Raw genomic sequence first — 246,024 nt, 5'->3', positions numbered from 1 at the left:
GTAGCTAAAGTCTTGTGACAGTGTGTACATTTGTATACCCATAATATCATTTTAAAAATTGTGTTGTTTGTGAAGCCTGTGTTGCATTGGGTTCTTGTGGGTTAGATTGTGTAAACAATGAAGATGGGGAACATCAAATCATTTAAAGATCGAAAGATTATTTTTTTTCCTGGTTAACATCTAACAATGCAGGCCAGTGCTCCATGAAATTCCTGATGACAGGCACCTTACAAATAAGTTCTTGTTTGTGAAGAGACAACATTGGCAACTTATGCCTTCTGTTTCCCATATGTGCTCTCTCTCTCTCTGTCCTCTTGCTCTCTGTACCTTCTGCAAGTATCCCTGGTCCTAGAGCTGTATATTGGTGATGTGGAGGTACTTTCCCTACCAAGCTGCACAGTGTTTATTTGTTGTTTATTGTTGCTGTTCTTTTCTCTCTCCTCCATCCACCCACCCCAACTGGTAGGCAAGTGAAAATACTGCCCATAAGAAAGCTATACTGCAGACTTCAAACCGCAGGTATGCAAGTATGCAAGTATGCAGCTGAAACAAAGTTTGGAGTGAGTGCTGGCATTTCAGGCAACCTGAGAGAGAAGGAGGAGATGCCTCTACATCTATTTTTATGAAACACTTGAAAAATCATTGACCATAATAAGGTGGTTTTATATGACTGAGAAACCGTAAATCTAAAATACTTAGAAAGGAGTCTAAATGCACTGGGTTCAGAATATATTCAGATTTCTGAGTGTAAATTGAGGGTCCAAAATGTTGGTTTTATCCACTTGAAATGAAATGTATAACACAATCAAGTGTGCAAAAAGATGAATGGGTCCAAATGTCTGAAGCCAGTGTAAACATCAAAGGACCATCTAGCCATTATCTATAACCGCTTATTCCTAATTAGGGTCACAAGTATCTGCTGGAGCCTATCACAGCACTCTTTGGGTGGAAGGCAGGGGTACACCCTGGACAGGTCACCAGTCTATCACAGCATCAAAGGACCAAAAGTAAAGATATTTACTTTATTAAGCACCCCCTTTCAATTATTAAAACACCATGGTGACATTCTTAATCTGATCAAAGAAGATAATAATATGAACACAGGTTAGTTTTTGTGCAACAAGATAAAACATCATTTCTGAGGCTTGATAGATTAGTGACAATTTTAAACTGTGTCATTGTCATTATGATATGATGACTTCACATAAATCTCAGCAGAGCTTTGCTCAGCTCCAACCTGTGTAGGTCTCATGTCACACAAGCTGGAAAACACCTGCGTGGATATGCAGGATGTAATAATATAATAATATATTATACTTTAGTATGATAATACTAGTAAAATAAAAGTAACTAGTCCTATAGCAGTATAAATAAATGCAGTTAAAAGAAACACATTTTCCTTAAAAAGGGTGGAATAGAAATAAAATAGCATAATGTGATTGAATGAATCCAGTCAAAATTGTACTTTATTAGAGTACCTGAATAAGTGATGAAGGCTTTTTCTTGATCTACAGCAGTTTGGATTTTACCTAAGCACTTCATCAGCACTAGTACATTGAATGTAAGTGTTATTTACAGCTGAACCTCACCCAGTTTTCAAGGGGAAATTTTGATGACCAGAATCCAACATATGGTCAACATAACTTCAGCTTTTTAACAGTCCTCTTCCACCAAACACGCACACACACACACACACACACACACACAAACACATACACACTACATTTGGCAACACATAATTTCTTCCCTTAAAGGTACCTATTTAATTTCCGCTTTCCATTTTGTTGCAAGGCCTCTGTTACTTAGCTACTGGTTCTCATTGTTGCTTGAGCTAATGGGGTTACCTTGGCAACCATACCTATCCCATTGTGTGGCGATCTGACCACGATGGGCCTGTCCCAAGGGTACGCACATGCTCATACACACACAGGGATAAGGTTATCCCAAAGCAACCCCTTCTATCTTCCAATGCTCAACACCTATGACTCCTTAACGTACGCACGACACACATACATTCCCAGCTTCTCTCAGCACGAAGCAGCAGCAGCTCTGCATTGGGAGGAATAGATTGAAACGTTTCACACAGGTAAACACACAATCACAATCACACAAAAACATACTTAATAAGAGCTCCAGGTTGTTGATACTCCAAACTGTTGCACTACATGACCTTGAAGAACAAGAATCAAAGAAATATGTTACGGATGATTTAACTAAACCAGACAAAACTGCCCTGAAACAAATTTAATACCACATTATACAAACCGAATAGGCTCCAGCAGATCCCCGTGACCCTGGCTTTCAGGAAAAAGCGGGTATAGAAAATGGATGGATTATACAAACCGAGATCAAAGAGGTTTACAGTTTTCCAACTGAGCCACATTATGCATCTTTCCACTAGAGGGTGCTGTTAATATATGAGAAACATTCACAGTGGGAGAAATTAGAACAAAGAACTGCAGAAAAATGACAACTCACAAAGGAAAACTTGATGCACATACTGTATTAAATATTTTGTACAGTTTTAAGAATTGGCAGACAAAAGTATAGATATTAAGGACTTTGCAAAGGTTAAAGCTATTTTGTGAGTATATTTCATATTTCCATCCTTCATCTGAAGATGAAGCCACACTAATGCAGGGAAACTGAGCCACAAACCGCTTGGTAAATGTGTGTAAGATAACAGTAGCAGGTGTTACTGACACAAATTTCACAATTACTTTACATTAAAAAACAGGAAAAATTAGGCAATGTTTAGCATTTTGCTTGAAGTTGTGAAGACTTCATTGTGCCTTCAGTGATACTCTCTTCTTCTTTTGGATCATATCAAACTTTATGATAATTTTATTAATTTAGAATTATCTATGGTAAGTGATCAGTATGCCAATCTGAACACAGCCAAAACCACTTATCTTACCTGACCCTCTACTTTAGATTTTTGTCTCTCTGTAAATTGGCTGCCCAGCTCTTAACCTGTTAACATTCCTATGTGCAGCCCGGGGGGACGTCACAACATTTTTGAATTCAAAACCATGTACACAACTGCATGGTTTTAGCTGATGCACAAACAATATATCACTTGAAAGCTTAGATTCTGTGATGTAAACCATTTTAAGAGCCAACAACAACATATACACCTAAACTTGTGTAACTACTGCAAAGGTCCAAGGACAGCTTTTAATTTAATTAAAATTAATTATGCCTTTCACAGGCGTATTAAGCAAATTTACCAGAAATGTTATTAATATCTACCTGAAATTAGGCTTTAGCAACAATGTTAGTTACAGTTAGCGGCAGTTTTGTACTGTTCAGGATGATTTCATCCACCAAAGTTAAATTTTCATTCTTAATTTGACCATAACTTTCGCTGTATTTCAGCAAATGGTGACAAACCATAATCTGACATGAATTGTAGGGAATATGATTTAGAAATTTTCCATAGGTCATTGGTATCTTCTGGTATCTGTGGCTCTGTGTCTGGCGGCACAGCTGCAGAAGACTGCATCCCTCTCACCAGTGCGACCAATTATCTGTCTAAAGAATCCTCAAGTGTGTGAGGTCAACACGATTTTTTTACTGCTCCTGATTGGCCCACAAAGATAATAACTTACTTATTATATTATTATATTACTTATAATTTTTCACAGTGGCCCACAGTGATTTTACTGTAATGTTATCAGTTAATTACAGAGTACTACGTTGATATCAAAATTCAAAACTACGAAGGTTTACCTGGTATAAGGTAGGTGACCTTTAACTCAAACCTATTTTAGCTAAAGCTAGAGCTCATGTTAGCTATGCTATAGCATTATAATTATATAAATTATAATAAACTGGCTTTCCACAACTGCAAATGTCAGAATAAGGTTAAAACAGTAAAAGTATATACTTTAAATATTAACCGTGGTATTTTTTCTGTCTAGGAAAGTGTAAAAGTAATGCATATTTAGCATTACAGTTTGCTTGTTTGAAAAAAAATATGTGGGTCCAATGTGTGAGTCTGCCAGGGCTAATAACCTCAGAACAGTGCCTCCAGCACTACTGTGAAAAACCTTGGCATTTTTTTGTCCAAACAAATCTCTAGAATTGCTTTATTTCAATTGAACAATAGTGCCAAAATTAGAATCATCCTTTCTCAAAATGATGCTGAAAAACTAGTGCATGCAGGCTACTTTAAGGCTATTTTAGCGTAACTCGTTATTATCAGGGTGTTCCAGTAGCTCATAACTCAGTACCATAAAAAGCCTTCAGTTAATCCAGAATGCTGCAGCTAAAGTTCTGACAGCAACTAATTCAATTCAATTCAATTCAATTTTATTTGTATAGCGCCAAATCACAATACAAATCATCTCATGGCACTTTACAAAAACTAAAACTAAAAACCCAACAATTCCCTTGTGAGCAAGCACTTGGCAACAGTGGAGAGGAAAAACTCCCTTTAATGGAAGAAAAAACCTCCAGCAGAACCGGGCTCAGTTTGGGCGGCCATCTGCCTCGACCGGTTGGGGTGAGTGGATAGAGCAGAGAGAAAAGAACAGCAACAATAAACAACAAATAGACACTGCAGGTTGGTGGGACCAGTAACTGCACATCAGCGATATACAGCTCCAGTACCAGGGACACCTGCAGAAGGTACAGAGAGAACAGAGAGAGAGGGAGAGAGCAGAAACTAGGGGAGGGAGAGAGCACAAGGTTAGTGACATTCAATGGTGGAATATACATGAGGTGGGAGGAGAGGAAGAGAGGGGAGGGGAAGGGAGGGGGGGGGGGGGGGTGGTCCTCGGGCAGTCTAGGCCTATAGCAGCATAACTAAGGGATGGTTATATGCTTTGTCAAAGAGGAAGGTTTTAAATCTAGCCTTAAAAGTACAGAGAGTGTCTGCCTCCTGAACCCAGGATGGGAGCTGGTTCCACAGGAGAGGAGCTTGTTAACTAAAGGCTCTGCCCCCAGTCTGCTTTTGGAAACTCTGGGAACCACAAGTAGACCTGCACTCTGAGATAATATGGTACTATGAGGTCTTTAAGGTATGAAGGAGCTTGATCATGAAGGGATTTGTATGTGAGAAGAAGGATTTTAAATTCTATTCTATATTTTACAGGGAGCCAATGAAGAGAAGCCAATATAGGAGAAATATGATCTCTCTTGCTAGTTCCTGTCAGGACTCTGGCTGCAGCATTCTGGATTAATTGGAGGCTTTTTATGGAGATATTGGGACATCCAGATAATAATGAGTTACAGTAATCTAGCCTTGAGGTAACAAATGCATGGACTAGTTTTTCTGCATCATTTTGAGACAGGATGTTCCTAATTTTGGAAATGTTGCACAGGTGAAAGAATGCAGTTCTAGAGATTTGTTTTATGTGTGAGTTAAAGGACATGTCCTGGTCAAAAATAAGGTTTTTTACAGTAGTGCTGGAGGCCAGGGTTATGCCATCTAGAGTAGCTATAATTTTAGAAAAGTTATTTCTGAGATTTCTTTGGCCCAAATATAATGACTTCTGTTTTCTCTGAGTTTAAAAGTAAAAATTTGCTGTGACTGCAGCTGGGAGGGAGGGACTGCTGCGAGAGGACTGGGCCGCCTGTGAAGGCTTTGGGACGGGGGAGGGGCTCGCGGCTGCAGCTGATTTGCAGTCTTACTGCGGCAAATTGAGAAGTGTAAGAATGGTGCAGTACAGACACATCAGAGTCTCCAAAACTCTCAAGTAACACCAGAAAAAGTCGCCAGATTTGTCGCTAGTCGCTTTAAAAAAAAAAGTGTGGCTAGAGGGGTCTGAATACTCGCTAAATATAGCGACGAAGTCGCTAAGTTGGCAACACTGTTTTCATGTGTAACTTGCCTCTAGCTCTGTTTACACTGTAGAGTCGTAATATTTACCGCCTAGGATGCACAGAATTGATTGGCTGAGTGGAATCACGTGGGATGGCTCAACTCGCATGCAATTGGTCTGTGCGTTTCCACTACTGTAAAGTCTAAAAAAGCTGCTCCGGTGGAAATAGAAACGCCCCGTTAGGTTTTAAATCACAATCTTCTGTTTCGGCTGTACGTCCGGGTCCGTATGGGGCGGCTTCTGGGTCCGCACCCGGACCGCGGTCCGCCTGTTAGTGACCTCTGTCCTAAAGGAAGCATGTACAGGGTGAACAGAATCGGTCCTAGCACAGAGCCTTGTGGAACTCCATAACTAACTTTTGTTAGTTATGGAGTTTGTTAGAGCTTTTTTATATGTTAGTAGACTGTTTTTAGAAAACTTTCCTCTAAGTTTGTGGAACGCCACTTCCTTTCCAGCCTTCGTGATGCCTGCTTTAAAGTATGAATATGTTAATTATACCATGGGGCTACTCTTCTCTGATTCACTAACTTCTTTTTCAGAGGGGCCACAGAATCAAGCGTTTCACGCAGTGAGGTTAGAGCGCTGTCAACAATATGATCAATTTGGTAGGGTGTGGGATTGAAGCAGCTGCCCTCCACTATGTTTATACTTGGCATAGATGTAAATAAAGATGGAATCATTTTCTTAAATTTATTAACAGTGTTGTCGGATAAACATCTGCTGTAGTGGAATTTTCTTCCAAACACTGCATGATCCATCATTTAAAATTCAGAAGTTATTAAAGAATGATCTGACAAAACAGGATTTGGGGGGAAAACTATTAGATGTTCAATTTTGATGCCATGGGTCAGAACAAGATCAAGGGTGTGATTGAAACAGTGGGTGGGTTTATTAACATTTTGAATGAAACCAATTGAATCTAATATAGAATTAAATGCAATGCTGAGGCTGTTATTTTCAACATCTACATGAATGTTAAAATCTCCCACTATAATGACTTTATCTGATCTAAGCACTAAATCAGACAGGAAGTCAGGGAATTCAGTTAAAAACTCTGAGTAAGGGACAGGTGGACAGCACACAATGACAAGTAGAACTGGTTTTTGTGTTTTCCAGTTTGGATGCGAGAGACTAAGAGTGAGGCTCTCAAAAGAGTTATAATTGTTCTGAGGATGAAAGTTTAATAATAAGTTTGAGTGGAAAATTGCAGCTACTCCTCCACCTCGACCTGTGCTTCGAGGAACATGGTAATTTTTATGATGAGGGGGGTTGATTCATTCAGACTGACATATTCATCCTGCTGTAACCAGGTTTCAGTAAGATAAAGTAGGTCAATTTGGTGATCAGTTATCAAATCATTTACTAACAGAGATTTAGATGAAGGAGACCTGATATTTAATAATCCACATTTGACAGTTTTGTTTTTCTGTTCAATAAGAGGAGTGGTCTTAATTTTTATTAAGTTTTTATGAATAACTCCTCTTCTGTTAACTTCTGATTTATTTGATTTATATGTTCGAGGGGCAGACACAGTCTCTATGTGGTTTGAGGGGGGGCGGCGGCTCTAAGGAAACTGCAGAGAGGCGTTTTAGACTGAGTCTCTGCATCCCGGTCCCCACCCTGGATTGTCAGGCTTTAGGTCAGCTAATAAACTCGGCCAAATTTCTAGAGCTGAGAGCTGCACCATTCAAAGTGGGATGGATGCCATCTCTTGCTACCAGACCGGGTTTTCCCCAGAAAGTGGCCCAATTGTCTATGACTATAACTAGTAAGCGAGGTAATATTTCTCCTGTATTAGTAAGTAAGTAAGTAAAATAGCACCTTTCTCAGACCAGGGGCGGCTCTAGGATTTCATCCTTAGGGCGGCTTAGCCCTCACTATTGCTGCTGATAACAGTACCTACCTTCTACCATCTATGCGTCGCAAGACATTTCATCGTCTCCCGTCTCCAGTTGACGTTGCACTTCTAAGGAAGCATGCATGCGTAGAATAGCAAAGAGAATTCAATAAATAAATAAATAATAAAAAAATCTCTTTTTTTTTAATTGACATGTCCTGCATTTCTTAGTTATTTTCATTTTTATTTTAAAAAGTCACAAAAGTCACAAAGTGCTTCACGATAAAATAGGCATGATAAAATTCATACAATACAACAATCTTACAACAGGTCATAGTAGCTCTTTGTCTAACTAGAATGCTTGCAGGAATAAGAATGTCTTAAGCTGCTTTTTAAAAGTATCTACAGAATCTAGTGAACATAAAGAAAGAGGTAGTTCATTCCAGAATCTGGGAAGGATTTGTCTCCTTGAGTCCTAAAGCAAGTGTGTGGTACCATGAGCAGGTTCACACAGCAAACCTGTGTGATTTGAGCCATTCTGTGAAACCAAGCCTTAGAAATTTAGTAGTCATTTTTGACGAAGCGATGTCCCTGAAACATCACTCAAAACAACTATGAAGGAATTGTTTTTTTCAATTAAGGAGCATCTCAAAATTTAGAACAATGTTGCCTAAAGTTGAGCTAGAGGTGATAATCCATGTCTTTGTGACATCACGTAAAGCAGAAGGAGTTGGCTCATCTGCAGGCTGGTCAGAACTCTGCTGTGAGGCTCACATAACACCTGTCTTAAAGTCCCTTCATTGGCTTCCAGTTTCTTATCAAATAAACTTTAAAATTCTGGCCCTGACTTTCAGAGCCCTAGATGGCCAGGCCCCTCCTTATATCGCAGACTTGATCCAGCCCTATAACACTTCCTGCAGTCTGAGATCATCAGATCGGAAACCTGCTCTTCTTTCAGCCCCTGGTATTTTTCAAGCTTCCTTCTTTCTGATGTTGCTATCACTTGGGATTGCTACATTTATCACTATGGCTTTCTTCTGTTGTTTGTCCACCACTGCTCTGTCCAGTTTGTTAGCCATCACCTGTTTGTCAGTCTGTATCTGGAAGTCCCACAGGATCTTAGTTTGGTCATTCTCCACCACCTTTGGAGATGTGTCCCATTTTGACCTTGGGACCTCCAGCCTATACTCGGCAGTCCCATTTTGACCTTGGGACCTCCAGCCTATACTCGGCACAGATGATCCTGTACAATATGCCGGCCACTTGGTTATGTCGTTTCATGTATGCCCTGCCTGCTAGCATCTTACTACCTGCTGTTACAGTATGTGCTGGATTGTCTCGGGGTATCTTTGCACAGCCTGCACCTGGGGGTCCTGCCTGGTGTGGTAAAGCTTACGAGCTTGTGCTCATGGCCTGTTCTTGTGCTGGTATGATTAGTGCCTCTGTGTTGTCTTTCAGTCCAGCTTTTTCCAGCTACTAGTAGGACTTTTCGATATCAGCCACTTCTTCTATCCGTTGGTGGTACATACCATGCAGGGGTTTATGACATGATGGTTCATGCTCCTCTTCCTCTGCATTGGGCTTCTGTTGCATGAGATATTCACCAAGTATTCCATCTTCCTGATGTACTCACGGATCTTTGCTGTTTCATCTCGGATGGTGGCTCTGATGCTCACCAGTCCTCAACCTCCTTCGTTCCTCTTAGTGTACAGTCTCAGGGTGCTGGATTTGGGGTGAAACCCTCCATGCATTGTGAGGAGCTTTCTTGTCTTGACATCAGTCCTGGCCTACAGCTTGATGTCATCCATGTACAGGAGGTGGCTGATGGTTGCTCCATTTCGTAGTCGGTATCCAAAGCCAGTCTTAATGATGATTTGGCTGAGGGGGTTCAGGCCTATGCAGAACAGCAGGGAGGACATAACATCTCCTTGGTAGATGTCGCACTTGATGAAGGCTTGTGCTATCGGCTTGAGGTTGGCCACTAGGGTTGTTTTCCATAGTCCCATTGAGACTCTTATTTTTTAGAGTCCTATTGATGTTGTATAGCTCCAAGCATTCCAGGATCCATTTGTGAGGCATTGAGCCTTATCCCCCCATTATCCCACCTCTCTGCAGTTCTGATAGTTGGCTATCTTCTCTCCATGTTGCCCTTATTTTTGTCTCCAACCTCTTTCTCCATGTAGGATACTGCTCCTTAGTGGTGATGTTTGTCTTGTGACCAAGCATCTCAAGGATCACTGTTGCTGTGGTGTATATCAGCGTGTTGGTCTCAGTGATGGTCGCAGTAGGGGTTGTTCGTAATGCTGCATTCACATCTTCTAGTAAACTTTCAGAGGGTACTTCACTTAGTCTTGGTAACCGGTTGCGGAGGTTCCAGGGTCCGTATTCACAAAGCTTCTTAGAATCCTGTCAGAGAGCTCCTGTCTTGGCCAAAAAGTCCTAGCTGGGAGTCGTACACTAAAAGTGATTTAGGAAACTTCTGTGATTGGTTGATCAAAAACTATGTGTAAAGGTCTTAAAATGTGCTCTTAGTGAAAATAGAATAAATGATAAAAGAATGGACAGTGAAATCATAAAATGTTTGTATTAAGAAATTGATTAATCATGAATACAGGGTACTTTATGCAAAGTTTCTGTAAATATCTTAAAGTTAATTAAAACAGCCAAATGTTCAAAATGTGTCTACCAATTTCCACGCAGTAGTTGCTATATTTAAGTGCTTACATTTATTTACTATACTGATTTTATTACTTTTAATCCATTTCAGAATGATGGGAGCAAAATGCAAATCAATCTCTAGTTGTGATAGCAGTTGCCGTTTGCAGATGTTGGAACACTGAGCTACTAGTTGTTTCAGTGCTAGTGTAGATGGTGGGTTTCGAAGTTTCCATAGGTCCCACATCCACTTCATGTAACCCCTCTCCCTGGGGTTACTCATGTAGTAGCATTCAAACAGTTCTCTATTGTCATCCCTGGTCCATGAGTGTCGTGTTCCAGTAGCCCATTTCTCATCAGGTTACGCTGGTTCCCTAGCACCTTGTTGACCTGGGCAACGTCCAAGCCGGTATGACTGTGTTTCTATCATTCATCATGTAATGAGATAGGCCAGTAGTGTTAAAGAGGAGGAGGGCCACACTGGTCATGCCCTGGTCGGGACTCAAACCCCCGACCCTGGCTTACCTCATAACAAATGAGCGATAGAAACACAGGAGTCATACCGGTTCAGACGTCGCCCAGGTCAACAAGGTCTGAGTCAGGTGTTAGGGAACCTGATGAGAAATGGGCTACTGGAACATGTCACTCATGGACAAGGGCTGAGAATCATAGCAAGAACAGGCCTTGAACACAAGATCGATAGAGGCTGGGGTCTACCACACCAGGCAGGACCACTGGTGCAGGCTGTGCAAAGATGCCCCTGAGACAATGCAGCACATCACAGCAGGTTGTAAGATGCTAGCAGGTAGGACATACATGGAATGCCATAACCATGTGGCTGGCATAGTGTACAGGAACATCTGTGCCGAGTATGGGCTGGAGGTCCCAAGGTCAAAATGGGACACGCCTCCAAAGGTGTGACCGAACTAAGATCCTGTGGGACTTCCAGATACAGACCGACAAACAGATGATGGCTAACCAACCGGACATAGCAGTGATAAACAAACAGTTTAAGAAAGCTGCAGTGGTAGATGTAGCAACCCCAAGTGATGGCAACATCAGAAAAAAGGAACACAAGAAGCTTGAGAAATAACAAGGGCTGAAAGAAGAGCTAGAAAAGATGTGGAAGGTGAAGGCAACAGTGGTCCCTGTGGTAATCGGCACCCTTGGGGCTGTGACCCCCAAACTGGAAGAGTGGCTCCAACAGATCCCAGGAACAACATCAGAGCTCTCAGTTCAGAAGAGCGCAGTGCTAGGAACAGATAAGATACTGCAAAGAACCTTCAAACTCCCAAGCCTCTGGTAGAGGACCCAAGATTGAGGAAGACACACACACACACCACCCATAGGGGTGAGAAGGGATTTTTTAAAATATATATATGTTCTTATGGTCTTTGGTCTTATTTCAGTTAGCTTCAGGGACTACACCAGTACTATCTACAGATCTTATCTGAAACTAACCAGATGGTTGTGGTTTGTCTTTTCTGAGGAAATTACTATATTGTGGACAATTTTATGCAGAGAAAAAAGCGACTGACGACTGAGATGAATCAAAACGACAGATAAATGAGAGAAAGGGTAAGGAGAGGCAAAAATTTGAAGGTCAGAAAGCCAGAAATTGCATTCATGAGCCAAATTACAATACCTATAAAATCACAAACAAGTTTTATCAGTGGTTAGGAAAGCTGTGTTGTGTTGGGGGGAGTGAGAATGCAGGGAACAATCAGAGCTTTTTCAGCACTTGGCCAACCAAAATATGGTTATATTGCTTGTAATAATACAATCAAGTATTTTTAAAATTCTACCAGTGAACATTGCACAATATGTATCGACTGGAAAAAGGCACTAAATTAAAACTTGGTCTCTTGGCATCTGAAACATTCTGATGAACTTTTTAAAACTATGTTTTGACATTTTATTGACTAATGAGTTAATAAATTAATTGCTAAAATAATCATGCAATAAGTGATGAAAATGTTTTTTAATTTTGTAGTCAAGCAGTTAAGATCCTGTGGAGAAATATTTTCTTCCACAAAGATTGACCTACATTGTTAAACAGGTGATATGAAATACTTTGCATGTAGAAAGGTAAAAACCTGGCTCATCCTGACTAAGAAAATGTGAAAATAGTTATTCTGCTAATGTCACTGCTTAAACTAGGAAGGACCCAAACGCAGGTAGGTGCGGAGAGACAGGTCTATCCATCCATCTATTTGCTGCTGCTTATCTGGGGCCTGAAAATACCAGGCCATAATATCTTCTTCTGAAGCTGAACACATTGTTTTAGCCTTTTTCTCAAGTGATGTCGTCCATCTCAGTTTTAACATATTTACATTAATATGTTACTCACACATTGTCGATACATGGCGTGATGCTAAATTACAACTAACATGGCTACAACTATCCATTATATTTATTAGATATGGTTATTTGTAGGGGGACATGGTAGAAGAGTGATTAGCACTGTTGCCACTTAATGAGAACGTTCTTAGTTCGAAGCCCAGCAGGGACTTTGATTGTGTTTGCATGTTCACCTTGTTCTTGTGTTGATTCTCTCTGGGTACTCCCACAGTCCAAAAACATCTACTTTAGGTTTATTGGTGATTCTACATTGCCCATAGGAGTGAATGTGAGCGTGTGTGTGGTTGTTTGTCTCTATGTGCGGCTCTGCAATTAATTGGTGACCTGTCCAGGGTTGGTGTTGGACTTGTATTTTGGTTCTTGTTTTCCTGTTTCGCCAGGTTTAGTTTCTAGGTAGCTTTACGTTCAATCACCATGATTAGTTGCACCTGTGTTTCATTGATCTTTTGTTTCACATGTATATAAACCTGCCCATTTCCTTTGCTCTTTGCTGGATTATTAAGTTGACTAAGTCAAGTGAGTTAAGTGAGTTTAGTTTCTGCCTAGTTAACTGTTTACCACATTCTCCTGAGTGTTTTTGTCACATGCCACATTTCTGTACCGGTCCCGTCTATGCCTGCCTGAGTTGTGTTTTTTCCTTGTTTGACATTCTAAAGTTTGCTGTATACAACCTTGGGCCCTGAAAAGACCCTCATTATAAAAATCATAACAGAAGAAGACAAAACAGGTCAAGGACAGTGTGTTAATGTATACAAAGGTAAACTGTAACGCAGCAACAGATTATCTTTGTTCACCGTGGAGAGTATTTTCATTCCTTTTCTTTGGAAACTATACTCTTTGGAATATACGTGTGTGTGCATTATGCACTCACATACATGATACGCTCACAGCCACTGGCTTCATATTTATGACTGAATGCAAGCACATGTATGTGTGTTCCTGGGTATATTAGTTACAGTCTAATGGTTATTTTTTGTGTGTCCGTGTGTACAGTAGATGTGTATTACAAGTATGCTGTATGTGTGTGGCAGCCTACATCTGTTTGTATGCATGGTTGTATGTCCATGTTTGTTCATATAGCTACATGCATTACTGTGTCACACCGTGTGTGTGGGCCTAGATCTGTGTGCTCTGTGTGACTGCATATTTGCATGTGTGTGTTTTGTGTGTTTTTGCACTTGTGTGTGTGCTTGTGTGTCCCAGCCAGGAGTCAGCAGCAGACCTCATCCTCAACGCCCACTCACACTCCCTCCAGCTGACTGGCACCATGGCAACTAAAAGCTCCAGCCAGCAAGCAGGCGATGCAGCCTGGGCCCAGTGTGTGTCTGTATCTGAGTATTTAGGTGGGTCTCACCTTGTTTTTGTCTTTTTTTAATACACTATACTGTAAATATTGCATATATCAGGACAAAACCTTCCATTCATTAACTATCTTCATTCATGTTTGCTTAAACATACATAATGTGTTTATGTGCATGCAGGTGAGTATTTATTTCTGTGCATGGTGAATATTCATTTAGGCTTGCAGTGGTATGGCTACACAACACACGTGTTGTGTGTCTGGAGGGCGAGGCTGTTCTCCAATCAATGGGTCAGAATGAGTAGTTTTTCTACACATGCAGCAAAAAAGGAGCAGGTTTGAGAGAAGCTGGGTGTTCTCCTCACCCTAAACTTCATGACTGTAGTGCTTGGCCTGACACAATATAGGCAGTAGACCTAAAATATAACTGTAGTGACCTGTTCTTGCGTCCTTATATTTAAACACAACCACTTATACAGGTCTCTGCTTCCTCCAGACTCAAATTGGAACCAGTCCAAATTATAACCCCAGCGTAGTAGCCTTCATTTACGCTTTTTAAAGCGTAAACTGCCACATACATATAGCATTCTTGTAATACACATGGACACACAAAAGGACACATAAAAATACCCATTAGACTGTAACTAATATATCCAGAAACACATTCTAACATGAGGTTAAACTATACCAATGCCCCATTCCGCCATACCATTTCCTACTTAAAATCTCTCTCACAAGTGATCATCATCATTTAAGTAACCATACCAAATCCAAAATACTGTACAATCTCAATCTATTATCCATTGTCAGGTTAATAACAAATATTTTAATTGTGTTAATGGCTCCTAATGTCATGATCCGCTGTCTGGACTTCCTGTTTTGTTTTATTTTGTGGATCATGACAGGAACTGGTTTGGTTGTTTTGTGTTGCTTGTTTTGATTGCTGATCTGTGTCACCTGCAGTCCTGGCTTAAGTAGCTGGGTTCGTGGAGACACAGATCGCCGGATTGTTTGTCCTTGACTCCCGTTGGATTCACGCTACGGCAAGTAAATGTTTCATTGAGTACTGTGTTTGGCTTAGATCGGAGGAATCTGAAGCTTACGGCTAGTGTACTTTTTCCTGTTGCTTCCCTGTTACGGCTCGGATGAGTTAACTCATGACTGTGCTTTCCACGAAGAGGAATAGACTCGACGTGGGGGACGCCTTTCTCTTTTTGTGGATTACTTATTGACTGTTGTCTCCTTTATATATAGGCACCTACTGTGATCTCGCTCCGGAGGAGTCTCGTGTGCGAGCACTGTTTGCTTTGTTTTGTCACTGCTACATTAACCTGGTTTTCTCCTGTTTCCTGTTTCTGAGTCGGGTGAGAGCCCAGCCTCTGATAGGCCCCAGAGGGACCCATACCCGTCAGATATTGCTCCGCGGACCCGCCACGGACTTACCACCCCCATCTCCGAGGACCAGCCCGGCGGTACCGGAACTGGCCGTCGGAGAAACCAACTCCTGCCGACCTTTTGGATTCTCAACTCATCACCACCGGCCTGCATTCCCACTTCACATACTGTTGTACTACATTAAATAAACTTTGGCTTAATCTGCTTCGGTGTCCTGGGCACTTGTGTCTGACGAGGTTACGATCCATACAATTTGATACACAAATCATGACACCTAAAACTATAAAAAAAAAAACCAAGGAATAGACAGAGAAAACCAAGTCCATTCTCAGGCCTGTACACTAAATATCAAAGTAGAGTCAGCTTGTTGGTAACTTACAGTAGTTAAGCATACTATTGTATTTGATGGTCTTGAAAAGTCTTTTAAAAACACTGATTTTGGTTTTCTTTTTTGCAGAAAAAAAAATCATATTAGGCTATGGGGTCTACTACAGTCATAAGGTCTTTAGGGTGGCATAGAAGAAGACTTGGACTTGCTAAACAGTTCCTTTACCACCCAGTATTGGTGGGACACATTGGTCAGGTCCAGAGGATGCTCTTCCTGGTTGGTTACTGGAACTGGCTGTGACCTTTAAAAAAAAAACAGATAAATAATGAGTATTCCAATTTAGGAAGTCCCTGTTATCAAATTAATATGGGAATTATTTTGAACTAACCATAGTAAACTTAACAGTGGCAACTGTGGGTGATGTAGTGCAAGAGATGGCCATCCACTGTCCTAACATTAAACTGTATTTCTAGGAGCTTGGTCTTGACCCTCAGTTGCTTAATTAGTACTTGCAGTGCATGAAGCTAGCATCTCTTCTGGAGTTAAGCAACAGTGCCATTGTTATGGGTTATTTCCTTGTAATGAGGTTGACATGCAAAAGAGGTCAGGAGGGAAGTGTGTTTAGCAGAATATTGCTCATCAGTACCTTCCTGGTTACTTGTCAGTCTGAAGTTTTGTTGGATGATTTTGATCAAAATGACCTCTGTTCCTGCTTTTCCACCAATCACAAACTGGAACGTTCCACCTACATTGGTTCTTTAATTGGAGTCCAACGTGGTATGGGCGAAGCTGAAGGAAGAGCCTGTGATTTGTGGGTGTGGCTTCAAGAAGAGAGTAAGACCTTCCTCCTATGGTCGATATAGTCAGTCACCAAGTCAGTTTAGACAACAAGCGAGCTTGGTAGTTCCCAGACTGCCAGATCATTCTTAATGGCTCTGGTGAGGGCATGATACAGTGCCTCGCTGTCCCAACAATTGTTAGTGTAGCGCAGTTGGTCAAGTGTTGGTTCCATTCAGTGGTTCCCCAGACTCTAGCTCGGCTGGTCAGAAATGACACCATGTAGACTAACCCAGAGTGCTTGGAGGGCATGTTGACTGAACAAGATTGAACTGGATGGAACACTGGCAAGGAAAGTGGTGGAGGTTTCCAGGTCCCTAGAGTAACGTTCAGGGGCAGTGAGATGAGGTTTTATTTGCTTTTTTGACATTTTCATTGTATCATTGTGTGTGATTTTTGGAGTTTTTGTCTTGTGACATTTTTTATGTAATTCATGAGGGCTGACAGAAAAAACGGTGTAAGTTTCATACCACTGTTGAACTTCATCCTGGTTTGGGACAGTTCTGACCCTGTGAGGGGCCTCAGCCAACTGACAATAGTGATTTCAACACTTATAGGTTTGTGTCAGAGGTGTGTCAGACAGTAGATGAGAAAGGGGAAGAAAAAGAAGAAGAGGACAGTTTCACAGAGAAGGAGGATCCATGAGGCCCAACCTTCAGTGGTCTTGGACAGAGCTGAGAAACCTGTTCAGTGTGGCTAAAATCTGAATGGAGAGAAAACATAATCACATAGACATATTCAAAAAATTTTATTGATATATGGCTGTTATAGATACTCTGCAGCCTATATTTATACCTGGATGATTCTGGAACCAAGAAAGACAAAAACCTCAAAGAAAACTTGTAGTGTGAGGCTGTAGAGCAGAGATGAAGGGAGTATGTTTGTGAGGCTGCGATATGACCTATGAAACTTCCGACATACTTTCTAGCAAATATGCCCTTCTTCACTAGAAATTGTTTTCCCTATATAGAGATTTATTGAAATGCATACATTGTATAATGCATAATTTTATCCTGAAGTATACTGTAAAACATATTAGTTTTACTGTAGTGAATATACATATGTTTATTTTATTTTTTTAAAGTCGTTAAGTCATTAATTTCTTTTAATTTTTTAAAGTAGTATCTAGTCTACTTACCTTCAAACGGCAGTTGGTTTCCCACTGGTTTCCCTCATCAGACATACACTGGCTTTCCAGACAACAGTACAGACAGACAAAAAGGGGGAGTTGGAGAAGAAACCAGAGCGTTTTGAAACACACTTTCACTTCCCATGATGGAAGGTTATTTTCGTTCTCTTAGTTGAATTTCTCTTTTTTTTGTTACTCCATTGCCTTATTCCTATGGGGAAAGCCAGGGGCCTTCAGACACACAGACACAAACGACTTGGTTTGGACTCAACTCAACTTCAGCTGTCTTTGAAAAACATTTGCACATTCATTCAAAGCCTATTTGTTCTCTGGGCAGGATCTGTATGTGTGTTTTAAATCAAAATCCTTTATAATTTTTCTTCTACAAGTTGTAAAATAGATTCCCTACTATTCTTATTTGGTACTATAATTGCAATTAACACAAAAACATATTTGAAGAGGAAACTAGATAGCCAAGATTTTACTTACAGTTTCTATTTAAAAAAAGATTCAAAATGAATCTGATAATTCAGGTTACACCAGACAATAATTAATTTAACTATACAGCAAAAGGACTGTGTACAATAGGAAAAGCAGAGGTGTTACTAATGACAGTGTTGTACTATTCAAGTGTTTCCCTTGGTGCAAAGTAAAATGAACTGGTAAGGACTGTGACAGATAGGACCTTATGTCCCAAAAGAGGCTTGTTGTGTGTACATGGATCCATCACTCACTGTCATACAGTGAGTGATGGATCCATGTACACACAACAAATAGCATTGGTGGCATTGGATTTCATTGGGACTGATGACACCATACTCAGATTTTGTGTGTTACACAGGTATGTAAACACATACATACACACTGTATACATAGCTATTTTACAACAATAGAAATATGTGTTGAACAATTGAAGCTGTTATCTTAGTTCTGGCTTGTTTTCTTTACATTTCTGGTCCCAGTATCATAAAAATACATCTGTGCCACATTCAGAATCGATGTAGTTTTCTCAGCATTTGGGGGCACAAAATTTGTGTTTTTCATTTTTTACAAAGACCTGAAGAGAATTGTGTGCATAACAGACCTAAATCTTTTACAGTTGTACAAACTTATTTTGCCTATAGCCCACCTCTAGCAGACATCTATTGAATGCATTTCTAATATACTACAAAATGCTTATATTATAATGCTAATGTCCTTAAAGTTTAGATGATTCAGTCGTACAAAAATTTTGCTAACCAGGGGTCAGACATTTGTTTAATATTTTTGCTATAAAGACAAAGAGTCAGTTTTTTTTCTAATGGCAATATCTGCTGCTGCAGTTCAGGGCTGCTGAGTGAACAATGATAAAAATCAGTCTGAAGCATAGCGATCACTGCGATATTCACTGAAAAGAGGAGACAAACAGAACTGACTGCTCCAGGTGGTTGTCATTGTGTGTTGTTATAAGGCTAATACTCTGGTATGTTTGTTATTTTGATATAGGTGGCAGTTTTTCTTCCTCAAGTTGGTCTCCGTATGGCATGCTCTGTGGTCTCTCTGTGCTGTGTTTAAGACTGTTTTCATCTCCCCTGTGGCCATGGTTGATGCAATATATTCAGTCAATTCACAGTGGATATCTGACAGCCAGAGCTAGACCTAAGTTCTAATTTAAATGATGAATTCAAAAAAAGAACTCTTCTAGCAATAACTAACTTAAGACTGACTGAAATAGTTAAGCATGCAATGCATGGTGGGTAAAATTTGACATGGTGGGGAAAATTCTCAGACAAAAGAGTTCTGCCTTGTTGCACAACACTTTCCTCCAGCTGGAAACACTGTCTGTTGAAATTTATTAAATAGTTTCAACATACTGTGTGCGGATCTGGGATGGTTAACTTTGGTGAGTCTAAGAATATTTTTTTTTTTTTACTATTTATGCAACACAGGGTCTCAAACATATGTGTAACTCAGTAATTTAAAATAAAAGTTTAAACTAGAGCTCTATGCCAAAATACATATAATTGTCATTGTTTAATTCCTTCCAGGGGCCACCGCCTGTCTTATTTCTGCATGAAAATTAATCACTGGAAGCCTGAGCCGTCAGAATAAAGATTTTACTGTCTGTCTGCACATAATAAGGCTTACTGAACACTCTACAATAAATATAAACACACATCCATGATAAAGCGATACACACCGTGTGTTAATCCGTGTGAGTGTGTTGTTTGTTATCAACCCGAACTGCAAATTTGTACAACTTTATCATTATCACACAAGTGTTACCAATGTGTTAATGCTTATGTTTCCACAACCTGGAGTGGAGTTTCTTTTGTTTGAACTGGGTTGAACTGACATTCAAATGATGTCATACATGACTGAATATATAAATAAATAAATCTGAATAAATAACTTTCAGATTGTTTTAATGATCCAGTAGTAATTCATAAAATACCTAGCTCTTTCTTTGTAAGTTTTTTTTTTTTTCAGTGAACATTTGTGAGAATCGACACCTGAGTCTTGGGCTCTAATGCTAACTGTGGCCAGTTAGTACAACTTCCACCATCATGTGACCCATAGGGGCCCAATAACTAATTCCCCATCCCCCCAGCATTGAAGATGGAGTATGGAAGTTTTATGGCTTCTTTATTCAATTTGCAGTTCATTTTACAATTGGCAACCTAATATGCAATTAGAAAATCTGTATTCATCTGATGTAACTGAATCATCAAAGATCAAGTCAAATTGAAATTAATTGATTTGGAAGCAAATCAAGTCTTTGTTACTAATATGTAGATAATGACAAATACTAACATCTTTACAGATTTGTCAAATAGAAAAGGAGTCCTTGTAAGAAATTCTGATAAAATATCACATAAATACTGTACTTCTGCCATCAAAATTGGGACAAGGCTCAGTCTGAAGAAACTGGGCAGTGTTTCGCTTTAAGGCTAGTAGAGGCTGCTGTGTTGGGGGAGTGTTTTCATCAGACTGGTTTAATGCCAGCTTCCTTATTTCGATGCATGTATTGTTGCTGTACAATAGGTTACTGGCCTTGTTGTGCCTCTGCATGCTCCAGTGATTTCAAGACCACATCTGTTGTTAGACACCTCAATTGGGAATCATCATCAAAAACAGATTGCTTTTACTTGATCATCTGTTCTTGCACAGGCCTTTTTATTTCTTTTTTACCAAAACTGAAAATTGATAAACACCAAAAAGATCTCCAAGGCCTCAAATCAGGTCATATATCTTTTCTCATGGTTTACTACTTGTTAGTCTTTCATTTCAAATGTAGCAAACTTCAATTTCAATTTTTAACTACCTTGGGATTAATTACCTCAGGATCCATTTCTTGTCAGTGGATCGACCAAATATTGTTGTGATTAGAGATACATATTCAATGATCAGTCAATACTGATTCGTTATCTGAAGGATGAGTTCTACCAACAGTGACCTTATCATCTTCACAACAAAAAAAGCAAGAGAGCAGAACAAAATTTGTGTAATTTATTGATTTAGACACGAGTTAATAAACATTTTAACTACTGATGTAATGTGACAGAATGTGAAGGGGCTGTCGAGCCTGGACAGTCCCAGTGATTTGTTTTTGATATCTGAATATTACGGTTGTAGTGAGGTCAGGCTTGTACTATGAAGAAGTGAATTTTAAATGATTTATGAGCAAAGCTGGGTTAGAGAATCATTTCATAGTGGGGTCCCACATGACCAATATGAATCAGATAGAACACCAATGGTTGAGAGTGAAAAAGGATGAATAAACAGTATGTATAAGTACTTTGGGATAAAACCTCTAATATCTAATATCTTAAATATCTTCATTATTGAAATATATGAAGGATTAATCAGTCAAAGAAAATATAATATCAAGGAGACAAGTGTCTTGATTGGTTTAATTTTATTGTGTTATCAGGCAAGGCAAATTTATTATTTAGCACCTTTTGAAATAAAAAAGCAGATAAAAACTAAAATTACAATTGGAATAAACAGAACATGTTATAGCTAGAGATATGAAGAGTCTCAAATTTAACATATTAAAGGCAGGGTCAAACAGGTTTTCATCCAATTGTTCAGTAGTGGTATTAATTTTTTTGACATGCTGTCAAATGTGTGACACTGAGTTTTTGTGTTTCCTGTATGGACTTTTATTTTGGTTTTGGATTTTCCTATAGCACCTATGTTAGTCTTAGGTAGCTTTTTTTTTCATCAGTATAGATTAATTTGACCTGTGTTTAGTTAGTCTTTCGTTTCATAATGTATATACGCCTCTTCTGTTCCTTTGTTGTTTGTTGGAGCAATGATGTACTCTTACGTTAGCGCCCGTGTGTATGAGGGATTGTCTTTGTTTTCGCCGAGTGGTGAGGTTTGTGCATTTTACGCCGTCGGCAGAGTTATATTTTGAGTTTTTGTACGCCATGTGGTGGGGTTGCCTTGACGGCTGTTTTTGTGTCCAGTGTACGGGGTGCATCTCCGCGGTACCCGAGCCAGGTAAATAAACAGATATTGTCCTGCACTTGGGTCCTACGCCTCTCTTCATCCCACCCTCACATCATAACACTTCTTCTTTTCCTTTCCGCTGCTCCCTTCAGGGTTCGCCAATGCGAATCATCCGCCTCCATTCAACCCTATTCTCTGTATCCTCCTCACCCACACCAACTATCCTCATGTGCTCCTTCACTACATCGATGAACTTCCTCTTTGGTCTTACTCTAGGCCTCCTTCTTTTTATCAATGTATTCACTGTCCCCGCTCTGAACATGTCCAAACCATCTCAATCTGGCTTCCCTGTTTTTATCTCCAAAGCATCTAACATGAGCTGTCCCTCTGATGTACTCATTCCTGATCCTATCCATCCACGTCACTGAGAGAACCTCAACATCTTCAGCTCTGCTACCTCCAGCTCTTTTTCTCAGTGCCACTGTCTCTAAACCATACAACATTGCTGGTCTCATTACTGTCTTGTACACCTTTCCTTTCATTCTTGCTGACACTCTTTTGTCACACATCACACCTGACACTTTCCTCCACCCGTTCCAACCTGCAGACACACGTCTCTTCATTTCTTTTCCACACTCTCCGTTGCTCTGGACTGTTGACCCTAGGTACTTAAAATCCTCCACCTTCTTCACCTACTGTTCTACTTGAGTCCCTCTCATTTACACACATGTACTCTGTTTTACTGCAGCTAACCTTAATTCCTCTCCTTTCCAGAGCAAACCTCCACCTGTCTAGATTTTCCTCCACCTGCTCCCTGCTCTCACTACAGATGACAATGTCATCTGCAAACATTATGGTCCAAGGAGATTCCTGTCTAACCTCATCTGTCAGCCTGTCCATCTCCACAGCAAACAAGAAGGGGCTCAAAGCTGATCCTTGGTGCAGTCCCACCTCCACCTTGAACTCCTCTGTCACCCCTACAGCACACCTCACCACTGTCTTACAGCTCTCATACATGTCCTGCACCACTCGAACATACTTCTGTGCCACTCCAGACTTCCTCATACAAAACCACAGCTCCTCTCTCAGCACCCTGTCATACGCTTTTTCCAAATCTAAAAAGACACAATGCAGCTCCTTCTGGCCTTCTCTGTACTTCTCCATCAGCATTCTCAAAGCAAATATTGCATCTGTGGTTCTCTTTCTTGGCATGAAACCATACTGCTGCTCACAAATGCTCACTTCTGACCTCAGTGTAGCCTCCACTACTCTTTCCCATAATTTCATTGTGTGACTCATCAGCTTTATTCCTCTGTACTTTCCACAACTCTGCATCTCTCCCTTGTTCCTAAAAATGGGCACCAGTACACCTCTCCTCCATCCCTCACTCTCCAAGATCGTGTTAAGTAGCCCAGTCAAAAACTCTACTGCCACCTCTCCTAAACACTTCCATACCTCCACAGGTAGGTCGTCAGGACCAACTGCCTTTCCACTCTTCATCCTCTTCAATGCCTTCCTCACTTCATCTGTGCTCTCTAACATTTTCCTCATTCAACTCTTCAAAATATTCCTTCCATCTTTCCATCACACTTGTGGTACCTGTGAACACATTTCCATCTCTGTCCTTAATCACACTAACCTGCTGCACATCCTTCCCATCTCTGTCTCTCTGCCTCGCCAACCTGTACAAATCCACCTCTCCCTCCTTAGTGTCCAACCTATCATACAAATCCACATACGCCCTTTGTTTGGCCTTTGCCACCTCTACCTTCACCTTATGCTGCATCTCCCTGTACTCCTGCCTGTTCTCTTCTGTCCTCTCAGTGTCCCACTTCTTCTTAGCTAAATTTTTCCTCTTAACACACTCCTGAACTTCCTTATTCCACCACCAAGTCTCCTTATCGGCTTTCCTCTTTCCAGATGACACACCAAGTACCCTCCTACCTGTCTCCCTGATCACTTTAGCTGTAGCTGTCCAGTCATCTGGAAGAATCTCCTGACCTCCGAGAGCCTGTTTCAGCTCCTCCCTGAAAGCCACACAACACTCTTCCTTTTTCAACTTCCACCACTTGGTCCTCTGCTCTGCCCTTGTCCTCTTAATCTTCCTCACCACCAGAGTCATCCTACACACCACCATCCTATGCTGTCTGGCTACACTCTCCCCAACCACTACTTTGCAGTCACTGATCTCTTTCAGGTTGAAACGTCTGTACAAGATGTAATCCACTTGTGTGCTCCTGCCTCCACTCTTATATGTCACCCTATGCTCCTCCCTTTTCTGGAAAAATTTGTTCACTACAGCCATTTCCATCCTTTTTGCGAAGTCTACCACCATCTGTCCTTCTGCATTCCTGTCCTGCATACCAAACTTACCCATCACTTCCTCATCACCTCTGTTTCCCTCACCAACATGTCTGTTGAAGTCTGCTCCAATCACCACTCTCTCACCACTAGGGATACCATGGATCATCCAATCCATCTACCTCCAGAATTTCTCCTTGTCTTCTAACTCACATCCTACCTGTGGGACAACATTCAGCATCACATCTTCAACCTCCAGCTTCAGACTCATCACCCTATCTGACATTCTCTTCACCTCCAGAACATTCCTAGCAAAATTGTCCTTCAGGATGACTCCTACTCCACTCCTCTTTCCATCCACACCATGATAAAACAGCTTGAACCCTGCTCATAATCTATAGGCCTTGCTACCTTTCCACCTGGTCTCCTGAACACACAAGATATCCATCTTTCTTCTCCCCATCATATCAGCCAACTCTCTAGTTTTCCCTGACCAAGTCCCTACATTCAAAATCCCTACTCTAAGTCCTACATTCCTGCCCTTCCTCTTCTCTCTTTGCCCATGAACACGCCTTCCTCCTTCTTCGACCAACAGTAGTCCAATTTCCACTGGCACCCTGTAGGTCAACAGCACCAGTGGCGGTCATTGTTAACCTGGGCCGCAACCGATCGGTGTGGAAGTCATATTTGTGATTCGCATGTTTGATTTGGCTTAAATTTTATGTAGGATGCCCTTCCTGACACAACCCTCTGCATTTACCCAGACTTGGGACCGGCACATGAAGACACTGTATTGTGCCTCCTTGTGTTTGCATTCCTCACATCATAACACATGCACAGAAATTTAACATCTCTACAGTTAGTTGGGCCCATAGGAACGGTGGGAAGACCCATAAGGTTTTTTTTTTTCTTGCAGGTCAGAAATGTATTTTCTAAATCATTAAGAGCTGTATGAACCAATAGCTGTGGTTTCAAAATAATTTCTTTGACACACATAAACTCAGTGCAGAGCTCTGAGAAGTTGATTGATGTGATCCATGTGAGTGAGTCAGACCTGAGAGAAACCATTGCTGTAGTCAGCTCAAACCAAGTACACACATGGACAAAATTGTTGGTACACTTCCATTAAAGAAAGAAAAACCCACAGTGGTCACTGAAATAAATTGAAACTGACAAAAGTAATCATAAATAAAAACGTACTGAAAATTAGCTAATGAAAATCAGACATTGCTTTTGAATTGTGGTTCAACAGAAGGATTAAAAAAAAAAAAAAAACTAATGAAACTGGCCTGGACAAAATGATGGTACCCTTTAACGTAATATTTAGTTGCACAACCTTTTGAGGCAATCACTGTAATCAAGTGATTTCTGTAACTCTCAATGAGACATTTGCGCCTGTCAACAGGTATTTTGGCCCACTCCTCATGAGCAGACTGCTCCAGCTGTCTCAGGTGTGAAGCATGCCTTCTCCAGACTGAATGTTTTAGCTCTTTCCAAAAATGTTCAATAGGATGTAGATTAGGGCTCATTGATGGCCATTTCAGAATAGTCCAATGTTTTCTTCTTAGCCATTCTTCCATGTTTTTAGCTGTGTGTTTTGGGTCATTATCCTGTTGGAGAACCCATGACCTGCGACTCAGACCAAGCTTTCTGACACTGGGCAGCACATTATGCTCCAGAATGCTTTGCTAGTCTTGAGATTTCATTGTACCCTGCACAGATTCAAGACACCTTGTGCCAGTTGCAGCAAAACAGCTGCAGAACATAACCAAGCCTCCTCCATGTTTCACAGTAGGTAGAGTGTTCTTTCCTTTGTATGCTTCATTTTTGTGTCTGTGAACATAGAGCTGACGTGATTTGCAAAAACGCTCCAGTATTGTCTAAGCTGTTCAAAAGACATTCCCCCAGAAGCTTTGTGGCTTGTCAATATGCATTTTGGCAAGTTCCAGTCTTGCTTTTTTATGATTTGCTTTCAACAGTGTAGTCCTCCTCGGTTGTTTTCCATTAAGTCCACTTAGGCTCAAACAGTGACGGATGGTGCGATCTGATTGGTGCGATCTGATATTGATGTACCTTGACCTTGGAGTTCACCTCTAATCTCGTTGGAAGTTGTTCTTGCCTCTTTGGTTACTATTCATATTATCCATCTTTTGAATTTGTCATTAATTTTCCTCTCGCGGCCACGTCTAGGGAGGTTGGCTACAGTCCTGTGGACCGTAAACTTCTGAATAATATGTGCAACTGTAGTCACAGGAACACCAAGTTGCTTGGAGATGGTCTTATAGCCTTTAGCTTTAATATACTTTGCCATAGGTTTCCTGAGACAACCCTCTCCTTAGCTTTCCATGGTCCATGTTCAGTGTGGCACACACCATGATACCTTGATATTGTAGTCAGCACAGTGACTATTTTTCGCCATTTAAATAGGCATACTACCCAATTAGAAGTTTTGAGACACATGTGATGCTAATTACAAGTCACACTTTAATGTAACATACCCCTATGATTAAATTATTTTCAGGCTTTTCTAGGGGTACCACCATTTTTGTGCAAGCCAGTTTAATTTGTTTGTTTTTGTTTTTTTTTATGCTTCTGTTGAACCACAATTTAAAAGCAATTTCTGATTTTCATTAGGTAATTTTCAGTAAATTTTTTATTTATTATTACTATTGTCAGTTTCAAGTTATTTCAGTGAGCATTGTGGAGTTTTCTTTAATGGAAGGGGTCATTTGGTCAATATATATGTAAAATATATTAGTATGTGAAAATTGTCCCATGTCTTCCTAAAACTGGCAGATGTCTATAAAAGTTTCTGGATATCAAAAACAGTAACACCAATAACAGCAACAAACAATTCCAGTTATTTTCATCTTAAATATCCCTACCACTGTCCTTATTTACCTGACACTTTCCCTGTTGCTTTTCAGGACCAGGTCACTTCGAGAACTGAGAGTCTTAAGTGGAAAAATGAGACTTGTCACAGGTCATCATCTAATATGGCAAACTTGTTTAACGCCCGTACCTTTTTTCGTTTTACAGATTTTTGGACATATTGGTTTTCATTCTCACTAGTTTCCACTTCAGTCTGTTACACTTCCTTCTGACATGTACAGGATCGTTTAGCAACAGCAGCGCGAAGTGCGTTTTGGTCATTTTTGGATACTTCCTGTTTTTAAAGTGGAACTGCAGCGTGTGCGTCCCGTTGCACGAGCCCGGGTTAGCAGGCTTGGATGAAGGTGTGTCGTAGCAGCGTATGAAACCTATTTCGGATTACATCTGCTGCCAGGGTAGTAATACAGTATTGTCCCCAGCGGTGTGTATCTAATCGTTTATTTGAGGAGGGAGGAGGTGAGGCGTAGCGAGGCAAGCGGGACTAGCGGGACTCAAACAGGTGTCCGACTGATTCCCATCAGCTCGGAAGAAGAATACAGCAACACTCAGGAAAACAAGAAAGAAGGGTCAGGCTGAATTTTTTAAATGGGTTGGATAACAGGCAAATCAACCTACTCAATTCCGAATGTATCGTGTCTGTGTAAACTGTGCGCCCCTTTAGCTCGGCGTTGATGGAGACCCGATAATATCGTTAACAGCTTGTTTTGAAAGAAAGCATCTGCTTTCTTTTTTCTCCAGCAGAAGAGGAAGAGGACGTGGTAGAAGAGGGGAGGCGGTGACCGACATCCCCACGGGACAGGCCAAGCGACCCACGCTGCTAACAGGTGTGTCTGAGGAGGGGGCACGGCTCTTATCTGCACCGCCCGGTTCACCACCACCCCTGGCCCTCCCGGTCTTTACCTCTGTCTCATTGTTCCTGGCTAAACTACATTCAAACAAAGGCTGCTTTGGAGTGAAAATTGTCCGCTCGGGCGCCCCAGTGAGCGCGTAGTCTTTTCTTCTTTCCCTCCGGAGCGATCCGTCGGTGCGTAATAGCCGAGAGGAGGAAGGACAGAAGGTGGGAGCCAAACGCAAATTCTGAGACGTTAATTTAAAAAAAAAAAGAAAAAACAATGGGACGTTGTAGCGTGCTTGTTTTTTTTATTAAGGCATGTAGGAAATGCAAAGGTTTAAACTGATCGTTTCGGAGGTCAGAAGGAATTCAAAATATTTGTTTTGATTTTTGTTTCACGAAATTTGTAGGTTGGACTGTTTTCGCCCCCTGGTGAAAAGCAGAAGCCACCGTTGGTCCCGTGGTTTCAGCACGCCAGCCCAACCGCACCAAATTCTGACGACTGTTACGGACAGTGAGTCTTTTCAAGGGGCTCTGTCCTGATTAAACAAAGTGCACCTGGTTTCATAATGACTACGAGAAAAGCCAACAGTGTGGCGGACTTGGTAACCACCTCCACCGCCGCCAACCAGCAGCAGCACCAGCTCCAGCAGAGGAGCCGGAGTTCCAGCAGCGGGGTTCCGGTGTCCGAGGCGCCGGTCGGCGGGGCCGAGATGTTCGGGGAATTTCAGGACTGGTGCCTGCGCACATACGGGGACTCCGGCAAGACCAAGACCGTCACCCGGCGTAAATATAACAAAATCCTCCAGACCCTGCTCCAAGGAGACGAAGAGAACAGCAACGGAGTGTTTCTGCACGAGAAAAGCAACAACCACATCAACGCCAAATTTAAATTCTGGGTCAAGTCCAAGGGCTTCCAGGTCGGGGCCCTGCAGGACGCCAAGAATGGGTCATCGGACAGACCGGTGCTGTACGTCCCCATCAAGGCTGCGGTTAGTGCATCTTCCTCTTTTTGCTCTGGGCTCTGCGTGTGTATTTGTGTGCGTGCGTGTGTGTGTGTGCGCGCGCGTGTGGGTCAGTGTGGGTCCATGTGTCCCTAACTGTTAGGTTACCTTCATTTGACTAAGTAAATAAACTGTGCCCGTGCGCGCGCGCGCGTGTGTGTTAAAGTCCGAAGCTGTACAGCCTAACTTTCCCTGGCTCCGTGCCATGACTACAGCAAACACCTGTTCTATAGCTGGCTGTTAGTGGTTTCCACTAAACGCAAAATCTGTAGCAACTCGTACGGATTGAGTGGCGAACAAAAGGATGGCGAACAAAAGGAAGCAATTAATCAGTACAAATGCATTTACTTTAAATGCATACATACATTTATAGTTTATTGTAAGAACAAAATATAAAAGGCCCATTATAGGTCATCAGAGTCTAACTCCATGTTCTCAAATGAAGAAATGCCAGAAACTACAAATCCACAATAATTTACTTATAACTGGCATTAAACTGACTGTATCTCTACAAATATATACACAATTAAAAATTCTGCTTTTGTTATTGCAATTTTACATTGATTGAAACAACTCACAGTTGCAAGGCTGCACAGGCATGCTATAACAGGACTATAGTACATCAAATAAACTGCTATTGTATTTCAAACAAATTTGGTTTAGTACTGTCAAATAATCAACAGTTCAACACAGAACAGCTCTGTCAGGTACATTTATGAATTTGAAAGACAAGGCATCCTGTGATGACCTATCATTTTAAAGTTATCACATGAATTTGAAATGATTTATGTTCTGCAGGAAGAAATACAGAGAACTAGGCTGCTGAAAAATTTGCCATTCATAGTTTGACTGAAGTTAAAGCTGATTTTCTACATACAGAGTATACAAGTCTGGATACAAGTCATTTCCAAGTATACCCATCCCTTTTCTGGATGGTAAATGTACTTTAAATGACCCCTTTATTCTTTTAAGGACACCTTCTTCTTCTATTAATTTAGTAAATGTGCTATTTAGCAGTATGGATGCTGTATGTTGATTTGATCTTACTAGAGATAAGTAGAGAAATGGTGTGGTGTTGAGGTTTGGTTTGGTATTTAGAAAGGCTCTTGTGCTTGTGAACTGAGAAAGTGTAAGCTACAACACGCCGTCTCCAATATGCAAAGCCTGCAGGTGAATCAGCTGTGTTGCATTTCTGAAAATCAAACCTTGAAGACAAAATACTGAAGATCTTGGATGTCCTGAAAAAGCTGAGATAATAAGTTGAGTGGTTCGAAACATAGATTTCATTAACATAACAAATGTAATTCTGCTCTATTTGGAAAGGATTCAGTTCAGTCTATCAGTAATTTAATTGTCTGTAATCTCGGACTGCGGACACAGTTTGGTCAGTGCATGTGTCTAATTGAACTGTTTTTCTGCAGACAGAGGGTCAGGTTATTGAAATGGCTAAACATGCCTGCTAATGCCTGATTGCTGTGGAGATGAGAAGGGTTTGAGGTGCTGGTTGGCATGGTTACTGTTCAGCTAATTTCATCCTGTCCCATATTATTTCATATTCAGATTAACACCAGGAGTCTGACACAGGACTGAGAATCCTCTTGGTATGTTTATCTTGAGTAAATCTTCTGATCCCCATCTCACTTTCTCATTCTACCTCCCAGGCTTGACAACAGTGTTTCTGTTGACACTGTTGAGTATCTTGAGGATTGGGTGGGACTCAACCCACAGATTTTACCACATCTCTCATGTCAGTGTACCTCTTAGGTTACCCAAAGTCACAAAATATTAATTTTACATTTTACATTTTTAATGAGTTTATGGCAATGCTTTAGTGTGAATTGAGATATACACTGAGATATTCTCCTGGCTTATTCTGAATAATCTAAAGATCACTTTTTTAGGTGCTTATGTCTTGAAAATTGTTGTCAATGTAGCCTTGCACTCTGCACTGTCAATTTAGAGATTATGGGGGGTACAAGGACTTGTGTGTGCAATGTATAGTATGTCTCACCACACGTATGTTGTCTGTCAGTGACATAAAGTTACACTCAATAATACTCTCCTGTGGGGCTCTTCAGCTGTCTTTTGAGCGCAGCATCTCTGACAGCTGTAGTTCTTCTCTGTTTGACAGTAGTAGGATGCAGTGAGGATGTCATGCACCATTGGGGCTGACTGATAACACATTGAGCAACTTGGCATCGTCATGCTCCACAAATTTACTTTAAAAACAAATGTTATTTAATAAAACTGTTTTTATTCATTTAGCAATACAGGAAGTAAACAAAGGACAGCAACAGCAGGAAAGAGTAACAGTGTGGCTTGTTTTTCTTATCTGTTTCACTGTGCTCAGTGAACTTGTAGTATTGATTTTCTGTCTTCTCCTACCTGTTGAGTAAGCAGAGATATCCATGTCTGCATGTGCCTACACACAGGAACCTAATGCTATGTTTTTTGCCCAAATCAGCATCCTGCTTTCTTTCTGTCTGTGTCCTGCTCAGAGGGTTATGACCTGACTGCACCAACAGCTGATCACACGCTGATGCTAATAAATTGTGTGTGAGAGACAAGGAGATGTTATGTATGTTGCTTAGTTGATGTTTGAGGTATGGCACATTGACAGAGCATTACAGTGGTATACTTTTCATCACAATAAGATAATGAAAGAAGAATCCAGTGATATTTTGTAGTAGTACTCTATCAGTCTCTCTCTCTCCCCCATACGCACACACACACCTGCTTTGACCAGTTTACCTTGTATTAGATGATTGGTCTAGTCCTCACTACCATGCTATTGCCAAATTTTAGCCACACCCTCCCACAATCCTCACGAAAATTCCCCAAATAAATGGCCATGTTGAGATTCCATTGAGACATCGTCTTTATCGATGCTTTACTAACAAATAGCATTTGTTTGGGAAATCATGTATGCACATGAAATAATTACCATCTTATTCGTGCATGCGTCCATGGAATCACAACCTGTAGCTCAAAATAATTTTTCAGTTTTCTGAGCCACCAAGGATAGCTAGTAACTTGAACCATGGCACTTCCAATAATAAAAAGCATTATATATTCAGTAACATCCTGTCTTTCTCATCTGATATACCAACTTATTTAAACTATTGAGTTTATGAACTAAATTAATGTCCAATCCACTGAGAATTAGACAAAAGACACAAAAAAATTGCTGAGACAAGCTAGGAAAATTCAGATATGACATTTATGAAAAGATAAGTTCAAGTGCTGCAGATGTAGATGGAATGTTAATTTTTTAAGTTCGATATCTTTGTGTTGCTATTAAAAGGAATGAGTAAATTCCAGGAATAATGCGGATGGTCGACCATCAAAATTTTTCTCTAGATTAAAATGGACTAAAATAAAGACACATTTTTGTTCAAGACTAAGACAAAATTGGAATCAGGTAGCAGAATTATTGCAACCCTTTACTAACTGGCTGGCAGATGTTAAAATCGTACAGGTGGTTGAATGTTTTTTTTTTTTTTTTTGTTTTCTTTTCTGGTCTGGTCTGTTATAGAAAGAAAAAATGATGAAACATCACTTATATTTCAAATGACTAAATAAATTCTTTTTTGGTAGCTTTGTGAGTGACAGGTCATTTCTGTAGTCATGTGCATTACTTCATTCATCAAATTCACATATACACGAGCATTATGGAGATATCTGAAAGTGTGTTGGGCAACATTGTGTTCCAGAAAAGTGAAAATTAAGTGCTACTTTCCTCTTTCAGTACTGTACTGTTTTTACACAGAACACAAGCATACAATAAAACACACAGTGAAATTAAAATACTGCACCTTTATTTACTCTTTTATGGTCCTGTCGCAACCAGTTTTATGAAGAGGTCTGGGACAGGATTCACAAAGCACAATTAGAGCACATAGCGCTTCCTGCTTATGTTCCAGAAGAAGATGTAATTTTTGGTAGGAACAGGCTTTTCCTCAGTCTTATTTTGTTGTGAATAACTGTGGTAACATCGGCTGTAGTGTGGTATGCATTTGAAGTATACAGACTCATGGTCAGATTCTCTAAATGTGCCATAACATGTTGCACTGTATGTTACTACTTGTTTACTTCACTCTCTTAGTCACCTTGCCCTTGTAATTGCAGTAATGATTAGTAAGATTAATGTAACAATAATATAGATTTTTTTTTTTTTTTAATACACAGAAAGCACCTTCATAACACTCTATAGGACCCAATGAGCAGTGTCTCAGTGCATATCAAGTCTTAGACTCCATTAAAAGAAAGAAATGCTGAGCGGTTTGTTGGGACTAATAATCATAGCTATAGATACTAGTGTCCAGTACGTGTGATAACTATTTTCCCCCGCTATTCACTGGCTACAGCCAGACAGTATCGGGTTTGTCAGTTTAAAACAGAGCCATATGTAGGGAGAGCTCATCAGTTACTCCATGGATCCCTGATGAATTGCTTTGTTTGTGTGCATGTCCATCAGAGCACCGTGAAAAGATGCCCAGTAGATCTGATTTTAGCAATTATTCAAATAGCCCTGTGGCTAGTTTCACAATATCTTACACTGGTCTATAGTGTTGCACCCAGGTTAGTCAAATGAAAGTGTTTCATAAAATTAAAGTCTGATGTATTTTAAGCCTAAAATGTTAACACCACAGCCCCTAAGCTAACTTAGAACTAACTACACAGATCAGCCCCAACATAAAACCTCTGGTAGGTGAAGTGAATAATATTGATTATCTCGTTACAGTGGCTCCTGTCAGGCAGTGGGATATATTAAGCAGCAAGTAAACAGTCAGCCCTTACAGTTGATGTGTTGCAAGCAAGAACATTGGATGTCACTCTCTGAGTGACTTTAACAAAGGCTAAATTGTGATGGCTAGATGACTGGGTCAGAGCATCTCTAGAACAGCAGGAGAGCAGGTGTTGTGGGTTGTGCCTAGTCGGCAGGTGTGCAGTGGTCTGTAACTACCAAAAGTGGTCCAAGAAAGTACAGCTGATGATCAGGTGACAGTGTAATGGGCTCATTGTTGTGCATGGGAAGCAAAAGCTTACAAAATTAAAATTAAAACAAGAAATGTTACGCTCCCATGCCATGACATGTAATTTTCAGTCTGGAATATAAAGTGCTCCTGAACCTTTGTCAACAACTTTGTCTATTTTTGCCTGTTTTACCATGCTACCTATGATCTGCTTGTTTGCTTGTTTGCTTGTCTGCTCATTTTTCAAACCAGATCATAACAAGATCTACCTAATTAACAATTACATTCATTGCCAACTATTTTCATGAATTGATTTTTTTCAATATTGCGGTTCTAGTGATGTTATCATATTCAATTACAAACCAAAGAATATTGGCTCTGGAGGACATGGATGCGAAGTCCCACATTTTATTTTACACCACACTGAAGAGATGAACAATACTTTTCATACAGTTTACACTGGCCTTTGTTTTGCTGTGACCTTGTACCCTTTTAATGATACACACTTGTTATTTTAAAGTCCCACAAATTGCTACTTTAGTGTATTACCCTGCTGCTGTCATGATTAGTTTTGCTGCATGACAGCAATACCAAAATGGCTAAAATGTGAACTGTGGTATGCTCAGATAAGGGGAGAATCAGATGGACCTGACACACAGAGTTGTGTTGACATGGACATGACTCCAATAGACCAGGCTTGTCTGTACTTTTATCAGCACTATAGTCAGATAGGAAATAGTAAGTTCAGGTAAACAAACAGACAGATGAATACCACTCTGTGTGTGTGTGTGTGTCTCCTCTGTTCTCTATTAGCAGCAGCAGAGAAAATGTACCCTAGTGTAGAGTCAGGAGAAGTGGAGGAAGGGTACTGCAATGGCTCATCGTCTGCTCACACACAAACCACCTATAAGAGTGCATATGGGGGATTCATAGAGTGTGGGTGTCTGTTGAAGGAGCAGCAGCTTAATAGGGCTGGCCCCCTCTATCAGGGCCCATTGATCTCTGCTATCTGAATGAGCCCCTTATTCTGTCATTATAAAAAAACTTCAGAAATTGACAGGAATTGTTAGGACTCTGGTGTGTGTGTGTGTTCCTTTGACCCTAAACTATTACAAGTCTGTGTGTGCGCAAGAGGTTATATGAAGGCCAGAATTTGGGTGAAACAGCGCTCACATTGCTAGAAAAAGTGGACATAAAAATCAACTTTGTCATGTCTTCACCAAACCTAGGGCTGCTCTGTTGACAGTGGGGGTTTTGGCAGAATAATGACCTGTAATTTTAATCACTAGCGCCTGCTGGGTAGTGTTAGTAACCCCCTGTCAAGCTTCTAGTAATCCACAATTGGGTGCCAACCTGGGCTTTTAAGGAAAAATAAAACGTTCATTGCTCATTTGTTCTTTTCAATAGAACTATTAAGCACCAAACATATTTAACCTGTCTTATTTCTGCTACTAATCAGGATAAAAATTCAGTAGAGCTGGTCAGAGCTATAATCCACTGTTGATGGGTACCTAAAGTTATTATGCATAGTGTAGTTGAAAAGGGATATATTGTGATTTTAACCGATGAATTATGTTTAGAATCTATCCAGCCCTCAGACTGCAGAGAGTCTATACCTCCAAAATTTAACACAACACAACTTTCTTACTACTTTCACCCTGTAAAGTGATGCATGACAGAGGGGTGTTCTCTGGATATCTAATTTCTTTCATTGACTGTGTCACGTAAAATACAGTAGCTGAACAAAAAACTAATAATGCATAACTAAAGAAATAAATGCAAATGCTCAGGAGTTGATAGCTTCAGTAGAAGTGCTTTTAGCTGCAGATATTTGTAATTCAGCTTAGATGTAAAAAGAATAGCCAGTTAACTAATTGAATGACAGAAAAAGAATTGACACCTCTTTAGATATCTGATTAATAGCTATGTTATGTTATATTATGTTATGTTATGTTATGCTTTCCACAATTTCTAAATTGTTAATATTTGTTGAATATCTTTGGTGTGTTGGTCACGCACACGCACACAAATAACAAAAAACCAAAATGAAACAAAACAACAACAAAAAAAAACAGATGCCACTTTTGGTTTAAGGAAACTGTGATGGGTATTTTAATATTTTATAGATCCATAACTGATGAATGAGTCAGCAGAGTAATCATTTAATCAATAAAAAAAAAAATTACTAAATGACATGAAAAAAGAGAAAACCAAATTTATTGTTATGAGTTGACTCTATCAGACTGGCCTGAGTTCCTATTACTGTTAGCATTTTTATATGTCTGTCAGTGACTTTCTGTCCCTTTTGGCTCTCGTCTCTCTCAGATTTGTGACATTCTTCCTTGACCTTATGATGATTCTGTCCGACTGTTTCTGCTGATATAATGAGAACATGTTGGGAGGTTTTTTCTTGTTTTTACTTGTTTAGCATTTACTTCCTCTGTGGCACCAAAACACTCAGCATGAGCTGGCAGCAAGGAATTTGCTACAGTAGACAGAAACCTGTTAGCTTTGTGACATTCAGTCCTCTTGGATGATGATTCCCTGCATGTCTCCATGACTGGAGTTAAGCATGAACATATTTAATTCAACAACACCCACACTTCCAAACACATTTGTTTTCATTCCTTGTGGGGATTTTATACATGTGGACAAAATTGTTGGTACCCTTTCATTAAAGAAAGGAAAACCCACAATGCTCTCTGAAAAAACTTGAAACTGACAAAAGTAATAATTAGGGATGCACCGAATGTTCGGCAACCGAAATTATTCGGCCGAAAGTAACAAAAAAATCAGTTTTGGTGTTCGGCCGAACAAGTGAAAAGACGGAATAATATTTACCGAACAATGACGCTATTGATGACGCAGTCAAATAGCAGCCAGCATAGCGTGAGAGGCGTGCGCTTTATAAATGCAGCAAACATGTTGGCAGTGTGGAAGCATTTTAAAGTATCTGAGAAAGATACAAAATTGGCCGTTTGCAGACACTGTTCTGCTGAAGTATCTAGAGGGGGTTCATCTGGAAAAATGTACAGCACTACAAGCTTAATTTGTCATTTAAAATCGAGACACCCTGATCGACATGCAGAGTACGACAAAGACACGGCGGTGGCCGCAGCGAAAAGCAAAGATCCTCCTCCCAGTCCCAGCACATCCACTCCAAAAAAATGGCAATATTTAACAATTTAACAACTCTGATCCTAGGTTCTTGTCTGCTCCATGCACAAGCACTGACAGCGAGAGACTGTTTAGTGCTGTGTCTCATGTCATTGATGACAAGAGAAACCGACTTTCATGCGAGAAAGCAGAGAAGCTACTTTTCATTAAGAAGAACCTGCCAGTTTTCCTTAAAAAGAAGGCTAAGTAGGCTTATGTTAGGATGATTATTCATTTGTTGTGGGTTCATCCACTTTTTAATGCACGCTCAAAGATGGCCAAATAAAAATATTAGTTTACTTATTTTAAGTTATATTCTGTTTTGTTGGTATAATGTCTGCTGGAATGTTAAAAAAATGTTTTGTGTTAAATAAACATTTTTAAATTGTAGTTTTGTAATTTATTTTTTTCTTTGACAAAGCAAGCCAAAATAGTGAAAAACACATTTTGACTATTTAATTTATGCAATGAAAATGCAGTGAAAAATTGACAAAATAAATGGGAAAAAACATGTTCGGTATTCGGTAATCGGCCTTCGGCTAAGTGTTTCGTTATTATTCGGCTTCGGCTTTGGCCAAGAATTTTCATTTCGGTGCATCCCTAATAATAATAATAAATAAAAATTTACTGAAAATTACCTAATGAAAATCAGACATTGCTTTTGAATTGTAGTTCAACAGAAGCATTTAAAAAAGACGAACTAATGAAACTGCCCTGGACAAAAATGATGGTACCCCCAGAAAAGACTGAAAATTATTTGACCATAGGGACATGTTAAACTAGTTGGTCTCAGTTGCAGCTCATTTGTCCTCCAACAGGATAATGACCCCAAATAGACAGTCTTTCCAACACCCAAGAATGGCTAAGAACAAAACCCTGGACTATTCTGAAGTGGACTTCTATGAGCCCTGATCTGAATCCTATTGAACTTTTTTGGAAGGACCTGAAACATGCAGTCTGGAGAAGGCACCCTTTAAACCTGAGACAGATGGAGCACTTTGCTCACGAGGAGTTGGCCAAAATATCTGTCAATAGGTGCAGTTCTCATTGAGAGTTACAGAAATCGCTTGATTGCAGTAATTTGTGTGAACAGCTAGATCTCTTGCTGGGCTGCTGTGCTGTATGTTGTTGACTGGGCAAGTAAGTCTTAACCTGGAACCAGTTTTGTTTTAGATTAAATCCTCTGGCACACCAACCAGTGATAGTGAGCTGTTGGCTAACATTGTGCAGTGGGTCCAGTGCCATCAGCATTATTCTGACCACTTTTTGATTGATTCGTCACTGGCTTCGTTGGTGAGAAGGACCGCTCTGATTACGTGTTCCTTTTAGTAGATCAGCGTAATATCCATGATTTTACAATTTAATTTAGTTTTTCCTTATTTTTAATCTCAGCCTCTTCCTTCCTTTTTCCACAACCAAAAGACCAAGAGCTGACAACATGAGTGTTATTTGCAGCTTCTTATCACACATGTCGATTACAAACACCTCTAAACTGTCTGCTGTGAGTAAGGCTGGCGTGAAAACCATCAGCAAATGGTGCTTTGTTTGCAATTTTTATGTCGTCTAGTGCCTTTTTGAATGATGAATACAGCTATGGTCACCTGGTGGTATAAAGTTATTTCCTGTAACACACGCACAGGATGTACATGCTAAAATATGTCTGTGAAGATTCTTAGTTGTCCAGTCATGGCAATTGGACTTTCAGTTTTTTAAGTTGAAAAGTTTCACCTCTCATCCAAGTAGCTTCATCAGTCTGAGAAAAACCTGGTCTGGAATCTCCAATTTATCTTCCACATTGGTTTCACTCCACCTCTAGTCCCATAGGCTCACTAGGAGAGCTATGTGTCAGGTGAGAGTCGTTAGACCCACACTCCCGAGTTGGTTTCACTTCACACCTGGCCTTACCTTAACAGGCTTGTTAGGTGAACAAAAGGAGTGAGCTCAGGTGAGGGTCGTTAGGATCTAATGGTAGGCTCATGTGACCCCTCTGATTCACCAAGAAAGTGTCCTCCCTGGAAAACATTTGATTTGTTCCTTAATTTCCTGGGAACGGATGAAAGGGCAGCCTGGTAAATTGAAGACAGGTTATGTCTGAGCTCTCCACCCCTGTTAAGGGAGGGTTTTTCCACTTGGACATAGATAGCTTCCCTGCAGGGATGTACATGCTAGTATAGAGTGTTCGAGTGCCACTTTTTGGCCTAGACCAAGGCAATGTTTGGCAACTCAACAGTCAGTCTTCATTGCAGCTAGTCAATGGCTTGGTGTGCCAGCTCATCTTTAATGACACCCTAAATGGCCTGCTGAACAAAGTCAAAATGTTTATACTGCAGTTTGTGTACAGCTCATAAATCAGGCAAGGCAGGAGGCATTATATTTGAGGTAGGTTCTTCGTTAAGTTCATAACAACACTCTTTGCTTTAGATCTGTTAGTTTTTCTGTATGCAGTATTTACCATCTCAAATTTGATGGTAATATTTCTTGTATGTGTTCAATTTGTAGCTCCTTCAAATCTGCTGCCCTCCCTTTTGTCCTGCCTAAATGCCTGCATTTTTTGTGAAGTTAGTCATGAATGAGGGAAAAGCTATTAGGGTTTATACTAGTATGATGATACGCTCATGCTCACAAGACAATACATGATATTGGGTTTATGAGAATGAGATGAGATGATATTTTAATACTGTCAGTGTTTCCCCTGTAATAGTACAGGCGTGGTAAGCCAATATACCAATGAGATTGCCCCGCCATGCCGAGACAACAAGCCACTTTTTAAATACTGTCCAATATAGGCTCATTTGAAAATAATGATTGTTTGTTTGTGGAGTCTCTGTCAGTAGCCTCTCTCTGTCTCTTCCCTGCTTCAATCTGATTCACTTTTGACAACTGTGGTATGAAAACAAACAAACAAACCCTGGAATACATGAAAAACATGTGTCCCCTGAGAATAGATAGATACTTTATTCATCCCCCACTGGGGATGCTTATAATGGAATTCCTACGTACACCAAGTTTTATGGAAACGATATATCTTTGTAAGTTCATGTAAGTTTGTGACATTTAATATTTTCTAATGGAACCGCAATGTACACATTCACTATGTTAGACCAATGTTACAATGTATCAGTAATCAATGTCGTTATAATAGTCTAGAGCTGCAATAACCAGTCGATAAAATCGATAACGAAATTTGTTGTCAATGATTGCTGTTATCGATTAGTTGGGCTGCTCATATTAGTGCGGAGGGTGATGGCAAAATAACACAGCCGCTTGCGAAATGGCGGAGAGTATAGATAAACCGGCAGCAGGGAAAAGTGTGCGTCCCAAGTCATCCAAGGCATGTGTTACCGGCCTCAGACCTAGGGGATATGTGGGCCAGAAGCAAAGGATACAGAGGCGTTAAGCACTGTGGACCGGTGAATAAACTGTGAAAAACACAAGAGGACAAAGAAGTTAGATCTTTCCACAGCGGCATTCAGTTTTACTGAAATAAATTCTCTTTAAATTCTGAAAAATAGTCAACACTTCAACACTCAACACTCAAAGTGCATTCAGTGAAATACAATTTAACAAACAACAAATCCAAGAGTACACTTGATAAGTACGCAAAATATACCTTTGATCCATCTATAGTATATACTTCTATAGATACAGATAAGTTTATATGAGGATACATAGATATATACCTGGAATCTTACATACATTTCTAATAATAATCATAGTTTACAAGGAAAGAGAATCAAAAACGCAAACACCAATTATCAAGATACCAGAATGTCTTAAAGACCAGATTTCACAAGAGAAATACTTTAGATTTCATTGCACTTGAAATATTCATTTGCTATAATTCTTTCCATTTAACTAATGCACATGCACACACTGAAACAACGCACGTGCTGAACACTCAAAATGGCGACTGAACCGAGAATGCAAACATGGAGAAATATAATTCTTAAAACATATAATAGATGGCATAGACACAATATTTCAGTCTGATTAAACATTTTAATAATCTCAATGAACATTAGGTCAGGCATGGAACACGATTTTACTCACTCTTCAGCTGTTTTTATAATCCTCAGTGAATTAAAACACCTTTTTTAGATACACTTCATCATCATCATACTCATATCATACATTTCAAATTGCACAAATACAATGAAATGAACATGTTTCTGAAATATTTTCATACCTGTGAAAAACATGAGAGGACAAAGAAGTTACATCTTTCCACAGCGGCATTCAGTTTATTACTGAGCCCGCTTACCAGGGGGAAGTAAATCTCTTGTCTTCCACGAACGTTCGATGCACCATCTATTGGCATGGCGGTGTAATGCCATAAAGATATACTGTTTTACCTTCATTAGAAAAGTTCTCAAGTTGTAAAAATAAAAAAAAAACACAGGTACACACAAATACACATATATGGGGGTCACTGTTTTTCAGTCAACTCATAAATGGCATTTCTCTCAGCCCATTACACATGGGAGCATTTTATATTAAACACAACGAAGACTGTAACCTGCAGGTTGTGTAAAGCTGAGCTTGTGTGGCATGGAAGTACCACAGTGATGCACGAGCACATGAAAAGAAAACACGCTGGTGTCACGGACAAAGGCAAAACAGCACGGTAAGCAAAAACTGTATATCCTCATCATGTGAAAATGGTATAGTTTAATTAAGTGCTACTGTGTAAAATATTTGTTTTTCTAACTTCGGGACAGTCACACTAGATCTGTTCTGCAGCGACTCACGAGCATCAGGTGGTTACACCATCACTTCGCTCGCAACATAGTGATGGCACTAGCACAGACTAGCTCAAATAAAAACAGTGCAAAGTCAAACACTAAATTTAAAAGCAGCAAACAATAGCAGGAGTAAAATATTACATTTTTTGGTAACTTGTTTTTCAGTAAATGCTTATGCATCAGTGCATATATTTTCCTTTCTTTTTAATCAAGACTGTTAGCTTGCTGCATATCTTCACAGCTGAACAAAATGTCTGTAAGTTTACAGCAACTGTCAGAACAATGTTGCATTATATTTTATATAGATTTTTTTTTAAAGCATGGTTGTCAACTTGCCATCTGCAATTATCATGAAAAACAATACAAATATTGATTTACAAAATTGCTTCACCTTGCATACTCATGCTGTTTTTTTTTTTCAGAACGAAACAACTCAGCCTGAGTGAATTTGTTGAAAGGAGAAATACCCCATGCACTCCTCAACAAGCAGCCACTACAGCTGATGCTATCCTGAGTATGTTGGTTACTGACATGCGGCTAATGTCAATGGTAGAAGATCAAGGATTCAAAAAAATGACTAGCATCCTCAACCCAGGATACGTTCTTCCATCAAGGCCACACTTCACAAAATTGATGGAGAGGAAGCACCAGAAGGCATTTGAAAAAATTAAGTCTGCTATAAACACTACCAACAGTAGAATGGCTTTAACTGCTGACATATGGACAAGTGTTGCCACTGAAGCATACCTTGGCATTACATGTCATTACATTGGGAACAACTGGAAGATGATATCTGTTTGCCTTACTACAATGCCAATTGAAGACAGACATACCTCAACCAACATTGCAGAGTGGTTGGAAGAAGTAGCAGTCAAATTTGAAATCTCTTTTGAGAAAATTACTGCCATCGTACATGACGGTGTGAACATTGTGGCTGCTGCAAAATTACTAGAGAAGAAACATGGGTGGACCAGTAGACGCTGCACTGGCCACACCTTGCAGTTGGTGATTAATGCTCCTTTAAAGAACACAGCAATTGAAAGAGCTGTTGGAGCTGCGAGATGTCTTGTGGAGCACTTCAAAAAAAAGTGAGCAAGCCTCAAAGAAAAACAGAAACAAATCAGCACACCTGAGCACAAGCTTGTTCAGGACGTAAGTACCAGATGGAACAGTACAGTCTATATGATTAACAGACTGATTGAGCAGAGGTGGCCTTTAACTGCCATCCGTCACACATAGAGGCAAATGCTATCTTGATTTGAAACAAGACCAGTGGAGCCTGCTTGAAGAGCTTCCCACTGCTCTTCAGCCTTTTGAATGTGCAACTGTTTTTATGAGCGGGTAGAAATATGTAACAGTCATTGCCTCCACTTGTGAGAGGGCTGTTGAAGTCCACTCAAGGTGCTGCCTTTGATTCAGCTCCAGTGAAGTCCTTCCAAGCCACGGCAGCTGAGCAGCTTCAAAGCAGATGGAAGTAACTCTTTGAACAGGTAGATAATCCTGGGATTCTCTCCTCTGCTCTGGACCCAAGTGAAATTTGTCACCTGAGCAAATTATAACTGTGCAGTCTAAAGTGCAAACTGAGGCACTTTCAGCAAGAAAGGAGATGGAGCAGCACCACCAGCAGCAAACATCCACCTCAGCCATAAGAATAGATGCTAAATCTTCAACATTTTTGCTTGACTCACTCCTTGAGTCTGGAGGCAGCAGTGAGGAAGAGAGCAGAGAGGAGAAAGCTGAGGAGGACCTCAACACTCAAATAAGAAATGAAGTCCTGGCTTACTTTGTTGAGAGGCCCCTAGCCAAGGAAAAAAATCCTTTGGATTGGAGATAATAAAGATAAATACCCCAACTTGACCAAATTAGCTAAACCCGACTTGTGTATCCCAGGCACCTCAACACCATCTGAGCATCTGTTCTCTGCTTCAGGTTACATAGCTTTCAAAAAAAAGAGCCAGCCTCAACCCAGAGCATGTGGACATGCTGACATTTTTGCATTCCAATTCTAAATTTTAGAAACAAGAGTATTTTGTATAAGAAACATGTTTGTATGAACAACTTTAAACATTGACAGTTTTCCTGTTTTACATTCTACCTCTGTATCAAACAGAGTTTGTTTATTACTTATAATTTTATAATTTCTATATTTCAACAAATTCTGCTGCTTGATAGCTTATTGCTGGCAGGTGTATGTCCTAATTTTATAATGTGAAATTTATGAGTATAACTCAATGCTTGTTTTGTTTTGTTAATTTATATTTTGGATATTTAAGAAGTTTTACTGTTTAAAAACTGGACAAACTTTTGTGTTTTAAGGTTTAAAATGTCAAAATTAAAGATATTTAAACTACTATGTGTCTTTTGCATTTTTAAAGTACACTTTTACACAAAAATACCCTAATTTAGGGTTTTATGTAGTTATATTAAGCAAAACATCTTATTAAAAAATTTTGATTTTATCTGATTAATCAATTACTCAAAAAAATAATCTGATTAATTGATTATCAAAATAATCGTTAGTTGCAGCCCTGTATAATTTTGATTCAAACCTTGTTTTATTTTACCTTTAGAAATAAATTAGGTATAAATTACCATCTTTTATTATAATTCCGGCTCTACAGGTAAAAACAAGTTCAATTTCAGGCCTTCAGACCTTTTTAAAACCACATTAAATGATAAATTTAATAAATTTAAGACCAACTATTGCAATGGTCAATACAGGCCGCCATAAGTGAATATATGCTCTTTTCAAGCACAACAGACAGACCATCAGCAAGGTAGGAGTTTAAGAACATTGTTCAAATGTGCTTAATGTTAAAGGAAAACACACCAGTACATTAATTATCAACAAATAACCTACTAATAGACTAATAGTCAACAGAAATATATCATTGATTACATTCAGCTTCGTTTACGTGATGTAGTTCATTATTTGTCTTTGGTTTACTATGGCTTTTGTTTTCCAGTGTGTAGCACAAGACAGCAGAATGTTTGTTTTTCAGTTTTCTTTTTCTGTGCAACAAAATCCTTTCAATGTGCGAGTGAACGTGCACCTTGTATAGACACAAACGCAGGCCTTACCTGAGACACTACGTGCTGTGCTCGCAGTATTGACAAGTGGTTACATTGCAAGTGCAGCATGTGTGGTGAGTAACATGCTTCTCAAAAATACAACTGAAACACTTGACTGATGCAGTGCTATGTCTTGATATTGTGCGATAGCTTTTCACCTTGATGAGAAATATCATCACATTCAAATATCACTGGAGTGGCTGTGGGTTGTTGGTTCAATCCCTGGATTCACTTTCCACATGTTGAAGTGTCTCTGGACAAGACACTGGACCTCAAGTTGCCCCCAGTGGCTGTTCCACTGGTGTGTGATTGTGTGAGCAGGCGGCTGAGTGGGCAAATAGTGTAAAGCTCTTTGAGTGCATTTGAGTGTAGAAAAGTGCTCTACAAGTATAAGACCATTTTAATATCGTGAGATCTTGTCCCACAAGATCTTGTCCCACAAGATAGCCCTAATTAATAGGTAATCCTGTGTATCCAAATTAAGTAGTGGAAAATACCACTTTAGTACATACAATCAAATGTGTTGCACACATGATGTTCGTTGAGTGCTATGTTTCATTTTCACAATTTTCCATTTCAGTCAAATTTAGTTATTTCGTTATCCACAGCACTGTGGCAGCATAGACATCAGCCTATGAAGCCTGCTCACACATCTTTGTCTCCAACTAACTCCAACTAAGAAAGTATAAAAGGTATTCAGAAGATAGGTTTTCTCACTTTATTGGTTGGATAAGTAAATATGATTACTTTTACAGATTGTGTTCACAAGTGAATTGATGAGGCTGAATTTAGACGGTTACCATGCCTTCAAAGATTTAGCAATAAATGCAGATCAGTCTTAGCTCTGCAAATACAGAGTGTGAGCTCCTCTGTGTGTAAAATAGTGAACTCAGTCGCTCACTGTGTATGTGGAACTAATTAAAAGTAATACATCGACATTTCTTTGTCAATAGGCTACATAGTTTCAAACTTTTTTCCATTAAAACCTCCGGAGTTTGCATTTACAGTCTCTAGAGAAAGGATTCAGGCTCCTTCACTTTTTTTGCATACTTTGTGTTGCAGTTTAATTTAAAATGGATAAAACTATCATTTTTGTCTATCAACCCACACTCATAATGACAAAAAGAAAAAAAAAATTTTAATTGTTTGTAAATTAATTAAGATTTCTTACACAAAGGTTGCGTTCCAATCTGTGTTATGTGCATCCAATTTTCTTTAATTTTTTTGAAGATGTGTCTAGAACTTAATTGTCCACGTGCAGTTTTACAATTTTTTTACAATTTTACAACAGAAATTACAATATATATCCTGTTTGCTATAGTAAAGTCCCTGAAGAAAAAAAATACAGATGGTGTTTCTGTCAGTTACCTTTCTATCGGTGCAACAGACACACACACACACACACACACACACACACACACAGAAAATTGTATTTGTGTATTTTTTCAGACAGCCCTGGCTCACCTCCTGTTGCCATGGTGAACAACTCCTTTGGCCGCAGTGATGGTGAAAAGAAATTAACAGCAGTCTTAATTAGACTGCAAGGCTTCAGTTTCCACCTTTGTCCCTCGTGCCTCTTCCTCTCCTGACCTTCTCCTCCCTCTCTAGGAGAGAGTATTATCCTCTGTCTTACCTTTCAGGTAGGAGAGAGGGTGATGAGAGGCTAGCATATTAACACCAGCCACCAGGCATAATTAGTGAGACCAGTCAGTCACGGTTGGATCTCTGAAATTATTGTAACAGACCCAGGTTTTGGGCCCTGTTGGGCAGATTAAATGTTCCTGTAAAATACAGAGAAATGATGAGACGGGCGGTTGGTGAGGTTTCTCTTTGCCTCGCTTCTGCCATATTTTTATTAATACAATCACATGTATTTTCAATTTACCGTATGTTTCTTCAATATGCACAAGTATACAATAAAATGTACAGTAATCATTAACATGTGCATTTACTATCATTACATGTTACATTTCACAGTTCAAACAGTATGAGTTACCTTGTAATTTCATTGCTTTTAACCAAAATACCTTTTATACTTTTATACTCGCAGCTGGACTGCTTTTTAACATACTCACTTTTTAGCATCTTCTCGCCTAGCTTAATGACTAATGAAATGTATGGGCTCTACCCACTTACTCACAGCTAGCAATAGCAAAAAGTATTTTTAATATTTTCAATTTGAACCAATAAAGATACAACCTGCACTCTGTTAACTACATATACACAATGTCAAGATATTATCTATAGCTTAATTTATCATAAGGGAACACAAACTAAATGTATGATTAAGTTAAAATGGCACACACAGTCTCACCTTAACTTATTCACGTCTTTCCACATTACTCAAAACTCAGCATTTACCGCCTGATTCACTCATTCACACTTAAGTGTTTAATATTAATGTGTTATGACCCATTTTGTATGTTTTTTTTACTCAGTTACTAACCTGTAAAATACAGAGAAATGATGAAATGGAGAGGAGGGCTTCTGACTATAGCGTCTCACATAGTAATGCGCAACCTACTGGCGTGAGGGTGATTGCAACTTAGTTATTTCTACAGTCATTCTTTCTCATTAAAAACAGTACAAAAACATAATGTGAATACACATTACTGTGTGTCAAATTATGAACAAGAACAAGTTCCAAAATGATACACTGTTTTGAGAAATAATATATGAAATTTTAAAAACTATCCAGTCTGGAAGTATAATAATCTTATGTCACCTCTTGGATTTTGTTTCCCTGGGATTGCCATACATTTTCACTTTCTTTTTAAGGGGCTGGGGATTTAATGTGGAAAATCAGTGTAGGGGCAAGTATAGCAATGCCACATCATTTAAGCTGATTTGCATATAAACTTTTCTCCTTAAACCAACACTTCAACTGTTTTCCGTTTCTCAAATGAGTTTATTTCCACAACTTCAGTTGAAATTTTACCTACTGTCTGTGCTTGCGCACCAGCAGGTTATTGGTAGATTACTATTTATTGTACACACTTTTGCATTTGAACTAAAATATTAGTTTCCTTCTTAATTTGAGCTAATTTCAACCTCTACTCATCAACAATATATTTTGTTTCAGTTCCAATAGACAGGTCATAAACTGACATTTCGACTACCATCACTGCCTATGTACTAACTTACGGACACCTTCTGACCTCTTTATTCAATTTGCAATTTATTTTACAATTGACAATTTAATGTGTAGCTTAGACAATTTGGAAACTCATTCTGCATTCAATACTCACTTCAGTTTGGATTGTTGATTAAAATTTTAAATGAAAGCTAAATCGGTTGCAAGACCAAAAGTAATTGCAATATGAAATGCAATTTAGCTTCCATTAAAATTTTTATTTTTAAATTTTCAATTGAAAAATTGATTGCAAATTGACTAAGGAGACCTGAAACTTCAAATACCAACTGAAACTTCAACTGTCTGTTGTGCAGGCTCCAGTGGAAATTTCAGATCCTTTCATGTAATTCAAATGTATTGAATGTCTGTTGGTTTGTGTCGCAGCTCATTTAAAGACAGTTCATGCTTTCTGCATCTTTTCCTCTGAAAGCATCCACATGACATATTTTATCATCTGACCAAGTCCGTGAGGGATTGTGCAGCACCATGTCTAGCACCACACAATTCCCTGTTATAGTTTTAATCCATGCATATACAACTACTGTAACTCCAAAACTATGAATGTCTTTGAAGAAAGATAAAAAAAAAAAACGTGCTACTGTCCCCATATCTCACCTCACCTCTGTGCATGATGACGGGCTTTTTACTTCACGAATGACTATGGCCATACTGAAAAGCTATAACTACTTTTGCCCTTGTACATGGTCCGACAGGCTGCTCTACACTAAACTGAGTATACTCAATCAAAACAGTTTGCCAGGTGGTCAAATAGCTTGTATTTTTTATAAAAAGTACTTTCTGTGTTATCTGATCCTTCCCTTTCAGACTAAAAAAGAAATCTCAAGAAATTCAAATTTTCCTTTTGGTTCTTCTCTAAGCATTTTAGAGTTCTTTTATACAGTACAGTACCAGGGAGAGCTGTAGCCTAATTTACTTTGAAAGAACTGACATTTACTGTTTTTAGTCTTATTTAAAAGAAAAATAACAGGATTAACAGCACATGCTGAGACAACATACGTTTACACTTTCCTGACAAGCTTTTATGCTCCTTCCAATAATAACACTCTAATTGCAAAGGTGTGAGTACTGTGATGTACAGCTGCAACAACTTATTGAAATTATTGATAATATTCGATTATTAAAATAGTTGGCAATGAATGTATTTATCCATTAGTTAGATGTAGTGATGTAGCTGTTTGCATTGGCACATGGTGACACGTGGAAGTCACATTTTCCATAATCAATTTTTACACTGGTGGTGCAGAAAATCAGTCATCCAGTAAAATGTTTACAGTTCTGAGGCCAATTCACATAGTCACTTGTGCATCTCAGTGAGCAGACACTGTCACATAATGTGACAGCAGACTGTTTTATCTGATTTTGGTCCAGACTGACTCTAAGACACGGACATGAGACCTATGTTATCCTTGACCTCAGTGTTTTTAGGTTCATGTCTGTAATTTCACCTGGCGTATTTAGTTTTTCTTTTTTTTTTTTTTTACACTGTGTCTGTCACGCTGATGATGAAAATGCCACACACATATATTGTTGTTCTGATGACTGATGCTGGTGTCAGTATGAATTAAATGTCAATGTCATGAGAATCACATCCAGAGATAGTCTGGAGTTGTCGTTTTAATACATGCAGCCAAACAAGGGACGGACTGAAACATTGATTCAAGTCGGGAATTTGACTCCATCCCAGGGCAGTCTGTAAATATAAACAACATTGGCAGATAAGCAGGTAGATGGTTGCTATGTACTATGGTTGCTTTGTACGGCAAGAGTGAAAGTCATGCTTGATGAGAGCCCGTCAACTTATTGTTCACAGGCTAGTGCCCCCCACGGTCTGTCTGTAACTGGCTCCCACCATGACACTACCCAGACTTTTTACAGGCGAGCTCTTAGGGGCGAAGTCTGGCAAATGTCCGATCTGAATTCAATGTTCAAGTGTATATTTGAAAGCATGTTGCTTTATTATTATCCATGTGCCATTCTTGATTTAAGTGTGAAATTCTATTAAACAAGTGCCCTTTTTAACATAATAAAATTTAAGATCTGTTCACTAAAACTCTTCTGGTAGTAGTTAGGTTGAGGTGGACTGTTTGGCATACAAAGTGTGTGAATCTGAGACCAGTGACTACGAAGTGTCTCAGAACCGAACAAACTGTCCTCAACCTTAACCGTGTAGCTTTATTGCCTAAACCTAAGTAAACCATAACTATAGAGCTGGGTGATCAGGAAACACTTAAGCTACTGTATATGTTTTTGTAATAGTCATATGAAATGGCTTTGCAAGGTACTTAAAAAACAAAACATATGAGGACTTGGTATTTCATTGGGAATGATTGCAGTGAATTCAGTCAGGATTTTCTTCTGTGCTTGCCAGCCCTAAATTTCTCATCATGCAAATATTGCAGTGCATTATACTGTGTTTGCATAAAGTTGAACTGGGGGAACGCTACTGCCATATCAGACTTGCTTCATTGTCAATTTACATTGTTTAATGCCTAAAGAGGGCAGAACTATGAAGTATTACATTCAGCTGTCTGACTGTTGGCCTCTGCATGCTACTGCCTGGTTGTGTTGTTGAAGTGGGAACTGATGATTCTTCTATGGTTTTTCATGATGGTATCTAGGGCTGTCGTGATGTGTGTTTTGGGCTTCTTTTGTGTCATGTGTGTTACCAGCATGTCTGCACCCATACAAAAGTCAGTGTGGAGTCCTGCTTGTGTTACAGTACTGTACATGTATGCATGTGTGTCAATATTTGTTGTGCGTATTTGTATAAGTATGTCTGCATGTGCGTCACGCAGTGTGTGCACCTCTACATGTGTGCACCATCATAGTGGTTGTGATACATGTATGCTGCTACTTGTTTGCAACTCAGCACACACTGTATCCTACTGGAGCATATGTGTGTTTTTGTGTAATTGTATAGCTGTATGTTGTGAGGACCATTTAGTGTTTCATACCATGGAGTGAGGTATTTTGGGTGTTTCCCATATTGTCAGAGCTGTGTGAGGGTTAAGACTTAGTTTTGGGAATTAATTTTAGAATGGTTTAGGTTAATGGCTGGGTTTATACATTTAGTTGGGATGGCGAAAGTTACGGTGATACCAACGAATTTCTTCACAAAGTTAGCCGTGCATGTGGGTTTGTGTCCTGGTTTGTTGGATGAAGAGGGATGGAGGAGGAGGAGGAAGATGATGGCAGGAGTGGTGATGGTGGTGGAGAGGGGATGTGAAAGGGGCAGTTAGCAGAACGAACCCAATGTGTATCCTAGCAACAGACTGGTTTGGAACTGGGATGGAAGGACGACCTGGGGGAAGAGAGTCCATGAAAACAGAGGAAATGAACAAAAGAAGTGAGTGGGAGGCTGCTACTAACAATGTTGGATGGAGGCAGTAGAGATGCAACAGGGGCACAGGAGAGAGAGAGAGAGGGAGGGTCAGATAAAGAGGTAAGTGCAGTGTTGCTGAAATAGAATTGATATGCATAAGAAAAAAAGAGATGCACCAGTTTCCACAAACAATAAAATTTTATGCCTTTGAAATTCACTTATATAAAATTATGTATGTGTGTTATTAGTGGTTGTGACACCTGTTGTCTACCACTACTTCTTCACAACTCAGAACACACTGTATCGTACTGGAGCATGTGTGTGTGTCTCAGCATTTTGCTGCCATATTTTTTGCCACTGAAGATGTAAACAAATATATAGGTTATCTGAAAACAACATAATTCATGAAAGTAAATGATTAACAAAAAATTGTTCATTTCAGCTGTGGATTAATCCACATTTGGTACTCTAGCAAGTATTTGGGGCAACATGACCGTGTGTGAGACTAAGAGAATAAACTCCGGTGTATATGTTCATGAAAATGAATGGGTATGGCACAGTTTAACAGTGTTTGTTACATAAAATGTTGTAAGCCTTATGGTTTACTGTGCATCGACAAAAATAAATAGCTTTGAAAGTATTGCTGTTTACGACAACGAAATCTCAGTATCTACTGAAATAATTCCATTACTGTTAATACTAGCTCACCTAAAAGTCTAAAGTCTGTCGGTCTGTCTTCACTTTTATAAAGCAAAATACCATTTAGAACTAGACAATGCAATTTCTTCAGAAAAAGCTTGAGGCAAACTGTGTCGCTGGCCGCTAAACAGCAGAATTGCCTGACGCAGTTGAAATAATCGTGAACTATGAACTGTTGTTAGGGGGTTTTTGTTTTGAGAAAATGCTATGCGATCACATGATCTTAGATTACAATCTTAACTTTATTTTGAATATTCATTATACTTTATAAAGGTGTAATAGCTTCTTACAAATAACTAGACTTTTATTGTGAAAGGCTGGACGTGGCCTCCTGGGAGAAGACACCATGGCTGACATGCTAAGTCAGTATCTAAAGCTGTATGCCAATAGCCAAAGTCCATTTTAACCCTCTGGGGTCGACGCACGCGCCGGTGCGTTTTGACGCATCTTTTCCTGATAACGCCGAAACAAACTTAAATTACTCCGTCAATTCTGATCGTACAGATAAAAGAAATATATCATTCAAATCTGTAAAGGGTCTAGTTTTAGTTGTATAATCAATTCAAGTTGAAAACAAATCATCACTTTTTATTTAATCTGTATGAACGTGAGAAGTACGTTTTCTCCTGTCTCACCTCATTACAGGTAATGCGACCCCGCCTTGTACTCTGTTCACTGTTCACATGTAAATAATCTCAGGTGAACCAGGTAAATATGTGCACACCCCCTCCTCAGAGTAAAAACACTGATTTTTAACTCAAATGAGGAACGTTTGGCTCCTCATTGTTTTGTATTGTGCTGCACTAATCTCCTCCCATCTACGTTGACTGAAAGGCTCATTATGCGCGTCTTTGTCTGGTTGTTCAGTGCGTCTTTTGTCTTCTCAGGTAAATCACATGACTATTCATCCTGAGACACACCTTCTTGCATATGGCCTTTTCTGGACAAAAAGTGTCTTAGAAAATTTAAATCAGTGTATTGTTTACTGTGAATGTGTGAACAAGATGACTTTCACATTACAACACTGTGAAGTAAACACTTTAGTCTGCAACATGCAGGTCTCCAAAGTCTTGTGAACCAATGTTCTGTTTGTGTTTTATGGTCTTATTTCAGTGACTAAAAAATTTTAGTTTTTCACTAACCATGCATAAACACTTTTTTCTCAAAAACACAATCATGTATAAATAATATATAATATGTGAGCAGCAAGTTTATACATGATTGTGTTTTTGAGAAAACGGTGTTTATGCATGGTTAGTGAAAAAATACAATTTTAAAGTCACTGAAATAAGCCCATAAAACACAAACAGAACACAAGACTTTGGAGAACTGCATCTTGTAGTGTAAATTGTTTACTTCACAGTGATGTGAAAGTCATCTTGTTCACTCATTCACAGTAAACAATACACTGATTTAAATTTTCTAAGACACTTTTTGTTGAGAAAAGACATATGCAGGAAGGTGTGTCTGAGGATGAATACTCTTGTGATTTACCTGAGAAGACAAAAGACGCACTCAACGACCCGACAATGAGCCTTTCAGTCAATGTGGCTGAGAGGGGTTAGTGCAGCACAATACAATACAATGCGGAGCCAAACGTTCGTCATTTGAGTCATGTTTTTACTCTGAGGACAAGCTAAACTATTTTTCTCTGTGTGGAATATAAGAAGCGCTTCTTCACCTGTGTAACGTGCCATCATCCAAACACGCAGAAAAAGTGAGTAAATTCTATGATGAAGTTTGATATTTTATGTCATTTCTCGGGGGTGTGCACAGAATTACCTGGCTCACCTGAGATTGTTTACATGTGAACAGTGAACAGAGTAAGAGGCGGGATCACATTACCTGTAATGAGGTGAGACAGGAGAAAACATACTTCTCCTTACTGTCATATGGATTAAATAAAAAGTGATTTGTTTTTGTCTTGAATTGTTTCATTTAAAAGAAAACATTTCAAGTTTTCTAGGCATATATTTCTTATTTTTATGATTCAAGTATTCGCTGAGATTCTGGTTGTTTTATTTACGCGTCTGTGAAGAGAGATGACAGAGACAGGGAAGACAGAAAGCGCACCCTGTCGGCTTTCTTTATTTTACAAAAGCACAGCGTTTTGTTATTATGAGGATATACAACTAAAACTAGACCCTTTACAGATTTGAATGATATATTTCTTTTATCTGTACGATCAAAATTGAGGAAGTAATTTAAGTGTTTCGGCGTTATCAGGAGAAGATGCGTCAAAATGCGCCAGCGCGTTTGTCGACCCCAGAGGGTTAAGCTCATTTTTTTTCTTAGCTTTTATTTTGAAAGAATCCAGAACAAAAGCTTTTATCTTGAAAGTGCAGCATGCTGTGGTGCACTCCCACAACCTTCAGTTAAAAGCTGTAGTTTAATTTTGAATACTCACTATACTTCAGAAAGGTGCAGTCACTTCCTATAAATAACTGTGAAAGTGTTGTCACGTCCTGCTTGGAGAAGACAACATGGCCCAGACTGAGAATGGCCCCCATGTGTAACAGCAGAGGACATTAGGCAGCCAGTCAGTCTAATTACCAACCACAAGCAGCTGTTGTCCTGCTATTGCTTTGTGAGCTGTTGCTATGGTGACTTGAGCCCAGAGTGGGAGGGGGAGTGACAGTGACACAGCGCTTTACACACTCAAAATGGTGAAGCTGAGAAAACTTCACCTCACAAAATGGAGGACTACAGAAAAACTATAAGACCTATCAAAATAATTCCTTTACTGACAGAACCAGGAGGCTTCAATTAATTGACTGATGATTTTGTGAAAATTTTCCAAAAAATGAAGGATTGCTGGCGAGTTAGAAACAGCCTTCATTTGTGTTTTTCACCAGAACTCCTGGACCTCTTTTATAATGGGAGTGAATGAGAGATTGAGCAGTCACTCTCTGTGGGTTTGGCCACCTGGTGGAAAAACCATAGGTCCTATCAAAATGAGAACAGCATTACCTGAAAGAAGACAAAAATCTCTACAACTTTTGAGAAAATGGTGTATGAAGAGGCAAAATTGCGGCCGTGACGGCAAGTTACAGAGAAAATTTTTCAGCTTCTCCCACTCTAGCGATGATGTCACGACTCTAGCTGTGAATATTCTACTTCTATACACACCAATGTAAAATTCAGAAAGTCTAAAAAAACCATAAAACGTAAACTGTGATTACAGAAAAACCATAAAAGATATCAAAAAGCTGAATACAACATTAATGCCTTCTGACCCGTTTAAAGGTCGAATGGTGTTTCTTGCTGACACAGTTAAAGCTGAAAGAGGACAAAGTTGAACAGGATTTGAACGTGGATCTGAACTGCACAGCAACTGCACAGCAATCCCAACAAAAATTGTTGGGGAAATACCTAGGTGTGTCTTTAAACTGTAGCATGAGACCTGTAAATAGGTCATGGGTCTATTGCTGGGGAGCATAGAGACTGGTATATTTTAATGAGAATGACCCCTGGAGAGAGAAGCCACATAGCTCACTGGGTCTCTGGTTAGAAAAAGGAGCTTAAAAAATAGTCGTTTTCAGTGTTTTTGTGGACAGTTCTTTGTTATGGCTGCTGCACAGGACAGACGTGCACAGATAGGGTGCAACCACATGGGATGCACATACAGCCCTGTAAATGCGCCATGTAGATGGGCAGCTCTGTCCTTGCACCTCTCTCTCTCCTCTTTGGCTTTGACCCTTCTGCTTAGGTCTGTTTGTGTTTTCAATCCATGCTGTGATGTCCTGTCTGCTTTGCCTTACAGTGTGCCCTGAAAAGACACACGCATGCGCACCTGCACGCAAATGTATGCACGCACAAACCTACAGACAGAGACACACACACACACACACACACACACACCACTTCTATCTTTGTGAGAACACTAATTGCCATTATGCATTCCCTAGACCCTTACCGTAACCCTACCCCAAACCTTATTCTAACTTTAGCCCTCAAACCAAATGTTAACCTCCAAACAGTAGTCTGAAAAAAGGACTGGCCAAAATAATCTCAGATTTATGCTTAGTCAGTGGTCCACACAAAGATACTGTAGCAGTAAAAAGTACATACACACACATGGAAACACATAGGGAAATATGTTTGTTCTCCACTGTCTGCAGCAGTGCTCATTGTCCCTAATATTGAGACTGAATGTGACATAAAAGCAGTTTGCATGCCTGCACACACACACACACACATACACACACACACACACACACACACACACACACACACACAATATATCAAGCAATAAAATTTCTACATGCAAGAATAACATGTGCACAGGCTTATATAGATGCAGTTACACATATGCACACAAGTACAAACTGAAACACAGAGAAAGCGGACTAACCCCACCTCTTCTTCTTGCAGTTGTAGGATATATCAGTGGTCTGGGCCTGTAGCTTATGTGACAACATGTGCAGACACAGACATCTATGTGGGCCATGGGGCGTGCGTGAGTGTGTGCATGCATGCACATATCCTGGAGCTGTTTTGTATATGAAAACCCAGACCCCTTGTTATGTTAGGGAAAGGGCACTCCGGGCACACAATAGTAACAACAAAATACAAGACATGTAATTCAGATTCTTCAATCTTCTCTTTGCAAAACATCAATGAACAAGTCTCATCGCATCACATTACTGTGTTAATTTTTTTTTTGCCAAATTTGTTTAAGAAAATGGAGAACATTACTATGGTAACATATTAAACAGTTGGGCAGTCCTTGATATTACCTGTGGCACTGCAAAATTCATTGTCTACATTAGACTACCAGTTATAATATAAAGTCACACATGCCTTTTAAAGGTTTATTCAAGTATTTACATGGTAGGGGAAACAGAGGGAGAATTGAACAGGTGGTCTGCAGAAATTTTGAAATCAGTTTATATTCAGGGTTTGATTCTGAGGTCTAAACAGCAGTTTAGGAGGAATCTTTAGGTATCTATGGAGACCAACTGAGTTACACTTTCAATTCAATTTCAATTTCAATTTTATTTGTGTAGCGCCAAATCACAATACAAATCATCTCAAGGCACTTTACAAAAACTAAAACTAAAAACCCAACAATTCCCTTATGAGCAAGCACTTGGCGACAGTGGAGAGGAAAAAACTCCCTTTAACGGAAGAAAAAAACCTCCAGCAGAACCGGGCTCAGTTTGGGCGGCCATCTGCCTCGACCGGTTGGGGTGAGTGGATAGAGCAGAGAGAAAAGAACAGCAACAATAAACAACAAATAGACACTGCAAGTTGGTGGGGCCAGTAACTGCACATCAGCGATAAACAGCTCCAGGACCAGGGACACCTGCAGAAGGTACAGAGAGAGAGAGAGAGAGAGGGAGGGAGAGAGCACAAACTAGGGGAGAGAGAGAGCACAAGGTTAGTAACATTCAATGGTGGAATATACATGAGGTGGGAGAGAAGGGGGGGGGGGGGGGGTAGGGTAGGGGAGCTCAGTGCACCGATGGTCCTCGGGCAGTCTAGGCCTATAGCAGCATAACTAACTAAGGGATGGTTCAGGGTTGCCTGAAGCCAGCCCTAACTATATGCTTTGTCAAAGAGGAAGGTTTTAAGTCTAGCCTTAAAAGTACAGAGAGTGTCTGCCTCCTGAACCCAGGCTGAGAGCTGGTTCCACAGGAGAGGAGCTTGATAGCTAAAGGCTCTGCCTCCCATTCTGCTTTTGAGAACTCTGGGAACCACAAGTAGGCCTGCACTCTGAGAGCGAAGTGGTCTATTGGGATAATATGGTACTATGAGGTCTTTAAGGTATGAAGGAGCTTGATTATGAAGGGATTTGTATGTGAGAAGAAGGATTTTAAATTCTATTCTATATTTTACAGGGAGCCAATGAAGAGAAGCCAGTATAGGAGAAATATGATCTCTCCTGCTAGTTCCTGTCAGGACTCTGGCTGCAGCATTCTGGATTAATTGGAGGCTTTTTATTAAGATATTAGGACATCCAGATAGTAATGAGTTACAGTAATCTAGCCTTGAGGAAACAAACGCATGGACTAGTTTTTCTGCATCATTTTGAGACAGGATGTTCCTAATTTTGGAAATGTTGCGCAGGTGAAAGAATGCAGTTCTAGAAATTTGTTTTATGTGTGAGTTAAAGGACATGTCCTGGTCAAAAATAACTCCAAGGTTTTTTACAGTAGTGCTGGAGGCCAGGGCTATGCCATCTAGAGTAGCTATAATTTTAGAAAAGTTATTTCTGAGATTTTTAGGCCCAAATATAATGACTTCTGTTTTCTCCGAGTTTAAAAGTAAAAAGTTACTGGTCATCCAAGCCTTTATGTCAGTTAGACAGGCTTGAAGTCTGGTTAACTGGTTTGTGTTAACAGGTTTAATAGATAGATATAACTGAGTGTCATCCGCATAGCAGTGGTAATTAATAGAGTGCTTCCTAATGATATATCCTAAAGGAAGCATGTACAGGGTGAACAGAATCGGTCCTAGCACAGAACCTTGTGGAACTCCATAACTAACTTTTGTTCGTGTGGAAGGTTCATCATGGACATGAACAAACTGGAATCTGTCCGATAAATAGGATTGGAACCACTTTAACGCTGTTCCTCTGATACCAATCACATGCTCCAGTCTCTGTAATAAGATGTTGTGGTCAATGGTGTCGAATGCCGCACTAAGGTCTAGGAGGACAAGTATCGAAACAAGTCCATTATCTGAGGTTAAGAGAAGATCGTTGGTAACTTTCAACAGTGCTGTTTCTGTACTATGATGTGCTCTAAATCCTGATTGGAAATCTTCAAATAGTTCATTCCTGTGTAAGTGGTCTGATAGCTGCTTAGCAACAGCTTTTTCTAGGATTTTAGAAATAAATGGCAGGTTGGATATTGGTCTATAATTAGCCAAGACACCTGGATCAAGACTAGGCTTTTTGAGTAAAGGTTTGATTACTGCAGTCTTAAAGGCCTGTGGTACGTAGCCTGATACTAGAGATAAATTTACCAAGTCCAATAAAGATGAGTTCATTAATGGCAGGGTGCCTTTAAGCAGTCTAGTCGGGATGGGGTCCAAGAGACACGTTGATGATTTCGATGAAGCAACTACTGATGTAAATTCAGAGAGATCTATAGGAGAGAAGCAGTCTAAACATAACTGAGGTCCTACAGATGATTCAAGAGCTACTGTAGTAAAAGATTCATTTATTGCAGGTATAGGAAGCATCTGCTGAATTTTATCTCTAATAGTTGTGATTTTATTTGTAAAGAAACTCATAAATTCATCACTGCTGAGAGCTAAGGGAACACTGGGCTTAACGGAGCTGTGACACCCATGGACAAGGCAATGGACAAAAAAGAGCTGCAAATCCCAAAACACAAAAGTTTACATACTCCTCTGAATTCACATACTGAATGACCAGCAGGGGCAAGAAAGAGGATATATCTTCTTGTGCTCTGTGCAGTCAATGATTTCAACTGTATCATGTGTGTAACGCATAGGCTATCAGCTTATCCCTGCTACAATTACTGCACAGAGGCCTACCCACAGCCTGTCAAAATCTTCTTACAGTGACTGGCTGGCAGTAATCCAGGATTTCACAGAACCACCGTTATCATCTTAGCTCCTTCTGACTTGACAGTGGCAGTAAACAAAGTGGTTGACCTATACAATTGATGTACGAGGAACTGACACCCACCTACTACCTCTCTGTAGGCACCAACTTTTTTTGGTACCAGGAACTACTGAATAAAACCCCTCGTGCTGTGTCTAGGGGTGTACTTTGCAATTGCAGAAGGAGGATGGTGCAGATTCCTGGCTAGTTGAGGGGGAGGCACATCATCTAGCCCAATCTTGGCGAGAGCTACGCAGTGGGTTGCCCCTAGTGGCCCTCTGGACAACACTAGTAAGGCTTACTAGTTAACTAGTGTACTGCACAAACTGTTCAACTGCCACCTTCAAACATAAGTCAGAGTTGTAGTTCATAATATAATAGCAGGACTATAGCATGTATCAGTCCTGCTATTGCAGTGACTGGCATTGCTAGTGAGGCTTTTCTTGGAACTAGTTGGACAGAAATGCCACTAGTTGCTGAGAAAGTGTGACTAGTAATGGTTTTTGTTCGACTAGTGCAATCAAATGTCCATCTACTTCTGATAAAGACTGAACTAGTGTATGAAATTAACATCTGATATCAAGGATATGGAATTTATGCTTTATGCAGATATCTGACAGCGCATCCTGAAGGTGACCTATGCCCAAACATAGGTCTATCCTTAACCTGCAGCTGCTCTCTACACAGTATAAATGTCTGTCTTTACCTCACAAAGCACGAAGAACACCCTACTGAGACACTTAGGTGTTACCAGTGAACATTCTGCAAGGATTTCTCAGTATCTTCCTCAATTATGCACTCATCCCCATCTTACTGAACTGTGAATGTGGTCAGGAAAACTGAGCTCTGCAGTAAGCAGCAGATCATGAGCAGAACCTCCAGCAAAGTGTTAACAACTAGCTCGGAGATCCGACATGCCATCAGGTATTGCGTTGTTAACTGTTATTGTTTACCTTCACCTAGATTGCAAAGCTAGGCAATAATACAACATTTGTGACTTGAACATCTACCCAATGAGGAAATTGTTAGCATGGTTAATTGATTGAGACCTAACCTAGTTGGTTAGCAAGCCAGAATAAACTGACGTTCGTAAAAAGAAGAGTCAGGATAGCTAACAAACACTGCCTTAGGGGGTTAGTGGATCGCACTCAGGCATATAAGTCACAGGCAGGCTGTCAGCACTAACAACACAGTGCGTTTACCTCCCCTCTTGTACCTGTGCTGAACCAAAATACTGATTGTGTAGGCTTATTAGCATATGGTACAATGTTAGACTAACGGTGAGAAGCTCAAAAGAGGCTTAGGTAGGGTTCTGTGCAGTAGGGATGCGTCACACACGACATATTATTTCTTAACCTCCATGTACCATGAAGATAAGTCAAAACTGACTGTTCTTGTGTGTATTCTTTGTTTTTCTCATTGAAAATAGAATATCCCATTTCAATCACCTCCCACTCTTACAATGCAGTTGTAGTGTAGGTAAAGGGCTGTGTGTGTCGATGATTTGTGGACACAGACTGGCTGAATTGCTTCAACAATTTGCACATTTAATAATGTTACTGTTGCTATTATCATTATGGTTCAATTTGCACATCTGATACTGTTACTGCTGTTAATTTATCATTACCATCTGGTTCTCTTCAGATTGTTACTGTTACTGCTACTATCACCTGTGGTTTTTATTCAACTTGCACATCGATTACTTTGCACATAAGCAAATATTGTACATAGCCGATGTTTCTATTTATTATTATATATAGAGATCATTAATTATTTCCTCTGTACAATCTTAGTATTTATCTAGTTTGTAAATTGGACTTGGCATTTACTTGCCATTCACGGTGGACAGCAAAGAATTTAATTGTACAGGGAAACATGTTTGCCTTACTGCGCATATGACAATAAAAGCTTTGAATCTTGAATCTATAAGAGAATTTAAATGTAAAAAAAGATAAATTAGGACATAATGCCAACATTATAGAAGAGACTTCTGCCCTTACATTTTTGACATGAATTACATTATATAATGTCAAACCATGAGCACCATGAAACTTTTAAATTTGGTATATACATTCACTGGCCACTTTTTTAGGTACACCTGTTCAATTGCTTGTTAACACAAATAGCTAATCAGCCAATCACATGGCAGTAACCCAATGCATTTAGACATGTAGACATAGTCAAGACAACTTGCTGAAGTTCAAATCAAGCATCAGAATGGGGAATAAATATGGCCTAAATATGGAAAAATGGCTATATTCTAGAATGGCGCCTGTTAGGTGGCAGCCAGTTACAGCAGCTCCTCTGTTTTTTTGCTTGAATTTTTTTTTACTGAATTATCATCTGTTAACCCAAGTCAAATCAAGATCTATGCTTTCTCTCTGATAACGGATGAAAGTGGATGAGTTGGGTTTTTCTAATTCCTGTGGAGAGACATATGGATACTGCATCAGAAAATATACGTTTCTGTGGCAATGGCATCTATACAAGAAAGCAACTGTTAGGTCTCAAGGGAACAAGTCTGCTTCTTGGTATAAAACCTGAAATCCCCCAAGACCTGAGGAGGCATAGGAGGGGCTGCAGAGCAGGAGTGAAGCATTGAGAAAAACGTAGGAGATTTAAACCGTTTCTCCCAAAAATTATTATGGGAAATGTGAGATCACCTGCAGCAAAGTGGGTGAACTTACAGCTTTAACTAGCAGCCAGCGAGAGTACAGAGAGTGTAGCTTGCTTTGCTTCACTGAGACCTGGCTGTATGAAAATATACCAGACAGCTCGCTTGAACTGCCTGGGTTCTCACTAGTGCAAGCAGGCAGAGGGAAACAGAGCGGCAAGAAATGAGGAGGTGGTCTCTCTATTTTTGTTAATTCCAAATGGTGCAACCCTGGACATGTAACAGTGAAAGACTGTATCTGTACTCCAGATATTGAGCTGTTGGTGGTTGGACTGAGGCCATACTACCTGCCCCGTGAGTTTTCACACGCCATTGTTGTGACTGTTTACATTCCACCATCAGCTGCAGCACAGAGTGCATGTGACATCATCCGCACAGTTGTCGCTGGTCTCCAAACAAAACACCCCAGTGCCCTTATACTAATTAATGGGGATTTTAACCATGTCAGTATTTCGGGAACTCTGACCAACTTCAAACAGTATGTGGACTGTGCAACACGAGAAAATGAGATTCTTGATCTCCTTTATGCCAATGTGAAGGAGGCATACAGCTCTTCAGCGCTGCCCCCACTTGGTGGATCAGACCACAACTTAACCCTCTGGGGTCGACGCATGCGCCGGCGCATTTTGACGCATCTTTTCCTGATAAGGCCGAAACAAACTTAAATTACTCAATTCTGAGTCAATTCTGATCGTACAGATAAAAGAAGTATATCATTCAAATCTGTAAAGGGTCAAGTTTTGTGGTATACCATCATAATAACAAAACGTTGTGCTTTTTTAAAATAAAGAAAGCCAACAGGGTGCGCTCTCGGCCTTTTCTGTCTCTTCCATTTCTCTTCACAGATGCGTAAATAAAACAACCAGAATCTCAGCGAATACTTGGCTCATAAAAATAAGAATTATATGGCTAGAAAGCTTGAAATGTTTTCTTTTAAGTGAAACAATTCAAGTCGAAAACAAATGATCACTTTTTATTTAATCCATATGAACGTAAGGAGAAGTCCGTTTTTTCCTGTCTCACCTCATTACAGGTAATGCGGTCCCGCCTTGTACACTGTTCACATGTAAATAATCTCAGGTGAACCAGGTAAATATGTGTACACCCCCGAGAAATGACACAAAATATCAAACTTCATCATAGAATTTACTCACTTTTTCGGCGCGTTTGGATGATGGCACATCACGGACGTGAAGAAGCGCTTCTTGTATTCCACACAGAGACAAATAGTTTAGTTTGTCCTCAGAGTAAAAACACTGATTTTAACTCAAATGAGGATCGTTTGGCTTCTCATTGTTTTGTATTGTGCTGCACTAATCCGTCCCATCTACATTGACTGAAAGGCTCATTATGCGCGTCTTTTTTCTGGTCGTTGAGTGCGTCTTTTGTGTTCTCAGGTAAATCACATGACTATTCATCCTCAGACACACCCTCTTGCATATGGCCTTTCTGGACAAAAAGTGTCTTAGAAAATTTAAATCAGTGTATTGTTTACTGTGAATGTGTGAACAAGATGACATTCACAGCACTCTGAAGTAAACACTTTAGCCTACAACATGCAGGTCTCCAAAGTCTTGTGAACCAATGTTCTGTTTGTGTTTTATGGTCTTATTTCAGTGAGTAAAAAATTGCAGTTTTTCACTTACCATGCATAAACACTTTTTTCTCAGAAACACAATAATGTATAAACTTGCTGCTCACATATTATTGTAGCCAATTTTGTGGTGATTACAGTGTTATTAGACTTTAGACATTAATATGTTTAAAAGACACTGAAAAAAGCACAAATGTCAGGACATGTCAAAATTTGTCCAGGCCCCCAAAACCCCCTCAGACACAGAGGGTTAATATATTTAGTACCAACATACAAGCCCGTAGTAAGACAACAGTCTGCTACCAAGAGGTATGTGAAAGTTTGGTCAAAGGATGCTTAGGAGGCCCATCAGGAGTGCTTCAGGGTTACAAACTGGGACCTTTTTATGGACACTCATGGTGAGGACATCGAAGGCATCTCTCACTGCATCACAGATTACATCCACTTCTGTAAGGACCATGTTGTTCCATCCAAAAAAGTTTGTTGTTTCCCCAATTATAAGCCATGGATAAATAAGAATATTAAAAGCCTCCACAACAAGAAAAAGAGGGCGTTCAGGCAAGAGACAAGGAGGAACTCCGAGCTGCGCAGAAGGAACTCAAGAGGAAGCTGAGGGAGGGAAAGCAGCTCTATAGAGACAGAGTAGAGCACAGGTTGAGACAGAATAATATCAAAGAGGTGTGGAATGGGATGAAAATAATGACTGGCTATAAGAAGTCACACACTGCTGTGGAAGAAGACTCAAAGTTTGCTAATGAACTTAACCTGTTCTTTAACAGATTTGACACCACCTCTGCTTGTTACTCTGACCCAGTGTCCTCACACACCATCCCTCCTCCCGCCACCACCTTAGCTGATGCGTTGGGGTCTCTTCACATCCCTCCACCCAACATCTCCGCCCATGCTGCCTCCCCATTGCCCACTGATACCATCTCCTGTTTCAGCAGCCATACAACATTGAAGTATACCTCACCTCCAATAACTCCTCCCCTGCCCTCATCATCTGACTCCTCATCAACACAATACACAGGCCCAGCCTTTGCCACAGAACAGGTGAGGAAGGAACTAGCTAAACTAAAGGCCAACAAAGCAAAAGGACCTGATGAGATCAGTCTCAGAGTACTTAAGGTGTGTGCTGGACAGCTTGCAGAAGTTTTTCAGAAACTCTTCAACCTCTCTCTGAGGCTCAAAAAGGTGCCTAAGTTATGGAAAATGTCCTGTATTGTCCCATTACCAAAAAGAACCCGTCCCAGTACCCTTAGTGACTTCAGACCAGTAGTGCTAACATCACATGTCATGAAAGTGTTTGAGAGACTGGTCCTGCAACACCTGAGGTCCCAAGTGTCTGAATTTCTGGACCCCCTGCAGTTTGCATATCAAGAACACATCGGAGTGGAAGATGCCATCATCTTCTTAATGCACAGAGCATACTCCCATCTGGAGAGGCAGGGCAACACTGTGAGAGTCATGTTTTTTGACTTTTCAAGTGCTTTCAACACTATTCAGCTTCACCTGATAAGTGCAAAGATGCAGGATATGGAAGTTCCCGCAGACATGGTGGAATGGATCGAAGGCTACCTCACTGGGCGGCCACAGTTTGTTCGCTTAGATGGCTGCATATCTGATGTGGTGATGAGCAGCACCGGTGCACCTCAAGGAACTGTATTGGCACCATTCCTGTTTACACTCTACAACTCAGGAACCTGTCACCTCCAAAAGTTCTCTGATGACTCTTCAGTCATTGGATGCATCAATAATAATAACGATGAGGAATACAGACACTTGATAAAAAGCTTTGTTGATTGGTGTAACACCAACTGTCTAAAGCTCAATATCAAGAAAACCAGAGAACTGGTGGTGTAATGGTGTGGGGGATATTTATTGGCACACTTTGGGCCCCTTTAGAGCATCGATGAAATGCAACAGCCTACCTGAGTATTGTTGCTGACCATGTCCATCTCTTTATGACCAGTGTAGCCATCTTCTGATGGCTACTTCCGGCAGAATAATGCACCATTTTATGAAGCTCAAATTATCTCAAACTGGTTTCTAGAACATGACAATAAGTTCACTGTACTACAATGGCCTCCACAGTCACCAGATCTCAATCCAATAGAGCACCTTTGGGATGTGGTGAAACGGGAGATTTGCATGGATGTGCAGCCGACAATTCTACAGCAACTGTGTCATGCTGTCATGTCAATATAGAAAATTTTTGAAGAATCTTTCCACAACCTTGTTGAATCTATGCCATGAAGAATTAAGGTTGTCCTGAAGGTAAAAGCGGGTTCTAGGAAGGTGTACCTAATAAAGTGGTCAGTGAGTGTATATTTAATCATTTTTTTTGGAATGAAGAGCACAAAAGGGACAAATAAATTAAAAAAAAAATAATTGTAGTGGCCATTTTTGGTAATGCTAGCCTTACCAACAATGGGCACCACAGACAAAAAAATCCAGGCTATTTCTTTTTCTTTTTTTTTTTGTCCCTGCCCACTTGCAAAACACAATATATGCTTAAAGAGCTGTTTCATTTTCTCAAAAGGATAAACAATGATTCACTTGCAACTTTCATCAGCCGTCTATTTCCTTTTTTCTCCTGTTTTTTACCCTTTTTTTCCACTTCTGTTTTTCTTTTTCGTTCTCTTGCCATTAGTTATAGCAGCCACTAACCTCCGACCGTCTTTCTTTTCCTATTTTATACACCCTCCTCCTCCCTGCCTGTCAGTTGCAATGGCACTGGGTATGGCTGGGTGGAGGTGGATGGGGGCACATTAGAAACATCCTTTTGTGATAATCTGCACCTGGTTACTATAGCAACTCTTATTACCTCCATCCCAAGATAGGGGAGTGGAGAGAGAGAAAGACAGAGCGGTAGTGGGTCAAGAGATGTTCTGCACTGTTCTGTTTTGAGTGTTCTGATTGTGTGTGTGTGTGTGTGTGTGTGTGTGTGTGAGAGGGAGAGAGAGAAAGAGAGAGAAAAGCCTTTAGTTCACTGACTCTTCATTAGATGTGATATATTTGGTAAAGGCTAGGAACACTGCTTTAGAATAATAAGAGGACACCCACATCTACAGTATACCATAATACTTAGTGCACCTTTGTATTGCACAAAGTGTCACTAAAATGTTATTTAAAATTGCGCTATTTTACAAACAAACAATATTTATAACTTAATTTATAGTTTAAGTTTGGGTATTTGATCATATGTAAGCTGTTCTGAGATTTTTGGTACTTGGAGCTTTTCCATATGGGAGCATCTTTATTAGGTGTAGGCCCATATGACAATAGGAGAGATCCTTCCACAATCTAGACACTAGTTTTGGCAGTTTATTAGACCTGGTAGATGGTCTATGGAAGTCTTGAATAGTGTCCTCAGACATCAGAGAGGTCATAGCGGTGATGGGGAGGAATTGGGGTGCACAGTCATACATCAACAAGATAGAAGGGGAACAACACTGAAAGAAAACAGCCAGTAACCGACTGGTTTGGGAAACAGGCAGAGATTCCTGGTCATATATATTGACCAGGACTGAAGGTAGAGGTTGAAGGAACAAACAAACCAGTGAACGTTGGCGTGTGTTGAAGGCCAGAGAAGAGACGTGAACGTTGGCATTTGTCAAAGGCCAGAGGAGAGATGTGAATGTTGGCGTGTCGATTTTAAATCAACTTTCCCAAATTACTATTTTATAGTCTATTTTTTCATTCACCCTGTGTCATTCCTAAGAAATAGCAGTGTAGGTCTGATTGTTGTGAAGGATGGAAAATTAAAGTAGTGACAGCTGAGCTTTGTTCTGGCAGTAAGGCGGGCTTCAATTTTTAAAATTTTGTCTCTTCATTAACTTAATTATTTTTACACAGGCAGCAAAATAGAAACAGTCATATGGCAGCAGCATGTGTTGCAGGAGTGTGCATTTGTGGTGGGGATGCTAATGAAGAGAAATGTAACATGAAAGGATACCAGTTTAATCTCTATCCTGTTTCAGATCTCTGACTTTGGAGACAAATTTGGAGGTATGGTTCCCATGGAGATGGTTTTCCACATGAAAAAGTGTTAATCTGCTTTGATGATTGCATTTAACTCTCAATGAAAACTTCCACCCTTGTTTTGTTTCAGTTGGGAACTGCAATATACGACTAATGGTCTCTTAAAAATTACATCCCTGCTCAGCAAAATCGTGTTAAACTTTGTGTTGATTTAACACTGGTGCTGTGTATACATGTACAAAGTACAACTGCCAAAATATCCTCCAGCACGTAAGTCAGTTATCTGAGTATAGCTTAAATTTGAAATACTTAAAGATTTATTATGTGCAGAGTCTTAAAGCCAAAATTAAAAGTAATTCCCATCTGTCTCAGAGTGAAGCTTCAAGTGGGCACAAACTAACCTCTTCTGCATGACAGTGTAGTATCTACTGAAAGAAGAGCTAGAAAAGATGTGGAAGGTGAAGGCAACAGCAGTCCCTGTGGTAATCAGCACCCTTGGGGCTGTGACCCCCAAACTGGGACAGTGGCTCCAAGAGATCCCAGGAACAACATCAGAGCTCTCAGTTCAGAAGAGCGCAGTGCTAGGAACAGCTAAGATACTGCGAAGAACCCTCAAACTCCCAGGCTTCTGGCAGAGGGCCAATGTATTTCAGCAAACGGAAGGATCCATAGGTCCACATTTACACTGTGGGTAAATTCACTATTCTTTCATTATGTTTGGGATGAAAACATCCACTAAAATAAAAAAATATATCAGCTATGTATTTTTTACAACTTTTTTTCCATAAATCTGTTAATCAGCTTCACTTCTGATCAAAAATCCAGAATTTGAACTATTTAAATGCCAATTCCATAAGTGATGTCACCAATTTGGGGAAAGCTTATTTTCAATATAAAAAGTGATTGTGGACTGGAGATTTTTTTACCTTTTATCACAGTCTTGGATATGTCAAAGATTAATAACAAAACTGATTTTGACACATTGTTAGTTTTTGTGCAGCATTGTTGAAAACCAAGTGGCCCCATTAACCCTTTACACAGGACTGTGCATAGAAAGCTTAATTTCTGGCTTTTATATGGAGTTTTATATGAACTATATCAACATATCATAGTCTGTGTGTGTGTGTGTGTGTGTGTGTGTGTGTGTGTGTGTGTGTGTGTGTGTGTGTGTGTGTGTGTGTGTGTGTGAGTGAGTGAGTGAGTGAGTGAGAGGGAGAGAGAGACGTTTGTGTGTTGACAGAATCAGAATATGCACCTCAGCTGTTCGAGAACAGAATCTACATTGAACAAACAATAACAAAGTAAGTGTATTTATGTACCACCTGCTGACTTTTGATGGGGAGAAGTACAGACTAAACAAAAACAAGGTAAGTGGATTTAAACACTGACATGCCATCCTGCTGGTCATTTCATGGTGAGAAGAGCAGCAAGCACCATGAGTAGTGACTTCACTCATACCAAAGTTTTGGAAATGATTATGCAGCCTGACCCCTCCAGTAAGCTGCAGAATATATGGTCTTCTGCCTCTTACACTATTGATTCAGGAGAGTCCTGATTTTGTTGTGGCACCCTCATCGTCCTCTCCAGCTTTTTCCCTGAAAGCAAGGAGGATTCAGGGGATCCTGAATCTGGGTGGAAAAATGGCAGTGTGGTCTCCCACCAACACAGCGACAAGTCCCTTTTTTCAGCCTGACATAGGTGTGACTTTACGGCCAAAATGTTACGCCATCATGAGGGTCCAGAGCGTGGATTCTGCATTTAATTTGTACACGGAGATGATTGACCTCATTGTCAGCATGCCCTTGATGGGTGCTGCACAGTGAGATAGAAACTTGACTGTGGTAGACTCCACAGATCTCCATGTGTATACTGGGCTACTGATATTGACTGGAGACTACAAGTCTAGAGGGTAGTCCACACGCTGCCTGTGGAATAATTGCAGTGGTCGTACGATTTTCAGAACCACCATGTCCCTCTCAAGATTTCATAAAGTCAACAGAGCTCTGTGCTTTGACAATAAGCTGCAAAGACCAGCTTGTCATAGAGAGGACAAGCTTGCACCCATCAGATCCCTGTGGGAAATGTGGACACATCACCTTCCCCTCCTTTTCATCCCCAGCAAAGATGTCACACTGGATGAATTCAATTCAATTTTATTTGTATAGCGCCAAATATCAATACAATCGTCTTAAGGCACTTTACAAAAAAAAACCCCCAACAAATCCCTTATGAGCAACCACATGGCAACATTGGAGAGGAAAAACTCCCTTTAACGGAAGGACGGTTAACGATTGGGGTGAGTGAATAGAGAGAGAAAAGAATAGCAACAATAAACAACAAATAGACACTGCGGGTTGGTGGTGCCAGTAACTGCAACTAACTAGTAGTAACTATCAACAATATACAGCTCCAGGACCAGGGACACCTACAAAGGGTACAGAGAGAGAGGGAGAGAGCACAAACTAGGGGAGAGAGAAAACACAGTTAATGACATTCAGTAGCTGAATATACATGTGAGGAGGGAGGAGAGGAGGAGAAGGGAAGGGAGAGGAGAGTTAGGATGGTCCTCGGGCAGTCTAGGCCTATAGCAGCATAATTAACGGATGGTTCAGGGTTACCTGAAGCCAGCCCCAACTTATAAGCTTTGTCGAAAAGGAAGGTTTTAAATCTAGCCTTAAAAGTACAGAGGGTGTCTGCCTCCTGAACCCAGGCTGGGAGCTGGTTCCACAGGAGAGGAGCTTGATAGCTAAAGGCTCTGCCTTCCATTCTACTTTTGGAAACTCTGGGAACCACAAGTAGACCTGCACTCTAAGAGTGAAGTGGTCCATTGGGATAATATGGTACTATGAGGTCTTTAAGGTATGAAGGAGCTTGATCATGAAGGGATTTGTATGTGATAAGAAGGATTTTAAATTATATTCTTGATTTTACAGGGAGCTAATGAAGAAGAAGTACTTCGAATTTCTCCTTGGGGATTAATGATTGTTACAGCAGTTATTCTACTGTAATTTAAAGTTATTAAATTTAAAATTATTTAAATTATATTAATAGTAATTAATAAATTTATAAAGTAATTAATTTGCATGGAGAAAAGTAATAAAGTAATTATTTTGGGGGGTTTGTGTGTGTGTGTGTGTGTGTGTGTGTGTATGTGCGTGTATGTGGTGTGTGTGTGTGTCCATTATTGTTCATATTGGGATTATAGAGTCTTATGGCCGTGGACACAAAAGACTTCCTGAATGATGAGTTACAGTAATCTAGCCTTGAAGTAACAAATGCATGGACTAGTTTTTCTGCATTATTAGCTATAATTTTAGAAAAGCTATTTCTGAGGTTTTCAGGCCCAAATACAATAACTTCTGTTTTCTCTGAATTTAAAAGTAGAAAATTACTGGTCATTCAGGCCTTTATGTCAGTTAGACACGCTTGAAGTCTAGCTAACTGGTTTGTGTTATCAAATTTCATAGATAGATACAGCTGAGTGTCATCTGCATAGCAGTGTTAATTAATAGAGTGCTTCCTAATAACATTGCCTAAAGGAAGCATGTACAAGGTGAACAGAATCGGTCTTAGCACAGAACCTTGTGGAATTCCATAACTAACTTTTGTGCATGTGGAAGGTTCATCACGGACATGAACAAACTGGAATCTGTTCGATAAATAGGATTGGAACCATTTTAACGCTGTTTCTCTGATACCAATCACATGCTCCAGTCTCTGTAATAAGATGGTGTGGTCAATAGTGTCAAATGCAGCACTAAGGTCAGGCAGAACAAGTATAGAAACAAGTCCATTATCTGAGGCTAAGAGAAGATTGTTGGTGACTTTTAAGAGTGCTGTTTCTGTACTATGTGGTCTAAATCCTGATTGATAGTTCAGATAGTTCATTTCTGAGTAAGTGGTCTGATAGCTGCTTAGCAACAGCTTTTTCAAGGATTTTAGAAATAAATGGTATGATATTGGTCTATAATTAGCCAAGACTCCTAGATCAAGGCTAGGCTTTTTGAGTGAGGATTTGATTACTGCAGTCTTAAAAGCCTGTGGTACCTCATACTAGAGATAAATTTACCAAGTCTAATAAAGATGAGTCAATTTTAATGGCAGGGTGTCTGTAAGCAATCTAGTCAGGATGGGGTCTAAGAGACACATTGATGATTTAGGTGAAGCAACTACTGACGTGAATTCAGAGAGATCTATGAGAGAGAAGCAGTCTAAACATAACCATGGTATTACAGATGATTCAAGAGCTACTGTAGTAGAAGATTCATTTATTGCAGCTATAGGAAGCATCTGATGAATTTTATCTGTAATAGTTATGATTTTATTTTTAAAGAAACTCATAAAGTCATCACTGCTGAGAGCTAAGGGAACACTGGGCTTAACCGAGCTGTGGCTTTTTGTCAGCCTGGAAAGAAACCTGGGATTGTTCTTATTTTTCTGTATTAGTGATGAATAGTATGCAGTTCTGGCTTTCTGGAGAGGTTTTTATATGGTAATTATTTTTCCAGGCTAGATAAAATTCTTCTAAATTTGTGGAATGCCACTTTCATATGTAAACTGTACCATGGAGCTAATCTCCTCTGATTCACTCATTCTCACTTCTTTTTCAGAGGGGCCACAGTATCAAGAGTTTCATGCAGAGGCTATAGCACTGTCCACAACATAATCAACTTGGTAGGGCATAGGATTAAGACAGCTTCCATCCACTGTGTTGGCACATGGCATAGATGTAAATAAAGATGGAATCGTTTTCTTAAATGTATTAACAGCGTTGTCAGATAAACATCTACTGTAATGGAATTTTCTTCCAAATGCTGCATGATCTTAACCCTTGGGGTCGACGCACGCGCCGGCGCGTTTTGACGCATCTTTTTCTGATAAGGCCAAAACAAACTTAAAATACTCCGTCAATTCTGATCGTACAGATAAAAAAAGTATATCATTCAAATCTGTAAAGGGTCTAGTTTTAGTGGAATACCATCATAATAACAACAAAACGTTGTGCTTTTTTTAAATAAAGAGAGCCGACAGGGTGCGCTCTCGGACTTTTCTGTCTCTGCCATTTCTCTGTTCACAGACCAGTAAATAAAACAACCAGAATCTCAGCGAATACTTGGCTCATAAAAATAAGAATTATATGTCTAGAAAGCTTGAAATGTTTTCTTTTAAGTGAAACAATTCAAGTCGAAAACAAATCATCACTTTTGATTTAATCCGTATAAACGTAAAGAGAAGTCTGTTTTTTCCTGTCTCACCTCATTACAGGTAATGCTGTCCCGCCTTGTACACTGTCCACTGTTCACATGTAAATAATCTCAGGTGAACCAGGTAAATATGTGCACACCCCTGAGAAATGACACAAAATATCAAACTTCATCATAGAATTTACTCACTTTTTCGGCGCGTTTGGATGATGGCGCGTTACGCACGTGATGAAGCGCTTCTTGTATTCCACACAGAGACAAATAGTTTAGCTTGTCCTCAGAGTAAAAACACTGATTTTAACTCAAATGAGGATCGTTTGGCTCCGCATTGTTTTGTATTGTGCTGCACTAATCCGTCCCATCTACATTGACTGAAAGGCTCATTATGCGCGTCTTTGTCTCGTCGTTCAGTGCGTCTTTTGTGTTCTCAGGTAAATCACATGACTATTCATCCTCAGACACACCCTCTTGCATATAGCCTTTCTGGACAAAAAGTGTCTTAGAAAATTTAAATCAGTGTATTGTTTACTGTGAATGTGTGAACAAGATGACATTCACAGCACTCTGAAGTAAACACTTTAGCCTACAACATGTAGGTCTCCAAAGTCTTGTGAACCAATGTTCTGTTTGTGTTTTATGGTCTTATTTCAGTGAGTAAAAAATTGCAGTTTTTCACTAACCATGCATAACCACTTTTTTCTCAAAAACACAATAATGTATAAACTTGCTGCTCACATATTATTGTAACCAATTTTGTGCTGATTACAGTGTTATTAGACTTTAGACATTAATATGTTTAAAAAACACTGAAAAAAGCACAAATGTCAGGACATGTCAAAATTTGTCCAGGCCCCCAAAACCCCCTCAGACCCCAGAGGGTTAAATTCAAAAGTTATTAAAGAATGATCTGATACAATAGGATTTTGGGGAAAAACTATTAAATGTTCAATTTCGATGCCATATGTCAGAACAAGATCATAAATGGCCAAATATGCACTAAAATCTGGGTGACTGCTGATGCCATTACATCCTATGCCTGGAGGTGTGACATCCATCCATCCATCCATCCATCCATCCATCAATCATCTATACCCGCTTAGTCCTAATTAGGGTCACAGGGATCTCCTGGAGCCTATGTCAGCTCTCGTTGGGTGAAAGGTGGGGGTACACCCTGGACAGGTTGAAGAGTGACATTTACTTGGAAAGAACTAGTGATGCAGCAGAGGTGGGCCAGGAGGGCGTCAGGGGCCTCACTGTCGCTTGTGACAACTTTTACCTCCTACTCACTTGCTCAGAAGCTTCGGCAGAAGAAAGTAGCCTTGGTCGGGACAATCAGGAAAAATTAACCGGGGCTTTTGTCTTTGTAGGTTGTTGGCACTTATAGCTGCAGAAGGAGGACCAATCAGTGGCCACATTTGGTAGACCTATCTGCATAGCATGGTCCAGTCTCAGTAGCCCTCACCAGTCTCATTTCCAGTAGTAGGTATCTGTTTTCACTGAAAAAGCTCTATGTAAACTCCTTGCACGTGGGCAAACGGCAGACAGCTAGAAGACTAGCAGGTGAAGAAGGTGGAATATTCAGTGGCTAAAGAGACATCCATCCATCCATTTTCTTCCGCTTTATCCAGGGCTGAGTTGTGGGTGCAGAGACCTTTTTCAATAAATTGGTGGAGACCAAACCAGAGCTAAGAGAGGGATGGACTAAAATACAAATCTAAAGAATTCTTTATTGGTTGTTGTGAAATTGTTCTACCACTATTTTGCAAAAAACAGCTATAAAGACTATTGCCATTGCTCAAATTATAACATTACAATTGATCTAATTTATAGCTGAGTAGCTATAAATTACAGTATTATAATCATTAGAAATGAAAACTCACTTGCCAGTTATGTTCTCATTTAATGCCAATTATGTTCTCATTTAGGCTTCTTAGCTATCTGCGAGCATCATCTTCTTGAGAATTATAATGGACCTCTTTTATATAATTTTTAAAATCTAAAACATCTCTTTTTGGGCTATTCATATGAAAAAGCCTTAGCTTTTCATACTCAGAGATTTAACACAGCCTCACACCTTGTCTGACTACACTACCCCAGCACTTGGAACACATCCTTTTGAGATTCTCCGTCATTCCCTGCTTTTTTTTGCCTCATGTGGACAAGCTATTAGAAAGACTGTTTGGTCTTATGAAATTCAAACACCACAATCTTTAGCCTTCAAAATGGCAATGGCAGCTTAACATGCTTGGTATACACGTCTAATTATGTGAAAATGTAATTTCTTTATACACACTATATGTTCAAGAAACTGGACACGAAGAAAATATTATTTTCAAGCAGAGAAATCATAGAGGCTGACTGTACATGTACAAACAAATGATTTTTCTTCAGAGTGGCCATGAACATGAAGCATGTTGGTTCATTTGCTCCAGCACTCACACTCTGTTCACTAGTTACTCAATTGTTATAATCTCCACACTGCACACAAACTTTTCAAAAATACCATGTCTACCCATCCAAATGCACTCTCCACAACACACTTATTAAAACATACAAACAGACACAAACCTACCTTGTGATGTAATTAGTTGGTTACCAGAGGTAGTAGCAGGCTTGACCATGTGCAACTAGTTTACAGCTGGAGCTCTGTGTGTGTGTGTGTGTGTGTGTGTGTGTGTGTGTGTGTGTGTGTGTGTGTGTGTGTGTGTGTGTGTGTTTGTGTGTGTGTGTTGCAGCACCTGTTATGTATACCGTAGTTCTCTGATTAGGTAATGATGTTCTTTTTCCCCATCTAGTGACCTTCTTTTCCTCTGTATCTCCCTTCATGTTTTTGTAGTTCTTCCTTCATGTTTTTGTCTTTTTTGTAAATATTGCTCTTGCTCTTCTTTGTTTAGGAACTCACATTCAGACTCACTTTTTGTTTTAAGAACTTCTTTGCTTTCCGTAAGTACACTCCTGAACAAAAAGACTGGGGGAAACATTACAAGTATTCGCATTTCACACTGGTAGATCATGACCAGGTTGTACGTAGTGTTTCATAATTCTTGCCTGTTTGAGTTTTAAATTTAATCTTCCACATCCCATAACAATTATCCTTATTTATAGATCATCATAACACCACCTCAGCTTCATCTTAGAAATGCAAGATCTCCTCACATCTATTTGTACAAAATCAGAGGGCGATATACTTGGAGATTTGAACATCTATGTTCACATACCCCTGACACACCCTGCCGCAGAATTTTTGGAACCTTTAGAATATCTGCATTTAAATCAATATGTCACTGTCCCCACACACTTTAGGGGACATATTCTTGACCTTGTTATCACTCACTTGGTTCCAATTTCAAATCTCCAAGTGTATGACCTTGGTATCTCTGATCATAAAATCATTTCAATGGACTTACTCACACACTCATACACAAAACCCAAACATTAGATTAACTTCAGAAACTTAAAAAATCTCAACCTTGCTGCTATAAACCTGGACCTTCTAAGTTCATCATACAATACATCCTGTTCATCAGTCACCCACTTAGTTTATCAATAAAACAACAATCTCCAAAACATTCTTTTGACACCTTATGCCGCTGTTAGATTGATGGTTGTGACCTTTCCCAAGTCCGCCCCTTGGTTCAGATCAACTGTGGAAGATGAAGGCGGCTGAGAGGATCCTTGAGCAGTGTTTTGTTGCCTCTGAACTCACTGTTCACAAACAAGCTTGGTGCGAGCATCAGATAACGTACTTTCATGCACTTCACACTGCTAGGTCCAAATTCTACTCCAGTATTATCGACAATAATTCTGGGCATTCAAAAAAAAACTATTCACTACCATAAACCGACTGCTCAAACCCCAAATGAAACACTGCAGTAATTCTACAGAGGAGCAGTGCAATAACTTCATTGACTATTTTTCAGCTAAAATAACCGCTCTCATCAGACCCTGGCTCAAAAAAAAAAAAAAAAAAAAACATCTTTAGATCCTGAAGCCTTCTCAAACTATAGACCCATCTCTTACCTGCCTTTCCTTTCTAAGGTCCTGGAAAAGCTGTGGCAGTAAGGCTTCAGGATCACCTCAAACATTACAATATATTTGACAAATTCCAATCTTGTTTTCAGTCCCTCCCATAGTACAGAGAGAGCCCTGGTCAGGGCCACTAATGATTTGTTAATGACTGCTGACCAGGGCTGTCCATCTCTTCTTATACTGCTGGACCTCTCAGCCACCTTCGACACGGTGGATCAGAACATCCTTCTCCACCGACTCCAGCATTGTACTGGGGTTTGGAATGGTTCTGGTCCTATCTCACTGACGTGGCCCTGGGGGATGCCAGATCAAGGTCCCACACTAACTGTGGGGGTCCCTCAAAGGTTAGTCTTGGGGCCGACCCTTTTTAACATCTACATGATCCCCCTGGGCTACGTCATCAGCAGACATGAAATCTCATTACATTGCTATGCTGATGACACACAGCTGTATGTGAGATTGGACCCCCTTTCTTCCACAGTACCACCCACCCTCTCAGCAACAAAACAGAAGCTATTCTGATTGGCACTCCACATCAACTCCAGTCTTTCCCCATATATTGTATCTCATTCTCTGGACATACTGTCCCCCTTTCTCTCTCTGTAAAAAACCTTAATGTCACATTTGACCCCAACCTATCATTCGAATCCCATATTCACCTTCTCTCCAACTGTTTTTTTTTTCATCTCAAAAACATAGCCAAACTCCGTCCCTTCCTTTCCCTCAGTGATGCCGAGAACCTGGTCCACACTTTTGTCACTCCAGGCTGGTTTACTGCAATGCATTCCTCATCGGAATACAGCCTACAGCCTCAGTCTTCCTTTAGATGCCTCTGCTCCATGGACACATACCTGCTCTGTCCTCCCAGGACTAAGCTGCACACAATGGGGGACAGAGCATTTAAAGCTGCTGCTCCACAGGTCTGGAATACCCTCCCTGACAACCTCAGGGCACCACAGTCTGCTGAGACTTTTAAAAAGCAGACTTTTTTCTTTAAGAAAGCTTATGGACTGTTGGCTGTTTTAACATGATTTTATGTGCAACTGTAAAGTGTCTGTATGCATGATTGCATGTGTGTTCCTTGTCTGTTTTTACCTCTTTTATTGTAGCACTTTGAGATTTTGAAGCACTACTTATAACCTGGTTACGATCTACCAGCACGAAATGTGAATATTTGTAATATTTCCCTCGGTCTTTTGTTCAGGAGTGTATACTTCACATTCCCACAGCCTTTTGGAAAAAGGGAGGTTCCCAAGACTTCCTGGTTCCTGGTATTCCCAGAACTGTTCTGTGTGTGTGTGTGTGTGTGTGTGTGTGTGTGTGTGCGTGCGTGCGTGTGCGTGCGTGCATGTGCGTGCGTGTGATGCAGTATTGTTTCCTCTGGAAAGCTGGATTATCAGCATACAGGTGTAGAAGTCTGTGCCTAATTTTGATTCTCCCTGATCATTTAAGCATATTTAATGCACCATGCATCTATCTGACACCAGAAAAGTGTCATGTTGGTAGAATTGAAACAATTCTTTATGCTTTAGATATGTGCGGTGGCCATTTATGTAAAGGCCCTTTTTGAAATTAATTAAAAGTAATTCAACTGTAAAAGTATAACTGTGAATCTAATATAGTTGCACTTATGGGAGGTTTGTTTTTTGACAACTAGTTAGGATTTCTGAAATGTAGATAAGCCTCCTCCAAGTGGTGCATGATCACTAATTAAGTTGATAAGCACTTATAACTCAAAATCCCTTATCAGTGCAGCTTTGTCTTCCTTGGTGTTATTTTTAGAAGTGAAAACAGGCCACACCAAATTGCTACATGTGGAAGAGTGAAGGTTCCACTGAAGCCAGGATTGTCCTATCTTCACTCAGAACAGGTTATGGTCCCAAAACTGCAGCATAATAATTTTATTTTTGTAATCAAGACTAACTTCTTTTTATCCACTCTTTTATAAATGGATTTTTTCTTGTGTTCTGTATCTATGATATATATGACTGACAGTTCTCTTCTTTCTAATTTGGATATCAACAACCCTTTTGTATACTCGATTGAACAAATGTATGTCACGACCCCTGCCTGTTTCCTGTTTTGTGTATTTTATTTTGAAGTGTTTCCTGTCCCTGGTTCGTCCCTGACTTTTTTTAGTTTTACTTATTTAGTAATTTTAAATAGTAATTTTACTTAGTAATTACAGTTTGATTACTTTCAGGTATATCTTCCTTTGTGTCTTAGTTTTGTTTTGTTTTTTTGTATTTAAGCCTCAGTTCTCCTGTCTGCCTTTGCTGGTTTGTTTTGTCGTGTCAGTTCATGTGACAACTGGATTTTACCGTACCCTTGGACTCTGTCTCTTCACTTTGATCTCTGCCCTTCAAATATTACCTGACTTTCTCCCTTGATTCTTATATTCTGTTGGACTGTTTCTCTGTGCTCTTGGACTATTTCTTTGTTACCAGTACTGTTTGTGTTTTCCCCTGTGTGTTTTCCATGCATATCCTGCATAATTATTATGGTACTGCTGGTAACTTTTTGACTTCTGGTGTCTGCCTGCAATTGGGTCCTGGCCTTGCTTAATTCCTGATAATATATGGATGTAGCTAATCTAACTCAACCTGTTGTTCCTGCCCTGTCAGTGCTTCATTAAAGACCATAAGAATTAAAGTTGTTACCATGACTGAATAGTTGTTGCATACTGTGTTATTGTAGTGTCCCTGATTCTTTAGTTTCTGTATCTTGAAAAAAAGATCATTAGAAATTCTGTGCTTCTTTTCCTATGTTTGCAGTGTGTGGATGGTGCATCTGGGGTTGACACGTCCCTGAAGCGTGTGGCAGTGGTGGAGGACTTCTTCAACATAATTTATGCCATGCATGTGGAGGTCAGCACTGACCCCAGCAAAGCGCCAAAACATGCTGGCCAGAAGAAGACCTACAAAGCTGTAAGCAGCCATTATCTTTCTGTTCGATTCAAAATATCTTATAGTTCAGGTGGTTCTTTTCTGTCTTCATGATTGCTGCTCATACATTTTCTTTCTCTTCCTTTTAGTTTTTGTGTCCCTCCTCTGTCTCTCACCTCCGGTATACTGTTCATAATTTGCTGCCTAACACACACTCACCTCTCTTTTTTTTCCTCTTCCTCTTCTTTTGTGCATCATTCCTCTTTTATGGTTTCTGGCAAAAGACAAAACAGTCATTGTAAGTGGTCTAGTCTTGGTTTCAGATCAGAAACTAAGTTGTCAGACACATCTGTTCAGTTTTTACTTTGGATCTATTTAATATTTTATATTTTTTTCCGAAAATTAAAAGAATTAGGCAAATTGGACTTTAGGAAACTGTGATGGGCAGTTTCACCATTTTCTGACATTTTTTAAGTTAAATATTATGCTAATTAATAGAGATTGTGATGATTATTGTAGCAGATTAATTGATAAGAATAGTTTTTAGGCACAACTCTACTTAGAAAATAGGGTAATGTCAGAGAACAAAAGCAATTAAGAAAATTAATGTAGTACCAAAACCATTACATTATATACACAGTGTATGCATTGCACAGTGTGTGAAAGTGGGCTACAGTGATAGGTGTTATTCAAGCATTTCAATTTCATTCAATCTCTTTTATGCCAATTTTATTTCCAATTTATCATTTGTCACTGGTTCATCTTCATCACTTCATCTCACTGTCCTATATTAATTCCCCAGTCAGTAATGCTGACCAAATCCCAGAACTAATTCTCAACTCAAGTTGTAAATAAACCTTAAAACCTTTTGAGATCTGCATTTAATTATGGAGGTAGATTTAGCAGCAGATTTTCTCTGATTCTGAGTGTTGTATTTAGACTAAAATGAATGTAAAACAGTTTATGGTGATAAAGCTCATGCAGGTCCTCTCCACTCTGCTGTTGCAGCTGCTGACACTGTCCTCTTTTGGTGAAACAGAGGAAGTGCAGCTTCCACAGACTAATCTCTTGATGGAGTGATGAGGCTATGGCAAATATAGTCAAGAAGCTGTTTTCTAGTGTATACAATATTCAATACAGTTAAAGCCAGGCACATGCCACATATCTTCTTTAATCACTTAATCAACTTAAAGAAATATTGGCTTAACAAAAAAAGTGTACATTACATTTTGGTATTTACAGTTCTTTGACAGAGGAAAACATTGCAGATGGAACACACTTTTAACACATTAACTTTTCTAAGCTGAAAACGCTTCCATTCAAAGTGTTCAGGAGGAGAAAACAAGTCACTATTTCCCAGGTATCTATATGACTACATAATGACCATCATACTGTATGTCACCGCATTTTAAAAAATAAATCAGTAATTTTAAAAAAAAGTTAGTTGCAACCCTAGCCATGAGAGTGTGCCTCTTTTCAGATAGAGAAAATAGGGTAACGTCAGAGAGCAAATCTATTTTATGCCATACATATATTATCTCAGAGACTGTTTTGATCCTCAGTGTTGTTAGAAAATAGGACAGTTTGAAGACCCTTTCACTCTCTCTCTTTCTGTTGTTGTCTCTCTCTCTTTCAGATTGCAGAGACTTATGCCTTCCTGCCTAGAGAGGCTGTGACTCGTTTCCTGATGAGCTGTGGAGAGTGTCAGAAGAGGATGCACATTAACACCACAGGACAGGACTACAAAGGTACAATGACAGTACTGCAGCAACTGCCCAAGTCACTGACTCCTTTGAATCAGAACACTTTCATTTTTTTGGGCACAGACTGGGGACTATATGCACTATATTTGCTACTGTTTTGTGAGGGTCTGCATTCTGCATGTCAATATGTAACACCCTCAAAAATGTATGAAGTGCCATGTGCAGTACTTTCTGCTCACAATCCCATAATGCAGTTCATCACATTTTATAGATGTGGAAATAACAGTTTAACAAAACTACAAAACTGACACCACATGAAGCTGGTACACAAGTATATAACTGAACATAGCATCACCTGCTGAGTGTCTGTTGTATGTGAAGCAGTGAGTGAATGAAGCAGAGGTTTCAGACATTATCTTTCATAACTTAGACATGGTAGTCTGTTTATAGGTGTTGTGTAAATGTTTCATCAGTGGCAACTGAAGAAATGACCTTAAGTGATGTGGGTCTTGGGTTAGTTTAAATTCCTGCTTAAAACTACAGGTCTGAAAATGAAAAAAGCTGTTAATGTAGGCACCAGTATTTCACAAGGAACAGATAAAATAAAATAAAATGGAATAAAAAAAGACATGTCTAGTTTGGCTGCATTGAATTATTTTTATTTATTTTAAATCAAGTTTAAACAAATTTGAATTTGTTTCCTCCCATAGTCCAAAAACGTGTATGTCAGGTTGATTAGTGATTCTAAAATTGCACAGAGGAGTGAGTGTGAGTGTGTGTGGTTGGTTGTTTCTATGCGGCTCAGTGATGGACTGGTCACCTGTCCAGGGTGTACCCCTGCCTTCCACTGAAAGAGAACTGGGATAGGCTCCAGCAGATCCCTGTGACCTTTATTAGGACTAAGCAGGTATAGATAATGGATAGATGGATATTCTACCACATTCTGGTATAACATAAACTATTTGAGGGCATTTTTCTAGCCTTTTTTCTTTTTTTTCTTTCTTTATTTTAATCTTATCTTCCTTTCTTAAAAACTTAGTGAACTGGCTCTAGTGAACTGGAGTCAAATTCCTTATGTGTACAAACTTGGCTGATTTTGATTGCTACCCACATTTATATTCTTCTAAAGGTGGAAATGTCTTAAATATATGTTAGCTTCAGATATGCAATATATACAGTTATGTGTCAAAATTTAATAATGTCATTAAAATAAGCCCAAGTATCACAGTTTGGACATTTCTTTGAATTACTCTCTGGCTGCCAGATGAAAGACACCGCGCTGAGATCAATTTCCCATTAACCCCCTTCTATACTACTCCAAGCTTCTTGTGTTTTCCCCATATCCCTCATCTTTCTGCCCTCCATCCTGCCTTCACTGCTTTGTCCCTCATTAAACAGTGGAGTCACTGGAGTGTCCTGTCTCTGTCCTCAATTAACCTAATTAATGGCTTTTAACAAAGAAAATGGCCCAGGAAAGAACCCCCCCCCCCCTTCCACTAAGTCAAAGGAGGGTGGGGTGTGGGGGGGTTCTTTGCTGGGGATTTGGGAGTGGGGGTGGTACATTGTTGTTGGGAGGCTAGGGTGAGGTATCTGGAATACAGGGGGGGAAAATTAGTGGGAAGAATAGGAATACATTTGAAATAGGTCTATACATATACATATACTATACAGTACATAGGGAGACAAAAGACGATACGGGGTGAATCAATGAAGAAAACGAAACTAAAAACATATGTGGTGAATGAAATGCATTCAGTGTCACTGCTGTGAAAAGGAACTTGGTGATTCCATAAGTGATGTTCCTTTGTTTTGTGATTCTCATAAAGATGGTGATCTTGTTTTTTCTTCATGTTTGTATTTACCCACAGTCTTAAAATTATTGAGAACATGGAGATGATTCCCTGTGAGAGTTTTTTTGAAGCTGTTTTTTTTCTGTGAATTTAAATTTAGGTTTAGAATAGTTTAACAAACCAATCTAACCAGTTGGTAAGTGGTTCTGATTAATAAAAGGTAAAATTGCTAAATTAATAATTGTGTGGTTAGTTGTGAGGATTCCACTGGGCATAATGGAAACGTAATTATTATTTTCTACTTATTAGAAAATATAAGTAGCTGAACAATCAATCAATCAAACAGACACACACACACACTCGCCTGTGTGTGTGTGTGTGTGTGTGTGTTTGCGCATTGTGCCATCACTGCATGCCACTCACAGATAGAGCAGCTAATTGCCTTCCTACCCTGCAGTGGTTTGTCCCCATCCTGGCACACTCACACACACATGACCTCGGTCCGTTTATTGTTCTGCTGAAGTCACTCCCACTAAAGTTCAGCTGTGAATTATTAAATGCAATTAATCAGCTTACACCATGGCCATGTTTAATTGACACACAGTCAGCAGGCTCACTGTGCAAGTGAGGGACTGAGTGTGAGTCAGTATATCTAAGTAGGAAAATATATGTGTGTGTGTGTGTGTGCGTGTGTGCAGGAAAGCTGTATTTTTTATGAAAAGAAATGTAGTGTTGCCGTGCCACTGTATGTGATGATGAGATACACAATTAACATTAAGAGGCTACTTCAGTCATATGTGCTCTATGTTTGTACGCTCTGCTATTTTAATTATATAGATTTATGCTTTGGCTGTTTGGTTTGGGCATATGTAATCCTGGCTTTTCTGCTTACAAATGGCTACTGTGGACCTGATAGTTTAGTTCACCTAAAGTAAATATTACAGTATGCACATATTCATCATGACCAGCAAAGATATATAAAGATATATAAAACAGTAATTTGTTAGTTATACACTTTTTAAGAAGCATGTTTAATATGATGAGCATACAAATCCAGCAGGGGTCCAGAGACACATAAACATATACAGCAGCTTAGTGTTGCAGTTGTCAGTCTTTCCCTCTCTAGAGAATACACACACCTTTACACACTCCCTGGCTCTTGTCCTTATTAGTCATTAATCAGTGATGACATTCCTGTCTGTTCTGCTAAGCCGTACTGATCCTGTGCCCTTGTATTCATGTCTGCTCTGTAGATGCTCCTACATGATCATGTCCTTTATGAGACCAGTAGATAAATGAAAGTAGAAGCAAAGGCAGTAGGTTAGACTGGACATGTGAGACAGTACTGGTGTAATTGTAATGTGCTTTTATTTTTTAGTTCTTTCATTTAGAAATTATTTGTGTAATGGTGTAAAAAGCATTGGCCAGAGGAAGAGATGCATTTTAGTTTAATGTACAAGTAGGCCACCACCACACTGTGCCTCTCTTCGTCTGTCACGCTACCTCTTGCTTGAGAAGGTCCTCTAGTGTTGGCTTACTGACAGGATAGGCAAAAACACAACCAATCAGTTCATTTTCATTTTTTCACTGAATATTGTAAAATTAATGTAGAAGTCATAAAAGGGTATTTTTAGAAGGTGAGATTCAGCAAGTGATGTTAAGATTGCACAAACCAGTTTAGAACAGCTCTAAGTATTTTATTTGTTTACATAATCAAAGTTGACAGAGATTTTTAAGGTCATGGTTTGTGGTGGTGTCAAATCAAAACAAATTTTGTAGACTTGTGAATTTCATTTCCCTTTCAGAAAAACTGCAGTACAAACAGATATTAGCATTAACCAAAACTGCATTCATACATTTCATTGTTGTATACATAGTATATTATGTTTGTCTTGTGCTGCTCAATTTTTTTTTTAATTTTATTGAACTTGCACTGATCTGGGTGACTGCAACCAATGGCTAGAGGGTACTGCTAATGTTGCAGCCAATGATGGAGGAGACATTAATGAAATACATCTGTAAAATGACAAGCCATCATTATGTTTAGACGAAAGTGGTCTAAAGATTATGTAGATAGATTCTATATAGATTTCAAGGGGTAGAAAAAAAAATAATTCAATAATATAAAAACAAACAATATAAAAATTAGACATATTAATACGAAAAAGGAAAAAAAACAAGGCACCCAGATCTACATTGTGTATGTTTACACTACACCTTTATGATGCTGTGTAGCAGCTTTGACTGATGTAAACGGTGTGATGACTAAAGTTGGTATGAGGACTAAAATGTTGTATATGGAGTGAGTAAAGTCTTCTCTTCTCTGCTGTCCTCTCCAGAGAACGACAGACCAAGCTCCCTGGCATCGGAGGTGATAGACTACAATATGCCTTTGACCAGCACCTACATGAAACAGATGAAGCTGCAGTGCATGAGCAGCATTAAGGTATGTGAGCTTGACAGGGCTGCATATTTAATGAGAGAATATGAATCTGATCCTGATTTAAGTTGAGGCTGCAGTGATACATTTGTTTTGAGTGTATGTTTCTACTTGTGTTGTCAGACACACCATGTATTGCATGTGTGATGCCATGCAACCTAAGATGGTTAGCCAGGTAGGATGATCCTGACAAATTAAGCAGAAATAAAACAATTTGTTTAATGTCAAGGAATGAATGTTCTTAGTTAAAAAATGCTTACTGTACTGACTGCTGTGTGCTTACTGCAAGCAAACCGCAGTCTTCCACTTTTTTACCGCATCCTTCCACCTAAACATGCTCTTTGCTGTGGCACAATTCCTTCATCCTCTACAGGGCCACATCACTTGAACATTTTGCCAATTAATAAATTATTATTGGCATAAAATTCCTTATAAATATTAGATTTAATTGGCAACTATTTTAGTAATTGTTTAACCCTTTGTCTTTTTTTCAAACCTTCCTGCTCCTCCAATATAAGGTCTGTTGGCATTGCAAACTGAATTTGTTTGTACAAAACAAACATCCATTCAACATCTATCTACAGGATAGAGGAAAACTCTGCATTATAACATAGGGAAGAATTACAGATGTGCTGTGGAAAAACATCTTTTTTTTGTGGATCAGTGTTTGAGTTAGAGGCTTCAGCAGTGTGTGGGTTGAGTTGGTGATTGGTGTACTCCATATTGTTCACACAACAGCAGTATCACTCCACCTTCAACCACTGTGACTCAGTACCACACACCTGTCAGTCATATTCCATGTATCTGTCTAGATAATGGGTGGGCAACAGAGGTTTGAACTCATTCCAATTAAGCCAGGCCTCTGAGGATTGAGTTAATTAGCAGGGGAGAGAGATAGAAACACTGAAGTGCCAATTTATACTGCAATGCCAATGTATCTGTTTTTCAGTCTGTTACACCGACTTACATTTATTTCCTGGAGACTTACCCTAGCCTTAACTGTAACAGCTAGTTGCCTAACCCTAATATAGTCCCTGTAACCCTTTAACTATCTCAACTAAATGTCTAATCCCAGCCTTTACCTCAACCCTAACCAAAACCGTAATCTGACCTGAACCGTAAAGCCAGGTCTGAACCTTCAAGGCAGCCCTTTGAAGTTGTAAAGACTGGCTACATTGCTCTCACCATAACAAAAGGTCCTCGCAAGGTATTTAAAAAAAAAACTAATTATTATGCAGGACAAACGTCCTGCTAACCAGCGGTTTTAGTATAAAATGAAAACTGTTTTCTACTGAGATTAAAAGTGACTTCAAGAACAGGGCCAGGCGCCTGAGAGGTTAATTATTGTGACATTTTGTTAGAAATGCATCTGTCAGTTTTTCAATATTGATCTACAGTCATGGATCCGAAGCAGCCTAATAAATTGGTGGTGTTTGCAGCGTGCAGCTCTTAAGGTTTCACTGATGTTGGATCCTGATCAATAACACCAATGTTGTGCCAATGCTCATCATCTTTCACCTTAGGTCAAATTGGCAGGTCATTATGAGGATTCATGTCAGTCATGGAGCAGCTTTTGAAACAGGGTCAGAGCTTCAAAACAAATACATCAACTTTTTCAGAGTGAAGTTGAAAATATTGGTCAGTAGTTTAACCAATAAAATTGAAACTGTTTAGACAAATGATTACTGTAATATCAAATTTTGTTTAAGGAAATATTTATTTTTTCCTATGTCGGTATGTACTGTTTTTCTGGTATTTTAGAATACTAGAATTTATGGATTAGTTGATAAAAGAATCTGTATATCAAAATAATAATCAAAATAATTGTCAGTTGCAGAGCTAGTGCAAAAACAGTAAACTGCTACAGCTTTGTTTTTAGTTAATGTTGTCCTTGACATTTGATTTGATAGTGTCATACTTCAAAATCCAAATCTCTGGTCCACATATCAAAGGATCCTTGAGCAAGACCCTGAACCCTAGATTAAATGTGTGGTGGTTTCTGTTTCAAGTTATCTGTAAACAGATATGCCAATATATGTGGGTTATACTATACTACTACTCGACTAAAGAGCCTACTTGTTTCAAGTCACCTTTTGAAGCTGCATAATATGTTCTGCATGCATTTGTGCTATTTATTTGTCAGATTAAACATCAGTCTCTTCAGTCTTGAAGACAATATAGAATGTCTGTATACTTCTATATATACGTGCGTGTGTGCGTAAGGCAGAATGAAAATATGCTGCAGAAAAATTATAGTGTGTGGCCCAGGGGAGCAAAAGTACAGAAAGGAATAGAGGAGCACTGACTCACTCACCTATAGAAGAAACATAGGACATGAGAGAGCATTAGGTTCAGACTGTTTGTGTGTCTGTGTGTATTAGGGCAAGCAGACAGTGTGCCGGATACTTGAATAGCATTCTGTGGAGAAAAGGAAGGTCATAGTTTTTGTGTGGTTTGTTTTATTAGGGGAGAGTGAGTGAGAATAAGGGAAAATGGGAGAGAAGAAGATAGAATGAGCATTTGTATGTTTGCCCAAGAGAGAAAATAAGCTAAAGGAACACAGAAGAAAAAGAGCAGAGAAGAGAGAAGGATGTACTGTAGATTTGTGATGTGTGAATCCTCCACTGGCTCCATTAGCACTCATCCCAAGCCTCCGTTCATCTGCCCATCCCTTTATCTTTCCTTCCATCCGTCCCCCATCCCAATTCAATAACAGGAGGAAATTACCCAGGATGCTTCCTGGCAGGGGGTGGGCAGTGGGGGAGTATGAATGAGGGCGATGCAGCAGACAATGTAGAAATGGGTAAGGAGAGGAGACAAGAGGGGGAGGAGTATGATGGAGTGATGGCAGGGCGGTGGCTCTGTCTTGCTGAAGGAAGGAGGAAGATGGGGGGGGGGGGGGGAAAATGAGGTTGGGAGACGGTGGATGTGCTCAGCTGGGGTGAAAATAAAAATGAGAAATTTTGTAGGTGATGGTGGGGGACAGTAGGGGGATGAGGCCTAATGGGAGGATGGGGGTTGGGGGAGATGATCGGTAGGGAATCAGCAAACGAATTAAAAAAGGAGAATGAGGTGGTTCATTATCGTTCATGGCTTCCCCCCTCTCCCCCTGTCCCTGTCTCCCCTCTGCCCATTATTCCAGCTACCTCCAGAGGAAAGACATTTCATTATTTTTTGGGAGGAGGGGTGTGGGTGTGTGTGTGCGGTTGAGAGGGTGGGGGGTATTATTACTAAAAGTCTGTTAAGACAGCAGAACAGCAGAATCGTACATTTAGATATAAAAGGGTGGTTGCTGGAACTCCCTTGAACAAGTGGCCAAACAATTCATCTACAATTTGTAGTCTGAAAACACTTTAGAGTTTTGCCACAAACATCCAAATGCCAGTGTGGTGGGGGTATTCTTTAGAAAGCAAGAAGGGGGAGTAATGTAAATGACTCCATGATGAAATATGATGCACAGTGGTGTCATACTGCCTTGTTTGAGCCAAATGAGCTTTAAAAAACCTTTCCTGACCAAATGGAAAATGTTTCAGTATCATATAGCCTACTATGTGTGGGGTATTTCCACCCACCTATTCTTCGTCATGTTTCTTTTCCCCCCAAACTCTTGATACAACGCAACTAATATTACATAGCAATTCATTCTGCAGATTTTCTGGACGTTTGGTAAAAATCTTTTGACAATTATGATATAGTTTTGAGAATTATGATATAGTAGGATTGCATGAAGACATTCTCAAAATACTTCATGCATCTGGTGTACAGCTTGAAGCTAAGACCATACACATACATACATGGTCCGTCTCCTAGTCCTAGCTTAAAGCCCTGACTGTGAGTTTGCACCAGGGGAATGACCTTTATATCTGCTCCTCTCACAACCTTCCTCATGCTCTACAGTGTATATGAGTCAGTGTATTTGTCCAATAAAGTAGAAATACCACTGAAGCAGCCCTGCAACAAAAAGAGAATGCAAATGTGTTTATAATATGTGGTTTTTGAATCGTGAATATCATAAACCATCTTCATAATTTTGGGGCACCATGTCCTTTGATAGCGGATCAACCAATCAATTAATGCAGGATATCAGTCTCTAATCTGAGTGAGAGTTCTCCAGTTCAGTGATCAGTTTGTGTGAAATAACATAAATGTTGCCTGTCATAGATGACTTTTAAAGATTTATTCCACTATTTACATGGTGGGGGAAACAGAGGTAACTAGATGAATAAATTAAAACATCTTGAAAGCTGTATAACAGTGGGTGGTTTGCAGTGGTGGAAAATAGATTTTGAAATCTATTTATGTTTGGGTTTTGGGTCTGAGATCTAAATGGCAGTTTAGGAGGAAGCTCTAAGTAACTAAGGAGACCAGCTGAGATCACTTTGAGACAACCAGCACAGCCACAGGTTACTTGTCTGACCTTGAGTCTACTGTGGCCTGGGCCGTTCCACTGTGGGCTGGTCCAACTACAGTCTGCCGGTGAGTTCCTCAGAAGTGACGTAGGCATTCCCCGAAGTCTTTGGCTGCAGGGTTGAGTCCATTCACCACATTTTGTCGATCTACGTCTGTCTGCTTCCACATGAAGGAGCCCATTCGTGTCTTCTGTGGCATAGGATGTGATAAGCAGCCTTTTTTATCACTGCAATTACCTCTGCACTTTCTCCTGTACATGGGCATGTATGGCTAATTACACTGCAGTTTCACCCTTTGCATATAGGTGGCAGGTTTGTCATGTAAATGTTTCAGAGGGCACATGTTGCTTTCTGTCTGGCATTAGCTCTCACATACAACACACACAAGCACCTTGAGCAGTATGTATAGCAGTTTGTGTGTAAATATTTGTCTGTGGGTGATCCTGTGTAAAGGTCAGTGTGCAAAAGAAATGAAACCTTTGCTGAATGAGACATCCTGTCTTTCTCTGAGGTGTGTGTAACAGCTTTGTGTTTGTATTAAAACAGCATCTTCAGCCAGAATGTGATTTTTATATACTGTAAATTGCCTACAAAGATTGTCCTTACCGGAAATCACAGCCGCCTGTCTGTGTTTGGGAGTTAGTTTCTTGTTTGGAAAAGTACCACTTGTGAATGCAGGGATTGGTTATTGATAAAACACTGTGGGATAAAGCAAAACACAAAAGTATACACACAACACATTGATCTCTACAGAAGGCTGGTGTATTCTTGTCCTGTTTTTGTTTTGTGTTCTGCTTTGGATTTATGAAAAATGTAGGAAATGCTAGCTGACCTCTAATCTACTGATCTGACTAAGCAAGTAGAAATGATTTTCAGTGTACAGTATTAAATAAGTCTAATTAGTAATTTTAATTCTATATTAATTATATGATTTGAATGCGATAAAAGTAGGATGGATGGGCTATTTCAGCCCCATAGTCGTTATTTCAAACGGCAATGGGGTCAAAGGCATACTACAGCAATATGTTACTCTCTCTCTTAACCCCCCCCCCCCGTTGTAAGCAGCCGCGGCCCCGCCCCTCCGGTCGCCACTGAGTCTTGAACGTCCTGCTGTGTGCTCTTATTCCATCCCCATAGAGAGCAGGATATGTTGTCCATTTAAGATAAACAGGTATAAAACAGTGGAGGCGAATGGTAAAACATTGAACGTAAAAAAGGAAACAAGATTGTGGCATCGCGGGCGGCAGTCGACATTCGCCTTCGTAATCTTGCAAAAATAAAGGTAAGAAGGCGTTTTCTTATTCTGGACCATCCTCCCCCCTTTAGTATTTTGGCCCCCGCATGCCGGTGACAGGCTGCAGACCGCCTCCTTTCCTCTGCGGTCACCCCACATAGTGCTGGACGCGCTGTCGACAAGCTCTGAGCACTAACCGATGCCAAGTAAATCTCGAATGAAATAGCAGCAATAGCTGACCTGAAGGTTTACCGCACTCTGCGTTTGGTTAGTTGCAGGCTGGAGCAGTTCAGGTTGTATCATGCTGTTGTCAGGCAGGCTGTTAGTAGCTGTAGCGAAGTGCAGCGCCAGCGACTCGTTAAAACACTGAACCTGCTCCTCACGTCCATGCTGCGTGTGGTTTCAGCAGGGCGCTCCATCCTGCGACATGTATGCTTTCATCATTCATGAGCGTTCATGTTTCTGGTGTAATGCACAGTGCGGTAGGCCACTGTGCTCCGGACAGGCGCACACTGTACTGTGGCTGGCCATGCGTGCTTGCATTAAGTGTGCCAGTGTGTTTACGTGTATTTTGAGTTTGTGTGGGTGGGTCTGTACAACGAGTAATGTGGAATGACCAAACACACCCAGACAGTAATCGGTGACAATCGGTGACGCGGGCCAACAGTGAAACAGCGGTCTTTTATTTGAATGGACTATTATGACATATGGAAGGATAATGAAAACTTCTTTAGAGTTTTTAAGATCGATCTATCTATCTATCTAGAAATCTGAAGCCATCTGTTGACTACCGTAAGACTAAGTTGACTGTTGGAAAATTCTCTTAAAATCCAGTGTTTATAGTGAAGCATGTTGTGTGAACTTTCCCACTTTTCATATATAGTACTATAGCCCTTTTCCTAGAAAATATTTGATCATATGGGACAGCTTTTTGGGCCAAAGATCAGTTGAAAAGACCTAAGTTGTACACATGATAATTTTGTCAGTGTGGTACTCTTAACTAGGAATGCAAATTTGAATCAATTTCCTTAATTCATCTTCAGCCAGTAATGGGTAAATCTTTAACAGTTTATGAAATACAGTTACTTTCTTTATAAATTGTTTTTAGCCACTATGCCACATGACCTGTGTTTATCGGTAAATTAAGTAACAAGTAAACACCAGGTCCAGATATAAACTAAACAATACAAAATAATGACTTACTATAGACTTGTGGTGTTTCCACTGATTCACCAGACAAAATCTAATGTGCAACTTCATATGCATATACCTTATCTCCTTGTTTCATGCAGTTCAACAGTAAAAACAAAACAAAAAGCAATGAGACTAGTACAATTTCCTAATTAAATAATATGAATAAGTAAACATATAATAACAATCCGAATAAAGTTGGAATTCTATCTTTAATTACTAGATAAAAGAGAAAAAAATTACAATATATAAAAAGGAATAAAACATTTAAATGAAAAGGCAAGTATTGGTTGTAAAAGCATTCTAACCAAAATCAGGCTGGCAAGGTAGGTTTTAAGTTGACACGGCTTTAAGCAGCTCTCTGATTCTCAGGACTGGTCTAACAGCTTGAATCATAAAACCTAAAAAAATGAATGTCATCAGCATAACTATGGGAATCAAAGCTGTGCCTTCTGATAATTCAACAAAAGGGTATTATGTAAATCTTTGAAATTATTGGCCCTAAAATTGACCCATGGGGAGAATGTATCCATTTATTTCTTGCTAGAATGAACTGTCTGTCACCAAGCAGGAGACAACCCAGTCACCAGTTAATTATTACAAAAAGTCCAATGTGCTCCTCGAGTTTGTTTCAAAAATGAAAAAAAGTGATCAAATGTATCAAAAGAAGTTACAGTAATAGCAAAAATGTCAGCATATTGGCATCTAGATTTATCACGACTTCAAATCCTTTTCTCTGTATTATCATGAGCACAGAAAGATTTTGAACCAGAACCAGAACTATGATCAAAAATATTGGTTTTACCAGTTGTTCATGATGAAAACAACACAAACTAAACAAAAAGTAACATTTGGTAATATGAACTATGATGAAATGGTCTACATTCTTTGTCAAAAAAAAAAAAAAAATAAACAGACATAAAATCTAAGTGACAATGTGAAAGACGAATGGAAATTAAGTAATGACTCCCTTAGCACTAAGTCTTACTCACAGACCTGCAGTATCTGTGCTCCTAATCAGTAATACAGTTTCTTCCACTGGCCCAAATCTCCAAATCTAATCTAAAAGTTGAATTAGCCATGTGACTCGTGCCACTACTAATAAGCATCTTATGTTCAATAATTTTACGTCACTGTTGTTTGAGGTTACTGTGTCTTCGAAGAAACAGGTTTATGAACTAAATTCATTTTCAGTCCACTGAGAATTAGAAAAAAAGACACACACTTTAACTTCTCTCAAGCTGAACTTAGTGAACTACCCAAGTCCAAATATGAGTGGATCAAGCTTGTTTAGAGCAGAGAAACCGTGAACAAATAAACTGCCTTTTCCAAAAACCTTACAGCGCCTTAGACAAGAACAGCACCTGTAACCATAACTGTACACAACAAAGATTGCAACAGCTATAGCCTTGCTCCTGATTAACATTTTAAAGCCTGACCAATTAATCAAGAAAATAAGTGGCATGTTAATTGACAATAAAAAATAATGTTTAGCTGTAGCATCATTGTGTTTGAGCGTGCTGTTATTTCCTAGTGTCCAAGAGGTTAAAGTCAACACAGATTCTCTGTAGCACTCCTCCCCACAATCAGCCTTCTGCCAGGGAACAGCCTCACAAGCAGCCCTCTCTCAGGATAAATCCTTATGAGAGGCCTGCTTAGCTCCACTTCTGTGGTCCAGAATAGCTCCAGTTTTCCCCTGACATGGCCATGTGCTCAGCAGAAGGACAGGGGAGAAAGGATAGCCTGCCTGCTAATCCCCTTTCCCGCTTCAGCTTCTTCCTCTGCCTCTTGGATGGGTCGGCTGTTCTTTTTCTAGGATTTGTTTCTCTGGTGCCTGCTGCCGCTTAGGAATGATATTTGCAGTTTTTTATTTTTACCTCATTGTGAGTCCTCTTGCAGCAGCATTATCTGTGCTTGCTGTGTGTCACAGACTCCAACAAGAACTAAGCTTTAGGGCTAAACATACTATATATGTAGGAAACATCATTTCACCTCCTAATTTTTTTAATCTGTGTATTCTTTCTGCCATGTCAATATCTTGCTTTTTTCCATATCAGTTTATGTACATAATTTATGTACAAAATATTTTTTTTATCCCTGTTTCTGTGTTTGATAGTTGCATGTCTATATTTCTTTTTTTTCTGCCAGACATCTCTATTTGTTACTGAGTGGTTCTGTAAGTGTTTTCTTCCAAATCACCTGTCATGCTGTCTGTCTTGCACTCGATTTAGTCCTGGTGCTGGAAGCACTCCAGTCTGCTTCTAACAATAACCTGTTGAGCTCCCCCTGCAGCTTGCACAGCCAAGGAGGTAGCATGACTTCTGTGTTTGTCTGTAGCCTTTGTGAAATGCCTTTGCAGACAGTTGAGGGCTGCAGTGAGCAGTGCTATCTTATATCCTCACATTTTAACTATGTCTACATTTGCATTGACCTTAAATCCAACCTTTCCACATTTCTGTGATTCAGCATCAAGAGAATTGTGAAGTAAATAAAGTTATGAGGGTCATGAGTGCAGTCACTCTAGTTGCCAAACATCTTAAACAGAATATTTGTGTGAAATAGTGGTAGGGACATTTGTACATGCTGGGAAATTGACATTATATGCTGTGTCCTGTTAAATTTTATCATTGTTTTTATGAACAAGACATGTTGCCACATGGAAGCCAAAGCTGGACTGTTACAGGCCAGTAACTACACAAGTTCAAAGTCTTTTTTTTTTATGACCATTTGTTCATGTTAAACCTCTGCATGTGAGTCAACAACAAACCAAGTGACTCCACCTTAGCTTCCTCTAGGTGGCTAAGGCTAATTATTAAGGTGCGGCGTGCAGCAAAGGAGGATCGCGGTGATCTTTCTTTTATCCTACAAATAAATAAATACATGAAGAGCATCAGCAGTGAGGAGCTTTCATTATCTGCTTTGGTTCTGGACCAATGGTCTCTGGTCAACCTTGTCAACCTTGCCATTTATTTCTTGCTAGAATGAACTGTCTGTCACCAAGCAGGAGACAACCCAGTCACCAGTTAATTATTACAAAAAGTCCAATGTGCTCCTCGAGTTTGTTTCAAAAATGAAAAAAAGTGATCAAATGTATCAAAAGAAGTTACAGTAATAGCAAAAATGTCAGCATATTGGCATCTAGATTTATCACGACTTCAAATCCTTTTCTCTGTATTATCATGAGCACAGAAAGATTTTGAACCAGAACCAGAACTATGATCAAAAATATTGGTTTTACCAGTTGTTCATGATGAAAACAACACAAACTAAACAAAAAGTAACATTTGGTAATATGAACTATGATGAAATGGTCTACATTCTTTGTCAAAAAAAAAAAAAAAAAACAGACATAAAATCTAAGTGACAATGTGAAAGACGAATGGAAATTAAGTAATGACTCCCTTAGCACTAAGTCTTACTCACAGACCTGCAGTATCTGTGCTCCTAATCAGTAATACAGTTTCTTCCACTGGCCCAAATCTCCAAATCTAATCTAAAAGTTGAATTAGCCATGTGACTCGTGCCACTACTAATAAGCATCTTATGTTCAATAATTTTACGTCACTGTTGTTTGAGGTTACTGTGTCTTCGAAGAAACAGGTTTATGAACTAAATTCATTTTCAGTCCACTGAGAATTAGAAAAAAAGACACACACTTTAACTTCTCTCAAGCTGAACTTAGTGAACTACCCAAGTCCAAATATGAGTGGATCAAGCTTGTTTAGAGCAGAGAAACAGTGAACAAATAAACTGCCTTTTCCAAAAACCTTACAGCGCCTTAGACAAGAACAGCACCTGTAACCATAACTGTACACAACAAAGATTGCAACAGCTATAGCCTTGCTCCTGATTAACATTTTAAAGCCTGACCAATTAATCAAGAAAATAAGTGGCATGTTAATTGACAATAAAAAAATAATGTTTAGCTGTAGCATCATTGTGTTTGAGCATGCTGTTATTTCCTAGTGTCCAAGAGGTTAAAGTCAACACAGATTCTCTGTAGCACTCCTCCCCACAATCAGCCTTCTGCCAGGGAACAGCCTCACAAGCAGCCCTCTCTCAGGATAAATTCTTATGAGAGGCCTGCTTAGCTCCACTTCTGTGGTCCAGACTCCACCTTAGCTTCCTCTAGGTGGCTAAGGCTAATTATTAAGGTGCGGCGTGCAGCAAAGGAGGATCGCGTTGATCTTTCTTTTATCCTACAAATAAATAAATACATGAAGAGCATCAGCAGTGAGGAGCTTTCATTATCTGCTTTGGTTCTGGACCAATGGTCTCTGGTCAACCTTGTCAGGATTGCACCAGAGCTGAGAGAGATGATTCAAGTTGAACTCAGGTTGAGTCTGATTCCTGGCAATATTTGATGCATACTGAAAAGTTATAGTGGTCAGAATTAGACAGGGCAGGACATGAGAGTTCACAAACTAAAACTGTGGTACACGCCATGTGTCCCTAGCACTAGTGTCTCATTCTGCTAGATTGTTTCTTTTGTCTGTCTTGCTTTTCACCCTCCCCCTCCAAACAAAATTAGCTGTTACACTTAAGCTATTGTTTTGTAGAGGAAGATCCAGCTTCATGTTCCTTAGCAACAGCATGGTGTAAAATACAGTGTGTATCTTTAGCTGTAGGTCAGTGACTTTCACGGTAGCTTTTGACGATATCACTGCTTGACAAAAGTTATTCTAAAAGTGGATCCAAAATTGTTCCTAGGATGTCATGTACAATGATTTAAATGTTAGTCTATCGTGCAGCATACATTGTTTACTATAATGCTGCCTGCATTTTAAGGCATGAATAAAGCAGTTCTACTGTGCCTCATGCTTACCAGTTGGTGTCAAAGTTACAGAGCTTTATACTGTGAAAATGTTATTTTGCCGCTGTTAGGAGGGCGGGTTTACTCGTGCTCTGTGCTTGATGAGCTCAGCCACTTGTTTGCATCCTTAGTCTTTAGTTCCTTAGAAATAATCAGCAAACTATACAACGAGAGGATGTGATCAATGATTTGATCATTTATTTGATTTGATGACTGTCATTTAAAATAATTTTTGTTGTGTGAATGGATGATGGTACAGTCGGGTAGCTCTTGATATTTCGATTTTATTGCTCCTCCATCTGTGTGGCTGGGTCAAATTCAGTATACCTGTTGGTCGTTGTCAAAGACTGATATATTGCAAACAAAAAATATGAAGACTTTGTGTTTGGTATGCAGCTATTCATGTGTCTTTTTTTCATATTCATCTTGATCCCCACATTTTTAAAGCTCCCTATTATTGCATTATTTCACCTGCACAGTTTGTATTCTTTTCTTCATCTCTGGGTTTCATCTTATTTATTTTAGATAAGCAGGCATGGGTGGTAATGTTGAAAAAGGTGGGGTTTTGTTGAGTCTTCACAGGGTTGAAGTCTTCTCAGAATGAATTATTCAGGAGCTCAGTGTGTGGAAAATATTAGGTCACAATTGTTTGTTTCAGTCACATTAATGTTGAACAGGAAACAACTGCTAATAATTTTTTACATAGTTAATCATTTTGTCATTTGTTAATATAGGGGCGCTCTGTTTTGGTCTAACTGTGAAGATACTTTTGTCCTTGTAAAAGTTTGTGTACTAAGGCATGGCCCTGCATAGCTTCCGAGATCAGACACTACTGGGCACTCCCACTCGGGTTTGGCCACCTAAACACACATCTTTTCTAAATAGTACTTTATGTAAAGATGAAAAGTAGCGAACAGAAATTGGTGGTATGCCAAGTGGCAGAATGTAGATAAAATCCTCTGGTTTATGTAGAATTTTTCTGTTGATTAGATATAAGTAAAGTGTGAAATATTGCCCCTTTTGTATTTTTCTATGCAGAACAAGGATTTCAAAGCCTTGAAAACTTGGTTTCAAATAATAAATGTTTAGACCATTACACTTTCAGGATTGATTGATATTTAAAGGTAGAACAATTTATACCTTAGGTATTCTTTACTTATCACTTCAAGTTTAACACTCCCAAAGAATCTGCTTCTTCAGGAGTGTGTAGCTGTGGGTTGGGTTTAAAGTGAAGTTGCTTTGGTTTTCCTAGAAATAATGTTCAGATAGGACCTTATCATTCACAATAAGAAGCTGATATGGTTTTTAGGTCCTTTAGTAGTAAAACCTTTGAATCTGACTGGTGAACACTGCGTGCCTGCAAGTGACAGCATGTTTCTGAAGAATAAATGATACACTGGGAAAATAAGTGGAAATTGTTTTAGCAACATTGAGAGATGGAGATATAGAATTGCTTATCATCAGTACACCTCGCTAGCTGATAGCCCTTTAGAGCAGTCTGGAGCCTGTGGAGTTACGCTAACATACACTACATTTCAATGGCCCTGACATATCACGTGCTAAAGTTAAAGCTAATGTGTTAGCAAACAGCTTCCTGTTTACACATTCAACAGACATGTAGTAATACTAATGTTCCATTTAGTCATGTTTCTGTCCACTTGAGCCTAACTTTTTTTCTGCTCTAACTCTAGTTTGGAAATGGGTAAGAGACTGGGAAGACAAAATCCTGCTGTAAAACAACAAAAGTAGCTTAAAAAGCCTAAAAAGGTCCTCCTTGTTGGCTTATCACAAAGAGTAAGCTGGAGCTCAGCACTCTTGCATATGAGTTCCATATGTGTTCCATATAGCTTGGTCCAGCAGTGACCTTTGCCTAGATTAATCCATGCTGTGTTTCTCTAGGATTGCTTGCTGAAATCCTAATTGTCATGTTTGGGGCAGATTTGTGACTGACTCGATTAAGAGACACTAAGGCATTAAGAGACACTCCACTAATCTTGGGTATTCACGCTCCTGCTGGCTGTTGGGGAAGGACTAGCCGACTGATTTATGCTCTAGCCGACTCATGAGTTGGTTGGCTGACTTATTTCCCTGATTGTTAAAGTGGAACACCTGCTGAATGATCACTGTAGTTGAGGTTGATGGATGGCTAACTCTCTATTAAAGCAAAATTGAAGAGATACTACTATAGCGTATCTCTCTTTACATTCTATGTATTTAGCTCATAACTGTGCTCCACACCCTCAACAACTTTATGATGAAACATTGTGTACAAACCCCTATTCTATAAAATTATCCTTATTTTGATAAAGATAATTTTATCTTTATTATCTTTATTTTTTTTGGGGCGGCTGTGGCTCAGGGGTGGCTGTGGCTCAGGAGGTAGAGCAAGTTGACAATGAACCAGAGGCTTGGTGGCTCAATCCTTGGCTTCCCTGGTCCCCAGGCCGAAGTGTCCCTTGGGCTAGACACTATCAACCCCAAGTTATCCCCGGTGGCTGTTCCACCGGTTTATGAATGTGTGAGTGAATGGGTGAATGGACAAATAGTGTAGAAAAGCGCTATGCAAGTACAAGACCATTTACCATTTTTTAAAATACAGAGGAGCCCAAGTGATGAGGTCCTATGGTCTCGATATAGATTATACTGTATATTGTCTGGTCTGTGAAAGTTCAGTTACCATGGTGATAATTCAAAATACATTGTTTATCTGGGTTGAGACAGTGGCAGGTGCCCACACACTTGTGATCAAGTTGCTGGTGGAATTAGATCTGTGTTAAAGGTCACTGGAAGCTTTTCGATTTTATACACACTAAACCTTATTCTAACCTGCACTCTAAAATTTCATAATAAAGATGGTTTCATATAAAAATTTGGTCACACAGGCATAGAAATAAAAACAACATGCAACTTAATCCTCTGCTTCTGAGATTTTGTCTTTCACTAGAAATGATTGTGCCCCTTTTCCATTGCAACATCAGTTTTGTGCTGCTGTTTGTGTGTGTTTTCAAACTGTATAAATTCAAACACTGCTAGTCTCCTGTCACTCCTGATAGGGCTGTTTTTTGTGAAATTTAACACTTCAGCATGTGTCGTCCTGTGAACCAGATGGAGAGAGTAAGATTGATAGCCAGTCAGCTAAAACCACACTGCAGCTCCATTTGTCGTTAAGCAATTCACTGTCCAATCTGTGTAGGGTCTTAAAGAGCAGAAAGTGCCCCTTACAAGTTTTGGTCCAAGGTGACACCTTGTAATTTCTTCTTTTTGTTGGCTTTGTGTTCTGGTGGCTTTACATCACTGCCACTCTTTTAGCACTTTGTCATAGGCAAAATTGTGGGTTTGCAAACCAAAAGCACTGTCACACTTCAGTCATAACAGTGATCATTGGCTCACAACCTATCTCTGTTGTTTGTTTTCCTACAAACCTCCAACACACTGTCTCCTGAAAGATGATCAGTAAGTAGTTGTGCTTTTTCCTCCTTGTCCTGTATGAGTTAATTTCACTATTTTTCAGATGATGCTTGCCATGTTGTATTCGGTAGCATCCAGTAAAACACCAGAACTTGAGACAACCAGATTTTTAAACCCAGAGGTCATTCAGAGGGGAGCCAGCAGCTCACCAAATGACCTGTAGAGATGGACTGATCATAGCCTGCAGCTCATATACACATACACATGCACATGCAGAGGCCAGAAGGCTTTTTAATCCACATGCTTGTTTAAGACACTTTCTCTCACAGATACACATGCACCCATGTACTGTGAGATGGAAGCATGTGGCCTCAGATTTTATTGCACCCTGACATTGATGTTCCTTGTTGCATTTACACAATGGTTCAATGCTGAAGCCAAAATATACTCTGCAATCCTGCTATCCTGCAAAAATATAAACACTTCTCAGCCTAATTTTTTCCTATTACTGAGGTGATCTTCAGGTTCCTTGTTTTGTCCAGTCAAGCCCCCCCAGAACCCAAATATTACCTTATACTGTCATAGATGATTACTAAAACCAGCTAATAAGCTTACAACTTATTACTGCACTGTAACTGCGCTGTAACTGTTTCTGAGCTTGTTTTTTATTTTTATTTTATTGTTTTCTTTCTTTTTTTGGGGGGGGGGGTTGTTATCTATTTTTTCCCAATTTTGTTTAGTGGGTTTGCGTTCCATTCAATTGTGTGGCTTTTCTGTGTGGAGTTTACATGTTGTCTGCTTTGTGGGGGTGTCTGGGTAATTGTCTCCCACAGTCCAAAGACATGCAGGTTAGGTTAATTGGAGACTCTAAATTGTTGTCCATCCATCCATTATCTATACCCGTTTATTCCTAATTAGGGTCACGGGGATCTGGAATCTCTTATTCCAGCTCTCTTTGGGTGAAAGGCAGAGGTACACTCTGGACAGGTCACCAGTCCATCACTGGGCCATATAGAGACAAACAACCACACAGCTCACATTCACTCCTAAGACTTCACTAAGGTGGGCTCACTTGTTTGCTAAATTATTTGTGGGTAATGCACAGCATTGAGATCTTAATGCCAGAGATGCAGACAAAATGCTAATGGAGAAGTACAGAGAAGGCCAGAAGGAGCTGCATTGTGTCTTTGTAGAAAAAGCGTATGACAGGGTGCCGAGAGAGGAGATGTGGTTTTGTATGAGGAAGTCTGGAGTGGCACAGAAGTATGTTCGAGTGGTGCAGGACATGTATTAGAGCTGTAAGACAGTGGTGAGGTGTGCTGTAGGTGTGACAGAGGAGTTCAAGGTGGAGGTGGGACTGCACCAAGGATTGGCTTTGAGCCCCTTCTTGTTTGCTGTGGTGATGGACAGGCTGACAGATGAGGTTAGACAGGAATCTCCGTGGACCATGATGTTTGCAGATGACATTGTCATCTGTGGTGACGAGAATGGATAGGATCAGGAATGAGTACATCAGAGGGACAGCTCATGTTAGATATTTTGGAGAAAAAGCCAAGGAAGCCAGATTGAGATGGTTTGGACATGTTCAGAGCAGGGACAGTGAATACATTGATAAAAGGATGCTGAGGTTAGAGCTGCCAGGAAGGAGGCCTAGAGGAAGACCAAAGAGGAGGTTCTTGGATGTAGTGAAGGAGGACATGAATGAATGGATATAGAGAATAGGGTTAAATGGAGGCAGATGATTCTCTGTGGTGACCCCTGAAGGGAGCAGCGGAAAGGAAAAGAAGATACAGACAAAATTCAAGGACAACTCAGATTTTATGGAATGTCGTTTTATGGACTAGAATAGAATGGGTCCATTATAAACATGCTCCGGGCCTGTTGTTTGGGGCGATACAGATATTGAGCTCAGTGGCTGTTGTTGATAACACACAGTCAGCAGCAGGCTGAAGAACTGACATGATATCATGACACACTGTCTCGCTCTGTGTTTGTCGGTTTTCTTTTGTTAAATTCCCTGGACAGTAAATATAGACAGTACAGTGAAAAACGTGAAGGGGGTCTGAAGACTTCCTTAATATAGACAGTAAATAAAGAGAGTATAAAGTCTGGTCAAATCATCAAACAGGAAGCAGTCAGAAACCATCAGTGCTTAGAAAACTACTCTAGTCATGTGACCAGTCACAGTTACCCTCTTGAACGTGTTTTCTCTGTTCAGTGAAAGTAAGTAGCAGCTTATTGATCATGGTTGGCTGTCTTCTCTGCATACTGTACAGGGCTTTTTACAATCTGACAGACAGAGAGACAGGACTACAACATGCTGACGCTGACAGATGGTCTTTGTAGCTGTCTGTCTGCCTACCAGCAGATGTTTTCCTTCTTCATATGCGTTGAACTTTTTATCCTCTGTCTGTCCATTCATTTAAATCTTCTGTAAAGCTTGTCAATTCACTGGCAAATTCATTGTTTGTCTGTACACTATAGATGGTGCTCATCAAGTGTCATTATTGTTTTTGTGTTTCAGTAGCAATACTCACCAGCCTTCTTATAAACACACATCTCCTTATGGCTGGTTTTCTGAATGATCAATATTCTGCAGTGGAACTCCTCAGTCTGCGATCGGTCAATCCTTACTGTGCACGTATGTGTGTGCCTGTGCGTGTTTGTCCCCATCCAGCTTTTTTCTTATCAATATCTTCACTTTTTTCTCAGTTCAGAAATGATCCTCTCCACTTCCCTCCAGCCCACATTGATCTGTGTAAGAGATGGATGCAATCAGTACTAAGACATTGGTGTTGGACTGAATACTGAGCGGCTATTATATGGCCTGACTGGCAGTTAGTGCCTTAAATTTCCTCCCACTTTAGCTGTTATGTGATGTGAAATGCTTTTCCATTCATGCCTCACAGCAAGATATAAGTGTGCTGATTAGTAATGCGTATGGCTATGACTCTCTCATCCACCTTAATTGAGGACTGTTGTCATGGTAAACCGATTTTTTACTGTGTCGGCTGATCTTCAGTGTGTGTGGCCACACTGGATTATTCACTGCAAAACTGTATGTATGTGTCTGTGTGTACATGTACAGTATGTTTGCCTGTCGGGTAGGCAGTGTATTAAGGACCCCCTTCACGTTTTTCAATTTTATATTGCAGCCTAATATTCAAATTGTTTAAATTCATTTTTTTCTCATTAATCTACAGGCAGTACCACATATTGACAAAATGAAAACTGAATTTTAGAAATGTTTGTACATTTTTTTTAAAAAGAAAAAAACCCCTGAAATATCATATCAGACCCTTTCCAACAACGTGAAAATTAGATCAAGTGCCTCCCATTTCTTTTGATCTTTGCTGAGATGTTTCTACACCTTGATTGGAGTCCACCTGTGGTTTATTACATTGATTGAAGGTTCCCAGGAGCACAGTGACCTCCATAATACTCCAATGGAAGAAGCACAACCAGGACTCTTCTAAGAGCTGGTCGCCTGGCCAAACTGAGCAGTCATAGTAGAAAGGGCCTTAGTAATAGAGGTGACCAAGAATGGTTACTCTGACTGAGCTCCAGAAATCCTGTGTGGAGAAATTCCATAAGGACAGTCATCACTGCAGCTCTCCACCGATCTGGGCTTTACGGCAAAGTGGCTAGACAGAAGCCTCTCCTCAGTGTAAAACACATGAAAGCCTGTTTGGAGTTTGCAAAAAAGCACCTGAAGGGTTCTCAGACTGTGAGGACCAAGATTCTCTGGTCTGATGAAACCAGAGTGAACTATTTGGTCTTAATTCTAAACGTCCTGTCTAGAGTGAATGTCCTAGAGTGGCCCAGCCAGATCCCTGACTTGAATCTCTTGAGAGACCTGAAAATGGCTGTCCAGCAACTGTCCCATCCAACCTGACTGAGCGTGAGAGGATTTGCAAAGAAGAATGGCAGAAAATCCGTCAATCCAGCTGTGCACAGCTTGTTGCATCATATCCAAAAAAGCTTTGGATATGGCAAATTAAGTACTGAGTAAAGGGTATGAATAAATTTAATAAATTTACAGACATGCTAAAATTCTGTTTTCACATTGTCCTTAACGCGGTGCAGAGCCTAGATTAATCAAAAATGTATATGTATAGATTGTATAGACCACGTGTGAGTATATATTTTTTTGAAAAGCAATTAAGGAAGTTTTGATCAAACTTCTTAATGAAATCTGACAACAAAGACAACAAAGGCATTTTGACCATCTTACAGTATACCTTCCAAGCATGTCCTGACTCCCATGCATACTATAAATGGGCAGATTATCTGGGCAGCAAAATGCGCAGATTATCTGAGTATTGTTGCATTTCTGTTCCTACTTAAATGCTGCAGCTTCACTATTTTCCGAGATTTGTCTACTTTTTTGTTTCTTATTGAATAGTTTGACATTGTGAGAATGAGTTGCTTTCTGGTGTACTGTTCGAGAGATAATCGAGAGGATTGATACCATGCACATTTTTTAAATATACTGTAAGGCTAATGCTATACAGAAACCAAAGTGTGAAAATAGCAATTTGCCAATTTTCAGGGGGTTATATGCTGGACTATTTCTTGGCTGGGCACACTGATTTCCTGGAGTCTCTGCTAGATCCTGTTCAGACCCAGGAAACAGTTATATAATAGTTTCCCCCAGTGTTTTTGTACTACTGCTGCTGTCAACTGCTTGTTGTAGCATCGTATTTCATAAACAGGTATCAATTTACATCTCACCAAAACCCAGAAAGCAAATAAGTGTATTTCCCATAATGTTAAGCTATACCTTTAATGGAAACTGAATAGAGGGTGAAGAGATGCTCTACTGGTCCCTGTTACTCTGGCTAGGAATAGCTAGGAATGCTTTTTGGCTCAGTTTATTTTATAATTAAACTTTGTCTTCCACTCAAAATATTACACTCAATATATTCCACTCAATATATTACACAATACACATAAGATTTTCTTATGTGTATTGTGTAATATATTGCATTTCTCCTGATGTCTTGAAATGGTTCCAACCAGGGGTGCTATGATAAACTATTACACAAAACTGTGTTCATTTTTGTGACTTTTCTCAAATTTTCACCTTAGCTTTTTCTTGCAAAATGTTTAAACCCACTGAAAATCCTTCAAATAAAATTGTCACAGAAGGCAGTATTCTTATTTCGTTACTTTTTGTGTGCTCATAACATGTCAAGGTAGACTTTGTTTTAAGGGGTCACAAGTCAAAAATTTTTGGAACAGCTGATTTAGTAAATGGAAATAGTAGCACACTAAATGTTAGTGATGAGAAATTTTATTTATTTATTTATAGAGAAGATTTTATTGATACAGATAAAATTATTGTATTGTATATTGTATATGGTTTGATTTTTTTTGTTTTATCAATTCCTGATCAGTTTTCTGTTACAAAAATACACTAGATCTACACATGGTTTTAGCATCAATGCAGCTGTTATCTCTAATTCTGAATGCCGTATTCCACAGAATTCCACCAAAATACATCAAGTAAACACAGTTAAAACACAATCCATCTATCACAATATATATCAATCCAGCTGAAGTGAACAGTTCTTTTAAAGTGTCTATTTTGTAATTGTTTGTACCTGTTGTTTCCAGTCATTTGAAACTACTACCTAACACTCATCCCTTCATCTATGAATTACAACATTGTTGTTCTGTTGGAGTTCATGCCATAGTCTTCCTTGTGCCAGGTGTTTTTCTTCTGTTTGCTTTTTTGTATACAAAGTACTTCAAGTGAATGAGTGAATGTATGCCCGTATAGACACAAATGTATGTCTGGTGCAGGACACTACATTCTGCACACATAACGATGTGGTAAAGACAGTATCAGAGCTGTGGGTAGTAACAGTCTGTCAGCTTCTAAATGAATAAAATGAGAGAATATTTGTGTAGTATTTGATTTTTCAGTTGAATAAAGGTCTGCTAAGCCTGCTGTGTGGCACTAATGTTGTTAACACAGGACATTTACCCTCAGTAACGAAAGTGCTGTTGGGATGGGAAGAGTTAGAATTCATGCATTTTGTTGCATCAAAAGATTTCTCAACATGTTGCTGGTGCTTTGGTTATTTTACATTAAGTAGCACTGTTGTCATGTTTATTCATGATATTAGGCAATGTGCAACTGTCAGAAAAACACGACGGCATCAATAAGAAGAATTGATGTGATTCTGAGTGATGGGAAAATTGGGAACTGGTTCTAAATTGGAACCAGGTCTCGACTCCCATCCCTACTAAATATAGGACTTACATTTTATATGAATAACCTGAGCTGTTATGTGTTTCAGTCAAATAAAAATACAAAGTGTACAAGTCCTTGAGACATTTCAGTCTCGTCTCACACAACTGGTGGAGCACATAACGTGGTTACACATGAACTCCAAAACACACGTATTCACATCATGGCTGTTTGAGAAAGTTGGTTACAGTGGTAGAACACAGCTTTGTTGCCACACAGCTTTGTTGCCACTTTTACTCAGTGGTCAAGCAGGTTACCTTCAGAAAAGATCTGATAAGAAGATAGAGAAGAGTGCAGTAATCTCCATGATAAAGATTATAGTGACCAGTAGTTCTTGTTTTGTATTTTAATCTGTTTATGGAATCAGAATTTCATTGAATCAAGATCACAATAATATACATTCAACCTGCATTAGTTTCCAAGGAAACCAACAAACATGATGTCAAGAGTAGAGAAAGGCGGAGACAGAGAGTAGGTTCATACTTCAGAACATCTAAGAGCACTACAGCAAAAAAAACAAAAAAAAACTGGGAGGGTTCAAATTAAAATAGCAGCACTGGGGGAAGAATTGAGATTAGAGGAGGTTGGGGGAGGAGAATTAGTGGGAAAGGAGGTTTGAGGGTAGAGGAGGATGTGAATGAAAAGAGGGCAGCCAGCAAGACATGGAGATGGAGTGGTTAAGTAGAAAGAAAGAGGGGGAAGGGAGGTAGAAATAAAGGATGGGGGGTGGTATAAAGGTGGAAGGCTGCCAATTTGACAGCTAGTGGGGCTTCAGGGTCCAGCTCTGCACCACCACTGCCTGTAAAACAAAGAGAACAAAGCACGAAGAAAGTAAGATGGGTAAACTCCTGAGTAAAAACATGCCCACCTTAATTCATTTTTTAAAATAGAATTCATTTTGCACAGCTTTCATGTTGGACCTCTGAGTAACTTTTTACAGCGGACACTAATTGATAATAAGAAGCTAGATTCACTGTGTTTCCAGTTGTTGTGAACGTTAAAAGTATAATGTGAGAAACAAAATCAAGTTGTTCTCTGCAGGTGGGATTTAATATGTGTGTAATCCTTGAAGTTTCTGAGTTTTAAACTGTAGATCAAGCCAAACAGGTCTCTGCACTCATTTGACACATCTTCCAGCACCTTGACTCGCTCATTTATGACACAGGCATCATTTGACGGAACTGTGGCGCATTTCCTCCGTTTTTCTCCTGAACTAGGATCAATGGGTGACAAGAATGGGAGAAAAACATGGTATTAATTACAATTCTCATATTAGAAAAGCTCTAGCTACATGGTGGTTGGCATTAAAGTTTGAATTTGACTTTTGAATTGAATAGCTGGCAATTACTTTGGTGATTGATCAATCAATCAATTAAAGATTTCAGCTCTGATTAGAGTATTTTGTTGTGCATTGTCAGCACAACATGGAAAAAAAATTGCTACCATATTTCAGTTCTTACTAGACACTGACCCAAAATTGGCCGGGCTGATGTCGGCAAGAAATCGCAGTACAGAAATGGCAAAGATTTGCTAATACGAATTTAACCCTCTGGGGTCTGAGGGGGTCTTGGGGCCCTGGACAAGTTTTGACATGCCCTGACATTTGTGCTTTTTTTAGTTGCTTTTAAACATATTAGTGGCTAAAGTCTAATAACACTGTAATCAGCACAAATTGGACTACAATAATATGCGAGCAGCAAGTTTATACATGATTGTGTTTTTGAGAAAACATAAGAGGCCTTAAGAAAAATAAGAGTGCTGTATAATTTGGGTAATGACAGTCTTGAACTTCACAACATCCGTTTGCCATCGAAATGTTTTAGAGATTCTAAGTTGTTTTAAAATATATATTTATGACATAGAAAATAAGAGTGCTGAATCAACAGTGATTTAATAATTAATTAATTGTTCTAGAAAATTCATAAGTATGACAAGTAAATGGTATAATGAAAATACGTAACCATCTTAGCCTGAGGCCAATTTTTAGAAATTTAGAAAAAGCCTTTAGAAATGCCCAAAGTGATTTGAATATCACATAAGAGGGTCTAACAGGATTTAGTGTAAAATACACTTTAAATGGGAAAACTGCAAGAAAAAGAGAAATTTTATAGGTATCGTTAGGCAAAACGATTTCTGCTGTTGTGTTTTGACTTCTATCGCTCTGATACTTTGTTGTACCATGTTTTTACACACATCTTTAGAATCTGGAGTTTCTGCTTTCATTTGAGGGGGTCATTGTTTGTTTTGCATAAAGAGCGGTGCTGTGCGGAGTTTGATATTAAAATAATTCATTTGAGTTGTGTTTGGGGCTTGTAAAAAAAGGTTTATATATTCTTGCAGCCCAGATCCTGCTGTTTAATTTGAATTGTAACATCACTATTTTCTTTTCTTGTTGATTGTTACGTCATTTGGTAGTAGCTCCTTTAAGTCCCCAAATTTGCAGATGCTCGGGTTCAGCGGGTTAAGGCCTCAACTTAAGAAACATACTTTTATTTGACTCCAAAAGACTTAGTTCATTTAACCCTCAGGGGTCGAAGGACGTGCCGGCATGTTTTGTGTCATCTTCTCCTGATAACGCTGAAAAGAATTTAAATTACTCTGTCAGTTTTGATCATACAGATAAGTATTTAATCAGTTGAAATGTAATGTAATTATGTATACGCCCCAGAGAAAGGGCATAAAACGTCATGTTCATCATAGAATTTACGTACTTTTTCTGCATGTACGGCTGAAGAAGCACTTCGGATGGTTCCGGACAGCGGCAAAGAGTTTGCTTTCTGGTCAGAGGAAAAATGTGACACAGATGATGAACGTTTGCATTTTGAAAAGCGACTGAACCCAGTGGAGGATATAATTCCTGACGAGTAATCCCCTCTCAGCCACATTCCGGAATGAAAGTCTCATTATGCAGCTCATTATGTCGGTCTTTGTCTTCTCAGGTGAATCACATGATTATTCATGATCATGCAGGCCTTTCTACAAAAAAAGGGCCTTAGAAAAGTCTCATCAGTGTATTGTTTTCCGTGAATGAGTGAACAAGGTGTTTTTCACATGAAGCAAAAACTCTAGGCTACAAGATCCAGTTCTCAAAAGTCTTGTGAATCAATGGTCTGTATGTGTTTTATGGCCTTATTTCAGTAACTTAAATTGTTGTTTTTCACTAATCATGCATAAACTCTGTTTTCTCAAAAACACAATCATGTATAAACATGCTTCTCATATATTATTGTAGCCTAGTTTGTGCTGATTACGGTGTTATCACACTTTGGCCATTATCATGTTTAAAAGCAACTGAAAAACACACATCAGGGGATGTCAAAACTTGCCCAGGGCCCCAAAACACCTGTAGACCCCAGAGGGTTAAGTTGAGCTACAATTGACAGTTTGTATTTACTGTAATTATCAGCTTGGCACCTTGATATGTTAAAGAACTATGTGCTTTGTGATCCTTCAGTCCCTGTGTTTGTGGAATTCCACAGAAATTTGAAGCTGAAATTGTATATTATATGAAATTAGGTTTTGAATCCTTTTCCTACTACCATTGTTTGGGATGATATGTTGATACCATTAGTGAGAGAAAGAAATAGAAGGAGGCATTGAAGCGATATTAAGGGGCTGAACAAAACAAAAAAATACAGTGGTGTGAAAAAGTGTTGGCCCCATTCCTGATTTCTTATTTTCTTGCATGTTGACCACACTTTAATGTTTCAGATCATCAAACAAATTTAAATATTAGTCAAAGATAACACAAGTAAACACATCATGCATTTTTAAATGAAGGTTTTTATTATTAAGGGAAAACAAAATCCAAAACTACATGGCTCTGTGTGAAAAAAATATTAGCCCCCTAAACTTGATAACTGGTTGGGCCACCCTTAGCAGTAACAACTCCAATCAAGCATTTGCGTTACATTGTAATGAGTCTGTTACAACGATGTGGAGGAATTTTGAACCACTCGTCTTTGCAGAACTGTTGTAATTCAGCCACATTGGAGGGTTTTCAAGCATGAACTTTTTAAGGTCATGCCACAGCATCTCAATCAGATTTAGGTCAGGACTTTGACTAGGCCACTCCAAAGCCTTCATTTTGTTTTTCTTCTGCCATTCAGAGGTAGACTTGCGGGTGTGTTTTGGATCATTGTCCTGCTGCAGAACCCAAGTTCGCTTCAGCTTGAGGTCACGAACAGATGGCCGGACATTCTCCTTCAGGATTTTTTGGTAGACAGCAGAATTCATGGTTCCATTTATCACAGCAAGTCTTTCAGGTCTTGAAGCAGCAAAACAGCCCCAGACCATCACACTACCACCACCATATTTTACTGTTGGTATGATGTTCTTTTTCTGAAATGCGGTGTTACTTTTACGCCAGACATAATGGGACACACACCTTCCAAAAGGTTCAACTTTTATCTCATCAGTCCACAGAGTATTTTCTTAAAAGTTTTGGGGATCGTCAAGATGTTTTCTGGCAAAACTGAGATGAGCCTTTGTTTTTTTTGCTCAGCAGTGGTTTTCGTCTTGGAACTCTGCCATGCAGACCATTTTTGCCCAGTCTCTTTCTTATGGTGGAGTCATGAACAGTCACCTTAACTGAGGCAAGTGAGGCCTGCAGTTTTTTTGGATGTTGTTGTGGGGTCTTTTGTGACCTCTTGGATGAGTCGTTGCTGCGCTCTTGGGGTAATTTTGGTTAGCCAGCCACTCCTGGGAAGGTTCTGCACTGTTCCACGTTTTCGCCATTTGTAGATAATGGCTCTCACTGTGGTTCGCTGCAGTCCCAAAGCCTTAGAAATGGCTTTATAACCTTTTCCAGACTGATAGATCTCAGTTACTTTCTTTCTCATTTGTTTTTGAATTTCTTTGGATCTCGGCATGATGCTTAGCTTTTGAGGATCTTTTGGTCTACTTCACTTTGTCAGGCAGGTCCTATTTAAGTGATTTCTTGATTGTGAACAGGTGTGGCAGTAATCAGGCGTGGGTGTGGCTAGAGGAATTGAACTCAAGTGTGATAAACCACAATTAAGTTATGTTTTAACAGGGGGGGCAAACACTTTTTCACACAGGGCCATGTAGTTTTGGATTTTGTTTTCCCTTAATAATAAAAACCTTCATTTAAAAATGCATGATGTGTTTACTTGTGTTATCTTTGACTAATATTTAAATTTGTGTGATGATCTGAAACAAAGTGTGACAAACATGCAAAAAAATAAGAAATCAGGAAGGGTGCCAACACTTTTTCATACCACTGTATGTGATGGGAGAGTAGGCAAAAAAGGAAAGAGGAGATGGGAGAGGAAGGGTAAGAATGAAAGAGAGGAGATGAGCTCATAGAGAAAGAGATGTTTCCTTCCGTCTGTCCAGTGGTAACTTGATTACTGTAGATACACCACAGAACCAGATGCTCTGCTCTGAAAGCACATGGACACAAACAAAACCAACAACTGATACATGCGTCTCCAGACCTACTCACTTGGAATATACGCAATAGGGTTACCTACCCTACAGGGTAATCTTAATGACATTCATGTACTACTGTAAGAAAAACTGCAGTATCAAATCTGAATGAAAAAGTTGTTGTGTGTTATTAAAATCACCATCCTCTGTAGGAACAAAGAAAGACTCATAGTTTCAGACTGAATTGAGGTTCATCCCCAATGCATCTACTTCATTTACTCCCGTTTTGACCAACTGCCCCATTTTTCTTCCTACTTCTTCCTTTTCTTCTCTCTATCCACCTCTACTCTGCCTTTCCTGCTGTCCTATTGTTTTCTTCAATGCTATTGTCCAAAAGTTCAGCCATTACTTTTTTTCTCTCTGGTTGGCAGAGAGGAATAATTCCACTCATTTCTTCTCTTTGCAGTTTCCTTCTTCTGTCACATCTGCTCTCTTTATCAAAACTCAAATTCAACCCCTCACCTTCTATGTCTTCTTGATTTTCTAGAAGCACAGTATCTCCTCATGACCTCCCCTCTCACCCTCTTTGCAGCGCCTCGTCCTTTTCCCTTACACCTTGTGCTCTTCTGGCATGAGAGAAAAACAGCACATTTGTGAACTCTGTCCCAAAATCATAATCATGGCTCACCTTTCCTCCTCCTCCTCCTTTGGCCCTTTACATTTGTGGCGTTCTAGTTTGGTGGAAATTTAAAGGTCAGCTGCTCCTCTCACCTGCACACTGGTAAAATTAGACAGTGTTAAGGGACTGCATAGTGTTGTACAAGATGTTAGGAATCTAGTAGTCAAAGAATTTCTCCTGTAGAATAAGTATTTTTTTTTTGAGGAAATTGCAGGTTTGCACAGCTTTCGCAGACAGCGTCTTTGCTAGGTATAGCGTGTCTTTCTTGTTATGCGGTATAAACGGCTATGTTCTCAGCTTCCCTGCAGTAGCTCATTGACAGAGTGCAGGCCCCTGACCCAGCCGATGCAGGTTGAAGTCCAAGGGAGATCTCTGTTTAAATTGTTGCATTGTGCTTGTATGTTTTCTGTTACCATGCTGTGGACAGGTTTAGCTCGTTTATAACGTTTTACAACTATTACAAGCCTCACTGCTGATAAAAGCCTTTCACTTCAGCACACATCAACATTTTCAACATTATAATCCAGACATTTCCTGCCCAAAAGAAGACCAGATGTGCAGTCAACTCTTTCACAATATGTGGACAATCCATCTCCATCTGAGCTGTTTAAAGTGTATTTTGACCGGGCTGTCATCAAAACTCTGTGTACTAACACATATATAAATGCATCAAAAAATATTGCTGCAGGCAAAAATTCATATGGACTGAGGTCACAGAGTATTAAATGTATCAGTACATTGGGCTCACACTGTACATGGGGATTCAGGTTTTTGATGTGCCAATTCCTTCTTCAATGTGTCAAATCCCCAGAAGGTCATATGCAGAGACCGGTTCCTCACCATCTCATGGAACATTCATGTGACTGACCCTGTGGAAGATGCCTTCAGTGACAGCAGAAAAGGCACAAAAGCTTATGACTGTCTGCACAGAATACGCCCCCTGTATGACACTTTACGTGTAGCCTGCAAAGCGGTGTACCACCCCCAGCAAAACCTTTCTGGATAAGCGTATGGTAGTCATCAAAGCCAGAATTGCCCTGAAGCACTACATAAAAAATAAGCCAACAAAGTGGGGAATAAAACTTTTTGTGCTGTTTGACAACACAGGCTACATTGTTGACTTTAACATTTATACAGGGAGATCCATTCAGACAAATGGAAAGGGGCTGTCATTTGACACTGTGATGTCTCTCATCAACAAAAGCTTCCTGGGACCTGGATTTTATTGTGATAACATTTATACCAGCCACCAGCTTAATGAGGAGGGGCTTTGAACCTGTGGGACATTTCAGGACACAAGAATTGGCATTGCCAAAACAAAAATCAACGCCCTGACAAAAAAATCTCCCCGGGGACAATCAGATGGATCAGAGATGGAACTCTCCTTTTCAGGGGACACTGTATATAGAGTGTGCTAGGTTGGTGGAAAACACACAACAGTCCAGGTGCCAGTGCCATCGCTTCATGGGGGGAATTGACCTCTTAGGCCAGCTGACTGGCTCCTATTCCTCGTCGAGAAAGAGCAGAAAGTGGTATGTGACAGTGCTGTATAACTTTATTGACATTGCTGTAACAAACCGCTATTTACTCCTCAAAGAGCTGTGTGGCAAACTGGAGCAGCAGCTGATGGGGTCTGTTTCACTTTCTGTTGGTGCAGGACATTGGCCTCTTTGCATTGTTGCTATGTTGCGGAGAACCACCAATACAACCACCGAAGGCACTGGAACTGGGCCTTGACTATGCCTATGGTCATTTCAGTTCTGGCCTGTTATTAATTATTTTGAAATTTGAAAGAGTATTGCCATTTTTTCAACGTACGAGCCAGCGGTCAGTTTCTTGTATGTTATAGCTGCTTGAAAATTCTTTTAGGAAAACAAAAAAAAATAACAAAAAACAGAGGAACTGGAGCTTTGCCTGTGTACTGAGTGCTTCCATTCAGAAGAATAACAACACATTGACACTGTCCAAAGTCAGATTATTTACCTTCGCATGTGACATTTTCCTGATGATTAATTTTGAGTGTGAACAAAAAGCTGCATATAGATAGCTTTGAGGCTTTGGACTATGAGGCATGTGTGCATCAGTTGTGAAACAACTTTTTAATATTTGTATTGGCTTAAATTCATGACTGCATTGGGAAATAAAGCTTGAAATCAAATAGCTCATTGAGTTTTATTAGAATATGTTTATGAGACATATAATTCAGCAGGAATACAGTGGGTACGGAAAGTATTCAGACCCCTTTAAATTTTTCACTTTGTTTCATTGCAGCCATTTGCCAAAATCAAAAAAGTTCATTTTATTTCTCATTAATGTACACTCAGCATCCCATCTTGACAGAAAAAAACAGAAATGTAGAAATTTTTGCAAATTTATTAAAAAAGAAAAACTGAAATATCACATGATCATAAGTATTCAGACCCTTTGCAGTGACACTCATATTTAACTCACATGCTGTCCATTTCTTCTGATCCTCCTTGAGATGGTGCTCCTCCTTTATTGGAGTCCAGCTGTGTTTAATTAAACTGATTGGACTTGATTAGGAAAGGCACACACCTGTCTATATAAGACCTTACAGCTCATAGTGCATGTCAGAGCAAATGAGACTCATGAGGTCGAAGGAACTGCCCAAGGAGCTCAGAGACAGAACTGTGGCAAGGCACAGATCTGGCCAAGGTTACAAAAGAATTTCTGCAGCACTCAAGGTTCCTAAGAGCACAGTGGCCTCCATAATCCTCAAATGGAAAAAGTTTGGGACGACCAGAACTCTTCCTAGACCTGGCCGTCCAGCCAAACTGAGCAATCGTGGGAGAAGAGCCTTGGTGAGAGAGGTAAAGAAGAACCCAAAGATCACTGTGGCTGAGCTCCAGAGATGCAGTAGGGAGATGGGAGAAAGTTCCACAAAGTCAACTATCACTGCAGCCCTCCACCAGTCGGGGCTTTATGGCTTAGTGGCCCGACGGAAGCCTCTCCTCAGTGCAAGACACATGAAAGCCTGCATAGAGTTTGCCAAAAAACACATGAAGGACTCCCAGACTATGAGAAATAAGATTCTCTGGTCTGATGAGACCAAGGTTGAACTTTTTGGCATTTATTCTAAGCGGCATGTGTGGAGAAAACCAGGCACTGCTCATCACCTGCACAATACAATCCCTACAGTGAAACATGGTGGTGGGAGCATCATGTTGTGGGGGTGTTTTTCAGCTGCAGGGACAGGACGACTGGTTGCAATTGAAGGAAAGATGAATGCAGCCAAGTACAGAGATATCCTGGAAGAAAACCTCTTCCAGAGTGCTCTGGACCTCAGACTGGGCCGAAGGTTCCACCTTTCAACAGGACAATGACCCTAAGCACACAGCTAAAATAAGGAGTGGCTTCGGAACAACTCTGTGACCGTTCTTGACTGGCCCAGCCAGAGCCCTGACCTAAACCCAATTGAGCATCTCTGGAGAGACCTGAAAATGGCTGTCCACCAACGTTCACCATCCAACCTGACAGAACTGGAGAGGATCTGCAAGGAAGAATGGCAGAGGATCCCCAAATCCAGGTGTGAAAAACTTGTTGCATCATTCCCAAGAAGACTCATGGCTGTACTAGCTCAAAAGGGTGCTTCTACTTAATACTGAGCACAGGGTCTGAATACTTATGACCATGTGATATTTCAGTTTTTTAATAAATTTGCAAAAATTTCTACATTTCTGTTTTTTTCTGTCAAGATGGGGTGCTGAGTGTACATTAATGAGAAATAAAATGAACCTTTTTGATTTTGGCAAATGGCTGCAATGACACAAAGAGTGAAAAATTTAAAGGAGTCTGAATACTTTCCGTACCCACTGTATGTTTGCAGCAATGAGTCAATTGATTACTTAGTCAAGCAACAGAAAATTTATGTTTTGATAGGGTTTTCATTCCATTACCAGGCATAAAGTGGAGCAATCAATGAGAAATCGCCTTAAACACTGTGTGTGAGTTTTGTTAGTGTTCCTCCACTGAGGATTTCTTCTGTAGTTTTAACAGAGCCTTTGCATAACCATTTACCACCTGAAAACATACTGTATCTTTTCTTCTCTTGTCCAGTGACAGTTGTTGAAAAGGTCTCTTTTCTGTATCATCTCTATTTTTGTAGATATATTAAATCCCCCATGTGATAATGGGTATGTCAGCAGAGTGGGTGACATGGTGACTTTCACCATGGGACCTGAAGCCTCTGTGGCAGAATGACACAGGTCTCTGGGTAGCTTGGATGCTTCTAGACCTTTGTGGATGATTCCAGTATTTGTCAGCAGGTGCAGTCATCCTGGTTGGCTTGCCTGGCTGTTACACTGATGAAGCTAATCCAGTGTGATGAGCCCAGAGACACTCCTCCTTTGAGAGCCCTATTTAATAGACAGATATGGGTCAGTGATGCCACATGGAGTCACTACAGGAGCTCCAGTAATAGTTATGCATATACACAGTGTAAATGGCTTTTTCCTTAAAATGGAAACTCTGAAATCCCCAGCGGTATCTCACCTTTTGTTTGTAGTAGCAAAAAGGAACAGACCAGTGTTTTCTGTTGTTAAAAAAATAAATAAATAAAACTTAGCACTCTAATTAAACATGAGCACATGCTCTTTATATAACAAAATTACATCAAAAGTTTACATTCCATTTAATAAGACTCTATATTAGACTCTATATAGACTCTATTTTAAAGAGTCTATCACCACCACTCTAAATTATGTTTTTTATTATTGTTTTTCCCAATAAACATCTGCCCTCCCCTGTAGTGTCTGTTGTACACAGCTATCTTCAGTTTTCTCTGCTGAAGGGAGCCAATGTCTATCTGCTTCCTGGAAGTCTTAAGTTCAGATACGTACAGACTCACCTTGTAAATATCTACAGATTTCAGGAGTGTGGCACTTAACCTAAAACCACTGGTGCCAGAGTAGCTACAGCAAACTTTAAAGCCACCAGGAGTGGGACCGAAAGTTTTTTTTTGCTGACAGCAAATATTCTGAAGCACACAGTTTTTAGATATAAACTGGACCTCAGAGCTGCTGTCCATTGCAACACTGAGAGTCTTAGAAATGGTTTTATACTGTTGCCCTGATCCACGCCATGACAGAGCCCTTTATTCTGGAGATCTACAGAAAGCTCTTTGGAATTTCATAACTTGGTGTTTGTCGTGACACACAGTGTGAAATGTGGGACTTTGTATACATACATGTGTGCCTTTGTAAACTGTGTCCAGTTAATTTAACTAGCTGCAGGTGTACTCCTGTCAGGTTTAGATGCATCTCAGTGGGAATTGAAGCTAAGATGCACCTAAGCATAATTTAGAGTGTTAGGAGAGTTCAGTTGATTTGTAATATATTCATGGGCATTTGTGTAGAGTGTACATTGAGCTGCAGAAGTTGGACACAGGTACTTTTTAGGGTTAAAGCAGCAATAGTAATGAAGAGACCAGTTTGCTGTGTCTTGGTTCCAGTGTCAATGAGATCTTTGCTCATTCATTAATCTTCATTGTTTGCAAGTGTTTCTGTGTGTAATAAGATAGCATTACTGAAAGTGAGGTGACACAGCTATAGAGGTTTATGTGTGACACTGAAATGCTGAAGAGCCTTGTAAGAACTGCAACATATGTTAATGTTGTTTGATTATAACTCATTATTAGGGACTACATCCATTTGAGGTGAATTTACACCTCATGGTTTATGTTCAGTGTCCTATCACTATCCTGCAGCTAGCATTAGACTTTATAACTGTAACAATGTGTTTTAGGGTGGGCAATCACATAAAGACTATTGAGCCGATTATAACTGGGATTTGGGTGTGATGACCAATTATCATACCAAGTTGGATCTGGTCTACTCTGTGTCAGTCAGTGCTGGAAATTTGCAGAAAACTTGGAAGTGTGTGATATGTAAAGAGCAAATTGAGGAGACGTGCTTGTACATGGACACCTGAAGTTAGCTTTGCTTTACAATGTTCACTCATACCTCTGTCTGCCACTCGGGTGTAACTCAGAATACTCTCTATTTTTCTGCTTTAATACTTCATACTTATCTGCTTTAATGCACAGCAGAAATGGTGAGAGAATGCTGATTGGGTTGTGCTAGCAGTGCATGCTGTCACAAGGTGCGGGTGGTGTGGTGTGAAGGAGGAGAGGTGAGGACCCAAGTGCAGGACAACAAAGGCTTTATTTCCAGGGTTCAGGCAAACGTAACATAAATCTCCGCCACTCGGCAGGCAGGCAGGCAGGCAAAAACAACAGAAACGCCACTCGGCGTAAACGGGCTACAAACAGGTATCACACAACACGCTGACTAACTTTAATGCTCCGACAGAGAACAAAGGAAACGCAGGGGTATAAATAGACCGAACTCAAGACTAATTAAACACAGGTGAAACTAATGAACTAACGAGACAAAGCTAACCAAGATCAACACAGGAAAGAACAGGAAATTAACCAAAATAAAAGTCCAGAACCGAAACTAAAACCTCAGTCCATGACAGCATGCAGTCAGCAGTCAAATTGCCAAATCCACACACTCTACTTGATATGATGATAAACAAAAAAAAACACCTACAGAGGCCCAGCACCTGCACCACTGACCTAACATTGTACACTGAACTATAAAACTAAACCCATAAATACAGTAACAGGCAGATACATGTGCTTTTCTAAACACTGACTTGCACTGACTTGCATTCTCTAAACTACAAGCATTTTCTTTAAAAAATTTTGTATTGTTACTGGTCTTTTAAAACACAAATGATTATGTTAGACTAAAGACACATTTAAAGGTGCAAAGGTGGTTGTAAAGTGTTACTAACAATATACATGTTATATTACAGTCTGCTTCCAGCCTTTGATCTGCAAATCTCTCCATGTTTTTTGGTATCCTCTGTCAGTCAACCCAGGTCTTATGTTCCCATCACAGATAGTGTCTCCCTCCTGTCACAATTGCATTTGCTTAACATACAGTGGTGTGAAAAAGTGTTGGCTCCCTTCCTGATTTCTTATTTTTTTGCATGTTTGTCACACTTTAATGTTTCAGATCATCACACAAATTTAAATATTAGTCAAAGATAACACAAGTAAACATCATGCATTTTTAAATGAAGGTTTTTATTATTAAGGGAAAACAAAATCCAAACCACATGGCCCTGTGTGAAAAAGTGTTTGCCCCCCTGTTAAAACATAAATTAACTGTGGTTTATCACACCTGAGTTCAATTCCTCTAGCCACACGAGGCCTGATTACTGCCACACCTGTTCACAATCAAGAAATCACTTAAATAGGACCTGCCTGACAAAGTGAAGTAGACCAAAAGATCCACAAAAGCTAGACATCATGCCAAGAAGATGTGCTTTTTTTGTCACATGGTCTCAGTGTGGAACATCAATGCACTGAAAGCAGGGCTGTGTTCTTTATAGTACCTGCAGTGCATTGACATTGCTAATTGACATTTTGTCATACCTTGATCATAAGAGCTGTGAGCCAAACTTTACTTAAGGAAGACATTTGTGCTTTTTTTTTGTATATTTGCCTCCGTCTCTGGCTCGGAGTCTGATGCTGTTTCCATCTCTAATGCTGAGTCAGGGTTAAGGGGGGCTGTATTATTGATGCGTAGCCGGGTCTCTTTCATACTCATATCTGTGTATCGGAACATGAATGTCAGAGCCAATCAGGATGAAGGCCTGAAGGTTAGTTGGAGTATTAGTCTCCTGGCATTTTTTTGACTTAAGTAATTCAGCAAATTATTTCCCTGCTGTTGGACATAATGATGGTATGCTTACTTTTTTCTGTTTATCAATTGACAACTTGATCTTCAAAATATGAACAGAAGTTGATCCTATTTGACTTTATAATCCTCAAAGTGTGTGGATCTGTAGATTATTTGCAACTGTATTACTAGATGGTATTGTGTAAAGGCAAAGTTAAAATGTTAACAACGTGCTGTGTTTCTTTTCTTTTGGTCAGGATGACAGTTCACTGAGCAGCGAGGAGGAGACAGAGATGAGCGAGCCCACATGGCTAGCAGCTGATTTGGGAACAGCATCTGATCTGAGCCCACCAAGTCGAGGAGAGAGGATGCGCCACAGTCCCCAGAACGCCCGCAGCAAGGAAGATGATGGTAAGACAACCAATAGTTCAGATGTCTTATTTGCCATTATTGCTGCTGTAGGTTGCAAACATTGTTCTTCAGGAGTCAAGAAAAATAGCCTTGTTTTATTCTTGGAGGGCTCTGTAAGCTAAAACTCACAAACCAGAAAGAATCAAGTGCCATCAAAAAGAATTTAAATATTCGACAAGCAGTACTTTCACATATATGTCTGGGATTTATATAAGTGCTTCTTGGTTAGATCTAATCAAGAATGTAAATAGCCTAAACAATATGTTTATGTTGTGAGCCAATGGCTCAAATTTGTATAGAAAATCTGCTTTATCACAAAAAGGATCTCCGTTTTTAGACTTTTAGAGGATGACACATACGGTAAGGTTAGGAAAAGGTAAGATAAACTTTTTTTAATCCCCAAAAGGAAATTCAGGTAGCCTTGTAGTGAAAGTACGAAGTAGTGAAAATGGTCCGAAACAGTCTAGTTCATGTTAGTCACCTTAGCCATTGGCTAAAGTATTGTAAAGCCTGATGGCAGTGGGGATGAAGGCTCTCATCCCCACTTGTGTTTTTTCAGTGAGGTGAGTCATCCCCTGCAGCTGCTTGTCTGGTTCATGGCAGAGTGAAAAGCTTATATAACCATATTTTTAGTAAAATGAAAAGATAATATGCAGAAATATTTACCTAGTGTGGGAAGAGTTAGTAACATTGTCTATTACCACCAGGAGCCACAGGATCAGTCGAAAACAGCTGTAATGTTTTTCAGTTACAGAATATTTTCCACTAAATGTTAATACTCAGTGCTTTGCTTTTTGATGCTGAGTTATGGTGGGTTCTAATATAACTGCAGTTACATCCAGATAACTTTTGCCTTAGTTTAGCTCAAAGTGACATTACTAAAATGCAGTTACAAATTTGAACAAACACTTAATTGGTTGATCACTGTACCTGAATGTCACAACTAATCAGAAATGATACAATAATTACATTTAGCCATTGCTAAGGTACATTCTTCTGAGATGTTTTTTAAACTCTCTTTTCCTTTGCCTTCCATTCACTTTCTTTTGTCATTAATGTTAATTTATCATTGTTTCAAGCTTTACAGTCCCCCTGGCAATGCTGGAATATCATTGCATTTTTATAGCTGCGCTGTAGAATACATGATACTTTGGATGGCGTGAACTGTGCGTTTTTGTTTTTTTTTTCTATTATTGTATTCACATTGAGTTTACTTGCAATAGAAAGTCAAATTTTACTTATGGCTCAATTGCCTTGTGAAACATGTAACACTCAGGCCCTTGAGTGGGCTAAGGCAGGTTTGATCCTTGGGTGAACTCTATAGTAAGGGGTTAAAGAGTTAAGATGGTCAGGTTATTGAAGCTGTCTGACTGGAGGTGTTTTGGAAGGCTGTCAAATGTTATTTCAAGTTAGGAACTGTGCTCTCCTGTCACTTTCTTTCATTTCATCCTGAGCCCTTCCCCTTCTTGCTTTCTACAAATTACTCTCCACTTGTTTCTCTGTGTTTTACTGGACACAGAGCTTTAGTTCCTATTTTACTGTTGTCTGAATTAGCAGTGGTCAGGGTTAGTCTTAACCAAAATTTAATCCCAGTGGCTTGAAGTGTCAGTTTGAACAGAATTTTGTTTGTTGAGTTGTAAGTTTGGAGAAGGTGTTAGGAAATGTGGAAAATTTATGATGACCGGTTACAGTATGTTGTTTAGGTGAAAACTAATAAAGGAGCTAAATTCTGCTCAATTTATTTACATCTATTCTAACTACTGCACATATACTATACTACTATACATACTGCTATAGTAATGCTATAAACACTACAATTTTGCGTCAATCACACACATGCTCATACACAAGTGGTGGTGGAGCTGCCATGCAATGCCCGATGCATCATGGGAGAAACTTGGGGTTCACATCTTGCCTGAGGACACTTCAACGTGTGGATTGGAGGAGCAGGAGAGAGATTTCCCTTCACACTGGGTGACTAGAAGGGTAAGAATTTTAGCAATTTGGATATTTCAACTGAATATCAGGCCAGAACACAATGAGACAGGTGAACACCCAGCATGAGATGAGGGAGAGATGGAGCAACAGAGGTGGGTGGCTGGGGGAGGAGGAAAAGGAGTTTGGAGGAATTGATCTGGCATGAGATGATACAGTTGGAGAGGATGGCATCATGGGAAGGTGGAGGGACAAAGCAGACCAGCTGGAGGGAGTTAGCTCTCTGGTAGGTGTATAGGCTTTGTCATTAAAAGGTCACTGTGTTCCCTATGCCTCATATAGAAGCCAGAGGAGAGTTGTAGGCGTCTAAATGCCACAACACTCAGAAGAGCTGAGAGGCAGAAGTGAAGTGCCTTTCCTGCTCAATTAGAGTCCAATCCAAGGAACCAGGCAGAAAAGCCTCCTTTTATTTCTCTAATGTACTCGAGTGGTAGTGATGTATAATTCACTTGCGTTGGGTCGAGGTTTGGGTGAGCTGATGGCCTCAAGGCAGCCCTGACAGATGGATCTGTAGGAAATGGGAAAACATTCAGGGTTCCCAGGGGTCTAGAAAACTGAAATGTGTTTGTGGATCTGTGAAAAATAAAACAAGGCCATAGCTATTATAGTGAAACTGAAAACATGTCCTTGACGTGCCTCAACCCAGTGGAAAACAGTACTGTAGATTTTGTTGGTGATAGCTTTCCATTTAGAGGAAAATATGAACTTGTTCTTGCTCAAATCATTGCATTCACAAAACATAATAATTCTGAGACCTGAAATTCTGAGTTATTTTTATCTTTAAATGAGTGTGAGAACTCCCTGTCTTGCCATTTAATTTAATTTCCATACTGGTCTGCAATTACCACGTTTCCTTTACTCTGAAAGGTGTCTTAGCACAGTACTGGTCACGACTTGTGCTGTTGCTGTCAGACTTTTATAAACCTGGCTTGAAGAGCAGATCTCTTTAAAGTAAAAGCTGAAATATTTTTTCTATTTTTTACTGCTGTGTTCTTCCTGTGCTGAAAACCCAGTAAATTCTGAGCAGTCGCAGCCTCTTCAGTTTGAGTGTGCAGCCAAAGACCTTGTGGTTGATCTGACTCCTGGAGTTAATATCAGGTGGGTGTTTTCCTAACCAGCAAGCTGTCAGGGCATTTAACTGGAGTAGGCAGCTTATTTCAACACAGCAGATGGTCTGTACAAACGCACACACACATACACACACGCACTTACACACTATGTGGCCATGTCCAGCTCAGAAGCAGCCAGTAAATCAGTTTTAAGAGCTTCTGACCGCCACCTTGCTTTTCTTTTTCTCTGCTCCACTCAGATTAACAGTGACAGCTGAAGTGAAAAGCTCTTACTGTCTGACTGGCAGTTCGAAAGCTTTGGTGGGTGGCTGATGAGTCCAATAAAGTTGGTGTTGAAAGTTGCATAAAACAGGCGGTGGCCTCACAGTCTGGTGAGCACATCTGACCACAGGATTAACGAACTTTCCAGGAAAAACTGAGCACCTGTACATAATCAGAAATGTGCCGCTGCCTTAAGATGTGCCTGAGTTTACTTACCTCTAGTCATCAGACAAACAAAAAGGTTAACATTTAAATTATAAAATATTTAGATGCTATTTTTTTTTTTTTGCCTTAATGTGTTTGTCAGATCCTTTGAAAAAGCACACCTTTATTTGCATATGGCATAGGCAAGGCAAGTTTTATATAGCACAATTCATACACAGAGTAATTCAAAGTGCTTTACAGAAATAAAGGATAAACCTATGATGGGGATGTCACTGATTTTATATACTTTTTTGTGAACATAAAACTGTTCTGCTTACTTCCACCAATTTTCTACACTTCTTGAATGATGTGTTTTAATAAAAATAAATATGGTTTTTCAAAACCAGTAATTCTTCAGTATTCTAGTCATTTAATGTCAGTTAATGCAATGTTTATGTCGTTACAGCTATTTAAATGTAGAGTCACTTCTATGACCTTGCTTGTCCTTGAAATTTTATCACTGACGCAGCTCCAGGAAAATAGTCACTGCCTTGGTTGTTCCTGAATGCTTTTACTTTTGAAGTTATGTGGTTTGCATGTAACAGCTGCAAAATGAAGTGCCAATAGCAAACTAGTACAGTGCAGCCAGGTTGCTTGACTCCAGTTGTCACTGTGATTTTATTCAGCTAATCTTAAATATCCATTCTTGGCCTGAACTCGTACTAGCTGGCAGACAAGGTGGGCAACCAGATCTGTTTGCACCTGCTTTAGATGCATTTGTTGATTTTTCTTATGTTCTGTACCTTTCTGAGAGGGCTGCATGTGTGTGAGCATATATAAAAAAGTGTGTGCACACTATGCCTCATCCCATCACTCCATGGGGACACACTTGTTAGAAGTAGCCCCAAAATGGCCCCTTCACTGCCTCTCAATCATTGCCATGCATGCTCTCCAACCCCCTCGGAAGCTCCAGAGAGACATCCACACCAGTTGCCCTCTGCCCTGCTGACCTACCTGCTAAGAGGCTCCCGGCTGTTACACAGCTCACCATAGTTCTGGGCCTCTTTTCCTGAAGACTTCTGTTCTGTAGAAAATGGATAGTGATAAAGAGGGCTTGTCAGAAGATTACAGGTTCCCTCTACAGGGAATAAACTGAAGAGAAGAAAGGAACAACCACTGTAGAGGATAGAGAGAAGGGGTATATAAAATACATGAGAGGGAGGACAAAGATGATGTCATGCAGGGAGTTGAAGTCGGCAGAGGAAAGGGGAGGAGAGCATGGAAACAAGAAGAAGAATATGATGAGGGATAGTCCAATATGCTGATACACTGATACATTGGCTTTGGCTTTAAATATTGCAAATACTTTGATGTAAAACCTGTTTCCTTTGTTCTTTGTAATGGAGGCATGATTAAGGGAGTAGGACAAAGAAAGAGATGGTGGGTCAAAGGTAAGTGCACTCTCATCCAGACATCTTTCCATGCATCTCATGTCCCATGGTCCTCTCCCGTCTTTCTGCCTTTGTCTCCATTCATCCATCATTTTAGGGTCCAGCCTTCAGTATTGCTCTCTGCATTAAGAACATACTGTATATACAGTATATAGATGAGATACAGAACTCTGGAAATGATTTTGCACTAGGTTATACAGAAATGCAGTTTCTAGGCATGAAGTGAATTTTTCATCCTTTCATTAATGTCACCACTTAATTTTTCTCCTTTTGGATCACTTACACATCATTGTGTTAGTAATATTATTACTAATATTATCTGGAATACTGAAACAGGCATGTTGCTAATCCCAAATAAGACCTTATAGCCACAAGTGCACATATCTACACTGTGTAGGAATAAATACTCCTGACAAAGTCAAGAACACTGTTACAGATTTGTCTGTGAAGGTTCTCAGTCATTCGGGTGAAGTTATCTAGAAGCTGAGTCATGGGAACTAGACTTCTTGTTGTTGAGTCGAAGCATTTCACCACTCATTTGAGTAGCTTCTTTAGTCTAAAGGAACGCTGGTTTGAGATCTCAAAATGTATCCTCCATGTTGGTTTCACTCCACCCCTAGCCTGAATAGGCTTCTTAGGTGAACTATGTAGATGGGGCAAGAGTTTTAGACCCACATTTCTGAGTTGGTTTCAGTTCACACCTGACATGAATAGGTTTGTTAGGTGAATGATGGAAGAGAGCAGAAGTGAGGGTCATTAGGATCTAATGGTGACCCCTCTGACCGACAAACTGGGTGTACAGGGTGTCCTCCCTGCAGAACGTGAGAGAAATGAAAAGGGCAGTCTGGTAAGTCCTCTACCAGAGGACAGCAGCACTTTTCAAGCAGCACAGTTCAAACCATCCAACCTCACTACCCAGGAGAGTAGGGCCCCGTCATCCCTATCCAATAATGATACTATTCCCATCCTGCCTGCGGACACAAGAAAAGATACACAGTGGTCTTGAACACCGTTCTCCCACAATTTCTCAGTTTGGCCAGGTGACCAGCTCTTGAAAGAGTCCTGTTTGTGGCAAATTTCTTCCATTTGAGTATTATGGAGGCCACTGTGATCCTGGGAAGCTTCAGTGCAGCAGAAATTTTCTGTAACCTTCCCCAGCTCTGTGCGTATCAACAATCTTCATGGCTTGGTTTTTGCTCTGATATCCATTGCCAGCTGTGAGGCCTTCTATAGTGAGGTGTGTGCCTTTCCGAATCATGTCCTACCACAGGCGGACTCCAATTAAGATATAGAAACATCTCAGCAATGATTAAGAGAAATTGAAGGTGCCTGAGCTAATTTTTACATATTGTTTCAAAGGGTCTGGATACTTTTGTAAAGGTGATATTTCTGTTTTTCCTTTTTAACAAATTTACAAACATTCCAAAATTTCTGTTTTCACTTTATTATTATGTAGACTGAATGTAGATTGAGACAAAAAAAATTAATTTGAACGAGTCAGACTGCAACATAAAATTGAAAAGTGAGGGGGGTCTGAAGGCTGTCTGAATGCAGTGTGTGTGTGTGCGTCCATGTGTGGGTGCGTGCACGTGTGTGTGTGTGTGTGTTTGTGTGTACTGGTTTATTTGACTGAATGAACTAAGCTTCTCACCATATACGTGTGTGTGTGTATATGTGTGTATATATATATATATATATATATATATGTGTACACTACAAAATCCATTATTTGTGAGATTTTTAAAAATGCATACATGGAAAATGACACTTCTGCAAAACACTTTTGATAAAAGTATCTGGATGGCAATTTCATGCAAACAGTGAATTTTAAATTAAAACATTTTGTCTAATGAAAAATTATCATGTAATGCCTTGTTTCTCTAGCAGGCGGACACTCAGACATACACACAATTTTACTGTAGGTTGTTGTGGTATCAACCACTGGTCCTCCACAGTGGCTTAATGGAAACAACATTAAAAATTCACAGAGGTATTAATGTAACATTTCCATTGTGCAGACTCTTTGATATCGTTTGTTTTTTATTTGCATTTAAATGTGGTGTGAGTCGGTTAGTGTTGGTACAGTTTTTACTTCATGTTTTGTATTGTATTAATTAGATATGCATATTGCATATGTTTTTGCATAAGGCTGTCTCAACTACGTACATGTCAGTATTAATTGGATGTTTATACATGCTCTTAAACTGTACATCACAGATGCTGTTGCATGTTTATTGGTGGGATGAACTGTCCATTTCATCATGTGTAATGGGTGCTTAATTATTATTACCCCCCAAAACTCAAACAAGAAGCTATGCAATTAATATGACAATCCTCTATACTGCTCCTCAGCAGGTACACATATGCACAGACTGAGGCTGGTAACTAGTCCAACAATTTGTTTTGGTTATAGAAGTAAGCACCAGCTTTGATTGAGGACAACCTGCTGATATATTTATATTCTGTGCCCTGGTATGTTTATGCAGCAAGCATGTGTGTGACTCAGTTTGTTCCCTTGTGTGTTTGTCTATGTCATGAAGTACTGTATATTTGCTCATCAGTACAAATTTTTCTTTGTGTGTATGTATTCCCCAGGTAAGTGTAATTAGCCAGTTGACATAGTGGAGTGCAGTATCCTCCTGCCTGACTGTAATGAGGTCTGGCGCTGTGAGAGACTGAAACTGATACAAACTATACACAAGTGTCTGACTAAATCAGATACGTTTTGAATATGCTCAGCATGAGCACTGCTTTTCCTGCATATCAGATCATCACCAGAGCAGTAAAAGAATGAAAAGCATGAAGAAAAAGCACACCCGCTGTTGCTGTGTGATGTGTAGTATTTTGTGTAAATGACATGAAGTCAATTTGCAACACTACTTTTTCAGCGACTAGCTGAATGAGCTGTAATCCCAGCTCAAATCTGTAGATTCCGGGAAAGGTAGAAAAGTACAGTCTGAAAATAGGATAAGTAGTACTCCTTGTAATTAATCGGTGTGTAACTTGATGATATCATGGTTAAGAGTTGCTGGCATTTGCTTAAAAGTTAAAAGCAATAGGAACAAGTCTGTGAACTTTACTCTTTCTGCATAATTATATTACCAAGATTCTAGGCAGTATCACTTGGATGGTATGACACCTGGGTGCTCAGTCCACCAGGCTGAAATTTGACATTCATGATTCTCAGTGTAACACCATTAGTCATCCCTCACTTTTCATCTAGTGGCACCATAAGTTTGACATTTTCTAAAAATTTTTAACTAGTGCAAAATTTTGACCCATAAGAATTCAATGCAACACAGGGTAACAAACAGTTTTTGAAATTAATATCATAGGCACACAAAGTCACACACCATCACATGACTGCACCAGAATGTTTGGTAGGTGCCACTTGGGGACTTCATAAGGTAATGTTTACATTAATCAAAATGGAAGATTATCTGTAGATTAGATTAGAAGTAGATCAGAACTTGTGTGTGTGTTTGTGTTATATGGATCGTTTTTTTTCTTCAGAGGAAATTGAACTCAGAGTGAGAGGAGGATGGTGTGTTCTTGCTCCTGTCTTTTTATTGTCAGATTGTCATATGCCCTCTTTTGTCCTTGCTAACCACTCCCAAGACTTCTCTCACCCAGTTCAAATCCTTAAGGTTCAAGGTATCTGTGTTTACCATAGCTTGTGCATGTGTGCGCATGGGGAGTGTTTGTATGATTCAGGGTGATTTTAAGACCTTGGGAGTGTTTTATGGCTTTCAGGGTTGAACATGTTCAAAGGTTGGTCCAATAAAACATGACCCAATCGGAAATTTGTACCCATGGTTATCAGCCTGCCTCCTCCTCAGGAACATAAAGCACCATACATTCAAACACACGCAAACATGCGCAGTGCCTTTAAAGTTAGTACAGTAATATACAAAGGACGGGTACACACCCGAGTGACCACCTGTATCTCCAGCAGAAGGGTGGGACATGACTGATAACATGAAGAACAGAGGGATCGACGGTGGAACTTAATAGGATATGAAATCTGGGCCTAGGACATGCATACAGGCATACATACAGTATAACACACACGGAAAAGGGCAAACTCAAAGCGTCTTATGTTGCTTTCAAGTCATATGAGAGTTCTGTGTTCATGACTTGTAATTATTCACATTATTCACAGCTGTGAATGTTCGCATTAGTTACACGAGAACTAAATTAGTTATATGAGGACTAAAAATACAGTTAATTGCATTGATCAATTCAGTTTTATTTGTATAGCACTAAATCACAATATAATCATCTTAAGGCACTTTACAAAAAGCACTTGATTGATATGATGGGTCTTTGTTTGCTTGGTTTTCAGCACTTCCATGATTTTAAGTGGCAGATGACATATACCAGACTTAATGACTTACAATATTGACTTACAATAAAAATTTCGTAATATTTTTTCTTTCCTGTTCTTCAGTTCTACTATTAGTGAAGAAAAAAGGGTGCAAAGAAGTCTGAAAACATATGCTGAACCTGTCAAGTGTTGGTGAGGGATGCTGGAGAGAAGGGGAGGCAGTAGGACCCAAATGCAGAACCAAAAAGGGGTTTATTTCCACCTGGGATTACAAGGGCAAAGATAAATACAAAAACACAAAGCCAAATGAAACGGAAACTGAAACTGAAGATCACCGAATGAGACAGTAACATAAAACACTATACATCCATGCGCTATCTGTCATCAACTATACTATATAAGGTACTATTACTAGGCAGCTAATGCTTCAGCAATGAACAAAAGAAAGAGGGAAGTATTAATAGGGAGACAACAAAAGGTGATGAGACACAGGTGAAATCAATCTGGCAAATAGTGTGAAACTGCCGGGAACCAGTGCAAGGGAAAGAGGAAGTCTCTTTAGTGTAAAGGTCCCCGGCAGTAAGTCCCAAAGGGGAATCATGACAGGACCCCCAGCCCCAGGGTCGGATTCCAGATGGCCGTGATAGTCCAGGAAGCAAAATCCAGGGTGGGCGGGGAGGGAGCCGAGATCCAGGTCCTAAGCCGTTCGGGAGGATGGCCCCTGAGATGAGAGAAGGTCCAGGGCCGTTCGGGAGGACAGCCGCTGAGGTGAGAGAAGGTCCGAGGCCGTTCGGGAGAAGTAGGCCGAGGAGTCGGTCATGGAGGCGCTGGCCGAGGAGGCAGCGCTGGAGACTGGGGCTCGGGCTGCTGTGGCTCTGGAGACTGAGGTTCGGGCTGCTGCGGCTCTGGAGAGGTACCAGCTGGAGAATCAGGTGCCAGGCCTGCCGGAGACTGGAACAGGACCTCAGTGGGGACGCTGTCGTCGGAACGCTGAGGGTCTGGAGACTGGGGCACTGGAGAGTGGAGATTTGACCTCTTGAGACTTGAGCTCGAGGCCAGCTGGAAAATCTGGTGCAAGGCCTGCCAGAGACTGAGGTGAGGAGCTGGCCAGGTACTGAGGCGAAGGGCTAGTCGGGATCTCCGGGAAGAAGCCTGCCGGAAACAGATGAAAGGCTGGCCTGGAGACTGAGGTGTGATGGACTAGCCAGAGACTCAGGGGAGAGGGGAGAGACCAGCTGGAGAATCAGGTGCCAGGCCTGCCCGAAACTGGAAGAGGACCTCAGTGGGGATGCTGTCGTTGGCATGCTGAGGATCTGGAAGCTGGGGCACAGGAGACTGGGAGAGGACCTCATTGGGGATACTGTCGTCGGCACGCTGAGGGTCTGGAAGCAGGGTCAATGGAGACTTGAGCACTGGAGACTGGACCTCGGTGTGGGCGCTTTTGCTGCGACACCGAGGAACTGGAACAGGTTGGACATCGGCGCGGAGAGTCTCGTTCCGCCGCTGGGGGACTGGAACTGGAGACTGGGTTTTGGCGTGGGCACCTTCGCCGCGACGCAGAGGGATTGGAACAGGCCGGGCCTCGGCACAGACGACTTGGCGTGAAGCCTCAGCGGAGATGGCCACGACAGCGCACTGAGGTTCGGGTTGCTGGTGTGGGACCTCAGCGGCGACACTGTCGTCGGTTTTTGATGCTGGGGAGGAACCTCAGCAGGGACTGTGGTTCTATCTGCTGCAGTGCAGGGAACTCGAGCTGCTGCGATGCAGGTGGCTCAGACGGCAAGGAGGCAGCTCGGGGCTCCAGTGGTGAGATGGCAGCCTGGGGCTCTGGCGGCAAGAAGGGGCAGCTCATGGCTCCGGCGGTGAGAAGGTGCTGGGTTCAGGTTGCCAGACCAGAGAAGCGGCCACCCCTCTCTGACGACGCAGAACAGCAGAATCTGGCTGGGGAAGAGAGGGAGTGAAAGGAGAACCAGGCTGGGAGAGAGAGAGAGAGGGAGAGAGAGAGAGAGAGAGACCCGGGGGGGGGACGAGGGGACCCAGGCTGGGAAATGGAAAAGCGTGAGGGGACCAAGACTAGGAAAGAGAGGAAAGGGAAAGGGACTCAGGCTGAGGAGGGAACGGTAACATAAAACACTATACATCCATGCGCTATCTGTCATCATCAGGAAGTCTTTTCAGTGTAAAGGTCCCCGGCAGGAAGTCCCAAAGGGGAATCATGACAGAACCCAACTTTACCAGGACATTGGTGAAATATTTTCATATTCATGTAATTTTTTGGCTTTATTATAAGTGTAAAGTATAGCAGTAAATGTTGGATAAGGAAGTAATCTAACAACATGCTTTTACCGATGATCACTGTTAGTGTGGCATCATGTAGCATACAAGGTAAATCAGTCCGAGATGTATAATATTAATTGTGTGTTTCTGAAACTAGAGTGGATGGTGTGAGAGTGGATGTTAGAGACATAAGCTTGAACTCATGGTGGCCTACATCCTTCCCTCTGTCCACCCAATACACATTTTTCTCCTGTCTTTTCTTGTCTTTGATTTGCTCTTCATTTTTTCTCTCCTTCTTCCCCATCCATTACTACGTCCACCCCTCAGCCCTCAGCATGAGCAGGGATAAGTAAAACACACATACAACTGAAATTAATAATCTTTGTGAAATATTAGGTTACATGCTGAAGTGGCTCAAATATATTATTTTGGGGCTATGAAGTGACTGTGTGAACAAACCAGATGAAGATTTTTTCACATGAGATCTGGAAAACAGTGGGCGACTGCACTTAAAAACATGAACACGAGCCACCAACATAACAGAAACTTCACCTGACTAAAAAATCAGAATGGAGCTTGTAATGTGAAAATCTTAGATACTGTGTTTAATGTTCCATCACACCCACACCAATAACCAGAGCAGTATTTTAGAGGATGGAAATGATGATTGTTGCAGTTTGCAGACAACCTGAATGCTGAATCTTTATTAATTATTTTGCTAACTGATCAGTTGGTCGACTTACACATTGCTCTATTTAGTTTGTTGTTCCTGGAAGCAAATCATATCATGAACTCAAAATCCACTTATTACAATTACACATCATTGGCTTTCTTCATCCAATGGATTATGCTCAGTTGTCATTAATCCTTTTGCATTTTCAGAACAATATACATGAGCAGTAAAACACAGCACATCAAGTTGTCTAGTCAAAGGTAAAGTTGAAGTTCAGTTGAAGACCTGAATTCAAACTTTCATTCCCAAATAGATAACAAATCTGATAGTGTTTTCTTTGTTGGTTTAAGTCATACACATCACTATATATCCTTTAAAAATAAGTATAATAAGAAATTACACAGTGTAGTACTAATCATATGAAATTAAAGTATCAGCTATTTCTTAGCTATTATTTGAATCTCCCAGGATGAAGTTTGCTCTTAGGGAAAAAAGGTGAAAAAGTGTGACGGTGTATAAGATAATACATTGAGTCACAATACCTCTGCCGATGGAAATCATCTCACCAGGCTACTGCATTAATTAACACAAATGGCTGTTTTCCAGTCAAGAAGGTATTTTAGTATGCTTAGCTTAAAAGTGTTATTTGAATTTCATGCATACTTAATTATGTATCATGACAATTTGCAGAGTTACAGAAAAGAAGAGCAGGCAGTATGTCTATGGCTTTAAATCCATCAAGGTTATTTTTTTAATATTTCATGTTTGTCTTGCAGCTATAAAAAGGGAATAGGGAAACATAAAGAATCCAACTTTAAGTAGTTAATAAAGACTTGAGGTGAGTTGTGATAGCCAGTCAAGTTTTACAGCAAGGTCATAAAGTTTCACAAAATATGGTTCTAGACAGCAGCTGGAGGAGTATACTGTCTGCATGTGTGGGTGGGTGTAAATGGAGTGCTGTGTCTCCAAAACCTGCCCAGACTATTGAACTACTGTAACACCATACGCTGCTTTAAAACACACTGACGGCAGCTGATATTAAAAAGAGCCAGGCATTTTCACTCTTTTCTTTGGCTTTCATACTCAAAAACTCTGATGTTTTTATATTCCTTGTTTCCTGACTGGATTGACGGGATTCCTCAAATTTGCACAGCTAAATTCCTAAATCTTTTCATATGAACGTATGCCTGATATTTCTCATCACCATTAATTCTGCACTGACAAACTAATTCATCCAGCACCACTACAATTAAATATGCTTTTTCTATAAGGCTGTTTTGTGCAACCAGAAAATATACATTGTATAATGTCTTATGTTATTCTGTACAGTGTCCTGTACATGGTTGTCAAGGAAACCTCTCCTTCAGTCTCCACTGAGTGACTCCATTAGGTGAGAATGGTGTGATCATATACAATACAGGTATTCAATTTCAGCTAATGTGTGTATTTCTGAAGGCTGATATTCACATCAATACATGTTTTTGATAATTTGTATCCTTCAATTCATGCAAAGATTTCCATACAAAAAAATTCCAAAAGTCAATTACTCTGCATTTTATTCATTTTCTGGATGCTGGTGCTGGTGATAGAAGCATTTACAGCATTATGTGACTGGTATGTGATAAATATAAATAAATAAAAATTAAACATTTACACAGTCTACCAACTAAAGTATCACTGTATCAGAATTCTTAGGGATAGATATAAAGGAGGCTGAATTAGGGTTGGAACATGGAAAAAAAAAAACGAGTTTTGGGAAGGATGGGTTCTAATGTAGGACTGCAGGGGGGCTGGGGCTAGATATTACACTCTGGGTGGTTTAGTATAGGGGTATATACTGGCCTTTTGAGGAAACACAATGAATTTATTTAGGGCTGTCAGGAGATAGGGGTAGAATTTGGGATTATGGAGGTGTTGGGTGTGAAACATAGAACTCTTAGGGGGAGTTATGGGTAAACACAGTACTCCTTGGAGGACTGGGGTGGCCCCACAGAGGTGCAGTTGATACAGAGATGGTTATTGCATCAGTAAGTCGGAGCTAACACTAAAAACAGGTGTGAGTTTGTTACCAGTATTCTGAGAATGTGTGTGTGTGTAGGAGTGATGCAGAGACTGAGGTCGAACTGCAGAGCAGCTTTACAGTCTGGGTCTTTGTGTTTCTCATGTACTCTGTGGGTGTGGGTGTGGGAGGTAGGCAAATAGGGAAGCAGGGAGGGGCTCCCAGCATTGTCTTTCACCTCTCAAGGCCACAGACACAGCCATAAGCTGCAGGATAATCTTCCACAACACACACACACACACACACACACACACACACACTGCAGCAAGTGACTCAAAAGGACGGGCTGGACATAAGTGGTAGAGTGGTAGAGGAAAGATAGTCGGTGGATGGATGCAGGAGATGGACTGAGTGGAAGAGAAGGTGTGAGACAAAGCGATAATATAGAGAAAAAAGGAAATTTGAGACATTTTAAAAAGTGAAATCAGAGAAGAGAAGGACGGAAAATGACATGATTTTTATTTATTTTGTTTGATTTGATTTAGAGAAAGACAAGGATACATTGGGGTGGGGGGATACATGACTAGCATGGATGATGGGCATAATAGAGAACAGATGTGCATAAAAACTTGGAGTGTAGAGTTCCTGCGAAAAATTATCGATTAATCTATTAATTCTGTAGAGTTATCTTTTAATCTCCACATGCCACATCTATAAAATATTTGATTTCTTTGAAAGAATAGCAGCTGAGAGAAGCTGGAACTAAAGACTTATTAGCAATAATTATCTTTTTTTTTGTGAAAAATGAGGGACAATTTTTAATAATTAATTCTGTCTTGACTAATTGGTAACTTATTGAATTAAAGGAAGAGAACTGAAATGAAAGGGAAAGGACAGATGATAAAGAAGAATCATAAATCCATCCATCTTCTTCCGCTTATCCGGGGCCAGGTCGCGGGGGCAGTAGCCGAATCAGGGATACCCAGACTTCCTTCTCCCTGGACACTTCCTCCAGCTCTTCCGGGGGGACACCGAGGCGTTCCCAGGCCAGCCGGGAGTCCCTCCAGCGTCCCTCAGGCGCCCAGGAGGCATCCGAAACAGATGCCCGAGCCACCTCAACTGACTCCTTTCGATGTGGAGGAGCAGCGGCTCTACTCCGAGCTCCTCCCGGGTGACCAAGCTCCTCACCCTATCTCTAAGGGAGCGCCCGGCCACCCTGCAGAGGAAGCTCATTTCAGCCGCTTGTATCCGCGATCTCGTTCTTTCTGTCATGACCCAGAGCTCATGAGAGTAGGAACGTAGATTGACCGGTAAATCGAGAGCTTCGCCTTCCGGCTCAGCTCCTTCTTCACCACAACGGACCAGTACACCGACCGCATTACTGCTGCCGATGCCCCGATCCGTCTGTCAGTCTCACGTTCCGTCCTTCCCTCACTCGTGAACAAGACCCCGAGATACTTAAACTCCTCCACTTGAGGCAGGATCTCTCCCCTGGCCTGGAGATGGCAAACCACACTCCTCAGCCTCCCAGGGAAGGTCTATGCCAGGGTGCTGGAGAGGAGGATCCGGCCGGTGGTCGAACCTCGGATCCAGGAGGAACAATGCGGTTTCCGTCCTGGGCGTGGAACACTGGACCAGCTCTACACACTCTCGAGGGTGCTTGAGGGTTCATGGGAGTTTGCCCAACCAGTCCACATGTGTTTTGTGGACTTGGAGAAGGCATTCGACTGGGTCCCTCGTGACATCCTGTGGGAGGTGCTCCAGGAGTATGGGGTCCGGGGCTCTTTGCTGGGGGCTATCCGGTCTCTGTACAAACGGAGCAGGAGCTTGGTTCGCATTGCCGGTTGTAAGTCAGACCTGTTCCCAGTACACGTTGGACTCTGGCAGGGCTGCCCTTTGTCACCGGTTCTGTTCATTACTTTTACGGACAGAATTTCTAGGCGCAGCCAGGGGCCGGAGGGAGTCCAGTTCGGGGACCACAGGATTTCACCTCTGCTTTTTGCAGATGATGTTGTCCTGTTGGCTCCATCGAGCCAGGATCTCCAGCGTTCGCTGGGGCGGTTTGCAACCGAGTGTGAAGCGGCTGGGATGAGAATCAGCACCTCCAAGTCCGAGGCCATGGTACTCAACCAGAATCATAAATGAAAAACACAAAGATCATGTTCATGTTATTGTTGTTATGATGCATCTTGATGATCTTTATGGAGCCAGTTCGATGTCTTTAAGTTTTGGTATTGTAAATAAAGTTTGACATTGGAAAAAGAAGCATTGGCATTGAAACACCTTTTTTGCAAAATGGGCATTAAAAAGATATTATTTTATTTTTGTATCTTTTTGCATTATGGTGTTTTTCAGTGATAATCTTTTGATACTTCGTGTCAATTCTTTTTTTCGATGACATTTTTTCTAGTACAATGCCACACACACACCGTATGTATCTTCTTCTACCCTGCATCATACATCTCTTTAGCTCCCCCTCCCGACCCCCCCAAAGAATAACCCAGACAACAGAACAAACACCTTAGCCATTACAATATATAGCGTTATGTACTCAATGTTGTTGCTAATGTTAGCTAGCTAACGCTAGCTGTTAGCTTATTCCAGCTGCTACTAAAGCATAAAAAGTCATTTAGAAGTTAATGTTAACAGATCCTGCTTCTTTTTGAAGAAACAATGGCAAAGAGCACAGACTCTTGTGGTTTCGAAGCTCCAGGCGAACTTGTATATGAATTTATGTCCATGGTGAGCAACATGGAGACTTAGACTCGGCTGAATACGTTTCCGCAATATGCAAATGATATGTAAATTATGGTCTCATAGCCCCTACCTTTGAAGCCCCCAGCAAGTACAAAAATAAAATAATATATTTTTAATGCCCATTTGCACAAAAGGTGTTTCAATGCCAAACTTTATTTACAATGCCAAAACTTAAAGACATCAAATTGGCTCCATGGGTCTTCACATGTTCAGAGAAAAAAAGAGTATGTGGTTCATAGTGAATGTGAATTTCGTGTGACAGGCTTTACTTTATTAATAAATGCACTTTATTCAACAAAAAAGAAAAAGTTACAGTACCTCTAAAAACACTCCATCCTGTGCTTTTATTTCCTACAAAACATTGCTTCTGTAGTATATATGAAAGTCCTTTTCAGTAGACATGCTGGATGTGCACCATGTGTTTACTCTGTAGAACCCTGTATTCTTCATAGAATCACATGTACTGTAGTGAGCTGAATAAATCCTCCAGTGTCTGCTGCATCATACTGTATGGAGCTAGTTGCAGTCAGTTTGACCTCTGAAGCATTTATTTGCATAAAATGTATTCAGCTGTTTTATTGCCCAGGAATTAAAAATTTTTGTCAGTATGAATGTTTCATCTTCCATTTTAATTGTTGAAATTGTAGTGCTGAAAGAATTAAGTTGAGCAATTGACAACTGACCAGACAGTAATTCACTGTTTAGTTTTTTTAAAATACAAAGATTTGTAGCTTTTCTTGGTTTTATGTGAAAGTGAATTGACCTTTTGGTCAGACAAACTACCAAGGTGAAGATGGCACCCTGAGCTTACTATTTGGAATCTGAAAGCAAATATCACTAATAAACCTGAAGAAGTAGCACCAGTTGTGCCTGCATTTGGTTGTATCAATTGTTACATAATGGCTAGGGCAAGGAAAGCCATTCAAGTGGTTAGCAGACAACTCCAGAGGCAGCAGTTATGGCATTAAATCTCTCTGATTTGATGATCAAACAGCAGTAGGTTTATTTTATCTTTCTGTGTAGGCAATGGTACAGTACAGTTTCCATTTGGATTCAGCTTCTGTGAGCCATATAATACGTGGTTCTCATCGCTGTTGGAACATGATATATTTTGTTTACTTGCCCTACAGAGCCATTATTTCAAGCCAGCATGACCAGCATGTCTTATATAGAAATGGAATGGAAACCATGCAGGCCCAAAATGGCATTGCTGCAGTCAGGTTAGTGGGGCATGTAGCCCAAACTAACAAAAGGGAAATGTCCCTCCAAAATGCAAGTTTATGAGTATGAGGAGGTGAACATTGACATTAGAACTAATGCTTATTTTCCTTTTCAATTTGATGTTTCTTTTCTTCATCAACTGTTTAAACTAATGTGGAAAAATAGTAAAAAAAAAAAAATGCATGTCATAATTTCTTAAAGCTCAAGGTGCAATCTTTAGCTAGTTTTATTTGGCTGACAGCAGTTGAACCCCAAACAGGTATAGTTATAGATATAGTTTCACCAGCACAGGCTGTATATAAAGATGGATGATGCAAAAATATAGCTAAAATACTGCGTTCAAACAAGCTACCATCTTGCGTTTGAATTGTGATGCATTTGCAAAAAAAACAAAATTCTGTGTGTCAGTGACCAAAGGTAGTCAATCAATTTTAGCTTTAATTCATACTTGGACCGTCAGGGCAGAACTAAATGGTCTGAGGGTGATTGCAGTCTAGACCTGTGCTCTTGCTCTGTGCTTTCTTCATGTTCTTTACTGAAACACAAGCTGCAAAGCTACAAAAGGATGAGTGTGAAGTTGCAGGAAAATAAATTTCCTTAAAATCTAAAACAGAAACACAACTAAGTAAGCTTCTGTTATCAGTATCTGTGCCTCATAATGGTCCATTGATCTAAGATATTGTCAAATGTTACTGTGTTCTGTTAAGATACAAAGCTACATCACAGTAGGAATATGGGATGAAGGCTGGCAGAGAAAAACAGGGAAGTCTTTTGTTTTGGCTGGATTTATACTGTCATGCTTAATTATACATATGACCCACTCACTTTGTGTGTGTGGGTGTGGGTGTGTGTGTATGTGTGTATGTCTTTATGCACACACAGAGTTGAGATTGTGCACATTCCAGTTCTCTCACATGGTTGTATATGCATATGAACTAGGGATGAGATGAATGAATTGGTGCTTAATTTAGTCAATTGTTAACAGTTCTTTCAACAGGTTAATTCAGTTAGGTAAAGTGTAGTAACACAGCAGCAGGACAGTAGGACCCACTGTCGTGTTTTATGTATTGGTCATGACCCATAATGTTGCATAGCTTTTAAGCTTGAAAGCCACGAATTGTGCAAACTGTTACTTGCAACCTTGATGATAAATTAGGGTCACACTGGTAATGGGAAATAATCTGGAATATTTCATATTTCTATACTTAATATTTAATATATTTTTGTTTTTGTTTTCAAGGTTTGTTATGAATTGAATGAGATAAAGAATGTCAGAGAAACTTAAAGGTACAGCAGTACGCCATGAAACATTTACATAAAACACCTGGAGAATAAGGGGCCACTGTGGGTGGTTTTGAATTCATTTCAGTTTCATTTTATTTGTATAGCTCCAAATCACAACAAAAAATAAAATAGTTTTTGTTTTATACAAACCATGTAGCTCATCAGGTTACTGATCAGTGAGAAGGTGGAGGAAACATTCTAACAACATTCTGGTACCGCACGTTTTTTATTATTATTATTTTTGTCTGACAGAAAAACTGAAGTGGTCTTTACACCGATTGTATTAAAGTAAAATAATAAAAAGCTGACTTGAAGAAAACACAAATATAACTTTAAAATTCCACATTGATACTTTAAAATAGCCTGTTGCTAAAAGTCAAGTGCTCAGGAAACACAGAAAAGAGAAAATGACAGCAGAGATGCAAGGGACTGTTTAGATGAGGGACTAAGCAACTCCATTAGTATTAATTGAGTACAAAGTAAGAGATCCAATAACTAATAACTAGCTAATAACCTAGCGACCACCTAACTTTATGGTTAATGTCCATTTATTAATTCATCCTCTTACAGAAGCAGCCGAGTTTGCTACAAGGACAGTTTGCTTCTTGACATTTGGAGTTCAACACTAAATATGCTGCACAAATAGTAGCTTGAGACACAGAACTTATGAAATCATTTGGAAAAGTTTTTCTGGTGTAGTAAAGAAAAGGTTACTTATTGAGTTTCATTAATTAATTTGTTGCATGGCTACTTTACTCAGCAATAATAATGCGTGCCCTAACTGTTTTACACATCTAAATTTGAAAGACTGATTTAAAAAAACAACGGTAGGTTATTAACTAATGAATATTGCTTTATAATGTATGTAATAGTTTGTGCATGTTTGTTGTCTATGTAAATTGATGTAAAGTATGTTCCATTCATTTAATTAGTTTGTAATCAATTTGCCATTATCTATATGAGTGAATTTTGGTGGTGGGGCTACAGTTTTAGTGTGTGGGAATGAATCCGATGGGAAAGCAGAGCTGTAATAGCAAAGAAGTAGAGAAAAGAAGAGAGACAGAAATGGGATCGCAGAAAACAATATGAAGAGTGTGGCAGAGTAAAAAAGAGGGAGCGTTAAAGACAGGAAGAAAAACTGAAGGGCAGAGCCAATGGGCAGAAGATGAGGGTGAGAGAACACAAAGTAGACCTTGACTGACTCAAGTTTTGTGTTTTGCTAGTGTTACATCCATATGTTGCAAGATTTGCTGTGTCTCCCAGCAGGGTCTCAAGAGCATGGAGGAAATACCAGGATATAGGCTGTTATATCAGGAGAGCTGGACAGGGCTGTAGAAATAAAAATAGCTCATTCCAAGGAGCTCACATACCCTAAAAAAGAGGGAGCGTTAAAGAGAGGAAGAAAAACTGAAGGGCAGAGCCAATGGGCAGAAGATGATGAGGGTGAGAGAACACAAAGTAGAGACACTGAAGAACAAAACCACCCTATTTTTTTTTGCCATATCACAAAACTTTTTTATTGCAGTGCTTCATTATTTGTTTTGGCTTCTGTCGTGACCATTTTAATGTGCAATTTTTTATTTTTTTTTTTTGCTTAAGCCAAGAAAAGGAAAACGAGCTGTAGTGGCTCTAAAAGTAACTCAAAATTTGTCTTCACTAAATATTAAAACTCTTATCAGCATTCTTTTTAATTTAACTTTGGTAATTAAAATTTTTGCCACCTTCTTATCATATCCTGTGTGCATTAGGGACTGTGAAGTACTCTCTTCCTTGGTTGTGAAAAGTGCTGTATAATTAAGCTTCTTACTGAGAGGCACCAAGATAATGTTTTTACCAAACAATCTTCTAATTTCTCAAGCTGTCTCACTAACACTTTTTCTGGTGGTAAGCGCTGTTGCCTCACAGCAAGAAGGTTTCAGATTCGAAACCCAGCATGGGCCTTTATGTGTGGAGTTTGCATGTTCTCTCTGTGCTTGCATAGTTTTTCTCTGGGTACTCCGGTTTCCTCCCACAGTCCAAAAACAAGTATGTCACGTTGATTAGTGATTCTACATTGCCCATAAGAGTGAGTGGGAGTGTGTTTGGTTGTTTTTCTATATGTGGCTCTGTGATGGACTGGTGACCTGGCCAGGGTGTACCCCTGCATTTCACCCACAGAGAGCTGGGATAGGCTCCAGCAGATCCCTGTGTCCCTGAATGGGAATAAACAGGTATAGATAATGGATGTATGGAGTCTTTCCTTTGCGGTGGATCTTCAAAGTACAAGTTTCATTCGCAGTGACTGACCCGTGGTTACAAATTTTCATCTACACAAAACTCACGGAAAAGAGTGAAAGAGTCCTGAAATAGCTCAACATGTTAAAGGACTATTTCGAAGATTTTTGTCAGGTTCAGTCAGTATTGAGGTCCAACACCCAAAGTTAAGACCCATGACCCTTAAGGGTTTTAACAGATATTGGTCAAATATCTTAAAATTTGTTGATTTGTTTATGACCACAAGGCTGGCTACACACTAGACAATTTTCAAATCTTCACCGATATTAGGAATGTGGGAGACCACAGACGTAAGGATAGTTTCAATTGATTTTTAACATTACAATTCTCTAAAAGCACACACTAGACATTTCGAACAGACCTGAAGACACACACCAGCTGACTGTAGTAACATTTCACATTGGTGATTCCACAGACATGGGATTTCACAGACATGGCTCAAATGTGACTCCAGAAGAAAACAGTTAATGGTAAAGATTTCTGCTGCTTTGCTGGCTTGGCCCATTCACTGACCTGTTACATTCAATGCCGCCACAGTTTCTGCCCATGCCTTTTCCTTATCAACCATATTGGGGAATGTCTTACTCAATACATTAAAAAGACACTCGCGTTGTTGACATAATTCAACTAGCTTGTCTTTTTCAATGCTCCATCTAGCTTGGGCTGTGTTGTGATGCACTGCCATTTTTGTGGGCCTGAGTATGCATAATCCTGGTGGTGACACTGCCTGAGCTACAGTGTAAGGTGCTAATAAAATGCAATACTATAGGATTGTTTTCAGATTATTTATTAAAGCAGAATATTTAAATGTTAAAAATGATGTAGTTAAATGATCAGTATCTGTGTGTCTGTCTATATGTGTGAGAGTGTGTTCATGGCTATTTAGACATACTAGTGTGTGTATGTGAGTGCCAGAAGAGAAGAATCAGTACTTCCATGTGTGTAAGAACTAGTCAAGGCTTTCACACACACATACACGCACGCACACACACACACACACACACACACACAGACTGAGCTCCACCCCTCTGCATCACTTTATAAATTGTTCTCTCCCTTCCAACCATCCCCCTTTCTCCCACTTACATTTTCTCAGTTCTTCCTTTGTCCAGCATCTCTTTCCTCTCGCCAGCACACTTGCATTCATACTGTCTCTCTTGCTTTTCCCTCTCAATTCTCACACTTCTTTAGCTTTGCTTGTCTATGATGCATTCAGCACTTCTGCTGGTTCAGTTTCTCCTTTTTACCTCCCCGAGCTCAGTTTCATCTCATAGAATATGTCTCTGACATGCAGCTAACACTTAGTGGATTTGCAGTTTATCATAAGCATTGTTAAATGCTTCCATTGTGGTAAATGTGTGTCTATGTATGTGCTGAGTTCAAGAATAATATAATATATTAATTATTCAATTAATTGCTCATATACATCTTGCAGCAAAGCCATAAGGTGTATAGTATTGTTTAAATTTTGCCATATTTAAAGAATAAATTTGTGATATTTCCAAAGATACCCATGGTATCATGGTACCATGATGACAAAGCTCTAATATGCCATCACTAGTATGGTCTGCAGTTTGTTACTGTACCTGTGATGACGAAACTCCTGCACAACACTGCCAGACAGGTATGCACATTTATTATTGTAATAGTGGTGATGATGGTTCAATAACCAAATGGGCACATTGCAAAGACATTTTGCTATGGATTGCATCAGATTGTAGTAAAAAATTGGTCATTTAGGTAGTAGAAATTTTGCTTAGTAGAGAAGACCAGTGCATCTTTTTTTTGGAATCCATACATCATATTATTTTAAATAAAGGTCTTTTGATATATTTTGTATTCATTACATTTTCATGTTGTATTGCAAAGATTTATAGGCTCCAACAGATCCCTGTCACCCTAAATAGTAATAAGCAGGTATAGATGATGGATGGATGGATTTCAGAAATTGAATTACACATCACAGTACACCAAGTCAAGAGTCCATCTAGGAAGTATAAGTGATTGTGAATATGTTTCACCTGCTTTGGTGCAAATGAAAGTGACAACAGGTGCGATGGAGAGGCAAAAGCAAGATGACCCCCAGAAAGGGAATGGTTTGCATGTGGTGGCCACAGACAAATGCTCTCTCTCCTTGACCTTGACTGACTCAAGTTTTGTGTTTTGCTAGTGTCCTTGTCACTACTGGAATTATAGGGCGGTACCTGCAGCCCAATCAGGTAGTCCAGTTACTCCAAGATGTTACATCCATAGGTTCCAAGAGTTGCTGTGTCTCCCAGCAGGGTCTCAAGAGCATGGAGAAAATACCAGGATATAGGCTGTTATACCATCATCTGTACAGGGCTGTAGAAAGGCAGCAACTCAGCACCAGGGCCAGTATCTGCTCCTTTGTGCCTTAATGACCTAACGTGGACCTAACATCTACTTCACAACGATAATGTTTTGATGTTGTTAAGCAGTACCCTTTTTTTTCGTATGAAACGAACTGTTGAAGTAATTAGTCTATGGATTCACTCACTTTTTCCTCCAGCACTGTGAACGTTTGTGTGTGTTCAGTAAAGACATCAGAAATTAGAACTGTTTGTATGCTATCAGCTTAAGTATATTAAGTATATCTGTTGTTGTGAGTTAAATAAAGATCAGATAACATTTTATGGCAAACTAATGCGGAAAAATAACTTATTCCAAGGAGTTCACATACCTTTTCCTGCCACTGTACATAGAAACAGAATCTTTTTCATTATCCATTCATGCAATTCATTTGGATGTACATTTGTTGTTTGTTTTTGTTTTAATAGGTTCAGCTTTTTTAACACACTTCAAGGTTCTTCTTCTCATCTTTTGCTGCTGAATGGCAGCATCCTAGGTGTCACATCAAAATTCCTAGAAAAATATACCATGTTTTTTTATGGCCTCAAAATAATTTAAACTTTGAATCACATGATCATCAAAATTTCATCTCACATGTGCCATCTACATGTCTTCAAAATTTATGCTATGGGATATGTGGTTTTGTGTTCGTGTCTCACTTTTTGTTTCTCTCTCTCTCTTAAGGGTAGGATGAGGGTTAGGGTTAGGCAGATAGTGGTTATGGTTAAGGTTAGGGCAAGTCTCAAGGAAAATAATGTAAGATGATGTCTTCATGAACATGTGTGTTTGCGTGTAAGTGTGTGTTAGACAGAGAGAAGGAGTCTCTGTGGTTTCAGTTTCTGTGAGTGAGGGGGAATTTGCACAAAGGATTACATCTCATTAAACCCCGATTTATCTGTTCATCTTGAGATTACCATCAACAGGATTAACTCTGATGCTGATAATGGGTCACATAATGAATATGTCCCTGCAGCATTCACAGAAAGATACAACTGTGGATTTTTCTTTGTGTGAGCAGATATTTTGGACTTGAACAGGAAAAGCAGCAGTCAGATTTCATCTTCTGATAAACTCACAGTGCAAAAAATATCTTTTAAAATATTTTAAAATGTTTGAAGCAATTTGAGATTTTAAATGTGTGGCCTGGACCAGCATGCAGTCCTGCTTTGTCCAGTCATGACTCGACATAGCGTGGGAGTTTTAGCAGGGAATGAGCTTGGACCTGTTAAACACCCAGTTATATGTCTTAGTTTCTATGGTTTTTAGTTTTGATGGAGATTCTTAAATCTATCCATCCATCTTCTTCCGCTTATCCGGGGCCGGGTCGCGGGGGCAGTAGCCTAAGCAGGGATTCCCAGACTTCCTTTTCCCTGGACACTTCCTCCAGCTCTTCCGGGGGGGATACCAAGGCGTTCCCAGGCCAGCCGAGAGACATAGTCCCTCCAGCGTGTCCTGGGTCTTCCCTGGGGCCTCCTCCCAGTGGGACATTCCTGGAACACCTCCCCAGGGAGGCGCCCAGCAGGCATTCGGAACAGATACCTGAGCCACCTCAGCTGGCTCCCCTCGATGTGGAGGAGCAGCGGCACTACTCTGAGTTCCTCCCGGGTGACCGAGCTCCTCACCCTATTTCTAAGGAAGCACCCGGCCACCCTGCAAAGGAAGCTCATTTCAGCCACTTGTATCCAAGACCTTGTCCTTTCAGTCATGACCCAAAGCTCATGACCAATTCAATTCAATTCAATTCAATTTTATTTGTATAGCGCCAAATCACAATACAAATCATCTCAAGGCACTTTATGAAGTGATTGATTATGAAGTGATTTGTATGTGAGAAGAAGGATTTTAAATTCTATTCTATATTTTACAGGGAGCCAATGAAGAGAAGCCAATATAGGAGAAATATGATCTCTCTTGCTAGTTCCTGTCAGGACTCTGGCTGCGGCATTCTGGATTAATTGGAGGCTTTTTATGGAGATATTGGGACATCCAGATAGTAATGAGTTACAGTAATCACAGTAATTACAGTAAATTACAGTATTATTACAGTAATACAGTAATTACAGTAAAGTTATTTCTGAGATTTTTTGGCCCAAATATAATGACTTCTGTTTTCTCCGAGTTTAAAAGTAAAAAGTTACTGGTCATCCAGGCCTTTATGTCAGTTAGACAGGCTTGAAGTCTGGTTAACTGATTTGTGTTAACAGGTTTAATAGATAGATATAACTGAGTGTCATCTGCATAGCAGTGGTAATTAATAGAGTGCTTCCTAATGACATATCCTAAAGGAAGCATGTACAGGGTGAACAGAATCGGTCCTAGCACGGAGCCTTGTGGAACTCCATAACTAACTTTTGTTCGTGTGGAAGGTTCATCATGGACATGAACAAACTGGAATCTGTCCGATAAATAGGATTGGAACCACTTTAACGCTGTTCCTCTGATACCAATCACATGCTCCAGTCTCTGTAATAAGATGTTGTGGTCAATGGTGTCGAATGCTGCACTAAGGTCTAGGAGGACAAGTATTGAACAACATCATCTGCAAAAAGCAGAGATGACATCCTGTGGTCCCTGAACTGGACACCTTCCGGCCCCTGGCTGCGCCTAGAAATTCTGTCCATAAAAATAATGAGCAGAACCAGTGACAAAGGGCAGGAGGCCGGAGTCCAACATGCACTGGGAACAGGTCTGACTTACTGTCGGCAATGCGAACCAAGCTCCTTCTTCGTTTGTACAGAGACCGGATAGACCTTAGCAAAGGGCCCTGGACACCACACTCCTGGAGCAGGATGCCACAGGATGTCACAAGGGACCCGGTCGAATGCCTTCTCCAGGTCCACAAAGCACATATGAACTGGCCTCTTTATAGCTTTATACCCTCGAGAGGGTATAAAGCTGGTCCAGTGTTCCACGACTGGGACGAAAACTGCATTGTTCCTCCTGGATCCGAGGTTCAACCACCGGCTGGATCTTCCTCTCCAGCACCCTGGCATAGACCTTCCTAGGGAAGCTGAGGAATGTGATCCCTCTGTAGTAGGAACACACCCTCCGGTCCCCCTTCTTAAAAAGAAGGACCACCACCCCAGTCTGCCAATCCAGGGGTAGTGTCCCCAATTGCCACACAATGTTGAACAGGTGTGTCAGCCATGACAGCCCAACAACATCCAGAGACTTGAGGTACTTGGGGCGGATCTCATCCACCCTCGGTGCTTTGCCACTGAGGAGCTGCCAAACTACCTCAGTTCCTCCCAGTCACACCCCTCCAGGTTTCACTGTCGCTGCCCACGTGAGCATTGAAGTCCCCCAACAGAATGAGTCCCCAGTAAGAGCACCTTTGAGCACCCCCCCAAGAGACTCCAAAAAGGCTGGGAACTGCACTGCTGTTCGGCCCGTAGGTCAAAACAACAGTGAGAGACCTGTCCCCGACCCAAAGGCGCAGGGAGACGACCCTTTGATTCAGGGGAGAAAACTCCAACACGTGGCGGCTGAGCTGGGGAGCTATGAGCGAGCCCACACTAGCTCGCTGCGTCTCTCCGCGAGCAGCTCCAGAGTAGAAGAAAGGCCAGCCCCTCTCAAGAAGTAGGGTTCCGGAGCCCAGGCTGTACATGGAGGCAACCCCGACTATCTCTAGTCGGTACCGCTCGACCTCCCGCACAAGCTCAGGCTCCTTCCCCACCAGTGAGGTGACATTCCATGTCCCTAGAGCCAGTTTTAACATCCAGGGATCGGGTCGTCGAGGTCCCCACGACCACTGCCCAATCCACAGAGCACCGGCCCCTTATGGATCCTCCTGTGGGTGGTGGGCCCACAGAAGGGCGGCCCCACGTCACTCTTTCAGGCTTTGCCCAGCTGGGCCCCATGGGGGAGACCCAGCCACCAGGTGTTCGCCAATGGGCCCCAACTCCTGGCCTGGCTCCAGGGTGGGGCCCTGGCTTCGCCGTAATGGGCGACGTCACGGTCCTTGCAGTTCTCATCATAAGGGGTATTTGAACTGCTCTTGGTCTGGTCCGTCACTTAGGACCTGTTTGTCTTGGGGGAACCCTGCCAGGGGCATATAGCACCGGACAACATAGCTCCTAGGATTATTCGGACACTCAAACCCCTCCACCACAATAAGGTGACGGTTCAGGGAGGGGTTCTTAAATCTATGATATGTTTAAATGCTGATCCTCAGTAAATCACAAAGTGAAAACAGAATTTCAAGAATGTCTGTGAATTTATTATGAAGGAAAAGCTTGAAACCTTTCCAGAAACCTTGCTGAGGTTATAGTGTCCATCCATTAACACAGCCATGTCTCTGTCTTTATATCTGATGGATATTCTTGTGCTGCTGTTTTACACTGACTCCACCACACTCTTTGCACTTTCCACATTTACTTGTGCATTTTGTTGAGTCTGAAATCATTTGAGTGATTGTAGAGCAAATGAAACTAAAGTATGGTTTATACTCTCCCTCCCTCTTTCAGACTGATACTCTTCGTATATTTTTTAAATTACTCCATTCGATCTTTTTTCTGCAGTTGTATATCTTTCTGTATCCTCCCTCATCTACTGAATGTTTTACTCACCATCAGATCATTAAATGTGCTGTTATCTCTATTTTAATCCTAACAATAATATTCTTTCAAGATTGGAATAACTCTTGTCTCTCACTGCTCATCTGTTTTGCTTCCTTACCTCAGTATTTTAAAACATTTGAATACCACTGCAGTGTCTAATCCACATCATCACTATAAAGGACTCGTGTTGCATGCATGTGTACCAAAATTTGGTGCATTTGATATTTATTGTCCTAGCAATTTATTGGAGAGGTTGATAGAGAATTACAATTTGCTTGTTTTCAGACCCTGGTATAATCCAACCAGGGCAGAGAACCTGTACCTGCCAGTCTGTGGACAGGGCCAACTGCGCATTAGAGCTAAAAAAGCTACTGTAAAGGTATCTGAAGGTATTTTGTATCAGAATGATTACACTGAAGACTGACCCCTCTGTCCTTGGGGTCCAGGGTCACCGAGGATGATGGGCAGCAGTGAATTAGAGAAAGAAATGAGTGAAAGTGTATGGGCGGAGAGGAGGAACAAACATTAATGGGATGGAGAGTCTGATTTGTATGTGGGAGAGATAGGGATGGCAACAGAGTAGCTCAACAGAATAGACTAATTTGTTTTTATTTCTGTGCGTGTGTGTGTGCAGCCAGCTCGCGTGTGCTGCATTGTACCATGTTGGCATTGTATCTCACTGACTGACTGCCTGGATCCTGCATTACTCTGTTGAGCACTCACTCTGGATTACAGGATAGCAGCTATTATCTCACCTCAATATCCTCCTCAGTTTTGCTGAATTTCATTGCTTCAAAGACCTGATGACAGGCTTCCTTTTGCAAGTTTTTTTTTGAGTTTGTGTAATTTACTCTATGGTAAACTTGAGCTACATGTTTTTAGACAGAAGACAACTTGAGTAAAAGGCATATGCCAGCCCATTTAGCAGGTTGTTGATGGTATGTTAACCATTCTGTGGTTAAATCTGAAACACAGTAAAGTGTGGAAAAAGCGAAGGAGTCAGAATACCTTCTGAAGCCACTGTAGATATTGGGGTTGGGTAACTGGGATGGATGTAGAGCTTGTCTTGGTTTTTGTGTGTCAGGATGTATAAGCAGTGCCAGGCTGTGACAGATTGTCTTTGTTGTCCTCTGCCGACTTGTACAATCCTACTATTCTGCCAAGTTGACCTTTCACACCCACATACTGTCTCCCTTCTACACACAGACACATGCACAGTGCAGGGGGAGCATTTAGCTTGCATAGTTAACATACTGTAGCTGCTTTGATAAGAAGCAGATTAGAAATCTCCAGGAAATTGTTTTCACGTGGTTGCCTCAGTAATGCAGGAGCTTCTCCGTCACCAGTCAAAATCCTCTGTCACACTTCATCACTATACACAGTGCTCAACACTAACTTCTATTACTTCACTTTCCACCACTGATTTTGAAGCATGCAGCTGGTGATAAATAAGGACCTCAGTAAGTTGCAAGTATGCAAGGTGAGAGGTAATAAATCTGGTTGAACGACTCGAGCATAAAGCCCGCCTGATTGCAGAACAAAAAGCTGTGATAGACCCGGCTCTTTTGAAGATGGAGGAAGAGACTCCCTAACATGTGGGCTATTGACCCACATTCTTTTACTAAGAAAGTGAGTGGGTCTGGCTGTGTCCTGGTCAGGCTACCATAGTGTGAGCCTCCCCAAAAAACCACTGTTAGGTGCTGCAGGCTGTGTTTCTGCCTGATCTCCTATCACCTTTCTTTTTCTTTCCTCCTGTTCTGTACACCTTCTCCTTCTCTCCTGCATGTTTTATACCTGATGTTGTTTCTGTAGTGTTCTTTACAATTTGAAGGGTTAAGAGATCAATGATTTCTGACAAAATTCTAATGGTCAGAGGTGTGACTTTGAAAACTGAATGGCAAGCAGAGAAAGTAGAAAGAAGAAACCTGACAGACGAATGTAATTGGTTTGTTAAAGGTGATAATGAAACACAAAAGATCTAATAATAAAGGAGAACAGAGTGTGGATTAAAAGATGAATAGAGTAGAGGAAGTCTTGATCTCTTCTACCGTGTTGAGTTCCCTGGAAAGCAGGATTAAGAGAAGGCCTTCCTCTTCATCGATCACTATCTATCTCACTTTCTCAAATTGATCAGGCTTTTAGCTATCACTTTGCAAATTCACCTCACTCTCTCCCTTTGAAGAGACATCATCCATTTACAACTGACTGCTTTTCTTATGCTGAAGCTTTTGGAGAGAGAGAGTGTGTGTCTTGATATCGTCTCCCACCGTCTTCACAACTTAGTTTGTGTGGTGGCTGGTTTGGGTGTGTGTAGGTCATCTGAACAGATGAAAGCTTTTGAAAGCAGGCATAAAGAGTAGGTACTTGGGGCGTCCAGATGGCCCTTTGCCGGCTCAATGCAGGACAGGCCGTCCAGGTGTCAGCACATAGTGTTTCACACACTGGAGATGGCAGACATCTCAAAGACATTAGAGGACACATGCATACACACACGCTGCCCCCTTTCACCCTATCTTTTTTTCGCATCTCCCCCCTCCCCACTCCCTTCATTCTGTGTAGAAATGCAGATGTTTAGCGGTATAGGTTTTAGCGAGGGAGGAGGAATACGAATTTAAACTCAACATAGCCTCTTCTATTTCTTCTTCCTCTTCATTGCTTTATGTCTCTTCCCTCTTTTAGAACGTGTTTTTGGAGGAATTTTACCAATATTGGAATATTACTCTGAAAACATCAGGTAGCTTTAAGTGATTGATTTGTCTGTGTATGTAAATGAGTATATGCAAAGCAGAATTCTTTACAGTCTGAGTGAACACCTAACAGACTAAAACCAAAAGATATTTTCCATCTTACTGAATAAATGTTGTCATAAAAGGCAAAGAGTGTGGGGAAGACACAGGACCAGGTTCTGTGTGTTTTATGGTCACGTGTGTGCCAGCTGGTCCTGTCAGTGAGGGCAGGTCGCTGTCACCACCAGGGTGGAGGGAAAAAAGAGCTTAGGGATGTCTATTTAGGGGGACAAGGTGTGTGTGGGAGGGGTGGGTTGGACTTGCAGGGTCGTTGCTATGACAATGACAGGCAGAGCAGCACCATAGGGTGTGTTGCAGGCTGCAGCTGGCAGGCACAGACAGCTAACAAGTAGCTCATACCATGTTTTAGCAGGATAATCTATTGGTAATCCCACAAGGGGGTGTCACCCCCGCCCACCAGCCCCTCCTCACTACCCCACCACCGCCACCGCTAGCACCTCACACCCACCTCACCCGCGCTTCTTTCTCTTCCACAACCTCGCTTTAGCTCTTCATCCCTTGGGATAGGAGGCTGAGTTCGGGGAAGATGGGGAGGAGGGGACTGAAGGAATTAGCATCTGTTACCCCTCTCACTAAGGTTTGCTCCTCTGAGAAGAGGGAGGGTAGAAAAAAGCCTCTGTCACTGCGTATTGAAGCCACAAATGAAAAACGACAGGATGACCGATTAAAGCTTACACCCTCCATCCCTCTCCCTCTCCATCCATCCCTTTCTACTCCTCTCTACTCCTTTTTACATCCCTCCACACTCTAACCCTGTAATATGCAAATGTGCACACTCCCTTTCCCTTTCTGAATCAGGTTTTTCTCCTTTGCTTCTTTCTTTTTTCTCCACTCTTCCTTTCTACTCATTTGGCTCCTGATGTCTCTCTTCCTCTGTCCACTTAATCCTCCTCAGTATCTTTTTTCTTCTATTTTTACTTGTTTCTCCTCTGTCTACCTCTTCTCCTGCTCCTCTTCGTCTTTCTCTGCAGTCCACTCACCAACGCCCAGCCTGCTAATGACACTGTAATCGATTCAGTGCTCTTAATAGCTGACAGATAATTGTAAAAATGTATTTCTGTATCTGACAAGACCATTTGGTATGTGTATGTGTGCATTTCTGTGTTTTATGTAAAAGTGTGTCCTTTGTGTGTCCATCCTGCTCCAATCCCGGGTTAAATCAACTGTAGTTGCTACTTATTTCCTCACTTGTGATTTGCAAAAATTGCAGTTTCCTTTCTGCTTTGACAAATGTACTTCACAATGTGAAGTAAATAGTTATACCTCTTTTTCTTGAGCACACAGTATGCATGTATATTTATCAGTCTGCCAACTACTGTCAATAGTATAGTACTATATTGTCTACAATATGTTGTTGTCAATAACACATATTTCCAGATTTATATGCAGCAATAATCAGTGGTGGTAAGTGTCTGTAAATACATTTACTCAAGTACTATACTTAAGTACCAGTTTGAAGAATCTGTACTTTATGTGATTATTTACAATTTTTGATACTTCATTCTTTGGCTTCATTACATTTCAGAAACAAATCTTTTTACTCCACTACAATATTTTAAGAATTTAACAACTGAAATTAAAAAAAGTATATATTTTTTTTATTTTTAATTACTAATCCTTCTGCATATTGAGTACTTTTTAGTACTGTCCTGAGCAATCTTTAAAGTACTGATATTTTTGAGAAGAATTTTAAAGGCTGGAATTGTATTTCTTCATTGGGGTATTACTATTTTTATTTGTGTAGTTCTTCCACAATTGGCAGTACTCATGTCACAACCTTAAAATCTGCTAATCTCTTTTCCACTACCTGAGTAGTAGTTTTGATCACTCAGTAAGTGCATAATAATGCCTGTGTAACAATCTACACTGTTGACTGGTTGTAGCTGATACTGTGCATACCAAACATGATACACATCATTAACAAATAAGTATTGACTCTGTATATCTAAAGGTAGTTGCTTTTAAACAATCAAGCATTAATTTCTGTGAAACATGTATTAATTCAATTCAATTCAATTCAGTTTTATTTGTATAGCGCCAAATCACAATACAAATCATCTCAAGGCACTTTACAAAAACTAAAACTAAAAACCCAACAATTCCCTTATGAGCAAGCACTTGGTGACAGTGGAGAGGAAAAACTCCCTTTAACGGAAGAAAAAACCTCCAGCAGAACTGGGCTCAGTTTGGGCGGCCATCTGGCTGGACCGGTTGGGGTGAGTGGATAGAGCAGAGAGAAAAGAACAGCAACAATAAACAACAAATAGACACTGCAGGTTGGTGGGACCAGTAACTGCACATCAGCGATATACAGCTCCTGGACCAGGGAGCTCAGTGCACATGATGGTCCTCGGGCAGTCTAGGCCTATAGCAGCACAACTAAGGGATGGTTCAGGGTTGCCTGAAGCCAGCCCTAACTATATGCTTTGTCAAAGAGGAAGGTTTTAAGTCTAGCCTTAAAAGTACAGAGTGTGTCTGCCTTCTGAACCAAGGCTGGGAGCTGGTTCCACAGGAGAGGAGCTTGATAACTAAAGGCTCTGCCTCCCAGTCTGCTTTTGGAAACTCTGGGAACCACAAGTAGACCTGCACTCTGAGAGCGAAGCATCATTTTGAGACAGGATATTCCTAATTTTGGAAATGTTGCGCAGGTGAAAGAATGCAGTTCTAGAGATTTGTTTTATGTGTGAGTTAAAGGACATGTCCTGGTCAAAAGTAACTCCAAGGTTTTTTACAGTAGTGCTAGAGGCCAGGGTTATGCCATCTAGAGTAGCCATTATTTGAGAAACGTTATTTCTGAGATTTTTTGGCCCAAATATAATGACTTCTGTTTTCTCCGAGTTTAAAAGTAAAAAGTTACTGGTCATCCAGGCCTTGATGTCAGTTAGACAGGCTTGAAGTCTGGTTAACTGGTTTGTGTTAACAGGTTTAATAGATAGATATAACTGAGTGTCATCTGCATAGCAGTGGTAATTAATAGAGTGCTTCCTAATGACATATCCTAAAGGAAGCATGTACAGGGTGAACAGAATCGGTCCTAGCACGGAGCCTTGTGGAACTCCATAACTAACTTTTGTTCATGTGGAAGGTTCATCATGGACATGAACAAACTGGAATCTGTCCGATAAATAGGATTGGAACCATTTTAACGCTGTTCCTCTGATACCAAACACATGCTCCAGTCTCTGTAATAAGATGTTGTGGTCAATGGTGTCGAATGCAGCACTAAGGTCTAGGAGGACAAGTATAGAAACAAGTCCATTATCTGAGGCTAAGAGAAGATCGTTGGTAACTTTCAACAGTGCTGTTTCTGTACTATGATGTGCTCTAAATCCTGATTGAAAATCTTCAAATAGTTCATTCCTGTGTAAGTGGTCTGATAGCTGCTTAGCAACAGCTTTTTCTAGGATTTTAGAAATAAGTGGCAGGTTGGATATTGATCTATAATTAGCCAAGACTCCTGGATCAAGACTAGGCTTTTTGAGTAAAGGTTTGATTACTGCAGTCTTAAAGGCCTGTGGTACGTAGCCTGATACTAGAGATAAATTTACCAAGTCTAATAAAGATGAGTTCATTAATGGCAGGGTGCCTTTAAGCAGTCTAGTCGGGATGGGGTCTAAGAGACACGTTGATGATTTCGATGAAGCAACTACTGATGTAAATTCAGAGAGATCTATGGGAGAGAAGCAGTCTAAACATAACTGAGGTCCTACAGATGATTCAAGAGCTACTGTAGTAGAAGATTCATTTATGGCAGGTATAGGAAGCATCTGCTGAACTTTATCTCTAATAGTTGTGATTTTATTTGTAAAGAAACTCATAAATTCATCACTGCTGAGAGCTAAGGGAACACTGGGCTCAACAGAGCTGTGACTTTTTGTCAGCCTGGCTACAGTGCTGAAAAGAAACCTGGGATTGTTCTTATTTTCCTCTATTAGTGATGAATAGTATGCAGTTCTGGCTTTACGGAGAGCTTTATTATATGTTAGTAGACTGTTTTTCCAGGCTAGAAAAATTTCCTCTTAAGTTTGTGGAACGCCACTTCCTTTTCAGCCTTCGTTATTCCCTACTCTGCCTGTCTCCTATTATACATTCTAATTCACTTTGCTTTTGAATAGACAACTGCACCACAGCACCATGTTCTTAGAGAGAAACTAGTTTAAAAATGCATTCCACACAATGAGACACTTAATCCACCATAAAGATGGAAAGTTCAAAGCAAAGAGCAGGGTCATATGATGCAGCCTTCATGACACACACAACCAGACAAATCATTTTATTCACATGCATAGTTTGAATTTAGACTCACACACACAGTGATTGTGTATTGTAGTTAAACCAAGAAACAGCAATAGCATAACTTGTGATAAAATTGAGCTAAATACAAATGTGTATGAAATACTTGCCATAGGCAACCTGCTGATGTCTATTGAGTCAAATAGAGCATGTGTCCTTGAGTTATTATTGAAGAAGGTCTGGCTTGTGCTACATAGAAACTCTTCTGACTTCCTTGGTTGGCATTAGAGGACTTAAAGAAAATCCATAGGTTTGAAGAACAGTTTTAATGCAAAAGAGTTGAAAGGATGGAGAAGGGCATAAGAGAGTCACAGGAATAACTGGAGCAAACAGAGAGCTGTGGAGAGAACTGACATGCCAAGAAATAAATAGAGAGGCTGAGAGGACGACAAAGAGGCTGACTTTATTTCCACCTCAGCAGGGAGTGTGTTTGCCAGTGTAAGCAGGCGTACAACACCGCGGGCTGCTGTTTACACGTCCTTTATTTCTCCACCACATTAAAGAAACAATCTGCTTAATTAATATCTGGGTTTTTAATCTGACTGCCCTATTTAAGGTAACGTGCAAGTGCTCCCATCTCTACAATAGACACATTGATTTGTTGTGTTCTCTCCAATGTACAACTGGAATGTAAAATATCTTGTGATGATTATTAAATCATATTGATTAAAATGTGCTGATTGACTACTGTTGAGAGCTTGCACTCAGGTGATATATGTCTCATGTTTTTTAATTAAAGGATTGGTGCTCTCAGGCTTGCTAAGATGTATATATTCTGTCTAATTACAAATAACTGCAGTTTGACTTTATAACTGACATTTGGTGGAAGCTTTGTATCATCACTGCTTACCATATCATCAGTGCATTCAATGTGCGTACTACCAGTGTATATTGAACCCTTTGCTGCTACTGTATCAGTGCTCTGATATATACTAAGGGCTCAACAGCAGCATTCAGAAGTGGTTTATCACAGAAAGCTTTTTTTCTCGAATGGTGTACACTGTTGTAACTGCTGTAATTGCCATTTGTGCTAAAGCATTTATTCTGCTTTTAGTGACAGTATACTTTAAATTATTCACCACTGGTGTTGCTTTCTTGGTGTTCACAACATTAGTTGGCTGTATGAAGTGAAAAGACAGAGAATAAGATAAGATTAATGTTGGAGCTGTTTCTACCATTCTTTGCGGTAAACTACAAGTTCATTTGGTGAACTCCCTCACTCTCTCATTTCCAGTCATTTGTCCTACTGATTAAATCTGTCATAAAATACCAAAAATACCCAAAAAGGAGATGCTTAGAACAGAAGACATTTGATATCAAAGACATTAAGGCTTATGCCCACAGTCAGCATTTGGACTATAAGAGTGGATATTGTGATTGTTGACTGATTAAGGTGAAAACTTCGTTATTCAATAGTTTGGGCCCTCCATAATGAAATAAATCACAAACAACTGTTGTTAATAATACAAACACTAACATGGCATAGAGGGGAAACATGCAGTTTCCTTAGAATTTTGTGGGATACTGATGGTGTTGTCCAACACTAAACTCCCACATTAGTGATGGGGCAACACTGGAGTGAATTGAAAGACTGAAATAAATGGTTTATGATCTGCTAAAGGCTCCACGGATTTGTGTCCCTGTGCACCACTTCAGCTTGACACTAAATATGACTACTTGCACAATATAAACATAGAAACACGCAATGTGCAGAAACATGCAGCGATACTCTTCTTTCACACACTCACAATCATGAATTCATGCTCATGCTTAGAAATATGTTGCAAGTTAAGCTGGTGCAGTATCTTCCTCCTCCTCCTGGTGGATTATGGGTCAGACAATGATTGTCAAAGTTGCAGTCCAGCTGTTCTACTTTTCTCTGGGGACACACAGGCTTTTAGCAGCAGGTTTACTCACCTGAGCTCTTTACTATAAGTGTGTGTACTTGACACAAGAAAACATTTGACCTCTTAAATAGACTGGGTGCCTTTCTGTGCCCTTGTGTCCCTTGGGCCACAGCGAAACACTAAATACTGCCATGCATCATAGTCACTGCACTGCTGTCTAAAGACTGGATGGTGCATGGAAGAGATAAATATAATGTAAACTAAACAAGTGGGAATAGAGTAAGAGGAGAGGAAGAAGGTTAGACGGGAATCAAAAATGGCAACAGGTGAGGAATGAGAATTAGTTTCTTAGAGAAAGTGGAAGCTCACACTTTAGACCTACTGCAGTGAATCCTTAATAAATGAACACTGTCTGTCATTAGGTGCGGAAGGTACATCTGGAGCTTTGGATTCTATTTTCTGTGGAACAAAGTCAGGAAAAAACAGGGCTCTTGGTAGTCATACTACACCAAAATTACCTCAGTGATTAAGGTAAGCAGTAGTTTCTGATTAGCGAGCCTTGTGCCTCTAAAGTCAGAAGCTGATATCATTTATACCAGACACCATCACGCTTTACTAGTGAAAATCAAACTATGAAAGAGAATGACTGATGAATATATTTTTTTGCATTACATTCTGGAGAGGAATTCATCATGTATGTAAGTTAGCAGGATTAAGCCATTAAATGATCCAGTGTAAATTGTATTATGGAAATGATCTTGTCATAGCATGTAAATTATGTGGCTAAAATATGTCCACATGCTGATTACTGCCAGCACTCTCAGTGCTGGTGTGCATGTAAAAACATTGATTAAAGTCCTTACATCTGAGCATCATGAAATGTGTAACTCAGCATGAAGTAATTCGCATGAATGCACCAATGCATTGTGCAGCACTTGCCTGTAAGGCTGAATGGATACGTTTAATTTGCATCATAACTCCTGAACTTTGGTGTCATGACTCTCATGGAAAAAAGATTTAAGTGAATAATAATGTTTTGTGTGCTGTTTTACAGTCTACTTTTCAAATGGCTTATCCCCAGTGTAGAGTTACTGTATAGGAGAGCAGTTTTAGATATTATATGCTACATAAACAGGTCACTACAAACATGAGCTTTATGTACAAACGACTGACTGTATACACACACAAAAGTTAGATGGAGGCTTAGCTTGAGGTAAAAAGAGGGGAGTGTAGGGGGACAGGCAGAGAGGCAGGAGGTGATATAAGCAAAAAGGAGAATATCACCATTATCTCTCCAAAATCAGAAAAAAATATGTGGAGGAGGGGATAAAGTAGTGCTGGATACTGATTACATGATGGTCTTTCAAGATGGCGATCGTGGTGCTTGCCGTGACTTAGAATGACATGACTTGACAGCTCCAGATCAAATATAAGTAGGGCTCCAACAAATCCTCAAGGAAATCGAGGATTTCGATTACAAAAAATCCTCGAAGCAAATTCTTTGCCTCAAGGATTTGTTTAATTACTATCATTTGTGTTATCGGTCATGCTCCGCCTAGGGATCATTGTTCCACACCAACACAACACATTTAAGTAAAGAGTAAAAGTAAGACAGTGAAACTGTTAGTAAAAGGAAAATAATGCCCAAAGTTTGGTATCATTCCAAGGTAACCTGTCATTTCTGTCATGCATTACACAATAGTATTATTGTTTAAAAATGCAGACGTCTATTTTATCCGATTACTCAAGTAATCAATGAAATATTTGGTAGAATACTCGACTCCAATAATAATCGATAGCTGCAGCCCTAAATGTAAGTTTGGAGTGCAGGAATCAGTTGTACTTCATTGGGACCCAGTATACAAGATAAAGCACCGCATCGCTGTGCCTGACACTTTGACTTTTACTGTTCTTTTTGCACTGATATGGGATACTCTAATACTGGGATCCCTGTGTTAGTAGAGTAACAGAGGTCCGTAAGAGTTAGTGTAGTAGTCAAGACCAAGAGTAGTCTCAAGATTACTTTTTGAAAGTGTTGGCCTTGTCTCAGAATTACATCGTTATTTTTGAGATTGCTTCATTTGACTGATGTTCATAATCCATATGATCAGATATTTTACCAGTAGCTCCTTCCTGATTTTTAGATTGCTGGAGTATAAGACAGGGCAACAGACAGATGTCACAGTTATAGCATCATTTACCCAGAAAGTGCAGGTCTACATGACACAACACTAGTGAGAGTAGAGTCCATGTGTATTAAGGAAATCCAAAGACAGAGGATACACAAACAGGCAGAGGAAACAGGCAGACACAAACACTAAGAACCAGCAAGTAACACTACAGACATGTGGACTTGTATCCAAGACAGGAGAAAACAATGGTGGATTAACAGAGTAGGGATGTGCTTTTGCTACCTGTGACATTCTGACTCAAATAATTTTGAGTATAGTGCACAAATTATTATGGTTATGATCACAGATTCAGTTTTGCAAGTGATTGATAGCATCTGATCTCGGAAACTAAGCAGGGCCGTTAGTACTTAGATGGGAGACCAACTTGGAAGACCAGGGGCCGTTAGTGTCAGCCCCTGGTTATGTCAGGAAGGGTATCCGGGATAAAATTTGTGCCAAATCTACTATGTGGATCAAGTGATCCACTGTGGCAACACCGAACGGGAGCAGCCAAAAGGGGAAAAAAATCAATCACAGATTCAGTTTTTTATTAGCAATCTGGTAGTTCCTACTTGTAATTTAAATCCCCTGTCAGCATGTCATAGAGATAACACATCATCTAAAGATCAAACCCCTCTGTTCCCAAATCTCTCCTATACTAGAAAACACACAACATATACTATTTGGAAAAACATATTCTATAGTGTATACTTTTAGTGTAATTGTGAGAGCCAAAGAAAGGTGGTCAATAAAAACAAAAAAATCTCTGTCCATTTGCCTCAGTCTCTCTCCACTCCTCCCATCCCCCATCTCAGTCCTCCCTCATCCTCTCTTCTCCTCCTCCTGCTTCCCCCACCCCCAATGCATGACCTTCTCCCCATTCTTCCTACTTCTGCCCCCCTCATGATCTCTTTCCTTCTGCCTGACTGTACACCCCGTCTGAATGTATGGGCTCCAGCCTTACCACCCTCCCTCCCCCACCGAACAAATGACAGTCAATACCATCCCCAGTCTCCTCCTTTCCTACTGTATGTGCATCACTTTCCCCTTTCCTTCCAGCTACTGCTTGATTCTTTTTTAGTGTTGACTTTCAAAGTACCTCCTCTTAATATTTTCCTCCTTCTTCCCCCTTCCAATCATCCTAAATTGGAGCCACTTTCTGCTTCTATTTCAATTAATTAATCCAATCCCTCTACTTTGTCTCATTCTGTTTCTTTATAATTGCTTTAGTTCACAGCTCCCCATTCATTCCTTTCTATCTTTTTGTATTGTACTGTTCTTGTGGTGCATATAAATTATTATGTTTTTAGAAGGGATTTGTACAGGGCTCAAGGTTGTAGAAATGAAAATTCCAAACAAGGAGAAAAACTTAACTCAGGCAGGCGTGGACAGGAACAGGTGCAGAAGGTCAGGAACATGGAAACACGGCAAACTCAGAATCATGGTAACATGAAACTCAATCATGGAAACGTGGTAACGTGGAATTCACACAATAATCCAGCAGAGAACAAAGGAAACAGGCAGGTGTATATATGTGTCAAACAAAAGACCAACAGAACACTTGTGTAATTAATTCCAGTGATGAACATAAAGCTACCATGAAACTAAGCCAGGCGAGACAAGAAGAGAGAAACCAAAATAAAAGTCCAACAAAGCAAGTGCAAGCACAAGGTCATAACATAAATGTAGCCCTATTTAAACAGTAAACCACAAATTAAGGTAAAATTGAAAGTTCTGTGTAGGCTCGGGTTTAAAATTGAGAAAATATCTCTTGATGTTTCTCCAGCCTTGTTCTCTCTGTGTTTGTGGAGGTATGTATGTATGTATTGTGTATGTGTGTGTACATGAGTGTGTGTGCATGAGAGAGAGAGAGGAGTGTGTGTGGTTATTACTTGTACTACTCACATTTCATTGTGGGAAACGATACCTGCATACACATTCACATTATGGGGACTTGGCCTTCGCCATGGTAGCCAGACGCTGGTTCCAATAATGTAAATCACTGAATTTTATAGTTGTGACTTGGTGTAAGGTTAGGGTTAAATTTAGGGTTTCAGTTAAGGTTAGTCAGATGGTTATGTTTAAGGTTAGAGCAAGCCTCCAGGAAATTAATGAAAGGTAATGTAAAGTCCACATGGCAAATGAAAGCACCTGTCTATGTGTGTGTTTGCACATGTGTGATAGAGGCAATGATGCATTTATCACCAGTAAAACCCCTTTTTTTGTGACAAGTAAGTAGAGCACATTTAACTCCATTAATTAATTTCAATAAAACCAAGAAAGATAGCCAGGCACAGACACAAATAGGGTCCTAAGGGACATTATTCAGAAATTGACACACACACGTAAAATATTCTCTCTATCTCTCTCACACTCTCTCTCTCACATACACACACACACATGTAAAATGCTTACACACACATTCTGATAATTGTTATGGGGAAATCCTTTTTTAATTTTATTTACTATACTGAAAGTCTAAAGAGGTTACCTAACGTCTACTCTTTTCACTGTAAACATTAAACAAGTGCAAAATATAAACAAATATATAAATATTGCATGATACAAATGATATACTGTTTATAATTTCACCAGTTTTAAAGTTTTATTATGTTTTGTTCCACCCAGGAATCCAATTTGCTGCTGGGATCTTTTGAACAACCCATTTCCAAGGTTTTATGCAGTCTGGTAACTGAAAAACAATGTGATTACTTCTGAACAATTGGCCCCAAGTCAAGTTGTGATTTTTTTTACAGCGTGCCAAAGACAGAAAAATTATCGGTTGCAAGTGTCCATTGTATCATATTTTCATTGTTTTGTTTTTTTTTTCAAAGTCAAAGTCTGCTTTATTGTTAATTCTGCCACAAGTAGATATAGCACATACAGAGAATCGAAATTTCAGTACTGTCAAAGCCTTGGTGCATACAGATAAACTCTAACTCTAAAACTAAATAGTGCAATGTAAAAATTACAAATAAGGGCATGCAAGATAAACTTAGATGAGATAAAGTACGAGGATAAGTACAAATAGCATAAATACATAGCAGCTTATCAAGCAAAAAACAGTGCAAATATATGAACAGTTCAGATGTACTGGATGGTAATGCAATTAAATGAGCTTATCTCATTCAGCTTTTATCTCATTCTTAATTTTTCATCCCTTTCCACTAAATATTGCTTCTCTAAAGACACACGTACAAATCTGTTTTGACCTATATAGCAAATGGTCTTACTGAGTTTAAAATGGTGAAGAAACCTTGAGTTGTTCATGCAAATGTAGAAGAAACACACCTGCCTATATGCAACCCAGAAAACCATTCCACCTCCAATTCCACCCTCAGGGCTGTCTACTGGCCTAAATGATAACATATTGGAGGTGTTGGAGCCAGACTTTGACTGTAAAAATTGAAAATGGATGGTAACGCTAACTGCACACCTCTTCTTGTAAGGTGCAACGTTTCAGGGTGTAGCTTTAAATTTGTACGCTTTCCGTGTGGTCTAAGGATGGTGTTGGAAGGTTCAAATTAAGTGGGAGACAGAAGCGCTTGATGATGAGGCAAAAATGAGGAAGGTGGTGTGTTGACGTGGGGGAGGTGCCTTTCTGATAATACAGGGTGTTGACTGTTATTGTCTAGTCAGGCTGCAGACTGGATGGGTTTAATCAAATAAGCAGGCACTGCTCTCTCTCCCCTACTCCACTCGACCAGGAACAATACCCTCTACAGCAGCCGTCTGTGTCCCTCACTCTGAGAACTCACACCACATTTCACTCATTTCAGTTATTCCTCAAAACCACATCTCTGCTTTTCATTGTTTGGCTGCACAGCAGTGTTTACCCTAAGTTAGTACTGGCACAGAGGAAGGTGTTAGCAGTTAGTGTGTAGCTAAAGGTCTGCCACACAAATATGGGTAATTATGGGCGTGTACACAATGACATGAACACATAGTTCATACTGTGGAGGTTCTTGTTGATGCTCTGACTAAGAGGTGTTGATTAGTAATGTTTGAGGCTGTAGATTGAGGTGTGGTATTGAAAACTTACTCAGCATAAACACTGAAAATACAGGGGGAGAAAACACAGTATAATTCAAACCATGAGAAAAACATGTAGAACTAAGCATTTATGTAAATTAAGTAACATGAACAGAAAGTTAAGGTGGTTTAAGAAATGTTGCTGCTTCATGATGGAAGCATGCCATCTACTGGACAATAAAAATAACCATTATATTTTTGTATAAATCACAGTGGGTGGGTGTGTGCGTGTGCGTGCGTGCGTGCGTGCGCGTGCGTTAATAATCCATTCATAATGAACTGAAGTGCCCTGAGTCTTTCCCCATGTTTTTTGTATTAATATTACTTACAGGTGTAACACATATTTTTGTACATAATGCACATTATGTATATAATGAAAAATGTTTTTCAGTCAGTGAAATTTAATGTCTCTGTCTTTTTTTTTCAGATGATTCATCATCAGAGAGTGGCAGTGGTAATGGCCTGCCTGCCCTGACCCCTCCCTCCTCTACTGTGACAGACAGTGCCATAGTCAGGGAATCAGATGTTGTCAATGGTAACAGTGGCCCCGCCCCGCTGGACTTCAGCACACCTACTTCCTCCTCATCATCATCTGAGGACCAGCAGCCAATCAACCTGAGTGAGCCACCCCCCCATCGACTGCCACTGTCTACCTCTCATCTGCCTGTCACTGTGTCAGCGGCTGCTGCAGCGCTGCTTGGTGCTCTGCATCCCAATGCCCCCGAGGAGCTCCGCAGAAAGTACCCACTCGCTGCCAAACCTCCACTGGCTCCACACCTGCCCCTGCCATTGCCCCTGCCACACACACACACCCCTCACACACATAATGCAAACACTGCCAACACACTCTCCCAGGCTCACACGCACACTGCAGACTTGCGACTAGACCGAGACAGCAGGGACTATGGTGGCAAGGTGAGAATACATGAACACATACTGCACACACAAATGATTTGTTTACATTGAAACTTAGTAAGGAAGAGGTGACCATTTACCACCTAATCCTGTTCCTCTCAAAGTTCAACTTAATTTAGGCTGGTCAGGAAACATTAAAATATTCATCCATCCATTCATTATCATCCTGATCATGGACATGATGGCTGGAGTCTTTCACATACAGTAGAGAAGAGGAAACCTGCACAGACATGAGGAAAGAGGTTTGGATCTCATGTAGAAAAGCTCCAGTTTGCCTGAACAGGATACAATGTAGGACTTTAATATTGTGAAACAAATTTATTAACCACTGTCCACCACCAGAACAGAACAAACCAGTTTAATATGGGTTTCTTAAAATGATAGTGGCTCTGAGTATCAAAAAGCATTTTTATTAGCCCATTAGAGATTTGAGATAAATGTGAGGTAAATATGTTTTATTGCTTTCTTGAAGAGCGTTAGATTAATTCCACACATATGTCTGTATGCTAACAGTGAAGCTACTGTGTATCTACCTAGGGGAGATTTTAACAATTTTAGAGTAACGCTATTATATAATAGGTGGTAGTTATAAATTGTTCAATAACTTCTATTTCTGTGAAGAAGACTCAGCTCAGTATAAAAAGAGTAAGGTAACTGAGTGAGCCATGGTGTTTGTTGTTAATCAGGAAAAGGTTATAAAGAAATGACTAACAGAAAGAAATGGCTAACAAGGAGAAAGTAATTTTTTATGCGTTATGACTTTTATTAGTACAGCATTTGTCCTTCCAGTTTGCACACCTAGCTGGAGAAAACACACTTTCAGAAGAAACTATTTACTTCTATTTATTCATGCTCAGTGTGGAAAATTGAAATGATCTACCACAGTAAACATGAAATCTTCATTAGATTTAGTTAATTGCCACATCGCAATTGTCTTATTTAGGGCATCTTTGTTAAATTATGAAAACCATACATAGACATTTATAAAGACAGCGTGCCAAATAGAGTTTACTTAATCGTTTTAGATTTTAAGTCAGTAGAGACTGAGAGAGGAGATGTATGGCAAAAAGAGATCTATTTTCTTCTTTTTCTCTTTTCCCTGTCTTTGTGAATCACTGAAGAGCAGAATCTGACAAATAATCCATGCCGACCTTGGAGGCAACACATTACTGCCAGACAGTCTACATTGAAGACACAAGCACAGCTAGATAACATGCTAACACCTTCAGACACAAACTCTGCACGCACACATACACTCAAACCCTTGTGAACTGAGTGTGGGAGAGAAAGTGTGAAAGCAAAGTATTTGTTGACATTATGAGCCTGAATGTGTTGCTGAATTACGGTGTGTGTGTACTTTTACTTCTCTTTGTGAGAACCATTTGAAGCATAACTTTATCAGAGTGAGGGCAATATGAAAAAGGGAAGATATTTTGGTGGGTCTTCACTTTTTTATACTCCTGTTTGAGGGTTAGAAATTGCTTCAGTTGTTATGATAAAGGCTAAGGGTCTAGGTGAATTCTTGTTAGTGAGAGTCCTCACAGACATAGAAGTCAATATGTGTGTGTGTGTAATCAACATTTCTCTGTTTCACTTAAAGTAAAACTAGCAAATAAAGGCCACTCACACTTATTACCACATACTGCTACAGGGAGGTGATAGTGTTATTATGTTGTTTGTGTGTGTTTAGTCCCCCCAGTACAGTTCAGGTGGCAGCTATGATAGCCTGAAGGTGGACCTGAGTGCTGAGGACCTAACCATGGGGCGTCACAGCATCCAGGTTGCTCCTGACGATGACGATGATGACCATGACGACCATGATGACAATGACAAAATAAATGACACAGAGGGAGTTGATCCAGAGAGACTAAAGGCCTTCAATGTAAGTCAGAGCCGGTGTTGGGTCAGACCTTTAACTCTGTCTCACGTGATGTCTGCACAGGGACCAATAAAGTATCTTCTTATATTCATGAAGAAAAAATATGGAAAAGCCTGACAGTCTTTTCCTCTTTTAAAATCAATGTCATTGATTAGAGAAAGATGAAATATATACAAATGGAAAAGTACTCAGATCACACCTTGAAGCTGTTTGATTCCTTTTCTTTATTAACAGTGTATTAAATGACAACATATAAAAGGGCTAAACACAGTGTGACTTTCCAGCCCCACAGAGCTTTTGGAGCCTTTTAACTCAATGTTTCCTCTTAATTTTCTTAGTTTTCTATTTAAACCTTTATTTTACCAGGAAGTCCCTTGAGATTGAATCTCTTTTGCGAGGGAGACCTGACCAAGATGCTCACTAGTGCACACAGTCCTAACAACAACAGACAAGAGATATTGGGCATAACAAATACAACAACATTACAGTGCCTATATACACCTTCATAAAAGAATAGCAAGTGCACATTTCTGTTAATTTATGTTTTAAAAGAGCCTTGAATTTCCCCAAATTGCACACTTAAACATGACTCCAAATGAATTATGTTGTTTCTATGGATGTGTAAATACGGATAAACTCATATAGATACACACTTTAGAAGACAGCCAGGATAAACAAGGAATATGGAGCCCACACACAGTGAAGTTTTCAAGATTTTCAGTTTACCAAAAAAAGAAAAATATGATGTTTTGATGTCCTGCAGATGTTTGTGCGTCTGTTTGTGGATGAGAACTTGGATCGGATGGTGCCCATCTCCAAACAGCCCAAAGAGAAGATTCAGGCAATCATTGAGTCCTGCAGCAGGCAGTTCCCAGAATTCCAGGAACGCGCCCGCAAGCGCATTCGCACCTACCTCAAATCCTGCAGGCGCATGAAAAAGAACGGCATGGAGGTACTCTACTCACTAGAGTTTTTTTTTTGTTCTGATGTTTATTCGTTTGTATTTGTGGTTATTGGGTGCTTATTTCAGCATTATTATTTTCAAAGTAGGGTATAACTGTTGATTTTCATTATTAATTAATCAACTGATTAGTTTTTCAATCAATCAATCACTGATCAATCTATTTCAATTAATTTTGTGTCATCTAATCATATTTATCATTTAAAAAACATATTAAGAGGACTGTGCATCCTTGAAGGAGGTTGTTTTGTGCAGCCAACACATTTACCAAGTATGTCTTTTTTATACTATTGTTAGTATGGCTTGAATACAAAATTTAACTATGACTATATGGAGAAATCTTCTTACCTCTGCATGATTCTTTTTTTTACAGTCTCAATAGTTATTATTATTAGCAGAGGTTTTCAATCTAAGTAGTTTCCAGCTGTTTTTTTTTTTTTTACCTTCCGGAGTGTGCAAACTTATAGTATTGTTTAACTGGGATTGAACTTTTTGTCTTGCCTATATAGTTTTATCAACCAGAACAGAATGCAGCTTTCACTTCAGCTAGGTTAGGGCATCTAGCACCAAGCAATTATCTTTTGAGAAACAATAAAAATGTGCCAGCAAATAAGTTGTAACTCACTCTATTCAATTTATTTCAGTTTCTAGATGTGATACTGTGCCGAATATTTCAATATAAGATCTTATAAAGACTACACAGCAGCATTTCTTCTATTTATTTTATAGCTGGTCTTGGTGGACTTACCTTAGATTACCTGGACTAAACTGACAGGTGTAGACTGGTAGCAGTATAGATAATTATAATACACTGCAATCAGCACTAGTGATTAAATGACTAGAAGTCCAGCTGCCATGATTCAACCTCTAGATAAAAATGGTAAAAGCAAGAATATAAGCATGTGATGTATAAAACCCTCATGCTGTCACAGTTGAAATTGATGAAGATGATGCTGAGCACCTAAATAATCCAATAAACCTCATGCATTGCACGGATCGGAGAGATGAAGTCTCATCACATATATTTAATACTATAAACTGACAGGGGAGGTGCATAATGGGATAGTGACCAGTTATGTCCAGTAAACACACTAATATTGCTTGCAATCTGACTCAGTCATGAGACTGTCTCTCCTGCCCCCATGTGAACCCCATTGTTACACTATGTGTTAATAAGAAATGTCTTATTAACTCGAATGTATTCTTTACTGTGGTTATGACACAGTAGACCCACTGTGCCTGAATACAATTTGTATCATCCTCCATTATCACAGTAAAACATGCCCACAGGGATATTATTGCCTTTCTACGTGGTACACTAACACTGTGTTTAGCCCTTATTGTTAAGGATTAAAACTGCAAACCTGTGGTTTTGCTGCCTGAGGATGTTTGTGTTATTGTGTGTCTTGTACTAAAAAAACATTTCCAGGCTTATGTAACTAGTATACAACTATATTTTCTCTGTACAGTCTGACATTACAAATCCAGAATGACATCATAAACCTATGTGGGTAAATTAAATAAATAATATTCTTCTGTGGTCTCCAGACCCGTCCTACTCCACCTCACCTCACCTCAGCCATGGCTGAGAACATCCTGGCTGCCGCTTGTGAGAGTGAATCACGTAACGCTGCAAAGAGGATGCGGCTTGAAGCCTATAATGTAAGTATTTGTGTGTCTTTAGCACTTATATACTGTAAAAGAAAGAAAAGGAAAGACAGAAGTTGCTTTGATAAAATTTAAAACTAGAAAAAAGAAAGCAAGACCACCCAGCTTCTTGTATAGGAGTTTGAAACAAAAAAAACCATTAACTCCTGGTTTCCTTTGTCAGGATGAGCAGATCTCTCTGGACAAGCCACCCAATGGTGGAGGGGGTCTAAGGGAGCCAGTGTCCCTTGCTCACTCCACCTACACCTTGGCCACATCAGCCTTATCCTCCCAGGACACCCAGCTGTACATCAATGGAGCTGGCCTTAGCTATGGTTACCGCGGATACCCAGGCCTGGGCGCTGGCATGCAACACCCAGTTTCCCTGACGACTTGTGGTGCTGCTCAGAGCAATGGTAAGAATGGGGAAGCAGCAAAAGTCCAAGGAATGAGGGTTTTTATGGACAGAGAGAGGAGACAGACAGGACTAAATAGTGAGTAGGACGAGGGATTATAAGAGGAAGCAGGCAGTAAGGAGAGAGCCACAAGTTAACATAAAGAGGTAGGGGAAAGAAGAAGTACTGAAAAGAAACAACATGAATGGGTAATGTGGAGATGATTGAGAAGGAGATGAAGAAAGAGTACCAGAAGAAAAGAGAGCAGGGAAAAGAGGCAGACCAGCAGAGGGCAGTATGAAACACTGCCGGATAATGAGTATTGTTTAATATGGAAATAAGTTTAAAATATATAATAGGGCATATTTTCCATTATTAGAGGCTTTTCAGAACTTTTACTGATATTCGTTTGCCACTCAAATGTTAGTGCTACTTAAAGAGATCTAGATCTTGGTTAAATAAGTTGTCAGTTTTAAAAGTAGCTTAACTGCAGGTTATAAAGTACTGTTTCACGGTATTCATTGACTAAAATTTAAGAGTCACTTCAGCATCACTGCTGGGTGAGGTCAGACATACACCCCTTAGAAATGTGCTTTGTTGCACCAGTAACCACAACTAGGAGTGATGTCATAGTGTCATGTGGTATGCTGCAAGAAAAGTTATGTAGATACTGATGTTCAGTCATTTCAGGGGGTGTTAAGTTACTCTTGAAAAAATTTACAGCTTTACTGATCAGATTTTACCTGCCATTGCATAGTAAACCATTCCAGTCCTAAACAAATATATTTTATGTGATCTGATCATACTCATCTTAGACTATATTTCCAATAGTAACTGTGCCCATTATTTAATTCACTCTATCATTCCACAAGCCATAGTGGGAATGTTCAGCTTGTCTAGTTACTGAACAGGACACTATTTCAGTACACTTGCTGTGGTTACGTTATTTTGTTATTATTACATTCTTTCATTCACTTTAATATGTGTGTTGTTTACTGTCTTTGTTACCTGGGAACTGGACATGATTTAGCCACAAGTGATTCCCTCTTACACAAATAGAAAGTGTATTATAGCAAGCTTGGAACAGATCTAAACTATACATTTAAAATGTTCCAGCAGTCTTCTGCCATTTTGAAGTAACCGATATTTCTCAGTCTTCTCCTCCACACATGGATGTTCTGACCTTTTCATCACTTCATCCATCTCCATCTCATCTGTCTTCTTTTGTTACTGTTTCTTTATCCTTTCCTTTCCCTCATCTTCAGGCCCCACAGACCTCAGCATGAAGTCTCTCTCCTCTAACATCAGTAACTCCTCCTCCTCTACTGCCAGCCTGGGTGGGCGGGGCAGTGGAGGTGGAGGAGGGGGCGGGGCATCCACCCAGCTCAGCCAACCAGAGATCACAGCCGTACGTCAGCTAATTGCTGGTTACCGGGAGTCAGCCGCCTTCTTGCTTCGCTCAGCGGATGAGTTGGAGAACCTCATCCTGCAGCAGAACTGATTTTCAATGAAGTGTGGGGAAAACGCACACAAACACACACACAAACACATACATCTCTTTCCGTGAAGATTCTTTTGTGTCAGTCGGCGCCCCCACTGTATCTTCTTTTTGACCCTAAACAACAGAAAACCTTTTGTTTTAGCTCTTTCCTTCTTAAATAGGGATTTATTGGTTTCTTCTTATCTGCCTTCTCCTTGGAATTGGTGACAACTTCTCTTTTTTCGACGAAAAATGACAAACCCCTCCCCACCTTTCCCCAAAACAATCCCTACAAACCAAAACACATGGATTCTGCCTGAGGAGGAAAAAAAGAGTTGAATCAATGAGCAGAGTGCTCTGACTCTGAAGGAGTCTTCCTCTCCGCTCTAGAAGCACCTCACAATCAGCACTGCACTTGGAGCAAAGGAGTGCACATGAGAGGAAGAGAGTAGGATTGCAGGAGGAGTGAAATAGCTTGGAAGATGAATAAACAATCTGTGGTTTTAGAAAAAAAAACATTTTATGGCCTTGTGGAGGGACAACTTTCCAAGTTTTCTTCTGGATCTCCAACACGGGGAGTTTGATTGACATGCTACAGCTAACAGCATCTTCGAACCATAACAATATAAAATAAATAGTGACCCCATGGATTAGTACTACTGAAACTGTTTCCTACATGACCAGTGCTTTTCATTTATTGAAGATTTAATCTATTCCTTTTTGGAAAGCCCAGTAAGCATTTTTTGACTCTTCCTAACTGACTGAAAGAAACAAAAACTGTCTAATGCTAAATGATAGCACTAATAATGGAAAGACTGAACGATGAAAGAAAAAAAGGCAGTTGTTTGGTTTTAAAAAAAGGAAAGAACCTTTTTTGTGCTTGCTTGTATATAAGCTGTCTGTGTCCTATAGCACTTTTCCCTCACCTGAAACCTCACCCTGAACTCATTTAGTCCTCAGCCCTTTTACCGAGGGAGTAACTTGCTACTTATGCATTCAAGACGCCATTTTGACCACCAGGAAATACCTCAAATCTGACCTGGCAATTCCTTTTTCAGTTCCTCACACAGATATAGACAGTCATTTATACACACACTCCACAAGTGAATGGCAACATTCCCGCCAGAAGCCAATTTGCTTCGACTTAACACCTGATGTCTTCAGGGTTTCTATATTTTAGGTGGAGAACCAAACTGTATTGTGCAAAAGATCTGTAATGTCAATACAATGAAGCATTTCAAAGAACTGATGTAAACTTTTCCAACACTGGAATCTATAAACATTAGTTTCATCTGTGCGGGTTCGCTCACATGCTGCTGTGTATAATCAGTTGAACTTGAAAACTTAAGAATCAGAGCTGAAGTTGACAGGAGTGTATCTCTCTGCGAGATGACTTTCTCCTAGAAGGCAAGGGAAGGTGCACGTGTGTGTGTGTGTGTGTGTGTGCGCGCGCGTGCGTGCGTGCGTGCGTGCGTGCGTGCGAGAGAGAGAGAGAGAGAGAGATGGGGTTCTAAAATGTAGGGTGGTGAGGATTAAAATGCTGATTACTGGTTGCAGTTTTACCTCCCGCTTCTAGATTTTCCAAATGTAGATGTAATGCCAACAAAACCTCAGCATAACTGGATTCTCCCATCCCTCCGTTTCTTCTTCTATTCATTGGACCTACTCAGCACCTCTTTTTCATGGACCTAAACATCCTCCTCTTTCTCTTCCCCTCCCTGGTCTAGTCCAGGTTTAAGAGGAAGAGGTGGACTGCTTTGTCTTACTGTGATTGTCTGTTAAACTCTGAAATGGCCAATTATTATTACTACTATTATTATTATTATTATTATTAGCATTACAATGAAGAACTTTCATGTTGCTGCTGCTATACAAAAAACGGACCTTCTGCCATAGACCTGAAACCTCAACAAAGCCAGGCGTTAGCAAGCCACAGTGCCCAGTGGAAACCGGATCGACCAACCAACCTTCTGCTACTTCATCTTGGCCAGGAGCAAAAACAACACAAAGACTCGCTGTTTGCCAGGGAACATGATGAAAACACTCCTACGTTTACCCACTTACATCTCATCTTTCTCAGACCGGTTGGTCGGTCTTTGTTTTTTCTCCATAGGGCTTGATTCCCCGTTGTGATTTGTGACTGTATCATGAACCCTCTTTCTTTTAGTTTCTTTCTGTATTTGTATTATCTGGAGGATGTAGCGAGGCATGTATTATCAAAGTCTTGCACCTTCACCACTGCCCTCTACAACATACCAACAAAATACACTCCAACCACTGAGTTGTTTGTTTTTCAGTGGGATTTTTCTAAACTATAAGGAAAGAAAAGAAATCAAGGCACTAAATTTGTGAAAGTAACTTTGTAAGAGAAAAGTGGGAAAGTAAAGAAAAACATTAAAGCTATCAGTTTTTGGTTTTAATGTACAATATAAAAAGGTAGCTTTGATGACTTGCCAAGCTACGGTGGGCTTAAAAATTATACTTATTGGATCCCTGATGGCTCTTGAAGCCTCTGGTGTACCTGTTGCCCTGTCCAGAGTCCAACCACAGCCTCTTTATTAAAGGAATAGTTTCACCATTTTCTTGCTAAGAGTTAGAAGAGAGGATTGATACCACTGATGTCTTTGATATAAATATAAAACTTTAGCCTAGACTGGGCCAGATTTTGTTCCTCCTGTACCAGAAACAGTCTGGCATCCTGTTTTATATATTATACCTTTTATAATATGTTAATTATAGACATGGTAGGTGGGTGTTACCTTTAGACAAAAAAAAAAGCTAGCTGTTTCTCCTCAGTTGCTAGTCTTTATGCTAAGCTAAGCTAATCATCTGCTGAATGCTGTTCGATCATATTTACAGTAAAGGTTATGACAACAACTTTAGTACGCTCAGAGAAGGTGCTGAAAGATGGACCAAAAGACAAATGGCACTGTGTTTTTACTGTGGTTCTTACTCAATTTATTGTTCTTTCACTGTGTTCCCTTTTTGCTCACAGAGCAAAGCAACAGTCATCTGAGTTTGAAAGGGGGAGACTGTGATCCCCGGGAGGGCTCCACAGCTTGCACTGCTGAGAGCAGAGTAGGAGGTACAGAGGGTTTTTTGCAATGCAGTTGATAATCTAGCATTCACTAGTATTTAGATGTATTGTGTTGGAGACAGACCATCCACAGTGGTGGTCCAGTAGTAAAAGCTGTATCATACACCTTGATTAATGGGGTGTTGGGCTCCGAGCAGGGCACACAAAAGCAATTTGTGTCTATGGATACATGCACACCTTACCTCAGGTGTGCATGTATCCATAGACATAAATCCGCCATCCATGTCATTCACAGTCATGCAGTATTAGAACCACAAGAGTTTAAATTAGTTGGGAATGATGAAAAAATATGAATGATTTAATTTATGGAACCCACAAGCTTACACATAATGTAGCAATTTTTCCTTTGTGGATTTTTTTTTTCTTTCAGAAATTGGGAACTGTGTGTACTGATCACTAAATAAAATAAGAAAAGAAAATGACCCAACTAGGGGACTATGAGAGGACACTGACATCACTGAGGTCAGATATGACATTCCTAGAAGTGTAGTAACATTTAAAAAGAACATGTTTCTGGTGTTGTCTCTACAATTGAATTTAGTCTTTAAAAAAAAAAGATTTGTACTTTGGCCTCTGAGATTGAGAAAATTCCAAAAAAGAACATTTCATTAAATTCAAAGAGGTGCAATCAAATTTCCTCTAATTTCTTCCTAATTTCTGCATTTTTATTCAATTATATATCAAAGGTCAAGTGAGACATTTTTCGTAATTGAGTGTGGTGTGATTGCCTTTTAAACCCCAGCACCTGACTGAGACCAGTGACCTGTCCTTCTTGTCTCCTGTTTGATCCTTGCAGTGTTAGATACTGCCACTGGTTTGGTTGCATCTGCTTGATTTTCAGTGTCAGGGACATTTGGTACCTTTGGGACACCTGGTTAAGCCCAGACGTGCTTAAACACAAAGTATGTTTTAGAAATGCTTCTGTTTGTTTAGGCCTAAATCACATACAGCAAACACCCACATAATGAGAACAGCTTGTGAGTCCATCTTTTTTTACATGAAAATAATCTCACCTGTAGTCTGGTAGCATGTGTGAACCTCCAGAAACTGCATCAGTCTGCCAGTGGTGCAGATGCTGTGAACAGTTTGTCTGTTGTAACAGGTGATGCGACACTGACATGCTTGTAAAGTTAGGTTTGCTCACAGCAGAGCGAGACCAATTGCCTTCAGTTTCTGTTTAATTTCTGTAGAATTTCAGTTGCAGTGTCCTGACTCTGAGCCTGACCACACTGAGCAGGCGAAGTCAACTGTTCAGTTAACTGAACTCACTCTATGGTGAAAACCTCCAAAATGCATTCTTAAAAAATCAAGGAAATCTACCAACAGATCAGTCACCATGCAGTTTCTATGTCTAAATGGTTGTGCATTTCTGCTATCAGGAAATGTTATTTGCATGTAAAAGATCGTGTCAAATTTTAAATCCAGAAAAAATGAGTAGTGGCACATTTAAAGACAAAATGTTTATGCAACAGCAATGTTTAATACAACTTACCACTACAGTTTTTGTTAGTCAAGGGACTTTTGTAATTATTGGACTGTTTTTTTTAAACTGACATTTGGGACCTAAAGTAAGTATAAATGAACCAGTTTTAAAGAGCCTCTATGGGAAATACTCATTTACTTTAATCTTAGTCCCTAAGCATGAACAAAGAAGTTTGAGATGTTCTGAAAATGGTGGAGACTCCTCATCCTCTTCATCCTTCCTGTGTTTGATTCTTGTCTGCCCCACACAAGCAGCTTGCTTGAAATAGGATCTGGGATTTTTTTTCACGAGAATAAGTCATGTTACTAACACAGGCCAACCTCTGACATTGTCCCAAAAGGTTTCACTCTTAGTAGATGGTAGCGAACACTGAATGACTAACTTGAGAGCATTTGAAGTGATAAAATATGTTAAGATTACACACAGCCAAAAGGTCTTGGAATGTTGATGGGCTTTCCTCTGACGACTTAATAAAAGGTTATAAAGTTGTCTACAGGTGTATCTGAACGCAGGTCAGTTTACTTCAGTCAGACAGCTGCAGAACAAAAAAGACGCCACAAACTGTGTAAGAGGAAAAAAAATAGGCAAATGACAATCTTCACAAAGGTGTAATTTGCTCAATGTTTGATTTCCATTCTTTCTGTCTGTTATATATGGAATAGCCCAGGAGATTAACCTGAGTGTTTTAGCTGTAATCAGAGTATTGACACCACACATAGTCCTCCTCCTGTTGTCGTCTCCACTTGCTGAGCAGACGGCTGACACATTAGTCTGATTTCTATTTTTAGTATTCTCAATCTTCTGATTCTTGATATTATGATTTTATAAATATGTTTTGTAGTGCGACTAAAGTGGACTTTTTTGAGAAAGTATTTTGTACAATATTCCATCAGCTTCACTCTGTATGCCTACACTGCACATTCCAAACATGGATGTCAGGCAACGCTGGACCTGACCAGCACCAGTTATTTCATCACCTCAGTCAGCCAACTTTGAAGTCTTAATCTGTTCCAAAATCAAACTGTTTTATAAAGCTGAATAATTTTCAGAAACCCATTGACCTATACTGGCCAATAACATCACACCTCAGTGTGTAACCCCTAATGGTTTGCACAGGAGATTAGTTTTTTTTTTTTTTTTTAAAGTCAGTTCTCTTAAAAATTTTATGTTCGCTGACCACAGACACCAAGATGCTTTTTTTTTTTGTTTGTTTGGTTACTTTTAGATGGAGCCTGGCTAAATCTAACTCTTAGAATGAAAGCAAATAGACCTATTTTCAAAAATGTCAGCATGACCTCTTTGTCTTCAGTGCTAGCTGTGCCCTTCACTGGGAGTCAATAGGAATTATTCTTCATGTACAAGTAGATGAACTAATTTTCCAAATCACTTATCATGATAGATTTCAACAATTTCAACCTCTATTTAAAGTATTCAGATGCTGCAGAGGCTGTTAAGAGGCATCTGCTTCAGACAAGCTTCTACACTGAGTTGTGATGCTGGTTCGGCCTTGCCAATAATCATACATATTACTTCAGCCAGTATAGTATACAGTATACACACATTTAAGAAACACCGAGAGGAGAAAAAGTAACAGAGCTCTTTTTTATTTTTAATTTGGGACAGGGTGTACAAAAGCTACTGTAAAAATTAAAGACAAGGCTCCCTGAGCTGTTTTGTTTTTTCCTCTTTCTTTTCAGTGGTGCTTTAGATTCCACCATTTACTATTTTATTCAGCACTATGCGATTCTTTTGTCTCTGTCTTCATTTGTCTTTGTATGAGACTCTTGATTGTGTTTATTTGCTCCACCAGGCCTTTATACCTACAGTAATACCAATGTGAAACCTGTATTCTCCTCATGATTTGACTCAGTGGAAGTGTGATGTTTACATGTACAGATTTTTCTGATTCCTTGTGTTTTTTCTGATTTGCTAGCCCCCCCCCCCCCCCCCCCGTCTTTCATCTGACTCTTTCCTTACACACATTGAAGGGAAATGGGACTGCTTCTAAATACTATTATCAGCATTTCACATGTATGCTTATCACATGAGGGAACCTGGTGACATTTTGAATTTCAGTTGGGTCGCTTTTCTTCACCTTTTCAGTGTGTGATTTGGATTTGGCTAGCACTGAAATGCTAAAGATGCACCCACGTTTCATTGAAGAATGCTAACAGCTAGTTTGTGTGTCATTATCAGTTCAGAGTGGAGAAATGTCACATGGCTGAAATTGAAAAGCAAGGCATCCCTGTATGAAACAGATCAATGGGTAGGGTTTGGGGTGGGGCAAGGACATTGAGTTGTGTGTTTTTTGGGGGGTTGACCTAAGACCTCTCGACTAACTTCACAGCACACAAAATCACATTGGGCCCACACAACGACCCTCTATTGGTGTGACCGCGATCCAGTGAAGATTATTTCTCAGTGAATGATAAAGCCATTACTGACCCTGTGTGTTGGGTCTATTAGTATATTTAGCAAAACCTTAAACTGCAGATGACAAAACTCAACCTCAGGAAAAAAAAGGACATCACTTTTGTAAAAACGTGTCTAACTGAAGGCCCATTTCCCTCTCTTTGATACCATATAAATTATATTACAAATTCTTTTTATATTTATTGTGTTTATTAATATATATAACAGTGGATAACTTTTTTCCAGTACCTGTGGCTAATACTTTGATTCTTTAGAAAAGTGTTCATAATATATGTGAAGCAACTGAACAATTGTGAAAAAAAAAGAGAAAGAAACCCAGGGTTCTTTTTTCTGTTTGTTAAATACACTGGAGCGATACAGCCGTGTTTGTTCAGTCTACAACAATGAGAACATATCACTCTGGTTCATTACAAAGAAACCAATGATTGAAAAACTGAGCTTTCTTTCGTGATGTCACTGCTAAGGCTGAAATGTTTCTGGAAAGTGTGACCATTTAGTTTTGTTATTTTCCCAAGCTGTATGTTACAAAGCTAAATATACTAATAAAGCTGTGTGCTATCTATCAAACAGAGCAAGGTTTCTGTCTTTCTTGCTACAGATAGTGGGAAGTCCAGAGGTGTATTATTATTAAGGGTTTTTATTGCTGCTACTGCTACTTTCTACCACAGCTCCACTATATTTCAAAAGAAAATAAGTTTTACAGTACATTTATTTGACAGTTGTACTTTCTCATTAAGACTTTACATTAAAAAAACTGATAATCATATAAAATGTAACATGTAAATGGTTAAACCAGTGGTTCCCAACCTTTTCTTAGGAGTAGACATGTTCCAACCAAGAGGCACTCCCTTATTAATCTTACATGTAAATAAATGTTAAGTACCATTTGGCAAATAATATTTTTATATGTAATTATTGTATTGGCACTTTTACTTTTAAGTAAAGAGTTTTATACTTCTTCCACTGATGCCAGAAGATTTATACTTTCATTATGCAAATATGCGATTAGGCTTGCAGTCTCTGACATAACCATATTTTAAGAGTGTGGAGAGAAACTGAACACCTAAAGAACCTACTATTCCAACTGAAAGATTAAGATTAGAGTTCAAACTGAAAAGCTTCCATGGATTTGAACTATTTTTAGTTTTAAAACATTCCTGCATAGTTCAAGGATGGCTGTGGGTCTCAGCATGCTCCTGCGTTTGTCATATTCAGGGTGGTGTATGTGGGATAGAGTCAAAATATACTACATTGTGAGTGTGTACTCATGGTAATGGAGGAGCATGCAAGTGTGGCTCATCATTCTTTAGTTATTAGATGAGTAAGAAATATAATTTGGTTACACAATAACTATTGGATCTGGTTTAGTCTTTTCACGGAAATTCTTGATAATATAAAAAAAAAACAGAATCAGTAGTGGTGTCAAAGCATGTAAATATGGTTTATACCGTATCATAGCATTTCTTCCTGTGTGCCAAGACAGACAACATTGAACTATTGCTACAGAGATAGACCACAAGTTTGTTTGGCTACTACTCACAAATGTTATTGTCTGGGTAATATTGTCATTAAACATATCTTTTCCTAACCAGGTCACAAGACACCTGAAAAGCTTCCAACCCTACCATCATGGTGAGCCCCTGGGGCTGGAACATGTGTTTGAATGTATCACAGAAGACTTTTCCATTGGACAGTGTTTGGGCAGAGCCAGAGGAGGGACTTGCCTCTTGTATACGTGTACAAGAGTGGAAGTGGCACCCATATCGTTTCGCGACCTCTCTTCAAAAAACAGGAAAAAAAGGAGGCTCTCTAACTTTACCTCACTTGGTGTGTCTATACAGACATACCTTTAAAATGGTGAAGAACTCATCAGTGAAATCACATGTGACCAGTGGAGCTGAAAAGCTGCAGACTGTTGGTTTACTATGTCCCTTATTTACAGTGTGTTTTCCAGAACTGACTTACACAGAAATTACACGTTAAAGCACAGATTGGTTTATCTTGTGTAATGTAGCCTATCTGTTAAATGATTACTGATGATGACAGAAGAAGGTGCGCTGACAGGATGGATGACAGGTTCCTCTTTGCTGCTCAAACACTTAAGGATTAGTGACAAAATGGCTTTTTAGCCTAAATATTTAAGCACATTTTTAAGCGGAAAATCCTGCTTGAGGATTTGAGTGGTGCATCATCCGTCTGCGGTGTTCAGTTCATCCCCTGGGCTTGCAGCAATTATGCACAACTGAGGCAGAAACAAAACATAAGCTACAGTCCAGAAATAAAAGCTCAGAAGAAGAACAGAATAATATAGGCTACTCAATAGGCCTACAAAAATTCAACACCTCTGACTCTCAGCTCTGATGTGTTTATATACTCCTTAGGTTTTCTTGATCCTGGTTTCATTTTTATGATGACAGGCTTGTACTACAACTAATGATTATTTTGCAGATCATATTCTCGATTAACCATGTTGTGTATAAAATGTGTACAACAAACAATGTGACTCAAATTCTCAGAACCCAAAATAAGTTTATTTTGTTCGACCTACATTCCAATACGTTATTTATTAAACAGAAAAACAGCTGGATTCACAAACGTTTAGGGAATTTTACGTCAAAATTACGAATTATATAACAGATAATTTTCTGTTTATTTATGCTTTCAACTCTATAGCAGGCAAAGTCATAATTTGATAGAATTTTATTTCATAAATATGTAATATATATTAAGTCATAAATATTGAACACGAAAGCTCCATGGTCTCCCAGGACGTCTTCACGTCTCTCTCTAGCTCTCTCTCACACACACATCATCCGCTTCCATTTCTCTACTCAGGTGTGCGATCAGCAGGAGGTGTGCCGAGCGCCAAACCCAAACTTTTTACGCACCCGCGCTGCTGCTTCATTTTTTTCTGTGGATTTACGCAGGAGCATTAGCTGCTGCGACGTGTTCTCCAGATTACAATGGATTAACATTTTTTTCGGGAGCTGTGCTCTCACTTCCGCGGTTCCTCTTGTGTCGTGCTGCTGAGTCCTTGCGGGGAACCGATCCGACTTGGATGGCCTCCATTCCCGTTTCCGCATTCCGGCAGCTGTGGTGCGCACTGCAGGCGCCGAGCTGAGGTCCATGAGCTCAACAGAAAAAAAACCGGTTCCTCCGGCTAGTCTACCCAACTACTGCAGACGGTGCATTATGTTCCCATTCAGAGGTAAAAAGAGAAACCGGAGGATTGAACGGGTAATGCCTATAGACTATAAAAAGCCGTTTTTAGCGGACTGATAAAGCCTTCAGCACATCTTATTGGTTGGTATTGTAATAAACCTGCCGCCCGGATCCTTCATGTCCCGGGATGGAGAGTTGCTGTCGCTCCTGTATGCCCTGTTTAGATCGGCTCTGGAATTGGATATGGTCAGACTTTCGCTACCCAAATATCCCCAATAATCACCATGTCATTGCCAATCCGGTCGCGCATTCGGCGGAGATCCGCACCGTGTCCGGTGACATCCACGTCCCGTCACCCAAGAAGCGGCCGGTGCAGCTGTATGCGGCTCTCTTCGACTTCGTGGCCCGCAGCGACGACGAGCTGACGGTGAAGGAAGGGGACAAGCTGTCGGTGATTGAGAAACGGGGGGAGTACGTGCTGGCCAAAAAGCTGACTGGTTCTCTTGAGTCCGGACTGATCCCGGCGAACTACGTGGCTCTGCTGCAGGACGAGTTCGCCAAACACAAGTGAGTTATACATACGTCATCTACTCTTAATATATACTCTCACAGACCTTCTTTTATCCAGGTGTCGCCTGCTGATATGGCAACTGGATTCTGATGGGTCAGATACATATGATAGCCTAACTTATACATTCGAAGGGCATGACTGACAGACATTAAAGGGACTGAAAATGAAACTACTCCAGGTAGCCCACTGTATCCGTTTCCATTTTCACTTTCTTGTGGAATTTAGATTTGGAGAAAGTTTATTTCTAGAAAAGTCCCCAAAGAAAACTGGGATATCCTGATGACTGACGTCTGTTTTGAAAGACATTCTACTGTTGATGGGATCAGAATGGCATTCTGAGCTGCTCCCTCTGTCAGGACTAATTTATAATTCCAGCAATAAGTATAATCACAAGAACTAAATACTGAACTTGGAGGCTGCTGACATGTTAGCATTAAAAGAACAACTCTGCTTTTGAAATAAAGCAGTCAGACTCTTCTGGTGGACAAGACTGGGGATAAAGCTGTAGCTGAGAGTCTGTATGTACTGAAGCTTTGCAGATGCAGGTCGTCCATTATTCATTCAGCCTGCAGGGAATCATCAGGTTTCAGGCCATCTCGCTCAGCCTGTGCTCACCTTGCTGACCTGACATTGCTGAAGCTGAGGACCAGTAGCTAGTGTTTCAGCAGCAAAAGCATCACTGATTCCTTATATAATTTTATAAGTTTTATAATATGTTACAACCAATATTATTACATCATTAGAGTCACAAATTTAAGAGTTAAAGAGTAAACATCCTAAAATGGAGAGAAATAGGGAAACCTTTATGACAGCCATAAAGATAAGATACCCAGTGTTTTGTATTATAATCCTGCTGTTAGTCTTGGCAGTGAGTATATGCTGACCCCATTGTGCTTCCTGCTATTCATTATCCTGTAACATCACTTAAACATCCCTGAAAACAGAGACATTTACCTTTATCATTACGTGCCAGATCACGTCCTATTTACTATAATTTCTATGATCTTTTTTGAAAAAAAAAAAAAAAAAGCCTTGGAAGGAGCAGACTATGTGAAATGAAAAAACTAATTTACCTACACTTTAACACCCCCAAAGCAGGGATTAAAAATGTGGCTGGATATTCTAATTAATGGCACAGAAACAATTCTATAGAATACAAGGCTACTCCTCTTCATAGTTTCTCACACAAGAATTTGTTTTGTGGAAAATGTCACAGATAAGAAAATGCTTCTGTAATTGCAGTGCTTGCCTGAAAATAAATTTAATTTTTTTTCAGTGTCAGTGTGATCCAGTTATAGTTTTCTGTACATCAACTGGTACGATTCAAACAGAAACTGCTCATATGGCCTTCTTTTAGATGTAAACAAATAAAAGGTAAAAAAAAAAACAATGTTTCTCAGGTTGTAGCCCACATCATAATCAATTAAGTCCGTGACAAACTAATACTTCCAAAATTATAGGAAAAATTAGAAGTAATAAAAAGAATAATAATCAGAGTTACATAATTAGTCATTACATTTTGTCTGTAGGGAGCCCGCAGTGCCAGATCTCCCAGTCCTGATCTATACCCTTAGATTTACAGTAACTTCATTGTATTTTTAGGGCTTCAAATAATGGTCACTTTCCTTGTTGAACAATCACAAACTTATTTTATTAATAAATTAACCATTGTCTATAAAAGTAAAGTCTTAACTCATGAGTCTTAGCTCAAAAAATATTTCATTTAAAATACAGAGTAATAAAGCAGTAAAGCAGTATATCCTCAGAACCAGCAAATGGTTGGCATAAAAAAATGACTGAATCAATTTGTTATAATATGTTGGAGTCTTTCCTGGTGCCTGAGTAACTGCTTCAGTTGTTAGTTTCAGTGAAACCTGAGTATCATGGAGAACTGACCCGCCTTCCCTCATCGTTTATGTAAATACAGGTCATTTTCTGATTCCTGAGCAAACAAGTAGGACTTCACAACTGTACCTATGAAAACCTTTTTGCCCTTATGTTTTATTCTAGAGAATTCCACCAACATATATAGTTCTATATGCAAACAGTGGATTCTTTGAGATGTGTTCTTGTAATTGGCTCATATCCTGTAGGTTCCTAGTTTAAAAAAGTTGTCAGTGAAGACTTGTTTCAGCTCACTGGACTAGTCAGTAAAATTGTGTGGTTGTATGTTTGTAAAATGTTTATTTTCTTCACTCTTTGAATCACAGTGTGTGTGTGTGTGTGCGCTCATACTATATATTTTGCATGTGGCTTCTGTGTGTCTGCTTTGACATGTAATGCATTGTTCTTCCTGCGTGTCACACCAATCTTTCAGGGATTTATTCCCATGCCACTCTACCTTCATTATGCATTTGTTTGTGTTAAAGTCTTTCTCGTACCATCTGATTCATTCTTCTGTCTTTCCCTGTCCATCCTCTGTGCCCACCTGTTTACTGTCCAGGTGGTATTATGGGAATATAAACCGTGTGAAAGCTGAGAAGCTGCTTCTCGCACCGCAAAACAAAGATGGCTCCTTCCTGGTTCGCATTAGTGAGAGTCACAGTGATGAGTACACAATCTCTGGTAAGCACCACTGCAACTTTTATCCATCTATCTCTGTATCTTCAACAGTGATCTCTGCCCTTCCCCAGTTCTTATATACCTTTGCACCTGCTTTCTTCTCTTCATTCTTGGCCCTATTTCAGATCTTATATATTTTATAATATACCATTAAATATTATTAACTACATGTGCAACAATCAAAGGTGTATTTCAGGGAAAAAGACAGAAAAATCCAATTCTTGGTTTGTTAAGAGTTGATTAACAGTGTCTGCCAACTCCAAGCAAACAAAAACCACTGTAATCAGATTGTGAATCAAATACTGCTAAAACTCTAAACTGCACAACAGCTTGTTTTTTTTTTATTGAGAGACTCCATGTTGTGTTGGCCAAGAGAGCACTACCCTATTAAAAATAAAAGCATATACAAATTGAAAGATCACAAGCACTGAAGAAAAGAATCTGCAGCATTTTCAGCAACACATACTGTACATCACGTTTAAATTTAAAAACACAACCTAACTGAAAAACAAATCTACTGATTTGACAACATATATGCGTAGGTGCTTTCACAGCCACATGGACACCGTTTCCCACAATTCCCACTGATTTGACAACATATATGCGTAGGTGCTTTCACAGCCACATGGACACCGTTTCCCACAATTCCCACTATTGTCAACACATTCACACATTACAGTATGTCAACAGAACACAGTGAAAGCAGGATATGATGTTATGTAACCCTGCCCACAAAACCACAGAACTATTTGTCTATCATTGCCTGTGCTCTGCAAAGGAAAAACAAAAGAAAGCAAACCTTAACACATGCCCTGGTTTATTGTAAGCTACAGTCAATTTCAGCCAGCTCCCCTGGATTTTTCAAATTCAAACTACATGTGCAACTTCTCTGTTTTCCATTGTTCACACGTTGGACTAAACAGATACATTGGACTTCAATCTAACTGAGAAGTTAACAGGCTGTACATACACAGATGAGCTCCAACATAAAAAATCTGGCATGTGAAGTGAATAACATTGATTATCTTGTTACACTGGCACCTGGCAGGCAGTGGGATATATTAGGCAGCAAGTAAACAGTCAGCCCTTACAGTTTATGTGCTGGAAGCAGGAACATTGATATGACTCTTGAGTCATACTCTTGAAAATCACTCTTGAGTGATTTTATCAATGACTTAATTGTGATGGCTAGATGACTGGGTCAGAACATCTGTAGAACAGCAGGTGTTGTGCCTGGTGCAATTCATCCTTCCATCCATCCATTTTCTATACCTGCTTATTCCTTAACCAGGGTCATGGGGTTCTGCTGGAGCCTATCCCAGCTCTCGTTCAGGTGGAAGGCAGGGGTACATCCTGGACAGGTCACCAGTCCATCACAGGGCCACATATAGACACACAAAGACAACAACCACACACACTCACACTCACTCCTATGGGCAATTTAGAGTCATCAATCAATCTAACATGCATGTTTTTGGACTGTGGGAGGAAACCAGAGTACCTGGAGTAAATCCATGCAAGCACGGGGAGAACATGCAAACTCCACACAGAAAGGCCGGGTTGTGAACCAATGACCTTCTTGCTGTGAGGCAACAGTGCTAACCTAGTGACATTCAATGATGGAATATACATGTGAGGAGGGAGGAGAGGAAGAGAGGGGAAGGGAAGGGAAGGGAGGGGAGGGGTAGGGTAGCTCAGCTCAGTGCACCGATGGAGAGTCCTCAGGCAGTTTAGGCCTATAGCAGCATAACTAAGGGATGGTTCAGGGTTACCTGAATATACAGTGGGTACGGAAAGTATTCAGACCCCTTTAAATTTTTCACTCTTTGTGTCATTGCAGCCATTTTCCAAAATCAAAAAAGTTCATTTTATTTCTCATTAATGTACACTCAGCACCCCATCTTGACAGAAAAAAACAGAAATGTAGAAATTTTTGCAAATTTGTTAAAAAAGAAAAACTGAAATATCACATGGTCATAAGTATTCAGACCCTTTGCAGTGACACTCATATTTAACTCACATGCTGTCCATTTCTTCTGATCCTCCTTGAGATGGTTCTGCTCCTTCATTGGAGTCCAGCTGTGTTTAATTAAACTGATTGGACTTGATTAGGAAAGGCACACACCTGTCTATATAAGACCTTACAGCTCACAGTGCATGTCAGAGCAAATGAGAATCATGAGGTTGAAGGAACTGCCCAAGGAGCTCAGAGACAGAATTGTGGCACGGCACAGATCTGGCCAAGGTTACAAAAGAATTTCTGCAGCACTCAAGGTTCCTAAGAGCACAGTGGCCTCCATAATCCTCAAATGGAAAAAGTTTGGGACAACCAGAACTCTTCCTAGACCTGGCCGTCCAGCCAAACTGAGCAATCGTGGGAGAAGAGCCCTGGTGAAAGAGGTAAAGAAGAACCCAAAGATCACTGTGGCTGAGCTCCAGAGATGCAGTAGGGAGATGGGAGAAAGTTCCACAAAGTCAACTATCACTGCAGCCCTCCACCAGTCGGGGCTTTATGGCAGAGGGGCCCGATGGAAGCCTCTCCTCAGTGCAAGACACATGAAAGCCGGCATAGAGTTTGCCAAAAACCACATGTCCACTGATAGTGGAGGGCAGCCGCTTCAATCCCACTCCCTACCAAATTGATCATGTTGTTGACAGCGCTGTAACCTACCTGCGTGAAATGCTAGATTCTGTAGCCCCTCTGAAAAAGAAGTTAGTGAATCATAGAAGACTAGCCCCATGGTATAATTTACATATTCGTACCTTAAAGCAGGCATCACGAAGGCTGGAAAGGAAGTGGCGTTCCACAAACTTAGAGGAAATTTTTCTAGCCTGGAAAAACAGTCTACTAACATATAAAAAAGCTCTCCGTAAAGCCAGAACTGCATACTATTCATCACTAATCGAGGAAAATAAGAACAATCCCAGGTTTCTTTTCAGCACTGTAGCCAGGCTGACAAAAAGTCACAGCTCTGTTGAGCCCAGTGTTCCCTTAGCTGTCAGCAGTGATGAATTTATGAGTTTCTTTACAAATAAAATCACAACTATTAGAGATAAAATTCAGCAGATGCTTCCTATACCTGCAATAAATGAATCTTCTACTACAGTAGCTCTTGAATCATCTGTAGGACCTCAGTTATGTTTAGACTGCTTCTCTCCCATAGATCTCTCTGAATTTACATCAGTAGTTGCTTCATCGAAATCATCAACGTGTCTCTTAGACCCCATCCCGACTAGACTGCTTAAAGGCACCCTGCCATTAATGAACTCATCTTTATTGGACTTGGTAAATTTATCTCTAGTATCAGGCTACGTACCACAGGCCTTTAAGACTGCAGTAATCAAACCTTTACTCAAAAAGCCTAGTCTTGATCCAGGAGTCTTGGCTAATTATAGACCAATATCCAACTTGCCATTTATTTCTAAAATCCTAGAAAAAGCTGTTGCTAAGCAGCTATCAGACCACTTACACAGGAATGAACTATTTGAAGATTTTCAATCAGGATTTAGAGCACATCATAGTACAGAAACAGCACTGTTGAAAGTTACCAACGATCTTCTCTTAGCCTCAGAGTCCTGACAGGAACTAGCAAGAGAGATCATATTTCTCCTATATTGGCTTCTCTTCATTGGCTCCCTGTAAAATATAGAATAGAATTTAAAATCCTTCTTCTCACATACAAATCCCTTCATAATCAAGCTCCTTCATACCTTAAAGACCTCATAGTACCATATTATCCCAATAGACCACTTCGCTCTCAGAGTGCAGGTCTACTTGTGGTTCCCAGAGTTTCCAAAAGCAGACTGGGAGGCAGAGCCTTTAGTTATCAAGCTCCTCTCCTATGGAGCCAGCTCCCAGCCTGGGTTCAGGAGGCAGACACTCTCTATACTTTTAAGGCTAGACTTAAAACCTTCCTCTTTGACAAAGCATATAGTTAGGACCATCCCTTAGTTATGCTGCTATAGGCCTAGACTGCCCGAGGACCATCGGTGCACTGAGCTCCCCTACCCTAACCCTCCCCTCCCTTCTCTTCTCTCCTCCCACCTCATGTATATTCCACCATTGAATGTTACTAACCTTGTGCTCTCTCTCTCCCCTAGTTTGTGCTCTCTCCCTCTCTCTCTGTTCTGTCTGTACCTTCTGCAGGTGTCCCTGGTCCTGGAGCTGTATATAGCTGATGTGCAGTTACTGGTCCCACCAACCTGCAGTGTCTATTTGTTGTTTATTGTTGCTGTTCTTTTCTCTCTGCTCTATCCACTCACCCCAACCGGTCGAGGCAGATGGCCGCCCAAACTGAGCCCGGTTCTGCTGGAGGTTTTTTCTTCCGTTAAAGGGAGTTTTTTTCCTCTCCACTGTCGCCAAGTGCTTGCTCATAAGGGAATTGTTGGGTTTTTAGTTTTAGTTTTTGGAAAGTGCCTTGAGATGATTTGTATTGTGATTTGGTGCTATACAAATAAAATTGAATTGAATTGAATTGAATTGAATTGAAGATACTGTATGAATACAATTTTTTTTGATGGTCTTTTGATGCTGTGGTTTTGACTATAAGTGAAATTTAACAGACAACGTATGATAACAGCAGCCCTTCTGTCTTTACAGCTCGCAGCAGTGAGGGGAAAGTGTACCACTTCAGGATCCAGCGCTCATCCATTGGTGCATACTTTGTCTCAGATAAGCTCTCCTTTGCCACACTGGGAGAGCTCATCTCCTACTACCAGAAAAACCCTCGCAACCTGGGGGTGTTGCTGGTGGAACCCTGTGCCCAGCAGGTAGGATACACAGAGAGCATACAAAAAGGCAAAATGTTTTTACTTTAGAAAATTATCCCCAGACTGTGGGCAACAACAATGCTGTGAGAGTACTGGGAGAGAATCGAAAAATTAGAGTTGTGGGCTGCTGAACAAATCTCTAAAACTCTAAGATCACAAGATTCAATTCCATTCAATTCAATTTTATTTGTATTGCACCAAATCACAATACAAATCATCTCAAGGCACTTTACAAAAACAAAAAAAAAAAAACCAACAAATCCCTTATGAGCAAGCACTTGGCGACAGTGGAGAGGAAAACTCCCTTTAACGGAAGAAAAAAACCTACCATCGGTAGGCCTCGACCTACCGACCGGTTGTGGTGAGTGGATAGAGCAGTGAGAAAAGAACAGCAACAATAAACAACTGCAGGTTGGTGGGGCCAGTAATTGCACATCAGTGATATACAGCTCCAAGACCAGGGACACCCGCAGAAGGTACAGAGAGAGGGAGAGAGCACAAGGTTAGTGACATTCAATGGTGGACTATACAGGGGTTGGACAATGAAACTGAAACAGTGGCCAATTTAGTGTTGGAGGTTTCATGGCTAACTTTGTCCAGCCTGGTGGGTTAGGGTAGGGGAGCTCAGTGCACCGATGGTCCTCGTGCAGTCTAGGCCTATAGCAGCATAACTAAGGGATGGTTCCAGTCCTAACTATATGCTTTGTCAAAGAGGAAGGTTTTAAGTCTAGTCTTAAAAGTACAGAGAGTGTCTGCCTCCTGCACCCAGACTGGGAGCTAGTTCCACAGGAGAGGAGCTTGATAGCTAAAGGCTCTGCCTCCAATTCTGCTTTTGGAAAATCTGAGAACCACAAGTACTGTACCTGCACTCTGAGCGCGAAGTGCTCTATTGGGATAATATTGTACTATGAGGTCTTTAAGGTATGAAGGAGCTTGATCATGAAAGAATTTATATGTGCGAAGAAGGATTTTAAATTCTATTCTGGATTTTACAGGGAGCCAATGAAGAGAAGCTAATATAGTAGAAATATGATTTCTCTGGCTAGTTCCTGTCAGGACTCTGGCTGCGGCATTCTGATTAACTGGAGGCTTTCTATGGAGATACTGGGACATCCAGATAGTAATGAGTTACAGTAATCTAGCCTTGAGGTAACAAATGCATGGACTAGTTTTTCTGCATCATTTTGAGACAGGATGTTCCTAATTTTGGCAATGTTGCGCAGGTGATCGAAGGCATTTCTAGAGATTTGTTTCATGTGTGAGTTAAAGGACATGTCCTGGTCAAAAATAACTTCAAGGTTTTTCACAGTAGTGCTGGAGGCCAGGGCTATGCCATCTAAAGTAGCTATAATTTTAGAAAAGTTATTTCTGAGGTTTTTAGGCCCAAATAAAAAAAAACGTCATTTTTTTCTGAATTTAAAAGTAGAAAGTTACTGATCATCCACGCCTTTATGTCCCAAAACCGTTCCCTGTGGGGTCCCAAATACAATAACTTCTGTTATCTCTGAATTTAAAATTAGAAGGTTACTGGTCATCCAGGCCTTTATGTCAGTTAGACACGCTGGAAGTCTGGTTAACTGGTTTGTGTTAACAGGGTTCATAGATTGATACAGAGTGTCATCTGCATAGCAGTGGTAATTAATAGAGTGCTTCCTAATGACATTGCATAAAGGAAGCATGTACAGGGTGAACAGAATCATTCCTAGGACAGAGCCTTTTGGAACTCCATAACTAACTTTTGTGCGTGTGGAAGGTTTATCATGGACATGAACAAACTGGAATCTGTCCGATAAATAGGACTGGAACCATTTTAATGCTGTTCCTCTGATATCAGTCACATGCTCCAATCTCTGTAATAGATGTTGTGGTCAATAATGTCGAATGCAGCACTAAGGTCTAGGAGGACAAGTATAGAAACAAGTCCAAATCTTCAAATAGTTCATTCCTGTTATTCCTGATTATAAATACTGTAAATGCCAAGACAGGTTTTCTGGCACTCCCAATTAAAGTAATAATTAACTCTAAGAACAATGATGTGATACTTGATGAACACAAGTTTCTAGAATGTGAAGATAATAATGTAGATATAATACCATAATAATAACAATATAATGATATAAAATTAGTGTATAAATATTATGTGTTATTTGACACACAAACTCACCAACAATTATAGAATCACATTAATTAAAATGGATAGAAATGGCATTTAGGTGTGTCATTATTACAAAACCTACATTGTAGCCAGTGATGCTGCAAAGAATAAAGTCCAAAAAAGCTTTTGAATTTGTCTTTCTACTGTTTTGTTATTGAAGGTCAAAATATGCTTTATATGTGTAAATAAATACCAAGAGGCAAACATTTTTGTTAGTGTAAATTAACAAGATAATAAAATACTTGCAACAGTTTTAGAATAAGAGCACGTGGCAGTACAGTAATTACACGCACTATCTGCCCTGCAGTTTAAATTAAACCCCCAACAATCAGTATTCTTTATTTGTGGCTCATCAGTTTGAGCCCAGCGGGATCCAACAGAGCAGATCTCATAGAGCTTCAGGAGACATTTCACTGCAAATCAAGACTCTTCTGTCTTTTGACAGAATGATACGACAATTGTAAAGTCATGTTCAAGAACAAAGGAAAACTATGTTACAAGGTAACTGTATTATGACAACCACAGCTTTCCCCAAATAGCTAAGAAGTATTTTAGAAAACATTTCCTCTAATATAGGACACTAAATGATTCCTCCTTCTTCTCTCTTCCCTTCCAGTAGAGGCTGTGAATCTGAGGCCATATACACACTAAGGCAGAAACACTCATACATCATATGCACAAATTCAAATATAGTGCACAGATGCAGTACATGAGGTATAGCAGGTCACCAAGGAATCTTTTCTATGTTACTGTCGTGGTCTGAAGATTTGAGTTCCGGTTATGGACTTTTATTTTGGTTGCTGATTTCCTGTATGTCACTAATGTAGTTATAGATAGTTTTATGTTCGTTTGTAAGATTAGTTTCACCTGTGTTCTGTTAGCCTTGTGCTCCTAGTATACATATACTGTACCTCCGGAGTTCCTTTGTTCTTTGTTGGAGTCTTAACATTATGTTTGTTCTTGTAACGTCCTTGTTGAGAGGAAGTTAGAGTTTGTTGTCGCAGGGTGGCGAGGTTAGTTTGTACACTGAGTGGCGTCAAATAAATGTTTTCTGCCTCTCCACACTGAGTGGTGGTTTATTTAGGACGGAGGATATTGTATATGTGCCCAAACCCTGGTATGTCCAGGGGAAAAAAATAAAGAACTGTTGTCCTGCATGTGGGTCCTAAACCACTCATCCCATCACTCACCTCACCTCATAACAGTTACAGATCAGGTGTTAAACTATGGGGCTACTGTGTGACCTAAATTGTAATTTCTGCTACAGGGTATAGTGCCCCTGAAAACTCTTTTAATCATACTTTGTTGCATGTTTGATGGATTTCTCCTGATGATTACATTACATTTAAATCGGGTCACAAATGTTGAAAGCCTGGATGCTTTCCAGATGTATGGTTTAGCTGCTCACAAACAAACTAAGGGCTTGAATAAGGACCTGTTCCAGTGTCTATGCAATGTGACACCACAATTCTGACATTAGAGTAAATACATTAGAGTAAATGCAAGTTAAATAAGAAATATTAGGTTAAGGGGTAAACCTGTCTCTGGCTTCTTAAATGATCAGACACAAGTCATAATTAAAATTACACATACAAAAACTACACACAACATAACGGCAAGGAGGTTAAACACATACAACACATGGGAAGCTAGTAGGCAGCTGCAAATGAACAGAGCTAACAGAAACCCCAACCCCAAACTGAGCCTGGTTCTGCTGGAGGATTCTTCCATTAAAAGGAAGTTTTTCCTCTCCACTGTCGCCAAGTGCTTGCTCATAAGGGATTTGTTGGGTTTTATGTTATATTCAGCTCTGCCATATAGAAGATATAAAGAATAGTCTCACTTTTAACCCAGACCTCACTGAAATATTTTCTTTTCTTACATTTAATTATATGATGCTCAGTATCACCAACAGCCATTCAGTTGCAGGTTCAGTAGGTCTATACACAGTCTAATTGTTGATCATTTAGGTGCTCAAACACACTATAATAAATTAGCTTTTAGAAAATAACACTTGGCATTAGACAGTCTTTAAATGTTCTACAAGTTAAATGTTCTCCCTTTAAATAGGGCTTCTAACTATATATTCACTCACTTTTTATTGACTTGGCACAAGATCTTGTTTTCAGCAATTACATAGCCAAGAGAAATTGTCAATAAAAACTGCTAAAGCATGGTTTGTAGCCTATTTATATCACCAGGACATGTCTGATTCTGCTGTTAGCTTTTAGTTTCTAAATGCAGATTTAACCTGCTGTTTAAATGTCTAATAAGACGTCTGCTGGACAGTGTCAGAGCACAAGAGATCAAGTTTGTCAATCCTAAAGCTGTTAGCGAGGTTATGTTTTGCAGAGTTAACACGGATGGCAGGGGAGGACAGGAGAGGAGAGGAGAGGAGAGGAGAGGAGAGGAGAAGAGATCTTTCTTACTAATTTCTCTCAGAACTCTTGTCTGCAGCATTCTGGATTAACTGGGGGCTTTTTATTGAGTTAATGGAACATCCCTATAATAATGATTTACAGTAATCTAGTCCTGAAGTAACAAATACAGTGGGTACGGAAAGTATTCAGACCCCTTTAAATTTTTCACTCTTTGTGTCATTGCAGCCATTTGCCTAAATCAAAAAAGTTCATTTTATTTCTCATTAATGTACACTCAGCACCCCATCTTGACAGAAAAATACAGAAATGTAGAAATTTTTGCAAATTTATTAAAAAAGAAAAACTGAAATATCACATGGTCATAAGTATTCAGACCCTTTGCAGTGACACTCATATTTAACTCACATGCTGTCCATTTCTTCTGATCCTCCTTGAGATGGTTCTGCTCCTTCATTGGAGTCCAGCTGTGTTTAATTAAACTGATTGGACTTGATTAGGAAAGGCACACACCTGTCTATATAAGACCTTACAGCTCACAGTGCATGTCAGAGCAAATGAGAATCATGAGCTCGAAGGAACTGCCCAAGGTGCTCAGAGACAGAATTGTGGCAAGGCACAGATCTGGCCAAGGTTACAAAAGAATTTCTGCAGCACTCAAGGTTCCTAAGAGCACAGTGGCCTCCATAATCCTCAAATGGAAAAAGTTTGGGACGACCAGAACTCTTCCTAGACCTGGCCGTCCAGCCAAACTGAGCAATCATGGGAGAAGAGCCTTGGTGAGAGAGGTAAAGAAGAACCCAAAGATCACTGTGGCTGAGCTCCAGAGATGCAGTAGGGGGATGGAAGAAAGTTCCACAAAGTCAACTATCACTGCAGCCCTCCACCAGTCGGGGCTTTATGGCAGAGTGGCCCGACGGAAGCCTCTCCTCAGTGCAAGACACATGAAAGCCCGCATAGAGTTTGCCAAAAAACACATGAAGGACTCCCAGACTATGAGAAATAAGATTCTCTGGTCTGATGAGACCAAGATTGAACTTTTTGGTGTTAATTCTAAGCGGTATGTGTGGAGAAAACCAGGCACTGCTCATCACCTGCCCAATACAATCCCTACAGTGAAACATGGTGGTGGGAGCATCATGTTGTGGGGGTGTTTTTCAGCTGCAGGAACAGGACGACTGGTTGCAACTGAAGGAAAGATGAATGTAGCCAAGTACAGAGATATCCTGGAAGAAAACCTCTTCCAGAGTGCTCAGGACCTCAGACTGGGCCGAAGGTTCACCTTTCAACAGGACAATGAACCTAAGCACACAGCTAAAATAACAAAGGAGTGGCTTCGGAACAACTCTGTGACCGTTCTTGACTGGCCCAGCCAGAGCCCTGACCTAAACCCAATTGAGCATCTCTGGAGAGACCTGAAAATGGCTGTCCACCAACGTTCACCATCCAGCCTGACAGAACTGGAGAGGATCTGCAAGGAAGAATGGCAGAGGATCCCCAAATCCAGGTGTGAAAAACGTGTTGCATCATTCTCAAGAAGACTCATGGCTGTACTAGCTCAAATCGGTGCTTCTACTCAATACTGAGCACAGGGTCTGAATACTTATGACCATGTGATATTTCAGTTTTTCTTTTTTAATAAAGTTGCAAAAATTTCTACATTTCTGTTTTTTTCTGTCAAGATGGGGTGCTGAGTGTACATTAATGAGAAATAAAATGAACTTTTTTGATTTTGGCAAATGGCTGCAATGACACAAAGAGCGAAAAATTTAAAGGGGTCTGAATACTTTCCGTACCCACTGTACATGGACTAGCTTTTCCGTATCATTTTGAGACAGGATGTTCCTACATAGTGAATGGTTTAGTTGTTCTGTGCAGCTGCAGCTTCTTCAGCACAGAACACCATAATAGTTGCCTCGTTTAGACAAAAAAAAAACACACTCAAGTACATTACCCAAAACAAACTGATATGAATATAGATATTCAAATGGACAATAAAGACATTCAGTTTCAGCCGCTTGTGACAGTACATCTCAGTCCTTAAGGATCCTTGTTGCTGTTCTTTTCTGTCTCCTCTATCCACTGCAGATTGCCGCCCAAACTGAGCCTAGTTTCTTTCGTTAAAGGGAGTTTTTCCTCTCCACTGTTGCCAAGGGCGTGCGCATAATGGATGTGTTGGGATTTTTTTTGTTTGTTTTCTCTAAAGTGCCTTGAGATGATTATATTGTGATTTGCCACTATACAAATAAAATAAATTAAAATTAAAGTGAAATGAAATTTAATTGAATGAGTCTATATTACTAAAAAACAGTGCTGAGGCAACACACTTTTTGTATTGCCAAAATAACATTTAATTTTTTTATATATTACAGGATGAAATGAAGCTCAGTGTTTCAGCAGTGTTTCATACAGTATGAGTTCGTTATTCTTTCATTTACTCTACACAATGCTGCTAAAGTGTTGAGAGTTTATCAGAAGGAAAGTGTAGCCACATGTGCATAAACTGGAAATTTTAATTAGCCAAGGACAAATAGATAAATGTGAAAACATGTTTTGGCATCTTGGTTTTGGCTGTCGTTTTCCCCTTTTTGCAGCAGTATGGTGTACTCATTTTGTATTGGTACAGAGTCAGAAAACAAACAAAAAGGAAAGTCCCTATAATACATTATTTAATTTAAACCATTATTTTTAATCCACAGTCAAGGATTGTATAATTAAAATCACAATTTTTCATGTTTGTTTCACTTTCCCTTTTGCTCCACCTTAGGATTTTGACAAGAACACTGATTCCAGTTGGTTTATCATCCAAGTGTTATCTAGTGGTCCATCTAAAATATTACAGGGTTCATCCTAATTTCTTATTTACACTCCACCTTCTATTTTGCAATGTCAGAAATTATTTAATTTGATTATCTAATTAATCAAGCAATATTTAAACTGCATGATTCATCTGTTGCTACTAAGCTCCATATTATAGTGTGCAGCATCCTCATACTATAGGAAATATGAAAGTAGTCTGGATTTGCCCTGTTATCTCTGTGCAGCGGGAGCTGTTTGACATGGAGCCATGGGAGAGACCTCGAGAAGAGTTCAAACTCCACAAAAAGCTGGGAGAGGGACACTTTGGAGAGGTGTGGGAGGCTCTGTGGACCACAGAGAACAAGAAAGTGGCCATAAAGATGTTGAAGCAAGGTATGAATGCAGGATGATACTGTGACATCTAAAAATGATGTGACTGAAGATCTTTTTTGAAATCTATCTGGATATTAAAAGGTACCCTGTGTGAATTTCTACATTGCATTGCACATGATGTTAATCAAGTCATTGGCATGACTGAGTTGTGTCACCCACTTATTTGTGTACATAGATCAGAAATAAAAAGGTGACCCATTAATAGTACAAGCCTTTCATTTGAACACTGAACACTGATCATAGCTGTGGGTTGTATCACCAGAACAGTGGTTGTGTTGCTACAGGTGTTGCTGAGAAGATAAAATATATTGAAGACTAGTAAATATTTTAGTAACAAGTTGTAGATTTTTAATGGACAGACAAAGTGGAATGGAAATGATTAAGTGAGGTAAAAGGAAGGAAAGCTGCTTGAAAACGTACTAAATGAAATAAAAGTATCCTGCTGTGATTTCACTAGAAATGCTGGGGAGCACTAGATGTTTTTGGACCACAGTTGGAGGAAGTTCCCATTTTTTGGGTTGTCCACACTGCAGGAACTAAGGATGATCATAGTAGAACACAATTCTCATGGATTTTTGTAGCTTCTTCTTCTAATTCCATGGCAGCATTATTGAAATTATTTTATGTTGGACATTGCAACTTTATTTTCAACTTTGCAACTTTATTCTTGACATTCTGACTTTATGTCAAAATGATAGATTATAGAAACATCTTCCTTCTTATTTACATCCCTTAACGTGGCTCTTATGCTTCATTGTAACAGCATTAGAAAATATGAAAAAAAACCTCAAATGAACAAACACTGAACTTCAGGCTTTACTGAGCTTATCAAACCTCTGTACAAAGAAGGAAATTCAAAGAGATTTTTATGGGTCTGAGTGAAACATTTTTGGTTCTAGCCAACTTACATAACTTCAGTATTCCTACTGTCTGTGTGTAAATGCAAACAGGAAAAAAAACCCTAGGCAGACTGTACTGTAGTTCTCAGGGAAGCTCTCAGTGCAGTAGTCCCTAGAACTGAGTTTCTGGAAGTGTTCTCTTTCAGTCTGGAAACAAAGACAGCTAGAAATATCTGAAGCCAAATAAATGGCTTGTAAGCTGCAGCAACACTAGATACAAAATCCACCAAGATGATCAAATACACTGAAAAATGCTGTGCAAGGCATAATGTAAGAAAGAAACGTAAGACTTATGTTTGTCTTGCTCCTCCAGAGGACACAAAGCAGGATGAGTTTGTGAAGGAGGTTCAGGCACTGAAGAGCCTCCATCACCCAAAGCTGATCCAGCTGTTGGCCATGTGCTCCAGAGGAGAGCCTGTCTACATTGTGACTGAGCTCATGAGCAAAGGGAGTCTCAAGTCCTACCTCGCCTGTGAGTGCTGAAACACACACATACCTGAACCAGAATCAAAAAAGTTCTTAAGGGCACAAATGCATGACTGCGAGACTATTGTAAAAATTGCAAAAGCAATTAGATTCATTACAATCAGAAATGAAACAGGTGACTGGAGAGGCAGGCTCGGCTAGGTGACAATGGTGATAGAGCAAGGTGAGTGGATCAGGGGAGGAGGAGCCAGTGGTGAGCATTACTAATGACAGTCGATGAGTGCCAGAATATATAATGAATGACATGTTCAGTGTTTAATTGTAGTTCCTGTATAAACCAGTATTTCTAAACACCATATGGATGCTCTCTGATTTGAACTTTGCTTTAATATCTGGAAGTTGACTCATGGCAACTGGACTTCTAGTAGTTCGGTTGAAATGTTTCTTCAGGCACTCAAGAAGGTAGTAAGTGGTGAAACATTTCAACTTAACTACTAAAGGTACAGCTTCTATGACTCAGATAACGTCACCTGGCCAGCTGAGAATTTTTACAGACATGTTTCAGTGTATTTTTCTTTAATGTGCAAAGAGGTTTAGAACAGGAAGTTAATTTAGGTTTTCTTGGGTTTTAGAAGTTTAGTGTTTATCTCAACAAGTTTTTTGGAAAGCTCTCTGAAGCAGTATTTAGACCAAGTGATTTTATATCTGTTGCCCTTAAATCAATGGAATTATAAAATGTGCAGAGAAATATTCTGCTAATTACAAAAGGCTTTGTTCATGGGGAGCAAGTGTGTGGAGCCTGACTCATATTTTTCATTCCAGGAAATGGTTTTGTGTGTTTGTGTGTGTGACTGCTTGTTGTTAGTCTACTCTGCTGCTTATAATTAGCTGTATGGTTGCACTAATTCCTAAAATGTTTGTCAGCAATCATATGCCCTCATTATCAGCCACCTGTGTGTGAATAACAATGACCACAGAACAGGTTCTGTAGTTGTTACATGGTTTCACTAGAAACCACGTTTAGTGCTACAGCTGCTTATTTGCCAACAGGAGTAGTTCCTGACATTATGTTGCTTTTCTAATATGACATTTTGCTTATTTGCACAGCAATAAACATTGAAATATGACTAGTTGTGCTAGACATCCATGAACCTTTTAAATAATATATTCTACATATGGTTTAAAGGAAAGCTCTTGATCAACCCACAGCCCAAGGTACTTTGTTTGCAAGAGATGATCTATCATACAGATTGATTTGAAGACTGTATGGGTATGGCATACAATATCTGATTGCATGATTTTAATTGGAACATACAGTCAAGCTTGAAATTATTCATACCCCTGGCAAATTCTGACTTAAAGTTACTTTTATTCAACCAGCAAGTGTTTTCATGATTAGAAATGACACAAGCGTCTCCCAGATGATAATAAGACGATGTACAAGAGGCGTCATTGTGGAAAAAATTATTACTCATCTTTTATTTACATTTGAACAAAAAGTGGCATGTCCAAAATTATTCATACCCGTGTTTTGGGTCGTTGTTGTGCTGAAATGTCTGCTGGTGCCCAAGGCCAAGTTTCTCTGCACACTGCCTAATGTTGTTGTGAATTTTGATGTATTGCTCCTTTTTCCCATAGACTGTGACAGTTTGCAAAGGGTATGAATAATTTTGGACATGCCACTTTTTGTTCAAATGTAAATAAAAGCTGAGAAATAATAATTTCGGGCTTGACTATATACAGTATATTATATTCAGAGTAGAAAAGGTCCCAGATATCATTGACAGTAGGTATAAATGAGAGACATGCCAATTAATATTAGACAGATCATAATAAAATGGTTTCTGTCTGACTGTGGTAGGGCTAGTAAAAAGTCTTCTTCTGCAGGATATAGTCTCTTTACACAATTTAGATTTAATTTGAATAAAAAAATACTAAGACCCAATTCAATGGAGGTACTATTTTGACATTTAGTATTACTTTAGAATTACAGTCTGCCCAGATACCAGCTCTATTGTAGGCATAAAAATATTTTAAAGTTGGAAAAAAGGAAATAATACAAAGCAATAAAACACTGCCAAAACATTTTTTCAATTTACCACTGAAATGCACACATTCATATAGACTTTTTCATCCATCCAGTATAAATTTAAAATTGTACAATCCCCCCAAAAAACAGGCCTGTAAAAATTTTTCACAAAAACAGAAATCTAATCTGGCAATGCCACTTAAATTGTACATGAGAGGTGATGTTCACACTCCATTATGGGAAGTACTAGAACTAGAAGTGTGTGTTAAGGGCCATCCACACTAAGAACAGTAACTTTAAGTAAAGGTAGAGGGTTAACAATGAATTAATTTACTTAATTCATTCAAAATTTTTCTGAATAATAAATTAATACATGAAATGAAATTAGAAGACACATTCACTGCAGAGTGTGACAGGCGTCTTCTCTCTTAGATGGTGTGTAATGACATGGTGCCTTTTTAGATAGCATATAAAATAGACTCATTTAAAAATTAATTCTCTGTAAAAATTCAGTTGACCACACAGAATGTGACATTAAATATGTTTCTCCTGACTAACTATTAAGTTATTAAGAGTAAAAACAAAATCAAACTCACCTTTGGACATTTGTTTAAAGGTGTTTAAATTTACATTTTTGATACACAGGAAAAAAGTCTTTTGGTAACAATTCACTTTGTGTTTATACAAACAGTTGCAGCCTAGAGGGCTACCCTGTGTGATAGGTAGGTATTGTTCAGGGCTGCAGGTCCCCTGTTTTTTTTTGTTTTTTTTTTAATGTGAGAAGAGCTCAGGAGAAAATTTTCTATACTTTATGTTTTTTGCAATATAACCACAAATGTCAGTCCACTGTTGGTAGGTTTCCAATGACAGCCCGTCTTACTCAAGTAGACGTGTGTGTGTGCGTGTGTGTGTGTGTGTGTGTGTGTGTGTGTGTGTGTGTGTGTGTGTGTGTGTGTGTGTGTGTGTGTGTGTGTGTGTGTGTGTGTGTGTGTGTGTCTGTGTTTCCAGCTGCTGAAGGCCAGGCACTGACATCAGCTCATCTGATCTACATGGGCAGTCAGATTGCAGAGGGCATGGCATACCTGGAGGATCGAAACATTGTCCACAGGGACCTGGCTGCCAGGAACATCCTAGTGGGAGACGATCTTGTCTGTAAAGTGGCTGACTTTGGTCTGGCTCGGATTATTAGGGTAAGGAAGATGTGTGGGAGGTTGAGAGAAACGGATTTTTAAAATGTATTGCATACTTTGTTGTTCCTGTGTAAAACCATGTATACTTATAATGTATAATTCAGCCCTGGTTTAATCTGTCCACTCATCAGCCATCAATGAGTTAGTTACAGTGTAATAGTAACATAATACTTTGTGTGTGTAACATAATATTTTATTCATCCAGGGCTTCCAAAGCATTGAGAAGTTATACATATATATATACACTACCGTTCAAAAGTTTGGGGTCACTTAGAAATTTCCTTATTTTTGAAAGAAAAACATTTTTTTTCAATGAAGATAACTTTAAACTAATCAGAAATACACTCTATACAGTGTTAATGTGGTAAATGACTATTCTAGCTGCAAATGTCTGGTTTTTGGTGCAATATCTACATAGGTGTATAGAGGCCCATTTCCAGCAACTATCACTCAATTCAATTCAATTCAATTCAATTTTATTTGTATAGCGCCAAATCACAATACAAATCATCTCAAGGCACTTTACAAAAACTAAAACTAAAAACCCAACAATTCCCTTATGAGCAAGCACTTGGCGACAGTGGAGAGGAAAAAACTCCCTTTAACGGAAGAAAAAAAAACCTCCAGCAGAACCGGGCTCAGTTTGGGCGGCCATCTGCCTCGACCGGTTGGGGTGAGTGGATAGAGCAGAGAGAAAAGAACAGCAACAATAAACAACAAATAGACACTGCAAGTTGGTGGGGCCAGTAACTGCACATCAGCGATAAACAGCTCCAGGACCAGGGACACCTGCAGAAGGTACAGAGAGAACAGAGAGAGAGGGAGAGAGCACAAACTAGGGGAGAGAGAGAGCACAAGGTTAGTAACATTCAATGGTGGAATATACATGAGGTGGGAGGAGAGAAGAGAGAGGAGGGGAAGGGGGGGGGGGGGGGGGGGGGGGTTAGGGTAGGGGAGCTCAGTGCACCGATGGTCCTCGGGCAGTCTAGGCCTATAGCAGCATAACTAACTAAGGGATGGTTCAGGGTTGCCTGAAGCCAGCCCTAACTATATGCTTTGTCAAAGAGGAAGGTTTTAAGTCTAGCCTTAAAAGTACAGAGAGTGTCTGCCTCCTGAACCCAGGCTGAGAGCTGGTTCCACAGGAGAGGAGCTTGATAGCTAAAGGCTCTGCCTCCCATTCTGCTTTTGAGAACTCTGGGAACCACAAGTAGGCCTGCACTCTGAGAGCGAAGTGGTCTATTGGGATAATATGGTACTATGAGGTCTTTAAGGTATGAAGGAGCTTGATTATGAAGGGATTTGTATGTGAGAAGAAGGATTTTAAATTCTATTCTATATTTTACAGGGAGCCAATGAAGAGAAGCCAATATAGGAGAAATATGATCTCTCTTGCTAGTTCCTGTCAGGACTCTGGCTGCGGCATTCTGGATTAATTGGAGGCTTTTTATTAAGATATTAGGACATCCAGATAGTAATGAGTTACAGTAATCTAGCCTTGAGGAAACAAATGCATGGACTAGTTTTTCTGCATCATTTTGAGACAGGATGTTCCTAATTTTGGAAATGTTGCGCAGGTGAAAGAATGCAGTTCTAGAAATTTGTTTAATGTGTGAGTTAAAGGACATGTCCTGGTCAAAAATAACTCCAAGGTTTTTTACAGTAGTGCTGGAGGCCAGGGCTATGCCATCTAGAGTAGCTATAATTTTAGAAAAGTTATTTCTGAGATTTTTTGGCCCAAATATAATGACTTCTGTTTTCTCCGAGTTTAAAAATAAAAAGTTACTGGTCATCCAGGCCTTTATGTCAGTTAGACAGGCTTGAAGTCTGGTTAACTGGTTTGTGTTAACAGGTTTAATAGATAGATATAACTGAGTGTCATCCGCATAGCAGTGGTAATTAATAGAGTGCTTCCTAATGATATATCCTAAAGGAAGCATGTACAGGGTGAACACAATCGGTCCTAGCACAGAACCTTGTGGAACTCCATAACTAACTTTTGTTCGTGTGGAAGGTTCATCATGGACATGAACAAACTGGAATCTGTCCGATAAATAGGATTGGAACCACTTTAACGCTGTTCCTCTGATACCAATCACATGCTCCAGTCTCTGTAATAAGATGTTGTGGTCAATGGTGTCGAATGCTGCACTAAGGTCTAGGAGGACAAGTATCGAAACAAGTCCATTATCTGAGGCTAAGAGAAGATCGTTGGTAACTTTCAACAGTGCTGTTTCTGTACTATGATGTGCTCTAAATCCTGATTGAAAATCTTCAAATAGTTCATTCCTGTGTAAGTGGTCTGATAGCTGCTTAGCAACAGCTTTTTCTAGAATTTTAGAAATAAATGGCAGGTTGGATATTGGTCTATAATTAGCCAAGACTCCTGGATCAAGACTAGGCTTTTTGAGTAAAGGTTTGATTACTGCAGTCTTAAAGGCCTGTGGTACGTAGCCTGATACTAGAGATAAATTTACCAAGTCCAATAAAGATGAGTTCATTAATGGCAGGGTGCCTTTAAGCAGTCTAGTCGGGATGGGGTCCAAGAGACACGTTGATGATTTCGATGAAGCAACTACTGATGTAAATTCAGAGAGATCTATAGGAGAGAAGCAGTCTAAACATAACTGAGGTCCTACAGATGATTCAAGAGCTGCAGTTCTGGCTTTACGGAGAGCTTTTTTATATGTTAGTAGACTGTTTTTCCAGGCTAGAAAAATTTCCTCTAAGTTTGTGGAACGCCACTTCCTTTCCAGCCTTCGTGATGCCTGCTTTAAGGTACGAACATGTAAATTATACCATGGGGCTAGTCTTCTCTGAATCACTAACTTCTTTTTCAGAGGGGCTACAGAATCAAGCGTTTCACGCAGTGAGGTTACAGCGCTGTCAACAACATGATCAATTTGGTAGGGAGTAGGATTAAGGCAGCTGCCCTCCACTATGTTTATACTTGGCATAGATGCAAATAAAGATGGAATCATTTTCTTAAATTTATTAACAGCGTTGTCGGATAAACATCTGCTGTAGTGGAATTTTCTTCCAGACGCTGCATGATCCATCATTTTAAATTCGAAAGTTATTAAAGAATGATCTGACAAAACAGGATTTGGGGGAAAAACTATTAGATGTTCAATTTCGATGCCATAGGTCAGAACAAGATCAAGGGTGTGATTAAAACAGTGGGTGGGTTTATTAACGTTTTGAATGAAACCAATTGAATCTAATATAGAATTAAATGCAATGCTGAGGCTGTTATTTTCAATATCTACATGAATGTTAAAATCTCCCACTATAATGACTTTATCTGATCTAAGCACTAAATCAGACAGGAAGTCAGGGAATTCAGTTAAAAACTCTGAGTAAGGAACAGGTGGACGGTACAAAATGACAAGTAGAACTGGTTTTTGTGTTTTCCAGTTTGTATGTGAGAGACTAAGAGTGAGGCTCTCAAATGAGTTATAACTGTTCTGAGGATGAAAGTTTAATAATAAGTTTGACTGGAAGATTGCAGCTACTCCTCCACCTCGACCTGTGCTTCGAGGAACATGATAATTTTTATGACTGAGGGGGGTTGATTCATTCAGACTGACATATTCATCCTGCTGTAACCAGGTTTCAGTAAGATAAAGTAGGTCAATTTGGTGATCAGTTATCAAATCATTTACTAACAGAGATTTAGAAGAAAGGGACCTAATATTTAATAATCCACATTTGACAGTTCTGTTTTTCTGTTCAATAAGAGGAGTGGTCTTAATTTTTATTAAGTTTTTATGAATAACTCCTCTTCTGTTAACTTCTGATTTATTTGATTTATATGTTCGAGGGGCAGACACAGTCTCTATGTGGTTTGAGGGGGGCGGCGGCTCTAAGGAAACTGCAGAGAAGCGTTTTAGACTGAGTCTCTGCATCCCGGTCCCCACCCTGGATTGTCAGGCTTTAGGTCGGCTAAGAAACTCGGCCAAATTCCTAGAGATGAGAGCTGCACCATTCAAAGTGGGATGGATGCTCCCACTCCAATGTTCTAATGGTACAATGTGTTTGCTCATTGTGTCAGAAGGCTAATGGATAATTAGAAAACCCTTGTGCAATCATGTTAGCACAGCTGAAAAGAGTTTAGCTGGTTAGAGAAGCAATAAAACTGACCTTCCTTTGAACAGGTTGAGTATCTGGAGCATCACATTTGTGGGGTCGATAAAACGCTCAAAATGGCCAGAAAAAGACAACTTTCATGTGAAACTCGACAGTCTATTCTTGTTCTTAGAAATGAAGGCTATTCCATGCGAGAAATTGCCAAGAAACTGAAGATTTCCTACAATGGTGTGTACTACTCCTTTCAGAGAACAGCACAAACAGGATATAACCAGATTAGAAAGAGAAGTGGGAGGCCCCGCTGCACAACTGAGCAAGAAGATAAGTACATTAGAGTCTATAGCTTGAGAAATAGACGCCTCACAGGTCCTCAAATGGCAGCTTCATTAAATAGTACCCGCAAAACGCCAGTGTCAACATCTACAGTGAAGAGGCGACTCCGGGATGCTGGCCTTCAGGGCAGAGTGGCAAAGAAAAAGCCATATCTCAGACTGGCCAATAAAAGAAAAAGATTAATATGGGCAAAATAACACAGACATTGGACAGAGGAAGATTGGAAAAAAGTATTATGGACGGACAAATCGAAGTTTGAGGTGTTTGGATCACACAGAAGAACATTTGTGAGACGCACAACAACTGAAAAGATGCTGGAAGAGTGCCTGACGCCATCTGTCAAGCAAGGTCGGGGTAACGTGATGGTCTGGGGTTGCTTTGGTGCTGGTAAGGTGGGAGATTTGTTCAGGGTAAAATGGATTTTGTATAAGGAAGGCTATCACTCCATTTTGCAATGACATGCCATACCCTGTGGACAGCGCTTGATTGGAGCCAATTTCATCCTACAACAGGACAATGACCCAAAGCACACCTCCAAATTGTGCAAGAACTATTTAGAGAAGAAGCAGGCAGCTGGTCTTCTATCTGTAATGGAGTGGCCAGCGCAGTCACCAGATCTAAACCCCATTGAGCTGTTGTGGGAGCAGCTTGACCATATGGTACGCAAGAAGTGCCCATCCTGCCAATCCAACTTGTGGGAGGGGCTTCTAGAAGTGTGGGGTGAAATTTCTCCAGATTACCTCAAAAAATTAACAGCTAGAATGCCAAAGGTCTGCAATGCTGTAATTGCTGCAAATGGAGGATTCTTTGACGAAAGCAAAGTTTGAAGGAAAAAATTATTATTTCAAATAAATATTATTTCTAACCTTGTCAATGTCTTGACTATATTTTCTATTCATTTTACAACTCATGTGGTAAATAAAAGTGTGACTTTTCTTGGAAAACACAAAATTGCCTGGGTGACCCCAAACTTTTGAACGGTAGTGTATGTAAAAAAGAGACATCTTGCACACAATGACAGACATTTTGTTCTATTATCTTCCAGTTCATTGTTTTCATTTTCTGACCTGCACCTTTACTGTTTTGATTCACTTCCATCAGCTTTATTGTTGGATGTATTCAGAAAAAAAACTCTAAACACTTACTGTCTACTACTTGTTCAGCACCAAACAGTGGACAGACAAAGCTGGAGAATAGGTAGTGAACATAGTGAAGCAGAGATTTCCTTTACGAGTCCATAGAGGCCTAAAACAGAACTGAAACAGAGGGAATATTACGCTTACATTCATCAAGTGGATGACTCAAAATGAATGGTAATAATGTTGTGTTAGTTAATGTGGGTTCAGCATGTCATTTTATCGCTATAGTAAATTTGCTATTAAAAACCATTTCCTGGTCAGTTGAGGGCAATTTCATTCAGCTAAACAAGTTGCTGTTGACACACAATGATGTGAGACATGACCTATTTTAGAATATGTACACTGCTACAGCTTGCAGTTCTTCACCAAATGGACCAGTCTCAGTTCAAATGGAATACATAAGAAGTAGTTTATGAGAATAATTCGGATGGTACATGGTTCAGCTTTATAAATAAAATGTGTGACTATAACCACTTCTCTAACCAGGACAGTGTGTATACAGCTAGTCGAAACACGAAGATCCCAGTGAGGTGGACGGCTCCTGAGGCGGCAGTTTACCAACGGTTCTCTGTAAAATCAGATGTTTGGTCATTTGGGGTGCTGCTGTATGAGATGATGTCACGTGGCAAGATGCCTTATGAAGGTAATGAACATTTTTCATGAAATAATTATATATACAGTGCATTCATAAAGTGTTCAGACCCCCTTCACTTTTTTTCAATTTTGTTGTGTTGCAGTCTGATGCTAAAATTGTTTAAATTAATTTTTTACTCATTAATTTACACTCTGTACCACATTGTTATGGGCATAGGTGAAGGACTAGCCAGGAGCTCAGGTAAAAAGCTAGCCTGGGGCACAGGTGAAAGACTAGCCAGTGTTGAAAAGTCAGACCTTGTGACCTTCACCCGAGTCCATTGATGGAGGGTTAAAAGAAGACGGAGCGAAAGTTAGGAATCGACACACCGGTTTATTATAAAAGTACAGAGACGTCTCCGGAGATCCACTCACACACGCAGGCAGAGAGATCTAAAAAATAGATGGAAACTATACAATGTTTAAACTGTTGGGCAGCGCGCCACCAAAAGGAATTTATGATATTACCTTATATGGAGTTGTTATTGCCAACTGTCTTCTATGTGTTCTGGGTGGGGGTCGCTTGAGCAAACCAAGGCCAGTTACTTCCTTTATCTTATGTGAAGTCCCCATGGGTGCATCTGCATTCTACAAGTCCCCCTTTTGGGCTCTCCTAAGAGCCCATCTAAACAGCAGCAGCACCCAGTCGACGTCAGGTGGAGTTTGTGTTCCGTCACCCTGCTGGTCCGCCACCCGATGTGAGAAAGCTGAAACGAGAGCTTGCAGAAAGTTAAAATATGCTTTGGCTGACAGACCCTCATTCTCTACAATGGTTACTGCGGTAGTGGTGTGGGGCCTTGGAAAAGGTCTCCCTGTTTGGAGTTCGAAAGGGGTAAACCCAGGTTGATTGGTTAACAGAACAGTGTATGGACATGAGTGCCAATGGCAATGCATCAACCCAGCTCAATTTGGTCTGTGCACAGATTTTTGCCAATTTGGTTTTTACAGTTTGATTCATCCTTTCCACCTTTCCTTGAGACTGTGGATGATACACCGTTCCAGACCCATGTTTCAACCCCATCATGGCCTCCACCCTCTGCAAATCCTGATTCTTGAAATGTGTCCCATTATCTGACCTAATTTTCTCTGGGAAACCATGGTTGGGGATGTAATAATTTATCAAACATTTAACAACCGTTTTACTGTCTTCCCTTTTGGCGGGCCACGCTTCTGGCCACCCTGAATACACTTCCACACACATCAGTACATACCTGTACCCTCGAACGGTGATGTCCATATCTGTGAAATCAATTACAATCTCTCGTCCAGGCCTGGTAACGAGTGGATACCTACCGATCTCTGGTTTCACTGTCGGTCTGGTGTTGTACTTAGTACAAATGTCACATTCCCTGACCAGCTCTTTAGCCATATCTTTGAGATATGGATGTCACCATTGCTCTAAGTTCTTCAACATTTGGGCTGTACCAACATGCCCCACCCCGTGAGCTTCCAAGAGGGCTGTCCTCCTGATTCCGGGAGCAAGTATGGGACAACCATCCGGCCCCCTCCACAATCCTTGTACCTCAGTAGCCCCTCTCTCTTTCCAAAGACTTCTCTCAATTCAATTCAATTTCAATTCAATTCAATTTTATTTGTATAGCGCCAAATCACCATACAAATCATCTCAAGGCACTTTACAAAAACTAAAACTAAAAACCCAACAATTCCCTTATGAGCAAGCACTTGGCGATAGTGGAGAGGAAAAACTCCCTTTAACGGAAGAAAAAACCTCCAGCAGAACCGGGCTCAGTTTGGCGGCCATCTGCCTCGACCAGTTGGGGTGAGTGGATAGAGCAGAGAGAAAAGAACAGAAACAATAAACAACAAATAGACACTGCAGGTTGGTGGGACCAGTAACTGCACATAAGCGATATACAGCCCCAGGACCAGGGACACCTGCAGAAGGTACAGAGAGAACAGAGAGAGAGAGGGAGAGAGCACAAACTAGGGGAGAGAGAGAGGACAAGGTTAGTGACATTCAATGGTGGAATATACATGAGGTGGGAGGAGAGGAAGAGAGAGGGGGGGGGGGGGGGGTTAGGGTAGGGGAGCTCAGTGGTCCTCGGGCAGTCTAGGCCTATAGCAGCATAACTAAGGGATGGTTCAGGGTTGCCTGAAGCCAGCCCTAACTATATGCTTTGTAAAAGAGGAAGGTTTTAAGTCCAGCCTTAAAAGTACAGAGAGTGTCTGCCTCTTGAACCCAGGCTGGGAGCTGATTCCACAGGAGAGGAGCTTGATAACTAAAGGCTCTGCCTCCCAGTCTGCTTTTGGAAACTCTGGGAACCACAAGTAGACCTGCACTCTGAGAGCGAATTGGTCTATTGGGATAATATGGTACTATGAGGTCTTTAAGGTATGAAGGAGCTTGATTATGAAGGGATTTGTATGTGAGAAGAAGGATTTTAAATTCTATTCTGTATTTTACAGGGAGCCAATGAAGAGAAGCTAATATAGGAGAAATATGATCTCTCTTGCTAGTTCCTGTCAGGACTCTGGCTGCAGCATTATGGATTAACTGGGGGCTTTTTATGGAGATACTGGGACATCCAGATAATTCAATTCAATTCAATTTTATTTGTATAGCACCAAATCACAATACAAATCATCTCAAGGCACTTTACAAAAACTAAAACTAAAAACCCAACAATTCCCTTATGAGCAAGCACTTGGCGACAGTGGAGAGGAAAAAACTCCCTTTAACGGAAGAAAAAAACCTCCAGCAGAACCGGGCTCAGTTTGGGCGGCCATCTGCCTCGACCGGTTGGGGTGAGTGGATAGAGCAGAGAGAAAAGAACAGCAACAATAAACAACAAATAGACACTGCAAGTTGGTGGGGCCAGTAACTGCACATCAGCGATAAACAGCTCCAGGACCAGGGACACCTGCAGAAGGTACAGAGAGAGAGAGAGAGAGAGAGAGGGAGGGAGAGAGCACAAACTAGGGGAGAGAGAGAGCACAAGGTTAGTAACATTCAATGGTGGAATATACATGAGGTGGGAGAGAAGGGGGGGGGGGGTTAGGGTAGGGGAGCTCAGTGCACCGATGGTCCTCGGGCAGTCTAGGCCTATAGCAGCATAACTAACTAAGGGATGGTTCAGGGTTGCCTGAAGCCAGCCCTAACTATATGCTTTGTCAAAGAGGAAGGTTTTAAGTCTAGCCTTAAAAGTACAGAGAGTGTCTGCCTCCTGAACCCAGGCTGAGAGCTGGTTCCACAGGAGAGGAGCTTGATAACTAAAGGCTCTGCCTCCCATTCTGCTTTTGAGAACTCTGGGAACCACAAGTAGGCCTGCACTCTGAGAGCGAAGTGGTCTATTGGGATAATATGGTACTATGAGGTCTTTAAGGTATGAAGGAGCTTGATCATCAAGAGATTTGTATGTGAGAAGAAGGATTTTAAATTCTATACTATATTTTACAGGGAGCCAATGAAGAGAAGCCAATATAGGAGAAATATGATCTCTCTTGCTAGTTTTTTACAGTACTGCTGGAGGCCAGGGCTATGCCATCTAGAGTAGCTATAATTTTAGAAAAGTTATTTCCGAGATTTTTTGGCCCAAATATAATGACTTCTGTTTTCTCTGAGTTTAAAAGTAAAAAGTTACTGGTCATCCAGGCCTTGATGTCAGGTTAACTAGACAGGCTTGAAGTCTGGTTAACTGGTTTGTGTTAACAGGTTTAATAGATAGATATAACTGAGTGTCATCTGCATAGCAGTGGTAATTAATAGAGTGCTTCCTAATGACATATCCTAAAGGAAGCATGTACAGGGTGAACAGAATCGGTCCCAGCACGGAGCCTTGTGGAACTCCATAATTACCTTTTGTGCGTGTGGAAGGTTCATCATGGACATGAACAAACTGGAATCTGTACAATAAATAAGATTGGAACCATTTTAATGCTGTTCCTTTGATACCAGTCACATGCTCCAATCTCTGTAATAAGATGGTGTGGTCAATAGTGTCAAATGCAGCACTAAGGTCTAGGAGGACAAGTATAGAAACAAGTCCATTATCTGAGGCTAAGAGAAGCTCCTTGGTGACTTGTAACAGTGCTGTTTCTGTACTATGATGTGCTCTAAATCCTGATTGAAAATCTTCAAACAGTTCATTTCTGTGTAAGTGGTCTGATAGCTGCTTAGCAACAGATTTTCAAGGATTTTTGAAATAAGTGGTAGGTTGGATATTGGTGTATACTTAGCTAAGACTCCTGGATCAAGACTAGGCTTTTTGAGTAAGGGTTTGATCTTTTCACCACCTGGACAGCCAGCGACGGAACGATGACATGCGGCTAAACATATCATCGCTAGTCAGATTAGGGAGGGGTCCAGAAAAAGTACAGAGTCCAACATTAATTTGAGACATTTCTCTTGATCTTTGCTCAGAATGGAATAAATAAATAAATAATAAAATAATAGATAATGTGGTAAATTAAATAAATTTGACATGATTTGGAAAGGACTCACAGCTGGAAAATGCATATCAGAGCAAAAACCAACCCATGAGGTCAAATGATTGTTGGTAGGCACAGAGCTGGGAAAGGCTTTAAAAAATTTCTGCTGGCTCCCCGGAGCGCAGTGGTCTCCATAATACTCAAATGGAAGAAATTTGTAACAACCAGGACTCTTCCAAGATTTGGTCGTCCGGCTAAACTTAGTATTTGTGGGAAAAGGGCCTAAATAAGCGAGGTGACCAAGAACCTGATGGTCACTCTGGGCTCCAGAGATCTATCACTGCAGCCCTCCACCGATCTGGGCTTTATGGTAGAGTGGCTACAATGAAGCCTCTCCTCAGTGCAAAACACATGAAAGCCCACTTGGTGTTTGCAAAAATGCATGTGAAGGACTCTCAGATTATGAGGAACAAGATTTTCTGGTCTGATGAAACCTGTCTGGAGGAAACCAGTCATCTCTTATCAGCTGCCTAATACCATCTCAGCAGTGAAGCATGGTTGTGGCAGCATCATGATGTGGGAGTGTTTTTCAGCAGCAGGGACTGGGGGACTGGTCAGGGTTGAAGAAAAGCTGAATGGAGCAAAGTGCAGTGATATCCTCAATGAAAACCTGTTTCCCATGGCTCAGGACCTCAGACTGGGCCAAAGGTTCACCTTCCAACATGACAATGACCCTAAGCACACAGCCAAGACAACACAGGAATAGCTTAGGGACAACTCCGTGAATGTCCTAGAGGAGCCAAGCCAGAGCCCTAACTTAAACCCTGTCGAACATCTCTGGAAAGACCTGAAAATGGCTGTCCACAACAGTCCCTATCCGACCTGACTGAGTTTGAGAGGATTTGCAAAGAAGAATGGCAGAAAGGACTTCAGTGTGCAAACCTTGTTGTGTCATACTCAAAAAGACTCAAGGCTATAATTGATACCAAAAGTTGCTAAGTACTGAGTAGTTGTTGAGTTGTGAATACTTATAAATGTAATATTTCAGTTTTTCCTTTTTAATAAAATCACAAACTATGCTAAAATTCTATTTTCACTTTGTCATTTTATGGTACTTAGTGTAGATTAATAAAAAAAAAAAGTAATTTAAACAATTGTAGTATCAGGCTGCAACCGAACAAAATTGGAAAAAGTGAAGCGGGTCTGAATACTTTCTGAATGGACTCTATATTTGTGATGTGTTTGAAAAGATATACCATAGCCACTGGCAGAGCTAAGGAATTCAAGTCTTGATGTTATGACATTTGTGGTTGTTGGCCATATGCACAATGAAATCTCTTCAACCCTGGTTATTTTGTGCCTACAAGAAATTGTCAACTATCTTGCTTTTACATTTCTCCCCTTAGGAAAAAGCAATAAAGAAGTATTGGATCTACTTTCATCTGGGTTTCGGCTTCCCTGTCCAACCCGTTGTCCTCAGAATATTTACCGCATCATGATGGACTGCTGGGCTGCTGAGCCCTCCAAGAGACCCTCCTTCCACGCCCTGCACAGTCAGCTGGATACAATATACGCCAGGATCTATTTCAAAACAATAGAAGTATAAAAAGAGGGAACAGGGAATACAAATAAATAAACACTGCAGGAGGAAAATCCTTTGCAGCAGATCATTGACAACAGGACGAACTGCAAAAATGAATGAAAAACATGGGAATGAGAAATATTGATGAGATGAGAATATTCTGTTTCCCATATATAATCTGCTTCTCTCCGTATATTTTTAAGCCGCCAAGGTATGAAAGGACAGACAGAGGAAGTAAAAGAGCATCAAAGAAGTGAACACGGAAGAGGTGAAATGTTCCAGATGTACAGCTGATAAAAATCCTTGCCAAATAAAATAAGATCAAGGATAAATTTTTAACAAAAAAAACGAGGAGCACTTTATTTGTTAGGCTAAAAGAAAGCAAGTTGGACAAATGAATGACTGGAAACAGTGTTTAAATACACTGTTCCTAAAAGACACACTAAACCCTCAGCAACTATTTTTAATTTTGTACTTTTCTGTGTTTTATAAATAATATTTTATTATTTTATTTTATATGTGCCATATTTGTGTATGCACAATTTGAAATATGAAATCAAAGATCAAAATTAATCACCGGTGTTTCGACTGCTAAAATTGAGGCTATGTGCAATAATGAAATGTGTGCTGGGTTTTTCGACATGCTTGTGACCTTATGCTAGAGATATGGTCAGTCAGTCTGTTGGTCCAACACTGGTCTAGAGTGAAATATCTTGACACAGATCAGCTCAATTGCCATGATGTTTGGTACATAGACAACCACTAACAAATAACTTTGTTTCTAATGACTTTTCATTCAGCAGCACCACCAAGTCAGAATTTCCTCTTTATTTGAGTTATGGTATGTTATTATGAACTTGCAACTTCAGTTGTACTTTAAGATTAGGTCAACTGTATCTTTTTACAACCAATATGGACAGGATGAATGATTGTTTTAGTTAGACTTGGGGAAAAAACCGAAATCAGTCCTTGAAGGAGTAATTTGAGATTTTGAGATATACAGTTTTTTGGACTGTTCACTGAGAAGATTGATACACTCTTATGTCTATGATAACAATGCAGCAGTGAACCTATTAGCATCGGTTAACATAAAATATACCCCACTAACACCTGCAAATTTTATGATTTTAAAAACCTATACTCCATTAGAAATATGAATGCAAAAATTTTAGAGGGTTTAGAGGTAATTACATAACTTTCTTAGTTACAGGGGTTGCACATTTATATCTGGCCTCTCCACTGATTGCTGGCAGTTATACAGACATGGGATTTGAATCATTTTTCTACCAAAGTTTAACAAGGGGGATTTTGGCATATTTCCCAAAATGTTGTACTATCACTTTAAAGCTAGCAAGCATGTCACCTCTACCATTTTAGCATGCTAACAAGAATACATGCTAAACATAGTAATGTAGTAAAACACAGCATGTCAGCACTGATCTCAAAGCACAGAGGAATAACATAGTAAAGCTTGAACTGAAAAAACTGAACAGAATCATGCTGAGCCTGGGAGGTTGTAAAATGCTTGTTCAGAGGATAAACCCTTTGATCTATGTGACTGGTCAAAGTAATCTTCTAAACTCAGGACACGCTTTACATTTTATCCACTAGATGTAAGGATCTAAGTCCAACATGTATTTGTTTACCATTTGACCATTTTTTTCTGGCCTCAAGTGGCCTGTTGTGGAACTAAACAGTTATAAACATATAAAGTATTTATACTCCTTTGTTATAGGGTTTTGAGTTGAATTTTATCAACATGTTACATATGTAATACATCTAAATGCCAGTTTCTCTGGAGTAGTATTGGAATTTTTTATCCTCATTTATTACATTCTGGGGGCTAAACCAGTATGTGAAAAGCCAGTGGGCGACAGCGGCAGGTATACAGTTGTATAATTATTTTAGCTCTTCCGCAGGCCCACAATATTGGTCATTTAAAATTAGAGTGCCTATGCTCCTATAAAAACCGTACAAAGTAAGCTACAAAATATGAACTGGCAAACTTACAAACAGAAAGGCGCTTTTCTTGTTTTGTGTGTGTGTGTTTGGTTGAGGGGTGGGAGGGGGGCTGTTCTTTAACAATGCCAGGTTGGCCTTTCATGCATGCATCACAGCAGAGAAAGAGAAGTTCAGGAAACTTGAGCCATGATCACCAAATCACAAGACTGAGTTTTGTGTTTTTGGTTGTGTGCCAAACACCAGTAGTGCAAAGAATAAAGTATTTTAATTATTATTTTAAAATGTGTGTGCTTTATATTATGATGCCAATTTGTTCTCCTGTGCTTACAAAACACTCTAGTAGGAATGCAAAGAATCTGCGATAAACTAGACCCGAACTCCTTTCTGCCCACCTGGTGAATCTCTGCTAAGTTGAGAAACCGCTTCTCATTAACTGGACTAACTCTGACTTCTTGTGTTCTGCTGCTTAATCTTTTACGTAGACGTGGCTCAGTGACTCCATCCCAGACAATACAGTACAGCTGCTGGGCTTTTAGCTCTTCAGGGCAGATTGTGAAAAACGAGAAGAGGGGGAATCATATCATACGCTCTCCGTAAAGCCAGAACTACATACTATTCATCACTAATAGAGGAAAATAAGAACAATCCCAGGTTTCTTTTCAGCACTGTAGCCAGGCTGACAAAACTTCACAGCTCTGTTGAGCCCAGTGTTCCCTTAGCTGTCAGCAGTGATGAATTTATGAGTTTCTTTACAAATAAAATCACAACTATTAGAAATAAAATTCAGCAGATGCTTCCTATACCTGCAATAAATGAATTTTCTACTACAGTAGCTCTTGAATCATCCGTAAGACCTCAGTTATGTTTAGACTGCTTCTCTCCTATAGATCTCTCTGAATTTACATCAGTAGTTGCTTCATCTAAATCATCAACGTGTCTCTTAGACCCCATCCCGACTAGACTGCTTAAAGACACCCTGCCGTTAATTAACTCATTTTCTATTAGACTTAGTAAATTTATCTCAAGTATCCAACCTACCACTTATTTCTAAAATCCTTGAAAATCTGTTGCTAAGCAGCTATCAGACCACTTACACAGAAATGAACTATTTGAAGATTTTCAATCAGGATTTAGAGCACATCATAGTACAGAAACAGCACTTATTACAAGTCACCAAGGAGCTTCTCTTAGCCTCAGATAATGGACTCATTTCTATCCTTGTTCTGCTAGACCTTAGTGCTGCATTTGACACCATCGACCACAACATCTTATTACAGAGACTGGAACATGTGATTGGAATCAAAAGAACAGCGTTAAAATGGTTCCAATCTTATTTATCGGACAGATTCCAATTTGTTCATGTCCATGATGAACCTTCCAAATGCACAAAACTTAGTTTTGGAGTTCCACAAGGTTCTGTGCTAGGACAGATTCCGTTCACCATTTAAATAATTCCTTTAAGCAATGTTAATAGGAAGCACTCTATTAATTACCACCACTATGAAGATGACACTCAGGTTTATCTATCCATGAAACCGGATAACACAAACCAGTTAGCCAGGCTTCAGGCGTGTCTAAAGGACATAAAGGCCTGGATGACAGAAGTTCTTGTATTTGGGCCTAAAAACCTCAGAAACAGTTTTTCTAACAATATAGCTACTTTAGATGGCATAGCCTTGGCCTCCAGCACTACTGTGAAAAACCTTGGAGTTATTTTTGACCAGTATATGTCCTTTAATTCACACATAAAACAAATCTCTAGAACTGCCTTCTTTCACTTACATAATATTGCCAAAGTTAGGAACATCCTGTCCCAAAATGAAGCAGAAAAACTAGTTCATGCATTTGTTACTTGAAGGCTAGATTACTAATTCATTACTATCAGGATGACCCAGTAACTCCATAAAAAGCCTCCAGTTAATTCAAAATGCTGCAGCCAGAGTCCTGACAGGAAGTAGTAAGAGAGATCATATTTCTCCTATACTAGCTTCTCTTCATTGGCTCCCTGTAAAATCCAGATTAGAATTTAAAATCCTTCTCCTCACATATAAATCTCTTCATGATCAAGCTCCTTCATACCTACTTCGCTTTCTTGTGGTTCCCAGAGTTTCCAAAAGTAGAATGGGAGGCAGAGCCTTTAGCTATCAAGTTCCTCTCCTGTGGAACCAACTTCCAGTCTGGTTTCATGAGGCAGACAATCTGTACTTTTAAGGCTAGACTTAAAACCTTCCTTCTTGACAAGGCTTATAGTTAAGGTTGATTCAGGCAACACTGAACCATCTCTTAGTTATGCTGCTATAGGCCTATCGACTGCCTGAGGACTCTCCATCCCTACCCTATCCTAACCCTCCCCTCTCTTCCTTTCCTCTCCCCTACCCCCCCCCCCCCCCCCCCCCCCCCCCCCCCAAATGTATATTCCACAATTAAATGTCACTAATTTCGTGCTCTCTCCCTCTCTCTCTCTGTTGTCTCTCTCTCTCTCCATTTACCTTCTGCACGTGTCCCTGGTCCTGGAGCTGTATATTGCTGATGTGCAGTTACTGGCCCCACCAACCTGCAGTGTCTATTTGTTGTTTATTGTTGCTGTTTTTTTCTCTCTCCTCTATCCACTCACTCCAACTGGTCAACTGGTATCTGGCCACCCAAACTGAGCCTGGTTCTGCTAGAGGTTTCTTCCATTAAAGGCAGTTTTCCTCTCCACTGTCGCTTTGTGCATGCTCATAAGGGATTTGTTGGGTTTTTTGTAAAATGCCTTGAGATGATTGTCTTGTGATTTGGCGCTATACAAGTAAAACTGAATTGAATTGAATTATTGTTAAAACTAGGGAAAAACTTTGTCACCCCTCTACAAAAAATGTAGAGGGAGACTTATGTGCTGATTGTTGTAAAAAAAGCAAGTTAAAAATACAAACAATAATAGGCTTTACCAACCAAATTCTACATTAGCAGTGACACATCAGAAATAAGTTAAAATATAATTCCTGACTTGTTTAGTGCAGAAATTAATTGTCCTTAGACTGCATAAACTATAGCTTTGCTATGGTTTTTATCATATGACAGCAACATGTGAAATGTGTCTGCATGATGATAGAAGAAGCTGTTTCTACTTAGTTTCTTTACACCTATATTACCATTTTTAGACCAAATTTATTTTACCTTAGTTCTGATGTGTCACAAGTTTGCCCAAGATCCATTATAAAAGAATTGTAGGGTATTGTAGAGTAAAGTATTTTACAAAATTTGCTGTTTTTGAAAATAGCTTTCATGCTTCAAATTTTACTATTAAAATGTAATATATAAAATGCTTTCTTTTTGTGTGCGAAATTACTTCTTTAAACCTCTTAATTAAGTTTGCGGATGACACGACTGTGTTCTCCTGGACTGACAACACAGCATCACAGGCCAAGAAGGCACAGCAGCACCTACTTCCTCTGCAAACTGAGAAAAGCTAGAGCCCTAGTCCCCATCATGTGCACCTTCTACAGAGGCACCATTGAGAGCATCCTAACCAGCTGAGAATATTGTGGGTGTCTCTCCCCCCTCCCTCCAGGACATCTACAGCACCCGTCTCACCCGCAAAGCCCTCAGCATTGCAGACAATCCCACCCACCCATCACACAGCTTCTTTAGTTTGCTGCAATCAGGGAGGGGACTGAGGAGTCTCCAGGCCAGGATCAGCAGACTGAAGGACTGCTTCATCCACCAGGCTGTCAGGAAGCTGAACTCTCTCCCGGCTCTGCCCTCCTTGTCCCCTTCTGCCTCTGATCTTGTATTTTTTACATTGCACTATTTAATGTTTAGTGTTTAGAGTTTATCTGTATTCACCAAGGGTCTGAGAGTAACAAAATTTTGTTTCTCTCTGTATGTGCTCTACATGTGGCAGAATTGACAATAAAGTATATATTGATATAATTTCAATATACTTAGCAAAAATGTATTTTGTATCAGTAACTCTTCTACTAATCGTGTACTTTGGAGACTTACCAAAAATGTACTTTTACTATGTAAAAGCACAAGCACAAATACATAGTACTAGCTGTCAGGTTTACGCTACACTGACATGGTTCTTTTCCTGGAGGCAATGAAACACACGACAACTTTGTACCGAGTATATGCTCTGCAAGTGAAAACGCCTCAGTTGCAGATGGAGAGAAGAGACTTTCTTCTCTCCCCCATGCGACTTTCACCCTTCTCCTCCACTTTTCACTGAGCAGTCCTTTATTTGTATAGTGAGAAACAAACCAGACACAGGATGCATAGGTGCAGTAAAAAGCTTCAGTTCATCAAAGGTCATAAGGTCATGTGGGTTACCTGGAGAAACAGACCTCTTACACAAACATCCTGTCTTCAAATCTGTTCCACAATGGCAACCTTTAAACTTTTGACCTCATGACCCCAACACTAGCCATAGCTGCTGCAGCCATTGCCACCGTTACTGTAGCTGCCAAGGCATTTAGTTTTAACATTAGCCATAGCTACAGATGAATTACAATAGAAATACCTGTCAATGTAATGTAGTCCAGGTCAACACTGTTGTAAACTACAATTTCAATAATAAACATAATTGTACGAGTATTTTTACCTACACATCTTCACTCTACCTAAAGTATCTAACCTTTGTGGTAGAGGAAATAGGCGTAAGACCCGTCTCTCAGCTCATAGGCGGGGGTTTCCATACTTTTCATTACTGCCTGGCTTAAGGAAGTTGCTGTCAGTCCCATGAGTACAACTGTTGCGCGCAGTCACTAAGGACTAACCCAGCAACTGGAGCTTCATTGTGACGCATTTCGAGGATTCCTTGCGCTCCATCCTGTACCTGTCAGACAGGTAGGTGAGTCAGCTACCTCGCACAGAGGGGGGAGAAGGCGGCTCCAGGAGGGGGGCCATTCATGGTTATCTATGGGTGAATGTCCGCGGAGAGCTTGCCCGTGTCTAGAAACATTATGGCAGAGGATTTTCAGCAAAAAAAAATCTCCTGGAGAAGGAGGAGGAGGAGATGATAGTCAAAGAGACAGAAACAGCAGCACTGACGGCGGCGAAGACAGAGTACCGAACCGGGCGTCACCGCAGCCACAGGAGATAACGCCCGAGAACGTCTCCATCTACACCGCAGTTTGGCCGTTTAAAGCTCGACACGAGAACGAGCTATCGTTCCAGGAGGGAGATCTGTTCAGTGTTATCAGCCGCAGCGGGGACTGGTGGAACGTACGGAAGATCGACGAGAACGGGCGCCTCCTGGACATCGGGATAGTGCCCAACAACTACTTAGCCAGGGCTGAGTCCCTGGAAATGCAGCCGTGAGTGGCATACATTATCTATATACTTTATTTAATTGACTGCATTAAATAGCCTCATACTTTAACCTCTCGTTTGCCACAAGATTCCGTTTAGGACATGCAAACAAATGCACATCTTTCTTGTTCAGGAGCCAGTGTCTGTAATCTATATTTCTGGCTTCCACAGATTTACAACTCTATAGAGCCATAACAGCATGTGAGTGTTAATACTGCCCTAGTTTAGTACAAAAAACTTTTTTTGTTTTCTAACTCATCCACCTCCAAAAATACTGAGACACTCATTAATGACTATCAAAATATCAGTCCCGCGTGTGTGTGTGTCTTGCAAGCAGTGCTGTAAACTCGGTCAAAAAAGCAATGGCACTCATCCTCACCACTTCTTGTTTTGGCTTTCTTTTTCTGTCTGGTTATTGCTTCAGCAGAATGGGAAGTGTATAGAGTGGATATTCCCAGATGTCAGGTGCTGAGAGTTGCAGTTTCTTTTTCTGATTCTTAAAAGGGTAGTTGATTTTTATAATTTGTTACCTAATTAAATCAAACACTTCGGCCAAACTGATCTAATACAAATAACATTAGTATAGGTTACTAAAAGAGTCCATTCATGGCTCATTTACTGAAGATACATGGTTTGCTTGGTTTCCACTCGACATGATATTGTGTAGGGCTTCATACTAATAATTACTTTTATTATTGATCAATCTGACAATTATATGTTGATTTATTTTTATTTAAATTCTTGTTTTCCAAGGTGACATCTTCAAATTCTGTGTTTTGTCTGACATTTCAAACCTAAACATCAGCCTATTCAATTTATTCAGATAAGAATAAAAACAAAATTCTCACAATTAAGAACCTGGAGCTGTATATAATGTTAGATCTCAGATTGATTTAGCAATTAGCTAACACTTTATTTCAAATGTTCAGTTCAGTTCATTTTTATTTGTATAGAGCAAAACTACAATAAAATCATCTTAACTCTTCAGTCGTCTTCAGGTCAGTTTGACCCATTTTCAAAAGTTAATATGTGATAACTTTTGTTTTCTTCCATATTATTAAATAAAAATGACATGGATGGTTCCCTACTATAAGTGTAAAATATATGTTAATATGTTGGAAACAAGTTCACTAACAAAGGTGAAACTAAAAAGTTGGTGATCATTTTATACCTCATGCTTTATAAGCAATCAAAACAGAATGGGTAAATTTGACCCAGGAGGACAAAAGGTGTGTCGTATTGTCTTCTAATTTACTACATGACTTTTGTCCTCTCGGGTCAAATTTACCCATTCTGTTTTGACTGCTTATAAAGCATGAGGTATAAGGTATGGCACTTTACACAGAAATCCAACAAATCCCTTATGAGCAAGCACTGGGCAACAGTGGAGAGGAAAAACTCCCTTTAACTGAAGAAACCTCCAGCAGAACTGGGCTCAGTTTGGGCAGCCATCTGCTTCCTCGATATGTTGGGGTGAGTGGATAGAGGAGAGAGAAAAGAACAGCAACAAAAAACAAATAAAAGCTGTGCAGGTTAATGGGGCCAGTAACTGCACATTAGTAATATACAGCTCCGGGACCAGGGATACCTGCAGAAGGTACAGAGCAAGAGAGAAAGAGGACAGAGGGATAAAGCACAAACGATGGGAGAGAGAAGGCACAAACTTATTGACATTTAATGATGGCATATACATGTGAGGAGAGAGGAGGGGAGAGGAGAGTAGAGGAGAGAAGAGGAGTGGAGAGGAGAGGAGAGGAGAGGAGAGGAGACTAGCTTGGTGCATGACGGGAAGTCCCCTGGCAGTCTAAGCCTATAGCAGCAGGGACAGTTCAGGGTCACCTGAGCCAGCCCTAATTATAAGCTTTGTCAAAAAGGAACATTTTAACTCTAGCCTTAATGGGGTAGAGAGGGTGCCTGCTTCCTGAACCCAGACTGGGAGCTGGTTCCACAGGTGAAGAGCTGGATAGCTAAAGTCTCTGCGTCCCATTCTACTTTTGGAAACTCTGGGAACCACAAGTAGAGCGTATAGTTAGGGCAGGCTTCCGGTAACCCTGAACCATCCCTTAGTTATGCTGCTATAGGCCTAGACTGTCTGAGGAATATCGGTGCACTGAGCTCCCCTACCCCTCCCCTGCCTTCCCTTCCCCTCTCTTCCTCTCCTCCCCCTCACATTGAATCCACCATTGAATGTCACTAACCTTGTGCTCTCTCTCTCTCCCTTAGTTTGTGCTCTCTCTCTCTTTCTCTGTTCTCTCTCTGTACCTTGTGCAGGTGTCCCCGGTCCTGGAGCTGTATATCGCTGATGTGCAGTTACTGGCCCCACCAACCTGCAGTGTCTACTCACTCCAACCGGTCGAGGGAGATGGCTGCCCAAACTGAGCCCGGTTCTGCTGGAGGTTTTTTCTTTTGTTAAAGGGAGTTTTTCCTCTCCACTGTCGCCAAGTGCTTGCTCATAAGGGATTTGTTTGGTTTTTTTTTTTTTTGTAAAGTGCCTTGAGATGATTTGTATTGTGATTTGGCACTATACAAATAAAATTGAATTGAATTGAACTGAATTGAATTGAATTGAATTGAATTGAAAAGAAACCTGGGATTGTTCTTATTTTCCTCTATTAGTGATGAATAGTATGCAGTTCTGGCTTACAGAGAGCTTTTTTATATGTTAATAATGTTTTTCCAGGCTAGAAAAAATTCCTATAAATTTGTGGAACACCACTTCCTTTCCAGCCTTCGTGATCCCTGCTTTAAGATAAAAATAAGTTAATTATACCACAGGGCTAATCTCCTCTGATTCACTAACTTCTTTTTCAGAGGGGCCACAGGATCAAGCACTGTCAACAATATGATCAATTTGGTAGGGAGTGGGATTGAGGCAGCTGCCCTCCACTGTGTTGGCACATGGCATAGATGTAAATAAAGATGATCATTTTCTTAAATTTATTAACAGCATTGTCAGATAAACATCTACTGTAGTGGAATTTTCTTCGAAATGCTGCATGATCCATCATCTTAAATTCAAAAGTTATTATTCAATTCAATTCAATTCAATTTTATTTGTATAGCGTCAAATCACAATACAAATCATCTCAAGGCACTTTACAAAAACTAAAACTAAAAACCCAACAATTCCCTTATGAGCAAGCACTTGGCGACAGTGGAGAGGAAAAAAACTCCCTTTAACGGAAGAAAAAACCTCCAGCAGAACCGGGCTCAGTTTGGGCGGCCATCTGCCTCGACCGGTTGGGGTGAGTGGATAGAGCAGAGAGAAAAGAACAGCAACAATAAACAACAAATAGACACTGCAGGTTGGTGGGACCAGTAACTGCACATCAGCGATATACAGCTCCAGGACCAGGGACACCTGCAGAAGGTACAGAGAGAATAGAGAGAGAGGGAGAGAGCACAAACTAGGGGAGAGAGAGAACACAAGGTTAGTAAGATTCAATGGTGGAATATACATGAGGTGGGAGGAGAGAAGAGAGGGGAGGGGAAGGGAAAGGGGGGGGTTAGGGTAGGGGAGCTCAGTGCACCGATGGTCCTTGGGCAGTCTAGGCGTATAGCAGCATAACTAAGGGATGGTTCAGGGTTGCCTGAAGCCAGCCCTAACTATACGCTTTGTCAAAGAGGAAGGTTTTAAGTCTAGCCTTAAAAGTATAGAGAGTGTCTGCCACCTGAACCCAGGCTGGGAGCTGGTTCCATAGGAGAGGAGCTTGATAACTAAAGGCTCTGCCTCCCATTCTGCTTTTGGAAACTCTGGGAACCACAAGTAGACCTGCACTCTGAGAGCGAAGTGGTCTATTGGGATAATATGGTACTATGAGGTCTTTAAGGTATGAAGGAGCTTGATTATGAAGGGATTTGTATGTGAGAAGAAGGATTTTAAATTCTATTTTATATTTTACAGGGAGCCAATGAAGAGAAGCCAGTATAGGAGAAATATGATCTCTCCTGCTAGTTCCTGTCAGGACTCTGGCTGCGGCATTCTGGATTAATTGGAGGCTTTTTATGGAGATATTGGGACATCCAGATAGTAATGAGTTACAGTAGTCTAGCCTTGAGGTAACAAATGCATGGACTAGTTTTTCTGCATCATTTTGAGACAGGATGTTCCTAATTTTGGAAATGTTGCGCAGGTGAAAGAATGCAGTTCTAGAAATTTGTTTAATGTGTGAGTTAAAGGACATGTCCTGGTCAAAAATAACTCCAAGGTTTTTTACAGTAGTGCTAGAGGCCAGGGTTATGCCATCTAGAGTAGCTATTATTTGAGAAAAGTTATTTCTGAGATTTTTTGGCCCAAATATAATGACTTCTGTTTTCTCAGAGTTTAAAAGTAAAAAGTTACTGGTCATCCAGGCCTTTAAGTCAGTTAGACAGGCTTGAAGTCTGGTTAACTGGTTTGTGTTAACAGGTTTAATAGATAGATACAGCTGAGTGTCATCTGCATAGCAGTGGTAATTAATAGAGTGCTTCCTAATGACATATCCTAAAGGAAGCATGTACAGGGTGAACAGAATCGGTCCTAGCACAGAACCTTGTGGAACTCCATAACTAACTTTTGTTCATGTGGAAGGTTCATCATGGACATGAACAAACTGGAATCTGTCCGATAAATAGGATTGGAACCACTTTAACGCTGTTCCTCTGATACCAATCACATGCTCCAGTCTCTGTAATAAGATGTTGTGGTCAATGGTGTCGAATGCTGCACTAAGGTCTAGGAGGACAAGTATTGAAACAAGTCCATTATCTGAGGCTAAGAGAAGATCGTTGGTAACTTTCAACAGTGCTGTTTCTGTACTATGATGTGCTCTAAATCCTGATTGAAAATCTTCAAATAGTTCATTCCTGTGTAAGTGGTCTGATAGCTGCTTAGCAACAGCTTTTTCTAGGATTTTAGAAATAAATGGCAGGTTGGATATTGCTCTATAATTAGCCAAGACTCCTGGATCAAGACTAGGCTTTTTGAGTAAAGGTTTGATTACTGCAGTCTTAAAGGCCTGTGGTACGTAGCCTGATACTAGAGATAAATTTACCAAGTCTAATAAAGATGAGTTCATTAATGGCAGGGTGTCTTTAAGCAGTCTAGTCGGGATGGGGTCTAAGAGACACGTTGATGATTTCGATGAAGCAACTACTGATGTAAATTCAGAGAGATCTATGGGAGAGAAGCAGTCTAAACATAACTGAGGTCCTACAGATGATTCAAGAGCCACTGTAGTAGAAGATTCATTTATTGCAGGTATAGGAAGCATCTGCTGAATTTTATCTCTAATAGTTGTGATTTTATTGTAAAGAAACTCATAAATTCATCACTGCTGAGAGCTAAGGGAACACTGGGCTCAACGGAGCTGTGACTTTTTGTCAGCCTGGCTACAGTGCTGAAAAGAAACCTGGGATTGTTCTTATTTTCCTCGATTAGTGATGAATAGTATGCAGTTCTGGCTTTACGGAGAGCTTTTTTATATGTTAGTAGACTGTTTTTCCAGGCTAGAAAAATTTCCTCTAAGTTTGTGGAACGCCACTTCCTTTCCAGCCTTCGTGATGCCTGCTTCAAGGTACGAATATGTAAATTATACCATGGGGCTAGTCTTCTCTGATTCACTAACTTCTTTTTCAGAGGGGCTACAGAATCAAGCATTTCATGCAGTGAGGTTACAGCGCTGTCAACAACATGATCAATTTGGTAGGGAGTGGAGCAACTGCCCTCCACTATGTTTATACTTGGCATAGATGTAAATAAAGATGGAATCATTTTCTTAAATTTATTAACAGCGTTGTCGGATAAACATCTGCTGTAGTGGAATTTTCTTCCAAACGCTGCATGATCCATCATTTTAAATTCAAAAGTTATTAAAGAATGATCTGACAAAACAGGATTTGGGGGAAAAACTATTAGATGTTCAATTTCGATGCCATAGGTCAGAACAAGATCAAGGGTGTGATTGAAACACTTTATCTGATCTAAGCACTAAATCAGACAGAAAGTCAGGGAATTCAGTTAAAAACTCTGAGTAAAAGGGACAGGTGGACGGTACACAGTGACAAGTAGAACTGGTTTTGTGTTTTCCAGTTTGGATGTGAGAGACTAAGAGTGAGGCTCTCAAATGAGTTATAACTGTTCTGAGGATGAAAGTTTAATAATAAGTTTGAGTGGAAGATTGCAGCTACTCCTCCACCTCGACCTGTGCTTCGAGGAACATGATAATTTTTATGACTGAGGGGGGTTGATTCATTCAGACTGACATATTCATCCTGCTGTAACCAGGTTTCAGTAAGATAAAGTAGGTCAATTTGGTGATCAGTTATCAAATCATTTTATTAAGTTTTTATGAATAACTCCTCTTCTGTTAACTTCTGATTTATTTGATTTATATGTTCGAGGGGCAGACACAGTCTCTATGTGGTTTGAGGGGGGCGGCGGCTCTAAGGAAACTGCAGAGAGGCGTTTTAGACTGAGTCTCTGCATCCCGGCCCCCACCCTGGATTGTCAGGCTTTAGGTCGGCTAATAAACTCGGCCAAATTTCTAGAGATGAGAGCTGCACCATTCAAAGGGGGATGGATGCCGTCTCTCGCTACCAGACCGGGTTTTCCCCAGAAAGTGGCCCAATTGTCTATGAAGCCCACATCGTTTGCTGGACACCACCTAGACAGCCAACGACGGAACGACGGCATGCGGCTAAACATGTCATCGCTGGTCAGATATTAAAGAATGATCTGACAAAATAGGATTTGCGGTGAAAACTATTAAATGTTCAATTGCGATGACATATGTCTAGGGCTGCACTGATTACTCGAATAAATCGATTTATTCGATTACAGATTCTTTGCCTCGAGTATTTAATTTCTATTACTTGCATTATCGGACTTTCTACATATAGGGATCATTGTTCCACACGGAACGTAATCACTGTGGCACAACGCATTTTAAAGTTGGCGCTATGGCAGAGAGAAAAATCGTCCGTAAAAGCCAGAAAATGTCCAAAGTTTGGGATCGTTTCAAACTTAAAAAAGATGACAACACGGTGCAATGTGTGTATTGTAAAGTAGAACTGGTGAACCACAAAAGCACTTCATCAACATCTGAACAGAAAGGATCCCTTTGTGAACCAAACCAGCTCACCCAGCGGAGCAGATACAAAGTAACATCATTTTAAGGTAACATGTCGTATACACAATAGTATTATTGTTTAAAAATGCAAAAATCAATTTAATCCAATTAGTCGAATAATCGGTTTGGGTGGCCATCTGCCTCAACTGGTTGGGGTGAGTGGATGGAGGAGAGAGAAAAGAACAGCAACAATAAACAACCAATAGACACTGCAGATTGGCTAGCTAATATATGGAAACTAATATAGGAGAAATATGATCTCTCTTGCTAGTTCCTGTCAGGACGCTGGCTGCAGCATTCTGGATTAACTGGAGGCTTTTTATGGAGATACTGGGGCATTCAGATAGTAATGAGTTACAGTAATCTAGCCTTTAGGTAACAAATGCATGAATTAGTTTTTCTGCATCATTTTGAGACAGGATGTTCCTAAAGAGCTGAGAAGCCACTGCACTAGTCTGTGCCGTCATTCCACACAATCTAATCTATTCTAATCACTTTTCTTCAGGGTACACAAAGAGCAAGGAATGCCTCTTGAGTAAGGAATGAGGTCTAGTTTATGTGCAGCTGCAGATTGAGTTAATCAAAGATGACCTATGAAGGAAGTGGTTTTACTGTTTTATAGATATTTATTAAGTAACCATTATTTAATGACTCATTAATTAATATCTTCCATACTTCCTAGAAATAACTCATCATCATCCACTATATAAATTACATATAATAGAATGATTAACTCAGGGTGAATCAGAGTTGATATGAAGAAAGTAGACAGTATGTTTCCCGGAGAACGTATCAGCCAGTTTGTCCTTCACTAACCCATCATTTTCTACTACAGTATATAGTGCTTGATTTGGAGTTATTCATGAAATACCCATTAACAAGTCATTACCTATAAGATTGATTTCAGTTACTACTTACATTTTTGTATACAGTATTGTAAAGTATTACACTTACAATAATCTCAAATGTTGTGTCAAAAAAGGTTTTCAGGAGTGTCTGCTGTACTCCTAAAGATCTCATAAAGTGCATACATGTTATTTGACCAGTCCAGTAAATTGTTGAGGTGAACACCCAGGTACTTCTAAGAGCCCACTCTCTCAATGTCCATTCTCTGGATGTTCACTGGTGTTGTCGGTACCTGTGGAAATCCACCACCAGCTCTTTGGTCTTCCCTGCATTGATTTGGAGGTGGCTCTGCAAAAACTAGTCCACAAAGTCCTGAATCAGTTCTCTGTACTCCCCATCATCCTCGTCTGAAATGAGGCCCTCTTTTACAGAGTTGTCAGAGAACTTTTGAAGGAAACAGTTCAGTGAACTGTACATTAAGTCTGCAGGATACAGGAGGAAGAGGAACAGTGCCAAGACTGTTCCTGTGGGGCCCCTATGCTGCAAGCTATTGTGTCAGACACACAGTCCTGTACCCTCATATACTGTGACCAGTTTGTGAGGTAGTCTACAATCCAGTTTGATAGGTGGAGGTCCACCCCCATGTGCTCCAGCTTGTCCCTCAGAAGTCTTGGCTGTGTGGTGTTGAAGGCACTGGAGAAATGTGGCCAGAAAGCCAGAAATGTGAAATTAGAGATCCCAGTGACTGGACAAATGCATTCCTAGGGCCAGAGCAGGTGATATTGTTATTCACCTTGGTGACAATGAGCTCCCATTATGCCAATTGGAGGTCACTACAATTAATATTGAGTCAGAGTAACTTTTGCCAAAACAATGTTGGACTCCATAGTTTTCTCTGGACCCCTCCCCAATCTGACCAGCAATGACATGTTTAGCCACATATCATTGTTACATGGCTATAAATATGCCCGAGTATATAAAACAATCTCAAGTACAATAACAATCCAGAGTTAAGACCAGGATGCAGGGTCTCAGTCCTGCACGCCTCTGTGCAGCAGAAGAGAGAGAGGAGTGGGAGAGGCCATGCTAGCAGCTAGCAGAGATAACTGGTAAGGTAGTGAGCCTGAAGCAAGTGAAGTCTGGAAATAGTAAGACAAAAATTTTGGAGTTGTACAAAGAGTCTAGTTAGTTTTTAGGTGTGTTAGAACAGAGCTAATCTGTAAGCAAGCTATACAGAGATACAGCACAACATGTTAGCAACACAAAGTGAATTTGCTTACCCAGGAAACAGCTTACTTCCAATCAGAAATGGCCACTCCTAGGATTCACCACCAATTTTCACACAGTGAACCTGTCTCTATACTTGTCCTTTTAGATTGTAGCGCTACATTGAACAATATAAACCATAATGTTTTAGTACAAAGGCTTGAATGTGACTGGGAATAAAAGAACAGCACTGCAGCTATTGTCAGCTAGGCCTTTAGACTCTGATATACTGTATATCAGACTATATGATTAAGTGATCCTCATACTTCCACTTTCAGATCTACACATTTTATCCATGAGAAATCTAAAAATTCTGTTGGAAGAAAGCTTAGCATTGTATTGCAGCAGTGAATGAATTATATTTTCTTTTGTCTTGTTATGATTTTTTTTTTTTTACATGTTTAGTAACGCTGATAACTTATTTTTTGGAGAGTTGAAGCACCATAAAACTGTTAAACAATATACAATACCGCAGTATACATTGTAGGTATTATCTACACATTAGGCTATTCTTAAGGCAACTTCCGACTATATTATTATAAACAATATCTCTGGTCATTGTTCCATAATCATGGAACCACTTGCCAATAAATATTTGAATTGATGTGTGTCTGTCTTGATCCAGATGGTATTTTGGAATAATGAATCGCTTTGAGGCCCAGCGTCACCTGCTGGGACCAGAGAATAAAGACGGAGCTTTCCTCCTCCGACAGAGTGAGAAGGACAACGTTGGATATGTTCTTTCAGGCAAGACAACAAGGGGTGGAGTGATGAAGGAATTGACAAAAATGACTATTGGGAGTTTAGGCAGTTTCATTTCATTTCAAACTGTTTGGATGACTCAAACAAGGATGGGAACCAGAGATGGTAAATAAACAGTCACATTTTGGCCCAGCTAAGACACTGCAATAATTGTGTTAAAATCCAACATGTCTTTTGTTGTAACTTCCTGACCATACCCATAATCACAGATCTCTCTTTGGGTGTGATCCTTCACGCTTCACACTTTGATCACGCCAAAAAGCCTAACCTAACCCTGTCCTAGTCAGTGTCAAGCGCTTTGTGTCACATGTACTTCTAAAAAATTGCACTATGGACATTAGTGTCAATGCTAGTAAGATCATGTTTTTTCCTTACTCCCCTGTGTTCACCTAAACTGACATTCTAGCTTTGTGTGTTTTTATTTGGTTTTATTTTTTGCTTTATGTGCAGGTTGACAAATTGCTAATTGCAAGCAGTCAAAAAAAAAAATCTGATCAATGGATTAACAGAGAAATGAGCTTGTAATTCATTATGGTTTAGGTCCTGGAAACCAAAAGGCACACCTTGTAAAAGTAATTTTTTAAAAGATTCAGCATTTTAAGAGTCGCATTTCTATGTTTTTTGGTAGAACATTAGACAATTAATATTTGTAGGATAAATATGAGGCTCTACAGCTAGGTGGCAGTTCTTTGAACCTAAAATCTGCCCAGCTTTTTATCATTTCATTGATGCTACTCTATCCTGTTTAGGGCATGGATGTACTGGATGTGGTGCTACCACTTGGCCTTAATGTCAGTTTTCCCAATGGCCAATCATGGTGTTGCAGCAAAAATGACCCTGCAGCTCAAAAATATTTAGGGGGATACTTCCTACTGGAAACAAGGTTAATTATTGCTTCTTCTACTGTTTATATTGCTTTGCTTGTTTCTGATTTTCTGTGTACATGTGACTCTTTCTGCAGTGAAGTCCAGCAGTGGGGTGAAGCACTTTAAAGTCCTCCAGTCAAAAGAAAGTAATTTTTTTGTAGAGCACAACCACCACTTCAGCTCTCTGATTGACCTGGTGGAACACTACTGCACCATTGATCTGAACGCTGTGGTCAGACTGGGACACCCCTGCAAGAAGGTAGGACCGGCTGTGTTAGTTGCGATTCTATATATTTTTTTCTATTTCCTCATATATCTGGTCATGTGAAAACAAGAAGTCTGGTCACTGAGCAATGACATCTAAAACTATAAATATAAAACTTGATAAATATAAATTTGAATAGTTGTTACTATCTGGATGCTTCCTTGTGTTTGTAAATGTGGTATGGTGTTGATAAAACCAAAGTGTATTTGAAACAGACTTTGCAAATATATTAAAACACATACAGATTTGAAATGTGTGACATGCTTTAAATTTACATGTGCTCTGATCTATTAAATTTTTATATATGTCTCATTTTCAAAATGTTGATTTTGATTATCATTTGTCATATATTTTTAAATTGAACTAGTGATGGAAAACATTGAGTGTAACAAACACATAACATATCCATATAAATTCTGTGTATATGCATGGAAGAGAAATGTATAAACTGTATTTCTGTCCTAAAAATGTGTCTTTGCTTCATCAGAAAAAGCCCAACATCCGAGACTTGAATCATTTTACAGCAGATGAATGGGAACTCCCAAAAGAAGAGTTCACCCTGGATGAGGAGCTGGGCAGTGGCTACTTCTCTGATGTCTACCGGGGACGCTGGAAAAACCAAATTAATGTCGCCATCAAGGTTATCAAAGGCGGTATGTAATTATCTCTGTTGATATTGTGAAAGCAAATTTAATTGTTTAAAACAGACTGTTTCATTGAGAAACTTGTAAGGGAAAACTGTCTGGTTTAAAACAAACAACAGATTCAAGTTAGTCAGTGTTTCAAAGGTGTTAAATCCTTAGTGACAGATAATTGTTACTCCAGTTAGTCCTGTTTTGACACAGATATCATACTGTCAATATTACTGGAACAATAAGTTGATTAATTAAATAGCAAAAAATTAATCAATCATTTAATCATATAAGAAATTTTGACTTTGTCAATATTTTTTTTATCAAGAAAAAATATTCTCCAGCTCAAGCTTTGAAAATGTAATCTTTTTCTCCTTGCCTTTGTTTTAAATCATTGTAAACTTAATAGTTTTAATTTTGTCCTATTGGTTATCTGAAGATATTATCTTGGCAGGCCTTTAATATTATAGGCATCTGGCATATACATAACATATTGTGCATTTGGTTGTCCAATAAAAGCAATGTCTTAATGATTCATTGCAAGTGTTCAGAGACACAATCACAATCATTTTTTAAAATTTGGAATAAACCTAGCATTTGTGCTTAGCATTATTTCTAAATGCAGTTTCCCATCGAAATTTGATGAGTCGTTAGATAACAGTAAGCACGTGGTGTGTTGTAAAAATGTTGAAATGCCTCAAAACGTGTATACTATGTCTAAGCTCTCATGGCATTATGCTACAGCTACTGTAAAAAATTCACCCATTTTTATCTTAAACACTGAGCTGTACATGGCAATCTGTTGTGTAGATACTTCACCTGCTGACTTATTTTGCGTGTGCTTAAATGTACACTGGCAACTGTGCAACTGATTTGTGTGCTTCTGGTATCTGTGCAAAGCTTAATTAAATCCATCCTGGACCAGTTATATTTTGCATGCTGTCACACATCACTCCTCAGATGTTTTTTTTAGCTGTAACTACATATGGCCTAGTTCTTGGATAGTAAAATGGAGCTATCATGTATTAAAAAAAACAAAAAAAACAACAACAAATATGCATTGTCAGTAACACGTTAGACCACATTTGAGTGAAACTCAGAGTAGTTTAACCAGTTAAGACAGAATGAGAATGAAGAGTTATTTCCTGTCATGGTAATCCTCATTGATACATACCAGATGCTGTTCCACATAACTGTCGGTAGAGGCAGCATTTTTATGTGTGGAATTTAGGTGACAACAAAATTGGGTTGCTCATCAAAACCGCTGCCCAGCTGTGTTATGCAGCAATGACTGAAATGTTTTTCTTCTTGTAAGTACAAATTTATGATCTTTTTGCCATGAAAGCTGTCAGGTGAACCATTTTATACAACAAACATGAAACTACTAAAACTGCAACCTGTCAAGTATTTCCAATGACTCATCATTCAGTCATTATGCTTTTAATGGGAACTAAACAGCTGATGTATATTGTCAGACTGAATGACATTCCAGTTTATTGTGGATGATGAGTGACAGCAGCAGAATAATATTATTTAATAAATTGCTTATATTTGTGAATGATTTCATTAGATTTCATTCTAGAAACACAGATGTGCCTATATTATTTATTCCAGCCTTCCAGTCATTCTTGACTCTGCACTATTGCCTCTATAAAGGGAAAAAACAATGCAGTCAACATACCAGTTTTGTGAAGAGCCACTGCAGATACCTGTGGTTTGTGTGTTGTGTCAGAGCAGTGATGAGGTCAGCACTGTAGGTATCTGAAACAGGAGAGAATTGGGGAGGACTGGAGGCACATAAGAGTGGTAGGAAGACTAAGGTGGATTACTACTACTGGAGATGGGGAGACACTAGGTAGAATTGCAAAAGGCAGAGAACAGGCTTAACAGGGCTAGCAGGAACCAGGGGCTAAGACTAGGACCGTGCTGGCAAAACTAGATAAAAGGTAGACTGCAGAGGACTGACCAATGACCAGAGGCAATAAGCGAGCTGGGTTGAAACAGGTCGTTTCCAGTGTTGCCATTCAGGCAACCTGAGAAAGGAGGACATGCCACTTTACCTTGAAGTTGTTTATTTGACATGAAGGATTAAGAGTTGAATGAATTTGATAAGGCACTTCTGTTTGTTGTTATATCTAGCCTATGTTCTTCATAGGCTATTTTAGACTATAATCAGTATAATTAGAAATGCTCCTTATACTCATATAGTGACTCATATAGTTTTTTTTTTCTGTTCAATAAGGCTGTTTTTACTAAAAGCAACTAATATTCAAGTACTAGTCAGGGTACTACCTGTCATCCATTATCAAAAATAAACATTTTGCTTCACTAAATGTGAATCTTACTTGGTTTATCAATTTTTCTTCTGATTATTAATATATTGTCATGCCCAATAAAAATAGCAAATAAAGCTTGGACAGCAAAACAGAACATAACAATGTAACACAGACCTGGCCGAAAATATTACATCCGTAGTGGCATAGCACTACCATAGAAAATAAATGGAAATACTTTTAGGACAGTTTAGGTAGAATTCCCGGTCACTGCACAGGACATTCGCACCTGCTTGAAGCTGTATTCTGTGATTTATATGAGAATTACTTTTAATTTTCACTGTTAAACTCTACGCATAATAAAACTTTAAGTATATAAATTTAAGCTATAGTCAGAAAACTGACTTTTGTGCTGGAGGATCGGATATTTTGGCAATTTGTACATGTATACACAACAATCATTGAAACTGCAGGGGTGTGTGATAGCTGTTTGTAGCTGTTTGATGCTTCATTAGGCAATAAACTAAAAATGTCTTAATTTAAAATGAAGTTACAAAATGTTTCTTTAAATACAGAAAGATCATGAAGCCTGACATAAGATTTAAAGCAGACTGAAACACTATAAGTAATAGTTATATACAGTGGGTACGGAAAGTATTCAGACCCCTTTAAATTTTTCACTCTTTGTGTCATTGCAGCCATTTGCCAAAATCAAAAAAGTTCATTTTATTTCTCATTAATGTACACTCAGCACCCCATCTTGACAGAAAAAAACAGAAATGTAGAAATTTTTGCAAATTTATTAAAAAAGAAAAACTGAAATATCACATGGTCATAAGTATTCAGACCCTTTGCAGTGACACTCATATTTAACTCACATGCTGTCCATTTCTTCTGATCCTCCTTGAGATGGTTCTGCTCCTTCATTGGAGTCCAGCTGTGTTTAATTAAACTGATTGGACCTGATTAGGAAAGGCACACACCTGTCTATATAAGACCTTACAGCTCACAGTGCATGTCAGAGCAAATGAGAATCATGAGGTCGAAGGAACTGCCCAAGGAGCTCAGAGACAGAATTGTGGCAAGGCACAGATCTGGCCAAGGTTACAAAAGAATTTCTGCAGCACTCAAGGTTCCTAAGAGCACAGTGGCCTCCATAATCCTCAAATGGAAAAAGTTTGGGACGACCAGAACTCTTCCTAGACCTGGCCGTCCAGCCAAACTGAGCAATCGTGGGAGAAGAGCCTTGGTGAGAGAGGTAAAGAAGAACCCAAAGATCACTGTGGCTGAGCTCCAGAGATGCAGTAGGGAGATGGGAGAAAGTTCCACAAAGTCAACTATCACTGCAGGCGCTTTATGGCAGAGTGGCCCGACGGAAGCCTCTCCTCAGTGCATGAAAGCCCGCATAGAGTTTGCCAAAAAACACATGAAGGACTCCCAGACTATGAGAAATAAGATTCTCTGGTCTGATGAGACCAAGATTGAACTTTTTGGCGTTAATTCTAAGCGGTATGTGTGGAGAAAACCAGGCACTGCACATCACCTGTCCAATACAATCCCTACAGTGAAACATGGTGGTGGGAGCATCATGTTGTGGGGGTGTTTTTCAGCTGCAGGGACAGGACGACTGGTTGCAACTGAAGGAAAGATGAATGCGGCCAAGTACAGAGATATCCTGGAAGAAAACCTCTTCCAGAGTGCTCAGGCCCTCAGACTGGGCTGAAGGTTCACCTTTCAACAGGACAGTGAACCTAAGCACACAGCTAAAATAACAAAGGAGTGGCTTCGGAACAACTCTGTGACCGTTCTTGACTGGCCCAGCCAGAGCCCTGACCTAAACCCAATTGAGCATCTCTGGAGAGACCTGAAAATGGCTGTCCACCAACGTTCACCATCCAACCTGACAGAACTGGAGAGGATCTGCAAGGAACAATGGCAGAGGATCCCCAAATCCAGGTGTGAAAAACTTGTTGCATCATTCCCAAGAAGACTCATGGCTGTACTAGCTCAAAAGGTGCTTCTACTCAATACTGAGCACAGGGTCTGAATACTTATGACCATGTGATATTTCAGTTTTTCTTTTTTAATAAATTTGCAAAAATTTCTACATTTCTGGTTTTTTCTGTCAAGATGGGGTGCTGAGTGTACATTAATGAGAAATAAAATGAACTTTTTTGATTTTGGCAAATGGCTGCAATGACACAAAGAGTGAAAAATTTAAAGGGGTCTGAATACTTTCCGTACCCACTGTAATATAATGAGATCCTTAAACTTGAATCTTGTTTGAAAATGAAAAGGATTTTTTTTGATTGACAGGCAGGTCAACCTGCGATCCACTGAGCTGAACTATGAACACTCCAGTTAACAGTGGAAAGTTCTATAGGCTATATGAGCAGTGGCCCCTGCAGCCCTAATCTTGCACCCTGTGTACATAAAATTATTTTCTCAGGTGTCAGTGCACTGCCTTTGGTGGTCATTGCATGATCAACATGTATTATATATGTAGAAATATAGTTTCAAATGTATGGCCTTGTATGTATCTGATATGTTATCACACACCCAAACAGTAGATGATATCCTCTCTACTCCTTAACGTAATCCCTGCACAGCTTGGGCTGAGTAACAGAAGACACACTGACTTCACCTTTTGTGTCAGATCAGTGATTGTCATGGACAATCTTGAGCGCACCTCCTTAGCACAATGCTGCTCATTGTTTGTAAAGATAGTATATGAGGTGTTGGGACAGAGGCTGCTGAACTCAAAGTGAGAGTAGGCTATGCACTACACTCCCTCCCAGCTGTGGGCTCACATTATTATAATTGTTTTATTAATTTATTATCTTACAACAGATAACTGGCAAGAGTTTAAGCTGAATCAGGCAAGAAGATTACTCTATGGGATGTGTTCTTATACAGGATCCCAGCTCTACTTTTTAGTGTTAAATTAAGTTTTACGTTAGACCACAATATTTAAGTTTTACACTGGTGACTGTGCTGTGTAGGGATGTCATTTTTAGGAGAGTGTCAGAAGTACACTTTCCCCAACTGAATCAAAACAAGGCTGGAAGATTTCATTCAATGTAAGCAGATACTGTACAGCACAGTGCAAATAAATCTCCCGTGTTAAATCAACACTAAAAAGTCTTTATATGTAAACAGTTTTTAGTGTTAAATTAACAGGCTGAGCGTTGATTTAACACTGATGATTTGCTCCCCTCCTTGAACCGCCACCTTATCGTGGTGGAGGGGTTTGAGTGCCCGAATGATCCTAGGAGCTATGTTGTCCGGGGCTATATGCTCCTGGCAGGGTCTCCCAAGGCAAACAGGTCCTAGGTGACGGACCAGACCAAACCGTCCGGTGCCTCAGGAGGGGGAAGCAGTGCTCGCCAACACTGTTTACAGTAGAGGTGGGGAGCTGTTGACCTCAACTGGGGATATTGTTGGATGGAGGAAGGAATACTTCGAGGATCTCCTTAAACCCCGCCAACACGTCTTCCATAAAGAAAGCAGGGGCTGGGGATTTGGAGGCTGATCCATCCATTACCCAAACCGACATCCTGTGGGAGGTGCTCCAGGAGTATAGGGTCCTGGGCCCTTTGCTGAGGGCTATCCGGTCTCTGTACATATGGAGCAAGAGCTTGGTTCGCATTGCCGGCAGTAAGTCAGACCTGTTCCCAGCACATGTTGGACTCAGGCAGGGCCGCCCTTTGTCACAGGTTCTGTTCATTATTTTTATGGACAGAATTTCCAGGCGCAGCCAGGGACCGGAGATAGTCCAGTTTGGGGACACAGGATCTCATCTCTGCTTTTTGCAGATGATGTTGTCCTGTTGGCTCCATCGAGCCAGGATCTCCAGAATGCGTTGGGGCAGTTTGCAACTGAGTGTGAAGCGGCTAGGATGAGAATCAGCACCTCCAAGTCTGAGGCCATGGTACTCAACCAGGAAAAAGGTGGCTTACCATCTCCAGGCCAGGGGAGAGATCCTGCCTTAGGTGGAGGAGTTTAAGTATCTTCGGGTCTTGTTCACGAGTGAGGGAAGGACGGAACGTGAGATGGATTGGGGTATCAGCACCAGTAATGCGGTCGATGTACCGGTCCGTTGTGGTGAAGAAGGAGATGTGCTGAAAGACAAAGCTCTCGATTTACCGGTCAATCTACGTTCCTATTCTCACCTATGGTCATGAGCTTTGGGTCATGACCAAAAGGACAAGATCTCGGATACAAGCAGATGAAATGAGCTTCTTTCGCAGGGTGGCCGGGCACTCCATTTGATATAGGGTGAGGAGCTCGGTCACCCGCTCGGAGTAGAGCCACTGCTCCTTCACATCGAGAGGAGCCAGCTGAGGTGGCTCGGGCATCTGTTCCGGATGCCTCCTGGGCGCCTCCCTGGGCATACATGTCCCACTGGGAGGAGGCCCCGGGGAAAACCCAGGACACGCTGGAGGGACTATGTCTCCCGGCTGGCCTGGGAACGCCTCGGTGTCCCCCCCGGAAGAGCTGGAGGAAGTTAGGTATCCCTGCTTAGGCTACTGCCATTGTGACCCGGCTCCGGATAAGCAGAAGAAGATGGATGGATGATGACTTGCTGTGAAGTGCACGTCTGTTTATATGTTGACCGGTCAAAATGAACACATGAACTGTGAGTGTGGCTCTAGGGTGTATAGTAACTTCATTACAGAGATGAGGATATTTTACCACTGTATGTGCCTAATGCATAATCTAGCATTTCTGTCAGTAAAAGTAAATTGTCTTAGTAGTATTGATTCTAAATTGATAATTGATTAGTTTGTCCTCTCAAGGAAGCACAGTGTCATTCATTTTTTAATATGCATGGCTAAGGATTTACATTGTCGGTGAGGTTGATCACTTTTCTCCTCCAGGGCTCTGCCTGTGTACAGTACCCACATCTGCTCCCGTGGAAATACTTTTGAGTCTCCATGTGTAGCTCCAGACTCCCCTTCTCAAATGATGCAAAGTTATGGCTTACAAGTCTAATGACACAACTGAGATAGTAGCTATTATTATGAACTAGTTGTGCAATTGTTATATTGTTTTATATATATATACAGTATATATATATATATATATATATATATATTAGCTATGTTTATTCTGTAGCTTATTTATTAAACCATTCAGAAGGACTTTCGTCTGTAGACTTAAAAAAAAGTAGAAATGCTTATTTATGTTAGAGCGTAAAGATTTCAGTAGACCCCTACCTCCTTCCAACACAAACACACACACACACCTACTGAAAATATACAGCTTGCCAAATGCAAATAACCAATATAGTTTCAACAAATTGGAAATGTGCAATATAGCTTCATCAACCCTCAAATGTGCGCAATTTGAATACGTTTCCACTTTTCTTTGTGTTTATATACAGACTATAGTATATTTAATTTCATTTTTATTGTATATATTCTGATTACCTTGGCTGTTACTTTCTTTCACCCATTTTGCATCAGCCTCCTATAAAGTGTATACCTTGGAAAAATAATAAGGAAGGAATAATAAAAATAATTAAGGAAGTTAATAGAGATTAAAACAAAGATTTAACCCAGCCTTACTGTCAGAGCAAGAATCAAACTTTGTACCTTTGTCAACCTCTCCTGTTTCTTAGGAATGACACAGGATGACTGAAAAACTGTGCTATAAATAGTTATTTGGGAGAGTTGATTTAAAATAGTAGCACAGTATAAATATCAATGAGCATGAACATTTATGTCATAAACAAGACATAACACGAATACAGCCATATCAAAATCACTGTGCTACTTCAACATTTCTGTTCTGAAATTTCTCTAATATGAAGCTATTACTCAATATTTGAAAAGCACAGAAACAACCAAGCTTGGACTCACAGTGTATCTCACCATTTGTTTTTTGTTTTTGTTCACATTTGTTAAATGTTCAAGATTTCTGGACCGATTTTCTCCTATTCCTTTTTGTATCTGTTTTTTATTCTTCTCCCCATTTCTCACTGTGTTTGCCTTTAGACTCAGTGCTGAACCACTATGAGTTTCAGAGGGAAGTTCAAATCCTAAAGAGCCTCCGCCATCGTCATCTCATCTCTCTGTTTGCTGTCTGCACGGCATCAGCACCTTACTACATCATCACTGAGCTAATGGAAAAAGGCAGCCTGCTCAGCTTCCTCAGAGGTAAACCTCAATGTTCCTCTGCTTCTGTCTTCTGTGAGAACAAATTAGAGTTATATGTCCTGGGGTTAGGTTCTGGTTAGAGGGTAAGAGCTTTGGCTCACCATTGGTTACCTCTTGTCTATTATGGTGTGATCTAAAATTTTTGTTTCAGTTTTGATGATGTTTCTTTCAATTCTGTAGTGTTGATGTTGAAAAATGGGTAAACTGTAGTTTATTAGGCACACCTAGCTAAAAAACATTGCAGCACCCCTGAAATAAATAATATATTCATGAAGATGATATTGTTCAATTGTTAAAACTGCTTTGGAGATGTCCATTTAATTTTATGGTTATTTTTACAACTATCAAAAGAGCTTGTAAATTTAATTCCACACAGTAAGACTGATAGGAGCTATGCACAGTTGCCAGGTTTGTGTGTTTTCTGCAGTAAGTAAACTATTAAAGAAGAGTGAAAGAATAAGATATGGATCATACCTGATCTAGTCATCTTGCAACCCATCCAATGTTAGCTGCAGTTCTTACAGGAGTAGTCTGTGTGGTGATGAATGAATGTTGGTATTATAGTTTAAATGTAGAGTTCACAGTACAAAATAGAAGGCCCTTAAACGGTTTATGTTTTTTCTTTTAAATTGTCACATGGGGAAAAATATACACCAACATCTATGTTGGCTATTGCATCTTTCATGTAATATTTATTAATTTTTATTTATTATGACCAGCTGAGTGGAAAAAAACTAAGGACTAAGGACTAATAATAACAAGAAAGATTACAAAAATTTTATTTTAAAAAACATAACTTAATCTAGTTGCTTGTTGTTTTGGTTATTCTAGGCTTCCTTTTTCACTACTAAGGTGGAAACAACACTAAGAACCTACTGCCATGCAAACTGCTCTATGAAATAGTACCTAGGCACATTGGGGCTGGGAGCTAAAGGAGTTTAATGGCTTAAGGATCATGACTTTGAAAATTGCATATATTAAAGTTACAAGACCCATTAAGATCTTGGTTTTAAACATCTGATTCTTGGTGCTGATAGATTCATCTCTGTTTTTGTGTTTGTTTGTTTGTTTGTTTGTTTGTTTTTTGTTTGTTTCAGGTCCAGAAGGGCAGCAACAAGACACTGCATCACTCATTGACATGGGTGCCCAAGTGGCCGATGGGATGTCATACCTTGAGGAACAGAACAGCATCCACAGAGATCTGGCAGCTCGAAATGTCTTGGTGGACGAACACTACATCTGTAAAGTGGCTGATTTTGGACTGGCCAGAGTAATCAAGGTATGCAGGGGGGAATGATGGTGTTTTTTTAAAGTAAATATAAGAATGCTATTTTTAAGTCTAAGATTTTTCATGCAGGAGCCATTCTACATCACAGAAGATAAAAAGATTCCCTACAAATGGAGTGCTCCAGAGGCCATCAGCCATGGAAGGTTCTCCAGCAAATCAGATGTCTGGTCTTTTGGCATCCTGCTCCATGAGATTATCACCTATGGAGGTATTCCTTACCCAGGTTGGTGGAAGAAAGTGTTTTTGGTCAGATGTTTTAATATAATTTATAGTACTTTAAGACAAAGATAAATGGTAATTATGAAAAATACATCAAATTGAAGTCTTTGTGGACATTGTTCCCATGTTGTTCTGAAAAGATCAGTATTTGCCACCATCATTTAGGATAAAAAAGTGTTTCACACAGCCCTTTTGATGTGGTTAAAGGATATGTTAACCAGTTTCTGTAAGCTTGTAATATGTGCATTTAATCTTTTTTTGTAATCATCCTTCTTGTTCATTCTGAGCTCCATGTAAATGATGTGGGACAAAGTCTACTGTCCCAGAAAGTGGAAATGTTTCTGGGTGGAAATGTTTATTTACAGTCTACAGTCCTTTAAATCAATCAGCCCATTTTCTGGAAATTATATAATAATTGTCTGAGACACATTTTCCATTTGAAACTTTCATTTTGACAAAGGTATTTAGACAACTAAAAGTCACCAACTTTGTTTAGCAAATATAGTTTTTTACATACCGTAGTATGGTCTTTAGCTTAGCAGTGATGTGTGGGTCACTATGGTTGCAACATTTTTTTTCAAGCTGAAAAATGTTGAAACCTCATTTCATTAGTTGTTGCCTCTCTCTGCCTGGCTCTCTTGACATCTTGCTCTATCTCAGCCTTTAGCAATCAAGAGGTGTACCAGCAGGTTACCCAAGGATACAGGATGCCTGCTCCAGCTAAATGTCCCGAATTTCTCTACAAAATCATGCTGCAGTGTTGGAGCACTGAACCAACTGACAGGCCAGACTTCAAATCTCTGAAGGTAAAACTAGACAGCGGCTCCTTTGAGCTGGAGTGCCTCCCTACCTGACTTCCTGCAGTATATACTGAGCACCACAGAGGGGCAGCAGAGAGTGTGTCATGACAACGGATGTGAGGACTCTATTAAAAATAGAAACTAAAACAAACCTGATTTTAAAGGCTTGTCTATGGAATGATTGTGTTTGTTTGTAGTGTTCAAACATGAAATCCTGATGTTGGCTGCAGTGCACAATTACTTACATGTTTGTTTCAGCTGATATTCTTTTTTTTCTTTTTCAACTAATCAAATGCTTACCTGTTATCAGGTAACTTAAATCCCATAAAATATTCATTTTGAAATTGTATAAAAACAACAGCAAATTCTCACATTTGACAGACAGGCTCGACAGAGTTTTTTGCCTTTTCATTACAAAATACATAAATAAATAATCTAATATTAAAATACATGTTGATTCATTTTTCTACTAATGCATTAACTTTTACAGAAGACACTGGTAACAATGTTCTGATTTCTCACAGAATAATTTTAGGAGCTTCTTTAAAATTTCTGTTGGAAAGGAACCACAAGTCATGAACAATGAAATGAACACAGTAGCTATAATCCTAATACTGTAGATTAATGTGCTGTAAATTTAAATGTATCCTATATCCTTCCACTTTAGTGTTAGTTCATTCAAAATTTGAATATCTGTTTGAATGATCCTGAGCAAACAAGATTTACTGATGAAGATCAAACAAGTGTGCTGTTTTATGCTGCAGTCTGCTGGGAGGCAACATAAAGCAGAAGGATGCAATGCAGCTAGACAAACTGGTGCAAAAAGTTGGTTAAGTCTCTGAAATGAGGGTGAACTCACTGGAGGCTGTGGTGGAGAGATGCACACAGAAAAGGTAGAGGCCATCCTGGAATACACTGACCATCCCCTTCACAACATCCTGGTGGAGCAGAGAAGCAGCTGCAGTGGACGACTCACTTCACTGTGCTGCAGGACTGAACGATAGCGGAGATCCTTCATCCCCACTGCTATCAGCTTATA

At 40.0% G+C, this 246,024-nt stretch overlaps 3 protein-coding genes across 6 annotated transcripts; all 3 read left to right on the top strand.

Annotated features, from left to right (window-relative positions):
- The first annotated feature begins 27,615 nt into the window (after positions 1 to 27,615).
- LOC113145615 (nucleolar protein 4-like) lies at positions 27,616 to 178,681 on the top strand. Of its 3 annotated transcripts, none has more exons than XM_026332549.1 (12): positions 27,616 to 27,866; positions 28,042 to 29,124; positions 80,096 to 80,248; positions 81,843 to 81,954; positions 86,039 to 86,145; positions 121,493 to 121,646; positions 165,886 to 166,373; positions 168,064 to 168,255; positions 169,016 to 169,204; positions 170,762 to 170,875; positions 171,045 to 171,276; positions 172,521 to 178,681. In XM_026332549.1, exons 2-12 carry the CDS (start codon positions 28,702 to 28,704, stop codon positions 172,754 to 172,756), a joined length of 2,400 nt encoding a protein of 799 aa, XP_026188334.1. In that variant the 5' UTR covers positions 27,616 to 27,866; positions 28,042 to 28,701; the 3' UTR covers positions 172,757 to 178,681. The 3 variants fall into 3 exon arrangements, with proteins under 3 accessions (XP_026188334.1, XP_026188333.1, XP_026188332.1); XM_026332548.1 differs by having other exon boundaries at positions 27,616 to 28,357; positions 28,543 to 29,124; XM_026332547.1 differs by having other exon boundaries at positions 27,616 to 29,124.
- A 3,870-nt stretch (positions 178,682 to 182,551) lies between these two features.
- srms (src-related kinase lacking C-terminal regulatory tyrosine and N-terminal myristylation sites) lies at positions 182,552 to 217,260 on the top strand. Its single transcript, XM_026333003.1, has 8 exons — positions 182,552 to 183,477; positions 185,925 to 186,046; positions 190,644 to 190,813; positions 198,391 to 198,538; positions 199,751 to 199,909; positions 202,901 to 203,082; positions 209,127 to 209,283; positions 215,069 to 217,260. Exons 1-8 carry the CDS (start codon positions 183,098 to 183,100, stop codon positions 215,266 to 215,268), a joined length of 1,518 nt encoding a protein of 505 aa, XP_026188788.1. The 5' UTR covers positions 182,552 to 183,097; the 3' UTR covers positions 215,269 to 217,260.
- Positions 217,261 to 221,930: 4,670 nt separating this feature from the next.
- Positions 221,931 to 245,783, top strand: LOC113145867 (protein-tyrosine kinase 6-like). 2 transcript variants are annotated; one of them, XM_026333001.1, is made up of 8 exons: positions 221,931 to 222,503; positions 232,345 to 232,586; positions 233,443 to 233,606; positions 234,100 to 234,265; positions 242,517 to 242,678; positions 243,776 to 243,957; positions 244,036 to 244,189; positions 244,846 to 245,783. In XM_026333001.1, exons 1-8 carry the CDS (start codon positions 222,106 to 222,108, stop codon positions 245,037 to 245,039), a joined length of 1,662 nt encoding a protein of 553 aa, XP_026188786.1. In that variant the 5' UTR covers positions 221,931 to 222,105; the 3' UTR covers positions 245,040 to 245,783. The 2 variants fall into 2 exon arrangements, with proteins under 2 accessions (XP_026188786.1, XP_026188787.1); XM_026333002.1 differs by having other exon boundaries at positions 232,345 to 232,466; positions 244,846 to 245,779.
- Positions 245,784 to 246,024: the final 241 nt, after the last annotated feature.

Source organism: Mastacembelus armatus, chromosome 7 (genome assembly GCF_900324485.2).
Source record: "Mastacembelus armatus chromosome 7, fMasArm1.2, whole genome shotgun sequence".
NCBI lineage: Eukaryota > Metazoa > Chordata > Actinopteri > Synbranchiformes > Mastacembelidae > Mastacembelus > Mastacembelus armatus.
This window is presented reverse-complemented; position numbering and strand designations above follow the sequence as displayed.

Excerpts from the sequence above, each read along its gene's own strand:
- LOC113145867 (XM_026333001.1), top strand. The coding sequence starts at position 222,106 with ATGGGTGAATGTCCGCGGAGAGCTTGCCCGTGTCTAGAAACATTATGG. Across the intron at positions 243,958-244,035 it reads GACTGGCCAGAGTAATCAAG|GAGCCATTCTACATCACAGA; the intron begins GTATGCAGGGGG and ends TTTTTCATGCAG. Across the intron at positions 244,190-244,845 it reads TGGAGGTATTCCTTACCCAG|CCTTTAGCAATCAAGAGGTG; the intron begins GTTGGTGGAAGA and ends GCTCTATCTCAG.
- LOC113145615 (XM_026332549.1), top strand. The coding sequence starts at position 28,702 with ATGACTACGAGAAAAGCCAACAGTGTGGCGGACTTGGTAACCACCTCC. Across the intron at positions 29,125-80,095 it reads ACGTCCCCATCAAGGCTGCG|TGTGTGGATGGTGCATCTGG; the intron begins GTTAGTGCATCT and ends CTATGTTTGCAG. Across the intron at positions 80,249-81,842 it reads AGAAGAAGACCTACAAAGCT|ATTGCAGAGACTTATGCCTT; the intron begins GTAAGCAGCCAT and ends TCTCTCTTTCAG.
- srms (XM_026333003.1), top strand. The coding sequence starts at position 183,098 with ATGGAGAGTTGCTGTCGCTCCTGTATGCCCTGTTTAGATCGGCTCTGG. Across the intron at positions 198,539-199,750 it reads CATAAAGATGTTGAAGCAAG|AGGACACAAAGCAGGATGAG; the intron begins GTATGAATGCAG and ends TTGCTCCTCCAG. Across the intron at positions 209,284-215,068 it reads TGGCAAGATGCCTTATGAAG|GAAAAAGCAATAAAGAAGTA; the intron begins GTAATGAACATT and ends TTCTCCCCTTAG.